Source organism: Podarcis raffonei, chromosome 8, assembly GCF_027172205.1.
Source record: "Podarcis raffonei isolate rPodRaf1 chromosome 8, rPodRaf1.pri, whole genome shotgun sequence".
NCBI lineage: Eukaryota > Metazoa > Chordata > Lepidosauria > Squamata > Lacertidae > Podarcis > Podarcis raffonei.
Window position 1 is genome coordinate 6,576,427 of NC_070609.1, and position 262,965 is coordinate 6,839,391.

Here is a 262,965-nt window from a genome sequence, read left to right on the forward strand (position 1 = left end):
TTGTACACACAACATGGGACGTGGATGGCGCTGTGGGTTAAAACACAGAGCCTAGGACTTGCCGATCAGAAGGTCGGTGGTTTGAATCCCCGCAACGGGGTGAGCTCCCGTTGCTCAGTCCCTGCTCCTGCCAACCTAGCAGTTCAAAGCACAACCAATTGCAAGTAGATAAATAGGTACGGCTCCGGCGGGAAGGTAAACGGCGTTTCCGTGCGCTGCTCTGGTTCGCCAGAAGCGGCTTAGTCATGCTGGCCACATGACCTGGAAGCTGTACGCTGGCTCCCTCGGCCAATAAGGCGAGATGAGCACCGCAACCCCAGAGTCGTCAGCGACTAGACCTAATGGTCAGGGGTCCCTTTACCTTTACCTTTTACACACAACATTGCATGTTGTACACACGCACCTTAGCTTTGGCCCACAATCTGTGTTACTCTGAAGCAGTGTTTTGAGATGATGTCCTTTTTGTGATGAGGCTGCTCCAATCCCCCCTTGACCCGGGAACGCTGCAAAGAAGGTTTCTAATGCAGGTTTAATTTGTCCAGGTCTGAGCTGCTTGCTGCTCCTTGCAGATGTGATCACGGCCGCTAGACGCCTGGGTCCCTGGGCAGCTACCCCTGGGCTCCCTTGCGGGCCTGTCCAAGGGATTGTGTGACTACGCAAAATGGAATGCACGGTGAAGGAATGTGCTGCTGAAGGCCTGAACTTCTGTGCAGGTGGACGGAACTAATTGGTTCCTATTGCGGGACTTTCTGCACTGGCTTCCTATTTTGGAATGTCTCCCGGGGGCACTCAGCTTACTGCTGGATGTGTCAGTGGTAGTTTAGAATCGTTTCCGCACAGATTTAAAGCAGAACATGTGCAAACGTTCTCTGCATAAAGCTAGTTGGCTTTTCCAGAAAGCAGGCAGAGAAACGCTTTGTGTGTATTTTCTTTTTTGCCCTCTTATAAAACTGGAATATGGGACCATCTGATGAAGCTGAATATTGAAGGATTCAGTGCCGATGAAATAAAGCGAACCTTTTTCAGAAGCCGAACATCTAACGTGGCTTCCGCTTGAGTGCAGCCAATCGGAAGCTGCGCCTTGGTTTTCGAACCGTTTTGGGAGTCGAATGGACTCCTGGAACAGATTAAGTTCGAGAACCAAGGTACCGCTGTATATTAATGTATGGTAATGTAACAGTGGAGGGACGTGGGTGGCGCTGTGTTCTAAACCCCAGAGCCTAGGGCTTGCCGATCATAAGGTCGGCGGTTCGAATCCCCGCGACGGGGTGAGCTCCCATTGCTCGGTCCCTGCTCCTGCCAACCAAGCATGCCAAAAACTGCAAGTAGATAAATCGGTACCGCTCTGGTGGGAAGGTAAACAGTGTTTCCGTGCACTGCTTTGGTTCGCCAGAAGCGGCTTAGTCATGCTGGCCACATGCTGTACGCCGGCTCCCTTGGCCAGTAAAGCAAGATGAGCGCCATAACCACAGAGTCGTCAGCGACTGGACCTAACATTTAGGGGTCCCTTTACCTTTAATGTAACAGTACTTTTTATCTCCATTCTCACTCACTTTTGTCTTCCTCCCCCCCCCACTCGTATCATTTTATAAATGAAATTTTTCTAATCGAATATTTATAATATTATAGGTAAAAGAGCGGTGTCAGAATAAAAAGCTGTCCATGGCTCTCATCCTGGATTGTCATGATCAGTCATGCTGGCGGATGGAGGATTCGACCACATCCTTTCGTGGCACAAAACTGAGGTTACAGTTTAGGGAACCTACGGTAGACACAGATAGTGAGGTTACAGTTTAGGGAACCTGTGGTTAAAAAACCCCTGCTTTTTTATGCGGGTGACCTGTTGCTTCTTCTTCTGCTGCTGCCTAGAACTTGTTGGAACGAGACACTTTTCTTGTGCAAAGGGCAGCTAATTTCTCTTCCCAAACCCAGGACCACAGGATCTACTCGGGTTGTTGGAGACAAGAACGGCATTGATGCAAAAAGTGTTTGCCTCCAAGTAGCCTTTTTATTTCAAGAAATGCAGGTCCTGTGTATCGGACAAAGGAGGCACCTTTCTATCAAATCAGACTGTCTAACTCAGCGTTGTCTTGGGTGGCAAACCTTTTCCCGACTGGGGGCTGCATTTCCTTCTAGGGAACCTTCTGGGAACCACATTCCCGTTGGCTGGGTAGTGTCAAAAGTGGACAGAGCAACAAACATAAATGTTACTTTTGCACTGTAGGCCATAGCTGTCAACTTACAGATTTGAAAATAAGGGACCAGCAGCCTTGAAAACAAGGGATCAGCAGCCAAAATAAGGGATTTTCAAAACGCGGGTATGTTCAACTTCTGAGCCCCTCCGAGCCAAAGGCAGAAAGTCCAGCCAGCAGCCAAACAAAGCCTCAAGCGGTGGTTCCCACAGCGCAGCAACCCGGCAAAGGGGATGCAGCAAGGAAAACCATCATCACCTCTCCGCTGGGAAGCGCTGAGCAAAGGCGAGTCCCCAGGCAATGCGGCCGATTTGATCGGCACAAGGCATGCAAGCTCCACCCCCCAGTCATTCTTAGACTCCTTATTGTGTGAGCAACGCAGCCAAGCAACACAGTTGGAGCCTCCCTCCTCCCTGGCCGGCAAGGAGGGAGGGAGAGGAGCTGCTTCCTTTGAAACCCGGGAAATTTGAGGGACATAATCAATAAGGGACAGCAGCGGGACACGGCGCTGGGATAAGGGACTTTCCCGCCAAATAAGGAACGGTTGACAGCTATGCTGTAGGCTAGTTTCTGCAAATGCTCACATGTCCCTGTCTTTTCTACGTCCAGACAAGCAGGAGGCATGATCAGGGTTCAAGGGCACATTCCAGCCAGGCGAAAAACACTTGGGGTGCAAAGAAGGTCCTTTAGGAGGAGTTCCAAGGGCCACATAAAGAGATATGGGGGCCACATTAGGCCCCCAGGCCCGAGGCTCCCTGACTATTCTCTATCTATCTATTCTCACTGGCAGTGGCTTTCCAGGGTCTCCAGGTTCTTTCCTCACAGCTGTCCATGGAGGCGCAGGTTAACTCTGTGTCCAGGGCAGCTGTCTACCAGCTCCACCTGGTACGCAGGCTAAGACCCTACCTGCCCGCGAACTGTCTCGCCAGAGTGGTGCATGCTCTAGTTATCTCACGCTTGGACTACTGCAACGCGCTCTACGTGGGGCTACCTTTGAAGGTGACCCGGAAACTGCAATTAATCCAGAATGCGGCAGCTAGACTGGGGACTGGGAGTGGCCGCCGGGACCACATAACACCGGTTCTGAGAGATATGCATTGGCTCCCAGTATGTTTCCGAGCACAATTCAAAGTGTTGGTGCTGACCTTGAAAGCCCTAAACGGCCTCGGTCCTGTATACCTGAAGGAGCGTCTCCACCCTCATCGTTCAGCCCGGACACTGAGGTCCAGCGCCGAGGGCCTTCTGGCGGTTCCCTCATTGCGAGAAGTGAGGCTACAGGGAACCAGACAGAGGGCCTTCTCGGTAGTGGCGCCCGCCCTGTGGAATGCCCTCCCATCAGATGTCAAAGAGATAAATAATTACCTGACATTCAGAAGACATCTTAAGGCAGCCCTGTTCAGGGAAGTTTTTAATATGTAACGCTGTACTGTTTTAACACTGATTGGGAGCCGCCCAGAGTGGCTGGGGAAACTCAGCCAGATGGGCGGGGTATAAATAATAAATTATTATTATTATTATTATTTCCTATCACTTTCATAGAATTGTAGACTTGGGAGGGATCCCAAGGTCATCTAGTTCAACCCCAGCCCAACTTTGTAACAGATTGTTTTTAAACCGGGGATCCAGCTGGATTAAATGTTGGACCTACCCTCATGCAAACCACAGGCTTTGCCCCAGTTACGTTTCCTTCTGAGGCCATCATCCACACCATACATTGAAAGTGCTATGGTACCGCTTTAAACAGCCCTGGCTTCCCCCAAAGAATGATGGGAGATGTAGTTCATTAAGGGTGCCGAGTGCTGTTAGGAGACCCCTCATTCCCCTTCACAGAACTACAATTCCCAGAGCAGTTCAACCATCAGTCCCTCTTTGCAGGGACCTCTGGGAATTGTAGCTTGTTGAGGGGAATAGGGGGCTTCCTAACAACTTTCAGTGCCCTCCACAAACTACAGCTCCCAGAATTCTTTGGGTGGAAGACAGCTGAAAAGTGTTTTCATAGCGGTTTCAATTGATGTTATGTACGTATATTATTTTCAATACATGTTGGCATTACTGAGATGAAGGAAAACCAAGTCTCCAAGCAACATATCTGCAGGAAAAGACGGTGCCCTCCTGCCTCCTCAAGAGCCCAAACTAGGGTGTTAAAATAAATCACTATTGAGATTATTTGTGCAAGGTTTGGAGGGAAAACACATTTAAAATTCGATTATATTGATATTTGAGTGCGGGCAATGGTTTTCCAGCCAATGTGGTGTGGATATTATAGATTTACTGATAACATGTTATCTAGTTGCTGTGTTGGACAACATTAATAGGTACTAATTTAATACCCACGACATGGGATGTTAATTAAGCTCACTTCATGAATATTAACAATCCCGTGGTGATTAAACGTTATCTGTTTATAATTAACGTCTTTAATTTAGAATGCTTTTAATGAGGCGCTGCCGCTATTGCGAAAAAAATAGTAGTATTAATCATACAGAACACGTATGATATAATAAAACCGCCCATGAATGTAAGAGGCTGATTTGGGCGCGATTTCCCTGAGGTGAGGGAGGGTGGGGCCGGGTGCACTCGCGCATGCGCGCCGAGATAAATACCCAACCCTTGCCGCTCCTCTGAGCGACAGAAGCGCGAGGGCCGAGCAGAGGCGGAGCGTAGAAGAGCCAATCGGGCGGCTGGGTGGGTGCGGCCACCAAACGCGCGTGCGCAAAGCCCTCCCGTTGGCCTCCCCGAGCGGCCGCTCTTTTAAATCAGAAAGGACTGGGCGGGTCCCGCTTTTCTTTTTGTTGTGATTGTGGGCGGGTCCTTGCTGGGTTTGCCACCGCCCCGCCCTCTTCATAAAGAAAAATCCTTGCAGGGATGCGCATGCGCTCCGTGGTAGAGGGGGGCGTGTCCGAGAAGGCGGCCGTGCGCAGGCGCAGCGGCTCCTCTGGGCAGCGGCGGCGCCCGCGCGTCGTCAGTTGGGTCAGTGCCGCCGCCTCGCACGGAGCTGGGCGCTCCTTCTCCCTCACACGGAAGCCGCTCGCTCCGCGCCGAAGTTCCCGCGCCCAAGCGGATAGTATGGTGGATTACCACGCTGCCGGGCAACCCTCTTATCAGTACGGCGGCAACGGGCCGGGCATCGGCGACTACATGGCTCAAGAGGACGACTGGGACCGGGACCTCCTGCTCGACCCAGCCTGGGAGAAGCAGCAGCGCAAGGTGAGCCCGGAGGAGGCGCCTCCCCGCTTCCCTCCTCAGCTGCGGAGAAGCAGCCTTAAAAACGAAAAAAGAGAGGGGCGAGGGTTCCTCTGGGCATGGGCAGAGTGCTGCTCCCTTGGCCCCTTCTCTCTCTCCCTTACCTCAGGACTGGGGTGAGAAACAGCCTTAAAAACAAAAAGAGAGGGGCGAGGGTTCCTCTGGGCATGTGCAGAGTGCTGCTCCCTTGGCCCCTTCTCTCCCTTACCTCAGGACTGGGGGGAGAAACAGCCTTAAAAACGAAAAAAGAGAGGGGCGAGGGTTCCTCTGGGCATGGGCAGAGTGCTGCTCCCTTGGCCCCTTCTCTCTCTCCCTTACCTCAGGACTGGGGTGAGAAACAGCCTTAAAAACAAAAAGAGAGGGGCGAGGGTTCCTCTGGGCATGTGCAGAGTGCTGCTCCCTTGGCCCCTTCTCTCCCTTACCTCAGGACTGGGGGGAGAAACAGCCTTAAAAACGAAAAAAGAGAGGGGCGAGGGTTCCTCTGGGCATGGGCAGAGTGCTGCTCCCTTGGCCCCTTCTCTCTCTCCCTTACCTCAGGACTGGGGTGAGAAGCAGCCTTAAAAACGAAAAAAGAGAGGGGCGAGGGTTCCTCTGGGCATGGGCAGAGTGCTGCTCCCTTGGCCCCTTCTCTCTCTCCCTTACCTCAGGACTGGGGTGAGAAGCAGCCTTAAAAACGAAAAAAGAGAGGGGCGAGGGTTCCTCTGGGCATGGGCAGAGTGCTGCTCCCTTGGCCCCTTCTCTCTCTCCCTTACCTCAGGACTGGGGTGAGAAACAGCCTTAAAAACAAAAAGAGAGGGGCGAGGGTTCCTCTGGGCATGTGCAGAGTGCTGCTCCCTTGGCCCCTTCTCTCTCTCCCTTACCTCAGGACTGGGGGGAGAAACAGCCTTAAAAACAAAAAGAGAGAGGGACGAGGGTTCCTTTGGGCATGTGCAGAGTGCTTCTCCCTTGGCCCCTTCTCTCTCTCTTACCTCAGGGCTGGGGGGAGAAACAGCCTTAAAAACAAAAAGAGAGGGGCGAGGGTTCCTCTGGGCATGTGCAGAGTGCTGCTCCCTTGGTCCCTTCTCTCTCTTACCTCAGGGCTGGGGGGAGAAACAGCCTTAAAAACAAAAAGAGAGGGGCGAGGGTTCCTCTGGGCATGTGCAGAGTGCTGCTCCCTTGGCCCCTTCTCTCTCTCCCTTACCTCAGGACTGGGGTGAGAAGCAGCCTTAAAAACGAAAAAAGAGAGGGGCGAGGGTTCCTCTGGGCATGGGCAGAGTGCTGCTCCCTTGGCCCCTTCTCTCTCTCCCTTACCTCAGGACTGGGGTGAGAAGCAGCCTTAAAAACGAAAAAAGAGAGGGGCGAGGGTTCCTCTGGGCATGGGCAGAGTGCTGCTCCCTTGGCCCCTTCTCTCTCCTTTACCTTTGGACTGGAATTATTATTATTATTATTATTAGGTAGTCTCATGTACTCCCTCGTCGTCCCCGGGGGCTTGTGTGTGTGTGTGTGTGTGTGTGCACGCGCGCGCGTGTCTGTGTGAATCCGTGCAAGTTTAATTTTTTTAAACGGGAGAAAACTAAAGCTCCAGAAAAGGAGGTCGCGGGGGGGGGGGGAGAGAAGCTTGCAAGTCTTGAGTTAGGAGAACGTGGCGCGATCCCGAGTGGGGTTTTTCCCGTAGGTGGTGGTTCTTCCCCGCGTTGGGCGAGCAAAAAATAAAATAAAATGTTTCCGAGGGCGGGGTAGGAATGGGGATCGAGAAAGAGGCTTCCACGGCCTTTGCAGACACCAGGAGATCCTCTTTTAATCCGAGCGTGCATTTTGGGGAGCCATTTCTCCACCTTCCTTGACATACCTTTGCATGGTGGCAGCGCTCCTGTTGTGGCTCAGAGAAGGTAGAAGTGTGAAATGTTTGGGGGGGGTGTCCGAGGTAAGAGATTGGGGGTGACCAGTGGGTTTTGATGGGGTGTACTGGGATCAGCGGTGGAGGCGGCAGCAGCAAGATTACACACTGGAGGGCATCTATATAACAACAACGCCAATAGTAATTATTATTTGCGGCTTACCACTTTGCTCTGGCCTTGAGGAACTTACCTTTCTCCACCTTTCGCTTCTGTTCCTTCCTTCCCTGCCTCTTTTTTAGTTTATGTAGCCCTGGCGGTAGGGCCTGTCTGGTGTGTGTGTGTGTTTTAATTGCCCTGAGCTGCTTTGGGAGACAATGGCTGTCTGCGTCTTATTTATTGTAATCTCGCTTTCCAAAGCGCACCAGGTGTTGTACAGATAATAAAAAAAATGCACTTACCTCTGAGTCCTGTGTGAGCTTTTGGCTGCTTGTGCCCTAAAGGGAGAGGCGTTCCTTTGCGGTTGGGGGGGAATAATATGGTGGGAAGAGGGGTTTTCAGTGCCCTGGATCTTGGCTCTCAAGGGTGTGTGATAATGTTGTGATGTGAGGGTTGGAGGAGGCAGATGGGGCATGTGGGTTTTCCTCCGCAATGAGGGGTAAATTTGGGGTGCAGGGGTTCCTTGCCAGTGGGGTGATGGTGGACAAAGGGCAGCCCAGGGTGGGGATAGGAGCCCGAACGTAGACTGTGATAGGGGTACAGAGAGCCCATGCTTACTCTGATCTGCCAAACAGTGGTTCTGAATCTGGATTCGGTGTGTGGCAGTGTTCAGTGGATCCTGGGGGTGGAAGTGAAATTGCATGATCTAGGAATATGACAAAGCATACCAAAGGTAAGGTGTAAGGGGAAGCTAGATTATCAGAGGGCCTGTTTTGCCCTGGGCAGTCTTAGATGTGTATAGTTCTGTGCAGGTCTACTCTGAAACAATCCATTGAGACTTTCCCCCTGTTGCAGGACTGCAGTCGCCTTGTATGGAGCAGCATGTGGAGGCTTGTGGGTGGCAGATAGGTGTTACGGGACCGAGACTTCTGGGTGTGGGGTTTGTTGGCTTAGGGGGCTGGCAGTGTGCTTCGTGAGGTGTAGGTTCTGGGCATAAACCCAGAAGGGGCAAAGAGTTGGCTAGGGACTGGAAATGAATAGGGCACTAGCACGTGCCGATCCTGGTTCTGATGACGTGGAGGACGTTATTTCGCGGCGATACCTTTCTGTTTCATGTTGGGGTGGCAGTGGCAGAGTTCTTGGGAGGAGAGAAGGGAGCAAAATGTTGGCTGGGGTGGTGGTGAGGTCTGTGGGGTGCTGTTTTCTAGGTGCTGCTGCCTGTGCGATGGAGGTTGGGAGGGCAGGTGTGGGCCTAGAGAAGAGGGCACACAGGATGCAGCTTAGTCACTGTTCAAGGTGGCTGGAGTTTGCTTATGGAAATGTTGATGGAGGTGTGTGGGGGGGTGAGCAGGGAGTGGTAGGAAGAGGAGGAGGAGAGGCAGTGCTGGGTGGGGCAGCTTAACTTGCCTGGTGAAGAGCACGTGTTGCCAGCCATCCCTCTCCCAGCATTCTCCCTTGATTGATTCATCCTGCGGAGGGGGATGGGGAAGAGCCGCTGGAAGGAATGACTGCTGCTTCCCGCCTCCCCCCCCCCCCCAGTCCCTCTTCCCTCCTCAGCTGCTGGGGAAGCGTTTTTTAATTACAAACTGGCTCACCACAGAAAACCCCCCTGGGAGATCTGGGCTGCTCAGTTAGCATCCCCATACATCACACACCATTTTTATGGGTGATGTGTATGTTCTCTTCCCTTGGAGCACTTCTCTCCCCATAACCCAGGCTGGGGTGGCTTGGCCATTAAATGCTGCAAAAGAAGGGGAAGTTGTATACGGGTTTTCCACCCACTGCCCCCTTTCTCTCGCCCCCCCCCCACCGCTCCCCGCCTCCATCCTAATGTGCCTGGACTTTATTAGATTGGAAGCCTGCGGCCAAGGACTGTTCTTTTCCAAAAAATGTGCAGCATTTAGACATTTCAGGGCCTTCATAAATTAATGACAATAGTGCAAACATTTGCTGCCTCGGGCATTGCTCATAGATGATTGGTAAATTTAATCCCCCTGCCCCCCCTGTAGTTAAAAGCCACTTCATTGCGTGGTTTTATTGGGCAAGTCCAACAAGTCCAGCCCTTGAAAGCCAGGCCTTCAGTTTCCCCTGCTGTTGTTAGCCAGCTCCCTGAGGTCAGCTGTCATGTCCAGTAGCACTGACTTGCATTGATTGTGCCTGCCCCCCCCCTCACTGGGCTGCCAGGGTTTCTGCTCTCATATCTGCGGCTTGTGATGTGGAAATAGTCGTAGGGGCAGACTGAATTCCCGAGCTGCCTGGGCTGTTTAACTGTAGCAAATCCCTCTGCACTTTGCTCAGTGTTAAAGCCATGTGCTTTGTGTGTGGCAAAGGCTTACATTAACAGACAGCCTCGTTTATTGCTTTACGGATCCTCCCCACCACCACCTTGAGCCTCTCAGATCTGAGAAGCGCGCGTGTGTGTATGTACAATGTCTACAACCTCTGTCAGTTGCATAGTACTGTATGTGTGTTTCAATCACAGGAGTAGCTAACATGTGTCCAGACCACTGGCCATGCTGGCTGGAGTTGAAATTAGTCTGTTGTCTTTCAGCGTAGTCGCTCCTGTTCTAGAGGAAAAAGTCTGCTGCATCTGAGAGACAAGAGTTGGGAACTTGGGTGTATTTGGTCCTGCTGTTTCCACGATGCTCTTGCCCAGGCACCCCTTCCTTTTACAATAATACTAACCTACCTTACAGGGTCGTTGTAAGCATTGCTAGAACGAATGTGTGCTAATACTCCAGCAGCACTTTACTGTATATAATATCATTTAGTGTTACAATTATTGGGAGGGAATACACAAGGGTGCTTTCTAAAAAGCCGTATCTTTATACCGATCAATAGCAGCTGTGTGGCGATTTCATTTTCCAATAACCTCTTTTTTTTTTACCGGACTTAACCCTCAGGCTTCTGGTCCAGCTTTCCTCCTTCCAATCTGCAGTGGCCAACGTTCCTCACTTTTGTCTTCAACCTCAAGTCATGTAGAATTTCTCTTATAAAATCCTAGTTACCTTGCTGAGTGCTAGGAGGGGGAAATTTCCCCCTCTTTCCCCGCCAGTCCCCAGCGCCTGCGAAATTACTCCAAGACTTTGGAAGAATATCCTGGCTGTTGCGGACGTTTGTATCGTCCAGCAGAGCATTTGTGCTCTGGATTTGAATGGCAAGCGGTGGTGGGCCATCTGCTATTTAGTTTAATTATCTTAATTGCACGCTGTCTTAAGGCTCAGCTAAGAACAGCGGAGCCAAATTCAAGGAGGCATGGGACTCTGTACCGGCTCTGAGTTGGCAGGAGGAAAGTCCTTGCGGGAATATTTTTTTTTCTGAATAGAATGAGCATGTGTTGCTCAAATACATGTAACAAGCCTCAAACTTTCAAGACCCTCCCTGCATGCTCGGCTCCTCGGCCTCCCCTCAGAAATATCTGGGCTGAAATCAAGATACCAGAGAGTAGTAGCCACTAGACTTAATGGCACGGCTTGCTGTGTGAGAGCCAAGCTAATGACTTTCCCATGTCTCTGGCATAGTTGCAGCCTGGAGGGAATGTGCATGTGTCTTTCCGAAAGCCTGTTCACGTAACAGTTGCTGGGGGAGGAAAAGGTGCGGCCTCTTAAACGCTGAACGGTAGCATCGTGCTCCTCCCACTACACCTGGCGACACAGGCTTTGAATCAACCTTGTCACTGTGACGTTGCACCTGAGCTATTTTTATGGGGCAGGCGCAGCCAAGAGCAAAGCATGCCAGGCAGCATATGGCTTCCACGCCAGAGGAAGGGCTTTCAAGGTGTCGTCGCACAGATGATCTATTCCTTTCTCCGCCTTCTTTCCCTCCCCAGAATGGAAAACTTAGGTTGAAATTTGCACACGTTCAGCTGTACACACTTGGCAAATGAAAAAAGAAAGTTGAAGAATAAAATAAAATGGAGGCAGAAAGGGGGTAGGAGTCTGGGAAATTTTTTTTCCGTTCTCCCACCTGCCAATGGGTTGTGATCATAAAGGATTTGGGCTTCAGGTGCGATCCCTGGAATATAACCCCCGCGTCAGTTGCAGGTTTATTGTAATTTCTTTATGTTACCATTTCAGGCTGAAAATTGATGGGTTGAGTTTCATGTTGGAATGCTTGTTCGCAGGAAATTCCCCTTGCACATTTTTAAAAAAACATGCATGTAGGGGTGTTGTACGGAGGCTTGGCTATGAAAACTTGATATGTTAGTTTGCTTCATGCAAAGGGCTTTCAAGACATGCGTCCCCACCCTTTACTCACCTGCAGTCCAAAGTGCTGCACTGCAGCATTCTGATACTTGTATAAATGAGCTCTCTTTCCCCCTCCTCCAATAAGCTGGTGCCTTGAACTACAGCTCCCATCAGCTGTGCTGCCTGGTGCTATTGGTAGCAGTTGTTGTCCGGAACATCAGGACACCAGGTATGAACCCGGGGGAAACCGATATGAGCTGCTCCTCTCTTTGTTTTTCCGAGGAAATTCTCAACAAGCAACTGAGCCATAATAGCCTTCTCCCTCCCGTCCTTGGTCTGGGACTGATTAAAGGAAAAGGGGTGTGTTGGGTCTGTTGCCACATTCAGGCCATGTTCAGAGCTTGGAATGTCAGCGAGGAGCCCACGCCATAACTTGGAGTTTATTTATTACCCTCATATTGCAGGTTGGAGGAGCAGGGTGGGGGTGGTGGTTTGTCTAAGGCCCTGCAGGGAGGTACAAGCTGGGATGGGCTTTGAACTGGAGAGATCCTGACTCCTAGTCCCTCTGCGGCTTTCCGTTTGCCTCTCCTGAGCCTTTCCGCCCGGCCGAGGCTCCTCGGCGACTTCCTGAATTGCCCTGACGTGAGCAAACCGAGCCTCCCCTTTGTGAACCGGATGCGCAGTTAGGTAGCCATCTGGAATCGATTGTCCATAGCCATTTCAGTCCTGCTGGGCAGTAGCTCTGCACCATGTTGCTCCCGGGCCCCGAACTCTTGTTCAAACATTGTTATGGCAAAAGTGTTTGGCCAGAGAGACTCCTACTGCTTCTGTGCTGATCACACTTTGATAAACATCCTTTAAGTCACATTCTCAACCAAAGCTCAGATTTCTTCTATTGAAAAAACAACAATAACCAAAACTGCTCTGGTTGTGTGCTTGGAAGTGGAAAATCTGACTTTCTTTCCTCATGTGGTTGAAAGATGGGGGAACGTCAAGCTTGTAATGGTCATTTTTACCCCAAATGCTGAGAAAGCTGGTTATTCCACCCCACCCCCCGCACGTACAAGACGACAATTTTACAGTGGTACCTCGGGTTACATATGCTTCAGGTTACATACGCTTCAGGTTACAGACTCCGCTAACCCAGAAATAATACCTCAGGTTAAGAACTTTGCTTCAGGATGAGAACAGAAATCGTACTCCGGCAGCGCGGCAGCAGCAGGAGGCCCCATTAGCTAAAGTGGTGCTTCAGGTTAAGAACAGTTTCAGGTTAAGAACAGACCTCCGGAACGAATTAAGTACTTAATCCGAGGTACCACTGTACTTTACTTTTTTTTTAACAGGTCCCAAACTTAGAGGTTTAGGTATATTTATTCTGAGATTTGGAGCTTACTTTGGAAGCAAAAGGTGCATGATGCGTTCTGCTGCAAATTCTGGGTTATATTGCTTTTTCCACTAACAAATGGGCACCTTTCTTAGGGCAACATGAAAGAGCGATCTGGGAATGCCGAGTCCACGAAGGTCAAGGGAGGGTGTGCGTTGCCACCCTATCAATTTCTGTACGTCAAACACTAGTGCCAATATTTGAACAGTGGGTGACATTCCTGTGTCGTGTGGCTTCCTGTTGCTTGTGGTTAGGCACGCAATATCTTCAAGTGTATAGGAGTCATTAGTTTAAGGTGTGCTGGATTTGGACAATTCAGCCCTGTTTCTCTGTGTTGATTGCTTCATATTGACAAAGGTAGCTACTGTCTGAAAGGGTTGGACAAGGCCTGCAGCCCTTTTACGTGACCCAGAAACGATCTTAATGTGGTTTGCAGACTTATTCTGTACTAAAGAACTGTGCAAGCTGGACGCGGGTGGTGCTGTGGGTTAAACCACAGAGCCTAGGACTTGCCGATCAGAAGGTCGGCGGTTCGAATCCCCGCGACGGGGCGAGCTCCCGTTGCTCAGTCCCAGCTCCTGCCCACCTAGCAGTTCAAAAGTACGTCAAAGTGCAAGTAGATAAATATGTACCGCTCCGGCGGGAAGGTAAACGGCGTTTCCGTGCGCTGCTCTGGTTCGCCAGAAGCGGCTTAGCCATGCTGGCCACATGACCCGGAAGCTGTACGCCGGCTCCCTCGGCCAGTAAAGCGAGATGAGTGCTGCAACCCCAGAGTTAGCCACGACTGGACCTAATAGTCAGGGGTCCCTTTACCTTTACCTTAAAGAACTGTGCAAAGATTCTTGTCCTCAAAAGGCATGGAGGGAGAACGGCTGTTGATGAAGAAGGTTCAGAAACATTTGTTTAAAAACCGTGGCTGATTTCAAAACTTGTAAGACGATTTTAAGGGTTGATTGGTGGTCTTTAACTAGCCTTGCAAATATGCCTCCCAAAGTTACTAGCCTGCTAGTGGCTGATAGAGGAGGGATGGAGGAGATCTGCATTGCTATGCTGGGCATGTGAAGGAGGGTTTTGTCTCTCTGTCTCTGCAGCAGCCCGCTTGGTTTCTGTGTTGAGCCGAGAGGAGGGATGGAGTTCTGCATCTCAACCATGCCAGCCCACTCGCCCAACTGCATGCCTGTGGCCGCCTGGCAGGTGCTTAGATACTTCTGATTGTTGTGTTTAATTTCTGAAGAGGCTGTTAGTTCTTGAGAATGGAGGATTCCTTCTCCCCTCTGCCTTGGACATTGCAAAACACAGCAGGCAGACATTGTAACACTTCTCAACACTGAATTATTGCTGAGTTGATATGAAACAGTTTCTGGTGCAGTTTAGCGGCAGCAACACGCCACATTGTAGAGAGGAGAAATGCAAGTTTGTATCTCTTTTGGCACACAACTTGGGGAAATCCGCTGCCGTTTACTTGGCAAAAGTAAAGGGCGTTAATTCCGTTTGGAAATCTGGCAAAGGTGCGATCAGGTTGTGCCTTGTGAGCAATCCTGGGGTGGTGGTGTTAGCCTACCCTTCTGCTCCCATTTGCTTGAGCTTTTCAAGGCCACAGGAAGGCAGAGAATGTGCTGCCGATGCCAGGGTTCAAAATCGGCGTTTTGCTGCTGGCGTGGGCCCAGTTGTGGCTACATGGAGATTTACATGTGCTAGGTTGGCAACCACAATTTAAAAACCCTCTGCCTTAGTCCATCATTAATGCCATTTCCATTTCCGCTGTGTGTGCTTCCCTTTCTCGCGCGGGGACAAGTGAATTGTTGTAAGAGCTATCTACAGTCGAGAAATGTGGCTGAGATATTAGAATCACAGAATTGTAGCATTGGAAGAGGGAGGCTGAGGGTCATTTAGTCCAACCTGGCGAATAGATATTCCATTGTGGCGACCGACAGCAACCTAGATTCAAGGTGCCATTTTAGCTTATATACCCAAGTTTAACCCTGCCAGATGCTATTCCTGGCTTCCGTGTTGCCATCCCAGGTTTCAATTCAGGGGGTGAAGTCCTCCAAACGTTGGACTCCATCTCCCATCATCCAGCGTGGAATTATCGGAGACCACGAACACTTGGAGGGCCATGCCACGGGTTCCCCATCACTCCAGACTTAATTCAGTGGGCCAGGCACACAGGCAGTTGCCATTCACCCATGAGCCAGAGGTGGGTAGCAAATGGCACATTTGTGTATACCAGGGATGTCCCTTGCCTTTAACCCCCCCAAACAGAACTCTCCCCCCAAAGCTTAGCAACCCCTAAAAAAACTGGGCTCTTCTCACTTAAAAAAGCCCAACAACTTTGAGCTGACCTCTACCCCCAAAACAGGGCTTCCCTCCCACCTAAAAAAAGCTCCACAATATTGAACTGAACCCCAAATAGCAGTTCTTGGTCCCAGGACTTCTTAAGCAAGCTTCTGGCAAGCTCTGTAAAGCCATGGACCCTTTTAAATGGTTCAGTCTTCTCCTGAAACATAGCAGGGTGCGATGTCTTGAAGGATCTCCCCCAGGTAATGGTTTAAACTTGCTCATGGTATCTTCTGGAGTGAGGGGGGGCAGTGAGGTGCTGGAGTTCCGAAAATGGCCGTGTAAAGTCACTTTGGGAAGTAGTGTGTCCACTTGTGAGGTTTGCAAGCTGTGTGTGGCTGTTACGTGTCTGGTTCTCAGGGAAAGTGCGGGGGGGGGGGAGTGGGTCTGTGCTGGAATGTGAGCTATGCACAGTTTCAATAGCATTGTGCGACTGTTTGCATCTCCTGCGTTGTCCTACCAAGACTGTTGCAAATAAACAAAAGCCGGTCTGCATTCCAGCTTTGTGTTTTCACGAACTTCCCAATCTTGGAAGCTTTTCTGTAAGGAAAGGGGACAAAACGAGTGACTGCTGGCTGGTTGTACCTTGCTAGGAAAAACGCTGGCTTCTCAAGCGTACTAACCTTTCTCCTTCCCTCCCACCCTTCCTCTTGCGAGGCAACGGCCGTAAATTGTCCTTGCACGTCGGAGGATCTGCTTCCAAGTTGCTGGTGGTTTGGAAGCCATAGCCAAGCACTGCATGAAAAGCTTTTCTTTTTCCCTGAGCTGGTTGGACGGGCTGGCAGATGAATCATCTCTTATTAGCTTGCCTATGTAACAAATCATGATTTAAATTTCACTCGATTGGAGCACATCCAGGAAGCCAAGTTGTCCCGACTGAGGCGAGTTGCATATGAGCGTCTCTTGGGCCGCCAAGTTACAACACTTGGCCCTAGAGCTCCCGGTCGAAGAGGTCTGTGGTTAAATAGCTGCCTTGTCTAACAGTTTGAGAGTCTGCTCTCTGTCGCTTACCCCTTTGCTGCATTCTGACAAGCCACATTAAAGCATTTTGCCAGATGAAGATGAGTGTGCGTGCAGGATTTCTACAAGAATAGATTAAAGGGATGTAAACAATTGCTTCCAAGGGAGCTGAAACTTGCACAAAGAGAAGACTTACCGGAGCTATGAGTTTATGGCCTTGTTGACAGTAAAAAATCACTAGCCTTTCTGATCACTTGTTACTTAGCTGCAGTGTTAGAAATTAGCCAGGTGCGTTTTGCGACTAGATTGGGTTCCGTTGCGACCAGGTTGGCGATGGACGTCTCCATCTGTCTGGCTCTTCTTCCAGCGGGTCAGCAGAAGAGCCTATTTATTGCATTTCTATCCCACCTTTTTCTCCAAGAAGTTCCCCCCCCCTCCTCAGTTAATCTCGGCAACGGCCCTGCAAGGTAGGTGAGGAGGCTGTGACGGACTCCGAGGTCGCCCACTGAGCTTCGTGACCGAGTGGGGATTCGAACCCTGATCTCCCAGGTCCTAGTCTGGCACTCTAACCATTACACCGCACTGGCTTCCTAGAGCCCTTCTGCTATGGGGCAGCTCTGTAAATTAAACAGTTAAATAAATATGGGGAACACAAAATGTCACCTAGAGAAGGAACTGAAATATTTTCCCTTTTTTATTTATTCTGGATTGTTTTTGTTTGATGTTTTAATGTGCTGTGAACTGCTTTGCACATCACAGGCTTGCTTTTTGGAGAGCCCGCTTCTCCTTGGCGACATCTCATTGTGCACATGCAATGTTGAAAGGTCTGGAAACCTGTGGGTGGGGCCTGCGCTGTGGGTCTCTCCCCCCACCCCTGAATTGGCACCATTATGATTGGTTTCACCCATGTTCCTTTGAGGGCCTTTTTACATTACAGCCATACCATGGGATGAACCCACGGAAAACAACAAGTGCTGTCACACGGAAAAGGGGGGGCTAAATTGTGGTGGGACCCAATTGGAACACATCAAGTTTTGCCTGATTATTCTAACTCCACGCCGGCCAGGGGCTGTTCACAAGCCAGGACAAACAAATTCAGCAGGTGCAGAAGAGAAAGCAATTAATCCAAGTGGTCTAATAGAAATGCCAATGGATTTGGAGTAATTAGGCCTTCATTGGCGAAATCTGTTGCAATTTCTTAAATGACTGGTTCCAGTAACCTACTGACTTTAATAAGGGCAACTGTCCTTTATGGTCCTGCACCCTAGTCCATGGGGAGGGGGAGGCAACACTTGCAAACCTGAAGTTATACAACAAGGGTAGGCAAACTAAGACCCAGGGGCTGGATCCGGCCCAATTGCCTTCTCAATCTGGCCTGTGGATGGTCCGGGAATCAGCGTGCTTTTACATGAGTAGAATGTGTCCTTTTATTTAAAATGCATCTCTGGGTTATTTGTGGAGCCTGCCTGGTGTTTTTACATGAGTAGAATGTGTGCTTTCATTTAAAATGCATCTCTGGGGCATAGGAATTCGTTCTCCCCCCAAAAAATATATAGGGACAGTGAGGGACAGTGGACTAGCCCCCTGCTGAAAAAGTTAGCTGACCCCTGTTAATCGAGATCCAGTGCAGTGTAGTGGTTAGGTGGTCAGACAAGGATCTGGAAGACTAGGGTTCAATTCTATACTCCTATTGATGGAGTATCAATGCTATACTCCTATTGATGCAGCAATTCTGGGCTGCATCAATAGGAATATAGCATCTAGATCAAGGGAAGTAATAGTGCCACTGTAATCTGCTCTGGTCAGACCTCACCTGGAGTACTGTGTCCAGTTCTGGGCGCCACAGTTCAAGAAGGACACTGACAAACTGGAACGTGTCCAGAGGAGGTCAACCAAAATGGTCAAAGGCCTGGAAACGATGCCTTATGAGGAACGGCTAAGGGAGCTGGGCATGTTTAGCCTGGAGAAGAGGAGGCTAAGGGGTGATATGATAGCCATGTCCAAATATATAAAAGGATGTCACATAGAGGAGGGAGAAAGGTTGTTTTCTGCTGCTCCAGAGAAGCGGACACGGAGCAATGGATCCAAACTGCAGGAATGAAGATTCCACCTAAACATTAGGAAGAACTTCCTGACAGTAAGAGCTGTTTGACAGTGGAATTTGCTGCCAAGGAGTGTGGTGGAGTCTCCTTCTTTGGAGGTCTTTAAGCAGAGGCTTGACAACCATATGTCAGGAGTGCTCTGATGGTGTTTCCTGCTTGGCAGGGGGTTGGACTCGATGGCCCTTGTGGTCTATTCCAACTCTATGATTCTATGAAATCCCCACATGACCTTACTGGGTGACCTTGGGGCCTACCTCACAGGGTTGCTGTGGGGGATTAAATGTGAAGGAGGAGGGGGAAATCCCATGTTGTATTTTGAGGTCCTTGGAGAAGAAGGTGAGCTATAAATACCGGTACTACAAATAAATAAAAGCAGAGGTTGGATGGCCATCTGTCATGGATACTTCAGCTGAGATTCCTGCATTGCAGGCGGTTTGGACTAGATGACCCCTGAGTCCCTGATCTGGTTGTATGATTCTATGAAAATCAGGATTGTTTTAGGACTGTTGCAGAGAAGTCTAGCTACTCTTCCTCTCATCCCTTGCGACATGCCAAACTCTTGGAAGTTGCAAACTGGGATATCCATGGCGCGGCTAGACCAACATTTCCAATAAGTCTGCAGAATTGACTAGCCTTATTTTCTTGAATTTTAAAGGAATTTCTGGCCTGAAACCAGAGCCAGCTTTCTCTCCCCCCCCCCCTTTTGACAAAAAGGGCTTCCTTCCCTGAGATGATTAACCCACCGCAGGCGAGTGGGTTACTCCCAAGGCTACTTGTGACCAGGGCTCACCCTCGGAGAAAGTAGTAGAAATCGTTGAAGGATTACACAAGTTTTCCATCCTGCCCCCCCCCCCCCAGGAGGAGGCTGCTGTGAGTGGGCTGTCCCAGCGCAGCCGCCCTCTTTAGTCATCTCCTTAATTTCAGTGGCATTCCGCATTTTCCAGCGTGACTTCAAAAGAGCCCTTCTCTCCGAGTTTCTCCCTAGCTCCTTGCCGTACACTGGTGCGCTGCTTCGCTGTAGTAATTCGAGAGGTGCCAAAAGATATACAGCTGCCACATACATTGGGAATGGAAAGAGCCCCTCCTCCTGCTCAACTTCTCCCCCCCCCTTTTTCTTTTCTTTGGCACTTTCAGCTGGATGCCTGCTTCCTCTCCATATAAGGAGAGGGCTGCGAACATGAAAAGCCACATTCGTTCACAAGACAGGTAGAGCAACTTCTTACACAAAGATCAGATATTTCGCTTTTTGAATACTCCCTCTGTTCGGAGAGCCTTTTGTTTTTTTGAAAGTTCTCATCTCCTTTGCCTCATATTCAGATATCTTGTTGCAGCGGGGGAAGAAAGCCAGAACCCAAAAGTTGAAGTGTGTGTGTGTGTGTGAAGTGGACAATTGCCAACAAACCAGAGTGACCCAATCCGTCTGCTTCTCTTCACGTAGCCCCACAATTAGGAACTTGGTTCTCTAGGCTTGACGGTTCAGTGTTGCAGCCCTAAGAACATAGGAAGGGCCTTCTGGATGAGGCCAATGGCCCATCTAGTCCAGCACCCTCTTTTCCCAGTGGCCAGCCAGACGCCTGTGGGAAACTGGCCAGCCAGGATCCAAGCACAAGAGCAGCTCTCTCCTCCTGTGGTTTCTCCTCCTCCTCCATGAATTTGTCCAGTCCTCTTTCCCTCCTTTTTTTATTTCATAGTTTATAGTTTTTATTTCATTTTAATACACCACATACAAAAAGAAAATATGAAGATACACAAGTATCCATCACCTCCTAACAACTAAAAAAGAAGAAAATAAAAATAAACAACAACAACAGCACCAATACATTAAATATTACTCGTAATACATTGTAATGAGAGCCAGTGTGGTGTAGTGATCAAGAGCGGTGAACTCGTAATCTGGGGAACTGGGTTCGCTTCCCCACTGCTTCACATGCAGCTGCTGGATGACCTTGGGCCAGTCACACTTCTCTGAAGTCTCTCAGCCCCACTCACCTCACAGAGTGTTTGTTGTGGGGGAGGAAGGGAAAGGAGATTGTTAGCCGCTTTGGGACTCCTTAGGGTGGTTATAAAGCGGGATATCAAATCCAAACTCCTCCTTCTCCTCTTCTTCTTCTTCTTCTTCTTCTTCTTCCTCTTCTTCTTCTTCTAATGTAATGTACAGTGGTACCTCGGGTTACATATGCTTCAGTTTACATACGCTTCAGGTTACAGACTCCGCTAACCCAGAAATATTACCTCGGGTTAAGAACTTTGCTTCAGGATCAGAATAGAAATCGTGCTCCGGCGGCCCGGCGGCAGCAGGAGGCCCCATTAGCTAAAGTGGTGCTTCAGGTTAAGAACAGTTTCAGGTTAAGTACGGACCTCCAGAACGAATTAAGTACTTAATCCGAGGTACCACTGTAATGTCAATCCTCTTTTAAAGCCACCCCAAGTTGGTAGCCATCCATGTCTCCCGTTCGAAGGAAGCAGTACTCGGAAATGAAATAATTTGTGAAGCAGACTTTGACCCCGTTGTTTGTGCCAAGGGTGCAACCTGGAAGCATGCAAAGAATCAGGAAGTACAAGATCTGCTGGATCCGGGACCAGCGAGACTCTGACTTTAGGCCTTATTTGGTTAGATGGATGGATACTGCTTGCTGAAAGAGTTGTGGGAAGTGAATCACTGGCTCAAGTATACCCTTGCTCTGATCTTCCGTCTGATTAGGTGGGATGCTTCAGTCATCTGGATCCCAGATACCCCTGAAGCCAATTCATTTTGGGGTCCCAGCCACAGATGAACATGATAAGCATACCTTGGCCCTCACCTGGCGGGCAAAGTCACCTGTGAGCCTAAGACTGCAGCTACCCATTACCCCAAACAGGCAACTGCCCATGAAAATGGCATCTGTGTGCCTCGTTCTTTCCTTTCTGCCCCCTGCACAACATTTAGTGCAACCTGCCCCGTGTCTTAATGATGTGCATCCCTCCCCCACATTATCCAGTGATGTGGGGCAGGTGAAATAGTGTTGTGATTCTGTTAAGTGCATGCACTTGCCATTTTGGTGTTAGCTCCTTGTTCCAACCTCAGACTTGCCTCCTTTCATCCCAGGCTCATATCCCAAGTTCAGATGAACCTGTATTTGGCCCCATGTCCAGATGTTGTGTCCCTGCAGCATCTCTGCAACCTTCCCTTTGTCCCTCGGGTGGCTTCAGAGATGAGGGCTGTGGGGCAACAACACAGACGGCAGGTGATCAGGCTGGGGAAAATATCCAGCCAGCAGAAGCTCGCTGTGTTATTACATTTTTTATCTTGATCTTCCCCTGGGGAGTATATCGTTCTCTCCTCCCATGTTATCCTCACTTAACACCTTGTGACGGAGATTAACCCCTTTCCCCAGGATGATTAAACAGGCTATCCTTGCATTTTCCATATCTAGATGTGAATGGACTTGTGTTCAGTTTTAAATGGTTTGTGTGCTCCCTGCCCCTCTAGTTTGACATGGTACATTGCAGGCTAAGCCCAGGGTCCAGAGTCCTGCCTACTATTCCACGCTTGCAGCCCTTTGCACGCCCTGAAAGCTGCTCCTGAGACCCCAGGAGACCCTCCAGAGAGGGTTACCTCCAGCAGAACAACTGAAGGCAGCCTTCACCAGCCCTGGTGCGTGCCCTACAAGTGCTTCAGACTATAGCTCCCATCAGCCCCGGCCAGCACAGCTAAATCAGTAGCTGCGGTTGGCGACTTCTGTATTTTACCCTGTGAACCGTCCTGAGATCTTACGATGAAGGGCAGTATATAAATCTTAACAAATTAAAGAAATAAAATAAAATCTAAAAGCTTCGTTCTGTATGTCGTTAAATCAGCAGTGGGCTTATGCAGGTGCCTGAGATAAGGTTTTCGCCTCCCTGTCTCGTATAACTCAGCGGCAGAGCAGTCCCACAGCAACTTGCAGGCTCTTTGTTGTGTGGGCCCCCTCATAGCGGAAGAGGGATGCTGACCCTGAATCACTATGATGGGGAAAGAGTGGGTTCTTAGAGCAGAAGCTCTCTTGGGCTTGCAGCACTGGCCTTTCTTCAGCGTGGGGCTTAGAAGGCTTCTGTGGTCATGGAAGGAGATGGGGAAAGAGTGTCTGGGGCAGGGGTCAGCAGACTTTTTCAGCAGGGGGCCGGTCCACTGTCCCTCAGACCTTGGGGGGGGGCCGGACTACATTTTGAAGAAGAAAAAAAGAACGAATTCCTATGCCCCACAAATAACCCAGAGATGCGTTTTAAATAAAAGCACACATTCTACTCATGTAAAAACACGCTGATTCCCGGACCGTCCGCAGGCTGGATTTAGAAGGTGATTGGGCCGGATCTGGCCCCCGGGCCTTAGCTTGCCTACCCAAGGTCTAGGGCACAGGTGGGCAACCTGCTACCCCTGTCTGCCAATAATAATGATGATGATGATGGTGATGATACACATGGCCCCCAGTGCCTCCTGAAGCTGCCCCAGTCTTCTATCATTTCTGTATGTTTCTGTATTTTTCTTGGCTTTTAAAGGTGTATTCCACTTATTTGATAAAATTTAAAGGTAAAGGTACCCCTGCCCGTACGGGCCAGTCTTGACAGACTCTGGGGTTGTGCGCCCATCTCACTCAAGAGGCCAGGGGCCAGCGCTGTCCGGAGACACTTCCAGGTCACGTGGCCAGCGTGACAAGCTGCATCTGGCGAGCCAGCGCAGCACACGGAAACACCGTTTACCTTCCCGCCAGTAAGCGGTCCCTATTTATCTACTTGCACCCGGGGGTGCTTTCGAACTGCTAGGTTGGCAGGCGCTGGGACCGAGCAGCGGGAGCGCACCCCGCCGCGGGGATTCGAACCGCCAACCTTTTGATTGGCAAGCCCTAGGCGCTGAGGCTTTTACCCACAGCGCCACCCGCGTCCCTTTAAAATTATATACACTGATAAAATTATATACACACAAACATATGGTTCCCCCTCCCCCCCCCCACGCCTGGCCGGGGTGGGTGGGAGGAGGAGGCTTTCCCCCCTACCTGTCTGAGAACCAATTGCATACACAGCGTAGAAAGTCAGAAAGGAATCACTTCCACTTGCTTTCCAAAACAAGTAGCTGTCCTTGTCTGTTGCACTAAAACACTCCTCCCTTGTGAGTAGACCTGCATTGGGTTGGGTGTTCTAATCTGAAGTAGTGCCGTTTGTGTTCTAGGTTAGTTAGTTTTGGAAACGGTTGGGCTCTGCCCACTGCTGGCATGCAGCCTCCAAGGGAAGAGCGTCCTCAACAGAGAAAAAAAGAAAAAGCTTGCCCAATCCTGACCTAAGAGTTGATCTCCTCTTACATACAGCGTTGAAACGGGAGAGGTCTGCCCAAGCACCTGCATGAATGTGACCCGATGCATCCCAGGGCCAGTGCACAGTTTGTGTGGTGCCATATGATCATTGCAGGAAACTTAAGGAATTGCTTCTGTTGTGCATTGGGGCTGCAGCGGAATAGAAAAGAGAGTGAAATAGCATTCTGCGAGTGTCATGTGTCTGTTCTGCTCATGCATCGATAGCATTGAATGCAGCCCCTAACTTATAACGGTAGCAGAATTCAGTTTATAGAATTTGGGTTACTGTGGCACAGTGTTTCGACGCTATTTTTAAGCACAGAGTGTTAGCGGCTCTGTCTGCGCTGACTCCCCTGCTTAGGCGGCTCGTCCTCACTCTGGACATGGAAAAGGCTGCCTTATATCCTGAGTCAGTATTCTAGCTCTCCAGGGCTTCAGCACAGCTCTCCCTTGAGACGCCGGGTCCAGAGCCTGGGAATTCCTGCATGCAAAGTGGTTCTTTCCAGATTTCGGATCGTGGTGGAACGGGTGCCATTCCTGCAAGGCTTGCACACGCGGTTATCCCGACTAGTGGGGATTTCACCCCTTCTCTTTCAACCTGGCTGCTGATACTCCCTCAAATGTCCTTCATAAAAGAGGGCCAGGTATGGATGAAGTGATGGAACAGTAAGCAGAGGAATTTCTTTCTTGTCTGCTCTCCTCCCCCCAACCATTCCAAGTTGCAAATTCCGCTGGGATTTAATTTTCCTCCAGCAGGACAATGCGTCTGTGGCTTCCCTTGGCAGCCTGTGGAAATAAGGTCACTTAACTCTAGTCTGTTGGCCTTTCCTGTTCAGGCTTCAGATGGTTTCATGTGCTTGTCAAATACTGCAAGGCGACGCCAGAGTACATGCACACAGAGAGAATGGCAGCTGCCCCACTTTCCCTGCCCGGCCACAAACCAACAGAGATCCCTCTTCTTTCTTCCTCCTGCTACGGGGCTTCATCTCTTCTTAACAGACGCCAGTAAATGGCTCATGGCAAGTCAGTTTCTGCCGAATACGACATTTTGTGTGTGTTGTGTTTTGATTTCCCCCGAGTTCTCCTGGCTGCTGCTCCCCCTTTTTGTTTCAGAAGAACGTGCCAGTAGAGGATGAACTGTTATCTACTAAAACTTTCATAGCTGGATGTATAATTCAAAGCGTTGCTTCTGTACGGGGCTCTGTAACCTAAATCCGGTTGTGCGTTCATTCCCTTCCCCGTCACTCTCTGCTCCTTTTTAAACTCTGTTTCGCTTCCTCTCTCCCCCCCCCCCGCCACAATCTCCTGGCAAGCGGAGAGAATTACCGCTTGATTTCCCATGATGTTACCCTGCAAATATTGTTAAATTATATTTAGATCTGGAAATCTGCAGCTTGGGAAGAAAGGAAAGATCCCTGTTCTGCTGGGGTGGTGGTGGTGGAGGAATCCTGAGAATGTTGAAAGTGCAAACTGGAAAAAAAGAAACGAAGAATCCCAACAGTCTCAAACCAGCTGTGACTGTTGCCTTCCTTGAAATGCAACCGGCAGTTAAGGCATCAAAGTGCAGAGCAAAATATAACCCCGGCTGAAAAGAGGGCAATTAGCTCTGCTGGTGGTTCTTCCTTAATTGAACATATTGCGTATCACAGACCTCCCCCCACCGCTGACATGTCAGCAGGAATGCCACCTACATGGCTCCCCCTGCTTTGTATACAAAGCAAGCTGAACATCAGAGATTTGGTGTTACGCAGGATGCCACAATGGGGTGGGGATTGTGCTGAAACAACCCCAGTTCTGGATTGCTTGATGAGAAAGATGCTTCATTGCAGCCTAATGTCCTCTGTCTTGCACTTTTGTGCTTGCAGGAAGGGTTTCTGTAGAAGTGGGGGCGGGAGAAGGGTTTTTAATCCTCTCCATCTCGACTGCCCCTTGGCTAAGCAGCGTGTTTGTAAAATACCTGCCATTGCAATTCCTACATCTTATCTTCAGCAAGGAGGCTCATCTGTATACAGTGGTACCTCGGGTTACATACGCTTCAGGTTACAGACTCCGCTAACCTAGGAATAGTGCTTCAGGTTAAGAACTTTGCTTCAGGATGAGAACAGAAATCGTGCTCCGGCGGCGCAGCAGCAGCAGGAGGCCCCATTTGCTAAAGTGGTGCTTCAGGTTAAGAACGGTTTCAGGTTAAGAACAGACCTCCGGAACGAATTAAGTACTTAACCCGAGGTACCACTGTAGTTGGATCCAGTAGCCGTGCATGAGGGTTATTTGTGAATTTGGGGGGGGGCATGTGTGTGATTAAGGGTTATATTGAGCCCGATGGGCAGAGTGGATCATGTCTCAAAATACGCATGCGGAGGGGAAAGGGCGTGCACAACTTCCTACAAGCGTGGCTACAAAAAACAAGTAGCTCGCCAAACATCGTACGAGCCCCACCTGTCGCTGCACAAACATCGGTTGTCAGCGGCTGCAGGTGAAAACATGTGCACAAAATCTCTTTCCCCTATTTACGGAAACTGTGGGCCAAAATTACTCTCTACTGATGAGTAGCCAAGTGACTTAGAATAGTCGTGGCAAAGATTTGGCCTTCTGTGCAGTGGACGGCAGAGATGGAAGCCGCGGGAGTGGCAGGGCCTTTCAAAGACACCGAAATTGCCTCCTGGGCATGAGTGCTGGAAACATAAATTGAATCTAGCAGGAAGCCCAGCGTTGTGCTCCACATTCTGGGTAAACTGAAACAGCTTCAATTGTACAGTGGCACTCAAAAGGCACTTAGGTAGTAGAGGCAGAGCTTTTTAGTCTCCTGCAACAATTTCTGTGGTCCCTTTATGTGGGACTGATAGGTGTATGCAGGTGAACACACCCACACCTGACAGGTCCACCCACAAGGCTGGTCAAAACCAGCAGTGCCACCCAGTAGGATGGACCAACCCATTTCAGGCTGTACCACAGCGGGAGTGGGAGCAATGGATAAAAACAGGAACCGGTGCCTGAATGGCTCTGCAAGACTTTTTTGAAGCGTTGGCCCTGGCTGTGAGGGTGGGGTGCCATTTGGGCTCCATAGCAAACAGCAAAATTTCCTGGGCCAGCGCTGAGCTTGATGGATTTGCCAGAGCAGCAATGACATGTCTGGAGGAAGGAGCTGGCTTCCTTGCAACGGGCAGCAGGGACTGCCAGAGAGGCAGAGGTTGATGGAAACAATATCAGAAATAGAGCAGCGGCGCAGGATGAAACTGGGCTAGAGAGCACGGTCTTGCTGCTAGCACAAAGGAAGCTTTGACCGCAGACGTGCCACTCTGGAAAAATATTGTGCCTCTAGTGTGCGTTGTGGGGTTTCCCCCTTTACTTCAAAAGCAAGCCGGCTTCAGGAGCTACTCAGGTGTAACCCAGCTGCCCTGTTGCCACGGCTGCCATGCCGCTGGTCTTGGCCCAAGGGGACACCGCTGAGCCAAGCGTGATTTCTTCAAGCCAGCCCTGGCATGAGGTGCGGTGGTTTGCCTCGGGCGGCAGATGTTGCCCACCAGCAGATTAAAAGGCTCACAGGTCTGACAGCTGCGGTCCAGCCCACTGGGAGGTTCTCCTGCAGAGGCCCCATTGAGATGGATGGAAGCTCCTGCCCAGCTCAACGGGGCTTGTGCAGGAGAACCTCCCAGTGGGTTGGGCCTCCTGGTGATTGGCAGGTGCAATGTGGATTTTCTGCTTCCTCCTGCACCCCCCCAACTTAAACTGGATGCTATATCTTTAAGCCTTTTTTAAAAAATGAAGAAAATTGCTAAGTAAAAACCCTGCTCTGCAATGAATGCTGAGCATTACAGGCCTTCTCCTGTTTCCTACGCAGATACTTGGCACCCCTAAATGTCTCTCTTGGCAGAAGTGCCAGCCTGTTCAACTGGGCTCCTTCCACGCTTCCAGATCTCCCCTTTCCCCCTCTTCCATGAGGAAAAGGCAGAGGAGGCAGCCTTCCGACAAGTGGCACTTCACGTGAGCCTGACGCTAGAGCAAACTGGCTGAAGTGCCTCAGCCGGCGCTGCTAAGTGCTACTGTGTGGGAGGCTTCAAGCTTGCCGTTTGAATTTCTCCGAGGCCAAAGGCCGGGCAACTGGCCATCTTGTGGCAGTGAGGTGGCACGGGGAGCAAATACGCTTTGCCAGTGAAATGGTGGCTAGGAGTAATCTTTAGCATTCGCAGCACATTTTGAGGGTTCAGAGCCCTTCGCGGGCATCCTCGCCGCAATTTTGAAATCTCCCGGAGCCGAATCTCAGCACGTTGTACAGTACTACCTCGGGTTAAGTACTTAATTCATTCTGGAGGTCTGTTCTCAACCTGAAACTGTTCTTAACCTGAAGCACCACCTTAGCGAATGGGGCCTCCTGCTTCTGCCGTGCCGCCGGAGCACAATTTCTGTTCTCATCCTGAAGCAAAGTTCTTAACCCGAGGTACTATTTCTGGGTTAGTGGAGTCTGTAACCTGCAGTGTCTGTAACTTGAAGCGTATGTAACCCGAGGTACCACTGTATAAGGTAGCTGCTTTCCTTACATGTTCCCTGTGCTCATTTTGCACTTGAGCGGTGAGGTAGGTTCGCTTTCATTGGGAAGGGTGCGCCCGACTTCAGAAAGCCGGAGCCTCCCTTTGGAGACTCATGCGCTCCTAAAAGGGAATGGCGAGCACACCTGTTGCAAACTCTCTGGCGCTGCGGCGCAGTGGCAGGGCTGGGGCTGGGAAGTGATTCACCCCAGCGCAGCTTCTGTTTCAGCGCTCTCTGCCTCTCCCTTCGCAGCTACCCTTTGTCTCCCACAAAAGCAGTTTCCTGCCGCCGTTCCTCAGCTAAATATCGCAAAATTAGACCCAGGCTGCAGCCTAATAAGGCAAAAGAATGATGGGAATCCTCTGCGTCTCGCTTTCCCCTTGAACTCTTCTCTGCGGCTTCAAATGTGGGGAGGTGGGGGGCATTATTTTTTTAAGGGAACATAAGTATGCCAATGAAATTTCTGCGGTGAAACTCCCCAGGATAATCCCTCAGGCAGCTGTTGCATTTATTTTCTGCTGGGGTGCAGAATTTATTTTATATACCGTATTTTTCGCTCTATAAGATGCACCAGACCACCATGCCACAGGAAATGCCCTTTCCATGAGGGGCTTCCTGTTTCCTGTCCTGTCTCCCACAGAGCAATGCACGCATCATGCCTTGATCCCTGGCTTAGGGTCTGTGTTTGTATGTGGAGCAGAATGAGGGGGTAGAACGGGCTGTACCACTCCAGAGCTTGGGCAGGGGGTGCCACTTTTCAACGCTAACCGCCCTCGAAGCTTTCTCGCCAACAAAAGCAGCTATATTTGCTGTTTTTATTTTATTTTATTGCACAGGGCGCTTTTACTGAAGGACAGTGTAGGAATGCAAATAACAATAACAGGGGAAACTCCCTGGAAATGGAAAACTACCTGAATGTTGACTTCTGTATACATTCAGAAGTATGTAGAATTTCTGCGCACCTGACTGCCTTTCACACCAGTGTGTTGCTGTGGTTGGAGTGTTGGATGAGAACCTGGGAGACTAGGGGGCAGATCTTTACCTAGCCACAAAGCCCACTGGATCACTTTGGGCCAGTCACTGCCTCTCAGCCTAACCTACCTCACAGCTATGTAGTGGGGGGGGGACACGGGGGGGGAACCATGTACGCCACCTTGAGCTCCTTGGAGGAAAAAGGAGACATTATTTATTATTATTATTTATTGAATTTATATACCGCCTTATACCCGGGGGTCTCAGGGTGGTTCACATAATTAAAATCAAGATATAAAACCACAAAATACATAATAAAAATAAAACAACAGCCCAATAGCCCCCCCCCAAACATTTTAAAAGGGCATAGGATGTAAATCAGATCAACCAAAGGCCTGGTTGAAAAGGAATGTTTTTTCCTGGCGCCTAAAGGTGTATAATGAAGGCGCCTGGCAAACTTCTCTGGGAGAGCATTGCACAGACAGGGAGCCACTGCAGAGAAGGCCCCGTTCTCGTGTTGCCACCCTGTGGACCGCTCGAGGAGGAGGCACACAAAAGAGGGTCTCAGAAGATTATTTCAGGGTCCATATGGAAAGAGGCGGTCCTTGATGTATTGCGGTCCTGAGATATAAATACAATAAGTATATATAATAAGTAAGCAGTCTCTTCTGCCAGCACATTCTGCTGCATGTCTCGGTGGAACGGACTCCCCTGAGAGGCGGCCGACTCTCCTTCCTTGGAGGTTTGTAAGCAGAGGTTGAATGGCCGCCTGTCGTCTGTGATCTACTTGGGATTGCAGCGCTGCGGGGGGTTGGACTTGATGACCCCCGGGGCCCCACTCAACTCAACAATTCTATGTCAGCTTCTCTTTCCGGGAGCATAGGGCAAGCGGCTGTTTGGACTGTGTTTCGTAGAGGACTGCCGGGAAAAGCTCGCCTACTCCTATTCGCCCCTCCCCATGTTCAAGATAAAACATAAGTTGACCTTCTGTGTATTATTCCAAACGGGCAGCGTGTTTTCTCACGGTGCATTAACTCCCGCTTCTGCGGTGACATGGCTCTGCTGGCTTGGAGGCAGTGGGGTGGCTGACTGCAAAGGTCCTGCATGAAATGAGCTGTGGACACGAACATCTCGCTGCCGCCACCCAGCTCAATGCCGCTCATCAAAGCAGATCCAGAGGTCTGGCTGCCTCTTTAGCTAGGGAGCTCATTAAGGCTCCTCGGAGATGGAGATGGAGCCTCTGCAACCTGTCACAGACTAGGCTCTCTGGCCTCCGTTTGCACCCAGTCAAGCTGGCGTAACCACTTTGCCCTTTTTGGAGCTCTTCCATCTCTTTCCAAATGAGCTGCAAACATCTTATAACAGCTTTGCGAACCACCTTCTGAGCAATGGAGCAGTTGCTTAGAATTGTAGACTTGGAAGGGGCTCTGAGAGTCCGTCCCTCAATGCAGGGATCTCAGCTTAAAGCATCTAAAGCTTAACTGTGGCTTGCCAATTTGGGAGTCTCCTGTGCGCTTGGCTAAATAGAGACTCCAGCTACAAATGCACTGTATCTCTTGAGTACCAGATTCCAAGGGCAAATGAAGGAAAGCAATTGATTTCACTTCCTGCTTGTGAACTTCCCAGTTTCAAACTGTTGACTTTTGGAACTTTTAGGTGGACTTTTGGGACCAATGAGGACATCATAGTCACCCATGAATTGTTGTGATGGGAACGGAGAGCCTTAGCATGCTTCTCCCCTCCTCTGGCATAATCTGAGGGCCAGATGTTTTCCTGATTGACTGCAGTTCAGCATGTGGCCTGAACACTAAGCTGTGGCCGGCCTTAACAATGGTTTGCTTAAAACAAGTCTGCTTCAGAACCCATAGTTTGGAGTTGGCTTATTTCAAACAAGCGGGTAGTAAATATACTGTGACTTGCTTCAAACAAGTTTTAGTTAAGGTTAACCACAATCTGTTAGGTTCGGACAAATTGGCAGCCTGCTGTTAATCAAAAACGGAAGCAAAGGCTTCTGATCTCTTTGTGGCTGCATTGGAGGAAGCTGAGCTTGGTTGTGCAGAAGCCCAAAACTCACTGTGGCTTCTTCCTGTCACAGTGAGCCACGCGGGCTGTTATCAGGGATAAAATTCCTAGATCAGATCACCCATGCCCTCTTAGGAGTATTGTGGCATGGTTGTGTTAGGCTTTAAAATGTTTTAGTATTCTTTTTAATATTTCGTTGGTTCTGATTGTAACTTTGGATGGGCATTTGCCCAGAAAAATAAATAGGTAAGGGGGTATATTGACACCTTTTAGCACAGCCACTGGTGAAGCAGCATCCGAAATTCACCAGGTGCCAATCGCATTTTGCGCCTGGAAGCGGGTGGCGCTGTGGGTTAAACCACAGAGCCTAGGACTTGCCGATCAGAAGGTCGGCGGTTCGAATCCCCACCACGGGGTGAGCTCCCATTGCTCGGTCCCTGCTCCTGCCAACCTAGCAGTTCGAAAGCACACCAGTGCAAGTAGATAAATAGGTACCACTCCAGCCGGAAGGTAAACAGCGTTTCCGTGCACTGCTCTGGTTTGCCAGAAGCGGCTTAGTCATGCTGGTCACATGACCCGGAAGCTGTATGCCGGCTCCCTCGGCCAATAAAGCGAGATGAACGCCGCAACCCCAGAGTCGTCTGTGACTGGACCTAATGGTCAGGGGTCCCTTTACCTATCAGCCTCTTATGACCGAGTGAAGATGCCCGGGTGCCAAGATGGCACCTGACATCTTCACCAACTGGAGGTGCATGCCTGGGGATCCTTGGATCTTGCCTGTTTTCGCACACTTAACATCCTGTAGAATTTTGTCTGTTATATTTTATCTGCACAAATCAGAATGAATTTCAGGAACCCCAAAGGTCCTTTTGAAAAATGCAACTTCCGAGCCGTCTGGCCCCAAATTGGCAACTGGGCGTTCCGTTTGGGCGACTGTAACCCTGGTTTAAGGAGCCGTTTGGCACCTAGATATATGAGTTTCTAACACTGTTCTGAAGATAGCTTGCAAGTTGAGAGGCCATGAAATACGACTGCAGTCTTTTACGTGGAAAAGGACTCTTGAACCGACGCTCTTAAAGCAGGAGAAAGGAGCCACTGCCTCGTCCCACACCAGTCTTTACCAAGCCTTCATCGCTTCCCCACAAGTGGCCTGTAAACACAGGGGTGGGGAGCCTCTTTGCAGCTGGGGCTGCATTTCCTCCTGGGCCACCTGCCAGCAGTAAGCAGGTCCAGAGGCAAAAGCGGGTGGAGCAAGAAATACACCTTTTACCTTCATACAGGAGGCTAGTTCCTACACTACTTGCACAACCCTTTCTGCCCTCCACCCCCAGAAGCAAAAGGCGCCATCAGAGTTTCCAGCCAGGCAAAAACACCCAAGGCCAACGCGAAGCAGGACCACTGGGGGCTCGACTGAGAAGAGGGGGCTTAGCTGTGCAGGAGATGCGGCCTGGCAGATTTCTGAGGGCCAGGTAGTGAGGCTTGGAAGGGCCACACCTTACCCCTCGGTCTGAGGTTCCCCACCCATGTGTAAAATGTCTCACACCTGTTCAGTTTAAGGGGCATTTGGGACAACGCCTCGCCTCTTTTCCACGGAAGCTTTTGTTCTTAGGCTTGCTGAGGCACCAGACAGCAAAAGCAGCTTCCTGCCTCTGGAGGCCTTCAGTTGCCTAAAAGACAACTTAATGGTCCTGTAAAACGGAAGTAAGGGGAGCAGAGGTGGACTTTTTGGTACCTGGGGCAGAAAAATCCATTGATTGGGATGGCCGCCTCTGAGCACGCAGCAGAAGAGGTTCACTGTGTTTTAACGGCAACAACGAAACCTTTCCCCGCTTTTCAGTTCACGCCAATCTTTTAAAATTACCGATTTAAAGTCTCCTTATTCTAAACCCTTTGCACTTACTTTCTTTTCACAAATCTGTAACGGTACCTCCAAACCTTGACCCCACACCCTTTTTTTGTCTTCGCCGTCTCCAGTTGAGCACCATGCGACTTAACCTTTGCAGAAACCACGCTGCCCGGCCCTCTGTTCAGTAATCTGATTACTGTGCGGCAAATCTTCTGCATGTGCCCCCCCTTCCCTTGATAACTTCACCATCGGGCTGCCTTTAAGAAATGCAGAAGTCAGAGCCCCCACCTGCGCTGAGATTGAGTGGCAGGTTCCGATGTCTTTGTTGAATCGGGGAAATATCCGGCGTTTGTGGTCAAATGAGCCTTAGTCATGAATTTTCCGGCAAGGGGGGTGGCGCAGAATCCTTCTCATCCAGCAACTATGTTTAAAAATAACAGTAAATAACTCGTGCCATGAGGTCAGCTGCTTCTCGGCTGCATAACTGCATGGATAGCTGCATAACGAGTCTTTCCTTAACCTCCCCGTTCCGCAGGGTGCGGTGCGAGATGGATCAGCTTGACGAACCTCCACCTGCGGAGCAGGCCTGAAACAGCAGCCTCTCCTAATATTCAGGGGTATCATGTCTCTGGCAGTAGAGCCTTCATGCCTAGTGGCCTGGGATAGCTCAGTCGGCAGAGCATGAGACTCTTAATCTCAAGGTTGTGGGTTCGAGTCCTATGCTGGACAAAAGATTCCTGCATTTCCGGGGGTTGGACTAGATGACTCTAGTGGTCCCTTTTATGATTCTAATGCCGTTGTAGGGCTGAGGAGGACCAGTTCATGTTCCTGAACTTTCATGCTGATGATGCCTCTTATGTTGGAGCCACCCAGAGGGGCTGGGGCCACCCAGTCCGACGGGCGGCATATAAATAATAAAAATATAAAAATAATAATTAACCTCCTGGTAGAATGGCTGTTGCTGGATAAGGTTCCTGGAGGGTGGGGGCCAAATGGCAGTCAGTCGGATTTTACATCTTATTTCACTCAACTTTTTCGTTCCCATTTCGAAAGCAGTTTGCAAAATAACCCCCCCCCCCCGAAAGAGCTCTCAAAGGCAAAAGCAAACAGCACAGCAAGAAAATAGGTCAACAGGTGGGAAGCTGTAAGGTCTCTGGTTTACTGAGGTTCACAAGACCATCACAGAGAAGACCTTACTTGTAGCGCAGACTTGCCACAGAAGGCACTTGGAGCAGGACTTAATCAGACGATCTTACATGCTGGCGGGGGCTTCTGTGGGAGAAGGTGTTCCTTGTGATGTATCAGGTCCTACTATTCTGGCCTGACCAAGATGGAACACTTTGGATAGGAGCAAGGAGTGTTCTGCAGCGGCTGGTGTCACTAGGGTCACCAAAATGTCCCCAACCGCACCCATATTTACTTTCCCCCAAATAAAAATAGCCTTGAAGTCACTTTGCCAAGTAAGTTGTATATACATTAACTAATAAGAGCCATTCATCCATTCTTTGCTATGGGGGTAGGTGATAATTTGCCCATAATGTTTGTGTGTAATATATCCACGTGCATAAAAAGCAATATATGGTTCCTCTCCTGTTATAGTACCGACGACATGCATTTTTGCTCATCAAGTACGTATGAAACTCTGTCCCCTGGATTATGTCGCTGTCTAGGAACGAAATGATGATCTGGATGGGGAGAGCTCCTAGCTGCTGTCTGCAGTTTATTTTTATTGTGCTCATCTGTGGGATTTGCCCAAAGAAGCACAACGTGTTTGTTGTTTTCGTGACAGTCAGAAAGAGAAGAAAATACGCACTTTGTCATCTCAGTTTTGCAGGTTGTGGTTGTAGGTGGGGGGTTTATTTGGGCTTCTAGTTTCAAAAAAAGTTTATCTAGAATCCTGTGCGGCCCTGGCAGAGCTGGTCCAACCAGCCTTGAAGTCCAGTTTGTCCTGCATTTCCCTTGGTAACTGTTCCCTGAGGACCTAAAGCCCCCAGGGGTTGCAAAAGGGCATATTTCACAGGCAAGGATGGTGGAGCAAAAAACAAAACAAACGAGCCCGCTCTGGACAGATTCCCTTGTGATGGCATTTACTTGAGCCTCTTGATTTTTTTAGCGGCAGCTAAAAAAGCCAATGCAATTCTGGGCTGCATCAATAGGAGTATAGCATCTAGATCAAGGGAAGTAATAGTGGCACTGTAATCTGCTCTGGTCAGACCTCACCTGGAGTACTGTGTCCAGTTCTGGGCGCCACAGTTCAAGAAGGACACTGACAAACTGGAACGTGTCCAGAGGAGGGCAACCAAAATGGTCAAAGGCCTGGAAACGATGCCTTATGAGGAACGGCTAAGGGAGCTGGGCATGTTTAGTCTGGAGAAGAGGAGGTTAAGGGGTGATATGATAGCCATGTTCAAATATATAAAAGGATGTCACATAGAGGAGGGAGAAAGGTTGTTTTCTGCTGCTCCAGAGAAGCGGACACGGAGCAATGGATCCAAACTACAAGAAAGAAGATTCCACCTAAACATTAGGAAGAACTTCCTGACAGTAAGAGCTGTTTGACAGTGGAATTTGCTGCCAAGGAGTGTGGTGGAGTCTCCTTCTTTGGAGGTCTTTAAGCAGAGGCTTGACAACCATATGTCAGGAATGCTCTGATGGTGTTTCCTGCTTGGCAGGGGGTTGGACTCGATGGCCCTTGTGGTCTCTTCCAACTCTATGATTCTATGAGTCTACATCAAAATGTACACAACCAAATGGAAACAATTTCCACATAAATCATAAGATCTAAGACTAAAGATGCAACAATAATATCAATAACAGCAACAAGCTCTCTCAACACCCCGTCATCGCTACTCCAGCCCAAGAATCTGTTCAACAGCTTTTGTAGCTGGAGTCAGTCCGCACTCCACTCTCCCAGGCCAGATGGGAAAGGGCCAGTAAGGCAGGGTGCAGGTCTTTCAGGGCTCACAGCCAAGATGGTCTCATTTAAAACAACATGCATAAAAATTAAAAGCAATTTAAAAGCAGCTTCAGTCCTTGTGAAGCTTGTCAAGCCCTGCCCCAATCCAGGCGGAAAAAGGCAAGGGCAGGGTCCTTCAGGCCTCTTGTACATAGCTGCGTCAAAATTGGGAATGCTATGAGAGGGGAGCTAGGCCTCCTTATGTCGTCAAACTGTAGCAAGATGCACTATGAGTGGCAGTGTTTAACCCGGGAGCCGCCCACTGTGCGCTGAAAGCAGCCCTTTGCCAGCCAACCCACCCAGCTGCCGACTCAGAAGCAAGAGAAGTTGAGGTTAGCTGAGATTCCTGCATTGCAGCGGGTTGGGCTAGATGACCCGTAGGTCCCTCCCAGCTCTTCAGATTCTAAGTGTGTGACAGGGTGGCAGGCAGGTGGACTGCTCTGGGGAAGGTGAGGCGGGGCTGGCCCTGCAAAAGCCAGTTGCCAACCGGTAATCTAGCGTTTGGCGTTCGGGGTGAAGTGAAAGATTGTGTTGGAATGTGACACTCCTGTTCTGGCTACAGCAGTACGTGATTTTCTAAGGTGTTCTACAAAAGCCCTTCGTTTCAAAGTCTCTGCATGCTTCCTGGTTGCAACCATGGCAGAAGGTGCATTATTTTGGCTTTGGGTGGAGGGGAGGAGGAAGCAAGTGGTGTGGATTTGCCAGCGGAAGATCTCAAGTTCATCTTGACCTCCCATGCAGGTGGCAACGCCCAGTTTGATCTAAACAAGCGTTAGCTCCCTGCTAAGAATTCACCGCTAGAGCAAAGGGGTTAAACTGAGCCTAGTCTGATAGACTACTAACTGAGCCTTTCAAAAAAGATAAGAAAAGTTGCTCGCCAGCCTGTCCACCCGTAAATTTCCATGCTGCTGGTGGGTTTTCCCCTCTGTAAATTCTTGTGGATCTTCACTTCCTGGTTGTTTGGAATTACCTGAACAAGTGGCTGTTCCCAACAATTGCTGGAGAGTCTTGTTCATCCACACACAATCCTGTGAGATAGGTCACCATCCCTGAGGTCGGACTGGATCCCTGTATTGCAAGATAAGAGAACTGAAGCTGAGTCCATGTTTGAGAATGGGCTTTGAACCAAGGTCCACAGATAATATTGTTCTGGTAGTGGTGATGAAGGCCTTGGCCGGTTGGCTAAGCGGCCCCAATGTCACAGAGAGCATGGGCCAGACAGGAGGGCCACTATCCGCCCTTTGCTGAGACACTCTAGGAAAGGAAACTGGACCTAAGGAAGGGTAGAGACAGGATAGCCAGCATGGTGCGCTCTCCATATGTTTTTTCTACTCCAGCTCCCATCATCCAGCATGGTTGGGGATTATGGGAGTTGGAGTCTGAATGACATCGCATTCAGTGGTACCTCGGGTTACATACACTTCAGGTTACAGACTCTGCTAACCCAGAAATCATGCTTCAGGTTAATAACTCTGCTTCAGGATGAGAACAGAAATTGCGCTCTGGCGGCGTGGCGGCAGCAGGAGGCCCCATTAGCTAAAGTGGTGCTTCAGGTTAAGAACAGTTTCAGGTTAAGAACGGACCTCCAGAATGAATTAAGTACTTAACCTGAGGTACCACTATATAAGCTAGGTGCCAAATGGCTCCTTAAACCAGGGTTACAGTCGCAAAACGGAATGCCTAGTTGCCAGTTTGTGATCTCATTATTTCCAGCTCACGCCTGTACATTAGTCCAAAATTAAGCTCTAATTAACAAGAGAACCTCTGCTTCTTAATGGCGGCGTAGGAAGGTAAAAGTCGTCTTTTTCAATAGGACTTTTTGGTTCCTGAAATTCATTCTGATGGTACAGATGAAAAATCATGAAAAGAATTCTAAAGGATGTGCTGTCAGTATGAAAACAGGCAACATCCAAGAATCCTTAGGTATGCACATCCAGGATTCGTCAGGCGCAGTCCTGGCACCCTGAGCAAGTGGCCAATTGTTGTTGTTTAGTCGTTTAGTCGTGTCCGACTCTTCGTGACCCCCTGGACCAGAGCACGCCAGGCACTCCTGTCTTCCACTGCCTCTTCCAGTTTGGTCAAACTCATGCTGGTAGCTTCCAGAACACTGTCCAACCATTTCGTCCTCTGTCATCCCCTTCTCCTTGTGCCCTCCATCTTTCCCAACATCAGGCTCTTTTCCAGGGAGTCTTCTCTTCTCATGAGGTGGCCAAAGTCTTGAAGCCCAAGTTTCAGGATCTGTCCTTTCAGTGAGCACTCAGGGCTGATTTCCTTCAGAATGGAGAGGTTTGATCTTCTTGCAGTCCATGGGACTCTCAAGAGTCTCCTCCAGCACCAGAATTCAAAAGCATCCATTCTTCGGTGATCAGCCTTCTTTCCTTGGCAAGGAGGAAGAAGGGGATAGTGGGCCTGTGACTGAAGGGAGCCAGGTTGGAAGGAGGAGAAACTAGGAAACAAATGGCCAGGTGAGAGGCAGCCATGGCCAGGATTCAGACTGGAGAGGTGGATGGTGATCTTAAATTAACCAGCCAATTTTTTTTGGCCACAAGCCTTTAGCTAATATTGGAAGGTGAAGGCAAATGCCCCCGTTTTAACCCATCGTTAAAAACCCGTCCTCCTTTCTGCATGTTTATTTTTATTGAGTAATCTAAATTTCCACGGAGCTGAATTAAACCAAGCAGCTTTTTTTATATTTAGAATATTCCAATAAGGGTTGGGGATGGGGAAGAACAATTCTCTCTCCTCTGCATTCCCCACCCCATGTCTGCCCAGTGCCATCTGTCTCTGTTTATGGAATCCTCCAGACTGGAGTTTAAAACTTGGCAACTGTGCCTGCACTGTGGTGTCTGACCATCTTGATAATTGATGCTTGTAGCAAAACAGTCAGAGAGCTGGCAAAAAAAGAGATGAGGCCCCCATTCCTTGCTTTGGGAATATGGTGGGGGGTGGATACATTTTTGGGGGGGGGTTAGTCTTTATCTGCTAGTTCAGCAGAGTTTGCAGTAGACCTGAGTAATGTCAGCCACCTTTGCGAAAAAGGAAAGGGGTGTGAAAATTGTGGTGCAATTCACTATTCAGACAGGTAGCTTGTCATGTGCATGTAGGAGAAATCTAACCAAGTTTGAGTTCTTGGCAAGATGCTGATTCGAGTCCACCTCTGCTGGAGATTAATTTCAACTCCAAGCAAGTGTCTTCATGCCTCCCAAATGGAAAGGGATGCTTACCTTCAAGGAAGCTCATTGGGAACCATTGTGGGGCTGCTAAGGCTGCTTTTTCAAATTGTTAGTAGCCTGCCTTTTCCGCCCATGCTAAGGTGAGTCACTTGTGGATTAAAAGGGGACAAAGACTTCCCTCTGGTCCCCTCAAAGAGATCTTTATTGTCCATAGGCGGCAAGGGGAAGATCTGTTTGCACACCTGCAGTTAAGGGTGCAGCTTCCCTGGATTTTGCCCAGCGCCTCTCCAGAGAACTAGATCAAAGTGGAGGAGCAACAGTCACTAATCCTATTCTGCGCATGCAACAGCCTTTATTGCATCTCCTTCTCTCTTTTCTCCCCTTCTCTCTCCTCCTCCCAAAACGTTCTTCCTTGCCAAGGAAATCTTGCCGTGCAAAGGCATCGGATGTAAAGGTTTGGTGCATTTTTTATTTTATTTTTGTATACAAGAATTACGTTTCCTTGGCAGAGACACCCCCCAGTATAGACCACAGTACAGCTCTAGTTAGAAACTGTGAAGGTAATTGTAGTTGTTCTAGCCAATCTCCACTGAATTGCTCTGCATCTTCCAGAGGTGGACAAAAATCCAAAACTGCTCCCTTGACTGCCATAAGAACTTAAGAAGTGCCTTGTTGGATCAGACCAACAAAGTCCTACCTAATTCAGCATCTCCTGGTCCATGAATAGGGGTGAGTGAGGGGCACTCCATTAGGCACTATAGCAGGCAAGAGAACTTCCCAGAGGACCAGATCCTGTCTCTGTTTTTGATACCCAGAGATCCAGCCTCTGATTCAGTACAGCTACCTGGGCCCAGTTCTCGGTGTGTATTTATGGATTAAATTGGGCATTGCAGGGGCCTCCTATGTTATCTTCCAGGCAAGCATCTATCTACTAAATTGTTGAATAAAAAGTAAAGGGACCCCTGACCATTAGGTCCAGTCGTGGCCGACTCTGGGGTTGCGGCGCTCATCTCACTTTATTGGCCGAGGGAGCCGGCGTACAGCTTCCAGGTCATGTGGCCAGCATGAATAAGCCGCTTCTGGCGAACCAGAGCAGCGCACGGAAACGCCGTTTACCTTCCCGCCGGAGCGGTACCTATTTATCTACTTGCACTTTGAGGTGCTTTCGAACTGCTAGGTTGGCAGGAGCAGGGACCGAGCAACGGGCGCTCACCCCGTCACGGGGATTCGAACCACCGACCTTCTGATCTGCAAGTCCTAGGCTCTGTGATTTAACCCACAGCGCCACCCGTGTCCCTAAATTGTTGAATAGGCAAGGCTTATTTCTAGCTCCTTTACCAGCTGAATGCCCTGCCTCCGCTTCTCTTCTCATTTTTGGCTTAAAATAATATCCAAACATTTTGAACAGAGAATTCAAGAGAATAAAATTACTTGGCCTTTGACTGACTGGACGAAGACTGTCATAAGGGCTGGAGACTAAAAGAAAGTAAGCGAAAATTCTCAGGCAGCTGAACTGCTTCAAGTGCCCTGTTCTTTGCTTCTGTGCAGTGTTTCATAGCATGCCAATAAACAGTGCTAGAAATCTGAGAGCTGAATGGCTGGCTGTGGATTTTTTAGTAACCTTTCTAAAGTTGTAAATCATTTTGAAATCTAGAAGAACAGGACATTGGGTCACACAGTGGCCCAAGAAAAGTGTCGCTAGTATATTGTCAGCGTTCTCTTTTTTTAAGGCAGTACAAAATGGCCTTTTCTCTGTGGGGTTTGGAATAGCCTGCTCACTGAAGGGGCGGCTGGTAGCCAGAATGGCCGGTCTTTCATTCTAAAATTCAGCGCTGGGGTTTCAATCCCCACATTGTCATGACTCGGCAGACGCACGCTCATTAAGGTGAGTGGGAGAAGCACCTTCTGAACCTGCGATGTTAATTGGGCAGGCTTATGGGTAATGTATACACCCCTCACCCTAAATCCAAATTCCTTTGCTTCTAAGCCTACATTCTGTACTTGGAATGGTGCCAATCTTGTTCAGGGAGCAGCACAGTGCGGGACTTTGAACTTGGACTTGCTTCAGACACCGTGTTCTTCCCGTTGCCTTATGAGACTTCAAACTTTCCAGAAGTGGAGGACCCACCTCAGCGAGCCTACATTTTGGAGAGCCAGATTTTAGTGTTTATTTGTAGGGTGAAGCACTGCTGCTGCAACTCATTTTAGAACATGGTCCCCGCCGACCATTTGAAGACCAGCAGTGGAGCTCCGTATAGTTAAAGCCATGGTTTTCCCAGTAGTGATGTATGGAAGTAAGAGCTGGACCATAAAGAAGGCTGATCGCCGAAGAATGGATGCTTTTGAATTATGGTGCTGGAGGAGACTCTTGAGAGTCCCATGGACTGCAAGAAGATCAAACCTATCCATTCTGAAGGAAATCAGCCCTGAGTGCTCACTGGAAGGACAGATCCTGAAGCTGAGGCTCCAAGACTTTGGCCACCTCATGAGAAGAGAAGACTCCCTGGAAAAGAGCCTGATGTTGGGAAAGATGGAGGGCACAAGGAGAAGGGGACGACAGAGGACGAGATGGTGGGACGGTGTTCTCGAAGCTACAAACATGAGTCTGACCAAACTGCGGGAGGCAGTGGAAGACAGGAGTGCCTGGTGTGCTCTGGTCCAGGGGGTCACGAAGAGTCAGACACGACTAAACGACTAAACAAGTGGAGCTCTCCCCTTGTCTCCTTCCTGTGTACCCACCCTAGATCTGTTCCAGGGGTTCCCCCAACTCCTTGGAGCGCACTTGTGGAGGAAAGAGGGGGAAAGCCCCATTGCACTTGTGGGAATCCCTTGCACTGATTTGATGGGCTGTGTTAGTTGAGTACCACCCCAGTGTTTTGATCAGCCATCGCAACATCCCTGCAGTTCCCACAATCCCCAGACACTGGCCATTCTGGCCGGGGCTGGTGGGACTTGGGGAGTCCAATGGCATTTGGCATGCAGCAGGCTGAGTCGTGCTGCTCCAGAAGGCCTACCTGCAGTCTTGGTTCTCCTGTTTGTAAAATGGGAGCAGTAGCCTTTGGGCAGATTGTGAGTGTAGACAAATCGTCCAGACAAGTAGGTCATGCCATACGCTTCAGGGACCGATGATTGTTGTCAGCGCACAAGCACAACCCCAGTTTGGATGAGAAGAGAGTGCCGTCTCGGCTTCATGTATATCCTTTTTTTTTAAAAAAAGGTTTTTTATTGGTTATTTTCACATAACAAATTATTCAACAATTGTATTTTTTCCCCATTTACCCCCCCATGACTTCCCTCAGTTCCTCTTTCTGATTTATTTTCGTATATTGTTCTCTGCATATTACAAAAGTGTAAAAATCTCTCAATTTTCCATCTATTATGTTAACAAATAAATTGTGCATGTTTATTCAAAACCTGCCAAGGAGTCCAACTCGTTGTGTTGGTTTTTTAGGTACTTTGTAAAAGGTTCCTTTAAAGGTTTCCTCTTTAAAGTCACAGTTGTCCTTACCACATAGTTTGTGCGTCCGTTTAGCCAATTCCACATAGTCCATCAATTTCTCTTGCCACTGTTCTTCTGTCGGGGTTTCTTCATTCTTCCATCTTTGTGCTATTAAGACCCTTGCCGCCGTTGTCGCATACATAAATATGTTTTTCATTTTCCTTGGCGGGTCTTTCCCCACAATCCCTAACAGAAATGCTTCTCGATTTTTTACAAATGTTAATCTAAACATTTTCTTCAACTCATTATATATCATTTCCCAGAATTTTTTTATTTCTCTACAATCCCACCACATATGATCAAAGGTCCCTTCTTTTTCCTTACATTTCCAACATATATTTGAACCTGTTTTATACATTTTTGCTATCTGTACTGGTGTTATATACCATCTATACATCATGTATGGGGATGCGGGTGGTGCTGTGGGTTAAACCCCAGAGCCTAGGACTTGCTCATCAGAAGGTCGGCGGTTTGAATCCCTGCGACGGGGTGAGTTCCCATTGCTCCATACCTGCTCCTGCCAACCTAGCAGTTTGAAAACACCTCAAAGTGCAAGTAGATAAATAGGTACCGCTCCAGCAGGAAGGTAAACGGCGTTTCCGTGCGCTGCTCTGGTTCGCCAGAAGCGGCTTAGTCCTGCTGGCCACATGACCCGGAAGCTGTACGTCAGCTCCCTCGGCCAGTAAAGCGAGATGAGCGCCGCAACCTCAGAGTCGGTCACAACTGGACCTAATGGTCAGGGGTCCCTTTACCTTTATACATCATGTATATCCCTTATGACCTAACTTTTTACCAGGTTGGGGGGAAAGCAGAGCTGCTTGAACAACCGTCTCACCAGCTTAAGGCTCCCGGAGATCCCATTTATTCCAGTGGCTCATTCGGCACTTGTAGCTGCGGGAGGAAGTTCACTAACTTCCGGTTAGTCTCTCTGGCAGGCCTGCCGTTTCTCCAGGTAGGCAGACATACTGTTTTAAAGCTTTCGGAGGAAGTCGCACGGTCACTGCAGCTTCCTCACCCCCCCCTCCAAAAGATGAAAGAGACCAACGTAGGGCTTCCGGGCTCTGTTTTGGCCAAAGAAGACTCGTTTTATCTTTGTACATCCTGCTGTACAAACCGCGGGGAGTCCAAAGTACTTTTGCAAGGACACATTATCTGCCTACCCGTAGGAAGCTTCGTGGCACTGGCTTTGACCAGGAGAAATGCCTCTGACCAAATTGCAGATGAGGCTGGGTTCCAAAAGGCCATCTGATGAAGTTGAGGGCAGAGGCAACATTTATAGGGACGTGGGTGGCACTGTGGGTTAAACCACCGAGCCTAGGACTTCCCGATCAGAAGGTTGGCGGTTCGAATCCCCGTGACGGGGTGAGCTCCCGTTGCTCGGTCCCTGCTCCTGCCAACCTAGCAGTTCGAAAGTGCAAGTAGATAAATAGGTACCGCTCCGGCGGGAAGGTAAACGGCATTTCCGTGCGCTGCTCTGGTTCGCCAGAAGCAGCTTAGTAATGCTGGCCACATGACCCGGAAGTGTCTGTGGACAGCGCTGGCCCCAGGCCTCTTAAGTGAGATGGGCGCACAACCCTAGAGTCGGACACGACTGGCCCGTACGGGCAGGGGTACCTTTACCTAAAGTAGGTGTCAGGTGCCTGAGCAGCAAGGGAATAAAAATAAAAATAATTAATACCCCGCCCATCTGGCTGGGTCTCCCCAGCCACTCTGGGCGTCTTCCAACAAAGATTAAAAATACATTAAAACATCAGTCATTAAAAACTTCCCTGCCTTCAGATGTCTTCTAAACTTCTAAATAGTTATTTATCTCTTTGACATCTGGTGGGAGGGTGCTCCACAGGGCGGGTGCCACTACCAAAAAGGCCCTCTGCCTGGTTCCCTGTAACTTGGCTTCTCGCAATGAGGGAACCGCCAGAAGGCCCTCAGAGCTGGACCTCAGTGTCCGGGCAGAACGATGGGGGTGGAGACGCTCCTTCAGGAATACTGGGCCTTTGAGACAGTTTAGGCCTTTGAAGATTAACACTTTGACATCTCTGCTTGCTTTCTCTTTCTATCTCTGCCCCCACACCCTTTCTGTGTTGAATTCTGTCCTACATGGTGGGCATTATACAGTGCAACCCTGTGAAATGCTTTGCACGCTCTCAAAAGTGCTATATGAATATATCTGTGATGGTGCTGATCGACTTGTCACGTCTCGAATAGCGGCAGATTTCAGGAGGAGTGTGGGCAGCATCTGACAAGGGGGTTTGGCCTTGACCTAAATAAAGTTCTCCTCCCCTCCCCTCCAGATACGGCTTGGGCTAGAGGTAGGTTTGTGTTGTGTGTGCGTTTGTGTATGGGGTTTTTTTTTTGCCAACGCTCACTAGATGGAACAGACTGCAGGCTTACCCTCCCCGCCCCCCCCATTCCCCATCGCTCACGCTCCTTATCTCTTTCCCCGTCACCATCCATTATCAAGGTAACTGCTCCACCGGCTTTCTCCGCTTTTTAATCTGGCTGATCCAGGCCAGGGAACCTGTCACAAGATGGTGTGTGTGGCATTTGTCACTCTCCTGCTGGCTGGCTGGGACTCCAGGCCCTTCGCCACACGCCCCTGGCAGCCTGCCCCCCTTCCAGAATTCAGAAATTTTGTCTGTCTGCTCCTTCTCGTTCCACAATGGAGGGATCTCTATATACCATCTTGGCAGTTTCCTGAGCGCAAAAGGGACTGTGGAAAAGTGGAAGCTTGGACTTGGGTTTGGGGAACGACATGCACAGGGGAAGGAGCTATTCTCCATGCAGGTAGTCTCAAATGTCTCCACCTTGCCCCCCCTTTTTTTCGTATGGCCAGGAAGTTCTGTAAATTTCCACCAAGCTTATCCCATGTAAGCAACTTCGAAATTTAAAATTCTGCATTTTGAATCCTTCAGATTTCCATGTTTGTTCTCCCACAGCTGGTCAAGCCAGCCTAGCCTTGGCTCTTTTCCATTCATTGTGTGCTCAGAGATGGTGGCAGTTACGGAATAAAATTTCCAGTAACTGGGGGAGGGGCAGCCTTTGTTCTCCTTCCCTGTTGATTTGCAGAGTAAATTTTGGGAAAGGAAATCAAGTGAGCTTGCTTGGTTTACCATTTCTGCCCCCGCTGCTATTCCACTCTTCCACCCAGAAGCTCAGAACAAGTGACAGAGTACAGATTTCTTGCATTATTATTATTTTAAAAACACACACACACAACAACAACACCTCAACAGCCCTGCATGGTAGGTTAATAATAATAACAATAATAGTAATAATAAATTTTACTTATACCCCACCCTCCCTGGCCAGAGCCGGGCTCAGGATGGCTAACACCAATAAAATCACAGTAAAAACATAATAGGGGGAAAAGGGGGGGGGGGAGAAAAAACCCAATTTAAAATACAGTGGTACCTCGGGTTACATACGCTTCAGGTTACACACTCCGCTAACCCAGAAATAGTGCTTCAGGTTAAGAACTTTGCTTCAGAATAAGAACAGAAATCGGGCTCTGGCGGCGCGGCAGCAGCAGGAGGCCCCGTTAGCTAAAGTGGTGCTTCAGGTTAAGAACAGTTTCAGGTTAAGCAAGGACCTCTGGAACGAATTAAGTACTTAACCTGAGGTACTACTGTACAGGTTAAAATGCAATTTAAAATGTTAGACTCAGAGTGACAGGCCTAGACGTGTCAAATGAGCCTTGTGGCTAAGTGGGGTTCTGAAACGTGGGGCTCCCTGGCTCTAGTCCAGGGTTTCCCAAATTTGGGTCTCCAGTTCATTTTGGACTACAACTCCCATCATCCCAGTGGTCAGGGATGATGGGAATTGTAGTCCAAAAGCAGCTAGAGACCTAAGCTTGGGAAAGTTTTCTCTACTCCACTACATAATGCTGGTCTACAGAATTTATGTTTCAGGATCCCACTTTTCTTTTTGCAGAATAAGCAGTTCTCTAAGAGTGGGGTAGATGGAGAGAATAATGCGGCAGGGACAGCGTTCAAAATGCGCCGGGTGCCAGGTTGCAACTAGACATTCCTGTTTGGCAACTGTTAACCCTGGTTTAAAGAGCCATTTGGCTTATATAGATCTGCGGGGACGCGGGTGGCGCTGTGGGTAAAACCTCAGCGCCTAGGACTTGCCGATCGTATGGTCGGTGGTTCGAATCCCCGCGGCGGGGTGAGCTCCCGTCGTTCAGTCCCTGCCCACCTAGCAGTTCGAAAGCACCCTTAAGTGCAAGTAGATAAATAGGTACCGCTTTATAGCGGGAAGGTAAACGGCGTTTCCGTGCGCTGCGCTGGTGCTGGCTCGCCAGAGCAGCTTTGTCACGCTGGTCACGTGACCCGGAAGTGTCTTCGGACAGCGCTGGCTCCCGGCCTCTTAAGCGAGATGGGCGCGCAACCCCAGAGTTGGTCACAACTGGCCCGTACGGGCAGGGGTACCTTTACCTTTACCTTATATAGATCTGAGTTTCTAACACTGGGCTGCGGGGAGAATTGCTGCAAAGGAATGCAAGAAGGCCGTCCAGAATTTACACAGCACTTTGCGAGTGTCCAGAAAGCTTCGCCCATGTGATTTCGGCAGGCCGAGAGAGCCGTGGCTTGCCTGAAGCCGCGTTAAAAAAAGGGAGGAAACCAGGTTCAGATCTGTAGCACCCCACCAGCTCTCCGAAGACCTGGTCGGGCTTATGCCAAGTGTGCTTTGCATGGATGAATCCAGAGCAAAACGGTTGACCCTTTGCCATGGCAATGAAGATTATGCATGCTCACGAAAGCAAGGTGGCAGTTTCCATGGCTGTTCTGTAGCGAGGCCTGTCAGGCGGGGAGTGGGGTGGGGGCCCTTGCTGCTCTCCGGAAAAGGGCAGGGCCCCCGGGTGGAAGAGCGATTCAAACGGTGCCCAAGAGGTGCAGACAGGCAAGGAGTCGGCCGTTTCCCTCACCCCAAAGCAACTGAGCCTCACTGTTCCTTGGAAGCGGGAGCTAGTCTAACATAAAACAGCCTGAAAAGGCAGCCAGCCGTCTCTCATGGAAGGAGTCTCCCGGATGATGCAGCTGGTAGATCTCCACAGAGCAGCTGGTAGATCTCCACAGAGTGGGGTTTCTGGATTTGCAAGCACGGGAGGGAGAGGAGGGGGTGCTGGACTGGCTGGCAAGTTAAACCTAAAAAGCTTTGTCCTCCCAAATGCGTTCGACAGATCTTCCCGTCTCTCTCAAGTTAGGTATGATTCATCCCTCGCCTCTCCTTTTTCCAGGCAGTGGGGCAAGTACAGGCAGGTTGTCTCTTGGCAGACAAAATTTAGGTGTGTGGACCATTCTTTTCCCCACTGCCCGGCTTCACAAATTGCCTTTGCAGCCTCTCTCTCTGGTGTGGCAGTGTGGTTCATTTAGCTCGGGTAGGCACCCTAAGGCCTGTGGGCTGGATGCGGCCCAATTGCCTTCTAAATCTGGCCCGTGGACGGTCCGGGAATCAGCGTGTTTTTACATGTGTCCTTTTATTTAAAATGCATCTCTGGGTTATTTGTGGGGCCTGCTTGGTCTTTTTACATGAGTAGAACGTGTCCTTTTATTTAAAATGCATCTCTGGGTTATTTGTGGGGCCTGCCTGGTGTTTTTACATGAGTAGAACGTGTCCTTTTATTTAAAATGCATCTCTGGGTTATTTGTGGGGCATAGGAATTGGTTCATTATTTTTTTCCAAAATACAGTGGTACCTTGGGTTAAGTACTTAATTCGTTCCGGAGGTCTGTTCTTAACCTGAAACCGTTCTTAACCTGAAGCACCACTTTAGCTAATGGGGCCTCCTGCTGCCACTGCGCCGCCAGAGCATGATTTCTGTTCTCATCCTGAAGCAAAGTTCTTAACCCGAGGTGCTATTTCTGGGTTAGCGGAGTCTGTAACCTGAAGCGTATGTAACCTGAAGCGTATGTAACCCGAGGTACCACTGTATAGTCTGACCCACCACATGGTCTGAGGGACGGTGGACCAGCCCATGTCTGAAAAAGGTTGCTGACCCCTGATTAGCTGCAGGCTGGCATGCCCAAGTTTCTTCCGGCCATATGACCAAGGCTGGCTACTTTGAGGGACCTGGGGCACTTATCCCAGCCTTGCAAATAAGTCCTGAAAAGTTTAATGTGCGTAGGCAGTCTGGCAAGTCATTTGTGCCATGTCAGCGATCTAAGAAGAGTGGGTCGGCAGTCACACGTACTACAGCGCCTTGACTGGGTGCCCAGGTAGAATTCTTGCTTATCACAGGGTTTAGAAGCCTGCCCCGTCTTGAATTGCATTCTAGGCTGTACACATCACTGCTCCTTGAAATGCATTTGCCTGCCCTTATTTGTGCCCAGAGAGTGCGTAATCCAGTCATGTGCTTGCACAACTACAGTGTAAAGGTAGTAATGAAAAATTAGCAACCAGCTGTGTTCTGAGTGCTTTCTGCTGCGCCGCACGCTTAAGCACCCCAAGTCAGCTCTGATCGCGGTGTGTGCCTTTTGTGCTTTCTAGGCATGAATCTGAGCGTTTCTGCCTTTGCACAGTGGAAGTGTGGATATGAGAGAGAAAGATGCATGGGTTTCCAAACACAGACCTGACCCCATAATTCACAAAAGCAGGAGTCCTCTTGACGCAAGGAAAAGCAGTGTGATAACTGACCCTCCGGTCTCCCAGATTGATCCACTGAATTCTACCCAGCGGAGCTGCGAATATGAACGGCTGTATGCTTCCCAACCTCAGGCCTGATCTCCCCTTCTCACGTTGTATTCTTCCCCTGCCTCCTTGGGTTATTTTAGATCTGCTTGTGAGGAACCGCTTGCCTCCTCCTGAAACAGTAGTGGGCCCTCAAAACGGTCCCCCGTAGCCTCTTGAAAGCAGCCCAAGGAGGCCGGTGATGTTGGTGTGGCAGCAGGAATGCTAGGGTGAGGAGGCTGCTGGGGTGTAGTTTGCTTCCTGGCCCGTTCCGAAGGTAGGAGCTAATCACAGGGCTTAGCGGTGTTGGGTTTCAGCATGTTCAAATGAGCACCAACTGGTTATTCCTCCTCCCTCCCTCGGGGGCTTTGCATGTGATCCTACAGGGAGGTCTCCCCGTGCCTCCAGTTGCAGAATCCTTCTGTCAGAGTGGAAAGATTTGGGTGGGATACAAGGGTAGGGGCCGGGGGTGGGAGGAGGCCAAATTAGGGTGGGAGAGGCTGACACCCATCCAGCGCCACACCCCTAACGTTACATTACCCAGAGGGGGTTCCACCCAGATGTGTCACATCAGGGCAGTTTTGGGGAGGTTCTCCCCCTTCCTCACTTTCTGGGTTTTCCGTGGCTAAGCAAGCCAATCTCTGGCTCCAGTGTCCTGAGGAGGACCTGGCGAGCTGGTGCCCAGGGGACGTAATAATCCTGGAAGCAAGCCTTTGAGTCAGATGGGGCTCTATTCTGAAGGGACTTAGCATATCTTGTGGGGGGTTTTATTAGCCACATAGGCCATAGGTAAAGGGACCCCTGACCATTAGGTCCAGTCGTGGCCGACTCTGAGGTTGCGGCACTCATCTCGCTTTAGTGGCCGAGGGAGCCGGCTTCCGGGTCATGTGGCCAGCATGACTAAGCCACTCCTGGCGAACCAGAGCAGCGCATGGAAACACAGTTTACCTTCCCGCCGGAGCGGTACCTATTTATCTACTTGCACTTTGATGTGCTTTCAAACTGCTAGGTTGGCAGGAGCAGGGACCGAGCAACGGGAGCTCACCCCGTCGCGGGGATTCGAACCGCCAACCTTCTGATCGGCAAGTCCTTGGCTCTGTGGTTTAACCCACAGCGCCACCGCGTCCCTTACATAGGCCATACGCAATGACAAATAAAACGGAAGTTTGAAAACAGTGCAAGATTTCGGTTGTGTGAAGCAGAGAGGTGGAAAAGGCAGCTTATAAAAGGTGGCTGCTTTGTGCAGCGGAGACCCTCGCCTGTCAGCTTTCAGCATGGCCATTCTTTGAATGGGGGGGCAATGAGTTTGGCTGCACCTGTTGGACCTCCCTGAGCTGCAGCCAAGCGGGCTCTTTGGACATTGGCCCTTGAACAGCAACGGAGGCTATGACAGGCTCCTTCCCCTTTAAGGCAGTTAATTCAGCTGCTTATTCTAAGATGCAGGTACATCAGTGGCTGGCTGAGGTGCCCCGTGCCAAGGGGTCCTTTGCTTTGGTTGGGGGTTCCTAAAGCTCGCTTGCGCAGGACAAAATGGCTAAGCATGATGCAGGAGAGTGACAGACGGCGGTCTGCATTTTGCTCCGCGAGTCTGAAGGGGAGATGGCTCAAGGGGCCTTTGTCCGGCTGAGCTCAGGTGCAGAATAAGGGACTAGTGCTGGGGCCCAGATGCAAAACTGCAGGGGCTAAATTTAGTTACAGGTCTGTCAGTGGCCTCCCAGATGTCCCACACTTTCTAAACAGGAAGCTGTTTGCTTTTTTCCCCAGCGACTATTTCCAGTGTAGGTGCTTCCTGCTTCCCCTTTGGCTTCTGCAAAGTTTCCGCCGCTTTCCATTTTGGGCCCTTTCTGATGGGTGACTTCGGCTTTGCTGCCCACACGGAGCTCTGAACCCAAGCCGTAGCTGAGCATTTCTGGGTATTTCTGGCCGTAGCATGGAGCAAATTAAGCTGCCCTCTCCCCCGAACGCCAACCCACGCTTGCTGTGCGCTTGTGACCCAGGTCACACTTCAAACCGGCCCTTAAAATGCAACAGGATCCGCCACCTCTTTGCACGCCCCCGTTCCTGCTGAACCTTCTTCCTAAAATACCAGGGTTCTTGCTCAAAACCAGCACTTGCCAGGAAGCTGGGTTAAAAGGGAGAAGGCTTGCAAAGCCACTTCCACCCTCCCAGTCCTAAGATAGTTCTAGTTACAGGTAGGTGTTGGTCTGCCGTAGTTGAAACAAAATAAAAAAATTCCTTCCATTAGCACCTTAGAGACCAACTAAGTTAGTTATTGGTATGAGCTTTCGTGTGCATGCACACTTCTTCAGATACTCATACCAATAACTACCATATTTTTTGCTCTATAAGACTCACTTTTTCCCTCCTAAAAAGTAAGGGGAAATGTTTGTGCATCTTATGGAGCGAATGCAGGCTGCGCAGCTATCCCAGAAGCCAGAACAGCAAGAGGGATTGCTGCTTTCACTGCACAGCGATCCCTCTTGCTGTTCTGGCTTCTGAGATTCAGAATATTTTTTTTCTTGTTTTCCTTCTCCAAAAACTAGGTGCGTCTTATGGTCTGGTGCGTCTTATAGAGCGAAAAATACGGTAACTTGGTTGGTCTCTAAGGTGCTACTGGAAGGATTTTTTTTAAATTTTAGTCCTAAAATAGTTCTGCAATCTGGCATGGAAAGCTGGGGTAGAAGCTCCAGCCCCTTTCCCAGGTACCCAGGTTCTGCTCCCTGGGTTTTTTTGGAGCCCAGGTCCCAGAGAGGCAGAACTGGGCTCTGCAGTTGCCGCCTCGGGGACTCCGTGTCCTGGAAGTGTCAGAAGTTGCCGGGCAACGCGAGCAGATTATCTGCAGGTCCTTTCGCTGACCTTTCCGGGTTAACGGCACAGCCACGCATGCGCAAAGCTGCCTTTTGCAGAGGACGTGGGGATTTGCGAACTTCTTGCTCCACCTTTCCTCTCATAAAAAGTTAAAGGGACCCCTGACCGTTAGGTCCAGTCGTGACCGACTCTGTGGTTGCACGCTCTATAGGCCGAGGGAGCCGGCGTTTGTCCGCAGACAGCTTCCGGGTCATGTGGCCAGCATGACTAAGCCGCTTCTGGCGAACCAGAGCAGCGCACGGAAACGCCGTTTACCTTCCCGCTGGAGTGGTACCTATTTATCTACTTGCACTTTGACGTGCTTTCGAACTGCTAGGTTGGCAGGAGCTGGGACCGAGCAACGGGCGCTCACCTCGTCACGGGTATTTGCACCTGCCAACCTTCTGATCAGCAAGTCCTAGGCTCTGTGGTTTAACCCGCAGCGCCACCCGTGTCCCTCCTCTCATACCCCACCCTTAAAGGGCTGCCGCCAAGACCTTGCTCATTCCTCTTGGTCCAGATTGGAGGCGGATAACACAATTTAACCAAGCAAACCTCCCAGGAAGCTGCCTTATAACACAACAGATCATTTGGCCCGTCTAATTCAGTTTTGTCTACACCAGGGCTTCCCAAACTTGGCTCTCCAGCTGTTGTTGGACTACAACTCCCATCATTCCTAGCTAGCAGGGCCAGTGGTCGGGGATGATGGGAGTTGTAGTCCAACAACAGGTGGAGACCCATGTTTGGGAAACACTGGTCTGCACTGACTTTCCAAGAGGCTTCCTGGGATTTCAGACGGGATATTCCCAGCTCTTCCTGGAGATTTCATGGATTGAACCTGAGAGATCGCAGATATTCCATCCCCAGGGCTGTGGCCATTCCTTAATCTCCCGCTGTTCAGTAGGTGACACAGTTTGGGGCCTGACATCTTTAGGGCTGCATAAGCCTACTGCAGTTTAATAAGCCATCTTTCTAATCCCAGGTGTGAGAGGACGGTCTATGCTGGACTCTCGTGACAAGGAGGCCCTGGGTTCAGATCTCCCCAGCCCTGAGGCTTGCTGGGCAGTCTTTGACTTTTGGTGACATGGAAATCTGCCTCATTATAGCTCAGGCTGTTTGTCCATATAGCCTGGTACTGTCTTCTCCTCTGCCCAGACTGGCTGCAACTCTTGGGGGGGGCGGTCTCTGGCAGTGAGAAGTCTCTCCCGTCACTTGCCAGTTAAAATCCTCCTAGCTGGAGCTGCCTGAGACCTTCCTGCATGCAAAGAACCTGCTCTACTATTTGTTGTTTGTTTATTGTTATTGTTATTATTAAATTTATTATTTTATTTATTAAATACCAATCCCACCCTTCCTCCCGAAGGAGCCCAGGCTGGCAAGCAACAAAGCAGCAAGCAATAGAATTAAAAAATGAACTTGAGAACACCTGCAATGTCCTAACCGCTGCTAATTTCTGGGTTGCCAGGAAGAGGTACAGTGGTTAGAGTCTCTATGGCAGCTTTTCTCGACCTGTGGTTCCCCAGAACTACAGCTCCCATCACCCCTAGCTAGCAAGGCCAGAGCTCAGGGATGATGGGAGTTGTAGTCCAACAACATCTGGGGACCCAGCGGTTGAGAACCACTGCTCTACAGTGTCGGATTGGAAATGAGGGTTCAAATCCCCACTTGGCCATAAATCAGCTCACTAGGTGACCTCAGGCCAGTCAGCCAGCCTCTCGGCCTAACCTACCTCACAAGGTTGTCGTGGGGGGTGAAATGAGGAGGGGAGGACCACGTAGGCCATCCTTGAAGGAGAAGGTGGGGAATCAGTGCAGAAAACAAAACAAACGAATCTTTCAGCCATCACCTGAGAACGCATTGCACAAATGGGGGGCCGCCGCCGAGCAGGCCCCGCCATTTTCATTTCATGTCACTTTTGTGCACCGCCATTCTGTATTACTGTACGGATCCTGCCGAGCTGTACCGTGTAACTGTGGGGATGTAACAGGACACCCCTGGTGTAAACTGACGGGAAGCACCTTGTGGGAAGGGCGGGGTACAGGCATGGCAAGATAACACCAGAGCCGGCTTGGTGAGTTTGAGTAAGGGAGGGGCCCCTTCAGACTTCCAGCTTGCGGTTTCCTTATCAGCTCCTTTTATTTCTTCAGCCTGTCCAATAGATGAAAAATTCCAGGGAGGAAATGCCCGGGTAGGGCACAGATTGATGGTTTTCCTCCCTTCCTCCCCCCACCCCACCCCGAACAGCTCCAGGTCTGAAATGGAGAATTGGAAGTCGACGGAGAAATCTGCTAGGAAATATTTTCTTCCAGAGCAGCGAGCGAAGCACGGCTCAAAATTTAATAGCACCGCAGGCGAACGCGCACAGCTACAAATCAAAGGTCCAAGATTCAAAGGTCGGAATGTAGCCGATAAAAAAAAGGGGCGGTGCTGCTGTGTTTGGATTATGAAACAAGTTGCACTCCTAGGCGCTTGGGTGTGGGTGGGTTCGGGGTGATCTATCCGAAGGTTACGGAACATCTTCCGGTATGTGGCCCAGAAGTGCAATCTGGGAGCTTTGCCAGCCTCTTCGCTCCTGATTTATGCGGCTCTGTAGCCTCTGAATCTTTCGGCCCCTCGATTGCCTAAGAAACACCCACCTTCCTTGTCGGGGGAATAAAACGGATTAATGTTTGACAAAGCACACATACAAATGACATTGCAGACCTTCCGTTTTCTGAAGCCCGCGAAACATTACTGGGAGCCTGCAAAGTTTTTTCTTCCGTAGCCAAAACATATTGCTGCTCTTTACCTACCTTTTAGGTCTATTAATTTTCTGAGCCATTTTTTTTATCTGAAAGTTGCGGTTTCTTCTTTTTCTGAACGATAAAAGTGGAGCTCTGCTGTTTCTAAGCCCAGATAATAAAAACTATACCCTTCCCCATTTTTTTTAACCATTTGATCATTTCAGTTTTCAGTATTTGAAACACGCCCCCCCCCATTCTTTTCCAGCTGGCAGAAAGAATCCTCTGTCTACATTTCCCTGGATGCTAAAAAGCAAAAAGACAACAGTAAATCATGTGTAATGTTTATGGAAATACCGTATTTTTTGCTCTATAAGACTCACTTTTTCCCTCTGAAAAAGTAAAGGGAAATGTGTGTGCGTCTTATGGAGCGAATGCAGGCTGTGCAGCTATCCCAGAAGCCAGAACAGCAAGAGGGATTGCTGCTTTCACTGCGCAGCGATCCCTCTTGCTGTTCTGGCTTCTGAGATTCAGAATATTTTTTTTCTTGTTTTCCTCCTCCAAAAACTAGGTGCGTCTTATGGTCTGGTGCTTCTTATAGAGCGAAAAATACGATAATTATTATTGTAGCAAGGGTATTTATACTTTCAAATTTTGGAAGTGTGTGAAGCAGTATGGCTGTGCGTTCCAAGATAGACATTATACATGAACTCTCCCACCCAAAAACCCTCACAGGGGGTATAAGTCAGATCTTTCCCCTCTGACCCCCACAATCAATAATAATAATAATAATAATAATACCCCGCCCATTCTCTAGGCTGTCCCCGATAAGTGTCCTGGAGTAATTCAGATTATTCAGTGCAAATTTTGGTAAATTAATTTATCAAGTCCACAATGATAAGTTGCTAGCCTACCAGTTATTTGTAATTTAGTCTCCCCTCCCCCCCAAACTTTAGTAACACTTCCCTGTGAATTACCTGGAGCCAGTCATTGCTCACCTTAGCTTAATCAGAAGCTTGGATCAAAATATAAAGGACCAGGCTGTTTGGTTCATGAGCGTGGCTACTGGTATGCAAGCTTGACTCCATGGCCAAACCCTTAATTTGTGGCTGTCACATTCCCAATAACTGCAGCTTCCTGCAGGGAATGCTCATCCAATTTGCAGATGACACCAAACTGGGAGGGGTGGGCAATGCCGCAGAAAACTGGATTGAGGTTCCAGATGGCCTTCAACGATTGGAGAACAGGGCCAGAACTACCAAATGAATTTCAGTAGTAGGGACAAATGCCACTTCGGCAGGAAGAACCAGATGCACATATATAGGATGGGGGACGCCTGGCTTAGCAGTGGACATGGACGCCTAGCAGTCCATGTGAAAAGGCTCTAGGGGTCTTGGTGGACCACAAGCTGAACCTGAGTCAACAGTGTGATGCAGCAGCAAAAATAGCTAATGCTATTCTAGGCTGCATCAACATATAGTGCCCAAATCAAAGGAAGTAATAGTCCCACTCTATTCTGCCTTGGTCAGACCACACCTGGAGTGCTGTGTCCAGTCCTGGGCACCACAATTTAAGAAGGATATTGACAAGCTGGGATGTGTGCAGATGAGGACAACCAAGATGATGATGGTGGTGGTGGTGGTGGTGGTGGTGGTGGTGGTGATGATGATGATGATGATAATAATAATAATAATAATAATAATAAATTTATTTATACCCCGCCCTCCCCAGCCAAGGCAACATTAAAACATTAAAATGCAGCCTCATCACAGAAGGAGAAAGGAAAAAAGAAAGAGGGGAAGGGGATCAAGTTGATTCCAAGCCAAAGGCCAGGCGGAACAACTCTGTCTTACAGGCCCTGCGGAAAGAAATCAGATCCCGCTGTGCCCTGGTCTCATGAGACAGAGCGTTCCACCAGGCCGGAGCCAGTGTTGAAAAGGCCCTGGCTCTGGTTGAGGCTAATCTGACTTCCTTAGGGCCCGGGACCTCTAGGGTGTTGCTATTTATGGACCTTAAGGTCCTCCGTGGGGCATACCGGGAAAGGCGGCCCCCTAGGTACGAGGGTCCTAGGCTGTGAAGGGCTTTAAAGGTCAAAACCAGCACCTTAAATTAACCCCCTTCAATGCAGACATTTCAACTAAAGCATCCATGACAGATGGCTGTCCAACCTCTCCTTACAAACCTCTAAGGAAGGAGTCCATCACCTCCCGATGGTGTCTCCTCCGCTGCTAAACGGCCCTTACTGTCAAAGGGTGTTGAGGACCCTCGTACCTACGGGACCGCCTCCCCCGGTATGCCCCACGGAGGACCTTAAGGTCCATAAATAGCAACACCCTAGAGGTCCCGGGAGAGCAAGACTATCCTGGCTTCAGCAGAGAGGGAGAGTTGCGCAGCGCCCCTTCAGCGAAGCGGGAGGAGAAATGGAAGGGGCTCCATTTCTCCTGCCGCTTCGCTGAAGGGGCACTGAGCAGAGAGGGGGAGATTATTTTTTCCTTGTTCTCCCCCTCTAAAACAAGGTGCGTCCTATGGTCGGGTGCGTCCTATAGAGCCAAAAATAAGGTAATTCTTGCATTGTGAACAGAATATGAAGCTGGAGCATTGATGGTGGCTGTTTCGGACACCCTGAGGTCCCACCTCGCAAAGAAGTTGTGTAAGTCCCAGGAGTTGAGTTTCCCAGCTCCGGACTGTGGACGGGGTTTGTACAAGAGAGCGGGACTTGCCAGATCTGGGCCCGGCCGACACCAGGCTTGCCTAATCAGCTCCTTCATTCCCCCGCCGATGCCATGCCACACCCAGTTTCAAAATAGCGTGTTTAAATTCTTAGTCATTTTGGAACATTCCAGCGCCACCTGCAGTTTGACCTTAAGGCACGGCTGGCGTGAGAGAGAGAGCAGAAGAACTGCTGCAAAGGGATTTTTTTAAAAAAAGATTGCACTTAGGACTTGCGTACAAGCAGCAGTTCTTAACTAGGCAATGTTTAATCTGGCCCCTCCCCAGTCACAAGCCACAAATCGTCACCTGTACGGTTCAGATGGCAAGCAATGCATGCTGGGTAATGGACATAGCTTTGCCTATACTGTAGTAAGATATTCCCAGTGTTGGACTATGACTCCTGTCATCCCTAACTGTTGGCCATACTAACTCGGGGCAGATGAGAGTTGCTAACTACACATGAAGGAGCATGCATTAGCTCTACAATTTCCACATGCGTTGCGCATGTCTTTTGTGGTGGTATTATTATTACCGTATTTTTTGCTCTATGAGACGCACCAGACCATAAGACGCACCTAGTTTTTAGAGGAGGAAAACAAGAAATAATATTCTGAATCCCAGAAGCCAGAACAGCAAGAGGGATCTGGCTTCTGGGATAGCCGCGCGAAGCCTCTTCAGGTCAGCGGGATGAAGGCTCCCCCAAGAGCCGCACTCCCTTTAAAGAGTGCACGGAGCGTGTGTGCGGCTCTTTAAAGGGAGCACTGAGCAGAGCCTCCCGCCTGCATTCGCTCCATAAGACTCGCACACATTTCCCCTTACTTTTTAGGAGGGGAAAAGTGCATCTTATAGAGCGAAAAATACGGTAGTTCTATTTATGTACTACCCTTTATCAAAAGATCTCAGGCCTGTGTACAACATTAGGAACACATTACGACACATCAGTGATAAAAACATAGTAAAAACTTAGTAAAAAGCATACTGACAGCCTAACAGTAAAATAATCATAATAATAGCAGTTCTCTCCCCCACACTTTCACAGGCCATAGATTATATAACAGCCATAGGCCTTGTTTTTTGCCTGGTATCGAAAGACATGCAATGATGGTGCCAGGCGATCCTCTCCGGGGAGGGCATTCCACAGTCAGGGAGCCACCACAGAAAAGACCCGTTCTCTTGTTGTCACACTCCGAACCTCTGTGGAAGGCAGATTATAGTGAAGGGGCTCAGATGACAAGTGCAGGGTCTGGGATGGTTTGTATGGGGAGGGGCGGTCCTTAAGGCATTGAGGTCCTGAGCTGCGTTAAGGCTTTATAGGTCTACACTAGCAGTTTGAATTGGACCCAGATTCTAATCAGGAGGCAGCGCAGTTGTGCCAGGATTGGTGTTATATGCTCAGACTGTTTTGATAATCACGGGATCTAGAAAATTGTAGCTAAGAATCCAGTCTGACTTTGGTCACAGACTCGTTAGGGAGCCTTGGGGCCTGCCCCCTTTATTTGCAGCGTTTGCTGTGCTTATTTTACACGGGGTTTGAACATGAGAGTCTGCCATATAGAGTCGTATTATTGGTCTGTCTATTGTCTGTCTAGCCACTCTTGTCTGCAAGGAGTGGCTCTCCTATGATGGATGGCAGGGACATTCTGCCTGCCAAACAAATGTTCTGCCACTGAGCTGCAGTCCTTCCCAAAAGGTTTTAGCAGGGATTGCCGAGAGAGTGTGGGAAATTTCTCCGAACATTTGAAATGCTATGCAAATGCTGAGTTCTAGGTTTCGTGCCAGAGATTCAGTTTGCCGCTCACCTGGAACGAGCAGTAAGTGTGCTCTAAGTTGAAAATAAACACTGTTCCTCCTCCTGTCTCAGCCTGGAAAATGAGTCCACAAAAGTTACTAGGTCGTAGAGCTTGCCTGCCCACTCCTACCCGAATTAGTTGTTTGTTTGCACATGCACAACTTGCAAGACAGAAAAGGGGGGGGGGAGAGTTCGTATTGCCTTTCAGTTTCCAAAAACATCACTGCTTGGTTGCCCTGGGGTGGTAATTACTCACCCAAGGTGACCATGCAAGCTACTATTTACAGACCTTCTCCACCTCTGTTGCCCCCGTATCATGAATTGGAAGTTTGAAGCTGAGATAATACAGTGGTACCTTGGGTTAAGTACTTAATTCGTTCCGGAGGTCCGTTCTTAACCTGAAACTGTTCTTAACCTGAAGCACCACTTTAGCTAATGGGGCCTCCTGCTGCCGCCGCACGATTTCTGTTCTCATCCTGAAGCAAAGTTCTTAATCCAAGGTACTATTTCTGGGTTAGCGGAGTCTGTAACCTGAAGCGTATGTAACCCGAGGTACCACTGTACAATGCATCTGTGGCTGGGGTGAAATTTGACCTGGGGATTTCCTCTCTTACCTCTCCATCCACCTGCAGCGCTGTGAACAGTTTTAAGGCTCCTGTATCTTTTGATTGATGCACACCTGAGCAGAACAAACAGCTATGTATTACATACGCTAATTCTTGTCTTCGGTTCTTAAGTGGTTATCAGGATCGCTTGCTTCTGCAGTAATAATGTAGCTCTGTGAGCTGGTTCACACACAACACTATGGTTTGGCACTATGCTTTTGCCCTCCCTCCCCTCACACACCCCTCTTCATTTGTTGCCTCCTGCTTGACCACGGTTTGCCTTGCAAACCAGGCTTGCAAACCAGTTCTGAACTGTGGTTTGCAGTCTGCTTTGGAGAGCAAGCAAAACCCGTTAGTCTGTTGAATATACTTGAGAAAGGTGCAGGGAGATTTTGTGCAAGCGCAGAGCTCCTTCCTGCAACGTCGAGCCAACAGCTCGGTGCTACCTCTGCACGAGACCAATGCGAGCTTTCAAAATGCGGCACATCTCTCCTTGCGCTGTTTAGAAGGGGTTTTGCTCTTGCCTGTCTGCCCAGAGAGCAGAGGCTTGTCCTGCAAGGAGGAATAATTAAAGTTGGCATTTGCTCTCGATTGTGAGATGTTGGGCTCATTCGGTGCAAAGAGCAGAAATGTGCAAATCAGAGCAAGGCAGCAGCCGGGTTTCTGGATGGAAGAGCCAGCGCTGGGGCCTCTGGAGTCTGCATAGATCTATCATTAACTATGGAAACTGTAGCAAGGCTTTCATTGACCGGAGGGAAATGCCTGCATTCCAGGAATGGGAGCGGGGTGGGAAGGGGGGGGGAGTGTTTAATGGCTTTAAAATCTGTGCAGGGTCTCAGACAGAAAACCATTTCCCCTGCTGCTGACGAACCTGTGCTGTTCGGAATAGCCACCCGGCACCAGTACTTGTGTGAAATGGGGCAAGCAGGTGTTGGTTGTCATTATTGCTGAATCACAAGCCTCCTGACGGCAGCACCTTTGCACCTCGTGCTCCTGGTTGGGGCCTGTAAATAGCCACTTGCCGGCGACATGTAGGATTTGGCTCCAAGCCACCGCAGAAGGACACCTCCAGCTAGAAGACAGTTTGCTCTTTGTGTTCCTTTTAGGCGTTGGGTCGCGGCACTTACCAGGTCAGCATCTTTGCCTCTATGCCGCCCCTCATAGTTCAAGGGATGCGGGTGGCGCTGTGGTCTAAACCACTAAGCCTCTTGGGCTTGCCGATCAGAAGGTTGGCGGGTCGAATCCCCGCGACGGGGTGAGCTCTCGTTGCTCTGTCCCAGCTCCTGCCAACCTAGCAGTTCGAAAGCACGCCAGCGCAAGTAGATAAATAGGTACCGCTCCAGCGGGAAAGTAAATGGCATTTCCATGCGCTCTGGTTTCTGTCACAGTGTCCCGTTGCGCCAGAAGCGGTTTAGTCATGCCGGCCACGTGACCCGGAAAGCTGTCTGTGGACAAACGCCGGCTCCCTTGGCCTGAAAGCGAGATGAGTGCCGCAACCCCATAGTCACCTTTGACTGGACTTAACCGTCCAGGGGTCCTTTACCTTTTTACCTTTACTTCAAGGGTATGGGGGGGAGAAGTCACAGTGAGCCCCGAATCCTTGCCTTGTCTCCTGCTATTTCAACCTAGCCCAGTCTGTGTTGAGAATGCTCTAAGCATCGAATTGGGTCCTGAAGGATGTGCAGACATACATTTTGAGAGCCTTCCCCAGAATAGGAACTTCCTGCAAGCCTTGCCAAATTTTCATCCTGTATGTCTTTGGAAGCGGTGCAAGATAAGTTTTATTGAAATTGGCTTCTTATGATTGGAGATAGGGTAGGATAATTGCTGGCTGTGGTCTAAAGAACTAGGCAAAGAGTTTGGACTTGGGTTTCTTGCAACAACCCCCAGTGTGGCAAATGAACCGAAGGAGCTTTCAGAAGCAATTTGATATGGTCTTGTGTCCTCCTGTGGCTCTGTCTGCTGTTTTAGAATCAAGGCCACACCGGGAATACCTGAGTGAAGTAGCATTTCACTTGGCACCCCAAACAGGATGCGTTAGCCTTGGCCAACCTAGTTCCCACTGGTTGGGGCTGATGGGAGTTGTAGTCCAAAAAGAATCTGGAGGGCAACAGGATGGCCGAAACTGGCACATATGTTAACCCACCCTGAGTCATTGGGACAGGGAGTGAGCTTTTCTTCTTCTTATTTTTACAAAAATGCCTAAAACCCACAATTTTTCGATTGACTTGCCTAAAATCCAGGATTTCATTAAAGATTGCATGGTCATCTGCCTGAGGATTCTTGAACTGTGATTCCTGCATCGTGGGGGTTTGGACTTCCTGCAGTACAGTTGTGTTTCTGAGTGCTGTTTCCTGTATGGGTCTTAATATTTTGGGATTGGGTGGCTGCGTCTGCAGCTATGGAGCCTAAGAAAGCTTTCTTCACTCCAATCCGTAAAGACGGAAATTCTCTTTCCCACAATGAGCATTGATTTGCTGAGAGAATCCTCCCGTTGTGGGTACAGAAGATGAATTGTAGCCTTGTTTTAGGCAGGTGTGAAAGGAAATTGGGGGTGATGCCTCCTTTTGGGGGGGACAACATGTTGGTGCACTATTGATCTTGCTCCTCCTTACTGATTATATTTGAGTGAGCTGAATTTACAAGGGGAAGGCGATGTCGAAAGGTAAAGGAGGCAAAAACTACAAGGAGCAGCAGACACTCTGTGCTTTTTCCTTCTGTTCCGATGGTGTTGGGGTGTGTGTGTGTGTGTTGTTCTTTTACATCTGGTGTGGATCAGTAAAGCCCCTTCTCTTTAATTTTTCCAAACATTCATCTCTTAGTCCCTTTCCGAGCAAAATATTTACCCAGAGTTAGCTCAACGCGTAGAGACAAAGTGTCCCAAACTTGGGCCCTTTTAATGACAAACATTACGTTTAAGAATGCAGCTAAAAGGTTTTCCCCCCCTTTTTTTTCTTTTGTTTTCTCCCCTGGACGCAAAGCTTTATTCATTCCTTGTGCAAGGGTAACTTTTCTTCCTGTCGAGGGGGAATCGAAGCTTCCTGACAATAAGGTTGCTTTTCAACACGCCCGTCACGGCGAGGGTAGGTCACGAGCAGGCCTTGCACATTTCTTCCGAAAATTGTCTGAAGTTTTGACGCCAGCCCGAGCGGGAAGATCTCTGAGGTTACTTTAGGAGCTGTTAAAAGAAAGAGGCAGCTTCAGATCCCCTTGTTCTTGTTTTTCAGAGCCTTTCCCCGCCACCCCTCCTTGTCAGATGAATGGTTCATTAGAAGCTGTCAAAAGCGACATTCCTGGTTGCTTAGCTCACCGGAGCCTGCCCAGATTGGCCGATTCGTTTGGGGGGGGGCGGTTTGGAAGTGAGACAACACAGAATACGGCCTGTTCATTCACCCAGCTGGGCTTCCTGGTGCCACCCGGCAGAGGGAGAAGGGGGCTCTTGCAGCGTGACGTGGGCCAGTTTTTTGGTTCCCAGCCCCCTTCAGGCCACCAGGGTGGGGTCTCCTCGGAGCGTGGGAATGAACGCGCCTGCAGTGGTAAAGGGGCGAGGCTGCAAGGCCCAGCCCTCCTGCCCCGGGCCAGCTCATCTTTCCTACCTCTGCTCCTGGGAATTTAAAAAAAAAAAGTTCTCTTTGATGGATGTAATTATTTTTAATTCTGCAATTTATTTGCCATCTGAAAGAGCTGGGGGCTGTTTGCAACAGTGCTTGTGCAATACTATAATAATGCATGGCGTTTATAGTGCATCTCAGGAGTTCTAAGCACTTCATGCATCCTCAAAGCGCCCTGCACGGTAGGCTATGCCAACCTACACATTGCTGGCGGGGGACCGGCGAAGACTTGCTCGAGGTTGTCTAGGAGGTTCGGGGCAGAGAAGTGACTTGAACTTTGTTCTTTTGCAAATACGTTAAGCAGAACGACGGCTGAGCTGCATGCAGCCTTCTCAGCGGACAGCATGGCCTCTGTCACATTCCCAGAAAACCAACCAAAGCAACAGAGCCCTTTGCCCTGTCTGGGTGGCAGACTTGTAGTGGTGCCCCCTCCTGGGAGGGCCGCCAGTTGTGTATGGTGGGGGGCTTGTCTTGGCCCCAGGGACTGCCCCAGTAGCACCTTGTGGGGGGGGGAGAGCATCACCACCCCTGTATTTCAAGCCAGGTATTGTCAGCCGATTTACTTAAGAATGGATAGGTTTGATCTTCTTGAGAGTCCCATGGACTGCAAGAAGATCAAACCTCTCCATTCTTAAGGAAATCAGCCCTGAGTGCTCACTGGAAGGACAGAACCTGAAGCTGAGTCTCCAATACTTTGGCCAGCTCATGAGAAGAGAAGACTCCCTGGGAAAGACCTTGATGTTGGGAAAGATGGAGGGCACAAGGAGAAGGGGACGGCAGAGGACGAGATGGTTGGACAGTGTTCTCGAAGCTACCAGCATGAGTTTGACCAACAGTGGAAGACAGAAGTGCCTGGCGTGCTCTGGTCCATGGGGTCACGAAGATTTGGACACGACAACAACAACAAATTGTCAGCCTTTTCAGATGCAAGACCCACTTCTAACTCAAACATGCTTTTGGGGACACGCTCTTAATCTCTTGTCGTAGGTTTGCCTGGTGGTAGCACTTTTGCTGCGACCCACCCCAAATCAGGCTGCCCAGCCATCCCACCACTTGAAGGCCATTAGACGGCACCTCTGCCGCTAGTGAGAGCCGGTGTGGCGTAATGGTTAGAATGTCGGACTAGGACCTGGGAGACGCGGGTTCGAATCCCCCACTCAGCCATGACTCAATCACCCAGCCTCCATCCAGGGTTGTTGCAAGGATGAAATGGGGAGGAGGAGAGCCACGTACGCCGTCTCGAGGTCCTGGAAGATAAAGGTGGCACGACATCGATGGAATAAATAAACAACAGGAGCAGCGGGTGAGCCCTTGCTGCCTTAGAATCTGTAACACCATGCCAGCAAGCAATGCCACGCCAGCCAAACCCTTGCTACAGAAAGAGCCAGCCCAACACGACTCATCCGGAGCTGCCCTTACACTGAGCCAGTCCATTGGGTCCATCTGGTTCAGCATTCCCTGCGCTGACTGGCAGCAGCTGACCAGGGTTTCCAAGCAAGGTTCTCTCCTACCTGGAGATGCCCAGGATAGGAACCTGGGACCTTCTGCATGCAAAGCAGATGCTCAGCCAGTGTGGTGTAGTGGTTAAGAGTGGTGGACTCGTAATCTGGTGAACCGGGTTCGATTCCCCGCTCCTCCACATGCAGCTGCTGGGTGACCTTGTGCCAGTCACACTTCTCTGAAGTCTCTCAGCCTCACTCACCTCACAGAGGGTTTGTTGTGGGGGAGGAAGGGAAAAGGAGATTGTTAGCTGCTTTGAGACTCCTTCGGGTAGTGATAAAGCGGGATATTAAATTCAAACTCCTCTTCTTCTTCTTTTTCTTCTGGCTCGCCCCTCTTGCTCTTCTGCCTCGTATGCATTGGGTCCGCTGCTGGCCTTGAGAAGAGCAGAGGAGCATTTCTGCCACCCAACTGCCCCTTCCAGATTCTTTCTGATGCCCATCCCTTTCCACTGCAGCTGAGCTTTCACCTGAGCCGCCTCCTCGTCTTCCTCCACTCTTGCAGAGTAGAGAGAGACCTTCTGCCAGGCTGCTGGTCTCTCCGTTGCCAGAGAGCACTTGAGTCAGTTTCCACTTCAAGTGGGATACATCTGTCAGATGGTGAGGGGGTGGGTGGCAGCGCAACATCTCCAGGAGCTCTCAAAGCCAGCATGCCCGGCTCCTTGTCTGGCTTAGCCCAGCCATATTGGCGCTCCCTCCGATAGCTTGTGTGTGGCGTTGCTGCTCAATTAATCAGCCGCTGCCTCTTGAGTTTCTGAATGAATGGGGTTAGTAACAGTTGTCAAAACAAGCTTTGCGCTGCCGGAAGCTCTCCGGCTTGCCGTTCTTTTGGTGCTCATCAGGCAGCGTCAATGCCCCCAGCCAGGATATGTGTAGGGTGGGGTGGGGGGCATGTTTGGAGCTGGGGTGTTGCAGAGGTTGCTTGATGCAGAGTGACAGGCCCTATTCATGGCTCAAAGCTCTTTGCTTCTGAGTAACAGGAATGCAATGTTGCTCGTTCCAGAAAAAGTATTAATAGTAGCAGCCGCACCTGCGGTCCATACGGGTGTGGATTTCTTTGCAATTTGAAAGGGCAAGTGGGGCTGGGGGTGGCTTTAACAGTATTGCAGCATCTTCAGGGAGGGGGAGCATTACATTGGAGGGAGATCATAGGTCTACGCAGTCATGTTTTATTGCAAAGGGTGGGGGTTTGCTTAAGGTAAGGCTTGCAAACAGCTGCAGTCGCCTGTGGCAAGCAAAAATTTACTGCAGGCCAGTTGTTCCGAAACTTGTCCCCCCCCCCCACCCCCAAAGGGGCCACTTGAAAATTGCAGAGGGTCTTGGTGGACCACTTAATGCAGTGTTTCTCAAACTTGGATCTCTGGCTGTTGTTGGACTACAACTCCCATCATCCCTAGCTAGCAGGACCAGTGGACAAGGGTGATGGAAGTTGTAGTCCAGCAACAGGTGGAGACCCAAGTTTGAGAAACACGGACTTAATGTTTTTTTCCTGCTGGTTGAAGCAATTGTAATGCACCGTTCCTAGATGCTGTATCGTTTTTTTTAAAGAAATATTTTATTGCTTGGTTTTATTTCTTTTGTGTTGTATTAAAATTTGAATTCCGTAGAATCCATATTCTCGGACTAGAGCGTTTGTCATAAGAACTTAGTCCTATTGGATCGGATCACTGGTCCAGCAGTCTTTTCCCACAAGTAGCCAATGAGATGCCTTCAGAAAGCCCAGCATCAACAACTGTGGAAAGGAAAAACCATCACTGGCAACCCATATTCACTGGGGGGGGGGTACATTGACTCTGAACAAGGAGGTTCAGTCTACTCATCTGGGGTAGTAGCTATTGCTAGACCTCTCCTCTGTGACTCATTCTAAACCCGTTTTAGTGTCATCCCAGCCGTGGCTTTTGCCACATCTCAGTCGGTGGTGATTTCCGCAGATTCTGTGGCGTGAAGAAGCCCTTCCTTTTGGCCTCTCTGAAATCTATAGCCTGTAAGTTTCCTTGGATAGAGTGTGTAAGAGAGAAACTTCTGCTTTCTTCTTGCTTGCCCCACATTGTGCATCATTTGAGACGTGCCCCTTAGTCATCTCCCACAACCCCAAACTATTGCTGGGAGTCTCCTTCCGGGAGACAGGCTTGATGGCCCCTGAGCAAGCCTGCGCATGCAATTTCGGAATCGCCCAGGGCCCCCCTGACTTGCTTCCCTTTCGCAAAGGAACCTCGGGAAGCTCACGTAGGGCCACGCCGGGCGCCACCCCCTCGCAGCTCCCTTGTTAACCGCACCGGTGCGCCATGTGCAGAACCCACCCAGCCCTACGCATGCATGTACAAGAAGCCTTGTAAATCCCATGCGCTTGTCCCCTGGTCTAAGCGAGGCTGAACAGCAAGGGGTCCGTGGTAACAAAACCTCTGGACCACGTTCCTGCGGTCAGTGAATTGATATGGGCGCAGGCATTTCCAAAGCTTCGAAGCTTTGCCTCGCGTGCATATGCACACACATGCACACCAGCCCCTCTGTGACCCAGAAATCGCTTCTCCTACCTGCCACCCTCCTCTCAGCTGCCTGGAAGCGGGATTTCCTGGAAGCCTGCTGATGCCGGCAAAGAGAGCACCTGCTCTCCAAATGATGGTCGCAGCGTTCAGAGGGTGGCGTGTGTCAGTTTGAGTGAGCCAGCGAGTCTTCCCCCTGCCACACACTATTGGCAGCATCCAGAAGAGGCGAACATTCAAAGCATATCCCGCTTTGTTCCCGATACCTTGGCACTGATATCAGTAAGAGGGGGGCAGGTTGACATACCTGGTTGGAATATGCATGATTTGTGCAGGGGTTTGAAGGAGAGAGTGCATTTGCATCAGATTTGGGGGTGGTGGATTTCTCTTGCATTTAGTGGTGAGCTGCAATTCTGTGCTGGGCCCTGGGGTAACCTGTGAAACTCAGTCCAGGACCGGTCCAGAATCCAAAGGTTCCGCTAGGAGTCAGTCCGACAGGGCCAAGGCAGGACACGAGGCAAGGACAGGTACAGGATCTCAGGCAGGACCTGGCATACAACAATGTTGCTCCCGCAACCTGGGATGGGGTCCGACAGCCTTTTATCTTTGTCAGGGTAGCGGCCGGTCCTGATCCCCCGGCGACTCACCTCCCTGTTTCGCCCAAAGGCGAGCACTCCTCCTGCGAGTATTCAGGTCTCTCCTTCTCTCAGACCTCAGTCTCTGCAGCTTGGGAGATGTCGGTGGGTTACTAGACCCAGAGGCCGCCTCAGCCTCCCCTGACCCAACTGGTAGTGGAGCAGCTGTAAGTAATGGCCCAGCTGAAGGCAACGAGGTAATCCCCGCATCTGGAGCCAGGGCAGGCTCAGGCCCCTGACTCGGCCCAGCTGGTGTTTGTTGCAGGGGAACCTGTGCAGACTGGGACTCTTCAGGATCAGGCCCCTGACTTGGTTCAGGTGTTGCCTGAGGCAAAGGATCCGGTACAGACTGAGTCTCCTCTGGTTCCGAGTCTGAGCCCGAGTCCCAGGCCATCACAAATTCCTCACTGATGCCTCCCACCATTGGAGATTCCTTTATGGCGCGTCCAAGCTGGGTTTTTAGAAAGCAGGGCCCATTAGCAAGCTAGCAAGTGCTTTGGGGTTGCTTGTCTCTGCACAGTGTCGAGGGACCGCTTTGGCTCAGCAGCTCCCCGCAGTTGATAATGCTGGTTCAGCTTCCCCTTATCCATTTGCTCCCTCTTGGTCCATAAAGTTGCACACATCTAAAGTGTGTGAGAGAGGAAGTGGGAGAGGTGGAGAAGAGGAAAAGATTCCTAATGGCAGGGATAATTTGCTTCCCGGGTTTATTACGGACTGGAATCTGTGTGACTCCAAAGGAGCATATAGTGTAGTTGTACATACAGGATTATGTGACCTTCCCATGTATCTCTCTTTTCTTTTGAAAAATAAGCTTCTAGTCCACATGGCGGCAAAGATTTGTGGGCAATACCTCCTGGAACCTGAAGAGGTGGCTCTGAGCCCGGCTTTGGCTGCGGAGGGCGGGATATAAATAATTTAATATTATTATTATTATTATTATTATTATTATTATTATTATATACTTCCCTTAGCTTTTCGGTGTCTTCTGCCTCTCCTCCCCCTCCCCCTTGTCAGAACCAGAATAAATAATTGGCCGTAGCTAAAAATGGCGGATTGGGTCGTACGAAATATTTCATCGTCCGTACTTCATACTGATTGCAGAATCCAGCTTTTCTGGGTGAACCATTTGGATTTCCTGGGTGCAAACATTTGCCTGTTTAGCGTGGGTGTTTGGAATCCATATTGTGACATCGTTTTCATGATTTTTCGACCTGGCAATATATCGCAAATCATGATGTGTGCATGCGCACAAGAATCACAATGTGGGGGAAACCGCGAAGCCAGACAATACCTCTCCATAGCTCCATCCTTAATTCAGAAATTGTGATATATCAGTATATTGTGATGTTTAGCTGGTGACATATTGTGGTGTTGAAAACCAGATATCGACCAGCCCCATTAGAATTTTCTTTCTCCTTCAAGTTTTGGTCCTTTTGCGGCTCAGTTGCTTCTTGCCGCTGCAACCAAGGGCCCACATCCAAAGCCAGATGTTATCAGTTTGCAGAAACAAGTTTCCTAACTCAAAGCTGCTCTTTTTGGGAGTGCAATAATATAGACTGTGTGCGGTGGAGGGCGGGAATCGGCTCTCCTCCTGGGGAGGCAGGCAGTCCACACCCGTCCCTTTTCTTGAGGGAGGGTCTGGTACTGTGAGGGGCATTTGACTGAAGCCCACCATGTAAGATGGGGGCAAAAATTATGTTGGCCAGACCCTGTGCACCCTTCCACTCAGGACCAGCAAGATTTTGGATTCTGTTCTAAAATGAAGTTCAACTTCCAAATGCAACTGGGATAAACTAGAAATAGAAGGAGCTCACTTGGCACTTTGTGTAACCTTTTATTTCAAAAGTTTCCAAAAGGACGGGAGCAGGAACTAGGAAAGTCAAGTTTCCTAGATCTTAAACACCTGAAGGCCAGGCCTTGGGCTGTGTTTAAAGGGGCAAAAAGTTTCCAGGCTGCTTCTGAACCTGAGGACTGGAAACCTGCAGCTTTTCAAGTGTCGCGGTAGCAACCAGGCTCCATGGCTTTAGGCCAGATTCTGTGCCTCGTGTGATGAGGATTCATGGAAGGTCAGACTGCAGCCCCGCTCAATTTTGGAACGAAGTCATAACTACCGTATTTTTTGCTCTATAAGACTCACTTTTCCCCTCCTAAAAAGTAAGGGGAAATGTGTGTGCGTCTTATGGAGCGAATGCAGGCTGCGCAGCTATCCCAGAAGCCAGAACAGCAAGAGGGATTGCTGCTTTCGCTGCGCAGCGATCCCTCTTGCTGTTCTGGCTTCTGAGATTCAGAATATTTTTTTCCTTGTTTCCCTCCTCCAAAAACTAGGTGCGTCTTGTGGTCTGGTGCGTCTTATAGAGCGAAAAATACGGTATTTGAAGTCAGAACCTGGGTGGGCGGAGGACAGAGAGCTGAACCTCCCTGTGTGTCACCCTCCTGAGCAAAAAAACCAAGTTAGCCTGTGTTTGTCTTGGATCTCATGTTGCCTTGAAGGAGCCAGAGGGGCTCCCACAGTACCAGTCTGTAGTGCTTTTGAGTCCATAAGGGTCCATAAGACATCTGAATGCAGCTCTGTTTAGGGAACCTTTTAATGTTTAATAGATTATTGTATTTTAATATTCTGTTGGAAGCCGCCCAGAGTGGCTGGGGAAGTCCAGCTAAATGGGCGGGGTATAAAATAATAATAATAATAATAATAATAATAATAATAATAATAATAATAATAATAAACGGCCTCGGTCCAGTACATCTGTAGGAGTGTCTCCTCCCCCATCGTTCTGCCCGGACACTGAGGTCCAGCTCCGAGGGCCTTCTGGCGGTTCCCTCACTGCGAGAGGCCAAGTTATAGGGAACCAGGCAGAGGGCCTTCTCGGTGGTGGCACCCGCCCTGTGGAATGCCCTCCCATCAGATGTCAAAGCGATAAACATCTACCTGACATTCAGAAGACATCTGAAGGCAGCCCCGTTCAGGGAAGTTTTTAATATGTGACATTTTAGTGTATCTTTCATCTTTGTTGGAAGCCGCTCAGAGTGGCTGGGGAAACGCAGCCAGATGGGCGGGGTACAAATAATAAATTATTATTATTATTATTATTATTATTATTATTATTATTCCAGAGCCTTACCTTTCCTCTTTTTCTCACACCCAGACTTTCACAGCATGGTGCAATTCTCACCTGCGGAAAGCCGGCACGCAGATTGAGAACATCGACGAAGATTTCCGTGATGGCCTGAAGCTCATGTTGCTGCTGGAGGTCATTTCAGGTGAGGTTCAGAAGGACCTGCAGGGGCTGTTGATTGGCACTTTTCAGGACCGCCTTTTAGCTCTGCGGCAAGTTTGAGTTTTGAACAGTCATCTTTGACCATCCTAAGACAGGCGTCAGCAAACTTTTTCAGCGGGGGGCCGGTCCACTGTCCCTCAGACCTTGTCGGGGGCCGGACTATATTTTTTTTTGGGGGGGAGAATGAACGAATTCCTATGCCCCACAAATAACCCATACACTTCAGGTTACATATGCTTCAGGTTACATACGTTTCAGGTTACAGACTCCGCTAACCCAGAAATAGTACCTCGGGTTAAGAACTTTGCTTCAGGATGAGAACAGAAATCGTGCTCTGGCGGCGCAGCGGCAGCAGGAGGCCCCATTAGCTAAAGTGGTGCTTCAGGTTAAGAACGGTTTCAGGTTAAGAACGGACCTCTGGAACGAATTAAGTACTTAACCCGAGGTACCACTGTATTTTGAAAAAAAAAAATGAACGAATTCCTATGCCCCACAAATAACCTAGAGATGCATTTTAAATAAAAGCACACATTCTACTCATGTAAAAACACCAGGCAGGCCCCACAAATAGCCCAGAGATGCATTTTAAATAAAAGGACCCATTCTAGTCATGTAAAAACATGCTGATTCCCGGACTGTCCGCGGGCCAGATTGAGAAGGCGATTGGGCCGGATCCGGCCTCTGGGCCTTAGTTTGCCTGCCCATATCCTAAGATGATGAGAGGTGATGCGTCTGCCCTGGGATCATACCAGTGGCCCCCACAGCCTGTTTGTTGTTGGCATCCGTCTGTCTCGGGAGACAAGGGACTGGCGCACCTTTGTGGGTGAAGTCAAACCGTTGGAGAATCACAGCGCCTGCTGTGGCTGTAGAGACCGATACAGGAGAGACATGTTTTGTTGCAGCTGGGGCAGAGGAAGGCATCCTGTTGTGCTGCTGCCGATGCACCAGGGTGATTCTTTTCCTCCTCTGGTCGCTGCTACAGATACACAACCTGTCCTGCCTGTCTCCAGGCACTGCGGTCGTTTGCAAGGGATTCCCACAGGGCGAGGCTGATGTTGCCAGCAGTCATGTCATGTTTGCAGACATCTTTGTAACGCACAGCTGGTCTGCCAACAGGCCTTTTGCCTGAAGGCGGCTCCCCGTAGAGCAGGCATAGGCAAACCCGGCCCTCCAGATATTTTGGGACTACAATTCCCACCATCCCTAGCTAACAGGACTAGTGGCAAGGGATGATGGGAGTTGTAGTCCCAAAAACACCCGGAGGGCCAAGTTTGCTTATGCCTGCCATAGAGCATGTCTTTGGGGAGCTTGCAATCCTTGTACAGTGGTATCTCGGGTTAAGTACTTAATTGGTTCCAGAGATCCGTTCTTAACCTGAAACTGTTCTTAACCTGAAGTACCATTTTAGCTAATGGGACCTCTTGCTGCCGCCACGCCGCCGGAGCATAATTTCTGTTCTCATCCTGAAACAAAGTTCTTAACCTGAAGCACTATTTCTGGGTTAGCGGAGTCTGTAACCTGAAGCGCATGTAACCTGAAGCGTATGTAGCCCGAGGTACCAGTGTAATTCACAAATCAGTTGCTTTTCCAGGGGCCTGGTTGGAAGAACATGGCTTTCCACTGGTGTCTGATACCACAAAGAAATGGGGAGCAGGAGATGGGGAGAACAAATAGACAAGGCATAGTGTACTCTTTCCATACCCACCCCCCAACTGTCCAGTTCTTAGCTCTGAATTAGCCATGCAAACCTTGTTAATCTGAATAATTTCACAGTTTGGGTTTAAACTGATTTTTGGGGTGGCTGAAGGCTGATGGGCCATCTGGCGCCTTGTTAACCCCGTTTTGACCCATTCTCACCAGCTCCCTCTCGACACCCCCACCCCACCCCCGTTGATTCAAGATTTTTGCCTCACTCTGGTGCTTGAATAGGCTTACACCCTGGGAAATCTGACCCAAATGTCAGCTTCTTCTCCTTTTGGAGAGACGGATGACTGCTAAAGAGAATTCAACCTGGAGTAACTTAGGAAACCCAAAGGGGAAAAAAAATCTGTTCCTCTTTGGACAAGAAAGGTGTTTGTCCTTTGTGTCTTGCTGAGCTTGCATCTGATGCTAGAAGGAAACTCACTTTTGTGCTCTTTCAATCCGATCTCCTCCTTCCACCAACCCACCCCTCTCTTCTTTCTGCTTGCCCAGGGGAGCGGTTACCGAAACCGGAGAGAGGAAAGATGAGGGTACATAAGATCAACAACGTGAACAAAGCTCTCGATTTCATCGCAAGCAAAGGAGTCAAGCTGGTTTCCATAGGAGCTGAAGGTAAGATTACGCGGGTTGGGATGCTGTTCTTTCAGGCCTCTCCCGGCGATAACGTCGTGCCCGTTTTACAAAACGCCGCAAGCTATTTATTGTGAGTTGTCTGTGATTGGAGAGCCAGTGTGGTGTAGTGGTTAAGAGTGGTGGACTCGTAATCTGGTGAACTGGGTTCGATTCCCCGCTCCTCCACCTGCAGCTGCTGGGTGACCTTGGGCCAGTCACACTTCTCTGAACTCTCTCAGCCCCACTCACCTCACAGAGTGTTTGTTGTGGGGGAGGAAGGGAAAGGAGAATGTTAGCCGCTTTGAGACTCCTTAAAAGGGAGTGAAAGGCGGGATATCAAATCCAAACTCTTCTTCTTCTTCTTCTTCTCTCGGGGCAGGGACCTCCTCCCTTGTACTTTCTAAAAACATCTTTTTTCCCCCAAATAATATTTATTATTTTCAGTAAATAAGCATAATACAAAAGAATTACTAGTAACAAAAACAAACAAAAGATAAAACAGAAAAAAAAACAGAAAAAAGGGGGGGCATACAATACAGCATAATGCCACTCACCGTATTTTTTGCTCTATAAGACGCACCAAACCACAAGACGCACCTAGTTTTTGGAGGAGGAAAACAAGAAAAAAAATATTCTGAATCCCAGAAGCCAGAACAGCAAGAGTGATCACTGCTCAGCGGAAGCAGCAATCGCTCTTGCTGTTCTGGCTTCTGGGATAGCTGCGCAGCCTGCATTCGCTCCATAAGACGCACACACATTTCCCCTTACTTTTTAGGAGGGAAAAAGTGAGTCTTCTAGAGTAAAAAATACGGTAAATTCTGTCGTTGAGAACAGTGCGGCTTGTTGCATCACTAGCCGCACCTACAAGGAAAATAATAATAATTATTATTATTATTTATACCCCGCCTACTCTGGGTGGCTTCCAACAAAATATTAAAAATACAATCAAACATCAAACATTAAAAGCTTGACTTTCACCTGTCAAATGCGCTCTGTTGATCTGTTTGGAGAGACAGTGTGGCATAAGAGAGATATTGTGCTTAGATCAAACAAAACTGAGTCCAAATCCTTATAAAGGTTGAGTGGGCCAAGTCGTGTACACACACACAACACACACAATCACAGTCTTTCCCAGCGCTTCACACGGTGGTTGTGCAGAATAAAATGCAAAGAAATAAAATGGCAAAGGCCGGGACCTGCATTTTTATGTAAACTGTGCTATTTTTACTGTTGTTAGCCTGGCTTTGGCTGGGGAGGGTATTCGTATTATTATTATTAGACAGAACAGGGGGCTAGAAACCTGCAGCCCTTCAGATGCTGTTGTATTGCAACTCCTGCCTCACCCACCCTGCGGAATCAGGGATGATGAAGGGAGTTGGAGAGTCACCGGTTCCCCAGCTCTGGGGCAGCTGGGTCTCCTGCTAAGAGATTTCCATCTGCTGGAATACAGGTGGAGGCGGACTGCAGGTTGGGAAAGGGCTGTTGCGCTTAGATCCTGCTTGCAGACTTTTCATAAGCACCTGGTTTGACCACTGTGGGAATAGGAGGCTGGACCATGTGGGCCTTCGGGGCCCGAGTCTTCTTATCTTTCGAAACGCTTTAAAATGTGCAGGCCACTTCTGTGGGGATCTCGGAAGTCGAGAGGAGCTGCTGAGTAACGTTTCCTGTGCCCTGTACCCTCCTTGCCCTTCCCCGTGACTCGCGAAACTGGAATGCATTATGCAAACGAAGAGATGCTGGACAATGTCCCAATTTATACAGATCACAGAGCCGAATTCTGTGCCCACAGTGCATTTCCTTAGTGTGTGTGTGTAACCCTAAACAGAGCAGCTTTAGTGTAATCTTCCACGGTGCATGTAAGTCTGATTGGCTGCAGCTGCAGCTCCTGAACAAGCTCTCTGGAAAGAGAGCAGTATCCTCCGATCTCCCTGCTCTCTGTGTCCGCAGATATCGTCAAGGCAATTTGAAAAGTACCGTATTTTTTGCTCCATAACACTCACTTTTTTCCTCCTAGAAAGTAAGGGGAAATGACTGTGCGTGTTATGGAGCGAATGCCTACGGATGGTGGGGGAATCTGCTGCAGTCGTGAGCAGAGGATCCATGGTTCCCCTTCCTTCCCTCCTCCGTGGCTCGCTTTGAAACAGCAAAGCGGGAGAAGAGCCGCTGAGTGGGGAGAAGAGAGGGACAGAGAGCCTGGTTACAAAGCACGGATCCACATGGATCCTCAGGATATTTGCACTGGGTCACCCCAAATTCACCATCAGATCACATAGCATGTCCATGGCTACAGCTTGCACCAAAAAAATCACGCACCCACTGTTGCCTGGGGTGCAAAAACGTGGTTACAAAGCATGGATCCACATGGATCCTTAGGATTTTTGCATTGGGCTACCCCAAACTCACCGTCAGATCACATGTCTGTGGCCACAGCATGAACCACAAAAATCATACATCCACTGTTTCGTTTAGAATATTTTTTTTCTTGTTTTCCTCCTCTAAAAACTATGTGCATGTTATGGTCGGGTGCGTGTTATAGAGCGAAAAATACGGTAGTTTGGGAGCTGGAAAGAGCAAGGCATAGACACACACACACACACACACACACACACACACACGGAGAGAGAGCCATCAGGGCAGCCATGGAGCCATTTGCCCAGGGCAAGATTCATTTTCCTGCAGCTGGTCAGCTGGGAGCACACGGCTGGCTCTTCTGAACTTAATTGTATCCAGTGATGCAACCCCCCCTCATCCAAATACTTGTCGTTATTGTTCTGAGCTTCTGTGACCGATATTCCTTTGAGCCTTGCCAGATTTATACGCTGGCAATAAATACGTTACACGCTTTGAAACAAGCAAACAAAAATCCCCCAAATTCTTTGCCGCTGGATTTTTTTTTTCTCCCACCCACCCTCAGCTCTGCAGTTCCTTCTTCCTTGCGGGCTCCCTGCCCTGGATGTGGCTTGCACTAGGAAAAAGACCTCTCCTCAAACAGTGCCGGGGTCTCTTACAGATCACAGCCAGACACAAGGTCCTAGTGGATTTTCACACACTGCGTGAGGCCCAGTCGTGATTTAGAGCAGCACACAGAAACGCCGTTTACCTTCCCGCCGGAGCGGTACCTATTTATCTACTTGCACTTTGACGTGCTTTCGAACTGCTAGGTTGGCAGGAGCAGGGACCGAGCAACGGGAGCTCACCCCGTCGCGGGGATTCGAACCGCCGACCTTCCGATCAGCAAGTCCTAGGCTCTGTGGTTTAACCCACAGCGCCACCTGCGTCACAGGCTCTTCTTACTTTTTTTAAATTAAAAACGGATGAGAGACAACAAACCTATCAGCCGCTCTTACAACTATATCAGGGATGGGGAATCTCGAGTGTGGGGTCTGAGTGCAGCCCTCGAGACCCCTCTGCCTCTGGCCCATGGGACTCTCCAGAGGCCACACCCCTCCTTGGCCACACCCCCTCTGTGCCCCTCCTTTGCACCCTGTTTGTGTAGAGCAGAGTTTCCCAAACCTGGGTCTCCAGCTGTTTTTTTGGACTACAATTCCCAACATCGCTGACCACTGGTCTTGCTAGCTAGGGATGATGGGAGTTGTAGTCCAAAAGACCCAAGTTGGGAAATACTGGTGAAGAGGATAAGACTTGTCAATGGCTGCTAGCCGGGATGGCTATTCTCTATCTGTAATGCTTCTGAACCCCAGTTGGTGGAAACAGCAAGAGGGGAAGTGGGATCTTGGGCTTGAATTCTGCTTGATGCAACAGCTACCGCCTTTCATCTTGCAACAAGTCATCTAGAGAAACTGGAGAACTATGTTTCTCTATTTATTTCTCTATTTTGTTGTTGTTGTCGTGTCCGACTCTTCGTGACCCCCTGGACCAGAGCACGCCAGGCACTCCTGTCTTCCACTGCCTCCCGCAGTTTGGTCAAACTCATGCTGGGAGCTTCGAGAACACTGTCCCACCATCTTGTCCTCTGTCGTCCCCTTCTCCTTGTGCCCTCCATCTTTCCCAACATCAGGGTCTTTTCCAGGGAGTCTTCTCTTCTCATGAGGTGGCCAAAGTATTGGAGCCTCAGCTTCAGGATCTGTCCTTCCAGTGAACACTCAGGGCTGATTTCCTTCAGAATGGATAGGTTTGATCTTCTTGCAGTCCATGGGACTCTCAAGAGTCTCCTCCAGCACCAGAATTCAAAAGCATCAATTCTTCGGTGATCAGCCTTCTTTATGGTCCAGTAAATAAAGTATTTCAGTTTCAACTTTTGATGCAGGTTTCCCACTGTCAGCCACTGTGAGATCAGGATGCTGGACTTAGAATCATAGAATCATAGAGTTGGAAGAGACCACAAGGGCCATCGAGTCCAACCCCCTGCCAAGCAGGAAACACCATCAGAGCACTCCTGCCATATGGTTGTCAAGCCTCTGCTTAAAGACCTCCAAAGAAGGAGACTCCACCACACTCCTTGGCAGCAAATTCCACTGTCAAACAGCTCTTACTGTCAGGAAGTTCTTCCTAATGTTTAGGTGGAATCTTCTTTCTTGTAGTTTGGAACCATTGCTCCGTGTCCGCTTCTCTGGAGCAGCAGAAAACAACCTTTCTCCCTCCTCTGTGTGACATCCTTTTATATATTTGAACATGGCTATCATATCACCCCTTTACCTCCTCTTCTCCAGGCTAAACATGCCCAGCTCCCTTAGCCGTTCCTCATAAGGCATTGTTTCCAGGCCTTTGACCATTTTGGTTGCCCTCCTCTGGACACGTTCCAGTTTGTCAGTGTCCTTCTTGAACTGTGGTGCCCAGAACTGGACACAGTCTGACCAGAGCAGAATACAGTGGCACTATTACTTCCCTTGATCTAGATGCTATACTCCTATTGATGCAGCCCAGAATTGCATTGGCCATTGGCCTCATCCAGCAGACTCTTCCAATGTTTTTAAACTCAATGCAAGCTACTTGTTCGGTGACAGTGTCCTGGTAGCTGGAGATTAGTTGGAAAGGCCATCCATCCTCATGATCTTTTTCTGAACTCCCTGAAGGCACTCTAGCTGGCTTCCGTCTGAATGTTGGCTTGGACCAGATTACCCTAATCCTATTGTGGAATTGTAGAGTTGCAAGGGACCCTGAGGGTCATCCAGTCCAACCCCTTGCAACGCAGGGACCTCAGCTGAAGCGTCCATGGCAGGTGGCCCTCCAACCTCTGCTTAAAAACCTCCGAGGAAGGAGAGGCCACAACCTCCTGGGGCAGACCCACTGTCAAACATCTCTAAGAAACTGCTGAGCGCTGCAACAAACCCATTTTACAGAAGAAAGACTGAGGCAGAAAATTCCCCCGAAACAGGCAACCCTCTTTCAAGCAAAATATTCAGCTCCCCGGAGCAAAAACCCTTAATATTTTTTTAAAATTGGCCCCTTTGGCACCCAGCTTCTCCTAAATGGGGGTGCTGCGGTCAGTGAGCACCACGTTGGAGACCCCTGATCTGATCCAGCAAGCTTGCGTCCTCAGGCTCTTCTTTGCCAGCTGCAGATGCAAGGCCCCCCCACCCACCTCCAGTTATTTATCCGAGGGGGGCGGTTGCTACAGGGTTTGCACCCGTGGCAAATCTCTCTTCGATGCCATCGTGTCCTTTCTGGAAGCAATGGACCAGGTGAGCTGAATCCAGCTCTCCAGAGCTTCCCCAGTGCTCCGGCATCGCCTCCCCTGCCTTCGGGGACCTAACCTGGGAAAGGGAGCTGTCCTTGAAACCAGCGCATGTTCTGACAAGTGCCCTCTTGGCACATCGGGTGTGGCATCTCCGGTTACAGAAAAGAGGGCTCATCAAGCCCGGCGCCCTCTCTGCTCCTGCACACACCCTTTCCCAGATCGACACCCTTTGGCGTCTCTGCTCAGCACCTTCTGTGCTGTTTGGACTTCTTAGCCTTCCTGCTTCTGAGCGCTTGCAAATTCTGCGCTTGGGCTGCAGGTTTTCCAGCTGCAGCAATTGCTGGAGGGAGATTGCTCTGTCCAGCCAGGGAGACCCAGAGCGTTGCTCATCTTTTGCGCAATTTTAGCATGTTAAGATTGGGATGCGGGTGGCGCTGTGGGTTAAACCACAGAGCCTAGGACTTGCTGTTCCGAAGGTCGGTGGTTCGAATCCCCGTGACGCGGTGAGCTCCCGTTGCTCGGTCCCTGCTCCTGCCAACCTAGCAGTTTGAAAGCACGTCAAAGTGCAAGTAGATAAATAGATACCACTCCGGTGGGAAGGTAAACGGCGTTTCCGTGCGCTGCTCTGGTTTGCCAGAAGCGGCTTAGTCATGCTGGCCACAGGACCCGGAAGCTGTACGCCGGCTCCCTCCGCCAATAAAGTGAGATGAGCGCCACAACCCCAGAGTCGGTCACAACTGGACCTAATGGCCAGGGGTCCCTTTACCTTTACCTTAGCATGTTAAGATTAGGGGACCAAATTTTAACGCTTGCAGTTTTCCCCCTTTTTTTGCGTGGGGAGGAATATTTTCAGGGGTTTTTCCATGGAATCCACAAATAAGCACAATACAGTCAAAAGCAGAGTACAGTAAGTTGCAGATATATAGGCCATTATGAGCTTAGCCATGATTTGATTTGTGCTGGTTAAGAGAGCAAAGGATTTCACTCTTGCTTCTGGGTGGCCTGACGGCAAATAAAGGAATCCGAATTGGGGATTCTGCGCTCTGCCTCTCTCAGGGACTGCAAGCAACTCCTGCCGGCCACTTGTCCTGCAGCATCTCTTGTTAATCTTCTCAGTGGCCGGGGGGGGGGGATCCAGTCTCTCCCTCCATTGTGTCTGCTGGCGGAAGGCAAAAAAAGGCACAGATTGCAACGGAGGACCAGCCAGAAAGGCTTCCTGGGTGGTTCAAGAGTACAAAGCCAGTCTGTAGCCTGTGCTCCAGCAACAAAACAATTCTGTGCCCCGGCAAACCTGCAGCTTGCCTAAATCATGCAAACTGAACAGATTTTGCACAGTTGCTCTCTTTTTGCATAATTCCGCAGTTCCTGCTCTTTTGCATCATTTATGGCGGGACGCGGGTGGCGCTGTGGGTAAAACCTCAGTGCCTAGGACTGGCCAATCGTATGGTCGGCGTTTCGAATCCCCGCGGCAGGGTGAGCTCCCGTCGTTCGGTCCCAGCTCCTGCCCACCTAGGAGTTCGAAAGCACTCTTAAGTGCAAGTAGATAAATAGGTCCCGCTTTATAGCGGGAAGGTAAACAGTGTTTCCGTGTGCTGCGCTGGTGCAGGCTCGCCAGAGCAGCTTTGTCACGCTGGCCACATGACCCGGAAGTGTCTGCGGACAGCGCTGGCTCCCGGCCTCTTACGTGAGATGAGCGCATAACCCTAGAGTCGGACACGACTGGCCCGCACGGGCAGGGGTACCTTTACCTTTACCTTTATGCAGCTGCTTCTCCCCTTTGGGTGCAGCCAGGACCTCCACACAGCACCGAGACCCTGCCTGCGGCCGATGGAAACGTTAATCAGCCCACCGCCTGACTTCGGAGAACTCAGGCTACATTGCCCCTGTGGCACCAAATGTATATTTCGCACCATAAGGCCTAGAAACTTGCTTTTGAGAAGCAAACCAGTACAGTGGTACCTCGGGTTACATACGCTTCAGGTTACAGACGCTTCAGGTTACAGACCCCGCTAACCCAGAAATAGTACCTCGGGTTAAGAACTTTGCTTCAGGATGAGAACAGAAATCGCACGGTGGCGGTGCGACGGCAGCAGGAAGCCCCATTAGCTAAAGTGGTGCTTCAAGTTAAGAACAGTTTCAGATTAAGAACGGACCTCCAGAACGAATTAAGTACCATATTTTTTGCTCTATAAGACTCACTTTTTCCCTCCTAAAAAGTAAGGGGAAATGTGTGTGCGTCTTATGGAGCGAATGCAGGCTGCGCAGCTATCCCAGAAGCCAGAACAGCAAGAGGGATCGCTGCTTTCACTGCGCAGCGATCCCTCTTGCTGTTCTGACTTCTGAGATTCAGAATTTTTTTTTCTTGTTTTCCTCCTCCAAAAACTACGTGCGTCTTGTGGTCTGGTGCATCTTATAGAGCAAAAAATGCGGTACTTAACCCGAGGTACCACTGTACAGTGCAACCTCGGTTTTCGAACGTAATCTGTTCAACTTCCGAAACGTTAAAAAACCGAAGCATGCATTTCCGGAAGCAATTACATCCAGAAAACTCGGTAAGGAAGCTGCGTGGCACGTTTTTAGTTTCCGAAAAGTGTTCGAAAACTGAAGCAGTTACTTCCAGGTTTTCTGCATTTGAAAGCCGAAACGTTCGACTTCCAAGACGCTCGAAAACCGAGGTACCACTGTACTAAGATTCGCAGAACAGGGAGGAACTCAGGGAGCTGCCTTAGTCAGAGTTGAACAATGAGCCCATCCAGATCAGTGTTGTCTATGTCAGGGGTTCCCAGATTTTCCTCTTCAAAGCTTGGTTCCACGAACTCATCCCCAGTGCCCCCCCGTGAAAAGCATTATTCAGAATAGCAGTTTGCACAATGAAATTCAAAACGGTAACAATTAATTGTGCATTTGTTCAAAATCCAATTAAAGCTATTTAGTTTAATTCAACAAAATTGATGAAATTGACCCAGTGATGCCAGCTTTTCAAAGTCTGTTAGTCGTTTATCCTTCCCTGTGTGTTGTTGGGCTCCAACCTCTACCCTTGAGGCTGATGGGAGCTGGGCTACTATAACATCAGAGGACTATCTAGGGATTCAGGCAGCAGTCTTTGCAAGAGATTGAGACCTGGGAAATGCAATGCACACGCACCACTGAGCTACAGCCCTTCTGAACGCTGATCTCTATGCCCATACAGTGAGGGGGGGAAGTATTTGATCCCCTGCTAAATTTGCCCGTTTGCCCTCTGACGAAGAAATGACCAGTCCATAATTTTAATGGTAGGTTTGTCGTAGCTGTGAGAGACAGAATAACAACAGGAAAACCCCCCAGAATCCCAGAAGACAAAAGTCAGAGATTGATGTGCATTATAGTGAGTGAAACAGGTATTTGATCCCCTATCAACCAGCCAAATGTCAGGCTACCTGGTACAGTATGTATGTAACAAGGTGCTGTAAGGGAGAGGCCTTACCTGTAATCCCAGCTCGTTACAGTACCTGTACAAAAGACACCTGTCGACAGGAGCACTCAATCCAGCAGATTCCAAACTAGCCACCAGGACCAGGACCAAAGAGCTGTCCAAGGATGTCAGGGACAAGATTGTAGACCGGGACAAGGCTGGTCCAATTGGTGCAATAATTCGCAAATGGAAGAAACACGAAAGGCTGACTTGCCCCTCAAAGTGGCAAGTGTGTTCAACCATATATACCGTATTTTTTGCTCCACAACACTCACTTTTTTCCTCCTAGAAAGTAAGGGGAAATGTCTGTGCGTGTTATGGAGCGAATGCCTACGGATGGCGGGGGGATCTGCTGCAGTCGGGAGCAGAGGATCCATGGTTCCCCTTCCTTCCCTCCTCCATGGCTTGCTTTGAAACAGCAAAGCGGGAGAAGAGCCGCTGAGTGGGGAGGAGAGAGGGACAGAGAGCCTGGTTACAAAGCACGGATCCACATAGATCCTCAGGATTTTTGCACTGGGTCACCCCAAATTCACCATCAGATCACATAGCATGTCCATGGCTACAGCCTGCACCAAAAAAATCACGTACCCACTGTTGCCTGGGGCCGCAGTGGTGCAAAAACGTGGTTACAAAGCACGGATCCACATGGATCCTCAGGATTTTTGCATTGGGCTACTCCAAACTCACCGTCAGATCACATGTCTGTGGCCACAGCATGAACCACAAAAATCATACATCCACTGTTTCATTTAGAATATTTTTTTTCTTGTTTTCCTCCTCTTAAAAACTATGTGCGTGTTATAGTCGGGTGCGTGTTATAGAGCGAAAAATACGGTATATAGTAGAGGCCCAAATTTATTTGTTTCATAAAATGTACTGTATATACTGCTTGGTTGTAAAAAAAAACCTTTAAAAAACCCCCACCACTCTAAAAGTATGAAACAATGAAATTACCAGTAAAAACAGCTAAAGTCAGCTACTTAATTAAAATAAACGATAAGCTAAAAATCTGATTAAAACACATTGAAACATATCTGAACAGGCACCAGTATTTTCGGCAGGCACCTTGGATCCTGAACGCCTTGCAAGTCGAACGTTTTGGCTCCCAAACGCCACAAACCTGGAAGTGAGTGTTCCGGTTTGCGAACATTTTTTGGAACCCGAACGTTCGACGTGGCTTCCGATTGGCCGCAGGAGCTTCCTGCAGCCAATCGGATGTCGTGCCTTGGTTTCTGAACGTTTTGCAAGTCGAACAGGCTATCACTGTACAATGAACTGGTGGTACCTGCTTGGTATCGACAGGCAGGGTGTTCCAAATGGCGGGTGTTGCATCAGGGGACACACACACCGCCAGACCCCTAGGGGTGTGCAGTGGGAACGCATCACAGTGCCACAACTCGGTATCATCTCCTTGGCACATGTGTCCTTTCTGAACCGTGTGTTCGCCTGGGAACTTTCAGCAAAAATCATAGAGTTTGAAAGGACCCTGGGGTCAAACCTCCAACCTTGGCATAATCAGCACCACGCTCTGACCAAGTGAGCTATGCAAGTTGCCCGCTTTCTGTCCGAAGCGTGAGCTGATCCAGAACAGAACCGGCCTCCCTCCCTTAACGCCCTTCCCGTCTGCTTCCAGAAATCGTCGACGGCAATGCAAAGATGACCCTCGGCATGATCTGGACCATCATCCTCAGATTCGCCATCCAGGACATCTCCGTAGAAGGTGAGTGCCCAAGTTCCCGCAGGCCGCGCGCCAGCCTGCTCTCTCTGCACCTTCCTCCTGGCGTGTCAGCACCAGCTGTACGTCTGGCACGTTTAAATAGACGGGAGAGGGAACTGGCAAAGCCCATGCGGCAATGCACCGCGGACTTGCGGTGATCCTCGACGGTGCCCATGCCTTAAACCGCTTCCTCTTTCCCGCTAGACCAGCGACAATTAATCATGCACCGTGCAGCTGCTCAGGTCGGTTGCAGTAACCCTCGCTGACTTTATTGAGCGTGTGGCTCAGGCTCCTTGGCAAAGACCTGCCTTGCGAATGCCTGCCAAGCAGCCATTAGGCAACCAGAGGCTTTTTGGGGGGGGAGCACAATACTCCCCCCCCCCGTGGCTTTCAGCCTGGGCCCCAGTGCAGCCCCAGTACCTAAGAACGCAAATTGCACCCACCTGATCTTATACACCTCAGCTGTTTTATTCCCAGTTCAGGCACAAGCAAGAGCGCCTTTTCTTTCTTTTCTTTTTTTTTACAAAACATGCCATATTTTGGGGAGTGGGCTGGGTGGGTGTGAGCTCACCTTCCTATCCCACTTGCCACTTCTTCTCCCCCGCAGATGCCCCACCCACAATAGCCACCCCCCTTCCCTTCTGCACAAGTGACAACAAACACGGGTTAAGGTTTCGGGGCACCTGGTGGCGTTTTTCTTAGCAAAAACTCAAATGGGCCTGTACCTTTTCAGGGTACTAGTTTTGGAAGCGCTTTGTTGCAGCCTTCCCCAGGCTGGTGCCCTCTGGATGATTTGATCTCTGCCTCCCATCATCCAAAACACCCAGAGGGCGCCAGCTTGGGGGAGGCTGCTTTATAGGAAAGGGTCATTTCCCCCAAGACCGTTCCCTCCTCGGATCTGTCCCTGGGCAGATCACAACAACAGACAGCTCCCAACTTGTGGGGGGGTTACGTTCTGGGCCCCCACGCACATTGGTGACATTGTACAAAGTTGGGAGCACCCTCTAAACATTCTTAGGACACCCTCTCTGTCGCTCTCTCTTCAACTCATACTGTATCCAAAAATACCCACAACTAGAACTGAAGCTCTGGGGCTAGCAGGAGGCTGGAGGACGCATGAAAGACTAGTGCTGCGCTACCTAGCGCATCAGCTGCCAGGCGGGGAGACTGAGCAGCGTAAACAAAGCCCCGCTGTGCCTCCAGTCTCTTTGGGGCTTCCTCTGGCCCTTGCACACGTCCTCTTTGGGCTCCAGGGAGGGTCTCCTTAATAATAATATTATAATAATAATTTGTTATTTATACCCCGCCCATCTGGCTGGGTTTCCCCAGCAACTCTAGGCGGCTTCCAACAGAATATTAAAATATAATAATCTATTAAACATTAAAAGCTTCCCTAAACAGGGCTGCCTTCAGATGTCTTCTAAAAGTCTGGCAGTTGTTTTTCTCTTTGACATCTGGTGGGAGGGCGTTCCACAGGGTGGATGCCACCACCAAGAAGGCCTTCTGCCTGGTTCCCTGTAATGTGGCTTCTTGCAGGGAGGGAACCGCCAGAAGGCCCTCAGTACTGGACTTCAGTGCCTTGTGAGCCACGGGGACTCCCCAGCTCTCTCCTGCCATTTCCCAGTTTGAATTGAATTGTTGGGTTGCTTCCCAGGTCCATGCACAAGCGGGAGGATGCCTGTATAAAAACGCAATGTTGAATTTTGTTTATGAGAGTTACCACTGTTTTGGGACGCGGGTGGCGCTGTGGGTAAAAGCCTCAGCTCCTAGGGCTTGCCGATCGAAAGGTCGGCGGTTCGAATCCCCGCGGCGGGGTGCGCTCCTGTTGCTCGGTCCCAGCGCCTGCCAACCTAGCAGTTCGAAAGCACCCCCAGGTGCAAGTAGATAAATAGGGACCGCTTACTGGCGGGAAGGTAAACGGCGTTTCCGTGTGCTGCGCTGGCTCGCCAGATGCAGCTTTGTCACGCTGGCCACGTGACCCGGAAGTGTCTCCGGACAGCGCTGGCCCCTGGCCTCTTGAGTGAGATGGGCGCACAACCCCAGAGTCTGTCAAGACTGGCCCGTACGGGCAGGGGTACCTTTACCTTTACCTACTGTTTTGGGGAGACCATGCATCTCTCGGGGCATTCTGCATACTTTTTTTTTCCTGTGGAAGAGCCCATGAGCCTTGTACAACGTTGGCCTTCGACCCTTAGGTTTGGAGATGTTGTCTTGGCTCCGTCCCATTCCTGTTGCTGCCTTAGCTTCAGCCCCCCCAACGCCAGGGGACCCATCCTGCCAAGGATGGCGCCATCACCTCCTCTCTCTTCTTTCTCCCCTTCATCCTGCAGAGACTTCAGCCAAGGAAGGCCTGTTGCTCTGGTGCCAGAGGAAGACTGCGCCCTACAAGAACGTCAACGTACAGAACTTCCACATAAGGTAACCTTGGGGAGCCGAGATGATCGAGGGCCTGGAAACCAACCTTTAGGAGGGACGGTTGAGGAAGCTGGGCATGTTTAGGCTGGAAAGGAGGAGAGTGAGAAGAGATAGAATGGCGCTGTGGGTTAAACCACAGAGCCTAGGACTTGCCGATCAGAAGATTGGCAGTTCGAATCCCCGCAACTCGGTCCCTGCTCTTGCCAACCTAGCAGTTCGAAAGCACATCAAAGTGCAAGTAGATAAATAGCTACCGCTCCGGCGGGAAGGTAAACGGCGTTTCCGTGCACTGCTCTGGTTCGCCAGAAGCGGCTTAGTCATGCTGGCCACATGACCCAGAAGCTGTACGCCGGCTCCCTCGGCCAGTAAAGCGAGATGAGCACCGCAACCCCAGAGTCGGCCACGACTGGACCTAATGGTCAGGGGTCCCTTTACCTTTACCTTTAATATCTAAAAGGTTGTCCCATGGAAGAGGGAGCAAAGCTTGTTTTCTGCTGCTCTAGAGGGTAAGATGCAAACCGTGAAAGAATCTTAGAGTTGGGAGGGACCACAAAGGGCATCTAGTCCAACCCCCTGCAATGCAGGAATATTTTGCCCAACGCGAGGCTCAAACCCCTGACCCTGAGATTCAGAGCTCCGTGGTCTGCCGGCTGAGCTATCCCGGCTAAGAACCAATGGATTCCAAGTACGATAAAGGAGATTCCAACTAAACACAAGCTGTTCTGACAGTGGAACACACTCCTTCGAAAAGTGGAGATTCTTCAGCTGCTATCCCTTTATTTCAGGGGGTTGGGCTGGATGACCTCGGGGGGTCCCTTTCAACTGTACGATTCTGGCCAGTCAAGGCACAGCGACGCTGCGAGGCACCGGGCCTTGCCTTTCCCAAACAAAGAGGCAGCATTTCCACACTCCGGCCAGAACGCCTTGCTGCGTCTCGAAGGCTGCGAGAAATGGCTTCAGGAGGATGGCTTCCGATTAAAAATCCAGCAGACCAGCCCATCAAATAGCAGAGGCCTTTGTGGTTCCTGCTCAAGCCAGAGACCTGGGAGTAGCTCGCTGGGAATCTTTAAGAGGCTGGCAGGTTATCTTGTGCGGACGAGAGGCCGCGGCTAGATGGATATTTGAGGAATAATGGGTCTTGGGGAGGAGAGTGCTGAGCAGAGGCTGGTGGAATGATATGTGCTGGGTGAAAAGTGAATCACCCACTGAAATAAATGGGCAGTAGATTCTGGGCAGCGGAAGGCAAATCTGCCACCCAGGGCATGGAACTGACTCAGGAGAGTTCTCTGGCAAAAGGGTAGCAATCCAAGGAACATCTCTCATCAACACAAGGATTTCCACTTGTGAAATGGGGACACCGTCTCCCCCACTCCATGCATGCCCTATAGGGACGCGGGTGGCGCTATGGTCTAAACCACTGATCCTCTTGGGCTTGCTGATCAGAAGGTCGGTGGTTCGAATCCCCACGACGGGGTGAGCTCCCATTGCTCGGTCCCAGCTCCTGCCAACCTAGCAGTTCAAAAGCACGCCAGCGCAAGTAGATAAACAGGTACCACTGTGGCGGAAAGGTAAATGGCATTTGCATGCGTTCTGGTTTCCATCACGGTGTCCCGTTGCGCCAGAAGCAGTTTAGTCCTGCTGGCCACATGATCCGGAAAGCTGTCTGTGTACAAACGCCGGCTCCCTTGGCCTGAAAGCGGGATGAGCGCCGCAACCCCATAGTCACCTTTGACTGCACTTAACTATCCAGGTGTCCTTTACCTTTACCTTGCATGCCCTGTGCTCTGCCCCAAATCTGCTCCGGAGGGTTGGAAGAATCCTTAGAACAGATTTAGCATGGGGGGGGGGAGTCCATGTGCTGATGGGAGGTGTCACAACACATAATGTTGTGGTGGCTTAGATGCCTTTGAGAAGAACAGGCAAATCCTCGGAGGAGGTTGCGGGGGGGGGGCTGTCTGTGGTTGCAATGGCTGTGTGGCACCCCCACATTGAAGGGAAATAGGCAGGAACAGGCTGTGGCCTTCAGACCCTGCTTGTCGGCGTCCCAGTGGCTTGGCCACTGGACTGAACGAATCCTGAGTGCAGCCCAGCAGAGCTCTCACATTCTTACTTTTTAGTGTCTCTCTTGAAGTTTGTGTGGTTCTGCCCTTTCTTTGCCACCTTTTTGTGAAAATAATAATAATAATAATAATAATAATAATAATAATAATAATAATACAGTGGTACCTCAGGTTACATACGCTTCAGGCTGCATATGCTTCAGGTTACACACTCCGCTAACCCAGAAATAGTACCTCAGGTTAAGAACTTTGCTTCAGAATGAGAACAGAAATTGTGTGCTGGCAGCGCGGCGGCAGCGGGAGGCCCCATTAGCTAAAGTGGTGCTTCAGGTTAAGAACGGACCTCTGGAACGAAATAATTACTTAACCCGAGATACCACTGTAATAATAATAATAATAATAATAATAATAATAATAATAATAATAGTAGTAGTAATTTTTTATTTATACCCCGCCCATCTGGCTGAGTTTCCCCAGCCACTCTGGGCGGCTCCCAATCAAGTGTTTAAAACAGTACAGCATTACTGTACTGAAAAGCACCCTCCTGTCCGAAAGGGGGGGCGGGCCTCACAGTTTTGAGGAATGCTGCCCCGAAGCTGCAGTTTCCCCTCTTGGACAGCCAAGCAATCTAACTGTATCCTTGGGCTTCTTTTTACAGCTGGAAAGACGGCCTTGCTTTTAATGCCTTGATCCACAGACACAGACCAGAACTCATTGAGTATGACAAGCTCAGAAAGGTATGTTGGCGACAGCAGCTCCTTCCTCCCTCCCTCATTTTGGACTCGAAATTGAGTGTTAGTAGTAGTATCATTGCTATTTGTGTTTTTAGCTGTGTCCTACATGCTCTCCCCAGAATCCAGTCCAGAAATGAGCATGAGTCACTGGCTTGAGTGAGATCACAGGATTGTAAGCTGGAAGGGACCCAGGACGGTCATTTAGTCCAACCCTTGCAATGCAGGAATTCTCCCTGCAGCTATCTCTGAGTGGGCTTGAACCACCAGCCTTCTGCTTAACAGCCGGACGCACTGAGCGATTGCACCACATGAGATCTCAGCTTCAAATCCCACTTCAGCCAGCACCTCCCTGGGCAATCTGGGGCAAGTCACGATATCCTTGTCCGTAACGTAAGAATGGCAGCGACCAGCCTCAGGGTTAAACGTGGCAAAGCATACCATATTTTTTGCTCTATAAGACTCACTTTTTCCCTCCTAAAAAGTAAGGGGAGATGTGTGTGCGTCTTATGGAGCGAATGCAGGCTGCACAGCTATCCCAGAAGCCAGAACAGCAAGAGGGATCGCTGCTTTCACTGCGCAGCGATCCCTCTTGCTGTTCTGGCTTCTGAGATTCAGAATGTGTTTTTTTTCTTGTTTTCCTCCTCCAAAAACTAGGTGCGTCTTATAGAGCGAAAAATGCGGTATTTTTTTCCTGAGCTGAAATGCCATGGAGGTAAAGTGGTAGTCGGGCGGGTGTGTGAAATGCCCTAAAACTCACACTGGGCTGCGCTGCAGGGCTCTTTAGTGGAATTAAAGGCCGCATTTGCACCATCCATTTAAAAGCACCCTGTATCATGACCTTTGTACAGTCTTGCCTTCCCCCCAAAGAATTCTGGGAACTGTAGTTTGCAAAGGGTGCTGAGTGTTGCTAGGAAATCTCCTTCTCCCCCCACTCCCCACACCAAGTTACAATTCCAAGAGTTCTACATAAAGAAGAATTGATTGCTAAAGCCCTGCAGGAGCTGTAACTCTGGGAGGGGAAGAGGAGCCTCCTAAATTCTCCCATCACCCTTAAACTACACCTTCCGGGATCCCAAGACCTACATTGGCTCCCAGTACATTTCCAAGCACAAAGGTGCTGACCTTTAAAGCCCTCAAAGGCCTCAAAGGCCCAGTATACCTGAAGGAGCGTCTCCACCCCCATTGTTCAGACCAGACACTGAGGTCCAGCTCCGAGGGCCTTCTGGCAGTTCCCTCACTGTGAGAAGCAAAGCTACTGGGAACCAGGCAGAGGGCCTTCTCGGCAGTGGCGCCCGCCCTGTGGAACGCCCTCCCACCAGATGTCAAAGAGATAAACAATTACCTGACCTTTAGAAGACATCTGAAGGCAGCCTTGTTTAGGGAAGTTTTTAATGTCTGATGTTTTATCATGTTTTTAATATTCTGTTGGGAGCCGGCCAGGGTGGCTGGGGAAACCCAGCCAGATTGGCAAGGTATAAATAATAAAAATATTATTATTATTATTATTAAAACCACAGCTGTTTAAAGTCGAACCATAGTGCTTTGAATATACAGTGTGCATCTAGCAAAAAAACCTTGATTCCTCCAAGTTGTTAAAGAATCTTTAGCTCATGGGAACCAAGGCGTGATACATCTCTTCCATTTGTGATGTGGTATGTTTAAATGAAGGGACGCGGGTGGCACTGTGGTCTAAACCACAGAGCCTAGGGCTTGCCAATCAGAAGGTCGGCGGTTCGAATCCCCGCGACGGGGTGAGCTCCCGTTGTTCGGTCCCAGCTCCTGCCAACCTAGCGGTTCGAAAGCAAGTCAAGTGCAAGTAGATAAATAGGTACCGCTGTGTTGGGAAGGTAAATGGCGTTTCCGTGCGCTGCTCTGGTTCGCCAGAAGCGGCTTAGTCATGCCGGCCACATGACCCGGAAAAACTGTCTGCGGACAAACGCCAGCTCCCTTGGCCTATAGATCGAGATGAGCGCCGCAACCCCAGAGTTGTCCGCGACTGCACCTAACGGTCAGGGGTCCCTTTACCTTTACCTTGATGTTTAAATGCACTGTCTGCACGCATCTGCTGGCTCGTGCAGCGGTGTGGGAAGCTGGTGCCACGATAGTGAGCGTCACGGAGGAAGGTCCTTCCCCTTACCCACACAAGAAAAACTTAAAAGCCTTTTTGCAGCTGTGCAGTTAGCCAGACTGTTGTGGCCACACGAGAAGCAGAACGTTTTGAACCAAATCACCAGTAGCTGCTTGTAGTGGGGCAGGGGGAGGCAGAGAAACACTTTTCTCCTTTGGGTGTTCCTTCTCAGCTGGCAGGGCAGGCTTGCGATTCGGCTTTGGGACGGCACCAGTTCTAACAGCTGTGCCTCTCTGACAACCCCCCCCCCCAATTCTCCCCAGGATGATCCAGTCACGAATCTGAACAACGCTTTTGAGGTCGCTGAGAAATACCTCGACATTCCCAAGATGTTGGATGCAGAAGGTAAGCTGGAGGCTGCTCTCGGAGTGTGGGCTTGGGTGTTCGGTTCCAAGAAGCAAATTTCGTAACAGCGTTGCAATGCAACCGACTCCCAGAGGAAGATGTTCTTGGCGCTGAAGTACCTTTCCCGCCCCCCCATCCTGCAGTTCCCTTAGTAGGGCTGGGCTGCGGAAGCCCAAAAGAGCTGTTGAGCACTGCCTTGGGTTCGCTGCCTTGCTGAGAGTCACTGACGCTCCTTCCGTCGGGCTGACTTGCACTTAGCTGCCCAGCCCCTCCACACACACACACACCCCGAATTGCAAAGCCCAAATTCCTCTGGGTCAAAGTAACTTGCCAGATCAGATCTGCTGCACTCCCGACGCAGAAATCGTAGGCGGCGGAGTCCTGAGGCAGAAGGGACTGTACCGCTTAAGGCTGAAAGTGGTGCAGTCGCATTTCAGACATTCCCCTTCTTTGCGACATCCTGAAAGTCGAAAACTTGGGGAGAGGTTTTCTCCAGCTGCCTTCGTCCCTGGTGTACTGTGGAGGGTTTGTGCGTGGAGAGTTTTGCTTTTACACGGAGTATTAAAAAAACGAGTCTTCTCCACGCTAAGTGGTACAGTCTCTTTGCTCAGGACTCTGCCACCTTATAATAATAAAATTTTATTTATATCCCGCCCTCCCCAGCCGAAGCCGGGCTTAGAACGGCTAACAACAGTAAAAGTAACACAGTTTACATAAAATCACAATCAATTAATTGAAATACATTCTAAAATCAATTCATTCTAAAATCAGTTCAGAATCAAATTAATGGCAACCATTGGGTTAGAGTTCTGTGAGGATTACCAAAGGAGGGCGTCAGACTGCGCCTTGGCCAAAGGCCTGGTGGAACAGCTCTGTCTTGCAGGCCCTGCGGAAAAATGTCAAGTCCCGCAGGGCCCTAGTCTCTTGTGACAGAGCGTTCCACCAGATCAGGGCCACAGCCGAAAAAGCCCTGGCTCTGGTTGAGGCCAGCCTAACCTCCCTGTGGCCCGGGATCTCCAAGATGCTTTTATTTGAAGACCGTAAGGTCCTCTGTGGGACATACTAGGAGAGGCGGTCCCGTAGGTATGAGGGTCCTAGGCTGTATAGGTCTTTAAAGGTTAAAACCAGCACCTTGAACCTGATTCTGTACTCCACCGGGAGCCAGTGCAGCTGGTATAGCACCGGGTAAATGTGATCCCGCGGCGAGGACCCTGTAAGGAGTCTCACCGCGGTGTTCTGCACCCGCTGGAGTTTCTGGGTCAGCTTCAAGGGCAGCCCCACATAGAGTGAGTTACAATAATCCAGTCTGGAGGTGACCGTCGCGTGGATCACAGTGGCTAGGTCAAGGCGAGAGAGGTAGGGAGCCAAATGGGCCTGTATTTGTCAGATTTCCCAGGTCCAGGGACGCGGGGAACCTGGCTCACGACTCAGTCTGAGTGATCTTGCTCAGGTTCTAGATCACGGGGGGGTGGAGAGGACACCTCTTGCCCTCTGGATGTTGCTGTACTATGACTCCCATCAGTTCAAGCAACCGTGGTCAATGGCAAGCCATGATGGGAGTTGAAGTTTAGCAACCTCTGGAAGGCCAAAGTTCCCCCACCCCTGCTATGGATGGCGAATCCCACCCCTGGTTTCTGAAGTGAGCCATGGGCCTCCTTAAGGAGCCATGGGAGAAATTCTGCCCAGCTCCTCCAAGCTCATACTTTGCTTGTGAATTGATGGAGCCGAGGGGGAGGACCAGTCTGCTGCTGGCCAATCAGACGCTTGTGTGGCCTTCGGTTCACAGGACTGACAGCTAGTGGAGCAAACCCCTGTTGTCGCTGTTTCGTTCGGCTTCCTTAGCATTCCTTTCTAAGGGGCTTTGGACATATAATGCAGGCCTTTCTCCCTGGTGCCCTGGGATGAGGGCAGGAAAAGCCCCGCAGCGAGGGAACCACACCCCGAAACAAACCAGGAGCGCTCGGATTCCAGTGGGTGTCCGCAGAGTTTTATTAGACATGCCTGGCACAATCTCTGCATTCAAAGTTCTTTTTTGGAGGAAAGGGCAAGCGAGAAGCCACTGCAAAGTCGTAAAAACTCTTCAGCCTTTAATAGGCCTTCACGTCAGTTGTGTGCACAGCCTTGAGCTCTGGCAGTATAAATCTCAGATCCTTGGCTTCAGTTCCATGCTGGACAAGTTAACTTCCAGTTCTGGCTCACTTGGAAACTTGTAACATTGACTTCTCGGCGTTAACTTTCTCCGGGCTCAATCTTTGCCTACAGGTGGACACCAGAGCTGTGGCAGATTTTGCTAGAACCAGCAGATCATCAAGGAACAGGGGACGGGGGAGAGTTTTGCCTCCTGGTATCTTTAATGCTTCTTGTTCGCTTTTCAGACATTGTCAACACGGCCCGGCCCGATGAGAAGGCCATTATGACCTATGTTTCCAGCTTCTACCATGCCTTCTCTGGCGCTCAGAAGGTACCAGACGTGGCTGAGCCTCTACTGTTAACAGCTCCTCTTCCTTCCAGCGCCTGTTGCTCTCCTGACTTCTCGTGCCGAGGGCTGCTACTTGCAGAACAGTGGGAACCCAAACCTCAGCTAGCTCAGGGTCTGACATCCAGGGTTCAACACGAGATCATAATGAGCCAGAAATCTCTTTGCTTTCAAATATTATTTGGGAGACTCTCAACGGATAGAGTTGAAGCCACTTGGTCTGCCGGGTTTCAGGGAGGGCTGCCAAGCAATCAGCATTTTCATGGATTAATCATCCACCTCCTTACAAATTATATGTGCAAATTATATTCAAATGTATTTGTTTTCCTGTACTTCTGGAATATATTTGCAAAGCCTCACTTCAGATGCCCTTTTGAGGAGAGGCTGAAGGAAGTACAAGAACTTGCTATTACAGTAACACGCCGGAACCAAAATAGCTTCTCAAAATAAGCAAGGGAACCCGTGAACTCTAAGCCCAACCATTTAAAATTGGGCAGCCCCACCGATGCATCAACTGAGGCTTTGCTGGATCGTAAACACACTCCCTAGGGTGTAAGCCCCATCGAACACACCAGCGTTTCCTTTTGAGTAAAGAGACACAGAGTTGTATAGCGAACCAGTTGTCTTGCAGTCCTAAGAGCTCTTAGGAGCAGAGCAGAGAGTCTTTGGAGAGGTATCTTGGAAAGTTTGCAGGGCTGGCTGAATCAAGGGCGACGTTTATTTCCGCAGAGCCCTCTCCCAGCTGAGGTTTGGGTCCCTGTCCGGAGCAAAGGCTTGCCCCACCCCTCCTCTGCCGCATGCCAGAGGGGGAGCCGGGACGATCTCGCATTGTGCCCTTGACTTTGCTTCCCTTTGTTTTCTCTTTCCTCCTGCGCAGATATTGTAGGCACACTCAGGCCCGATGAGAAGGCCATCATGACCTACGTCTCCTGCTTCTATCACGCTTTCTCTGGGGCTCAGAAGGTGAGCTTTGCCTGGGCGGGGCTGTCTGCTGCTGCTGCTGCTCTTACCTGGCTAGTCTAAACCGCCCCTAACATGTTCCTCACCCACTTTCCGGAGCGCAGGGTTTACATTTGCATGAAAGGGCATGCCTGCGGAGGGTCAACTAAGCCGGGAGGCGGAGTGGCTTTGAATTTTTGTTTCGTTAAAAATCCAGGCGGTAAGCTAGGGATGCATCGAGCCCCCTGTGAGACTGAAAGGCTTCTGGCTCCCCGCAAAAATTCTCCAGGCAAGGAGCAGCTTCTAGATTTCCTTTAAACGTCACCTCTGCCAGAATACTGTGCAACTCTGTTCCTAGCTGTATGCAAGCAGTGGAGTTCCCAGGGTGTGGCGTTGGCTTTCTGGAGAGACCTCCAGGATCAAGTCTTCCTTGAAATACCGTATTTTTTGCTCTATAAGACTCACTTTTTCCCTCCTAAAAAGTAAGGGGAAATGTGTGTGCGTCTTATGGAATGAATGCAGGCTGCGCAGCTATCCCAGAAGCCAGAACAGCAAGAGGGATTGCTGCTTTCACTGCGCAGCGATCCCTCTTGCTGTTCTGGCTTCTGAGATTCAGAATATTTTTTTCTTGTTTTCCTCCACCAAAAACTGGGTGCGTCTTATGGTCTGGTGCATCTTATAGAGCAAAAAATACGGTGCTCACCTTCTGGTTGGGAAAAAAGGCCATAAAGGCTTGGCTGTTAGGTCTCCTCCCTGTCCAGGGCTTGTTCTATAGCTCGGAGCAAAACCTGGTGGATAGCCTCAGGCATCAGTACCCTTTGCCAACCTGCTGCCCTGTTGGACCACAACTCCCGCCAGTGCCAGGCAGCAGTTTGGCAAAGGCTGCTCTGAAGTTTCTGGTTTAGCCACAGGTACTCTTGCATGAGCTCGCATATTCTGGGACTGAACTGGCAACGGCCCCGGAGCTGAGTTCTGAACCAGGTAGGTAGCTCCTCTGAATGTGTTGTGCGCCCCACTGCAGCCTTTTCCCCAGCCTGATGCTTTGCTGGTGTTTTAGACTACAACTCCCATCTGCCCCAGCTGGCAGGGTCACGGATGATGGGAGTTGTAGTCAAAAACATCCAACGGTCACTGTCTGTTCTACAGCAATGAACGGCGTAGACTCCCATCACTCTTCAGTATCACTGCAGTGATAATCGAGTTGTTCAGTGCGGTTCCTGATGTCTCCATCCTTATATGAAAGGGCAGAATAGGGGAATTGAGTGCGAACTGTAACACCCCGAGAGCCTTAGCTCTTTTTTTTTTTTTAATCCTAACAGAAGCAAGCTCCTAGTCCTTAGTGTTTTGAAGGCTTGGCTCTGTTTGGGGAATCCCTGGCAAAAAAAACCTTGCCATCCTCTGACTTCTGGGTGGATTTGCAAGTCCACATTGCCTGCAGTCCTGTGCTTCTCTTGACTGACAGAAGCCGAGTAAATGGTGAAAAATATACCATATTTTCACATATATAACACGCCCCTGTGTATAACACGACCCCTGTTTTGGGGGACTCCAAATACAGAAGTCCCCCATATGCACTATCCGTGCATAAGACGACCCCCAATTTTAAACTTGAAAATATAGTCTTATATATGGAAAAATGCGGTACTTAGGAATGTCAGTTTGCCTGCTTTGCATATTTTATGCAGGTTGCAGAAGTTCCAATTTTCGGGTGTAGAATTCTGATCCAGTTTTCCCCCCTCTTCTGCATCCCAACCCAATCCCCTCTCTCCTCCCTCCTCTCTGCTCTGGATTATGAACAAGCCTGTTGCCACCATTGCACAGAGCTGGGAAGATGACAGATCTGTCTTCCAAGCCAGCGTCTTCAGGGGTCTCCCTGCCTCTCAGGCTATGCAGAACTCCTTGCCTTAGGCACCACCATTGACAGGTTCTACCTGCCCTTCCCACCTACTCTTCTGGCTTTTATCTTCCTTCATTCCTGTCCCCCTGGCCATATTTCTGGGCTTCTCGGTTGACATTTTACTTCTGGGAAGAATAAATAAAAACAATTCTTTAAAAAAGATAGTTTAAAGAAGACTCTTCTTAAAAGCCTAAAAACTCCTTTAAAAGAATCAGGTCTTCAAAAAAATTAAAGAAAGTCTTTAAAAGAATCCTTCCAAAAGAATTTAAAAATTATAATATAGCACCTTAGAGACCAGCAGAGCAGTTTTATGGGAAGGTTAACCTTCGTCCTTCCGTATCAAATGCCTTCTTGCATTTCTGCAAGATGCATCACCTTTAGCTCGTGTGTCAGGCTGCCAATGTTTAATTTCCTGAAAGCATTCCCGGTCTTTGGCGGTGGCTCCCTCCCTTTTTAAAAAAAAAATCCTCTCTGCAGGCCAGGTTAAGAGGTGGCGGCTGCCAGTTATTTTCATAGCTTAGGTAAAGGGTAAAGGGACCCCTGACCATTAGGTGCAGTCGTGACTGACTCTGGGGTTCCGGTGCTCATCTCGCTTTATTGGCCGAGGGAGCCGGCGTACAGCTTCTGGGTCATGTGGCCAGCAGGACTAAGCCGCTTCTGGCGAACCAGAGCAGCTCACGGAAACACCGTTTACCTTCCCGCCGGAGTGGTACCTATTGATCTGCTTGCACATTGATGTGCTCTTGAACTGCTAGGTTGGCAGGAGCTGGGACCGAGCGACGGGAGCTCACCCCCTTGCGGGGATTCAAACCACCGACCTTCTGATCGGCAAGTCCTAGGCTCTGCGCCACCCGCGTCCCCTTTCATATCTTAGCAGGGACATAAACCTGGGTCTCCCTGGTCTAAGTCCAGTACTGTAACCCAGGCCTGGGGAATCTGTGGTGCTAGACTACAACTCCCATCACCCCTAACCAACGGCTGAACTGTCTGAGGCTGATGGGAGTTGGAGTCCAACGACCCATGTTCCTCACCGCTGCTCTAGCCATTATACTACTCTGCCTCTTGTTGTTGTTTTTCTCTCTCTTTAAAAGCCATCGTTCTTGCTTTTCCTTCACCCTGCCCTCTAAAAGGTATCCTACTCAGAGCTCTCATAAAAGCAAAATTCCCAAGGGGTTAAATATTCTGCTTCCGTCTTCTGAGTGTCACAATTGACCGCAGGTCCGAATGGGCAAATAGCGTGTTGTGGCCTTCATCCATGAAACTTCCTTTCAGTGCCTCGGTCAAGATCCTGCCCTCATAGTCCATAATAGTTCATCTGGAATAGCCTGGAGACCCCCTGCGGCCTTGTTCTCACAAACCACAGATGTTTTCTACTTTCTCCCCACATTCATTGGGGGGAGGGAAGTTCAGACTTCAGCTGACTTGATTGCCTGACTGATTTGAAGGCATTTAGGGTTAATTCTCCTGCCAACCTAGCAGTTCGAAAGCACGCCAGTGCAAGTAGATAAATAGGTACCACTCCGGCAGGAAGGTAAACGGCATTTCCGTGCGCTGCTTTAGTTCGCCAGAAGCGGCTTAGTCATGCTGGCCACATGACTCGGAAGCTGTACACTGGCTCCCTCGGCCAATAAAGCGAGATGAGCGCTGCAACCCCAGAGTCATCCGCGACTGGACCTAATGGTCAGGGGTCCCTTTACCCTTTACCTTAGGGTTAATTCACCCATAGTAAGTGAATTTCCCCATCAGTCTGTGTGGACTTGGCAAACTAACTCGATCCTGTAATTACCGTATTTTTCCGTGTATAAGATGCCCCCATGTATAACACACACCCTATTTTGGGGGATTCCAAATTAAGAAGACAGCCCTCAGCACTACCCGTGTATAAGACGAGCCCCAATTTTAAACCTAATATTTTGGTTAAATAAACCCTAGTCTTATATACATAAAAATACGGTAATCCATTTTCCCCAAATTAGTGACAGGCCATCGAAGCCCTTGGTTTGTAAGGCTCGAAGCAAGGAAAGCTCAGGCCTTCACCCAGAGGAGTCTGGCAGTCTCTGATGGCTGCAGACCCCGGCAAACATCCATTTGTGTTTTTTATTAATGCAGTTTGTAGGCTGCCGTATCGCTAATGTTCTCTGGGTATTTTTTTTTTTTTTTTTTAATCCTAAAGAAAAAAGGATGTAACCAGTAACACAATATTAAAATCGCAAATCACTTCGAAACAGAGGAAAGGAAATATTGCCGTGGCAAATCTATTTAAAATAAAGGGCAGAGGAGTTAAAAACCCACAGAGCCAGAATTCTAGAAGGCGGTGGATGTTGTCAGGTGGGCGTCTTTGGTGGGCGGGTGAAAACGGCTGGATCCTTCTGGATCCTTTGACCGTCTGGCAAAAAAGTAATCGGGCTTTTGCCGGCGGCTCTGGGCAGACTCTCAGGTTGCATGAGGGAGCTAGCTTGCAGGAAACGTCTCTGCGTTAAAAAGAAAAGAAAAGAAGTTTTCGCTGCCTGCCTCTGGCCGCCAGCGAAAGCTGGAAGCTTCGCTCAGCATGGAAGGCAAAAAAGAGCCATGCCTAACGCGGGGAGAGAAATGACCTCACCCAAACACTCCGATGGATGCTTTTGAAAAGGCGTTCTTGTCTATGTGTGGGTTTTTCTGTAGCTGGTTCCCCCCCCCCCCGAACCTTAAGCATGTTAGATCTGCCACCGAACTTCAGCCAAGTGTTTTCCATTAAAGCTTGGCATTAATTTATTGGCTCCAAACGTGTAAATCCTTTATAGGCAGGAAGCGGAGCCCCCCTTTCTCTGGCCGAGCAAATTGTCCTGCATATTCCAGCTGGAGACGAGGGTCAGACTCTTCCCTCCCCTATAAAAGCCTGAACTTAATTGCACCCGGGGTGCTGCGTCTGCAAGTGTGCCCTCCCCTTGGTGTGTGTGTGTGTGTGTTTGCTGGGGTGCGGGGAGCTGGACTGTGTGAATTTATAGCCTTGCCAATCTTTTTTTTTATGATTGTCCTTTGTGTCTGATCCCAGGCTTTGGAGCTCAGCTGGCATGTTCTCCCCATCAGCTGGGATTGATTATTCGCCTTGTAACTGCTTTCTCTCTGGCATGCCTCTGTGTGTGTGTGTATATGTGTGTGTGTGTGTTCACGGACTCCAAGTTGTTTGGGAAGCCTGTCTGGAAGCATGCTGAATTAGTGGACCGAGGAGCCCAGGCTGAGCCGCTGCACCCCGTATTTTTTGGAAACCAACCAACAAAAAACCACCTGCGCTTTTTCTAAATCAGACTGTGGGGTCAGGTCAACCCTGCTGCAGAAGCCAGCTCAAATCACTATACAGTGGCTCCTCGGGTTAAGTACCGTGTTTTTCGCTCCATAAGGCGCACCAGACCATAAGGCGCACCTAGTTTTTAGAGGGTGAAATCAAGAAAAAAAATATTATCCCCCCCCCCCCAGCCCCAAAGAGAGGCTGGGAGAGGCTGCGCGCCACTATGGCAATTCCCCCACCTCCTGCAAAAGCCCACAGGAGCCGCGCGCCCTTTAAGGAGCGCACGGCTCCTGCGGGCTTTTCTACGAGGAGGGAGAAGGGACTGACTGGCCGTGTCAGTCCCTTCTCCCTCCAGGGGAAGAGCCCGCAAGAGCCGTGCGAAGCTTGTGTGCTGCTCTTGGGGGCTTTTCCTTCCTGCCTCCCCCCTGCATTCGCTCCATAAGACGCACACACATTCCCCCCTACTTTTTAGGAAGGGAAAAGTGTGTCTTATGAAGCGAAAAATACGGTACTTAATTTGTTCCGGAGGTCCGTTCTTAACCTGAAGCATCACTTTAGCTCATGGGGCCTCCTGCTGCCGCTGCACCGCCGGAGCACGATTTCTGTTCTCATCCTGAAGCAAAGTTCTTAACCCGAGGTAATATTTCTGGGTTAGCGGAGTCTGTAACCTGAAGCCTATGTAACCTAAAGCGTATGTAACCCGAGGTACCACTGTACTGTGCAGCCTTTTCCCCGCCCCAACCCAGCATCTTCCAGATGTTCAGGGAGACACCTCCTGTCGGCACTGCTTTCGGGGAACGCCGGTTTATGGGGGACACACACGGTAGGACAGGATTGCCAGATGATTTGCTGCAGATCACCGATTAGCAAGAGTTTCTGACTCCCAATAATAATAATAATAAATTTTTATTCATACCCCGCCCCTCCTGGCTCAGAAAACCGGGCTCAGGGCGGCTAACAACAAATTTAAAACACTTAATTGATGCAACAAAAAACCCAGCATAAAATACAGTATAAAACGTGAATAAATTCAGAATCCAAAAATCAATTTAGGGGGGAAAATCCATCCAATAAACATTAGATGATCACCGGGGCTAGTTGGCTAAGTTAGTCCTATTTGGGTCAGCGAGGAGACCAGGGGAGAATTAGCTGTGGGACCCCAGAACGGGTAATCTTCATGAAAATGGGAGGGGAAAGGAAGGGGAATAGAAGATCAGGCTAAGTTCAAATTGGGAAGCCAGGCGGAATAGCTCTGTCTTACATAGTAAAATGCAGAGGGAGAAAAGCATTGTGTCTCCATCCTCCCCTAACTGAATTAGACTGCTAGAATTCCTGATCTGTAGTAACTCACATTTTTTAAAAAAATGTGCTTATTTATTTGTTGCATTTGTGATCCCACCTTTCCCCCTCTCCGATCTCACAACAACCTTGCGAGGTAGGTTAGACAGTGACTGGCCCACTTTCACCCAGTGAGCCTGATGGCCGAGTCTCCCACGTCTCTGCTCTCTAGCCATTGTGCCACAGGTTGTGCCAGCGTCTGGTTCCATCAGTACGAAGCAGACTCTGTGCCCCCCATTTTTGATCTTGCCTCCAGCTGGTCGGCATTAGAGTTCTGGCGAAAAGGCCAAGCGAATCTTCTTCCAAGCCTGCAGTTTGTGCCTTGTTTGCGGCACACAGGCACAGCTGCGCAGGGATGTGTTTGAGGTCCCTGGTGACCTCCAGCGCTTGATTCCTAAGAGACGACATTCCCCCAAATTCCCCGTCACCTGCGATCATTTGTCACGCAAGCTGAGGCTGATGACGGCGAGGTGGTCCAAAACAGCTGGTGCTGGGCAAGGTTTCTGTACAATATTATAGACCCTAGATGCCTTAAATTTACTGGGAACCAGAGTAAAGTTACAGGGAACCAGGCAGAGGGCCTTCTCGGTGGTGGCGCCCTCCCTGCGGAATGCCCTCCCATCCGATGCCAGGGAGATAAAGAATTGCACAACTTTTAGGAGGCAGCCCTGTTCAGGGAAGTTTTTAATGTCTGACATTTTTTATATTTTCCTGGAAGCTGCCTAGAGTAGCTGGGGAAACCCAGCCAGGTGGGCGGGGTCTAAACAATAAAATTATTATTATTATTATTATTATTATTATCATTATTATTATTATTATTCGTGTTGTCCCCCCCCCCCACTGTATCTCAAAGTCCTCCTAGAATTGTGACTTTACGACAGCACCAGTGGGAAGCACTTAACTGTGGTGTGGTTAAATAAGAGAATTCTCCCCTATACAAAGTATTTCACCTTCTGCCACTTCCTCTGATGGACCTATTGCCATTTTGGTTCAAACTTCCATTTAAAAATAGAATACATTGCAGCGGCATTGTAGTTAAGCAATAGTCGGGAGGGCCAAAGGTTCCCCCTCGAATGTGCGGCTTATCCTCTTTCTCTCTCTCCTAGTCGAGCAAAAATATATTTTTTTATTTTCCTCTGAATATCCTATTCTGTTGGCAACTCATTTCTTCCATGGCTCTCTCCCTCTGCCCGTCCTTCTGTAGACCCTTTCCACTCTTTCTCTTGAAGTCTGGCTTCCATCTCCTCCCCTTGGACTCTCTCTGCTCCTTGCAAGGTACTCGATCTCTTGACTTCCCCCCCATCCCATGGCTTCTGTGTTACCCCTTTCCCCCCCTCCTGCTTTCTAGTAAGATAGGGCCACCCCTGCTTGTTCCAGAGGCTGTGTGTGTGTGTGTGTGTGTGTGTGTAACTGATTTTCTAAAAATATTTTACCGCTGCTATTACGCTTTCTTTTTCCTTTAAAGAAAAATATTTCTGTAACTGTCACTTCTCTCTGTTTGTTTGTTTTTTTAAATCTGGTTTTGTTTTTTTGGGGTTGATATAAGCTGGTCTGAGCGCTCTCTTTTATCAGAAAGGCAGGATAGAAAACATTCAATAGTACTGGTAAGGATAGACTGGGTTGTGCTGTTTAAGAAAGCCTAGTCTCGATTGAAATGAAATGTTGATGATGTTCGGGGAGATAAGAGCTCCCCAAAACCAAGCCGCTGAAAATCTGTGGAGCACATCGCAAAGAAATGAAAGACAGGGAAACCAGGACTAAACATAATAGACATAACTTTACTGAAACCTAAACTGTAGTAAAGACGAGCGGTAGATCTGAACCTCTTCCGTAGATGCCAAATCCTAGATAGAACGTGACGATCTGGTTCAGACGTACCTCTCTTGGCTTATTAAGCTGAAGTACGTGTGTCCCTTGCACGCATGTGCTCTGTCCTTTCTCCCCTCCTTCCCTCCCTCCCTCCACTGCAATTTGCTGCTTCCCCTGGTTAATTTAACCATGGTTTCCCCATTCATCCTGAACCAGGAAACCATGGTTACCCAGATTGGAACCAAGTTCAAACCATCCCCTCCGTATTCCAATCATTATTTTATATATATTTTTTCGGCTCAGACTTAATGGGAGACCATAGCTAATTAGTTCAGGATGCGCTGTCGTTGCTACACACAGGGAACGGAGAAGGGAAGGACATGGCTTGGCTTGGCTTGGCACGCTGAGATGCGTACATCCAAACCGGGCGACCATCATCTGCGGAGTGCGGAATGCAACGGAAGAGCACGCTTGCGCTTAGCTCCAAGGGAGGTTGGCTGGGTCACCCCTTTTCCATAGGAACTTCAACTGTACTCAAAAGCGCAGAAGTCTGACGGGTCTGCAAACCTCAGGCCTAACTCGTAACTTGCACCAGTAGCTGCAGGGCTAGAGTGTTAGCTGCCTTGTCCATAAATACCATATTTTTCGCTCTATAGGACGCACCCGACCATAGGACGCACCTTGTTTTAGAGGGGGAGAACAAGAAAAATAATAATGTCCCCCTCTGCTCAGTGCCCCTTCAGCGAAGCGGCAGGAAAAACCGAGCCCCTTCCATTTCTCCTCCCGCTTTGCTGAAGGGGTGCTGCGCAGCTCTCCCTCTCTGCTGAAGCCGGGAGAGTCTTGCAAAAGGGACCCGAAGCCTCCGGAGTGCAGCAGGAACTCACAGTGCGCTCCGAAGGCTTCAGGCGGCTATCCTTGAAGCCTGGAAAGCAAGAGGGGTCGGTGCGCACCGACCCCTCTCGCTCCCCAGGCTTCAGCGAAAGCAACGCGAAGCCTCCGGAGTGCGGAGGGAGCGCTCCTTCTGCGCTTCGGACGCTTCACATTGCTATCGCTGAAGTCAAGGAGCCTGCATTCGCTCCATAGGATGCACAAACATTTCCGCTTAATTTTTGGAGGGGAAATAGTGTGTCCTATAGAGCGAAAAATACGGTAAGTTGTTATCCTGGGGGTTACGGAAGGGTGGGTTATGAATGGGGATGAGACCTGTGCACCTCCAGGCGATGCTTGGGTACGCCACGAGAGTCTCTCCACCCACCTTGGCTTCCCTTCGAAACCACGCTCTGTCTGCCTGCAGCTGCACCCGGTGGGCTCTGCAGGGCTGTTCTGTCTCGCCACCTCCTTTCCACGCTCTGCCCCGACTCCAGGCCGTTCTGTCGCTGCTGTCGTTTTCATGTGTTTGATTTGCCAGCTTGTTTCTCGTATCACCATTTCCTCCATGTTGGTTTTCCCTCCTCTCCCCCCATCCCCCAAAACCCCCCGCAGGCTGAGACGGCTGCAAACCGGATTTGCAAAGTGTTGGCCGTGAACCAGGAGAATGAGCACCTGATGGAAGACTACGAGAAGCTGGCTTCTGACGTGAGTGCGGACAGGACCCCTTCCCCTTGCGAGTCCCATGGGGCGAGCACCGAGGCTGCCAGACCTCCCTAAAGATTGTGGCATCCAGATGGGGGGCGGATAAGGCTGCCAACGGCTGCCAGCCGTGATGGCTGTGCTGTGCCTCCAGGGTCATAGGCTCCAGCCATGCTGGAAACCACTGGCTGGGGAGACCGGTCATGCTCTGGCCCTGCTTCAAGGTTTCCTGCAGGGTTTCCCATGTACCTAGGGGACCGCCTGGTCCACAAATGACAACACCTTGGAGGTCCCAGGTCGCAAGGTGGTTAGATTGGTCTCAACTAGGGCCAGGGCCTTTTCAGTACTGGCCCCGACTTGGCGGAACACTCTGTCACAAGAGACCAGGGCCCTGTGGGACTTGACGTCTTTCCGCAGGGCCTGCAAGACAGAGCTCTTCCGCCTGCCCTTTGGTTTGACTCAGTCTGACCCTTATGTTTCCCTCCCCTTATGGTTTTGATCTTTGGGCTACTTTTAAAATGAGGCTGCTTTTTAAATTGCATTTTACCCTGTATTTTAAATTGGGTGTCCCCCACCCTATTATGTTTTAAATTGGGTGTCCCCCCACCCTATTATTATGTTACCCATTGTAATTTTACTGGTGTTAGCTGCCCTGAGCCTGGCTTCGGCCGGAGAGGGCAGGGTATAAATAAAAATTATTATTATTATTATTATTATTATTATTATTATTATTATTATTATTATTATTATGTGGCTGGTCACAGTGAGAACAGGTAGCTGGCCTCTGATTTGCCACTCAGCTGTCCTTAATGTTCTTATGTGAGAGCTGTTTCGTGGAGCAGTTTTGTCCCACTTGGGCCACCATAAATGGAATTCTGGTTGCCGTAACTGGCAGAGCAGAGTGCAGGAACTGGGCTTGTCGCAGGTTGTCCCTGGGCTTTGCGTAGGGTGGTGGGGAGGAGCCACTATATCCCTGGGGCTGTTGCCCTCGCTGTCGTTGACCTCCGCCTCTCTCCTCCGCCCTGCCAATCCTCAGCTGCTGGAGTGGATTCAGCGCACCATCCCCTGGCTGGAGAACCGCGTCCCGCAGAAGACCATCCAGGAGATGCAGCAGAAGCTGGAGGATTTCCGCGACTACCGGCGGGTTCACAAGCCCCCCAAGGTGCAGGAGAAGTGCCAGCTGGAGATCAACTTCAACACCTTGCAGACCAAGCTGCGGCTAAGCAACCGGCCGGCCTTCATGCCCTCCGAGGGGAAGATGGTCTCGGTGAGTGTGCCCACTTAAAAAAGCAGAAGGGGGCCGATAGGGTGGCAGAGTGGAGCTCCAGGTGGTGTTGGGTGGGTGCCCTGTGCCTCCAGAGTCAGAATTGGTTCAGCTTTGGGCCAACAGAGCAATTAAAGGTAAAGGGACCCCTGACCATTAGGTCCAGTCGTGGCCGACTCTGGGGTTGCGGCGCTCATCTCGCTTTATTGGCCGAGGGAGCCGGCGTACAGCTTCTGGGTCATGTGGCCAGCATGACTAAGCCGCTTCTGGTGAACCAGAGCAGCGCACAAAAATGCCGTTTACCTTCCCACCGGAGTGGTACCTATTTATCTACTTGCACTTTGACGTGCTTTTGAACTGCTAGGTTGGCAGGAGCAGGGACCGAGCAACGGGAGCTCACCCTGTCGCGGGGATTCGAACCGCCGACCTTCTGATTGGCAAGTCCTAGGCTCTGTGGTTTAACCCACAGCGCCACCCGCGTCCCAACAGAGCAGTTGGGTTGGAGTTAATGTCAAATCTCAATTTGGCTGCAAATGCCCCATAGAGCCAGAATCACTGGGTGTTTCCCCCATCCTTGCTTCCCTTTAATGTGCAATATGCGGACACTGGCCTATCTTCCAAGTCATTAAGGTTTGCTGTGACAATGTATTACGGAATCAACAAGAACTCAATGGCATGTGCAGTCAGGTTCCTCTTCCAGTGTCTCTAAACGGCAGAGCAGCATTTTCCCTAGCCTGCTGCCCTCCAGCTCTTCCAGGCTCCATCGGGCCCAGCCGGCTGGGAGTGCAAAACAGCCAGAAGGCACCAGGGGGTGGTCATCCAGTAGTTACATACAGCCCCTTTCCCTATGTTTACGAGCGTGTGTGCCTGCAAGATTAAGCGAGAGCCCAGCAGACCCCCAGATAGGACAGGCAGAAGTCCTAAGAGGAGGTGATGCTCAGACTGCATCTCTTGCCCAACTCACCTGCCTTCCGTTCCCTAGTCAATCCCAATGGGTTTGCAACGAAGGCAATTAGAACAATTTCAGAAATGCTATTAGAAGCTATTAAGCGGAAATGATGAGTTTGTCTTGCTGTGTTTCACTTCTTGTTTGCTGGGGGGGCTTATATATACAGTCGTACCTTGGTTCTCGAACGGAATCCGTTCCAGAAGTCCGTTCGACTTCCGAAAGCGTTCGAAAACCAAGGCGCAGTTTCCGATTGGCTGCAGGAGCTTCCTGCAGCCAATCGGAAGCCGCAAAAGCCCCGTTGGACGTTTGGGTTCCAAAGAACGTTTGCAAACCGAAACACTCACTTCCAGGTGTGCGGCGTTCAGGAGCCAAAACGTTCGATTCACAAGGCGTTTGAGAACCAAGGTGCAACTGTATATATAAGAGAAACACATTGTGGAACGTAAGTTCTGTAATGTCGTCTTTAAAAAAAGCAGGTGATTCAGAACAGATAACAGAAAAGACTTCTTCGTGCTGTGCATATTTAAAGGAGGCAGTGATGACCACCAGCTTGGATGGCTTTAAAAGAGGATTAGGCAGATTCGTGGAGGAGAGGGCTGTCGGAAGCAGCAATGCTTCTCAAGATAGCTGGGAGCCACAGGTGGGGAGTGGTCTCCCACAGCCATCTGGTTGGCCGCTGTTGAGAAGAGGATGCTGAAATGGGTGGTCCATTGGCCTGATCCAGAAGACTCTTCCTATGTTCTTAAGTCCTTAGATGTGTCTACAGCAGGGGTGGCCAACTCCCAAGAGACTGCAATCTACTCACAGAGTTAAAGACTGGCAGTGATCAACCCCCTTTTTCAGGGTTCAGGTCAAAGTTGTTGAGCTCTTCTTAGAGAGGAGGAAAGCCCCGTTTTGGGGTGCAGGGCAAAAAAGGGGAACCAAACTTGTTGAGCTTCTTTGGGGGGAGACAGTGATCTACCACAGACGTCCAGTGATCTACCAGTAGATCTACCTGTTGGACGTACCTGGTCTGCAGCATGGGTAGGCAAACTAAGGTCCACGGGCTGGATCAGGCCCAATTGCCTTCTGGATCCGGCCTGCGGACAGTCCGGGAATTGCCGCGTGGGTCACCAGTGCGCACGTTCTTTCCCTCTCCCTCACACGGCGGCGGCGGCTCCTCCTCACTCCCTCCTCCTGGCTTCTCCCCGCCCTGCCTAGAGGAGGAAGGGGGCTGGGTTTTGTTGGTGCCAGCAGCAGCAGCGCTCGAGCGGCTGCCATTTTAAGCAGCTCCTCTCTGGAGCCCTTCTGCACGCCGCTCATCGTCCCGCCACCGCCGCTGCCACCAGCCCCTGCCACTCGCAAGACACTGGTAAGCAGCCACCGGGGCTCATGCATCGTTTCCCCCCCCCCAAAAAAAATATATAGTCTGGCCCCCCACAAGGTCTGAAGGACAGTGGACCGCCCCCCTGCTGAAATAGTTTGCTGACCGTGGTCTACAACCACCTGGGGAGAGTGTTAGCCCGAGCTGAGACATGGGATGGAAGTGCAGCCATGTTACAATGCTGAACGTTCCCCTCTCCCCTCCAAAAACCTCCCCAGGACATCAATAATGGCTGGCAGCACTTGGAGCAGGCGGAGAAAGGCTACGAAGAGTGGCTGCTGAATGAGATCCGAAGGATGGAGAGGCTGGACCACTTGGCTGAGAAGTTCAGGCAGAAGGCGTCGATCCATGAAAGCTGGACCGAAGGTGAGCTTAAGGATGCAGGATGCTGCCTTGTGCCAAGCGAGGCAGCTGGCTCGTCTGTCGTCTGCGATGGCTGGCAGGGTCAGGAACCTGAACCTGGGGCCTTCTCCGGAGGCAAAACACAGCTTTTTCCCGTGCACGTAGGACACACAAATAACACACCCAACATCTGTGGCTAGCAACAGCCAGCCTTTCCCGCTACTGCTGTCCAGGTACAGCAATGGAGCCCACCTAATGTCAATAGGCAGGAAGTTCCAAAGCACAAAGGGAATAACTCTTTAAAAAAAACATGCAGGACAGATATAATAATAATAATAATAATAATAATAATAATAATAATAATAATAATAATTATTATTTATACCCCGCCCATCTGGCTGGGCTTCCCCAGCCACTCTGGGCGGCTTCCAAAAAAATATTAAAATACTGTAATACATCAAACTTTAAAAGCTTCCCTAAACGGGGCTGCCTTCAGATGTCTTCTAAAAGTCTGGTAGTTCTTGTTCTCTTTGACATCTGGTGGGAGGGCGGTTCCACAGGGAGGGCGATACTACCAAGAAGGCCCTCTGCCTGGTTCCCTGTAACTTGGCTTCTCGCAGTGAGGGAACTGCCAGAAGGCCCTCTGCGCTGGACCTCAGTGTCCGGGCAGAACAGTGGGGGTGGAAACGCTCCTTCAGGTATACTGGGCTGAGGCTGATTAGGGCTTTAAAGGTCAGCACCAACACTTTGAATTGTGCTCGGAAACGTACTGGGAGCCAGTGTAGGTCTTTCAAGGCCGGTGTTATATGGTCTCGGCGGCCGCTCCCGGTCACCAGTCTGGCTGATGCATTCTGGATTAATTGCAGTTTCCGGGTCACCTTCAAAGGTAGCCCCACGTAGAGCGCGTTGCAGTAGTCCAAGCGGGAGATAACCAGAGCTTGCACCACTCTGGCGAGACAGTCCGCAGGCAGACAGGGTCTCAGCCTGCGTACCAGATGGAGCTGGTAAACAGCTGCCCTGGACACAGATTTGACCTGCGCCTCCATGGACAGCTGTGAGTCCAGAATGACTCCCAGGCTGCGCACCTGATCCTTCAGGGGCACAGTTGCCCCATTCAGGACCAGGGAGTCTTCCACACCCACCCACCTCCTGTCCCCCCAAAACAGTACTTCTGTCTTGTCAGGATTCAATCTCAATCTGTTAGCCGCCATCCATCCTCCAACCGCCTCCAGGCACTCACACAGATACTGCATGGAGTTCAAATCCTGCAGGTCAAAGGCATGGAGTGAACTAGTGGAGTCCCGCGATGCCCCCTTCCGCTACATTCTACCCAAGTGCCCCCCCGTGACGGTGCTGGTGGCCGTGTGTTTTTGGAGGTAGCCCAGAGACGCCTCCCCTCTTCCAGGAGGGAGGTCGGCTTCCCGGGGGGTGTGTGTGTGTGTGTACCGCTGCCTTTTTATTAAACGCCTAGCCTCCGGCCTCTTCCAGTCTGGCCAGATGTCAAGGCGCGAGGGCCGAACCTTCCAACATGGCAGCTGCGGGTCTCGCCCCGTAGAGAAATGCCATAATCCCCCCTTCTGGAAGGAATGTGCCGGGTGGAATGTTGTTCTCATAGGGTTGGGGGAAAGAACATTGCCAGGTTGGGGGGGTGGAAACATAGTTTAGCTTGCGCAAGTGTGTGGAGGGGGGCAGGGGGCGCTTACAGCTGCGCAGAAGCGATCTGTTTCTGCTTTTCCGTGGGTTTTGGGAGCGACGGAAATAATTGAAAGAAGAAAAGGGAGCTGAGTGGCCGTCTGGTTTTTCTTTGGTTGGGGGGGGGAGCCAATGAACCAATGAAACTTGCCTTATCCAGAGCCAAACATTTATCCCCTAGCCCGGTGGTGTTTTCTGAGTGCCAGCAACTCAGCAACACAGCCTGGGTTTTCTGAGCTCTCCCACTGCATACGTACCCCCCTTAACCCAGGCTGCTGAATGGGATCACATTCGCACCCGGCTCTCCCCGCAAGGCGGCTCGCAAAATAGCTTGAGGGGCTTCCTGGGAGCCACTGTGCCCTTCTCCACGCGTGACCTTGTCACATAGACTGAACGCGAAATGCGTTAGCAGCTCGGACACCGGGCAGAGAGCGTCTTCTTCTAACCAGGTGCCTGTGAAGCCTAAAGAACTCATTGCCACAGGGGTGGCGGCCGCCTGCAAGGACAGCTTTTATTAGAAAAAAAGGGAAACAAGAGGAGGGAGATGGAGACTCTTCTCGTCCTCCGCCTGAGATTCCCCAGGGAACGCTTGGCTAACTGCTGCCGGAGACAGAGCGCTGGGTTAGGCCAGTGTTGACTCAGATCCAACATGACATGTCCTGTTTTATTTTTCATGCCTGGAGGGAATTCAGGGGGAGTAGCTGTTGTTAAATAGATGCTTTTAGAGCATTGGGGTATGCATATGCTGAGATACATATATATATAGCTCACCGGTGCAAGACGGTCTGGGCACATGATACCAATCCTGGCCTGACTTCACAGGCTACCAATTAGGTTGCAGGCTCAGTTAAAAATGCAGGTTTTGGAACTTTAAAGCCTTAAACTGCTTAGGACCCGTACGAACCAACCCAGACCCTGCCATCATCATCTGAGGCCCTTCTTCATGTGTGTCCTCCACAAGAAGTCTGGAGGGCAGCAAGACGAGATTGGGCCTTCTCAGTGGTGGCTCCCTATTTGCTCTACCCAGGGAGGCTCTTCTGACACCTTCATTGCATATCTGTAGGCGCCAGGCAAGGCAAAAACATTACTTTTTAACCAGGGCTTCTACTTTTAACTTATCTATGGCCTCTTTTTTTTTTGGCAATGGCATGGTTTAATGCAACGGGGTGCTTATGCTGGTTTTAATGTATGTATATGTTTATTTGCTTTGCTTAAAATATTATAAGTCTCTCTGAGTTGCCATGGGAAAAGAGCAACCAATAAAATTAATTAATTAAAGGTAATAAAATCCATCTTGCCATCACACGAATCAAGGTAGCTACAGAAGGAGCTTACAGATGAGCTGAGATTTAAGAAGGGCACATTTAAGAAACAAGAAAGGGGAAATCACAAAGGAAGAATACACACAAGTAGTCAACAGTCGCAGGGAGAAGGTCAGGCGGGCCAAAGCTCAGAATGAACTCGGGCTCGCAAGACAGGTTACAAATATTTTTCTTCTTCCTCTGCAGCCGCACCAGTTTTTTCAGGTTCCTCCCACCTATATTTCTTGTTGGTTTGCCTTTGTGCCTTCAGTATTTTGCCTTTAAGAAGCTCCCATCCATCTTGGACTCCTCTTGGAGTATTTCTGACCTTGGGACTTTCACCCAGTAGTTCCTTTGGGCTTTTTGAAACCAGCCTCCTTAAAGTCCAGGGTGTGTTTTCTGACTATACTCCGCTTTCCCTTCTTGCCTGCGTATGATGAAACCTAAGAGGACTTGGTGGCTTCCTTCCAAGGTTTCCTGCACTTCCAGCTCTGCAGTTCTGGGATTCTGTGAAATAATGGCAGGCAGGGAATAACAATGACTGACCTACACAGTGCTTGGGCTACCTGAGAATCTTAGTTTTTGTTTGGGTAGTTGGCCAGTATCTACTCCTTGCCCCTCTTTCTGCCTCTCTGCCTGGTAACTTGGAAAAGCATTGCTGTCCATGTCAAACCCATACCCTTCAACATTTCTCGTTGATAAGAAGGAACTTCCTAAGGAAAAGCGGGACATTCTGGAATCAAATCAGAAACTGGGACGGCTTCTGTAAACCCAGGCCTGTCCCTCTGTTGTAAACAAAATTTTCCCTTTTCCCTTTATGGGGTATCCAAGAGCCCATATTGAGTCCTTACGTAGGATCCCTATTGGTAGGAGAAAATAACAGAGGCCAACCAGAGAATATTGAGAAGCAAAGCAGCTAGTAAGCCTGATCTTTACTGATCTGTTACAACAGGGTCCTCGCTCACCACACGCAGGAGGGAGGAGGAAGCCAGAACAATGGCGCGCAAGGCCATATATAGACAGTTTAAATTCCCTGCCCTGGAGCTCAAGACCATCCCTCCATACATCATACATACATCACAGAAGGGGTGTAACCTAAGACCAGCCCCCAGATACATCAGACCTACATCACAGAAAAGGCAGTCTACAGCAGAAATCTGAGTGACTTGATTACCTCCTGTCTGCCAGGTTACCTGTTTGAAGGTCACTTGATTGGATTGCCTGGGGAGCCTGGCCAGTCTTTTGTAATGATAAATACTTAGTTCCTGAGCCAGGTCACAGGCTCACACCCTATTCATATCTTAAATGTGCCCTTAAGACAGGATTTGTGAAGGAAAAGACAATGGGGAGGCTTTTCCATTTTCCTTTGACCTTGCAGAGAAAACATTTCAGTTTGGGAATCAAAAATGGTTTCGGGTCGGTCTTCCTGTGCCGATCTATGTATGTGCTTGGTTGGGACACTTATGAACATTTAACATTTATCTAAGACCTCAAAATTCCTATCACACCGGCAAACCATACCAGACTGGACTTGGCATCATACCTAACACTTTGCAGTGCCAGCCTGACTCCAGTAGGAGTTGCCCAGCCTTTTGTGTGTGTGTTTTGTTTAAGAAGGTACTACACCCTTCCAACGCGGAGGAGCCTGCAGGCCCAGAGAGCTCTGCTACGTCTCCTGAAAGCCCAAGATCAGTTGTTTATCTCCTTGGGTTCTGGCTGCAGTCCTTTTGTTTCCCGCCCTATTCTTAGCCGAGCCTGGGAAGGGTGGAAGTGTTATCAGCCTCCCTGCAGCTTCCTGTTGGGCTTGGTCAGGCACACGGCAAATTCCTTTCTCCTTGCAGCAAAGGGGAGGAGCCCCCCCGACCCCCCCATCCAACCTCCTCCCTCCCCCCCCCAACTTGGCTTCATCCATCAAAGTGGGCAGTCGGTTGCTATAGGAGGCCCAGTGTGGCCCCCGACTGCTCCTTGGGGGTGATGTGGGGAGGGGAGAAACTGGAAGAAGGAACTCATTTGGTGCTAAGAAACGCCAAAGAGTCCCACCTAGGCAGCAGCAGGAAGGTAACCAAAACTCTGTTTCTCAGCCAGTTGACGTGTGATCCCCTGAGGCTGTTCTAGCTGTGCTTGGTTCTCTTTTGCACTTATTAAAGGTAAAGGGACCCCTGACCATTAGGTCCAGTCGTGGCCGACTCTGGGGTTGCGGTGCTCATCTCGCTTTATTGGCCGAGGGAGCCGGCGTACAGCTTCCGGGTCATGTGGCCAGCATGACTGAGCCGCTTCTGGCGAACCAGAGCAGCTCACGGAAACGCCGTTTACCTTCCCACCGGAGTGGTACCTATTTATCTACTTGCACTTTGATGTGCTTTGAACTGCTAGGTTGGCAGGAGCAGGGACCGAGCAACAGGAGCTCACCCCGTGGTGGGGATTCGAACCGCCAACCTTCTGATCGGCAAGTCCTAGGCTCTGTGGTTTAACACACAGCGCCACCCGTGTCTCTTTGCACTTATTATGAATTATCTGTTTTATTACTTTTCCATCCCACCGTTTCTCCCAAGGAGCTCAAGGTGACATGTGTTGTTCTCCTTGCCCCCCCTTTTATCTGCAAAGCAACCCTGTGAGGTAGGGCCCAGGAGCCTTGTGCTCCTCCTCCTGAGCTGTCCCAAGAGACGAGAGTTCGAATCTCCCCTCGGCTGCAAAACTCGCCATGGGCGACCTCAGGCCAGTCACAGCCTCTCAGCCTCGCTTACCTTCCAGGGTTTGTTTTGAGGATGAAATAGAGAAAGGAGGAGAACGACCACGTACACCACCTTGAGCTCCTTGGAGAAAAGGGGATGTAAATTTTTATTTTATTTTTAAATGCTTTATTGGATTTAAAACTGAGTAACTTAAGTAATCAATAGAAATCAAGGACAAAAAGGAAATAAGCAAACATTCATTCCATGGTTGATGCACATTGTAAGAAATGATTTGTGGTTAAATTCAGCATCACCTACGATATAAATTTGTTAAGAGAGAAAGGACAGGAGGGCAGAAATTTCTAAATAAACTGCTCAGCTGCACTCGCAAAATGCAGCCCCCAGGCCTCGGGGTGTGGGTGGCTGTGGGTATGCCTCTACCTCCTTAGCTCAAACCCCTGGTGGGGGCTGAAATAAAAAAAATAAAGGTCTTATATATATAATAAATGTACCAAGCAAACACGTACATAAATATATAAACCACATGTCTAAAGCAGCACAGGAAAACAACCATGAAACCATTTTGGCTCCCAAACTGACCAAATGTTTTCTCTGCAAAGTCAAAGGAAAATGGAAAAGCCTCCCCATTGTCTTTTCCTTCCCAAATCCTGTCTTAAGGGTATGTCTGTGTATGAATAGGGTGAGCCTGTGGCCTGGCTCAGGAACTAAGTATTTATCATTACAAAAGACTGGCCAGGCTCCCCAGGGTATCCAATCAAGTGACCATTAACAAGTAACCTGCCAGGCAGGAGGTAAACAAAGCACTCAGATTTCTGTTGTTGACCGCCTTTTCTTTGATGTAGGTATGATGTTTCTGGGGGTGGTCTTGGACTCCAGGGCGGGCAATTTAAAATGTCTATATAAGGGCGGGGCCCCCTGGTTCTGGGTGGTCCTCCTTTTCTGCGTGAGAGGGGAGCACCTTGTTGCAAGAGTTTCAATAGAGATCAGGCTTACCAGCTGCTTTACTTCTCAATATTCTCTGGTTGGCCTCTATTATTTTCCCCGACCGATTGAGAACCTACAAAGGACTCTATGAGGGCTCTTGTGTCCCCCATAAGGGAATCAGGGCAGATTCTTGTTTATTACAGGGCCTTGCTTTCAACTCAAAAGTTTTTAAAGGCACCAGGACCACCAGCCCACATTCTCATTGATGCTTTGTTGTTGTTTAGTTGTTTAGTCGCGTCCAATTCTTCGTGATCCCCTGGACCAGAGCACACCAGGCCCTCCTGTCTTCCACTGCCTCCCGCAGTTTGGTCAAACTCATGCTGGTAGCTTCGCAAACACTATCCAGCCATCTCGTCCTCTGTTGTCCCCTTCTCCTTATGCCCTCCATCTTTCCCAACATCAGGCTCTTTTCTTCTCATGAGGTGGCCAAAGTCTTGGAGCCTCAGCTTCAGGATCTGTCCTTCCAGGGAGCACTCAGGGCTGATTTCCTTCAGAATGGAGAGGTTTGATCTTCTTGCAGTCCATGGGAGTCTCAAGAGTCTCCTCCAGCACCATAATTCAAAAGCATAAATTCTTTGGCGATCAGCCTTCTTTATAGTCCAGCTTTCACTTCCATACATCACTACTGGGAAAACTCATTGATGCTACTAAGGTGAAATATGGGGCTCCCTTGCCCACAGCACCCTGAAACTCCCGCCTGCTCCTCCCACCCTCTCAAAGAGGGTCCCAGACACAGGAAGCCGGCTCTGGGCTTCCTCCGGCTGCGCAGGAAACGAGAGAACTGCATGCCGCTGACATTCCTGAGCTTTGGAGACCTTTCCTCCGGCTCCTGCTTCCTCTCGGCTCATCCCTCTGGTCTGGGCTTCCAGTTGCCACCATCCTCCCCGTCTCCCCCCTTTCCCCAGGCCTGGCCTGGGGGCTGAGGCAAAAGCTGCCTCTGCTCTCCACCTGGCAACGTTAGCCGGAGCCCTCTGCGCTAATTCGAAAGCTATTTGAGTCGGGAGCGGAAAAGCGGCTTGGGTTTTTTTTGAAAAGCGCTCTTCTGTTCCAGTTAGCTGTTCCCCGGGACATGCTTAGCTTTGAAATTTCTCCCTTGGCTGCCGGCCAGACAGAAATCCAGACAAACTGGGAGTTGCGGTGGAGAGATGATGGGGCGGCGGCAGTGGGGGAACGGGACAGTTTCTGAGCTGGCTGAGTGCAAGCAGCCGAAGCAGAGAGACTTTGCTTTTAGAACGGAGGTCTCCCCCTCTGTACCTCACCCCATCTTTCCCCCCTAAACTTGTGAGCCACAAGGGCTTCAGAAACCACCTGTGTCCTCCTCCAGGTGTGGAGACCCTGGGCAAGCCCTGAATTCCCTTCGGCCAATGAGGGATCGGTGATGTCATCCCAAGGAGAGGATACCTTGGGGATTCCCTGAGCTGGCCTGCGCTGCTGACAGCGGTGGGGGAATCCTTGAAACACCAGCCCACCCCTCCAGGGACCCCACCCCCCGCCCTGACCAGTGAGACAAACAGGACATCAGGGGGCGCTATTAATCTCGAGTGATACTCTGACCATAGTTGTCAGCCGTCCCTTATTTGGTGGGAAAGTCCCTTATCCCAGCGCTGTGTCCGGCTGCTGTCCCTTATTGATGATGTCCCTTAAATTTCCTGGGTTTCAAAGGAAGCAGCTCCTCTCCCTCCCTCCCTGCCGGCCAGGGAGGAGGGAGGCTCCAACTGTGTTGCTTGGCTGCGTTGCTCACCCAATAAGGAGTCTAAGAACGACTGGGGGGTGGAGCTTGCATGCCTTGTGCCGATCAAATTGGCCGCGTTGCCTGGAGACTTGCCTTTGCTCAGCGCTTCCCAGCAGAGAGGTGACGGTGGTTTTCCTTGCTGCATCCCCTTTGCCGGGTTGCTGCGCTGTGGGAACCACCGCTTGAGGCTTTGTTTGGCTGCTGGCTGGGCTTTCTGCCTTTGGCTCAGAGGGGCTCAGAAGTCGAACATACCTGTGCTTGGAAAATCCCTTATTTTGGCTCCTGATCCCTTATTTTCGAGGCTTCTGGTCCCTTATTTTCAAATCTGTAAGTTGACAGCTATGACTCTGACCCATTAACCTCCGCTGCCATGCGTAATACCTTCAGGAGAGGAAAAGGAGTGAACTACACAAATCCAGAGCGGAGTCCCTAAGGCGGTTGGATGGCGCCTTGTACGCCAGCTTCCAGCAGGTCCTGCAGCCAAGCTGGTGCCAAACGTCCTGCTCTGCTTTCCTTGGGACCACATCAGTGAGGCCGAGAGAGGGGTCTTGTCTTCTGGGCTGCCCAAGACCTCCATGCACACTGCCCAGGCTTGCGCCCCGGGGAGCTCACTTGGATAGCTGCTAATGCAGTGATTTGACTTCACCCCCGGAGGCGCACTCCATTGCCTCTCGAAACAGACAGGTGCCAACGGCTGTAGTGGCAGCGAGGGCAAGTCATTGTTTCGGAGACCTTATACCAGAGGTCGTCAAACTAAGGCCCGCGGGTCAGATACGGCCCACCAGGCTTGTTAATCCGGCCCGTGAACCTTGCGGACCCTGCAGCCCGCTCTGCCAGTCCCCGCGCTAAACAGGCACGGCGCAGAGACTGACTTCCGTGACGCAGCACGGCTTCTGATTGCAGCCAGTCAAAAGCTGCAGATGCCTCTGGGCGGGCAGAGACGCTGGCATGGCTTCTGATTGGCTCCAGGAAGCCTCTGGGCGCCGCCCCTACTTTCCTGCTGAGGCGGCTGGTTTTGTACTTTTCTCAGAAGATTGATAAAGAATATATAATTATTTTGGTAATTGTTGTGTGTATATTAGTGGCCAACGTGTTGCATGAGTCGTACTACTATCAGCAGCACAGATGGCATTTTTCTAGCATTATTGTATTACACCATGGTAGGCAACCTAAGGCCCAGGGGCCGGATCCGGCCCAATCGCCTTCTCAATCCGGCCCGTGGACGGTCCAGGAATCAGCGTGTTTTTACATGAGTAGAATGTGTCCTTTTATTTAAAATGCATCTCTGGGTTATTTGTGGGGCATAGGAATTCATTCATATTTTCCCCAAAATATAAACCGGCCCCCCACAAGGTCTGAGGGACAGTGGACCGGCCCCCTGCTGTAAAAGTTTGCTGACCCCTGCCTTACACCTTTCAGGGTAGCCTTCTTCTTGGCCCGAAGCCCTTCAGCTGTTTTGGGCTACAACTCCCATCAGGCCGCTGGCTGGGGCTGATGGGATTTGTAGTCCAAAGCACTGCCACCCCCCTCCTACTGTGTTGCCTGGAGCAGCAAAGTTGGGCATGTCTTTGCAGTCAGTCAAGTTCAGCCGGCAGGCTTTGCTGCGAGGTAAAACAACCCTGTTAGGTAGTCCAGCAGATGAGGAAGAGGAGGAGATGGAGGGAAATGGTGTCTGTCTCAAGACCACATGGATTGCCTGTAGGTGGGGCCGAGGTGAGACTTGAACTGGAGGATTTATTGTGCTACAGCTGTCCTTGTGACAGGCTCCATGGGAGACTGGTGACATTCCTCTTCTCTCCCCCCGCCCATCACGTATATAATTTTTTATTAATTTTTTCTAATTTACATTTCATTCATTTAAACAACCTCAAATCAGTGACTTCTCTTTCTGTGGAACATTCCCTGTATGGTATGTTCATTTTACATACCATAAGGTAAAGGGACCCCTGACCATTAGGTCCAGTCGCGGACGACTCTGGGGTTGTGGCGCTCATCTCGCTTTACTGGCCGAGGGAGCTGGATTACAGCTTCCGGGTCATGTGGCCAGCAGGACTAAGCCGCTTCTGGTGAACCAGAGCAGCGCATGGAAACGCCGTTTACCTCCCCACCAGAGCGGTACCTATTTATCTACTTGCACTTTGACGTGCTTTTGAACTGCTAGGTTGGCAGGAGCAGGGACCGAGCAACGGGAGCTCACCCCGTCGCGGGGATTTGAACCACCGACCTTCTGATCGGCAAGCCCTAGGCTCAGTGGTTTAACCCACAGCGCCACCCGCGTCCCTTTACATACCATACATCCCTGCATATTTTACACGAACTAAACCATTCAGTAATCCATTGTTGCATCCATCAAAACTTATTTACACTGTTGAATTTATCTTAATGCTTTTTTATTGTCTTGCGACGGGGTCTCCTCGATAGCTTTTGACCAGCCCCTGCCACCTTCTCTCCCAACAACCCCAGGTAAAGAGACCATGCTGCGGCAGAAGGACTACGAAACAGCCACCCTGTCGGATATCAAGGCCCTGATCCGGAAGCACGAAGCTTTTGAGAGCGATCTGGCAGCTCACCAGGATCGTGTGGAACAGATAGCGGCCATCGCGCAGGAGCTCAAGTACGCTGTTCCCCAGGCCGTTCCCCACCCCTGGCAAAAGCAGCTCTTTTTCTGGGGGCACCTCCACCCAGGCTATGCCCATGAGCGCACATAATATTGGGACTGGGGGCGCCGTCGCATTTTTATATATACCCCACCCTTCCCGGTTCAAAAACCAGGCTCAGGGCGGCTAACAACAAATTTAAAACAATTACCGTATTTTTCGCTCTATAAGACGCACCCGACCATAAGACGCACCTAGTTTTAGAGGAGGAGAACAAGAAAAAAAATATTCTCTCCCTCTCTGCACAGCGCCTCTCCAGGGGCGCTGCGCAGAGAGGGAAAGCTGCACAGCGCCTCTCCAGCGAAGCGAAGCCAGGAGAGCAAGAGGGATTGGTGCGTACCGACCCCTCTCGCTCTCCAGGATTCAGCAAAACCTGCGCAGCCTGCATTCGCTCCATAAGATGCATACACATTTCCTCTTACTTTTTAGGAGTACTTTTTACTTTCTAGGAGTACATTTCCTCTTACTTTTTAGGAGGGGAAAAGTTCGTCTTATAGAGCGAAAAATACGGTGATTGTAAAAGCAGCATAAAATACAGTATTAAAAATACAGTTCTAGGGCAGGTGTTCTTCAAACTCAGGCCCCAGGCCAGGAAGAACAGCTAAGAGCTGTTGAGCAGTGGAATGGACCACTTTGCAAGATGGCACTGTCCTTCATTGGAGGTTTATTACACAAAAGTTTGGATGGACATCTGTCAGGGATTCTTTACCTGCAGTTCCCGCATTGCAGGGGGTTCGACTAGAAGACGCTTGGGGTCCCTTCCAGCTCTGTGGTTCTGCATCGGTGGACTACAACTCCCATCATCCACAGCCATCTTAGATCAGAGACCAAGGATGATGGGAGTTGCCGTCCACCCACATCTGGGAACCCAAAGTTGAATGAAACCACGACGCTCGGAGCAGCCTCCTTGCTGAAACTATCAGACTGCCGCTCTAAAGCCAGGACACTTGTGGCTTCCTCCTGAGCCAGTCCTCTGGCCCCCTCGAGCCCAGACAGTAAAAATCCCAATTTCAGTCACTCTGGGCTGTGTGTGTGTGTGTGTGCGCACATGCACATTTATGCCGTAAGATTTTCCTGCATCCTGTGTAAAGGAAACATCAGCAGCCTCCGGGCCCTTTAGAAAGCTTCTCAGCAGCCATTCCCTCGCACCACCCAGGCCCACTTGTGTGTGTGTGTGTGTGTGTGTGTGAGACTCGAACCGTCTTGCAGCAAGGGGGCCGACACAAAGAGACACTGTGTGATATTTCTGGCAGGTCCAAAATAGCAACCTCGCCGCCCCTTTTCCTTTCCGTTTGTCACTGAGAATCCCTTTCCAATGCGTCTTTGGCTCCTGCACAGAAACGGCTGGGATCACCTCTCCTTTTGGAAAGAGTTCCTAAAAGAGTGTTCTCTTCCACTTGCACACACACACACACACACACACACACACGAGAGAGAGACACAGTGCCCCTATTGTTCTCCTCCCCTCCTCCCTTTGTGTCACACCAGAATGTGCTTTTTGTAAGAGTTTGCTGCAAACTTCTTCGTCCTGCCCCCCCCTTCTCCCTGCCCCCCTCCAACTCGGATAAACTCGCACACAATTAGTACACACACAGGCGAGAGCCATGAATAGCGGCTCTTATTCCCTTGGCTGGGAATGGCAGGGAACTTGGAAACATGGATGTGTGTGGCCCTGCGGCATGGCTTCGTGGGGGAGAGAACACACACACAAACACCTCTCTTGCAAAAAAAAAAAAAAAAAGCGCCTTGAAATAGCAAAAGCGCCATTTAAAGGCCGCCGAAGCCTTTTCACCCTCCATCTGTTGCTTCGGGAGTCGCTAGGCAATAAATACCCTTCTCTCCCACCCCCTCGTCATGAGTTAGACACGGATCTGAGGTTAGGGGTGTTCTGCCTGAAACCAGGCACCCTGTTTCCCCCGCATGTCTTGTTGCTGTGGCTCCGCTGGCCCCTTCCCAAGGTATTTCGCTTGGCAAGCCTCCCGGCTTTTCTTTCTCCATCCCAAACGTGTAGCGACATGCAGCCTTCCAGAGGAGCTCTGCTAAAAACTTTGCATTCAGGCCGGGGGGGGGGGAGATGTTGGCTGGGAACGTGCCGCTGTTGGGGCTGGGCACTGGGCTCTCTGGGCCGGGCCCCCCCACCCCACCCCCCAGAGACTTTGGGGGAGAGCTCCCAACCCGTCCGCCTGGTGGGCAGAGAACCTTGAAAGGGGGGAACAGCACCCTCTGGTGTCCGAGAGCTGCCACTGTGTTGGTTGTGCAGCAGCCGGGCTCAGGGAGGAAATAGATGCATGGTGTCTCTCGGACCCGGTTGCTGCTTTCCTGCATATTTCTGTGGCTCAAACCCACAACCCTGAGATTGAGAATCTCATTCTCTGCTAACGGAGCTATTTGTTCCAATAATTAAAAGACGACAGGTGTGCTCTAAGCAGAGATCATGACCTCTGCAACAAGAGAGCCTTAAGAATACACCACATTTTTCGCTCTATAAGACGCACCAGACCACAAGATGCACCTAGTTTTTGGAGGAGGAAAACAAGAAAAAAAATATTCTGAATCTCAGAAGCCAGAACAGCAAGAGGGATCGCTGCGCAGTGAAAGCAGCAATCCCTCTTGCTGTTCTGGCTTCTGGGATAGCTGCGCAGCCTGCATTCGCTCCATAAGATGCACACACATTTCCCCTTACTTTTTAGGAGGGAAAAAGTGAGTCTTATACAGCAAAAAATGCGGTAATTTCTCCTTCTTTTCTCCCAAGGTGTTTGGCCCATTGTGGTTGTATGAAGGCCGTGGGGGGAAGAGAGCTTAGCCCCCTGGCCTGGCCCCAAGTAATGCCCCCTTTCTCTCTGCCCCGCAGTGAGTTGGACTACTACGACTCGCCCAGTGTCAACACCCGGTGCCAGAAGATCTGTGACCAGTGGGACTCGCTAGGATCCTTGACCCACACACGGAGGGAAGCCTTGGAGGTGAGCCGGGAGGCTCCTGCAGCTTGCCCTGACCTTCACTGGGGACGCAGGGGAGAGTCGGCGCTGCGTCACGGGACCCGATCACCTGACCCATTTCTCTCCTCCGCAGAAAACAGAGAAGCAGCTGGAGACCATTGACCAGCTCCACCTGGAATATGCCAAGCGGGCAGCGCCCTTCAACAACTGGATGGAGAGCGCCATGGAGGACCTGCAGGACATGTTCATCGTCCACACCATCGAGGAGATCGAGGTAGGAGGAGGGGGTGGAAGGTCACCAGGCGCAATTCAGTTCCCCCAGGAACGTGCCGGTCAGTAATCCAAGGGAGAGCTAACTCCTTGTTAGCAAAACACGATCCCCACAGGCTTTGTTGACTGCGTGAAAATCAGTTGCCGAGACTGAAAGGCCCTGCCTCTCACCAGGGCTTTTCCCCAAGCAATTGGAGACTGTGCCTCTTGTTGTCGTTGTTTAGTCGTTTAGTCATGTCCGACTCCTCGTGACCCCCTGGACCAGAGCACGCCAGGCACTCCTGTCTTCCACTGCCTCCCGCAGCTTGGTCAAACTCATGCTGGTAGCTTCGAGAACACTGTCCAACCATCTCGTCCTCTGTCGTCCCCTTCTCCTTGTGCCCTTCATCTTTCCCAACTTCAGGGTCTTTTCCAGGGAGTCTTCTCTTCTCATGAGGTGGCCAAAGTCTTGGAACCTCAGCTTCAGGATCTGTCCTTCCCATGAGCACTCAGGGCTGATTTCCTTCAGAATGGAGAGGTTTGATCTTCTTGCAGTCCAAGGGACTCTCAAGAGTCTCCTCCAGCACCATCATTCAAAAGCATCAATTCTTCGGCCATCAGCCTTCTTTATGGTCCAGCTCTCACTTCCATTCATCACTACTGGGAAAACCATAGCTTTAACTATACGGACCTTTGTTGGCAAGGTGATGTCTCTGCTTTTTAAGATGCTGTCTACTGTGCCTACATGCAGCCAACCTCTCCTCCGCCCTTTTCACGCCTCTCCTGGTTCTGGGAGAAGGGGAGCTTGTCACAGCAGCAAGAGGACACACCAGCCAGACTCACCTCGGCCTCTTGGCCTCCCTCCTCTCCAGCCTCTTGATTCTGAACTTCTTTCTGCCACAGACTCTCCCTGCTCACTAAGCCCTGTCACCCTTTCGGCCTCTGACACCTCCTCTTCCTGGTCTTCTCCCTCTGAGCACCCGTCATTGTCCCACCACCCCTCCCCAGGCTCTGAACCTCCTTCTGCCGGGGTTTCCCGACTGGTTCCTCCCACTGCTCCTCAGAGTCCAACCACTCCATGACACCAGTTCAGAGAATCTTGGGTCCCCAGGACTGGGGAAGATCACCTGAGGCTTGGGGGACCCATCACCTTAAGGCAGCTTCCTGCATCCTGACTTGGTATAAGACAGGTTCATATGCCTGTACAGTGGTGCCTCGGGTCACATACGCTTCAGGTTACAGACTCTGCTGACCCAGAAATAGTACTTCGGGTTAAGAACTTTGCTTCAGGATGAGAACAGAAATCGTGCTCTGGCGGCGTGGCGGGAGTCCCTATTAGCTAAAGTGGTGCTTCAGGTTAAGAACAGTTTCAGGTTAAGAACGGACCCCCGGAACGAATTAAGTACTTAACCCGAGGTACCACTGTACATGAAGCTGCTTTCACGTGGCTTTAAAAGCCAAACAGAACTTGGCAGGCGGCGCTCTGCCTCCTGGGTCGCAGCATCATAGCATTGTAGAGTTGGAAGGGACCAAAGATTTTAATCTAGTCCAATGCCCTGCAAGGCAGGAATCGCAGCTAACAAACCCCTTTTTCTCCCAGGGATTGATTGCAGCCCACGATCAGTTCAAGTCCACCCTTCCCGACGCGGACAAGGAGCGTGAGGCCATCCTGGGTATCCAGAGCGAAGCGCAGAAGATTGCAGACTACAACAACATAAAACTCTCCGGGAACAACCCGTACACTTCGGTCACTCCGCAGATCATCAACTCCAAGTGGGAAAGGGTGCGTGGAGATGACCGTTTCACGAATCCAGGCAGAGTCCTGGAGGGAGATGGGGGGCGAGAGAAGACGCCCAGCTGAAATGGCCCACGACCAGTTCAGCTGGTGGGAGACGCTGGGGGCTGACGATCCAACTCTTTTTGTTCTCGTTGGAGCAGGTCCAGCAGCTGGTGCCAAAGAGGGACCACGCCCTGCAAGACGAACAGAGCAAGCAGCAGTCCAATGAACATCTGCGCCGGCAGTTTGCTAGCCAGGCCAACATTGTGGGGCCTTGGATCCAGACCAAAATGGAGGTGAGGGGGCTCGGCCCGCTGCTCCCCGCTTGCTGCTCCCCGCTTGCCCCACAGGAGAATTTGGAGAGGTGCAGAGAGGAGAGATTTCCGTTTCGTTTCATTTTCACTATCAATTCGTATACCGCCTTTCTTGTAAACACAAGGCAGTTTACGAGCCTGCAAGATAGACAGCAAAGATCACACGCCTAATAGCTATCTTATCCAATTCTTTAAAAACTCATAATAAAAGCATAAGTCAGCAGACAGTGGTCCGCTAGTATTTCCGCATAGAGCGGTGCCCCCTCAGATAGTAGTTCATGGGGTAGTTCATGAGCGCTCATCTCAGCGTTCTCCCCTGGGTGATCTCCACCCATTAAAGCGTCCCCACCTACCTGGGACTGAGCTCTATTTGATGTAGTAGGTTCTGAATTCTGTGCTGTTACAAAATGGTCCATTTTACTCTGCTTGCTCTTCTGCTGTGGGCTCACTTGTGGGGATGAGGTCGGTCGCTTCTTTTTCCTAGACATTTCGCGGAGATACAGACGCTACTAATTTCTGCTGTAAATCAGGAAGCTCTGTGTCCTCCCACGATAGGGTGTTTAATCTCCACTCCTGCTGATAAGTAGTTGGTAGGTTTAGTTGAGCTGGAGCTAATTAAGGCTTTCTCCGAGACTTTCCAAGACTTTCTCTAAGACTTTCAACTCAAGCTTTGTGAATATAATAGTTGAGGAAAAGCTGCCAAATGATAGAGATAAAATACTGTGGCTGATAAAACTAATAAAATACTGATAAAAATAATAAAAACCGCACAACTGATGCGGAGCTCAAGTCGATGCTACCACTAACGATGCCATCTTGAAACCTGTGCATTGCTTTGTAACGATTTGTTGGGTCTCTGGACCATAATAAAGATTGATTGATTGAAGCATAAGTTAAAAATAAACAACTTGAATAAAGCAATATTCATTAGTCTATTAGAATATAACAGTAAACAGTTAATTTAAATAATAATTAAACAGTTTACACTTATCAGTTAGAATAAAGAATTACTAAGCTGTAATCAATAAAAATAACGGCAGGACACAATGCATAAAATAACACGAAACCAGCATCAAATTGAGAAACGAGGGCACACAGATGACGAAAATGTTTTTTGAAAATATCCCTGAACTCCTCCTCTCTTCCCAGCTGTTTCTGCTGTTCTCATAGTCACGGTCTGGGAAAGGCTCTCAGGTTCTGGAGGGTGGGGCAAGGCAGGTGGAAAAAGCTGGAGCTCTGGAGCATCTGTACAGCGTAAGAGCCAACAGTGAGATGTGTGAGCCAGGAATCGCCCGTCTCTCACCATGGTCTCTGCTGCTCTGAGAGCCTTTTGGGCTGGTGTAGCGGACTTGGAGTATAATACTAGCCATGCCCACTGGTTGAATTAGGGGCAGGTCTAAAAGCCAGGCTGTCAAGCTAGTTCTGGGCAGGATCTCTGCTTGCCCGGCCTGTTTGCCCAGACACGGCTCCACCTTCTTCTCTCCCCCCTCCGCCAGGAGATCGGGCGCATCTCCATCGAGATGAACGGGACCCTGGAGGACCAGCTGGACCACCTGAAGCTGTATGAGCAGAGCATCGTGGATTACAAGCCCAACATCGACATCTTGGAGCAGCAGCACCAGCTCATCCAAGAGGCGCTCATCTTCGACAACAAGCACACCAACTTCACTATGGAGGTGAGGGCAGCCTGGGGACGCTCTCGGCCAGCTAGCCAGACAACCGGCCACTCTGGGGGGTTTTTTCTGGCAGTTTGCATGCTGGGGAAGTGGGAGCCGTGGAACAGGCCTCGCAAAACTGATACAGTGGTACCTCGGTCCTTGGAACGTCTCCGTTGACGAAAGTTTCGGAACCCGAACGCAACGAAAACCCGGAAGCAGATGCTTCCGTCTTCGAACGCGCCTTGGAAGTCAAACAGCTTCCACTGCATGCATTTCTATTTTCTCAACTGAATCTGCAGACAGCCCTTTGTGCCTCGGTTTTCGAACGATTCGGAACTTGAACGGTCTTCCGGAACAGATTTACGTTCGAGAACCGAGCTACCACTGTAGCTGCTTTTTTCAAAGAAGTAACTCACTTTACGTGGGGCTGACCCAGAAACTCCAGCGGGTGCAGAATGCCGCGGCGAGACTCCTTACGGGGTCCTCGCCATGGGATCACATTCACCCGGTGCTATACCAGCTGCACTGGCTCCCGGTGGAGCACAGGATCAGGTTTAAGGTGCTGGTTTTAACCTTTAAAGCCCTATACGGCCTAGGACCCTCGTACCTACAGGACCGCCTCTCCTGGTATGTCCCACGGAGGACCTTACGGTCTTCAAACAAAAACATCTCAGAGGTCCCGGGCCACAGGGAGGTTAGGCTGGCCTCAGCCAGAGCCAGGGCTTTTTCAGCTGTGGCCCCGATCTGCTGGAATGCTCTGTCACAAGAGACTAGGGCCCTGTGGGACTTGACATCTTTCCACAGGGCCTGCAAGACAGAGCTGTTCCACCAGGCCTTTGGTCAAGGCAGCCTGACCCCCTCCTTTGGTAATCCTCACAAAACTCTAGCCCAGTGGTTGCCATTAATTTGATTTTTGAATTGATTTTAAAATGAATTGATTTTAGAATGCTGTGTTACTTTTATTGTTGTTAGCCGCTCTGAGCCTGGCTTCGGCTGGGGAGGGCGGGATATAAATAAAATTTTATTATTATTATTATTATTCAAAGAATAAATGGCACAGACAACAATGATAAAGTACTTCAGTCGAAGCCATTTGGAAACATATAGGAAGGCAGCGTCTCAAGCCCAGGGAGAGTTTCCAGGGCTGGCTGCTGGTTTTAGGGTTTCGGGCTTACACCAGCCGGGCTCGTCTTCCTAGGCCCTTTTGCTGAATGGGGAAGGCTTTGATTCGGGGGTTTCTGCCTAGTTCTTTACAAAGCAACCCTTGTTGCTGGGGCTGGGGTAACCCTCTGCCCTCTACCAGATCTTAGCCCCTGATAGGCCCCAGGTGCGGATTCAGTCTTCAAGAAGGCAGGACACCAAAGCGAGTGAGTTATTCAGCCTTGCCTCTTCCCCTCCCGCCCCGAACTCTCCGTTCCCAGCATATCCGTGTCGGGTGGGAACAACTCCTCACCACCACAGCCCGGACCAGCAACGAGGTGGAGAACCAAATCTTGACCCGGGACGCCAAGGGGATCAGCCAGGAGCAGATGCAGGAGTTCCGGGCCTCCTTCAACCACTTCGATAAGGTAACCTGAGTTTGGCGCAGGGCTGGGGCCTCGCCGTGGAGCAGCCGGAACGTCATTTTTGGATGCGGAAGAGTCTGCCCTCTGTGTGTCTGTTGGTGTGTGTGCGTGTGACTTTCCTGCCTCTGATCACTAAAAAAAAGAATGAAAGAGAGGAAACTCCTGCCCACAGAAAAGGGTTCGTTCCTCAGATTGAAAAATGCCAGAGGCTGGCACCAGTTGGAGGGTCCTCTGAGCTCAGCCTTGGAGCGCTGCCATGAGTGCTTTTGTTTACCTTAATTTCCAGGCCATGCTCGTTCTTCATGATTTATATTTTCCTCCCGAGCCTTCCTCCCAGTATGTTTCCAAGCACAATTCAAAGTGTTGGCTCTGACCTTTAAAGCCCTAAACGGCCTCGGTCCAATATATCTGAAGGAGAGTCTCCACCCCCATCGCTCTTCCCGGACACTGAGGTCCAGCTCCGAGGGCCTTCTGGCGGTTCCCTCACTGCGAGAAGCCAAGTTACAGGGTACCAGGCAGAGGGCCTTCTTGGTGGTGGCACCTGCCCTGTGGAACGCCCCCCCTCCATCAGATGTCAAAGAGAACAACAACTACCAAACTTTCAGAAGACATCTGAAGGCAGCCCTGTTTAGGGACGCTTTTAATGTTTGATGTCTTACTGTATTTTAATGTTTGGTTGGGGGCCGCCCAGGGTGGCTGGGGAGGCCCAGCCAGATGGGCGGGGTATAAATGGTAAATTATTACAGTGGTACCTCGCAAGACGAATGCCTCGGAAGACGAAAAACTCGCAAGACGAAAGAGTTTTTCGTTTTTTGAGTTGCTTCGCAAGACGAATTTCCCTATGGGCTTGCTTCGCAAGACGAAAACGTCTTGCAAGTTTGTTTCCTTTTTCTTAAAACCGCTTGAAGAGGTGCAGTTGCGACTTGACCGTGCTTCGCAAGATGAAAAATTTGCAAGACGAAAAATTGCAGAACGAATTAATTTCATCTTGCGAGGCACCACTGTATTATTATTATTATTTTCTCCCAAAGATGTCCTGCAAAGCAGCAGAGGTTTAAGCTCAGAGTTTTCCTTCTCCTAGTTGGGCTCCCTTCCCAGGTTGACACCCCCCCATAGAAGCCAGTGTTCATTTTTTAATGGCTTGTTGCTGCACGTCTGATCAGAACAGGTGGTGTTGCGAAAGTCCTGTCTCTTTTGAGCCCCGCAGCCAGGTCCTTGAAGCAGGAGTCCCAAAGGCTCTTCTTCTTCTTCCCCTCCTCCTCTGCCCACTTCCTGGGCCTGCGGGCTGGAGCTCCCCCCGAGAGCATCCACGAGAGTGCTGGAACTAACGCCGTGTCTTTTCCCCTTCCCCCCTCCCTTGTCGTGTGCACGTGGGCTCTCCCGCCCTCCTCCCCACCCCCCTCAAATGTGCATGCCGCGCCCTCCGCCCCTCCCTGCGCGTGGCCCGGCGGCAGGACCACGGCGGCTCCCTGGGACCCGAAGAGTTCAAAGCCTGCCTCATCAGCTTGGGATACGATGTGGAGAATGACCGACAGGTACCCGATGCCCGTTAAAAACCGCGCAGCCGCTTGGCGATCTTGCAATTAACCTGATCTCCTTTCTCTCTTCCTTCACCACGTTTGTTTCTCCCCACCATCAAACACCCACTCTTCTTCTTCTTCTTTCTCCTCCCGCCACCTTGTCGTCGCCGTGTTTCGTGTATCCGATTTGTGCGCCTGTGTCTTCCCCTACTTCCCCTGTCGTCTGTTTACGTGGCATCTCGATGGCTTCTCCTGACTGATGTTCTCTCTTTCTGTGGCCCTCTCCTCCCTTTCCACTTTTGCATGCCTCCTCCATCTGTGTTCTCTGCCTTCTCCCTCCCTTCGCCTGTCGGCCTCTGGGAATAGAAGCGCACGGGCAGCATGGACACAGACGACTACCGAGCCCTGCTTATCTCCACGGGATACAGCCTGGTACGCTCTGCTCTCTGCTTTCCTCCCCACTTCTCTTCCTCGCTCTGTCCTCCATGCCGACGGCAGCAGCTGGCAACAGCCGAAATGCTGCATCTGTCCGTTGCGTGGCCGGCCCTCGCCTTGGGCAGTGTCCTTCCGCCTGGCCTTGCTGAACTCCAGCTCCCATCATCCCCTGCCAGCTTAGCCGGGGATTGTGGGAGTTGTGGTCCTGGCTGAAGAACACGGGCCTAGGGTGTGAGTCGGAACGTGATGTCAAGTCGGGTCAGGGGTCGGGGCTGTGCTTACGGCCAAGTGGTTTGCAAGAAAAGGCGGGTGATAAATTCAGGGTTACTGGTGGGTGGGCATTTGCTAGGGCTGCTGGGAGTCACAGGTGGGGAGAGGGTGCTGTTGCTTGTGGGCTTCCCATTGGGGGTGCTTGTTTGGCCGCTATGGGACAGGTTGCTAGATTAGATGATCTTGCAGACTATTTCTACTATGAATCGGCAGGGTGGGGGGAGTTCCCTTTGGCTGAGTGGGGATGGCTGTAGAGGGATGACTTTGTATAAAATAAACATGGGGGGGTCAGAAATCAGGCAGGCACCACCCCTACTATGTTTCAGGTGCCTGGTTAAGATGGTTTTATTCCAGGAAGCCTTTGTCCCTCACAAATGCTGCTCCGATGTTTTATTCTCCAGCATTTTACATTTCAGGCACAGCTGTGCCGTACATTTGAAGCATGTGACTTCCACCAAAGGATGCTGGGAATTGTAGTTTGCCCTCCGCAGAGCCACGCTCCCAAGTACCCTTAACAAACTACAGTTCCCACAGTTCTTTGGGGGAAAGCCGTGTGCTTTGAATGTGCTTCAGCGTCGGTGTATGGTACGTTTTTATTCTCCGGTGGCCACTTTGAGACCCATATAAAGTGAAAAGCGGGGTATAGATTTCTAATAAGTAGCGTAGAGGAAGCTGCTTTTATGCCAGGTTTGACTTGTTTGCCCATCTAGCTCTGCCTTCTCCAACGCGGTGCCCTCCTTCATCGCTGGCCCTCTGGAGGGCACTATGTTGGGGTCGGCTGATTGAGCCCAGCATTGCCTGCTGAGGCTGCCAGCCATTCTCCCAAGATCTAAGGCAGAGAAAAGCTCTTCCCCATTTCCTGCTATCTGGTCTTTTTTCCTTTTAACTGGATATGGGAGGGACTGGAGACCCTCTACATGCCAAGCAGGTGACCTGCCGCCCTGCTACGGCTCCTCCCTAGTATAACGCTGTGATCACAGGAGATTCAAATGGAAATTAAGCCTAGGAAACCTTAAGCAAGAAAGGTTTGGGCCAAGATCGTCTGGGTGTAGTTCCGAACTCCACAGAATTCCCACCAGTCCAAATTCGGACAGCTACTTTGCCACGGATTGGGGGGAACTTCTTTAAAGCTTGAGGCCACAGCTGAGTTTTCCATCAAATGTGTCAGAGCCGTCAAACGGACCCAGCTGTTTCGCTGCCATTTTGCCAGGAGACTCAAATGACCTCCTTTCTCTCACCCCCGCCTCTGTCTCGCCAGGGAGATGCGGAATTCAACCGGATCATGAGTGTCGTGGACCCCAACAACAGCGGAGTGGTGACTTTCCAAGCCTTCATCGATTTCATGTCCCGGGAGACCACGGACACGGATACGGCCGACCAGGTCATTGCCTCCTTCAAGGTCCTGGCTGGAGACAAGGTGAGTGAGTTCAACAAGGGAGGGGAAAGACTTTAAAGAAACGAGGGGGGGGGGAAACATTTCTAGCTGTTGTGGCTGAAAAGACATTGCTGAGAGTGCTAAAATCTCAGAAGCCAGAGGAAGAACTGAGTCGGTTTTCTAGCATTTGGGGCTAGGGCCCCCTCCCTCTGATTATCAAATGCCAAGTAAGGGAGATCATGCAGATTTGTGCAAGATTTCACCTGATTTCAGGGCAGAATATGGCTTCTCTCGGTGCAGAATTTAGAAAACTTTTTGAAAGTTCAGAGAGTGTAGTCTCCCAGGACATTTTTTTGGCTTGAGATGAGTTTGGGGGCAGATCGGCTCGTACGTTTCAAACACATTCAACACTGCATTTGAAGCACATGACTTTCCCCCCCGCCCGCCCAAGAATCTGGGAACTCACAGCTAAAATAAGGAATCAGAAAGTCAAAATATCTGTGGAAGAACGGAGACCCTTTTTAGTTTATATAAGAACACAATACAGCGAAATAAAATTTCATGCAGGTTTTGCCTTGTGAATAATGGAAAGAAAATAGAAAAGATTGCAATGTCTTTGGTGAATGGATAAGGTGAATGGACAGGCAGCAGGGAAGAGAGGGAATCGGACGAACATGGATTAAGGATGGGAAGTTGCCAGGATAAATCGGTTTTGATGTAAATTGTATGTTATATGATCTTAACGTACAGTGGTACCTCGGGTTACATACGCTTCAGGTTACAGACTCCGCTAACCCAGAAATAGTGCTTCAGGTTAAGAACTTTGCTTTAGGATAAGAACAGAAATCATGCTCCAGCGGCGCGGCAGCAGCAGGAGGCTCCATTAGCTAAAGTGGTGCTTCAGGTTAAGAACAGTTTCAGGTTAAGAACGGACCTCCGGAACGAATTAAGTACTTAACCCGAGGTACCACTGTAAATCAATGTAAAATAATAAACTTTAAAAAAATAAAAATCCTGGGAGCTGTAGCTTCGCCCTCACAGAACTACAACTCCCAGCACCCTTAAACTACAGTTCCCAGGATTCTGCAGGGAGGGGAAGCTATGTGCTTTAAATTTATGTGCTGCAAATCGATGGAGTTTGCTGCAAATATTGGCTTGGGACCGCAAAAAACCACTTTGTGTTATCCAAATGTTCCTGATCCGCCACCCGGTGGGCGCAACCTCACAGAGGCCTCTTCTCTCTCTCCCCCATCCCTGACGCAGAACTACATCACGGCAGAGGAGCTTCGGCGAGAGCTCCCCCCCGACCAGGCCGAGTACTGCATCGCGCGCATGGCACCTTACCAGGGGCCCGACGCCATCCCCGGTGCCCTCGACTACAAGTCCTTCTCCACAGCGCTTTACGGCGAGAGCGACCTGTGAGGCTAGAGCCGGAGGCAGCGGCGGCAACAGCAAGCGCTGGCGCTTTGGGGGGAGGGGGGGCGGCGCTCTTGATTTTCCCCCATTCACACAAACACACACAAACACAGCAATGGGAAGGCTGTCTTTCTCTTTCCTTCTCTCTCTTTCACTTTATCTCTGAGGACAGAAAGCTGCCTCCACGCTGGGCGACCCTGGGAGCTGGCCTGTGCCACCCCCTCCCCACCCCCTTCTCCCCCACCCCACCCCATCCCCATTGCGCACTCGACGGACACTATGCAACAGTTCTTTCCCCCAAAACTCTGAGCAGCGGAGGAGCTCAGTGTGGCTCCTTGTTTCCCCGGGCGAGGAAGGAAGAATTTGGCCCCGAGGCCTTTCCAGCAAAGGCGAAAAAGCATCCCGGCCGCCACTGTGGCTATTTTTGTTCTATATAGATGACATTCCGGTTTCCTTCCTTCTACTGATCTTAATCGGGCCCGGGGTGGGGTGGAGAGTTCTACTGTCGACTGGCATATTCAGGGCCCTCCCTCCATCTCTTCTTGGGCGCTGCCTTTTAATTTATGTGTTTGGGGTGCCCCCAAGCCGCCCTCGGTCCGCGGCGCGTCGAAACCCACCGCCTTCAGGATCCGGAGGACCCACTTCCTTGCTTTCCTCTCTCTCTCTCTGACACAGAACCTAGATACCTCATTCCGGACCTTTCCGCTCTCTGCGCTAGGCAGTTTTTGGTCCTAGCCTGTGCCTCTCGCCCCCCAACCCCAGTGTCGCACCTCTGACTGGCTCTTTCCCCCCATTAGGGGCGAGAGGAGGAGGAGGATGGGGACCCTCTTCAAGCGTCCAGGTCCAACTCGCGGTTTCTGCCCAGGCTGTTAGCTTTGACCAGGAAGGAGGGTTGGGTCCATACAGCCAGTCCTAGGCAGCTCCTTTAAGCAGTGCCCTCGTTCGCGGCCACCCAAGCTCTCCGTGGCACACGCTGCTTAGTTTGACGTACGCGGTTTGCCCTTCACCTGCTTGAAGAAATAGGTTGCCTTCCTATTTGGGAGGGCTTGCACCTGGCAAGGGCGTATTGGCCCTTTCCCATTCCGCAGACTGAGCACGCGAGTGTTCAAAGAGGCAGTGCCTCTCTCCTCAAATCCGTTGCTCGCAGGAGAAGCAAAACCTTTGCGAAACGGATATCCCCACCCAAGTCGGGCCCTTTCGCCTCTTTTCTCCCACCCTAGTCTCCGGTTTTATAAATCCACCCATCCTTCTCTGCCCCATGCCATCAGGTCGCGGCAACACCCCCCCCAAGCCGCTTTTGTAACAGAGTTTGGAAATAACACAATCTCAGCAATACTGACGCCCGTCTTTGAGGCCGAAACGCAAAAACGGTTCGTTTTATCGTGCGCCCAGAGGTGTCGCGAGGAGGGGCTTTAACTTTCTCCGGGAGGGGGGGAGAGGTGCTAGGAGCCGAGCATCAGTCTTAAAAAGCAGGCCGATCCGGAACGGATTTGTCTCGTTTCCCCCTTTCTCGACACCCTTGTTTCACACCCGAGGGTGGTTTTTTTGGGTGAGGGTGAGAAAAGTGAAATTGTGGGTAGATGACCCCCAAGGCGAGGGGCAGGGGGAAATCGCAAATAACTACAGGTGCTTTCGGAGGGAACTTTTGAGGGGTGTCTGAGAAGGAAGGGGGAGCCCCAAGACCGTGCTTCCCAGCATCCTCTGGGGGTGATCCTTGCAAGGTAGCGTCAAGGTAGCGAAACAGACTCCGCAGCAGGCAAAACAGTTCTTTGGGCACCTCGCAAACTGTTTGGCTGCTCCCTCTTTTCCCCCCGCAGGGCAGGAGCGACTTGCTCACTTAGTCTTCCTCTCTTCTCTCTCGCCTCGCTCTGAACAGCCCATAAAAATAAAAAATCCATTGCTTCACGCTTCTATATATATATATATTATATATATATCTATTTTTTTGTAATTTCTTCATCATGGTGCAGGGTTTTCTGAGGACCAAATCTAAAACGAAGAGAACCGTGCAGAGATCTTTTTTTAAAAAAAGAAAGAGAGAAATTAAAAACACAGCAAACTGTTGCAATTTAATAACGTCCAGATTTATTATTATTAAATATATATATACATCTAGCATCGTATATTGCCGAAGGGTGTGTTTGGGTTTGTTTGTTCGGGTTTTTTTTTTTGGTCTTTGTCTTTTTCCTTCATCATGTAATTAAAAACTTATGGCTGACCGTAGCACTGGGGGCGGGCGTGGGGAACCAGTAACATTCCTACACCTTTTTTAATTTTTGGTCACCCATCTTTTTCGTTTTGGTTCTCTTCTTCCTTCTTTCTTTTTGTCGTCGGAGAAGGTTTAGCTTATTTTATTGTGTTTGCTCCTGAATGCCTGCCCTCTGCAGGGTTCGGGCAGTTCAGCCAATAGGGAGTAGCTGGCTTCTGTCTGCCTCTGTTCTACAAACTTCTGAGCTTTCCGGGGAAAACCAGCCCTCCTCCCACTTGGGAACAAGACAATAAAATGTAATATTTTTAAGGATGATTTCTCTGTTGTCGTTCTTTCCAGTACGTTTCCGAGCAAAATTCAGAGTGTTGGTGCTGACCTTGAAAGCCCTAAATGGCCTCGGCCCAGTATACCTGAAGGAGCGTCTCCACCCCCATCGTTCTGCCCAGAGGGCCTTCTTGGTAGTGGCTCCCACCCTGTGGAACGCCCTCCCTTCAGATGTGAAGGAAATAAGTAGCTATCCTATTTTTAAAAGACATCTGAAGGCAGGGAAGTTTTAAATATTTTAAATATTTAACGCTGTATTGTTTTTAATACTTGATTGGGAGCCGCCCAGAGTTGCTGGGGAAACTCAGCCAGATGGGCGGGGTATAAATATTATATTATTATTATTATTATTATTATTATTTCCCACCGCTTCCCTCCTTTACTCATTTGCCTCCCCATCCCTGTTCCTTTACCGCCATGTGCGAATTCACACAAAGCTGCCTGATGCAGTTGGAAGACTTGGCACATTACGGGGGTCCCGGCCCAACCATTTATATGCCGCCCTCTCGCAAAAGATCGGGGCAGAGTCACACAAATCCTTTAAAAGCGACGCAGGAGAGCCGTTAAAATGGCTGGCTGCTCTGAGGAAATTTCCAGGAAAAAAGCACACCAAGAATTCTGGCCAATATAAGTTTCAATAGTGGGAGTGGTTCCTACTTGCAAATCAATAGTCAATTGTAACAAAAACTAATCCATTCAGAAGTGTGTGTTCTGACAAGGATTACAAACTCAAATAGAGATTACAGACTCAAACTCGAAAGGATACGTGTATATAGCACAATAATTCGTTACAGTATTAAAGATAAGAGTATATGAATAGAGATAAGTTCATGTAAGTCCATAGTAAGATTTGACGTGAAGATCTTAGTTTCAATCACTGAGCAGAAGTCAGAAATCAATTATGGATCAGAAACCAGGAGAGGGCGATTGAAACTAAGATCTTCACGTCAAATCTTACTATGGACTAACATGAACTTATCTCTATTCATAAACTCTTATCTTTAATACTGTAACGAATTATTGGGAAGGCTGGTTTGTGGGCTGGGTTGGGAATTGTTTGCGAATACTTTTCTGATCAGTCCACGTGTGTGGGAAGGGGAGGAAATGGTCACTTTTCGCTGTCTCTGCCGCATGATCACCCACAAATAAAGACTTCGGAGACAAAATCCAGTTTTAGCCTCAACTTAAGGCATTTGGAGGTCAGTGACCAGAAAAGAAATTCCACAGCTAGTATAAACTCTTGTCAAGGAGGCAGTTATTGCCGTCCGTGTTGTAATAGGATTTTTTGTTTACAACAGTGTATTTCACAAACCATTTCCCCCTCTGCTGATAAGTATTGGATCTGTTAAACTTTCTCTCCAGCTCAACACATTCTCTGAAACACTAAAAAGGCAAGCATTAGATGCTTTGTGTGTGTGTGTGCTTTGCAGCCTAGGATAATGATAAATCTTGCTGTATATTAATGTTGTTTTCCTACATGAAAGTTGCAACCATTGTGTGGTTCATCTCTGGCCGGGAGCTGTCTCTAACCCCTTCCTGGCAAAGAAAGAGAAGAGGTACAATGAGGATTTTGTGAGGTTTCTTAACATTTCGGTTTTTCAAATGTGTGTTTTGCAGGTTTCCGTTATTGAACCAATAGCAGCACCCAATGCAGCAGAGCGATGGGAATGTGGGTTGTGGAGAATTGCCGACTCATATTTTGGCAAAGAAGTCAGAAGGGGTTAGGACTTGACCTAAAATGGTTACTTTTTTGGGCAGCGGGATTTGAGGCAATAAAAAAAATCCACTACCCATTCCTTCAATGTGGAAATCAAAGATGTAACAGAGAATTGGCTGTACAACAGATGTACAAAAAGAGCATCTTTGACACAAAAACGGTTTTGTGGCAGCTTTTGTGATCTAGGAATAATGTGGCCTCTTTGTGTCGCTGCTGTTCCTTCCTGGTTATTGGGATCCTGCACCTCCCAAGCATCCCATTTTATCTCCCTCCCAGTAAGGACATCTCTGGGTGTTAGGAAGACATTGATATCATGGCACAAGATCTCATGGGTTCTATTTCCCATAGTCCACAAAGCATCACACAAACCCCATTCTGTTCTCGGTATCGGAGAAGAGAAAAGTTTGTCTCCCTGTAAGGGACGCGGGTGGCGCTGTGGGTAAAACCTCAGTGCCTAGGACTTGCCGATCATATGGTCGGCGGTTCGAATCCCTGCGGCGGGGTGAGCTCCCGTCTTTCGGTCCCAGCTCCTGCCCACCTAGCAGTTCGAAAGCACCCCTAAGTGCAAGTAGATAAATAGGTACCGCTTTATAGCTGGAAGGTAAACGGCGTTCCGTGTGCTGCGCTGGCTCGCCAGATGCAGCTTGTCACGCTGGCCACGTGACCCGGAAGTGTCTCCGGACAGCGCTGGCTCCCGGCCTCTAGAGTGAGATGGGTGCACAACCCTAGAGTCGGACACGACTGGCCCGTACGGGCAGGGGTACCTTTACCTTACCTTTACCTTTATTTTGGCAAAGAAGTCAGAAGGGATTAGGACTTGACCTAAAATGGTTACTTTTTTGGGCAGCGGGATTTGAGGCAAGAAAAAATCCACTACCCATTCCTTCAATGTGGAAATCAAAGATGTAACAGAGAATTGGCTGTACAACAGATGTACAAAAAGAGCATCTTTGACACAAAAACGGTTTTGTGGCAGCTTTTGTGATCTAGGAATAATGTGGCCTCTTTGTGTCGCTGCTGTTCCTTCCTGGTTATTGGGATCCTGCACCTCCCAAGCATCCCATTTTATCTCCCTCCCAGTAAGGACATCTCTGGGTGTTAGGAAGACATTGATATCATGGCACAAGATCTCATGGGTTCTATTTCCCATAGTCCACAAAGCATCACACAAACCCCATTCTGTTCTCGGTATCGGAGAAGAGAGAAGTTTGTCTCCCTGTAAGGGACGCGGGTGGCGCTGTGGGTAAAACCTCAGTGCCTAGGACTTGCCGATCATATGGTCGGCGGTTCGAATCCCCGCGGCGGGGTGAGCTCCCGTCTTTCGTTCCCCACTCCTGCCCACCTAGCAGTTCGAAAGCACCCCCAAGTGCAAGTAGATAAATAGGTACCGCTTTATAGCGGGAAGGGAAACGGCGTTTCCGTGTGCTGCGCTGGCTCACCAGATGCAGCTTGTCACGCTGGCCACGTGACCCGGAAGTGTCTCCGGACAGCGCTGGCTCCCAGCCTCTTAAGTGAGATGGGCGCACAACCCTGGAGTCGGACACGACTGGCCCGTATGGGCAGGGGTACCTTTACCTTTACCTTTATTTTGGCAAAGAAGTCAGAAGGGATTAGGACTTGACCTAAAATTGTTACTTTTTTGGGCGGCGGGATTTGAGGCAAGAAAAAAATCCACTACCCATTCCCTCAGTGTGGAAATCAAAGATGTAACAGAGAATTGGCTGTACAACAGATGTACAAAAAGAGCATCTTTGACATAAAAACGGTTTTGTGGCAGCTTTTGTGATCTAGGAATAATGTGGCCTCTTTGTGTTGCTGCTGTTCCTTCCTGGTTCTCTGGATCCTGCACCACCCAAGCACCCCATTTTATCTCCCTCACGGTAAGGACATCTCTGGGCGTTAGGAAGACATTGATATCATGGCACAAGATCTCATGGGTTCTATTTCCTGTAGTCAACAAAGCATCACACAAACCCCATTCTGTTCTCTGAATCAGAGAAGAGACAAGTTTGTCTCCCTGTCACATAATACAACTCTGGGATGTGCAACGGAGCTGAAGATTTGGGAAAGGCAAAAGCCACCAGAGCAGATTACTTTAAATGAGGATGAGAAAGTAATGGAGGACTACAGCTGTGGTTAGGGACGCAGGTGGCACTGTGGGTTAAACCACAGAGCCTAGGACTTGCCGATCAGAAGGTCGGCGGTTCGAATCCCTGCGACGGGGTGAGCTCCCGTTGCTCAGTCCCTGCTCCTGCCAACCTAGCAGTTTGAAAGCACCTCAAAGTGCAAGTAGATAAATAGGTACCACTCTGGCGGGAAGGTAAATGGCGTTTCTGTGCGCTGCTCTGGTTTGCCAGAAGCGGCTTAGTCATGCTGGCCACATGACCCGGAAGCTGTACGCTGGCTCCCTTGGCCAGTAAAGCGAGATGAGTGCCGCAACCCCAGAGTTGGCCACGGCCAGACCTAATGGTCAGGGGTCCCTTTACCTTTACTCTTCCGTTCTCCCTTTCCTCCGCTCCTTGCTCAAGTAATTTCATATTTTTTTGCACCTGCAGAAAAAGAAAACTTTGCAAAACACAACAGAAGCCCCGCTTGGTTTGCATAATTTATTCTTGCCCCGGAATATCCTCCTGCTCACATCAAGGTGTGCCCCTTTATTTTTGGGAAGGCTCAGCGCTCCCCCTGCACTCGGCGCCCTCCTAATATGCGTAGCGGCCCATGCCCAATGTTGGCAGGATGCGGCCCCTTGGTGCTCTGTTGCCCTCCCAGCTGACAGCCACGTTCTGGAGCTTGACTTCCCCGTCGACCTCCAGGAAGCGAATGCTCTTTGGTGAGAGGCGGTGGCGGAACTCACAAAGGGAGATGTCTTTTTCCAGGATCTGGCAAAGAAACAGAAAAAGGCATGTCAAGAAGGGTTGGAAGATAAACCTACCAACTCTGACAGACATGAGAATCCCGTGTGGTTTGATGAATGGCAGCTCCCCTGTTTAGATATTTGGGAACCTCAATACTCTGCACAGGCTTCTGTTAAAGGCTTTGGAGCTTGTTCGCTCTGGTTTACCATTGCTCTTCCAACTAGCTCTCTGCAAGATTCCACTATTCATGCTTAGGAACCGGTAGTTAAAGGTAGACTGCGCCCACCCTTGGGAGACTCCACTAAGCTCAGGTGTAGGGAACCTGTGGCCCTCCAGATATTGTGGGACTCTTAATACCCCGTTGGCTGTGCTGAGTGGGGCTGATGCGATTTAAAGCCCAACAACCTGAGCAGAGCCAGAGAGTCCCCACCCATGTCTTCTAAACATGCCTTTGATTGACAAACCCACTAATTTTTCTAACTGCTTTTAAAAGGCACTTAAGTTAGTTCCACGAGTTTCTCACGCTTGGCTTGGAGGAATATTGGCTTTTATCACTTGCCCTAAATGTACAGGCTACTCAAATGGACCTTAGGGGAGTTAACCGTCTAGTAACTCGGAAAGAGGAAGAGTGCCATGTTCTCTCTGCTGTGTCCACATTGATTGATTGATTGATTGATTGATTGATTGATTGATTGAAACTCTTAGGTTTGGCGCTTTTTATTTAGTGGGACATCTTTATCTACGTGGGGCTGCCCTTGAGATTGACCCAGAAACTCCAGCAGGTGCAGAAAGCTCCTTACGGGGTCCTCGCCGTGGGATCACATTCACCTGGTGCTATACCAGCTGCACTGGCTCCTGGTGGAGTACAGGATCAGGTTCAAGGTGCTGGTTTTAACCTTTAAAGCCCTATACGGCCTAGGACCCTCGTACCTGTGGGACTGCCTCTCCTGGTATGTCCCATGGAAGACCTTACGGTCTTCAAACAAAAACATCTCAGAGGTCCCAGGCCACAGAGAGGTTAGGCTGGCCTCAACTAGTGCCAGGGCTTTTTCGGCTGTGGCCCCGATCTGGTGGAACGCTCTGTCACAAGAGACTAGGACCCTGTGGGTCTTGACATCTTTCTGCAGGGCCTGCAAGACAGAGCTGTTCCACCAGGCCTTTGGCCAAGGCACAGTCTGACCCCCTCCTTTGACAATCCTCACAGAACTCTAGCCCTATGGTTGCCATGAATTTGACTCTGAATTGATTTTAGAATGTATTTCAATGAATTGACTGTGATTTTATGTAAACTGTGCTATTTTTACTGTTGTTAGCCGCTCTGAGCCCGGCTTTGGCTGGGGAGGGCAGGATATAAATAAAATATTATTCTTATTCTTATTAAGGAGTAAGTTTCAAGTCAGTCAGCGAACTCTGTTCGCAGAGAGCAATGAGGAAAGCAGAGAGCAATCTGAGAGCAACAACTAGGGAGTAAAATGAGGGGGCCCAGGATGTTCTTTTTGACATAGCAGTATCAAATCATATAATTTCTGGTCCTTTAGCCCTGCTTACTTGGAAGCAAGTGCCAATGAATTCAATAGGACTCTGGGGCAGATCTTGCTGTTCTCTTCCTATACCTGCCCCCCTGTCCTATACTATACCTACTTTTGGGCTCCCAGTAGCCTTCTGCCCTCCCAGTCCCCATGCAGCCACCACCACCCCTCACCTAGCCCCTGTGTTTTGGGGGATCGTGTGTGTGTGTGTGTCCCCCAATTCCCCTTCCCCGTTGAGGACCCCATAGTTGCTGCCCCGACCTTGTAGCCCATCCGGGTGACGATGATTTGAATCCTGAACTCCTGGCCTCGCCGGAAAGGGGCCATCACCGTCAGACCCTCACCCCACTGCTGGTCCGCGAAGCTGTTGAGGGTCACCCAGCCTGGGGAAGACGGGGGTCCCTCAAAGCTGACCGTCAGCCTCAGTGGCTTGTTCCCCTCCTCAACTTGTCTGGAAGAAAAGTCCACATAGAACCTGAGAAAAGAGATGAGAGAGATCAGGTTCCCTGGGTCACACATCCTGCCATACGTCCCGTCCCCCCCAGGTAAGAATTCGCTGAACAATGATTGCCCTGCTGCCAACTTCTTTCCTGTATCCTTGCTCCTCTGCTGTCCTTTGTTTATTTATATGTATTTTTTATATACCGTATTTTTTGCTCCACAAGACACACTTTTTTCTTCCTAAAAAGTAAGGGGAAATGTCTGTGCGTCTTAATGGAGCGAAGGCGTGGTCCCTGGAACTGAATTGCCATGGGGCAAAAAGCAGATCGTGCAGAGGGAAGTGGGTGTTGAAACAAAGCCGCTGATCGTTTGCCGATCGGGGAGAGAGATAAGGGACGTTAGAGATAAAGGAGGCTGCCTGGGAGAGGGGAGGTAAAAGACCATGGATCCTCAGGGATTTTTACATTAGGTCACCCCAAATTCACCATCAGATCACATAGCATGTCCATGGCTACAGCCTGCACCAAAAAAATCACGCACCCACTGTTTCCTGGGGCTGCAATGGTGCAAAAATGTGGTTACAAAGCACGGATCCATGTGGATCCTTACGATTTTTGCATTGGGTCACCCCAAATTCACCATCAGATCACATGTATGTGGTCACAGCATGAACCACAAAAATCATACATCCACTGTTTCGTTCAGAATATTTTTTTTTCTTGCTTTCCTCCTCTAAAAACTAGGTGCGTCTTATGGAGCGAAAAATACAGTATTTATGCTGCCTTCCAACGAGCTCCAGTACATGGTTCCCCTCCTCCCATTTCATCTTCACAACATCCCTGTGAGGTTGGTCAGGCCTTGAGAGGCAGCGACTGGCTCTGGGGTCACCCAGCGAGCTTCATAGCTGAGCAGGGATTCAAACTCTGGTCTCCCAGGTCCTAGTCCAGCACCCTCACCTAGTTCAAGGCAGACTGTGACCCTGCAGAGGTTGCTGGACTCAGAACTTCCATGGCCCCCAGCCAGCATGCCCAGTGGTTAGGTATAATGAGAGTTGTAGACATAAAAACATAGGGAAAGCCTGCTGGGTCAGACCAGCATCCTGTTCTCACAGTGGCCAATCAGATTCCTGTGGGAAGCCTGAAAACAGGATCCGAGCACAAGCGAACTCTCCCCTCCTGGGGTTTCCAGCAACTGGTACTCAGAGAATGACCCTCTCCCTGCCTGGCAGAATCTCAGCTATCAAAATGAACCTACTTTCCAGGAGGCTGTTTTTATTCCAATCAGTACTAGTTGTAAATAACTTTGGCTCCTTCAAAGAATGGAAGAAGGATATTTCTAAATTCATTTTTTTGCGGGGGGGGGGGGGGGGACATAAAATTTCGATAGACAAAAAGAAAGAGGAGGTTTTGCCTTGCCAGACCTGCAAATCTATTATGAGGCAGCCTGCTTGTGCTGGTTAAAAGAATGTTCCTGATTTGAAGTTTGGCTGGCATGCATGTCTCTACTATGGGAAGGTGAAAATTTATAAACGTTTTATAAACCATATTCTAAGAAAGAATTTGTGTAGAGTTTGGGAGAAATATAAAAATCTGCTGGAAAGGGAAAAACACCTTTATGGCTATCTCCTATTGAGGCTATTACAATTAAGAGAGTTAATATGGATAGACAACTTACAGGGAATTGCTGCACTTTACAATGGGGGAACCTAAACTCTTTTAAACAAGTTTATTCTCCCTTGGTCTACTCCACATAGGAATAAGGGGAGCCACGGTTGGTCCATTTAGCTTAGTATTGTCTGCACTGGTTGGCAGCAGTGCTTCTCCAGGGGTTCAGATGGGACATTCCCAGGCTTACCAGGAGAGGCTGCCAGGACTCGAACCTGGGACCTTCTACATGCAAAGCAGATGCCCTACCAACTGAGCTACAGGCGTTCCTTGTAACATAAGAGATCCCTTATCTCTTCACCTAACTTGCACAGTTAAATCACTAAAAAGCTGGGACCGGGTGGCTTAGATCTCCCCTGGTGTCAGTTATGGGAGGTGTGGCTGCCGTGCCTCAGAGCAGAAGGAAAGGCACTCTGCACATGCCTAGGCCCAGTCTCTCCCTGTAATATTCCACAAGTCCTAGCACCAAGTCCTGGCCAGGAATTGCGACTTGCCTCCTCTGCTTGCATCACGATTTCTGGACGCCAAATCCATTCTTGGGAAGATAATATCAGTACTGAGTTACCTTTTGCCCTGTGGTGGAATGGTACCTTCCAGCAGCACCCACGACTCTGGTTCCAGGCCTTGCGGGATAGCCCGGTAAAATGGTATATTCTGCAAGGGAGGAAAGAAGAAAATGAGGCACGCACAGTCTTGAATCTCTGTGTTGTAAACAAAAATTGCCCTTTTCCCTTATGGGGTATCCAAGAGCCCATATAGAGTCCTTACCTAGGTTCCCTATTGGTAGGAGAGAAAAACAGAGGCCAACCAGAGAATATTGAGAAGCAAAGCAGCTAGTAAGCTTGATCTTTATTGATCTGTTGCAACAGGGTGCTCCCCTCACATGCAGGAGAGGAGGAACCCAGAACAAAGGCGCGCAAGGCCTTATAAAGACTTTTGAAATTCCCACCCTGTAGTTCAAGACCACCCCAGAAACATCATACATACATCACAGACGGGGTGTAACCTAAGACCACCCTCCAGATACATCACACCTACGTCACAGAAAAGGTGGTCTAAAACAGAAATTTGAATGTTGTTTTTCTCCTGTCCTTGTTTATCTCCTGTCTGGCAGGTTACTTGATTGGATTTCCTGGGGAGCCTGGCCAGTCTTTTGTACAGTGGTGCCTCGCAAGACGAAAATAATCCGTTCCGCGAGTCTCTTCGTCTAGCGGTTTTTTCGTCTTGCGAAGCAACCCTATTAGCGGATTAGCGCGTTTAGCGGCTTAGCGGCTATTAAAGGCTTAGCGGCTTAGCGGCTAAAAGGCTATTAGCGGCTTAGCGGCTTAGAAAAAGGGGGGGAAGTGAAAAAAATCGCAAGACTCGCAAGACATTTTCGTCTTGCGAAGCAAGCCCATAAGGAAATTCGTCTTGCGAAGCGCATCGAAAAACGGAAAACCCTTTCGTCTAGCGGGTTTTTCGTCTTGCGAGGCATTCGTCTTACGGGGCACCACTGTAATGATAAATACTTAGTTCCTGGGCCAGGTCACAGGCTCACACCCTATTCATATCTTGAATGTGCCCTTAAGACAGGATTTGTGAGGAAAGAGACAATGGGGAGATTTCCCACTTTGACCTTGCAGAGAAAACATTTGCTCAGTTTAGGAATCAAAATGGTTCCAGGTTGGTCTTCCTGTGCTGATCTATGTATGTGCTTGGTTGGTACACTTATATCTAAGACCATAAAATTCCTATCACACCATCCAGTCTGTGAGATGATTGGCTTGGTTTCTTCTTTTAATAAGGTTTTATTAAAGCTTTTTCTGAATACAATAAGATAAAAGAAACTGAATAAAAACAAAAACAGAGAGAGAAGAAATCACAGAGTCCTCTCGAAGGTAGCGCTTAACTCTTGTCTCACACAGAAAGTGGTGCACCCTCCAAACTCTCACCTGAGAGCTTTCTTTAAACAATATTTTTTTTATTTTCAAATTTTATAATCGCAATAATTTATAAATTCAATACTTTCCCACGGATACAGTATATACTGCCCCCCACCCCTGCCCTGGATTCCATTTTTCTCCCCTCTAATTTCTTGCATCTTATTTTATTTCTCCAAACTTTGGTTTTCCCTCTTATTTATCCTAGTTTCCAATTATATACCGTATTTTTTCGCTCCTTAAGACACACTTTTCCCCTCCTAAAGAGTAAGGGGAAATGTGTGTGCATCTTATGGAGCGGAGGCAGGCAGGAAAAGCCCCCAAGAGCTCTTGGGGGCTTTTCCCAGGAGGGAGAAGTCCCTTCTCCCTCCTCATAGAAAAGCCCGCTCCTTAAAGGCTGCGCGGCTCCTGTGGACTTTTGTGGGAGGTGGGGGAAGGGACAAAGGGAGCCCCTCAGGCCCTTTCCCCAACCTACCACAAAAGCCAGCAAGAGCCGCGCTCCCTTTCACTAGCTGCGTTGATCCTCTTGGGGGCTTTTCCACCCGAGGAGGGAGGAGGGCACCCCGTCAGTTACGGGCTGCCCTTCTCCCTCCTGGGGAAAAGCCTGCAAATCAGGTGCACCTTATGGAGCGAAAAATACGGTAATTGAGAGCTTTCGACTTGTTCTCAAATAGTCTCTCATCTTTCTACAACCACAAAACAACCCAGCCAGGCAGGGAAGAGAGAGAGAAAGAGAAAGGTCACTCACAAATTGTGACTGTGTGAGAATCTGAACCCAGGCCTCAGTCTGAACAAAATGCTGCTTTGAATATTCCCTCTTCATTTAGAAGAACAGAGTCATTGACTTCTTCTTCTTCTTCTTCTTCTTCTTCTTCTTCTTCTTCTTCTTCTTCTTCTTTCTCCTCCTCCTCATAGGCCATCTAGTACAGCATTCTAATCTCACAGCGTCCATCCAGTTCCTTCTTTGCTACTTAAGCCCATTTCCTCAGATAACTGACTTCCTTCTTTCTTAAAACTGCTTATCATCCTGTGAACTTCCTGCCCCTTCTTCAACCTCTTCTATCAAGCAGATCTAATCAATCTTTCCCGAGGCTTTAATCCATAGCTCTTCTTACCAAAAAACGCCCACCGGAGTTCAAGCCTTGAAAAAGTCGGAGGTTTGGTACCTGGGAAAGTGAGTCACAGGATGGGAAGCCCATTTCACGCAATGCAGAATTGGCCCATAATCTGTCCCTTTCGCCCCCTTGAAATTGCATGATGCTACATGACAGTTTGCGGTTGCAGAAAGGTGTGGCGTACAAAGGATACTAGCACAGTACCAATGAGTTTTATTTTGCTTTAAAAAATTCCTGTGAATTATTGAGACACCCTCAGCTGGTTTCGGTTCCTCCTTGCTACAGTGGGGAAATCGAGGAACTGTCGCAGTGATCAGAGGAAGAAAGGAGACAACTTGAGAAAGCACCTGCTTCGGTATTGGAAAATTACTACCTGTAGCCACAACTTTTTCTGCAATAAACACAAACCCTTGTTTTGCAAAATGTGGCAAACTACAAAAACGCAAACGCAACACGCTGGCTAATGTTGTTGTTGTTTAGTCATTTAGTTGTGTCCGACTCTTCGTGACCCCCTGGACCAGAGCACGCCAGGCACTCCTGTCTTCCACTGCCTCCCGCAGTTTGGTCAAACTCATGTTGGTAGCTTTGAGAACACTGGCCAACCATCTCTCCTCTGTCGTCCCCTTCCCCTCCATCTTTCCCAGCATCAGGGTCTTTTCCAGGGAGTCTTCTCTTCTTTTTTTTTTTTTTTATAAATTTTTTTTTATTGCTTTTTTCCAGAATCTAAATCCATCATCAATAACACAACAAAAGCGGTTTTACAGAAAGAAAAAGAAATTAAACAAGAAAAAATTCATTTTTCGAAGTCTTTTTTTTTTTTTTCATCATCCACTGGACTTCCCCATCTCCTCCATCCCTGCATTCTTTATAATAAATATAAACAGCAAATTAATACCTTGTTTCCTGTGTTTTTGTATTTTCATCTAATTATTCACTCTGAAATTAAAACTTTTCTCAATCATTAACTTTGTTTCTATCAACTCCGAATTTCAATACTGAAGCATATTTACCTCAAACCTTAGCAAATTTTTAACATTCATATATCTTATAATGTTTTTGTAAATAGTCCTTAAATTTTTTCCAATCCTCTTCCGCAGCCTCTTCTCCCAGGTCTCGGATTCTGCCAGTCATTTCGGCTAGTTGCATATAGTCCATCAGTTGTGTGTGCCATTCTTCCAGTGTGGGTAGCTCCTGTGCCTTCCAGTATTTAGCTATGAGAATTCTTGCTGCAGTCGTTGCATATAGAAAGAAGGTTCTGTCTTTCTTAGGTATCCTCTGGCCCACAATGCCCAAGAGGAAGGCCTCTGGTTTCTTCTGAAAGGTATACTTAAATACCTTTTTCAACTCGTTATAAATCATTTCCCAGAAGGCCTTCACCCTCGGGCATGTCCACCAGAGGTGGTAAAAAGTTCCTTCAGCCTCCTTACATTTCCAACATTTATTATCAGACAAATGGTATATCTTTGCAAGTTTGACTGGGGTCATGTACCACCTGTACATCATTTTCATAATATTTTCCTTTAAGGCACTACATGCCGTAAATTTCATACCGGTGGTCCATAACCTTTCCCAGTCCTCAAACATAATGTTGTATCCAATATCTTGTGCCCATTTTATCATGGCTGATTTGACTGTCTCATCTTGAGTATTCCATTTAAGCAGCAAGTTGTACATTCTTGAAAGCACTTTCGTCTTAGGTTCAAGTAATTCTAGTTCTAATTTTGATTTTTCCACCTGGAAACCAATTTTTTTATCTTTTTTAAAGATCTCTAAAATTTGGGCATAGTGAAACCAGTCTCGCACCTTCCCTTTCAATTTTTCAAAGCTCTGCAACCTCCAAGTGTCACCCACTCTTTCTATTATTTCACAGTATTTTGCCCAGCCACCCCCCATATTAAGTATTTTTGTGGCTTTAGCCTCCATCGGTGATAACCACCTCGGAGTCTTGTTTTCAAATAAGTCCTTGTATTTAGTCCAGACAGAAAACAGAGATTTCCTTACAATATGGTTTTTAAACAACTTATGAGACTTTACCTTGTCGTACCACAAATATGCATGCCACCCAAAAGCATTGTTGAACCCTTCCAGATCTAGGACATCAGTGTTTTCTAGCAAAAACCAATCTTTCAGCCAGCAGAGGGATGCAGCTTCATAATACAACCTTAAGTCCGGCAGGGCAAAACCCCCTCTTTCCTTTGCATCTGTTAATATTTTAAATTTTATTCGGGGCTTTTTGCCCTGCCAGACAAACTTCATAATGTCCCTCTGCCACTTTCCAAAACATTCCACTCTGTCCACGATCTGTAGGGTCTGGAACAGAAACAGCATTTTTGGCAATACATTCATCTTTACTGCTACAATTCTTCCCAACAAGGAAAGTTTCAATCTTGACCAGATTTCTAGATCCTTTTTAATTTCAGACCAACATTTTTCATAATTATCTTTAAACAGATTCAAATTTTTCCCAGTCAAGTTGACCCCCAGGTATTTCACTTTATTAACAACGTTTAGTTCTGTTTCCTTCTGAAACCCATCTATTTCTAAAGGTGTCAAGTTTTTTGCCAAAACCTTAGTTTTTTGTTTGTTTAACTTGAATCCCGCCACCCGACCAAACTCAGAAATTAATTCCAATACTCTTTTTGTGCTGGACACCGGCTCCTGTAATGTCAAAACCAAGTCATCTGCAAAGGCCTTCAGTTTATATTGTTTTCCTCCGACCTGTATTCCTTCCACCTGCTGATCCTTCCTGATCAAATTTAGCAAAACCTCAAGGACAGAAATAAATAGCAAGGGTGATAGGGGGCACCCCTGTCGTGTTCCTTTTTCAATTTTAAACTCTTCTGTCACCACATTGTTTACTATCAATTTAGCCTTTTGTTCTGAATATATTGCATCTATGCCATTTTGGAACGCCCTTCCCACTCCCATCCCTTCCAAATTCTTCTTCATAAATTTCCAAGATATATTGTCAAAGGCCTTCTCCGCGTCTATAAATATCAAAACTGCTTTTGTATTCAAATTTGTCTGTAGAAGTTCCAGAACGTCAACAATGTTCCTAGTATTATCTGACAAATGCCTGCCAGGGAGAAAGCCTGCTTGGTCTTTATGAATAACTCCATTTAAGACTTTTTTCAATCTATTTGCCAAAATGTCAGCAAAAATCTTGTAATCCACGTTTAGGAGTGAGATGGGACGGTAGTTCTTAAGTTGAGTCTTTTCAGATTCCAATTTTGGTATCAAAGTGATGAATGCCTCTTTCCACGATTCTGGTGCCCCCTTCCCTTCCATAATTTGATTACATACCTCCATCAATGGCTGAGTCAGGTATTCCTTCAATATCTTATAGTATTTGGAGGTAAGTCCATCTGGGCCCGGGGATTTGCCTAGTTGCATGTTCTGAATGGCATTTTCGATTTCCTGTTGGGTTATTTTATAATTCAGGTCAGTTTGTTTGTCTTGTGTTAGTTTTTGTAGGCCATAGCTTTTTAAAAATTTATTTATTTCAGTCTCCACTTGGGGTCCTTGGGAAAACAATTTTTTAAAATATCTCTGGAAACACTTTCTAATTTCCTCTGGTTTCTGAATACATTCTCCTTCAACCTCTAGATTGGTAACAAAGTTCAGTTTTTGTCTCTTTTTCAGCTGCCATGATAGCAGCTTCCCACATTTATTTGCCGATTCAAATGATCTTTGTTTCATCTGTTTGATTTTCCATTCAACTTCTTGATTTATCAGTTTTGCATATTGTGCTTGATGGAATTTTATTTCTCTCAAAACTTCTTTTGATTTTGGATTTAGTCTCAACTTTTTCTCTCCGTCTTTTATCCTTTCCAAGATCTTGTCCTTTTTACCGTTCCAGAGTTTTTTCTTAATAGAATTCTGCTGTATCAGAAACCCTCTCATAACAGCTTTGCTTGCGTCCCAGATTGTTTTTTTTTCCACCGAAGTGTTCAAATTTAGTTCAAAGTAGTCTTTCATCGTCTTTTGGGCCTTCTTCACTATCTCCTGGTCTCTAAACAATGCATCATTCATTCTCCATCTGAAGGATCCAGCTGGTGTAAGTCTCAAGTCCATTTTCAAGGGGTTATGGTCGGAGCAAGTTTTAGGGCAGATCTCTACTTTTTTGGTCTTGGGTGCCAGTCCTCTAGATATCCAGATTTGGTCGATTCTTGTCCAGGATAGGTGGGCCTCAGAAAAGAATGTTCCCTCTCTACCTAGGGGGTTCTTTGTCCTCCAGATATCAATCAAGTCCATATTGTCTGTGAGTTCAAAAAAAGTCTTTGGTAGTCTGCCATCTTTAGTCACATTTTGATTTTGTGACTTATCCATGTGTGTGGAGACAACCCCATTCATATCTCCCATCAGAATGATGTTATTATAGTCCATATGGTCCAGCATTGTCTCATGCAGCTTCCCATAAAATTCAGATTTCCCCTCATTTGGTGCATAAATTCCAATTATCAAAAATTTTTCTCCTTGTGATTGTATTTCGATCGCCAAAATTCTTCCTTGTTCATCTTTGAACACAAATTTTGGTGCTAGGCTCTCCTTTGCATATATCACGACTCCCCTTTTCTTTTCTTTAGCTGATGAAATAAATTCTTGGCCTAGTCGCTTGTTTATTAGCACTCTTCTGTGGAGCCTAGTCACATGGGTTTCCTGGAGACAAATGACGTCTAGTTGTTCTTTCCTCAAAATGTGAAAAATCCTTTTCCTTTTTTCAGGGGAATTTGCCCCATGGATATTCCAACTAAAAAGCTGCAGAGACATCCTGGATCAGCTTGTTAGCCGATGGGGTTGTCTCCCTTCTCGTCTATGTCTGGAGGTGGATCTTTTGTACCAGGCGTGGGGGGTGGCCAGGTACCTGCTGTCCCTTTTCGAAGGTCCTCCCCGTGATCGTTTAGGAATTTTTCTTGCTCTTCTGCTGTTCTGATTCTCACCTTCTTCCCTTTCAAATTAAAAGATAATCCTTGGGGGAATTCCCACCTGTAAGGGATTGTGTTGTTTCTTAATAATCTTGCCAGATCCTTGTATGTAGTTCTTAAGTCCAACAATTGTTTTGGTATGTCTCTGAAGATTTCTGCTGTCTTTCCCTGTATCACCAATGGGTTTTTAAAATGTAGGCCAAGTATGTTGTCTTTTTCTTGCTTGTATCTCAATATGATCAAGCAATCCCTTGGTTTATCTTTCTTGGCCACTCTTCCCAATCTAAAAGCGGTGACGATTTTGAAGTCTTTCTCTTCTGCCAAACCCCAGAACTTGGATATTTCTGCAGTCAAAAAGCCAGCCAAATCTTCCTTTTTTAGTTCTGGAATATTTCTAATCCTAAGATTACTTTCCCGGTTTTTCAGCTCCGCCATAGACAGATAGGCCTGTTGTTCAGTGACCTGTCTACTCAGTGGTCTTACTTCCCCTCTTAATTCCTCAATCCTTTTTTTGTTTTGGTCTGCTTTCGTGTTTGCGTCCTCAGCTAATTTTCGGTTCTCTGATATAGTCTTTTCAAAATTTCCTATCGCCTGTGTGTTTTGAGCAACTTGGTCTGTCAACTTATTAATCGTTGCTGTAACCTGGTCAAATTTAGCCGCTTGTTCATCAGCTTTCTTATTTAATGCTGCCAGTTGATCCAATATTTCTTTAGAAATAGGGTCTAATCCTCCTGCAGCCATATCCTCCAAAACTGGCTGTTTAAATTGTCCTTCTTGCAGACCTGTCACAATTGGAACAGATGATCTACGTGGCTGCACAGGCAAAGTTGATTGCAATAGTTCAGTTTGTTTTGCTTTCTTGGCAGCCCTTGTTTTTCCTGCCACACTCATTCCACAACTGTCTAGGTTTCAAGGTCAAATTGTAAATCCCATGGGAAAAGCAATCATCCAGGCAAAAAGATTTCCAAAACAACCAGCAGTTCTCAGAGGTTTATATTTCCACAATCCAGCAGGGGGAGCTCCCCAAAAGTTTCCACCATTTAATTCCCAAATATGGTAAAATCCAAAATAAGGGGGGGAAACCCTCTAAATTCACTTTAAACTGCAGATGATAAAGGTTCTTTGCGAAGGTGTGAACAACAGTTCCTTTTTTGTAACTGCAAAGTAGCCCAATGTAACTTTATGTCTCTATACACAGTTGCCACAGTCTGATGTTACTTTGTATCCAGGCAGCCCGTGAGCTGGGGCTTATAACTTTATAATCCACAAAATATAGAGAGGTATGGCACAGTCTCACAATCAAATCCAAACTTGCAGGGTAAGTTCCAACTTCTTTTAAACTCCTTTCAACGCTTCCGCTTTAAAAAAACTTTGCTCAGTACTTTAAACAGGGACGGAAGACTGACTTCCTTTTTAGCGTCTCCCGCTTTCAGCCGAAATTCACCAATTTGTCCAAATAAAGCCTCAAATTTCTTACTCACGAGTTTGTTGTTTCCAATCAAATGTTCAAAGAAGAAAGGTCAGCGCTCATCAGCAGCAGCCGCGCGGCTTCGCTTCCGCGGAAAGAGCGATGGATTCACAGCACCGCTACCCCCTCCACGTTCCGGAGCCCCTTACGGGGTCCCTTCTGCGTATCCGAGGTCGCTCCTGGTGCCCGCCGAATCCCACGGCCACGGGCTCACTCTACCCGTGGTTTTCCTAAACGGGTCGTCGCTGTGCCGCAGCGCACGACCCTTTTCCGCGGAGCCCCTCTTCAACAACTGAAGAGGACCGCCATTGCTGTTTCGCGCCGCCTCCGGAAGTCTCCAGGGAGTCTTCTCTTCTCATGAGGTGGACAAAGTAGTGGAGCCTCAGCTTCAGGATCTGTCCTTCCAGTGAGCACTCAGGGCTGATTTCCTTCAGAATGGAGAGGATTGATCTTCTTGCAGTCCATGGGACTCTCAAGAGTCTCCTCCAGCACCAGAATTCAAAAGCATCCATTCTTCGGCGATCAGCCTTCTTTATGGTCCAGCTCTCACTTCCATACATCACTACTGGGAAAACCATAGCTTTAACTATGATTTAACTCGCTGGCTAATAACTGTTAGTAAATATATAATAGGTATGATGTCATTCAAAATATACAAATAAGCGACTTCAAAATAATATATATATCATACAATACATCTCACAGAATATACAAGTAACTGCAAGTTGTTACATGTATCAACTATCAGTGTCAAACAAAGGTTCAAACAACCAATGAATAGCGAAGAACGCCAAACCGTCTCTCAAAGGAAGACGTCTCTCCAAAGTCTCAAAAGGACAGTGCATCTGGAACAGTTCAACTGTTTCAGAATAAAGTCTTCATCAGCTAGAAGTGGAATTGAAAGCAATGAATGACAACAAAACAGCAACCTGCAGCTACATTATCCAGTGAGCACTGATCCACTAGTACGATCTCCACTAGTATGTATATTTCATTGATTATTCAGAATGTACCTCTTTATATAGGGATGAGGGTTGCCCTATGGTCTAAACCACAGAGCCTAGGGCTTGCCGATCAGGAGGTTGGCGGTTCGAATCCATGCGACAGGGTGAGCTCCCATTGCTCAGTCCCTGCTCTGCCAACCTAGCAGTTCGAAAGCACGTCAAAGTGCAAGTAGATAAATAGGTACCGCTCCAGTGGGAAGGTAAATGGCGTTTCCGTGTGCTGCTCTGGTTCGCCAGAAGCGGCTTAGTCATGCTGGCCACATGACCCGGAAGCTGTACGCCGGCTCCCTCGGCCAATAAAGCGAGATGAGGGCCGCAACCCCAGAGTCGGCCACAACTCGACCTAATGGTCAGGGGTCCCCTTACCTTTACCGCTTTATATATTTTGTTCTACTGTATATCGTACATACAGGTTGCTCAGTTTTGTTGTCATTCATTTCATTGCTTGCAACATCATACCAATATATATATATATATTTATATATATATATATATATATATATATATATATATATATATACACTAACAGTTATTAGCCAGCGTGTTGCGTTGACAACTGGATTCTGCAACTGAGATTCGGAAACATTGCTGTAGAGGGCAGAGCATAGCCGTCATGGCTAGTTGCCCTTGATAGCCCTCTTGTCCATGAATTTGTTCAATTCTCTTTTAAAAAGCCATCTACAACTAATCTACAGAAACTACAACTAATCCAGAATGCGGCAGCTAGACTGGTAACTGCGGGCGGCTGCCGAGACCACATAACACCGGTCTTGAAAGACCTACATTGGCTCCCAGTATGTTTCTGAGCACAATTCAAAGTGTTGGTGCTGACCTTGAAAGCCCTAAACGGCCTCAAAGGCCCAGTATACCTGAAGGAGCGTCTCCACCCCCATCGTTCTGCCCGGACACTGAGGTCCAGCTCTAAGGGCCTTCTGACGGTTCCCTCCCTGCGAGAAGCAAAGCTACAGGGAACCAGACAGAGGGCCTTCTCGGTGGTGGCACCCGCCCTGTGGAACGCCCTCCCACCAGATGTCAAAGAGATAAACAATTACCTGACTTTTAGAAGACATCTGAAGGCAGCCCTGTTTAGGGAAGTTTTTAATGTGTGACATTTTAATGCATTTTTTATCTTTGTTGGAAGCCGCCCAGAGTGGCTGGGGAAACCCAGCCAGATGGGCGGGGTACAAATAATAAATAATAATAATAATTATTATTATTATTATTATTATTATTATTATTATTATTATTATTATCCAAGTTGGTAGCCATCACTCCTTCCTGTGGGAGGGAGTTCCACAGATTAACCAAGCACCATGTGAAACAGCTTATTCGCCAAGATAATTAAGGGTCTGGAAACAGCCTTACGAGGAGCGCTTGAAGGAGCCATCTTCAAATATCTTAAGGGCTGTCACATGGAAGAGGGAACAGGCTTGTTTTCTCCTGCTCTGGAGGGCAGGACTCGAACCCATGGCTTCAAGCTACAAGAAAGGAGGTTCCGGGGAAACAGCAGGAGGAACTTTCTGACAGCAAGAGCTGTTCAGCAGGGGAACAGACTCCCACGAAAGATGGTGGGCTCTTCTTCCTTGGAGGTTTTTAAGCAGATGTCGGATGGCCATCTGTTATGGATGCTTTAGCTGAGATTCATGCCTTGCGGGGGGTTGGTCTAGATGACCCCAGGGTCCCTTCCTACGCTTAAGATTCTACCATTCTTTTCTCTGTCCCTGACATTCAGCTTCCTGAGATGCCCACCTAATTCCAGTGTTAGGAGAGAGAGAGAAAAAGGTTTCTCGGTCCACTTTCTCCACGCCAGGGATTATTTTATAAACTCCTATTGTGTTGCCTCTTGCTCGCCTTTCCCCTAAGAAATCCCCAAGACTTTCATGGAATTGTCGAGTTGGAAGGGACCCTCCGAGGGTCATCTAGTCCAACCCCCTGCAGTGCAGGAATCTTTTTGCCTAGTGCAGATCTCGAACCCCCAACCCTGAAATTCAGCGTCTCGAGCTTTACCAACTGAGCTTTCCCTCTGAGCGGAGTCAGGCTACCTGCTTGATCATTTCGGTTTCCCTTTTCCGGACCGTGAAGTTTGACTCAAAGTAGACCCATTTCAGTGAATGGGCCTAAGTTTGCCATGTCCACGAATTCCAATCTTGTCTCCTTCATGCAGGATTTTAGCCACACGTGTCTTAACAGGGAGGGACACGTAATTCATATATAAAATTTTCAAAGCGACATGTTGTTTATGGCAATGTTTGTTGCTGTTTTTTAAAAAAAATTGATTTTAATAAAGTTTTTTGGGGGAGAAATACAAAAGTTAGCACCAAGTGGCCAATATCTCTAATCTAAATGAAATCTAATCTAAATGAAAATGCAAAGCAAAAGGAAGAAAAGAAAGGGGGGAAAGAAAGGAGGTGGGGGGAGAACTTTATTATTATTATTATTATTATTATTAATTTGTACCCCGCCCATCTGGCTGGGTTTTCCCAGCCACTTTGGGCGGCTTCCAACATCCGTCAGCTATATACAGAAAATTGTTCCAAACACCCATTGCAATATAACACACAACAATCCCATTTTCTTCAGTCCTCAAACCCAGATATCGTAAGTTGGTTTTCTTTTTCACGCAATAAATCTGCACTGCGATGGATTTCGAAGCCTGCTGACAAAGGAACTCTGGGAAATGTAGTTCTGGGAGGCAAGTGGGGATTTTGCTCTTCGTCCTCTCCCAAAACGCAGACTTCCTTGCTGAAGGTGCATGGACAAACTGGTTCCCAAACTGGTTTATCGTTGCAGCGCAGGTGTAAAACGAGCGCTCAGCATAAGGGCGCAGGCAGGGTGGGGACGTTGGAAAGGTGGCCGGTTCAGTTGACGTAAGGAGGGAAAACCCAGACTGACAAAATGACATTTAAAGCCAGTGGATGAGCAAAGCACTGCCTTCAAACACCCGCTCAGCCCAAGGATCTATGGCTCACTTGGAGTAAGGTAGGGATAGCTCAGTCGGGAGAGCAAGAGACTCTTAAATCTCAAGGTCGTGGGTTCGAAACCCGTGTTGGACGAAAGATTCCTGGATTGCAGGGGGTTGGGCTAGATGACCGCCAGGTTCCCTTCCAACTCTGCAATTCTGTGATTCAAGAAGAAGCCTGCTGGATCAGGCCAATGGTCCAGCATCTGGTCCAGCATCCTGTTCCCAAAGGGTCCAACCAGATGCCTCAATTTCTCTCCTCTCCTGCGGTTTACAGAAACCGGTGTTCAGAAACATCGCTGCCTCTGACCGCGGTCGCAGAGGATAGCCATCCTAGCTAGCAGACATCAATAGCCTTCCCCTCCATTAATCTGCCTAACAATTGACACCTGTGACCATCACTACCCTCCAGTGGCAGTGAGTTCCAAAGTTTAACTATGCGCTATAAAAGGAAGCCGCTTCCGTAACTGGCCAGACCCCTGGTCTATCTAGCTGGAAAACTATCTAATTACAAAAAAAAAAAAAAAACTTGTGGAATAGTTCAGTCAGTAGAGCATCACACTTTTAATCTCAGGACTGTGGGTTCGAACCCCACCCTGGGTGAAAAAATTGCTGCATTGCACAGGGTTCTAACTCTACAATTCTATGTTTCTAATGGAAGATTCGTTCCAGGCAAAAGAGAGCATTTCTGCACATGGCGCATAGCAGAAGTGCAGAATGCACGTCTACGGGACTTTGCGATGGCCGCTGGCTTGAATGGCTTTCAAAGAGGTTGCACAAATTTGGGGAGGAAAAGGATCTGCCAGCAGCTACCAGCCATGAATGTTTGGCCTCTGCTGTGGGAGCCAGTACAACTCTGGAGAGCAGCTGCCTGGGTATCATGAACAGGGAGAATTTCACTTGAACTCAGATCCTGTTTGCTGGAATCTGGCTGGTAAAAAAAAAGAGGAAAAGGTAAAGGATCCCTGGATGGTTAAGTCCAGTCAAAGGCAACTGTGGGGTTGCAGCGCTCATCTCCCTTTCAGGCCAAGGGAGCTGGTGTTTGTCCACAGACAGCTTTCTGGGTCATGTAGCCCGCATGACTAAACCTCTTCTGGCACAAAGGAACACCGTGACGGAAACCAGAGCACACAGAAACACCGTTTACCTTCCCGCCGCAGTGGTACCTATTTATCTACTTGCACTGGTGTGCTTTCGAACTGCGAGGTTGGCAGGAGCTGGGACAGAGCAACAGGAGCTCACCCCGTCGCAGGGATTCGAACCGCCAACCTTCCGATCGGCAAGCCCAAGAGGCTCAGTGGTTTAGACCACAGCGCCACCCGCGTCCAGTGTGGGAACAGAAGCCTGGACTGGATGGGCCTTATGTTTTGGTCTGTTTTAAAAGAAAGTAAGACGGGTGGCGCTGTGGGTAAAACCTCAGCGCCTAGGACTTGCTGATCGTATGGTCGACGGTTCGAATCCCCGCGGTGAGGTGCGCTCCCACTGCTCGGTCCCAGCGCCTGCCAACCTAGCAGTTCGAAAGCACCCCTAAGTGCAAGTAGATAAATAGGTACCGCTTTATAGCGGGAAGGTAAACGGCGTTTCCGTGTGCTGCGCTGGTGCAGGCTCGCCAGAGCAGTTTGGTCACGCTGGCCACGTGACCCGGAAGTGTCCTCGGACAGCGCTGGCTCCCGGCCTCTAGAGTGAGATGAGCGCACAACCCTAGAGTCTGTCAAGACTGGCCCGTACAGGCAGGGGTACCTTTACCTTTACCTTTTAAGATGGGGAGAAAGGGAGACAGGCCGGCGTAACACTGTCAAAACATTGCACTTGATCAAAGGTGGCTTCCAGGTCTGGAAAGGTTAAAGACAGGGGTGCCAACTTGAATTTAAAAAATCCATCCTGGATAATCAATCACATGGCATGCACACACCATTTAAATGGCAATGCCCATCAACTTTGGACGGAGGCCCCCTCAATTATTTTATTTCAGTCCCTAGGAGTTGGCTCCTGTGGCAACAGCTGTCGTACGCACATCAGCAAGGCTCCCCCAGTTTACGGAGTTGTGCTGAAGAGGGAATTTTGGCAAATGCACCTTCTCAGGTGAGCACCTTCCGCAATACCTGTTCAGTGGTACGAGAGCCCTGTCCTTTGCAGATGATTATCCTACGGTTCTTCACGGCACCTCAGCCCGTTTCTCCTCCTGGTGAATAGTTTTCATGGCTTCACTGAGTTGCAAGGGACCCCTTGGGGTCATCCAGCCCAACCCCCTGCGATGCAGGAGTCGCAGAAGAAGAATCCCTGACGGACCTCTGTTGAAATGCCTCTGACGGAGGAGAACCCACTACCTGGCTGGCACAAATAGTGATGCCTTCTCCTCGCTGGTTTTTGTTCCAGGGCCGTAGCAAAATGTGCCGGGTTCAATTGCTTGCAGCACCCACAGGTAGGAACCGGCAGGGAATCCCCGCCCGAAGGTGCAGACAACGAGGAACCTCCTCTACATTCTCGCCACCACCACAAACCAGAAAAAGGAAAGGCTCTTGGTTGTTTTTACTCACAAAATTATCAGGCACTATTGCCATCTCTGCCGCCTCTTTGCTGGAGACTTTTTGCAGGCATCAAGGACCGGCTTCCAATCAGCAGGCGACTCTTCTTAACAGTGGCAATCTCATCTCCTTCGGGGCAGATTTTGAAGAGGCGCCTCCTCCCACAGCTGATGAGTTTGTGCTTAGTCACACTTCCCCATGAGGGCGAAGTCACAGCTTGATCTATGAGCTGGAGCCCAGAGGGAGACACCATCGCTTTCAGACTGGCCCTGAGTCAGGTGTCAGCTCCATCCTGACACCACGGTGGCTTAGAGCTCTGCCTGGTCCTTTGTGAGAAGGGGAAGGAGCCGTCCCTGAAGCTTGCAAAAGAGAAAACCTGGATTCTAGAAGAAGAAAGTACAGTGGTACCTCGGGTTACATACGCTTCAGGTTACACACTCCACTAAGCCAGAAATAGTGCTTCAGGTTAAGAACTTTGCATCAGAATGAGAACAGAAATCGTGTTCCGGCGGCACGGCGGCAGCAGGAGGCCCCATTAGCTAAAGTGGTGCTTCAGGTTAAGAACAGTTTCAGGTTAAGAACGGACCTCCGGAATGAATTAAGTACTTAACCCAAGGTACCACTGTAGTATGGAGGGGGCTTTTTCAGGCCTCTTGTGTGTTATAAGAATTTTAAGGTCTTATACAGTCATACTTCGGGTTGAAGTTGCTTCAGGTTGAGCACTTTTGGGTTGCGCTCCGCAGTGACCCGGAAGTAACGGAACGCGTTACTTCCGGGTTTCGCCGCACGCGCCGACGGTCAAAATGACGTCACGCGCATGTGCAGAAGCGGCGAATCACGACCCGCCCACGTACAGATGTGCAGTCGCAGGTTGCGTTCGCTTTAGGATGTGAATGGGGCTCCAGAACGGATCCTGTTCATATCCTGAGGCACCACTGTATATATAAAGTAAATGTTCATAAATGTACAATGGTACCTTGGGTTACAGACCCTTCAGGTGACAGACTCCGCTAACCCAGAAATAGTACCTCGGGTTAAGAACTTTGCTTCAGGATGAGAACAGAAATCGCGCCACAGCGCTGCAGTGGCAGCGGGAAGCCCCATTAGCTAAAGTGGTGCTTCAGGTTAAGAACAGTTTCAGAACAGACCTTCCTGCCAGCCAGAAGACCGCTCCTTCTCTGATGTATGTATGATGTATTGGGGGGGGGTCTTGGGCTACACCCCTTCTGTGATGTATGTATGATGTTTCTGGAGGTGGTCTTGGGGTCCAGGGTGGGCCATTTCAAATGTCTATATAAGGGATTGCACACTTTTGTCCTGGGTCCTTCTCCTCTCTTGCGTGTGAGGGGAGCACCCTGTTGCAACAGCTTTAAGTAAGATCAGGCTTATAGCCGCTTTGCTTTCATACCTTGAGTTGAATGTGCTTCGGGTTGAGCGCGTTCGAGTTGCACTCCGCGGCAACCCGGAAGTAACGGAGCGCGTAACTTCCGGGTTTCGCCGCTCGCGCAGACGCTCAAAATGGCGTCACGCGCTTGTGCGGAAGTGGCAAAACGTGACCCGTGCACGCACAGACGCGCCGTCGCGTCTTGCGTTCCGTTCGGGATGTTAACGGGGCTCCGGAACGGATCCCATTCGCATCCCGAGGTACCACTGTAATAATAATAATAATAATAATTAATAAATAATTTATTTGAACCCTGCCTATCTGGCTGGGTTTCCCCAGCCACTCTGGGCAGATGTTTTCTCGCAGTGAGGGAACCGCCAGAAGGCCGTCAGTGCTGGACCTCAGCATCCGGGCAGAATGATGAGGTTGGAGACGCTCCTTCAGGTATACTGGGCGGAGGCTACAGTATTGTAGTTTCCAGGTCACCTTCAAAGGTAGCCCCACGTAGAACTGCTGACCTTCTGATCGGCAAGTCCTCGGCTCTGTGGTTTAACCCATAGCACCACCCGTGTCCCTGTGCATGCACACAAAAGCTTATACCCAGAACAAACTTAGTTGGTCTCTAAGGTAAAGGTAAAGGTAAAGGTAAAGGTACCCCTGCCCGTAGGGGCCAGTCTTGACAGACTCTAGGGTTGTGCGCCCATCTCACTTAAGAGGCCGGGAGCCAGCGCTGTCCGGAGACACTTCTGGGTCATGTGGCCAGCGTGACGAAGCTGCTCTGGCGAGCCGGCACCAGCGCAGCACACGGAAACGCCGTTTCCCTTCCCGCTATAAAGCGGTACCTATTTATCTACTTGCACTTAAGGGTGCTTTCGAACTGCTAGGTGGGCAGGAGCTGGGACCGAAAGATGGGAGCTCATCCCACCGCGGGGATTCGAACCGCCGACCATGCGATTGGCAAGCCCTAGGCGCTGAGGTTTTATCCACAGCGCCACCCGCGTACTCTAGTAGACTAGACTACTAGACAATTTTTTAATTTTAATTTTTTATTTCAATTGCGTCAGACGGCTACCTACCTGAATCTAGAACCACTGCTCTGAATAATGCTTTTTATAGGGTAGGGGGGAAAGGATGGGTGGGTTTATGGAACCGAGGGGCCAGTGGGCCAAAAAAATGTTAGGAACCACTGCTCTAACCACTACACCACCTAGCCTCCTTCGCAGGCTTTCAGTGAGGATTGTTGATGTCCTGTGGGTGACACACCTGGGACACTCAGATGGAGGACATTGTAAATCCACTGGGATTTGATTGCCACTGTGCAATAACGGGCAGAAGATTCAGGGAGCAGATTTTAAGGCGTTAGCTTTCCTGGGTAATTCTGTGTCAGAAGATGCTTCAGGCAACACACGAATGTTTTTTGGGAGCCGGTGCAACACAGGAACTGAAAATGGGAGCTTTGTACCAGGAAGTCAACTGTCATTCAGGGGTGACATCAGCAGGGTGGTTTAGGCAAACCTCGGTTTCCCCACTTGCGTTGCTTATTTGTGGATAAAACACACGTTGCAAAACTGCTGTGCTGGCTAGAAACTCCTGCCCAAAAAATCTACAGCACACCAGGTTGAGGAGTGTTAACAGAATTATTTCAGTAAAGCAAACATATCAAGTCCGGAGAGAAAATAAACCCTGAGAACATTTCCCCCCAAGAAAAGCTGAACAAAACGATCTATAACCTGAAGAGAAAGGCAAATCCGTTCCTTTCTTACTTCAGGCCTTCTACATGGCAAGGTTAGAGTCAGCAGTCATGAAATTAAAAGACGCCTGCTCCTTGGGAGAAAAGCAATGACAAACCTAGACAGCATCTTAAAAAGCAGAGACATCACCTTGCCAACAAAGGTCCGTATAGTTAAAGCTATGGTTTTCCCAGTAGTGATGTATGGAAGTGAGAGCTGGACCATAAAGAAGGCTGATCGCCGAAGAATGGATGCTTTTGAATTCTGGTGCTGGAGGAGACTCTTGAGAGTCCCATGGACTGCAAGGAGATCAAACCTCTCCATTCTGAAGGAAATCAGCCCTGAGTGCTCACTGGAAGGACAGATCCTGAAGCTGAGGCTCCAAGACTTTGGCCACCTCGCGAGAAGAGAAGACTCCCTGGAAAAGACCCTGATGTTGGGAAAGATGGAGGGCACAAGGAGAAGGGGATGACAGAGGACGAGATGGTTTGACAGTGTTCTCGAAGCTGCCAGCATGAGTTTGACCAAACTGCGGGAGGCAGTGGAAGACAGAAGTGCCTGGCGTGCTCTGGTCCAGGGGGTCACGAAGAGTCGGACACGACTAATAGACTAAACAACAAAGCGAGGAACCCTGTTTTGGTTTGTCCTTTTTAAAGGGATATGTTTTAATGGGACAGGATTTGTTCTTGGAAAACGTCGGCTTCTACTGAATCAAGACGTCAGGCTGATTCACCTGTAGCTTCCTGGATGTTTCTCTTCACGCCCTTTTCTGACAGGGCTCCAGCCCAGTGACAGCACCTCACCACGTCTCTGCAATTCATCAAAGATGACAGGCAGAGAGGGTCAGAGCAGGTTCTTCCTTTCACACTGTCTGGTGCATTTCACAGGAAACTTGAGCCCGTTTGAGACAGCCTTCCATTTTTCCTTCCTCTTTGGAATTGTTTGCGCTTGAACCTCCCAATAACAGCTCTGGTGAGAGCAGCTTCGCAGCGGAACGGATTCCCTTCGAAGATGGCGGCCTCATCTCCCCTGGAAGTTTTTTAAACAGAGTTTGGGTGGCCATTCTTTAGCTGGGATTCCCTCAGGGTCGCTTCCAATTCTGGGATTCAACCATTCTACTCATCTTTTGCTCCCCGCAGAGAATTGCATTTACAGTGGTACCTCGGGTTAAGAACTTAATTCGTTCCGGAGGTCTGTTCTTAACCTGAAACTGTTCTTAACCTGAGGTACCACTTTAGCTAATGGGGCCTCCCGCTGCTGCCACACTATTTCTGTTCTCGTCCTGAGGTAAAGATCTTAACCCAAAGTACTATTTCTGGGTTAGTGGAGTCTGTAACCTGAAGCGTCTGTAACCCGAGGTACCACTGTATTTACTTTTATATCACACCATTTCCAAATGGCAGTTTGTCTTTGTGTGCTTATGTATTTTCTCTGTGTGCTTTTGTCTTCTTTTAATGCACTATTAACAAAAAAGTTAAAATTTAAGAGAGAGAGAGAGAGAGAGAGAGAGAGATTGGCCCATGATCACCCAGCAAGCTTCATTCATGGCCAGATTGGGGGATTTGAACCCTGGTCTCCCAGGGATGCTCATGTCATGTGCCTGAGCTTGTTTGGAATCAGCTCCCCCCCAACCCCCCCCCATGTTACCTGTTTGCCTGTCCTCACCTGTAGCTTCACAGATATCCTCCAGGGGCCCTAATGCTCACCTAGCACATTTCCTCAAAGGAAAACAACACAACAACCCCCTCCAGTGGCTTCTAGGAGTTTTGCCGGACTCCAGAGGTTGAAATCTGAAGCTGCAGAGGTTCAGAAAAAAGGTAAAGGTACCCCTGACTGCTAGGTGCAGTCACGGACGACTCTGGGGTTGCAGCGCTCATCTCACTCTATAGGCCGAGGGATCTGATGTTTGTCCGCAAACAGTTTTTCCGGGTCATGTGGCCAGCATGGCCAAGCCGCTTCTGGCGAACCAGAGCAGCGCACGGAAATGCCGTTTACCTTCCCGCCAGAGCGGTACCTATTTATCTACTTGCACTTTGACATGCTTTCAAACTGCTAGGTGGGCAGGAGCAGGGACCGAGCAACGGGAGCTCACCCCGTTGCGGGGATTCGAACCGCCGACTTCTGATCGGCAAGTCCTAGGCACTGTGGTTTAACCCACAGCACCAGCCACGTCCTGTGTTGTTACATAGCGGCATCATATTATACTTTCTGGAAGTCCCATGATCATATTATAATGTGTCCTATGTTATAAATCAAGCACTGCTAGGAGTTATTTCTTTTCATTTCCCTGTGTGTTCCTAAATTTGGTGTGGCACGTGCAAATTTATTATTCTGGAAGTGAGGCCTAGAGAAAAAAGCTTGAGAACCGCTGCTGTAAGGAAATCTGGGTGAATGTTCAACTCAGTCGGCAGAGAACAAGACTCAATCTCAGGGTCGTGGGTGCGAGTTCCACATTGGACAAAACGATTCGTGCCTTGCAGGGGGTTGGACTAGAGTCCCTTCCAATTAATAATAATAATAATAATAATAATAATAATAATAAATTTATTCATACCCTGCCCATCTGGCTGGGTTTCCCCAGCCACTCTGGGCGGCTTCCAACAAAAGATTAAAAATACATTAAAACATCAGTCATTAAAAACTTCTCTAAACAGGGCTGCCTTCAGATGTCTTCTAAAAGTTTGGTAGTTGTTGTTCTCTTTGACATCTGATGGAGGGGGAGCACTCCACAGGGTGGGCGTCACCACCGAGAAGGCCCTCTGCGTGGTTCCCTGTAACTTTGCTTCTGGCAGTGAGGAAACCGCCAGAAGGCCCTCGGTGCTGGACCTCAGTGTCTGGGCTGGACGATGGGGGTGGAGATGCTGCTTCATGGATACTGGGTCTTTGAGGCCGTTTAGGGCTTTCAGGATCAGCACCAACATTTTGAATTGTGCTCGGAAACATACCGGGAGCCAATGTAGGTCTTTCAAGACCAGTTCTATGAAATGGGCCGTCTGCAAGCACCCTTAGTGTTATGCACTGAGTTGAATAGGATCCAAATGCAGCGGTCTGATTGGTCCTAGAACAATAGGATTCAGAATGCAGCAGTCTGATTGGTCCTAGAACAATAGGGTCCAGAATGCAGAAGTCTGATTGGTCCTAGAACAATGCAGCAGTATGATTGGTCCACAGGAGCCACCCAATCCAGCTCCAGGTGGAAGTGAATCTGCAACCTGATTGGCCTACAGGAGAATCCCAGAATTAGCCAATCATGTGTGACCCATTGTGTAAATAATGTATATAAAGCAGATATTTTGGGGAAACTTTTCATTCCTCACTACTATGAGCTGAATAAAGAACATGAAATCCACCCTCGACTCCGAGTATATTTCACTTAGTCTCTGTTATTTGGGTCTCAGAGTGAAATGAGCAGCTAAGAAGTACCAGAGCCCAAACTCCCCAACTTCCAGCCAGGCTCCCAAGATGTGGCTATTACCATATTACCGAAAGGAATTCGGGTCAAGCCCTGTTTGTGCAAAGAAGCAGGCACGCAACACACACCTTCAAAACAAGACGCTTTATTGCAGCTGCCAATTAGAAATTCCATTTCTTCCTTGAACCAAAGGAGGTGGGTGTTGCATAAAAAATCCAGCTGGGTGCTTGGTGCTTGCGACTCCCTTCCCCTCCTTCTTGGCTCAGTACTGGATGTACGAAAGCTCCACGTCTCCATCAATCTCGAGCGTGTCGATGCGCTGGAAGTTCTGGTAGCGATGGTTGTAGTTGAAGAGCGGTTGGCCGTTGGCAAACACCTTGAAGCGCTGGTTGCCGCAGCGGATGGAAAGCTGTTTTGGGGTGGGGAGAAGGAGAGCGTCAGAAAAGGCCTGTCGGATCGGGCCCACGGCCCACCCAGTCCCTGTTCTTACAGGGGCCAAACCAGATCCCTGTGGGGGAACCTGCGAGCAGGAGTCGAAGCCCATGAGCGCTGTCCCTTCTGCCACAGAGCAAGGCTGGCCCCAACTTAGCTCAATATTTTATTGAGGATCTGTCAATTATTCTGTATGGTTTCTGCTCATAGCTGTCAACTTACAGATAGGAAAATAAGGGACCAGCAGCCTCAAAAATCAGGGATCAGCAGCCAAAATAAGGGATTTTCCAAGCACAGGTAGGTTCAACTTCTGAGCCCCTCCAAGCCAAAGGCAGAAAGCCCAGCCAGCAGCCAAACAAAGCCTCAAGCGGTGGTTCCCACAGCGCAGCAACCCGGCAAAGGGGATGCAGCAAGGAAAACCACCGTCACCTCTCTGCTGGGAAGCGCTGAGCAAAGGCGAGTCCCCAGGCAACGCGGCCGATTTGATCGGCACAAGGCATGCAAGCTCCACCCCCCAGTCGTTCTTAGACTCCTTATTGGGTGAGCAACACAGCCAAGCAACACAGTTGGAGCCTCGCTCCTCCCTGGCCGGCAGGGAGGGAGGGAGAGGAGCTGCTTCCTTCGAAACCCGGGAAATTTAAGGGACATCATCAATAAGGGACAGCAGTGGGTCACAGCGCTGGGATAAGGGAGTTTCCCGCCAAATAAGGGACGGTTGACAGCTATTTTTCTGCTGCGTTTGTGACGTTCTGCTCTGTTATACGAGGAAGGAGATCCCGACTGAACGTCAGGATGAACTTTCTGACAGGGAGAGCGGTTCGACAGGGGAATGGCCTCCCTCAGAAAGCCGTGAGCTCTCCTGCCTCAGAGGTTTTTAAGCCGAGGTTGGAGGGCGATCAGCCATGGATGCTTTTAGCTGAGATTCCTGCATTGGACTTGGGTCCCTTCCAACTCCACAATTCTATTATTGTTTGTAAGCCGCTTTGCGATTCTCACGAATGAAAAGCAGGATTCAATTTTGGCCCCTGAGGCAGACCACAAAAAGGCGGTGGCCCCCCCAACAGGAGTGGAGACCTACACTGGGAGCAAGAGGGGAATAAAAGTCGAGAACAACTCCCATCTCTTGCAGGGGTGCAATTAGTGCCAGCACCGTCCGTTAAGAGTTTGAGTGTAATCTTCGACACCTCCCTTTCCATGGAGGCGCAGATTGCAGCTATAACAAAGGCGGCATTTTTTCATCTCCGCCAAGCTAAGCAGTTGGCTCCTTACCTCTCTCGCCCTGACCTAGCCACTGTGATCCACGCGACGGTCACCTCCAGCCTTGATTATTGTAACTCGTTCTACGTGGGGCTGCCCTTGAGACTGACCCAGAAACTCCAGCGGGTGCAGAATGCCGTGGCAAGACTCCTTACGGGGTCCTCGCTACGAGATCACATTCACCTGGTGCTATACCAGTTGCACTGGCTCCCGGTGGGGTACAGGATCAGGTTCAAGGTGCTGGTTTTAACCTTTAAAACCCTATACGGCCTAGGACGCTCGTACCTACGGGACCGCCTCTCCTGGTATGTCCCACGGAGGACCTTACAGTCTTCAAACAAAAACATCTTGGAGATCCTGGGCCACAGGGAGGTTAGGCTGGCCTCAATCAGAGCCAGGGCTTTTTCCGCCGTGGCCCCGATCTAGTGGAATGCTCTGTCCCAAGAGACTAGGGCCCTGCGGGACTTGACATCTTTCTGCAGGGCCTGCAAGATGGAGCTGTTCCACCAGGCCTTTGACCAAGGTGCAGTCTGACCCCATCCTTTGGGGTCATAGAACTCTAGCCCAATGGTTGCCATTAATTTGATTCTGAATTGATTTTAAAATGAGTTGATTTTAGAATGTTCTGTTACTTTTATTGTTATTACCGCTCTGAGCCCGGTTTTGGCTGGGGAGGGCTGGATATAAATAAATTATTATTATTAATATTATTATTATTATTATCTGAGGAGATCCTCAGCATCTGCCTTCGCCAAGAGGACACAGAAGGGGTGGCATGGGGGTGCCAAGGAAGGGGCAGATCTGGTCTCCGAGCAGCGTGCCGCAGTTGCCGCTGCCATTCTTTGGGCTCAGGATCTGCTGCCCTTATGGACCATAAAGGTAAAGGTAAAGGGACCCCTGACCATTAGGTCCAGTCGTGACCGACTCTGGGGTTGCGGCGCTCAGCTCGCTTTATTGGCCGAGGGAGCCGGCGTACAGCTTCCGGGTCATGTGGCCAGCATGACTAAGCCGCCTCTGGCGAACCAGAGCAGCGCATGGAAACGCCGTTTACCCTCCCGCCGGAGCGGTACCTATTTATCTACTTGCACTTTGATGTGCTTTCGAACTGCTAGGTTGGCAGGAGCTGGGACCAAGCAACGGGAGCTCACCCCGTCACGGGGATTTGAACCGCCGACCTTCTGATCAGCAAGCCCTAGGCTCTGTGGTTTAACCCACAGCACCACCCACGTCCCCTTATGGACCATAGACTCATAGAATTGTAGAGGTGGAAGGAACCCCAAGATTCATCTAGTCCAACCCCCTGCAAAGCAGGAATCTTTTTCCTGAAGCAGGAATCTTTTGTCCAAGCAACTGCCACGGAGCGATGACCCTCTTCCCTGGATTTTGGCTTTTTTTTTTTGTTTGCAGCGAGAAACATCACCAACTAAGCACGTGCCCTCCTTCCCGTGTCACAGAGTCTAAACTTATTTAACTGCACCGTTTCTCCCCAACCCCACCATCCCATCCTGGCTGGGGCAGATCTCAGCTCTGGGCAAATGAACACTCACGTCAAAGTATTGCCCGGCTTGGAAGGGGTTGACAGACAGCTCCCGTTCCTCACGTCCCCATTGGCCGTTCAGGAAGCTGTTCCTGACCACGGCACGCTCGTTCATGCGGGGGTTGATGTGCAGAACCGTATCCGGGCCAGCTTTGAAGTTGATCCGGAATCTGGAAGAGGAGGAGGAAGGAAAGGATTTGTAAGAAATTGATCTTTTAGCGCTGCGGCACTTTGGAACTCCCTGCCTATGGACATCAGGCAGGCGCCACCACTCGACTCTGTCAAAAGCTATTTTTGTTTTGATGGGTGTTTAGAATGGTGGCATGCTTTTAGTTTACTAAGTTTTTTTTATTTTCTGGGCGCTTTAACCGTTTTCACTAATAATCTTACCGTTCTGTTTGTTTCACAAACTGATTTGAGGTTTTCTGCAACTGTATATCGATTTTATGGCACAAATGAATAAATGAATAAAATAAAAATATCCTTGCTGGGTCAAATCAAAGGCCTCCTGTTTCCTATAACAGCCCTGCTGGACGTCTCTGGGGAGCCCACAAATCAGGGCGCAAAGGGAACAGACCCCCACATCCTTGTCAATTTGTCTGCAATTTTTGTTATTCAGAGGTAGAATGCCTCTGACCATGGGGGCTCTGCGTAGCAAGCACCGCTTATTGCAGCTGGCAGGCCTGCCCCCTTTTGCAAATCATTCTAAGTCCATTCTTAAAGCCACCTTTGGGCGACGGTGCCTGCGTCTTGTCGCAAGTGAATGCCATGTGCTAACTTTTCACAGAAGGAAGGAATCCTTTTGTGTGGCATAACCTGAACCCGTTGCCTGTCAGTTTTCATGGAGCGATCGCTGGGGAACCTGAGGCCATGCAGAAGCTGCCGAACTACAGCTGGGAGGTTGCAGGTTCCTCATTCTCTTCCACAGCGCATGAAAAGCCCCATTTTGTTATCACTCTCAGCCTCTAATAGCTCTGGGATTCAGCAAGATGAAACCTGAACTCAGGACTCCTAATTGGGCTGAAGAGCAGTGGGGATCTGAGTCTCCAAGAAGAATCAGGTGGAAAGTGGGTCTAATTGCTGTGAGGGAGTAGTGCTCAATGTTTGCATTAATGCCATTCCCTGGTCTAGAAGAAAAGGGCTGCCACCTATTCACAGAAACAGGACGGCTTACTGTTTAGCGTGCAGTGGAATGAATCCTCTCAGCACGATGGTCTTCTTGGATCCCAGCCCTCCGGCGAGGTTGCCTCGGTATGGCACTTGCTGAAACACGAGTTTATAGAGATATATGACTGCGGGAGTTGAAAAGCATATTCATTGCAGGGGGCTGGACTAGATGACCCTTGGGTCCCTTCCAACTAACACTAAGATTCTATTATTCAAGGCAATATGCAATACCTTCTCAAGCTACCAGTGTGTCTGGAACACCGGGATGTTTGCCATTCAGGGGCTAAGAGAGGCAAGCTGGGGAAAATGTGGCCCAAGCTTAGGAAGACATCAGAGCAACCCCATAGCAGGATCAGGCCCCAAGGCAGATGCCCATAGGCCATGGGTAGGCAAACTAAGGCCTGGAGGCAGGATCCGGCCCAATCGCCTTCTAAATCCGGCCTGCAGACAGTCCAAGAATCAGCGTGTTTTTACATGAGTAGAATGTGTGCTTTTATTTAAAATGCATCTCTGGGTTATTTGTGAGGCATAGGAATTCATTCATCCCCCCCCAAAAAATAGCCTGGCCCCCCCACAAGGTCTGAGGGACAGTGGACCGGCCCCCTGCTGAAAATGTTTGCTGACCCCTGCCATAGCGGAAGACTGCAAGCAGGAACTGAGCACAGCAACACTTTTTCCTATTAACCCTTCCAGCAGCATGCCAGCAATAAATCACACTGTGAAAGTTGGAGTTAACTCTTTGTTAGCCAAAAACACGATCTGCACAGAGAAGGGCCTCAGATGAAGATTGCAGGCTCTGGACTGGCTGAGAATCAGCAAGGAGAGAGAGAAAGGAAGATATCAACAAATCCCGCAAACACTTACCGGGTGGTAGGAAGCAGGAGCATTCATCACCTGTGAGGGAAGAAACACCAAAGAGGTCATTTACCTGTTCAGCATCCCCTCAGAGACTCCCAACCCGAATCCCATGAGCACCGGGAAGAAATAGCCTTTTGTTATTTTCATTTATTTATTGCGTTTCTTTCCCACCTTTCCCTCCAGGCAGCTGAAGGTGGCATACACAGTTCTTCCCCTTCTTCACTTAATCCTCACAAGAACCTTGTAAGGGAGGCTAAGCTGAGAGGCAGCCCAGCAGGGATTCGAACTGTGGTCTCCCAGTGTTAAGTTGTGGGTGGACATATCAGACAACACAGCTTCAAACAGCTCTTGTTTATTCGCAGGCCAGAACAGAACTGAACTGAAGGGTTCAGCCAGCCTGCTTATATAAGAGCTCCACTACAACGCAACAGTAACCACTTTCTGTAACTATCCAATCACTGAACGTCACTTTCAATCCCTTATTTGCATATGAGCGAAAACTATCTACAGTATCCCCCCACTGGCCCAGGGTGAGAACTTCAGTACATAACACCCAGGTCTAACACTTTAATCACACTGGTCAGCTCTAAGCAAGTCATCCTGCTGGGAAAGTTTTATGCTTCTTCCCCCGTCTATTCGCAGTACTTACGGGAAGGTTGGGAGACGGGTACGCTGGCATCATGCCCTAAAGAGAGAGAGAGAGAGAGAGAGAGAGAGAGAGAGAGAGAGAGAGAAATTATAAAGTGGGGACTAAATTCTGTGCCAGCATCAAGGGGTTGGCACAATCGGGCATCTGCCTGGTGCCCCAAACCCAAAACAAATTCAATACAGTGATACTTCAGGTTACATACACTTCAGGTTACATACCCTTCAGGTTACAGACTCCGCTAACCCAGAGATAGTACCTCGAGTTAAGAACTTTGCTTCAGGATGAGAACAGAAATCATGCTCCGGTGGCGCACCGGAGGCCCCATTAACTAAAGTGGTGCTTCAGGTTAAGAACACTTTCAGGTTAAGAATGGAACTCCAGAATGAATTACCGTATTTTTCTCTCCATAAGGTGCACCTGACCATAAGGCGCACCTACTTTTGGGGGGGGGGTATTCAAGAAAGAAAGAAAATATTATTTAAAGGGAGCGCTGAGCAGAGCCTGTATGCATCCCAGGTTCTGCTCAGCGCTCCCTTTCATGAGCCGTGTGGAGTGTGTGTGCGGCGCTTGCAGGCTTTTCCCCGAGGAGGGAGAAGGGCAGCCCTCCCCAGGGCTTGTGGGGCTGGCGGGGGAAGCCCGGGTTCCTCCCCCCAGCCCCAGGGACCACACATTCCCCCTAGATTTTAAGAGGGAAAAGGTGCGTCTTATGGAGCGAAAAATACAGTAAGTACTTAACCCGAGGTACCACTGTACCTTGCTACACAAATACAGTTATCACGATACACAAAGCACAACAGGCTGAATAATAATAACTGTGAACATTTTGTTGGCTATTTCCTAATGTAAAGGTCTAGCCCAGTATGTGCAACATATACCGTTCATATATACGGCGTATAACCTATGATAATACATTTCTTCTTTTCTTTTCTAATATACATTTTTATTAGTTTTTACATATATTTTCCAAACAGAACATCTCATCTCATCTTATGCAACATTTTGGCTATTTTAGCCTGAGACTTTCATCAACCGCGTCTAATGATTTTCAAACCTCATCTCTTAATCTTACATTTGTTATCCTATTACTTTTAATAACCCATAACTTAAAATCCATTCCCATAAATCTTTTCTGCAATATTTCATATAGTTCTCCTTACAAAACTTCTTGTAGTCCTACACGCAAAGTCAGTTGGTTACAATTGTCTTTCTTTTTTTTTTTTTTTATAATATTTTTTATTACGTTTCTTTCCAAATTTTATACATTACAAACAAATAAGGAGTTTACAAGAAACCATTTTTTTTTTTTTTTAACAAAAATCCCAACTTGGACTTCCCCACCCCTTCCGATTCTGCGTTCTTTATATTAACAATGTCAGCAATTTGTTACCTTATGTCATACCTTATTGTAACTTTTACATGTTATGTATCTATATTCAATGTATTATGTCACAATTTTTATACCTTTAAAATAAACGTAACATGTTCAATTTCATATTATCTCCTTTTCTCTTTTATCACTTAGTTTACTATTTACTTAATCATAATTGCTAAAGCGTATCATTTCCAAATCATGCACCGTCTTAAGATTCATACAGTTTGTAATACTTTTGCAAGTAGTCTTTAAACTTTTTCCAGTCCACCTCAATTGTTTCTACATCCAAATCTCGGATTCTGCCGGTCAGTTCAGCTATCTCCATGTAGTCCATCAACTGCATCTGCCATTCCTCCAGCGTGGGTAAATCTTGTGTCTTCCAGTTCTTTGCGATGAGTATTCTTGCTGCTGTACTAGCATACATAAACAAAGTTCTGTCCTTCTTTAACACTTTCTGGTCTACCATGCCCAACAGGAAGGCCTCTGGTTTCTTGGGAAAGGTATACCTAAATACCTTTTTCAACTCATTGTAAATCATTTCCCAGAAAGCCTTAACCTTTGGGCATGTCCACCAGAGGTGAAAGAAAGTCCCCTCTGCTTCCTTACACTTCCAACATTTATTGTCAGACAGGTGATGTATCTTAGCTAACTTGACTGGGGTCATGTACCACCGGTATATCATTTTCATAATGTTTTCCTTCAAGGCCGTACTGGCCGTGAATTTCATTCCGGTGTTCCATAACCTTTCCCAGTCTTCAAACATAATGTTGTGTCCAACATCCTGTGCCCATTTAATCATAGCAGATTTAACTGTCTCATCCTGTAAATTCCACATAAGCAGCAAGTTATACATTCTAGATAACAGCTTTGTCTTTGGTTCTAACAATTCTGTCTCTAGTTTCGACTTTTCCACCTGGAAACCAACTTTTTTGTCCATTTTGAAAACCTCTTGAATTTGAGCATAATGTAGCCAATCTCGCACCTTATTTTTTAGTTTGTCCTGGCTCTGCAACTTCCAATTGTCTCCAATTTTTTCAGTCAATTCCCAATATTTCGGCCAATAGGCCTCCATATTGGGTCTTTTTCGGGCCTTGGCCTCCACTGGTGATAGCCACCCCGGAGTTTTACTCTCTAGTAAGTCTTTATATTTCATCCAGACTGCAAAAATTGCTTTTCTGACAATGTGGCTTTTAAACAATTTATGTGCTTTAACCTTGTCGTACCATAGGTATGCGTGCCATCCAAAAGCATTATTAAAACCTTCCAGATCTAGGACATCGGTGTTTTCCAACAAAAACCAATCTTTCAGCCAGCAGAAGGCTGCAGCTTCATAATACAACCTCAAGTCCGGCAGGGCAAACCCCCCTCTTTCTTTCGAATCTGTTAATATTTTAAACTTTATTCGGGGCTTTTTGCCCTGCCAGATAAATCTAGATATATCCTTCTGCCATTTTCCAAAGCAATCCACTCTGTCCACGATCTGTAAGGTTTGAAACAAAAATAACATTTTCGGCAACACATTCATTTTTATAGCTGCAATTCTTCCCAACAAGGAAAGTTTCAATCTTGACCAAATTTCTAAATCCTTTTTAACTTCCAACCAACATTTCTCATAATTATCCTTAAATAAATTCAAATTCTTGGAGGACAAATAGATCCCAAGGTATTTCACTTTTTTAACCACATTCAGTTCTGTTTCTCTCTGAAACCCCTCTGTTTCTGTAATTGTTAAATTTTTGGTCAGAACCTTAGTTTTTTGTTTATTCAACCTAAATCCCGCCACCCGACCAAATTCAGATATAAGTTCGAGAACTCTTTTTGTACTGGATTCTGGCTCCTGCAGTGTCAAAACTAGGTCATCTGCAAAAGCTTTCAGTTTATATTGTTTCACTCCGACCTCTATCCCTTGTACCAACCGGTCCTCTCTGATCATATTCAATAGCACCTCCAGGACTGAAATAAATAACAGAGGGGATAGAGGGCACCCTTGTCGTGTCCCTTTTTCAATTTTAAATTCCTCCGTCACCACATTGTTCACTATTAATTTAGCTTTTTGTTCTGAATAGATTGCATGTAATCCATTCTCAAACCCCCGTCCCACTCCCATCCCTTCCAAGTTCTTCTTCATAAACATCCAAGATATGTTGTCAAATGCTTTCTCCGCATCAATAAAGATTAACACCGCCCTTGTGTTCCTGTTAGTCTGCAAAAGTTCTAAAATGTCAATGATGTTTCTAGTGTTCTCATATAAATGTCTACCAGGGAGAAAGCCAGCTTGGTCTTTATGAATTACTTCATTTAAGACTTTTTTAAGTCTATTTGCCAAAATGTCTGCAAATATTTTGTAATCCACATTTAGGAGTGAGATGGGACGGTAGTTTTTAAGCTGAGTCTTTTCAGATTCTGACTTAGGTATCAATGTGATGAAGGCTTCTTTCCACGTTTCTGGTGCCCTCTTCCCATCCATAATCTGGTTACATACCTCCAACAAAGGTTGTATCAAATAGTCCTTCAGAACCTTGTAATATTTGGAGGTAAGTCCATCCGGGCCTGGAGATTTGCCTAGTTGCATATTCTGAATGGCACCTTCAATTTCCTGTGAGGTTATTGTAGAGTTCAAGATTGATCTTTTATCTTGAGTTATTTTTGATAGTCCATTTATCTTTAAAAATTGATCTATCTCTGATTCTTTCTGGGGCCCCTGTGCATACAGTTCTTTGAAGTATCTGTGGAAGCACCTCCTAATTTCTTCTGGTTTCTGTACGATCCTTCCATCAATCTCTAGATTTGTTATCGTGTTTAGCTTTTGTCTTTTTTTCAGCTGCCAAGCTAGCAGCTTTCCACATTTATTTGCTGATTCAAAAGATCTTTGCTTCATCTGTTTTATTTTCCATTCAATCTCCTGATTAATCAATTTTGAGTATTCTGCTTGGTGGAATTTAATTTCTCTCAGCACCTCCTTGGACTTTGGTTTGGTTCTCAGTTTTTTTTCTCCTTGGTGTATTTTCTCCAATATTTTGTCCTTCTTTCCGTTCCAGAGTTTTTTCTTGATTGAATTCTGTTGTATCAGAAACCCTCTCATAAGAGCTTTGCTTGCGTCCCAGATCGTTCTTTTTTCAACTGTAGTATTCAGATTTATCTCAAAATAGTCCTTTAATGTTTTTTGGGCCTTTTTCACAATCTCTTGATCTCTTAGTAGTGTGTCATTCATTCTCCATCTGAAGGAACCGGGTTGAGTTAATCTAAGTTCTATTTTCAAGGCGTTGTGGTCGGAGCATGTTTTTGGGCAGATTTCCACCTTTTTAGTCTTGGGTGCCAGCCCCCTGGAGGTCCAGATTTGGTCGATCCTTGACCAAGACAGGTGGGCCTCAGAGAAAAAAGTTCCTTCTTTACCTAGGGGGTTCTTTGTCCTCCATATGTCGATCAAATCCAGATTGTCAGTCAGTTCGAAAAAAGTTTTGGGCAGTCTGCCGTCTGATGTTAAGTTTTGGTTGTAAGACTTATCCATATGTGTAGACACCACTCCATTCATATCTCCCATCATTATGATGTTAGGATAATCCAGATAGTCCAGCAACGTCTCATGCAGCTTCTTGAAAAATTCTGATTTCCCGTCATTTGGGGCATAAATTCCTAATATCAATATTTTTTCTCCTTGGGTTTGAATTTCAATTGCCAAAATTCTTCCTTGTTCATCCTTAAATAGAAATCTGGGTATCAGGCTCTCCTTAGCGTAGATCACCACTCCTCTTTTCTTTACTTTGTCAGACGAAATAAATTCTTGGCCTAATCTTTTATTTACCAAAACCTTCCTGTGGAGCCTGGTCACATGGGTTTCTTGTAGGCAAATAATGTCCAATTGTTCTTTCTTCAATATGTGAAATAACCTCCTTCTTTTCTCCGGGGAATTTCCGCCATTTATATTCCAACTGAGTAGCCGCAGAGACATCCTGAACTATTCTGCTACACCTAGAGCGGTGTATCTTCTTTCTCCTCTGGTTCCGAAGGTGCAGGTATTGCTCCACCTGGGTTGGGTATAGGCCAATTAGCTGCTGCTTCTTTTTGGAGGTCTTCTCCGTGATCGTGCTGGAACTTTTGTAAGTCCTCTGGTGATCTTATTTTAACCTTCTTCTGTTTGTAAGTGAATGATAGCCCTTGTGGGAACTCCCACCTGTAAGGAATTGTGTTGAGTCTCAGCAACTTAGCCAAATCTGAGTAGGTGGCTCTCAAGTCCAATAACTGTTTAGGAATATCTCGGTAAATTTCCACCCTTTTCTCTTGTATCACAATTGAGTTTTTGAAGTGTAGGCCTAGTATTTTGTCTCTCTCCTCCCTTGATCTCAAAGCTATTAAGCAGTCTCTGGATCTATCTTTTCTTACTAATCTTCCCAACCGAAAAGCCGATACAATTTTGAAATCAATTTCTTCTTTTAAGTCCCAGAACTTTGTAAACTCTGTTGTCAAAAGTCCTTTCAAATCTTCTTGTTCAATTTCTGGGACTGCCCTTAGTCTGAGGTTGGTCTCGCGATTTTTCAATTCCACCAACGAGAGATAGGTTTGTTGGTCCCCTATCTGTTTATGAAGAGGCTTGACTTCCGCTTTAACTTCCTCGACTTCTTTTTTAGCTGATGTTGCAATTTGAACGGCTTCCCCTGCCAGTTTACGATTCTCTTCTGTTGCTCCTTGCAATTTTTCAATTGCTTGGGTATGTTGGGAAACCTGATCTGTCAATTTCTGGATCGAGGATGTTGCTTGGTCAATTTTTGTTGATTGGTTATCAATTTTTTGATTTATTGCTGACAATTGTTCCAAAACTTGTTTCAGTACTGCCTCAGCTCCTCCTGCTGCCATATCTTCCTCTTCAGATTTTTCAGGCTTTTCGGTTTCTACTTTTTGTGTCGCAAGCACAGCTGGAACTGATAATCTACGTCCCTGAGTTAAAGTTGTTTGCAAAAGCTGTGCTTGCTTTTTTGCTTTCTCTTTCTCCTTAGCTTCCTTAGCTTTGGCTGCTCTTGTCTTTCCTGTGCCACTCATCAGTCAACGTTCAAGGTCAAGTGTTGTAATCCCATGGGAAAGGCAAGTCCAGAATTAAAAACAGTCTATTGAGAGAAGGTAAACAGAGAAACTTTCCCAGGCCTCTATATTCCCAATGTCCTCTAGGGGGAGTGCCACCAAAGTTTTAGTAAGAAGAAGGTAACTTTCCGCAATTAAAGTCTCTTTGTTCCAACTTTAAAAACAATTTTAAAAGCAAATTAGTTCCAGCACGCTAAAAGAAAGGTCCTGCAGAGCCCTTTTAAACATATAACAAAGTTCCAGCAAGGTGCCTGCAATTGTATCCACTTCAGCTAGGTGAGCTCAAAATTACACTATCCAGTTACAAAAGTATCTGGAAGCTTGCAACAGTTCCGCAGTTTAAACAACTTTACCCGGCCACCCGGGAATTTGGGGTTAGAGTCTTCCCTTGCCCTTGGGGTGTCCGCTCCAGGTCAATTTTATGCTGTATTTATTCTTTAAAAGTAAAATTCAAATGTGCACGAAAGTCCCGATTTAAAGCTTCAAAGCTTCCCTGTTCACAGCGCTTTCCGCTCTTTAGACCGTCTGCTTTGATCTTGAAAGCAGTGTCGGAAGACGGACTTCCTCTTTCTCGTCTCCCGTTTTTAGCCAAATTTTCCGATTTGATTTGTAGAATCTTAGGTCCTTACTCACGGGTTTGATGTTTCAGCCCGATGTTTCTTGGAAGAAAGGTCAGCGCTCATCCGTGACAGCCGCGCGGCTTCGCCTCCGCAGAAAGAGCGATGAACCCACAGCACCGCTCCCCCTCCTTCACTCCGGAGCCCCTTACGGGGTTCCTTTTGTGATTTCGGGGTCGCTCCAGGTGCCCGCCGGGTCCCACGGCCACGGACTCACTCTGCCCGTGGTTTATCTTGATGGGTTGCCGCTGCGCCGTCGCGAGCAACCCTTTTCTGCGGTGCCCCTCTTCAGAGCTCGAAGAGGTCCGCCATCACGGTTTTGCGCCGCCTCCGGAAGTCCGTTACAATTGTCTTTCAAATAACTTGTATATTTACTCCAATCTTCCAAGAGTTTCTGGTCCCAATACATTTCTTCTTTTCTTATCTTTTCTTATTGTTTCTTCTTGTGAGTTCCTGTACAACACAATCCTTGTGGCAGCAGTCTACATCAGCTGTGTTGTTCTCGTCACTTGAGGACTTTTCTAGTTTTACCTAAGGATTCTGTTATACAGGAACTCACAACCAATAAAATGTTCACAGTTATTACTGTATTTTTTGTTAGGATATTTCCGTTCCACCTTAAAAGGAAGCAGGATGTTTGTGTCACAGCCTGCACATTTCCTGTCTCACAGGATGATTCTGTTGTCTGTTCCTTTCGTTTTCTGCCGTTTTGCCTGAGCAGTCGGAGCAGACGGTCATGTCTTCTTTTGTTCTGACCTACGCTGAATAAACTGTAAATATGCTGTCCTGCTATGCAACTTTTGCTGTGTGAATTCTGCTGACAGAGTGTGCACAAGCCTGAGGCTTTGTGTCGCTAAATTGCTGGTACTGCGTGGCTACGGGAGGTCGATGGATCGTCCGGCGCCGAGCTTGGGGGCTCAGATGGATTTTATCTCCCTGGCAGTATCCCAACAATTTTCGCTCCATAGGACGCACTTTTTCCCTCTTAAAAACTAAGGGGGAACGTCTGTGCATCCTATGGAGCGAATGCAGGGGGGAGGCAGGCAGGAAAAGCCCCCAAGAGCCGCACACACGCTCCACGCGGCTCTTGCGGGCTTTTCCCCAGGAGGGATAAGGGACTGACGCGGCTAGTCAGTCCCTTCTCCCTCCTCGTAGAAAAGCCCGCAGGAACCACACGCTGCTTAAAGGGTGCGCGGCTCCTGTGGGCTTTTGCAGGAGGTGGGGGAATTGCCATAGCCGGGAGAGGCTGCGCAAGGCTAAAGAGGAAGCCAAGGCAGTGAGCGGGATGGATCGCGCTCGCTGCCTTGGCTTCTTTAGCCACGCTTCTTTAGCCATGTTGGAGAGGTTTAGCTCCCGGCTGGAGAGGTTTCGCGGCTATGGCAGAAGCCAAGACAGCCAGTGAGATGGATCCCGCTTGCTGTCTTGGCTTCTTTGCTCTTGGGGCTGGGGGGGGGGACCTGGGCTTCCCCCGCAGCCCCGAGAAGCTCTGGGAGAAGCGGACAGGCTGCGCGCAGCCTGTCCACTGCTCTTTGGGGCCTGGGGGGAAATAATATTTTTTTTATTGATTCCCCCCTCTAAAAACTAGGTGTGTCTTGTGGTCCGGTGCGTCCTATAGAGCGAAAAATACGCCTGTTGTGCTTTGTGTATTGTGGTGCCCCAAACCCATTTGTAGAGAATTTGAAAGCAATTGCTGCTGCCTCAACGAGCAAGAGATCAGAACACGGTGATTAAAGTGATTTTAAAAAGTGTGGCCTATACAGACCATTCAACTGAGGTTGTGGTGCGGCAGAATTTATCAGACCTGCACAGAACTCTCCATTTGGCCTCCCGAGACATAGATCTCTATTTGTTCATGTATATCTGCTCCAACTTTTCCTCCAAGTTGCTCAAGGAGGTGTGCGAGGTCCTCCCCCCCCCCCCAGTTTATCCGCACAACTACCCTGTGAGGTAGGCTAAGCCCAAGGTCACCCAGTGAGCTTCATGAACGTGCGAGGATTCAAACCCTGGTCGCCTCGCTCACAGCCCGGCGCTCTAACCACTGCGCCGCACTGCCTCTCAACTCATCTCCTCTGCACCACACACACCACCCAAACACCCAAAATGTTAGGATATTTCCATTCCACCTTAAAAGGGAGCAGGCTTTGTGAGTCACAGAGTCTGCGTATTTCCTGTTCACAGGATGTTTATGTTTTCAGTTGCTTTCGTTTCCTTCGTGCCTAAGCATACCGATGCAGACGGTCATGTTTTTCTTTGTTCTGATCAACGCTGAATAAACTTGGGAAAATGCTCTCCTGCTGTGCATCTTTCACTGTGTGAATTCTGCTGATGGAGTGTGCACCAGCCTAAGAATGTGGCAATCTATTTCTGAGGCTTCGTGTCGCTAATTGCTGATATTGCCTGTCTACGGGAGGTCGATGGATCGTCCGGCAGCCGGCTTGGGGGCTATGATGGACTTTGCCTCCCTGGCAGTATCCCAGCAACACAACCTGTGCCCTGCCCAGTCCCCGCCCCCTTGAAATTCCCCGCCTCCTTGCAGTACTTACAGGCATCCCCATTGCTGGATACTGCTGCCCTGGCATCCCTGGCATCCCTGGCATTCCCTGCACCAGAAAGAGAAGCAAATAAGATTGAGGCAATAGGGAGGGGAGGCCTTTCGTCTGTGTCCACTTCATGGCTGGGGAAACAGCGGGCCTCTTCCCGAAATCTGGGTCTCTCTCTGTTTTCGGACTACAATTCCCATCATCCCTGACCACTGGCCTCGCTAGCTGGAGACGATGGGAGTTGTAGTTCAAAAACAGTTTGGGAAACCCTGCTCTATATCAGCGACGGGGAGCCTGCAGCCTTCCAGATTTTGCCGGACTACAACTCCCATCAACCCCTGACCATTGGCCGATTGGCTGGGCCAGCTGGGAGTTGCAGTCCAACCACATCTGGAAGAAGAAGAGTTTGGATTTGATATCCCACTTTATCACTACCTGAAGGAGTCTCAAAGCGGCTGACATTCTCCTTTCCCTTCCTCCCCCACAACAAACTCTCTGTGAAGTGAGTGAGGCTGAGAGACTTCAGAGAAGCGTGACTGGCCCAAGGTCACCCAGCAGCTGCATGTGGAGGAGCAGAGACGCGAACCCGGTTCACCAGATTACGAGTCTATCGCTCTTAACCACTACACCACACTGGCTTCCCCAACTCTGGAGGAGAAGGAGCAAATGTCATCTCTCTCCTGCTCTGCTCAAAGTCAAGGAGCCTAGAACTCGAGGCCAGTCAAGCTGTTTTCGTGGGTTCGGAGTGGCGTCAGTCTGGATGGTGCCCTAAGTCCCTCCCAATTCTTGGGGTCCTGTACCCAATGAGGGTTGCCCCTATTTTGGCACCTATGGCAAAACCTTTCCCCTTCTCCCCAGCAGAGAGACACCATTACAGTGGTACCTCGGGTTACAAACACTTCGGGTTACAGGCTCCGCTAACCCAGAAGTAGTACCTCGGGTTGAGAACTTTGCCCCAGGATGAGAACGGAAATCACGCACCAGCGGTGCGGTGGCAGCAGGAGGCCCCATTAGCGAAAGCACGCCTCAGGTTAAGAACGATTTCAGGTTAAGAACGGACCTCCGGAACGATTTAAGTTTGTAACCCAAGGTACCACTGTATTTCATTTTGTGACTCTTAACAGGGCCGGCTCTACCGTTGGGTGGAGTGAAGCAGCCACCTCAGCTGGTTTTTGGCCATCGCAAAGAGGCAGCAAATTGATAGCTGTTTATTGCTGCTTCATTTTCGCTGCTTGTGGATCTGCTGTTTTCCATTCCTCGATCTTAAGTTCAGTTCTCCGGACTCCTGCAGCAATTTGCAATTTAACCCTCATGAAAACTCGCCAGCATCTTAGTGCAAATTTCTCCTAGCGAACACTATTTAATATGCAGTTTTGGCTAACACATTTTGCAAGCCGTTTCTCCCTTATATGCCATCTACTCTATTGCGTTAACTCTTATTCGCTCTTGCATGCATTTTGGGAAATGTTGGATGTTTGGCGAACCACCCTTCAAAATTCAGGGTGGTGTGAATTTTGTGGGAGGGCTGTGTTTCGCTTTTCGTATTGTTTCGGATTTGCCATCAAATGGAAATCGAATCAAAGTCCACCTTCATCTCTACTTAGGAGTGGGAGACCTCAGGCCTGGGGGCCAAATGTGGGCCTTGAGAACTCTTTATCTGGCCACTAGCACTGTCCCCAAGCCCTGACCCATCTCCTTAGGCCACACCCCCTCTCCTTAGGCCACTCCCACACAGACCACACCCCTATCTACAAGCCGTGCTTTGCAACCTCCTTTTTGCCTTCCTGGAATGTGTCCTTGAACTCTGATAAAGATTCTCGCTTGCCTGATTGGACGATAGAGAGGGTCTGTCTGTGCATGAGAGTAAATTAGCATCCATTGCTCCACCCACTTTTGCTGCTGACCCCTCCCACTGCTGCCGCATGGTGCCCTGGAAACTTGTCCAGAAGGGTGAAAATGGCCCCCCTTCCACGATCTCAGATGCTCACCCCGCCTCCCATCATGGCTCCTCCTCCGATGGTGGTCACTGACTGCAGCTCCAGGTCGCCATTGGCCTGCACAGCCTGGACTCGCTCAGGAGGGATCCTGTGGCCGAAGGTGCAGAAGGGGTTCCTGTTCACAAGGATCTGCCAGGACACAAATGAGGAGGAGGTGCAAGTGAGCCCCTTTGCAGCCCCCCGAAAGTCTGCCCCCATCATTTCAGCCGCTCCATTCCATTCCTACCCATAGCTGTCAACCGCCCCTTATTTGGCGGGAAAGTCCCTTATCCCAGCGTCGTGTCCCGCTGCTGTCCCTTATTGATGATGTCCCTTAAATTTCCCGGGTTTCAAAGGAAGCAGCTCCTCTCCCTCCCTCCCTGCCGGCCAGGGAGGAGGGAGGCTCCAACTGTGTTGCTTGGCTGTGTTGCTCACCCAATAAGGAGTCTAAGAACGACTGGGGGTGGAGCTTGCATGCCTTGTGCCGATCAAATCGGCCACGTTGCCTGGGGACTCGCCTTTGCTCAGCGCTTCCCAGCAGAGTGGTGACGGTGGTTTTCCTTGCTGCATCCCCTTTGCTGGGTTGGTGCGCTGTGGGAACCACCGCTTGAAGCTTCGTTTGGCTGCTGGCTGGGCTTTCTGCCTTTGGCTCAGAGGGGCTCAGAAGTTGAAGACACCTGTGTCCCTTGGAAAATCCCTTATTTTGGCTGCTGATCCCTTATTTTAAAGGCTGCTGGTCCCTTGTTTTCAAATCTGTAAGTTGACAGCTATGTTCCTACCCAATCTCCCACTTTCCTTCACACCCAGCAACCCTACTGAAGTGTGAGCCAGCAATAAATCACACTGAGAAAGTTAGAGTGAACTATTAGCAAAGACACAGGAGTGTCAGGCCTAAGGGGCACAGCAGCTCATCTCCAGTCGGTCTTGCTACCATGAAGCGGTTGCTGAGACTGAAGGTCCCAGCCTCCCCACAGATGCTTAAGTCCCCTTGTCTCCAGGGTTTCCCCCCTCCCCCAAGCAATTGGAGACTGTGCCTGCATGAAGCCAACCTCTCCCCCACCCTGTTCATGTGTCTTCTGGATCTGGGAGAGAAGCAGATCTGGGAGAAAAGCTTATCGCAGCAGGAGGAATGGGGCACACATCTGTAGAATGGCAATTTATATTGGTCTCATCATGGTATGTTTGCACTAGTTTGCACATTTTGTATAATTACACGGATGTCAAATATTGTTGAACATTCCATGGCATCAGAGCAGGAGGCTGCTATTTAACCTATTAGGGACGCGGGTGGCACTGTGGGTTAAACCACAGAGCCTAGGACTTGCCGATCAGAAGGTCGGCGGTTCAAATCCCCGCGACGGGGTGAACTCCCATTGTCCAGTCCCAGCTCCTGCCAACCTAGCAGTTCAAAAGCACATCAAAGTACAAGTAGATCAATAGGTACCACTCCGGCGGGAAGGTAAACGGTATTTCCATGCGCTGCTTTGGTTCGCCAGAAGCGGCTTAGTCATGCTGGCCACATGACCCGGAAGCTGTACGCTGGCTCCCTCGGCCAATAAAGCAAGATGAGCACCGCGACCCCAGAGTTGGCCACGACTGGACCTAATGGTCAGGGGTCCCTTTACCTTTACCTATTTATCCTATTGTGTACAGACATCAGCATCTCCTGCATTCAGGCTGAACGGACGACGAACTCTGGGACCCGCACAGAGAATGGGTGGGTCTTACACCCTTGGGTGCTCACACAAACCTGGTATCCGTCGGGGTTGACGACGATGATGACCTCGAAGTGTGAACCCTTTTGGAGCGGCATGCTATGGTGTTCCTCCTTGCCCCACTTGCCCCCTTGGAAGGTGTTCAAGACGACCTTGTCTTTGCCATCAAAGCGGGGGTTGAAGTGTAGGGCAATGTCGGCCCCGTCGTTCATGCCACAGACAAAGTTCAGGCTGAATCTGGAAACCATGGATGGAAATAAATGGGGAAAACAATAAAATATAGTCAGAGGGCAACCTGTTTGCTTTTATATTGTGTTGCCCACATTTTCCACCCCACGTCCCGTAAGGCTTGATTTGCACTGAATTTGGCATCCTTCAAAGGGTGGCTTCCCTTTAAATAACAATAGGCAAGTTACTAGCCCTCATTGCTCATATATATATATATAGCAAGTTACCAGTCCTTGCTTCGGAATACGATTCAAAACATGCAAGGAGCAAGTTCTAAGGCTAAAGTATCTGAAGCTAAAATGCGCACATTTTGGAAAACTGCTTTGAGGTTTTATTAAAGCCCTAAACGGCCTCGGTCCTGTATACCTGAAGGAGCGTCTCCACCCCCATCATTCAGCCTGGACACTGAGATCCAGCACCGAGGGCCTTCTGGCGGTTCCGTCATTGCGAGAAGTGAGGTTACAGGGAACCAGAGAGAGGGCCTTCTCGGTAGTGGCGCCCGCCCTGTGGAACGCCCTCCCTTCAGATGTGGAGGAAATAAGCAGCTATCTTCTTTTTAAAAGACATCTGAAGGCAGCCCTGTTTAGGGAAGCTTTTAATGTTTAATAGGTTATTGTATTTTAGTGTTTTGTTGGAAGCCGCCCAGAGTGGCTGGGGAAAATCAGCCAGATGGGCGGGGTATAAATAATATATTATTATTATTATTATTATTATTATTATTATTATTATTATTAACAGTCAAGAGTTACAGTATATGAATGTCGCGAAATCAATCAATATAGTCCATGGAGAAGAAAGTTCTGCTGAGATCAGTTGGGCTTCCTTCCCGTTAAGTGGGTACAAAACTGCAGCCTAAATGAGGATTTATAGCAGCCAAGAAGCAATGACGTAGCTTCTAGTTCTGACCTAGGGCTAGGAGAATAAAAAGAATAATCAGATCTGCTCTCTCTCTTTTTGCCACGTTTGCACAAAACTACATTAATGTGGAAGTTTCTTGGTAGAGGATGTGGGCTTTTGCAGAATATGCAGCGTTAAAGAGAGAGGATATATTATCACACTTTAAAAAAATAAATAAATCTATTTGATAAAATGTATATACCACTTGAGGGACGCGGATGGCACTGTGGGTTAAAAGCCTAGGGCTTGCCGATCAGAAGGTCAGCGGTTCGAATCCCCGGCGACGGGGTAAACTCCCATTGCTCGGTCCCTGCTCCTGCCAACCTAGCACGTCAAAGTGCAAGTAGATAAATAGGTACCACTCTGGCGGTAAACGGCCACATGACCTGGAAGTTGTATGCCGGCTCCCTCGGCCAATAAAGCGAGATGAGCACCGCAACTCCAGAGTCGGCCACGACTGGACCTAATGGTCAGGGGTCCCTTTACCTTTACCTTTACTATTTACCACTTGAGTGTAAGAAACAACCACCTCAAAGCAGTTCCCAAACATAATAAAAGAATAAAATTCTCAATAAGAGCAGTTTGCAAACGTTCGAAAAACAATTAAAATCAACGATAAGCTGAAAACAGGTTAGAACACATGTCCAACATTCTACATGTCTGGATAGACTTGCCTTAAAAAAAAAAAGATGTTTGGGGCATTTGCTAAAAAAGAGTAAATTGAAGGTTTCAATAGGCGAGGAGTTCCAAAGTGCATGTGCTACCACACTAAAATATTTCATACGAATGTGGAAAGGGGTGTTTTGTGGCACCTGTAAGGATGCCAGTTCTGCAGATCGGAAGCGGTCGAGAGGGGATAGAAGGGCTCAGGCGATCTTGCAGGTAAGCTAGTCCCAGGTGGTCAGTCTTAGTTCTGTGGCCACCCCTCCTACCCAAAAAGGACCTCTTACCTCTTGGTATGTTGTGGAACCATCCCTGCCACATATATGGACATGCCGGGGCGAAGCCCACCGGGGACCGGCTGGGTATGAGGGAGGGGCTGAAAGACAAGAGGTTTGGGGGTGTGAGAGATGCAATATATATGGTTACCAGATTCTTTTCAATGAATCCGGGGGACACTTAAAAAAAAAAAATTACATGCAGAGACATCACCTTGCCAACAAAGGACCGTATAGTTAAAGCTATGGTTTTTCCAGTACAGTGGTACCTCGGGTTAAGAACTTAATTCATTCTGGAGGTCCGTTCTTAACCTGAAACTGTTCTTAACCTGAAGCACCACTTTAGCTAATGGGGCCTCCCGCTGCTGCCGCACCACCGGAGCATGATTTCTGTTCTCATCCTGAAGCAAAGTTCTTAACCCGAGGTAGTATTTCTGGGTTAGCGGAGTCTGTAACCTGAAGCGTCTGTAACCTGAAGCGTATGTAACCCGAGGTACCACTGTAGTGATGTATGGAAGTGAGAGCTGGACCTTAAAGAAGGCTGATCGCCGAAGAATGGATGCTTTTGAATTCTGGTGCTGGAGGAGACTCTTGAGAGTCCCATGGACTGCAAGAAGATCAAACCTCTCCATTCTGAAGGAAATCAGCCCTGAGTGCTCACTGGAAGGACAGATCGTGAAGCTGAGGCTCCAATACTTTGGCCACCTCACGAGAAGAGAAGACTCCCTGGAAAAGACCCTGATGTTGGGAAAGATGGAGGGCACAAGGAGAAGGGGATGACGGAGGACGAGATGGTTGAACAGTGTTCTCAAACCAGCATGAGTTTGACCAAACTGCGGGAGGCAGTGGAAGACAGGAGTGCCTGGCGTGCTCTGCTCCATGGGGTTACGAAGAGTCGGACACGACTAAACAACAACATGCTTTATTATCCCTAATTACATCTATACATCAGCTGTTTTGCTGTCTTGAGAAGTCCAGAGGAGGAGAGAAACCTGGGGTGAGTGGAGCAGCGTTTGAGAATATGACGGTGGGATGATCACAGGATCACAGATTTGGAAAGGACCTCTGAGGGGCATCTCGGCCAACCCCCTGCAATGGAGCTACCTCAATTTAAGCAGCCTCAACTTAAAAGAACATAAGGCTTTCCTGTTCCAAGTTGATATCTGCAGTTCCCGGCTGCCAGGGACACACTCTCGTTCACACTCTCTCTCACTCTCAGCTCCCCGGCTCCGCGCCAGCTCTGCCGCTGCTCCAGTTGGCCGAGGGGATCAAAGTCATCTCACCCCTCCATGCCTTGCCCAGCAGAGAAACGCGCCCCTTGCACCCCTCCTGGACAACTGCGGTCCACCCGCCCGTGACTCCCGAGCCTCCCCCGATCTCCTGCCCCCTTCCCCCTTCGTTTTGAGAGTTTCACAGGGAGCGAAAGAAGAGCTTTGCACCTTGCCCAGCAGAGAAACCGTGCGCCTTGCACCCTGCCTTGGCAATGGCCGCCCACCCGTGATCTCTTCTCTTCCCATTGCTCACCTGCATATTACTCCAGGAGAGCAGGGTGTCATATTTCCCGGGGACATTTAATGAAATCCGGGGACATTCCGGGGAAGGAATTTGTCTGGGGACAGATTTGCAAATCCGGGGACTGTCCCCGGGTAAAGGGGACGTCTGGTAACCCTACAATATACTGAGATCCAAGTTCATGCACCTGAGGTAAAGGTAAAGGGACCCCTGACCATTAGGTCCAGTCGTGGCCGACTCTGGGGTTGCAGTGCTCATCTCGCTTTATTGGCCGAGGGAGCCGGCGTACAGCTTCCGGGTCATGTGGCAAGCATGACTAAGCCGCTTCTGGCGAACCAGAGCAGCGCACGGAAACGCCGTTTACCTTCCCGCCAGAGCGGCACCTATTTATCTACTTGCACTTTGAGGTGCTTTCGAACTGCTAGGTTGGCAGGGGCAGGGACCGGGCAACGGGAGCTGACCCCGTCGCGGGGATTCGAACCACCAATCTTCTGATCAGCAAGTCCTAGCCTCTGTGGTTTAACCCACAGCGCCACCCACGTCCCTTTCATGCACCTGAACCAGCCTGCAAAAAATGTATTTGGTGGCTACGCTCTGTCTCCACTGTCAAGAGGCCGTAATGTTTCCAAACGCTTGTTTCTGGAAACCACAGGAGGAGAGAGGGATCTTGTGTTCGAATTCTGCTTGCGGGTTTGCCACAGGGATCTGGGTGGGCGCTGGGCCAATTGGGCCACTTGCTCTTCTACTCTTCTTATGTATATCAGGACAAAAATGTGCCTGTCTGGGGAACCCTGCACTCAAAGCCCTGATTGTTTTCCCCGATAACCTTTTCTTTATTTTTATTTCAAAACGGGTTCAGAAATTGTGGAGGATTGTACTTAAGACTGGGAAACCGAGAACCTGGAATGGCCCAAGCTGCCAGCTCATCCTTTGCTTTCGGCAAGATCGGTTGGGAATCTGCAGAAAGCGCCGTGTTAATTATTAAGCCATCCAGCTATGAAACGGACTCGCTTAGGGTGGAGCAGGCTGGCTGAGGTCCAAGCCGCAAATGAGTTCTGCTTTTATCCACAGGATCTGAACTTGGGAAAGGTGCGTTGAGGAAGAGGTCGGGTGGATGGCTGGCTGGCCACGTACCCTTATCAGATCTTTGCACGCACAGAATTAAAACCAAAAAAACAAGGAAGGGGAACATTTCCGCCTTCTGGGTCGGACTGGCAAAATCAGGATCCACGGATGGTCAGCGTTCATTGAAGTGCCCTCCCCACCCCCATATGAAGGAAGGCATAGGCCTTGTTGTGTTAACCCAATGGCCCCCCTAGCCGTGCATTAGGGAGCCGGGCTCAAACACTCCGCTAGGGTAGAAAGCACACATGGATTAATCGGTGCAACAAAATTGACCAAACGCTTCAAATTCCTGGCTAAAAGGGAAATTGGAACAGGTGCATTATATACCTGGCAAAGTCCCCATCAGGAAAAGGAGCACTGGAGCAAACCAGGCAGAGGGCCTTCTCGGTAGTGGCACCCGCCCTGTGGAACGCCCTCCCACCAGATGTCAAAGGAAAAAAACAACTACCAGACTTTTAGAAGACATCTGAAGGCAGCCCTGTATAGGGAAGCTTTTAATATCTGAAGGACTATATAATATTTTGTTGGAAGCTGCCCAGAGTGGGGTGTAAATAATAGGTGGGGTATAAATAATAAATTATTATTAGAGTCATGCATCGGGTTAAATATGCTTCAGGTTGAGGGTTTTCAAGTTACGCTCCACAGTGACCCGGAAGTAACGGAACATGTTACTTCCAGGTTTCGCCGCTCGCGCATGCGCAGACGCTCAAAATGACATCACGCGCATGCACGGAAGCGGCGACCCGCGCCCCGCGCATGCGCAGACGCATGTTACGTTCTACTCAGAATGCGAATGGGGCTCCGGAACAGACCCTGTTCGCATCCAAAGGTACCACTGTATTATTATTATGATGTTAAAAAGGTAAAGGACCCCTGACAGATACGTCCAGTCGCGAACGACTCTGGGGTTGTGGCGCTCATCTCGCTTTACTGGCCAAGGGAGCTGACATTTGTCCACAGACAGTTTTTCCAGGTCATGTGGCCAGCATGACTAAGCCACTTCTGGCGAAACCAGAGCAGCGCACGGAAACACGTTTAGGACCTTGAAAAATGCTCAGTTTGCTGCATTGAGTAAATTGACCGGTTTTTAGGACTTTTCTTCCTCTCCTTGACAAATCAGCTTGTCTCCTGGGGGAAATCTCTGTGCATTGCAAAAGATTCTGGGACATAGTCTGGGATGCTGCCCAGGTCAGAGTCAGGAGTCAACCTTACTGGCACATCCCGAGGTCTGCGCCAAAGTTGGCTTCCCGACTTTGAACTCCTTTGGGGGGGTCAGTCCTTGTCCTGTTTTTCTTTCCCCTGATTCTTACCATCTGCTCACCTGCCCCCCTACCATAAGTGAGCAAGCAAGCAAGCAGTGGAGATAGGCAGAGGAGCAGAAACTCAGAAAGAGTGGAAGCAGTGGCAACCGAAGGATTTCTAGAGGGGCATTACCCAGCGTTTTGCATTTGACTTGTGCCGTTTTTAAACTATATTGAGTTTAAGCTATATTGAGGCCTGGCATTATTTATATTGTGTGGACGCGGGTGGCGCTGTGGGTTAAACCACAGAGCCTAGGACTTGCCGATCAGAAGGTCGGTGGTTCGAATCCCCGCGACGGGGTGAGCTCCCGTTGCTCGGTCCCTGCTCCTGCCAACCTAGCAGTTCAAAAGCACACCAGTGCAAGTAGATAAATAGATACCGCTCCGGCGGGAAGGTAAACGGCGTTTCCGTGTGCTGCTCTGGTTCACCAGAAACGGCTTAGTCATGCTGGCCACATGACCCGGAAGCTGTACGCCGGCTCCCTCGGCCAATAAAGCGAGATGAGCGCCGCAACCCCAGAGTTGGTAACGACTGGACCTAATGGCCAGGGGTCCCTTTACCTTTACTAATTTTAATAAAAGTGCAACCAAGGGAGTGGGGAGGACACGCAGGTACGTCTGTGGAGTGTGTTCTGTGTTACAATTGCCGTGACTTCCGGCACCCTTAATAAAATAGACAGCAGGTCACCGGTGTCAAAGCCATTTGCTAGGACAGTTCAATGGCCTAAAATCCCAGGCACCAGTTGCGGCGAGTGCTTTCTAAAGGAACTGCTCACACTTTCGTTCATAGTGCCCTGGCAGTTCTTAGACTGGGGGAGTGGGGAGATCTGGAGGGGCTTCTTCTCAAACGGAGTGCTTGAACCGAACTCCAGGCAGCGCAAGCTTCAGAAACTCACAGAACTCTTGGATAAAACGGTAGCAAATTCTTCTCTAGAGAGAGAATGTGTGTGAGTTGGGCAAGGTTACTTATCAATACAAATCTACAGTAACTTCAGATAGGAAAACCTGTTTGTGATACAGATTGAAATGAAATTTAAAGGCGCCTTAGAGGCAGCTCTGCCAAATGCTTCTGTTTGATTTAAATAAATAAACGAGGGCTGCTCCACACTTCCCTCTGAGCTTTAAAGTTCTGTGTCCAAGCGCTCTCTCTCTTTTGCTCTGGAGTTTTCCCCACGATAACCTGCTCTTTAAATGTGAATTGGAGCCAACTGCAATTCGCAGAAGACGCGAATTATCGTTCGTGGCGCTTCAACGTTAAAGAGCTGAGGGGTTTTTTTGGGGGGGGGTAGCTCTGGGCCAAAAGAGAGAGAGAAAGAGAGCTCAAACACAGAGCTTATAAAAGCATGAACCTGTGCCTGGAAAGAGCAGGGCAAAAGTTGGTTTATTATTATTATTATTATTATTATTATTATTATTATTATTATTATTATTAATTTGCACCCTGCCCATTTGACTGGGTAAGTGCGAATGAGCCATAAGTACAACTGCTATTTTTAAAATCCAGGAGCAAGTCTTTGGGAGGGGAGAAAGGGAACGGAAGACTCAGGTAAATGACGGCAAATTTTATTATTTTCTTGCAGAGAATACGAGAGCGCAGATTGCGCAGGGAGAGATGGAGGCTGAAGGCTTACCGGGTTGTAGGTGGGCATGTAACCGGGTGCTGGGACGAAAGCCATGGTGCCGCAGTCTGACTTCTGCTCAGATGTGGATCAAGACCGGCTGCAGGAAAACCTCCCAGAGCCACCCAGAATACTTTTATAGCACCTGGCTCAAAAGGGGTGGAGCAGCCAGGAGGTCTGGCCAGGACCCACCCATCTCAACAGGTGAGGAGCTCACCTGTCTTATCCTCAGCCCAGCCTTCCTCCAAGGACTCAGTCGGGGAGGGGGGAACCTCGTTGCCTGTTCCGCAATGGAAAATTCATAGAATCATAGAATCATAGAGTTGGAAGAGACCACAAGGGCCATCGAGTCCAACCCCCTGCCAAGCAGAAACACCATCAGAGCACTCCTGACATATGGTTGTCAAGCCTCTGCTTAAAGACCTCCAAAGAAGGAGACTCCACCACACTCCTTGGCAGCAAATTCCACTGTCAAACAGCTCTTACTGTCAGGAAGTTCTTCCTAATGTTTAGGTGGAATCTTCTTTCTTGTAGTTTGGAACCATTGCTCGGTGTCCGCTTCTCTGGAGCAGCAGAAAACAACCTTTCTCCCTCCTCTATGTGACATCCGTTTATATATTTGAACATGGCTATCATATCACCCCTTAACCTCCTCTTCTCCAGGCTAAACATGCCCAGCTCCCTTAGCCGTTCCTCATAAGGCATCGTTTCCAGGCCTTTGACCATTTTGGTTGCCCTCCTCTGGACACGTTCCAGTTTGTCAGTGTCCTTCTTGAACTGTGGCGCCCAGAACTGGACACAGTACTCCAGGTGAGGTCTGACCAGAGCAGAATACAGTGGCACTATTACTTCCCTTGATCTAGATGCTATACTCCTATTGATGCAGCCCAGAATTGCATTGGCTTTTTTAGCTGCCGCGTCACACTGTTGGCTCATGTCTAGTTTGTGGTCAACCAGACTCCTAGATCCTTTTCACATGTACTGCTCTCAAGCCAGGTGTCACCCATCTTGTATTTGTGCCTCTCATTTTCGGGGGGTTTGCTTCTATTTTGGATTACCTAGTGGTTGCAGCAAGGAAATAGTTGGTCACCAGGGTTTAGTGCTGCCGAGAGAGATTTGTCAATCCGCCTGGGCTGCTCTGGTGCTTTTAACAGCCGACAGGCAGAAATCTCACAGGCCAAGCGTCCCATTTTGCTTTCCTCCGTGCCAGGAAAACAGTTTCACCCATGAAACATCTGTATAGCAGCAGCTCGCCTGGAATTAATTTTGCAGGGGGATGGGGAAACGGTTGACCTAGCTGCAGAGGAGATCTACTGGATTTGGGGCAAGAAGAGCGAGAGCTGTTGGCCACTGTCTCTTTGCTAAGAGCCAATCAGCTCTGAAGAATACGCAATACTAGTTATCCTTAAAAGTTTGTGGTTGTGTGAGTGGGACACAGGCGCTCAGAGAGTTAGGGCACTTCATAAAATTCCCACAAGGCCAGTTTCGGACGTCCGAAAGGTGCCAGGGCAGGCATGGGTGTTTTAGAGCTTGGGGAATTTTAGCCCCCAAACTCGTCACATCCAACATTTCCCCCAAGCGTCCAGGAAAAAACGGGACACCCTGTTTTCTCTCATGAGAGCACAGCAGTCATTTGGGATGTCGAGATCTTGTGCAATTCCACGCTGATATCTTCCCCTTTAAAAAAAGCACATTTTCTGGGCTGTGATGTCATGCAATGCCCTAAAACACGTATTTGGGGGCAGTGCAAACCCTTCCGCCCCAAAAGCACACCTTTGGGTCTCTGTGACGTGTGAGAGCACAGGCCGGAAGATGTGCGTCTCAAGATGTGGACTCAAGAAGTTGGAAGGTAAGTTTCTTCTGTCCATGTGCAGAGTTCACCTCTCGCCGCTGAGTAATACCTCGAAAGCAGCTTGAATGAAACAAACTCAAAGCAGGAGTGAAACCGGGGTGATCACTCCGGCAGAGAAAGTTTCAAAGGTATGTGAGCAGGGGGACAGATCCACAGGCGGACAGTAAGGTAAAGGTAAAGGGACCCCTGACCCTTAGGTCCAGTCGTGACCGACTCTGGGGTTGTGGCGCTCATCTCGCTTTACTGGCCGAGGGAGCCGGGGTACAGCTTCCGGGTCATGTGGCCAGCATGACTAAGCCGCTTCTGGCGAACCAGAGCAGCACACGGAAATGCCGTTTACCTTACCGCCAGAGTGGTACCTATTTATCTGCTTGCACTTTGACGTGCTTTCGAACTGCTAGGTTGGCAGGAGCAGGGACCGAGCAACGGGAGCTCACCCCGTTGCGGGGATTCGAACCGCCGACCTTCTGATCGGCAAGTCCTAGGCTCTGTGGTTTAACCCACAGCGCCACCTGTGACCTCCCCCCCCCCAAATGCTTGGCGTTTGCCACCTGAGTGCCAGCGGTGAACCTGTTTGCTGGAGTTACTCAAAACATTTAAAGCTCTACAGTGCCACTTCATACCAATACGGCTTCCCTTCTAAAGCATTATATAGGACTATATGGAACTTGCCAAACTGACTGGGAGACTCTGAGACCAGAGAGAAGAGACAGTGGAAGAAGATTGGGAGAAGTTTAAAGAATATCTGAAAAAATATGTTAATATTTAAATCTTAGAATAGCTCTGGAAGTGGACGGAGGCTGTAGGGTTAGAAGTAGAAGATAGTGTATTTTAAAATAGGGTTATTTGTAAGTGATAAAATGTAAAGATTTCTATGGTAAAAGTAAGCGTGATAAAAAAAACGGCTAGAAATTATGATATATGTAAACTGCTAAAGTTGAGGTAAAATGAAAATCAGATAGGGGGGGACTTGTGGAAGCTCACCTAACGATGTTTAGAAAAAAATAAGGATAAGACAAGAATTTGTTTGGGGTTTTTTGTGTGTGTTGTTCGGTTGTGTTATAAAATGAATAATTTTTTGGGGGGGGAAGAATTCTGGGAGCTGTAGTTTGTTATGGGTGCGGAGAGTAGTTAGGGGATTCCTTATTCCTCTCACGCAACTACAGTTCCCAGAGTGACTTAACAGCCAATGCCTCTTCCCAGGGAAGTCTGGGAATTGTAGTTCTGTGAGGGGAGTCTCCTAACCAATCATCAAACTATAGCCCCCAGGATATATATATATATATTTGGAGGGGGGCGCTGCAGCTCTTTAAAGTGGCACAAAGGTGGCATTGAGGAAATTTGATGGCATCGTACCTTCCTGACTCGGGCCCTGGCTTCAAGCCCAGCCGTTGACATTCTCCTCACCCGAGACCTCTGCCCCTCTCTCCCTTCTTTATCTTGGCTAGCAAATCTTTGAAACGCCCTCCCTGCGGAGCGGGCTGCATCGGGAGCTGGCAAGAACACCCTGGGAGGAAGCAGCTACAATAAACCCCCAAGACTGTTGTCCCTGGGAAACCAATATTGGTCATTAACCGGTGGGTGCGCTGTTTGCTGTGGCTGGGCTGGGCAGAGGGAATGAATTGACAGCAAACATTCCCGGAGCCTTGCTTGTGGAAAGGGAGGGTGGGTGAGGCTGGGTGAAGTGGCAGGTCTTGGCAGGAACCACCTGGGAGTGGCGAAGGATGGGCTGGGTCCAGGGAAGGGGGCACTGTGGGGAGGGCACAGATGAACCTCATAAATGGAGGCAACGCCCTACCGGTTGGACTCTGGACTGTGGCAGCCAGCTGGAAGACGGAACAACGGAATGGGCGCCCGGGCACTCCCAGGTTGCCAGCCCACTCGAACAGATGCAAGCCAAGGCTGACCGGAGACTTTTTGCCTCCCGAGGCAAAGGGCAAGGAGGTGGTTTCCTCATACAGGCGCTGAGTGGGTTGGCATTTGCATGGCACTCCTATAGCAACAGGGGCGCGGGTGGCAAACCACAGAGCCTAGGGCTTGCTGATCGGAAGGTCGGCGGTTCGAATCCCTGCCACGGGGTGAGCTCCCGTTGCTCGGTCCCTGCTCCTGCCAACCTAGCAGTTCGAAAGCACACCAGTGCAAGTAGATAAATAGGTACCACTCCCACGGGAAGGTAAACGGTGTTTCCGTGCGCTGCTCTGGTTCGCCAGAAGTGGCTTAGTCATCTGGCCACATGACCTGGAAAGTGTACGCCGGCTCCCTCGGCCAATAAAGCGAGAGGAGCGCTGCAACCCCTGAGTCGGCCACGACTGGACCTAATGGTCAGTGGTCCCTTTACCTTTACCTTACGTATAGCAACGAGGTGATGATATGCATGTTCAGCAAAGGGCTATCTCGCAAGGGGACAGCCACAAGGGACACGCTGTTCTAACGTTCAATGCCTTATCCTTCCTAATAATAATATTTTTTTATTTGTACCCCACCCATCTCGCTGGGTTTCCCCAGCCACTCTGAGCGGCTTCCAACAAAGATTTAAAAATACATTAAAATGTCACACATTAAAAACTTCCCTGAATAGGGCTGCCTTCAGATGTCTTCTGAATGTCAAGTAGTTGTTTATCTCTTTGGCATCTGATGGGAGGGAATTCCACAGGGCGGGCGCCACCACCAAGAAGGCCCCCTGCCTGGTTCCCTGTAGCCAGAGGCCTGTGGGAAAACAGTAAGCAGGATTTGTGTACAAGGATAGTGCTCTGTTGTCCTGGGTTTCCAGTGACTGGTCTTTGGGAAACCCAGTCAGATGGGCAGCATATATATATAATGGGTAAAGGGACCCCTGACCATTAGGTCCAGTCGTGGCCGACTCTGGGGTTGCGGCGCTCATCTTGCTTTACTGGACGAGGGAACCGGTGTTTGTCCGCAGACAGTTTTTCCGGGTCATGTGGTCAGCATGACTAAGTTGCTTCTGGCAAACCAGAGCAGTGCACGGAAACGCCGTTTACCTTCCCGCCAGAGTGGTACCTATTTATCTACTTGCACTTTGATGTGCTTTCGAACTGCTAGGTGGGCAGGAGCAGGCACCGAGCAACGGGAGCTCACCCCGTCGCGTGGATTCAAACCGCCAACCTTTTGATCGGCAAGTCCTAGGCTCTGTGGTTTAACCCACACCGTATAAAAGATTATCATCATTATTTATCTGTCCCAAATCTTCTAATATCCGTCGGCAATGTCCACAAACTCTGCTATGATGAGGGAGAGAAAAAATTTCAGTTTTCCCTACACTGACTGGCTGCAACTCTCCAGGGGGTTTTCCCCAGTTTTTGCCCAGAGATTTAGCCAGGGTCTGAACTTGGGATCTATTCTATATGCTCTTCCGTTGATCTATATAGACCTTCCCCTTGAACTAACCTTTAGCCTTTATTGCTTGTTTGCTAAGCCTCAGTTATCAGCCGCCCACAAGCGCTGATTTCAATCTGCCAGAGGCCAAGGGGTGCGGTGCCAGCAGAACAGAACCTCTAAAATCCATGATCGAGGGTTATTTTTGAAGGTTCAGGCGCTGGCCTGTCAATGATGGGTACAGAGATTGCAAGATTGTGGGGATATAACCGTCCTGGTTCTGGGGGCAGGACTGGCCGACAAACAATGAATTTTGACATGGCCCTCCCTAATATTTTAGGTCTCAGTTCTATTCAAAGACCCGTTTCCTGGATAGTTGGTTCAGAACCCTGAAAATGCCATGGAAGCTGCTGCAGAATCAGGCCATTGGTTTGGCCTAGCCCACTATAGTCCACTCTGAACAGGAGTAGCTTTTCAAGGTTACAGATGCTTTGAGATTCAGCCTTGAAGTTCAAAATTCCCATGGCTGAACCTTGTACAAGAACCAGCAAGGGGGAAACTGGTTAAGGCAGTGGCTCACAGGACTTTTCTTTCTGGGCCATACTTTCAGAATAAAAATTGGCTCGCACCACACTGAATTTTTTTATTGGTAAGAAATACATTGGAAAACAAGAAACAGCTTATTGCTGTGCTTGATTTGTAGCACAGAACACAACTGCTTTATAATATGATCACGGGACATCCGGAAAGTATAAAACAACGCAGCTACATAAGAATAGGACTCATTCCCAAAACATAATGATAAACAAGCCTCTTATCTATACCTAGTATGCATACAAACTCAGTGCGAGGTGTGGGCTTGCTTTGTGCTGGGTAATCTCATCTATATTAGGTCTAATTTGAGACAAGCAAACTCCCATCTCCTCATCGGCCCAAAGAAGGCCCTCTCTTTTTCTGATATTCCGCATTTTATCAGTTGAAAACCGACTTCCATATTTGTCAGTTGAAAATTCCTGTTCGCAGCAATATGTCGTGGAGAAGAGCTCTTGCTCTCATCCACATTCCACAAACAGAAAAATTAATTCTGATCCCATGGGCAACAACCCATTGACACACGTCCAATTGGCGCACGACCCAGAAGTGGCCAGAAAAGGGGGCATCGCACGCAAATTGGGGGTTGCTGTATACTACGCTGAAATTTTTCTTTGATTGTCCTTGAATCTTCCCGCCTCTCACACCCTTTGAGAACCACTTGATTAAGGAGTGAGGGGAAGAGAGCCAGTGTCTCTCTGGGTATTATTGGACTCCAATTCCCTTCAACCCCAGCCCCCAATAGCCAAGGGTGATGGGAGATTGCATCGAGCAACACTTGGGAGAATCAAAGGCTCCTTGCCACTTGCTGGATTTCTCTGGCACACAAAAGGTCCCAAATCTCAAATTTGAAATGAACTGAGAGTCCCATAGACTGCAAGAAGATCAAACCTCTCCATTCTGAAGGAAATCAGCCCTGAGTGCTCACGGGAAGGACAGATCCTGAAGCTGAGGCTCCAATACTTTGGCCACTTCGTGAGAAGAGAAGACTCCCTGGAAAAGACCCTGATGTTGGGAAAGATGGAGGGCACAAGGAGAAGGGGACGACGGAGGACGAGATGGTTGGACAGTGTTCTTGAAGCTACCAGCATGAGTTTGACCAAACTGCGAGAGGCAGTGGAAGACAGGAGTGCCTGGCGTGCTCTGGCCCAGGGGGTCACGAAGAGTCGGACACGACTAAATGACAACAACCGCTTCCCGAAGACCAGCTGTTTCCCGTACTCTCAGAATTCCATCTTCCCCATTCACAGCTACCAAAGTGAGCAAGGGAAGACTTTTGGGCAGGTCTGGGTGCCTTCTTTGATTCTGGACCAGGGTAAGGTGGTCTGGGGAACGCTATGCGTTCTGTCAAGGGCTGCATTCCCACAGGGGCACTGTACACAAGGGCTATAGGTGTGCAAAATTTGGCACAGGGTGTGCACGACTCAGCGTCTGACTGAGCATGCCGCCAAACGTCTAGTTCTCATGGATGCAAAAACAGGATTAGGTTGAGAGGTTGCAAAATAAATACCTGCATGCTCAAACTGCATTGTTTCAAACCACCAGAGACAACACAGCCGAATTTTGATGTGTATTATTAGTCCACGTTCAAGTTTCTGCCTGACTCTGATGACAGACCGGTGGGATCTCAGGGAAAGGAAGAGGTCAGCCTGACTCTCAGCTTATTTACTCAGGCAGAGGGAAGAGAAGGGCAACCTTCACTTTGTCATACACTTTTATGAATATATTTACAGCTTATTTGTTTACCGATTTTTTTTTACCTTTTTATTTGCAAACAGAATTAAAGGGGTACAGCAATATAAGCAAACAAACTGAGCCGAGAACCAACATCCTCGCTGCGGCGTTAACTGAAGCAGGGTTTATTCTTTGCTGAAATAATCTTCTCTCCTCCCAGAGCGCTGATTGCGTTTTAAATGTTTATTTCTGGTTCTACCACTAACCTTCCTTTGGGTGGGGAAAGCACCAATTTTCAGAAGGCCTCTACCCCTCCTAAGGCGTGACGTGCCACAGCCTGAAAGCTGCATGGCTGAGCCGGTATCTGAAGGCACTTGCTGCCCCCCCTCGCAGGGGGTCCTGGAGTCCAGTCTCGCCCACGGCCAAAGCAGCAGCCCACCATACTGCTCTTGTTGGGGGCTTGCTGCCTTCTGCTGCAAGCGCAGAGCAGCTACAGCTTGGAGTAGGTTATCTGCCTGGTTGTCTTCTTCTCCATGATGCCTTGGGCGGACTTCAAGATGTCCTCTGTCTGAAGCATGCTCATGTTCCAGGTCGCCTACAGGGCAGAAACAAAACGGGCTCAGAAGACAGCTGAGCAACAGCCTTGGCTGCTTGTTCTTTATGCATGGGAGCACCTCTTAAGATAAACTACCGTATATTTCGCTCCATAAGACGCACTTTTTCCCTCCTAAAAAGTAAGGGGAAATGTGTGTGAGTCTTATGCAGCGAATGCAGGCGGGAAAAGCCCCCAAGAGCCGCACACATGCTCCGTGCGGCTCTTGCGGGCTTTTCCCCAGGAGGGAGAAGGGACTGACCGGCCGCGTCAGTCCCTTCTCCCTCCTCGTAGAAAAGCCCGCAGGAGCCGCGCATCCTTTAAAGAGCGCGCGGCTCTTGCGTGCTTTTGTGGGAGGTGGGGGAAGGGACAGAGGGCAGCCCCTCAGGCCCTTCCCCCATCTCCCGGAAAAGCTCCCAAGAGCAGCACTCCCTTTCACTAGCCGCGTGGAGCATGTGTGCGGCTCTTGGGGGTTTTTCTCCCTCCTGGGGAAAAGCCTGCAAGGGCCGTGCAAACGCTCCACACAGCTTGTGAAAGGGAGCGCTCAGCAGAGCCTGGGATGCATTCAGGCTCTGCTCAGCGCTCCCTTTAAAGAATATTTTTTTTCTTGCATTCCCCTTCTAAAAACTAGGTGCGTCTTATGGAGCGAAAAATACGGTAATCTAAAGAAAAGCAGAGGAAGAAAGAAAAAGGCAGAGTCCTCTTTCAAAGATAGACCTTAACCCTTATGTCACACAGAAAGGTGTGGACCCTCCCAGCTCTTAGCTGGCAGCTTCGCGTTCTCCTCCCAGCCTCTCACCCAAGGCCCTTTGCCAGCCACCTGTCACCTTCAGGTGTGTACAGTTCCAATGAAAACCCGGAGCAGAGGACACCAAGAAAAGGGGGAGGGGGGAGAAAAAGGAAGAAAAACGGAAGAGAGGAACAGAAAAGAGAAAGAAAGACAAGAGAGAGATCAAAAGGACTTCTGATTTGCATTTTTCAGTTATATACAAAAAATTATTCAAAATATTTTCTCTCAGCTAACATCCAGTTATTCTGCCTTCTGCTAAATGATACTTACCCATCCTTCAGACCTAAACATCTCAGATTCATACGTTACAGTCAAACCTCGGTTGTCGAACATACAGTAGTACCTAAGGTTAAGTACGTAATTCGTTCCGGAGGTCCGTTCTTAAACTGAAACTGTTCTTAACCTGAAGCACCACTTTAGCTAATGGGGCCTCCTGCTGCTGCCATGCCACCAGAGCATGATTTCTGTTCTCATCCTGAAGCAAAGTTCTTAACCTGAAGCACTATTTCTGGGTTAGCAGAGTCTGTAACCTGAAGCATATGTAACCTGAGGTACCACTGTAATCCGTTCCGGAAGCCTGTTCGGCTTCCGAAACGTTCGACAGCTGATGCGTGACTTCTGATTGGTTGCGGGAGCTTCCTGCACTCAAGCGGAAGCCGCGTTGGACATTCGGCTTCCGAAAAACGTTTGAAAACTGGAACATTTAACTTCTGGGTTTCCAGCGTTCGGGAGCCGAAACATTCCAAAACAGAGGCATTCAAGAGCAGAGGTTTGACTGTATATGGACCCCGCTCAAGAACTGTTACAGGTGACACATAACCCTTGTTCCACATTTGTCGGAAATCTGTTTTTCAGTGCGGCAGCACTTGGGGGACTCCCTGCCTGCTCACCCCAAGCAGGGGCCTTCACTTTTCTCAGTCCCTGCCAAAAACCTTTTAATTAGAAAAGTTGGTGTGACTCAGAGCAAACCCCCCTTAGCATTCAAGATTAACTCAGGCCCATTCACTTCACTGGGCTTAATCTGAGCAGAACTTGGCTGGACACATCTCTGAAAGTCAGCTGGGCACCTTGGGGTTTTCCGTGGCACAGCAGGAACAGCTGTCTGAGTGCAAAAGTCAGAGCCTGGAATTCCGCAGCCCGGCAACCATGTTGTGCAAATCGCTTTATTGCTTTATTGCACTACGCTTGCTTCTGCTGGTGCCAAATCCTAGAGACCAAGGGCGGCTGCACCTTGTTCCTGTTGCAAAACGGGAACAAAGGGCAAAATGCACTTATGAGTTGCACGGAGCCAGTTTAGGCGGAAGCCTTCCTGCAAAGTGCTGTCTATCTCAGGGATGGGGCATGTATTTAAACCTGTGGGCTGCATTACCTTCTGGGGGCTGCATGCTGGTGATGGGCGGGGCCAGAGGCAGAAGTGGGAGGAGCAAACCATGCAAATTTTGCTTTGTTAACAGTCGGCTAGTTTCTGCGCACAACCCTCTCGATCCTCCAGCCAGGCTTCACCCACCCAATAGGTACCGTATTTTTCACTCCATAAGGCGCACCAGACCATAAGGTGCACATAGTTTTTAGAGGGGGAAATCAAGAAAAAAAAAATCCCCCCCCCCAGCCCCAAAGAGCAGCGGACAGGCTGCGCTTCTCCAAGAGCTTCTGGGGCTGCCGGGGGAAGCCCAGGTTCCCGCCCCCCCAGCCCCAATGAGCAAAGAAGCCAAGACAACGACTAGGATCCATCCCGCTCGCTGTCTTGGCTTCTGCCATAGCCACACACAGCCTCTCCCGGCCGGACGGGCTGTGCGTGGCTATGGCAATACTCCCACCTCCTGCAAAAGCCCACAGGAGCCGCGTACTCTTTAAGGAGCGCACGGCTCCTGCGGGCTTTTCTACGAGGAGGGAGAAGGGACTGACTGGCCGCATCAGTCCCTTCTCCCTCCTGGGGAAAAGCCCGCAAGAGCCGCGCGGAGCTTGTGTGCGGCTCTTGGGGGCTTTTCCTGCCTGCCTCCCCCCTGCATTCGCTCCATAAGACGCACACACATTTCCCCTCACTTTTTAGGAGGGGAAAAGTGCGTCTTATGGAGCGAAAAATACGGTAATGTCAGACTTGGAGGACATATTCCAGCCTGGCAAAAACAGGCAAGGGAGGTGTGAAGAAAGGCTGGTGAGGGGTGCAGCCCGGGGAAGAGTCCTGAGGGCCAGGTAGGAAGAACTAGAGGGCCACTCTTAGCCTCTGGCTCGGCAGTGGATGCAGCCAAAGGCCTTTGAAATCTCTGTTCTGTTTCTTGGAGGGTCCGGGCGGCCAACCCGAGACCCCCTACTCTGCAAAGCCCCTGTGCCCCACGTAACTCACCATATACTTCAGGCCTTCAGAAACAGGGTGGTCCCTGGAGTAGACGAGGTTGACTTTGGTGCCCTGCACAGCAACCGGACTCTTGCTGGCAATCTCAGTGGCCAAGTCGAAAGCGCTCTGCATCATGGTCTCCTTGTCTTGGAAGACACGGCTGAGCAGGGGAGGGAAGAAGAAGAAGAGGAGGAAGAGCTTGGATTTGATATCATAGAATCATAGAGTTGGAAGAGACCACTAGGGCCATCGAGTCCAACCCCCTGCCAAGCAGGAAACACCATCAGAGCACTCCTGACATATGGTTGTCAAGCCTCTGCTTAAAGACCTCCAAAGAAGGAGACTCCACCACACTCCTTGGCAGCAAATTCCACTGTCAAACAGCTCTTACTGTCAGGAAGTTCTTCCTAATGTTTAGGTGGAATCTTCTTTCTTGTATCCTGCCTTTCACTCCCTTTAAGGAGTCTCAAAGCGGCTAAAATTCTCCTTTCCCTTCCTCCCCCACAACAAACACTCTGTGAGGTGAGTGGAGCTGAGAGACTTCAGAGAAGTGTGACTGGCCCAAAGTCACCCAGCAGCTGCATGTGGAGGAGCAGGGAAGCAAACCCAGTTCACCAGATTACGAGACTACCGCTCTTAACCACTACACCACACTGGCTCATCCTGGAAACAGGATGGTGTGATTAAGCAAAGGGGGGGGGGGTCCTGACATTAGAATAATTGGAAGGGACCCAGGGGATCATCTAGTCCAACCCAGGGCAACGATGGAGGAGGGCATCATCTCACTTAGTTCTCCATGCCAAAGGTGGGGGAGTTAGCAGAAAACACACACACATGAAGTTGTCCTTCTAAAAGGGGAAATTCACAGACACCTCTTTTCAGGGAGGGGGCGTTATTTATAAGACATATTCAACACACTCGGAAAGTATTTGTAGTCAGTAAGCTCCGAGGTTCCTTTTAGGAAGCGGTTCTCACCCTGTGCGTCCCCAGATGTTGTTGGACTACAACTCCCATCATCCCTGAGCTCTGGCCTTGCTAGCTAGGGGTGATGGGAGTTGTAGTTCAACAACATCTGGGCACCCACAGGTTGAGAAAGGCTGCTTTTAGGCATAACGGTTACTGAAAAGGGTCTCCTGTGAATTTGCCCGAGCCGTCCCTAAAATCACGTAAGAGAGCAACCTTGTAAATCACAGCGGAATAAAGCAATTAACGCTCTTGATTTGTCGCCCTGCATCTCTCTGCTGTGCTCTTGCTTAGCTGTCTGAAGTTAACAAACCCCCAAGCACACTTCTTTTCCCCAGGGCAAACCCCTCAGCGCCCCACCTGGATAAATCCTCAGCTCATGAAGCTCACACTGGGTGACCGTGGAGCCAGTGGCTGCCTCCCAGCCAAACCTACCTCGCAAGGATGTTGTGGAGATTAAATGAGGGGAAGGAGAACCAAGTGTGCCACCTTGGAGGAAAAGGTGGAATATAAACGTCATAATAAATGTGATCTTCAACTGTGGCCAGACCTCCTGCTTACCTGGAGGGGCGAGAGTCACAGCCGTTGCCCCAGACACGCAGAAGACGGCCTACAAGAAAACACGGTCCCTACCCACCCCGCTTGCCAACCCATCACCTTGCCAACAAAGGTCCGTATAGTTAAAGCCATTGTTTTCCTGGTAGTGATGTACGGAAGTGAGAGCTGGACCATCAAGAAGGCTGATCGCCGAAGAATGGATGCTTTTGAATTCTGGTGCTGGAGGAGACTCTTGAGAGTCCCATGGACTGCAGGAAGATCAAACGCATCCATTCTGAAGGAAATCAGCCCTGAGTACTCACTGGAAGGACAGATCCTGAAGCTGAGGCTCCAATACTTTGGCTGCCTCAGAAGAGAAGACTCCCTGGAAAAGACCCTGATGTTGGGAAAGATGGAGGGCACAAGAAGGGGACGACAGAGGACAAGATGGTTGGACAGTGTTCTCGAAGCTCCCAGCATGAGTTTGACCAAACTGCGGGAGGCAGTGGAAGACAGGAGTGCCTGGCGTGTTCTGGTCCAAGGGGTCGCAAAGAGTCGGACACGACTAAACAACAACAAACAGCCCAAACCGTCGACCAGCAGAGGGCAGCTGTGTCATACACAGATCAGCTCAGGTTCCAAATCAATTCCAGGCAGCATCAAGGCTATGTAACACATTCGCAGCACCAGAGATGGGATGGGCGAAGATATATTTCACCCAACCTGTGTTACCTGTTTGGTTTCCCCACCCCTGAAACCCACCCTTCCCAAACCAGTGTCTTCAGCACTGTTAAATGGGACGATTCAATAATTAGGTTGATGAACTGTGTCTGGAGCAATAGAAATTGTTCAATTTGTGAGCTGTAAAGCCAAATGTAGAGAGATGACTCATCCAGGAAGATCTCCTGAAGATCTTTCTAAAGGCGGTTTTAAGGGTTATCATACCTGCGCAGGCGTCCACAGTCATTTGGGTGGTACCTAAACTGCCTCTACCATTCTCCAATTGGATGATTACTGGACCAAGTTCAAGTTCAGAGGTATACTAGGGTAATATTTGGTAACATGGCACCCTGAGCGAGCCCACAATTTGGCAGCCCAAAATATATCTTCTCAGTGATGGATCTTCTCAATTTTGCTCTCAGTGCCCTGTGCAAGGAAACAACTTGCACTGCCATAAATACAATGCTGTTACAATTAGTAACGAATGCCCTGGACATATCCGGAACACCGCTGTCCCTGACAGTGTCTGGGTGGAAAGAGTTGTTTTTTTCAAAAAGTCTGAGAAAATCTGGACGTATGGCAGCCCGGAAAAGACCCTGATGTTGGGAAAGATTGAGGGCACAAGGAGAAAGGGATGACAGAGGACGAGGTGGTTGGACAGTGTTCTCGAAGCTGACAGGATGAGTTTGACCAAACTGCGGGAGGCAGTGGAAGACAGGAGTGCCTGGCGTGCTCTGGTCCAGGGGTCACGAAGAGTCGGACACGACTAAACAACAACAACGTCAGCAGTGCCATTTTTGCTGACTTCCTCCAAAATAGCTCAAAAATGGCAAATTGTTTTTGCAATTTTGCAAATAAGAAAAAAGAAGTATCTCAGCAACTTTTCTGTCTGGATTTTAACGGTTTGAAGTACGCCAACCCTACCTTAACAGCTTGGGATCAGTTTACTTGAGGGATCGCCTTACCAGTGCCACACAACACCCTCTCCACACTTGGAAGAAAGTGAGTTTTTCGCTTGGCAGCATCTACACTTTGGAACCCCCTGCCTATTGAGCTCAGGCAGACACCTTCACCGTACAATTTTTGGTGACTCCTAACAGCACAAAAGGTCCGTATAGTAAAAGCTATGGTTTTCCCAGGAGTGATGTATGGAAGTGAGAGCCAAACCATAAAGAAGGCTGATCGCCGAAGAATTGATGCTTTTGAATTATGGTGCTAGAGGAGACTCTTGAGAGCCCCATGGACTGCAAGAAGATCAAACCTATCCATTCTTAAGGAAATCAGCCCTGAGTGCTCACTGGAAGGACAGATCCTGAAGCTGAGGCTCCAATACTTTGGCTGCCTCAGAAGAGAAGACTCCCTGGAAAAGACCCTGATGTTGGGAAAGATGGAGGCACAAGGAGAAGGGGACGACAGAGGACGAGATGGTGGGACAGTGTTCTTGAAGCTACCAGCATGAGTTTGACCAAACTGTGGGAGGCAGTGGAAGACAGGAGTGCCTGGCGTGCTCTGGTCCAGGGGGTCACAAAGAGTCGGACACAACTAAACGACTAAACGACAACAACCCACCCCGCTTCAGTTTTTCCTCCTGTTTCACCTCGTTCAAGTGGTTCTTTGTTCCGGATCTTTCCTGGCTCTATAAGTATCTTTTTTCTTTTTTGAGATGTGGGCAGGAGATTTTGCATGGCGTTAGGGCCATTAGCCACTCTCATTTGCATCCCCACCCCCAAACCCTTCCCCTAATAATTGCCAGACTCGTGACTTTGCTGGGCACAGGACACGAAATGAAAAGGGGAACCTGCCTCCGTCAAAAGAGGGTTGTGGGCCAAGGAGGAAGTGCTGTTATCAGCCCCACACAATTATGAATAGGCGGACTGTCTGGGGGAATGTGCCACATACCTGACCAGGCCGCTGCTCTCGGCTTCAGGCGCCATCATCTTCCTGGCAGTGAAAGCCAACTCGTTGACCAGGCTGGGAGCAGGAGGAAAGAATCAGCAGGTCAGGAAAATTTCTCCTTCATGGAGAAGGAAGTGGGGCATTTTTCCCTGCAGGGCAAAGCCAAACTGTCGGCTGAGCTACCAACTCTCGTGGTTTTGTAAACCGTTCTCCAGTTGGATGGGACACCAAGGGTTTTATTATGTATTTTGCATTCCCATTTTGTCTTTCTGTTGTAGGGTGGTATAGTAAAGGTAAAGGGACCCCTGACAGTTAAGTCCAACTGCTCTGCTGGCTTCACAGCAAAGCGGGAGAAGGGATGGAATAGGTCTATATTTTTTGTTGTCACCCATATGCCGAAATATTTCATCTTTTTTTTTTTTTTTTGATCTGCAACCCTGAGATTCTTCGTAGCTCACTTTTTTCTTGGTTCCCCATATTTTTAACTAATAGATTCGTTTTTTAATACTTTATCTTAAAGCCAGCAAGGTGTCCAAATTCATTTATACATTCTATTGCTCTTGGGATATATTCTATAGGATTTTCAGTAGTGGTGATCAAATTGTCCACGAAGGCTCTTACTTTATACTTCCCCCCCATCACAATCCCTTTTAGAGTCTCATCTTTTCTAATTTTATTCATTAATATCTCTAACGCCAATATAAGGGGCTCGCTGTGCCCCAAATCAACGTCACCAATGCTATTACCTCCCTTACAAGCCACAAGAGGTACTATCAAAAAAACCGGCAGAGAGGAATTGAGAGAGAGTTGAGAGCCTCAGACGTGAGGTCGCCAGGCTGACTGCAGATGGACTGATGGACTTTGGTTGGGGTTCGGAACCGGGAAAGGGGGTGGTGGGGCTTTGGGAATCCAAAGGGTGTATAAATATATTTTGTCTTAATTAAGTTGGTTTTGCCACTAACATAAAAATGGGGATTTCGGGGAAGGGAATTGGGGCCGACCTTAGAAAAAGATTGTTAAGAATAAGTGTTGACGTATAAAGATTGAGGCTTTTAAGTTAAAATTGGCTAATTAAATTGATGGGGCGAATTTAGGAAAAGTTTTTTAAGAATAAGTATTGATATATAAAGATTGAGGTTTATAAGTTAAAATTGGTTAATTAAAATGAATTAGAGAAAATAAGGTAAAGTGTGGGGACAAGAATTTGCTGAGCTAAAAATTGGAATTGGAATACAAGAAGGGGAGGTGTGGGGAAGTCAAGGAAATTGGTTATGGAAAGTAAGCAATGTAAACTTTTTTAATTGTTCCTTTTTTCTTTTTCTTTTTTTCCCTCTTTCCTCTTTTTTGTCTTTCTTTTTTATTTTTTGAAAATTTCAATAAATATATTTTTTAAAAAATAAAAAAAATACAAGCCACAAGAGGGAGGGAGGGAAGGAAGGGAAGTTGAAAGAGAAACAAACACTGACCTCCGATTTCCGACGATATGAGGTAGCCGTTGCAGAACGCCGACGTCGGCTGCCAAACCAACGTCCACTTCCTGGAGGGAGGAGGAGAGATGGGTTCAGGTATCCCGTGACACAGAAGGAAAAGGTCAAAGCACTTTGGACAGAGATAAAGGGAAGGGCTGTAGCTCGGGGGGTAGCGCAGAAGGTTCCATCCTTTGACACCTTCCTGGCAGAGCATGTTAAGAACGTAAAATGATCAGGCCATTGGCCCATGGAACCAGCATCCCCTTCTCACGGTGGCCAACCAGATGTCCTGTATACCTGAAGGAGCATCTCCACCCCCATCGTTCAGCCCGGACACTGAGGTCCAGCACCAAGGGCCTTCTGGCGGTTCCCTTGTTGCGAGAAGTGAGGCTACAGGGAACCAGGCAGAGGGCTTTCTCGGTAGTGGCACCTGCCCTCCCAGCAGATGTCAAGGCAATAAACAACTATTTTACTTTTAAAAGACACCTGTTTAGGGAAGTTTTTAATGTCTGACTCTGTATTGTTTTTGATATTTGGTTGGAAGCCGCCCAGAGTGGCTGGGGAGACCCAGTCAGATGGGCGAGGTATAAATAATAAATTATTATTATTATATAACCTGCAAGCAGGACACAAGCAGCGGAGACCTCTCTCCGTCTGCGGTTTCCAGCAACTGATATTCAGAAGCGTTCCTGCCTCCGGCCAGAGGCAGAGCATAGCCATCGTGGTTGGTGGCTGTCTTCTTTTAAAAGCTATCCAATACGGTGGCCATAATTGCTTTCTGCAGTAGCGAGTTTCAGAGTTTAATTGTACACTAAGAAATATTTAATAAACATATATTTAAGTTGCAAAAAAAACAAAACAAAACAAAAACCCTACATACTCTCCCAGTGTTCTTGCTTTCCAGGGACAGTCTTGAATTTACAAAAGCCATCCCGGTTACTGATTTGATCCTGGAATGTCCTGCTTTTCCTTAAAAAAAGGTAAAGGGACCCCCTGACCGTTAGGTCCAGTCGCGGCCAACTCTGGGGGTTCAGCGCTCATCTCGCTTTATTGGCCGAGGGAGCCGGCGTACAGCTTCTGGGTCATGTGGCCAGCAGGACTAAGCCACCTCTGGTGAACCAGAGCAGCGCACGGAAACGCCGTTTACCTTCCCGCTGGAGCGGTACCTATTTATCTACTTGCTTTCGAACAGCTAGGTTGGCAGGAGCAGGGACCGAGAAATGGGAGCTCACCCCGTTACGGGGATTCGAACCACCGACCTTCTGATCAGCAAGTCCTAGCTCTGTGGTTTAACCCACAGCGCCACCCGCCTCCCCTGTTTTTCCTTAAGACGTCCCTATTTTCACCCAAGAAATGTTGGGAGGGTATGGCGAGACATCCCTGTTTTTGTTGGAGAAATGTCGCGAGGGTCTGGAGTTATGTGACCCTCCCCCCAAGACAAGTAACTATACAAACCTTCAAAAGACAACTGAAGGCAACCATTCAGACCCTCCAAGTTTCCCTATTTTCCAGGGACAGTCCTGGATTTACAGAAGCTGTCCCAGTTTCTGATTTGATCCCAGAATGTCCCGCTTTTCTGTAGGATGTTCCTGTTTTCATTGGAGAAATGTTGAAGGGCATGAAGTTATCTGATCCTCGCAGCCCTTGTTCAGGGAAGTTTTTAAATGTTTTTATTAGGCTTCTAGATATGTTGGAAGCCGCCCAGAGTGGCTGGGGCAACCAAGTCAGGGGGTTGGGGTATAAATAATAAAATTATTATTAGTGCTGTTGTTGTTATGGAACGCCACTTCCAAGCTGGAAAGGAGGTGGGGTTGCGGGCTCACCCCCTCCCCACGCATGCGGGGGCTGACTCACAGTCCCTGCGAGAACGAGGGAATCCTCGGGCGCGTCATCTCCCTGTCCAGCCAATCGGCTGGCCAGGGAGGCGTGGCCCGGGCTATTTAGGGCCGGCACGACCGAGGACCTCCCTCTCTGCTTCGTTCCAGCTGCTCTGGATGGGGGGGGGGAGGAATGAGAGGGGGGGAAGGAAGCGCCATCACCTGCCCCGCATATTGAAGGGTAGTCCGGCAAAGGATTCCGGGGGGCGTTGCCCTGTCCAAAGCCTATGGAGGTGTGGGCCCAAGGCACGCCCCCGAGTGGTGACCCCGGGGGAGATCCTAGTTGATGTACATCAGCAGGACTCCCCCTACTGGTGGTTAACCCTTGCCGGCCTTCATGCAATCAGGCTGAAGCCGGTTAGTCGATAGGACCAATGCCTAAGCCAATACTGCTCAATTCCTGCAATCAATAAAGTTGTGGCCTTTTCCGCCCATTAACCTTAAATAGGACACAGTATTTAAGGTGTCTTTATTTTCCAAGGGGGGAGGCGGGACTTGCCACGCAATAGGATGCCCCCCTTTTCACTGGAGAAATGTTGGAGGGTATGTAACTATGCACTGAAACATTTTCTTATGTTTCTCCTGAATTTTCCTGAATGTCCCTTGTCTGGAATCCTGGAGAGCTTCTGCTGCTGTCAGTCACTGTAGTTAATAATGAGTTAGACAGACCAAGGATATGACTTGGTGTAAGGAACCTTCCTCTGTTCCTAAGGGGCTTGGAGCAAGACTACCAAGCCAGGCAGGTTTCCTGGGAAAGAAAAGTGATAGGAGCTCTCACAACACACCTTAACCTGGAACCAGGCATCTTGAGTACAGTAGCGGATATCACAGGCGGAGATGAGATTCATACCTGCAGAGGGAACAAGAACAGATAAACAATGCTGTTCACGTCCCAATAGAAGGATGCTCAGCAGCTGAACATTCAGCACGTTTCCAGATCTAGGGCCAGAAGATTTATACAGTCATACCTCAGGATGAGGTATGCGGGTGGCGCTGTGGGTTAAACCACAGAGCCTAGGACTTGCTGATCAGAAGGTCGGCGGTTCGAATCCCCACGACGGGGTGAGCTCCCATTGCTTGGTCCCTGCTCCTGCCAACCTAGCAGTTCGAAAGCACGTCAAAGTGCAAGTAGATAAATAGGTACCACTCTGGCGGGAAGGTAAACGGCGTTTCCGTGCGCTGCTCTGGTTCGCCAGAAGCGGCTTAGTCATGCTGGCCACAGGACCCGGAAGCTGTACTCCAGGTCCCTTGGCCAATAAAGCGAGATGAGCGCCACAACCCCAGAGTCGGCCACGACTGGACCTAATGGTAAGGGGTCCCTTTACCTTTACCTCGGGATGAATACACTTCAGGATAAGCATTTTCAGGTTGCGCTCCGCGGTGCAGAGCACATTACTTCCGGGTTTCGCTGCTCGTGCATGCGCTCAAAATGATGTCACGCGCATGCGCGGAAGCGACGAAACGCGACCTGTGCAGTCGCATCTTACGTTCGCTTCAGGATGCGAACGGGGCTCCGGAACGGATCCCGTTTGCATCCAGAGGTACCACTGTATAGTTTACATGCTGATTAATACGGCAGCGAATCTAAATGGTTCACATAAAGCACGCTGAATGCAAAAAACAAAATTTTATTTTAATTTTTATTAGATTTTTTTACTGCCCTTCATCCAAAGATCTCAGGGCAGTTCACAAGATAAAAGCACTAGATAAAAGCACAAATAAATAGTTGAAGTACAGTGGTGCCTCGGGTTAAGAACTTAATTCGTTCCGGAGGTCCGTTCTTAACCTGAAACTGTTCTTAACCTGAAGCACCACTTTAGCTAATGGGGCCTCACGCTGCCGTTGTGCCGCTGGAGCACGATTTCTGTTCTCATCCTGAAGCAAAGTTCTTAACCCGAGGTACTATTTCTGGGTTAGCGGAGTCTGTAACCTGAAGCGTCTGTAACCTGAAGCGTATGTAACCCGAGGTACCACTGTATTAGAAAAAGTCAGCAACGTACTGATAACGTGATACACTATGCAAACCACTTGGTGTGGGTTTTTTTTATTACAGTCAAGCGGTATACATGTTTCGTTAAATACCAGTATATAAGTGTGCTGCAATAATACTCAGCAGAACTTCGTAAAACCGAGGAAAACTATTTATGTAAAACTGAGCAAGGAACACATGCACCAAAAGAAATTAAAAAAATAGGGCTGAGAGTCCAGGAAAGCCTGCGTTATATGTTTTAAACATTATATATTTAATATGTCTGGGAACCTGCAACCAGGTGCAGACCTGATTCGCTTCAGCTGTGTGACATCCTCGGGTGCCTTCAGTTTACACCCATTTAAGAGAAAGGAAAGTTGATTATGTAGCTGAAGTGTGGATCAAGTGCTTTTCAGAATGGTTTTTAAAAATATATTTATATTTAAAAATAATAAACGTTACAACACTGCCCCCTGCAGTTGGGATAGCAGAGGGAGTTTAAAAGACACAAATTAGAAGCAAAAAAACTTGTCTTGATGAATTGGAAGAGCTGCAAAAAGATTCCATTGAGCACATGGATTGATAATATGGACAGATTAGCTACATACGAACGAATTGCATGTCGAAGCAAATTAAGAATGGATGAATATGAAGAGATCTGGAATGAATATTTAAGCGATAAGACGGATAGTGGTGGGAAGTAGGGGGAGGAGAGAGGTGGGAAAACATTGTTAAAAAGGTGTAGTCATAGGTATTCAAATTGGAGGTCCGTTCTTAACCTGAAACTGTTCTTAACCTGAAGCATCACTTTAGCTAATGGGGCCTCTCGCTGTTGCAGCGCCGCTGGAGCACGATTTCTGTTCTCATCCTGAAGCAAAGTTCTTTAACCTGAAGCACTATTTCTGGGTTAGCGGAGTCTGTAACCTGAAGTGTATGTAACCCGAGGTACCACTGTATTTAATAAAAACTAATGAAAAAAAAAAAACCAAGATCAAAATACATAATAAAGAAAAAGAAATAAAAGCCGCTGCTGAAATGCCAGATTTGGCCCACGGTTACCTGTTGCAACTTGCAACATCCACAAAACTACTGCAGTTGTGAGGGGGAATGGTGGAAGCGGGGAAGAGGGGGGTTTCAGGCTATTTATGACGCAAGTGTTGCAGACTCACCTCCTCCAATGCAGCCCCCGTGGACGGCAACAATTACGGGCTTAGGGCACTAAAAGACAAAGGAACGGTTAGCCGTGGATGGAGATGGTTTCTCATCCAAGGGTGGGGCAACCTGCAGGATCAGCCCACTCACCTTCTCCAAGACCGTGAAGGTTTCTTGATACTCCCGGATCTTCTGGCGGATGTTCCAAGCCTTGCGGGCTGTGTCGTCTCCTGGTATCATCAGAAATGTGCTGCCCATTTCCATCAAGTCAATACCTGCCGGGCGAGAGCATGGGAGAACCAGGACGGTCCACATTACTCCCAAATAAGTGACACGCCGTCTCAATTCTGTGCCGCTGCTTTGCTCAAAAGAAACTTCCCGGCTTCTTCAGAAAACCGGTTTGTTTATCCTGATTCGCTTGCACAAAACTTACGCAGTGGTTAGGCTGCCTAAGCTTTACTGAGCATCCTTTTGTATATGGGACAGGTTATGAGACAATAAGCGCTCATCCTCTCTTGCTTACGTGGTGTTTACCCATTAATCAGTCTCTTGTAATAAATAATAATAATAATAATAATAATAATAATAATAATAATAATAATAATAATGCCACTCTGGGCAGCTCCCAATCGAGTGTTAAAAACAATACAGCATTAAATATTAAAAACTTCCCTAAACAGGGCTGCCTTCAGATGTCTTTTAAAGATAAGATAGCTACTTATTTCTTTCACATCTGAAGGGAGGGCGTTCCACAGGGCGGGCGCCACTACCAAGAAGGCCCTCTGTCTGGTTCCCTGTAACATCACTTCTCGCAATGAGGAAACTGCCAGAAGGCCCTCGGTGCTGGATCTCATTGTCCAGGCTGAATGATGGGGTGGAGACGCTCCTTCAGGTATACAGGACCGAGGCTGTTTAGGGCTTTAAAGTTCAGCACCAACACTTGGAAAGCATGTCCCATGCTTTTGAACGCATTTCCTGGCCACTTTCCAAACGGCAAAAAGTCTTCTTTTTTAAAAGTGGATTTGTTGAGCTAGGGTGATGGACTCCTTTAAATTCACAACGCTAAAGTTACAGTATACGCTTGAACTCCTAAAATTGCGGCAGTCTGTAGGTACCCAACGTTTTGTTCCAAATACCTCCACGTTCTGCGCTGTGCAAAACGGTTGCACAACAGACACTCATGCATGTGCAGTTTTAATGCTCCCCATAACAGTCAGAAAAACTGTTTTTGTGGTTTTTTTTAAACGTACGTCTTTCACACGCACAAGACACAACAGACTCTGCACAAACAAAAGGACACACTTTACATCTCAAGTACTTTTGCCAGGCTGGATTGGATCCTTGCACTCCGACAATGCCTTTTGTGTGTCAGGATGGAGAGGGGTGTGTGAGTGTTTGCAACAATTGCCCTCCAGCCCATTTTACCCTCTGCCTCCACCGACCACTGACATGTGGCCCTGAGAATGTTACCTGGAAGGGAATGAGGCCCTCCAGAAAGAAAAGGTTCCCTGCCCCACTTTGTTATTGTTTAGTCGTTTAGTCGTGTCCGACTCTTCGTGACCCCATGGACCAGAGCACGCCAGGCTCTCCTGTCCTCCACTGCCTCCCGCAGTTTGGTCAAACTCATGTTGGTAGCTTCGAGAACACTGTCCAACCATCTCGTCCTCTGTCGTCCCCTTCTCCTTGTGCCCTCCATCTTTCCCAACATCAGGGTCTTTTCCAGGGAGTCTTCTCTTCTCCTGAGGTGGCCAAAGTATTGGAGCCTCAGCTTCACGATCTGTCCTTCCAGTGAGCACTCAGGGCTGATTTCCTTCAGAATGGAGAGGTTTGATCTTCTTGCAGTCCATGGGACTCTCAAGAGTCTCCTCCAGCACCAGAATTCAAAAGCATCCATTCTTTGGCGATCAGCCTTCTTTATGGTCCAGCTCTCACTTCCATACATCACTACTGGGAAAACCATAGCTTTAACTATACGGACCTTTGTTGGCAAGGTGATGTCTCTGCTTTTTAAGATGCTATCTAGGTTTGTCATTGCTTTTCTCCCAAGAAGCAGGCGTCTTTTAATTTCGTGACTGCTGTCACCATCTGCAGTGATCATGGAGCCCAAGAAAGTAAAATCTCTCACTGCCTCCATTTCTTCCCCTTCTATTTGCCAGGAGGTGATGGGCCCAGTAGCCAGGGGTCCCCCACTTTAAGAAGAGTTAATTTCCCCCCCAGGAGCCAGCCTCTACAACAGCCCAGGAACTTTCTACCCTAAAGAAGGAGAAACATATTTCTAGTCCTCAGTATCTCTCCTCACCTACCTGAGGTGAACATTTTCCCAGCACCAGATACCACCACCACATGGCACTCGGAGTCCTGAGCAATCTTGTTGAAGCACTCCACCATTTCCCTGGGACAAGAGGGGAGGGGGAGAGACAAAAAAAGAGTGTGAGTTTGGGAACACCTCCTGCCACCTGGAGAACACCTGTTAGCAGTGGGAGGAAGCCATTTGACTGAAACAGGTTGACGCATGTCTTGCCTAACAAGTCTTCTAAACAATTTCACGTGGCGCCACATGGAGGCGACAGCGCATATGACTGTGTACAGGGCTTCGACTTTCGAGAAGGGAGTACAATGGCCCATTCATTTTCTGCTAGACCTACGCTGGGGCAGCACAAGCAGCCATCAGCAACGCCACTCACTGAGTTTATTCTGTGGCTTTTTCCTCCTCTGCAATCTCCAGTGAATCTTCTGATGTTGTGAAAAGGACCAGCTTCCGGGGTGGGGGAGGGAGCATCAAGAGAATACCTATCACTGTTTCCTTTATGAATAATTATTACGATTTTTCTTATAAGAAGCAAATAAGGAGGCCAGAACCAGGATAAAGGAAGTCTTTTATTTGGTTGCTTGTATTGTTGTATGTTTTGTTTATTGTATTTCTGTACTGGGGGGGTGGGGGGTTTATGTTATGTTGTAAATAAAATTTCCAATAAAAATTAAAATTTTCAGAATACGTATCACTTGGGCACTTCCTTTCCTGGAGACAAGAGAGCTGACATTTCATCTTATCCATAAAAGAAATTCTGAGCCCCGCCCCACCAGCCCCCACTGCCCAGACAATTTGTTTCCGTGCTCCCAAGCCTACACACCTAGCCTTCAAAAACTGGCACGAATTCAGCCCGGTTGTATAACTGAAAAGATTTTTGCTGCTGACAAATCCAAGTTCTCGTTGCTTAAAGGTAAAGGGACCCCTGACCGTTAGGTCCAGTCGTGGCCGACTCTGGGGTTGTGGTGCTCATCTCACTTTATTGGCCGAGGGAGCCGGCGTACAGCTTCCGGGTCATGTGGCCAGCATGACTAAGCCGCTTCTGGCGAACCAGAGCAGTGCACGGAAACGCCGTTTACCTTCCCGCCGGAGCGGTACCTATTTATCTACTTGCACTTTGACGTGCTTTCGAACTGCTAGGTTGCCAGGAGCAGGGACCGAGCAACAGGAGCTCACCCCGTTGCGGGGATTCGAACCACCAACCTTCTGATCGGCAAGTCCTCGGCTCTGTGGTTTAACCCACAGCGCCACCCGTGTCTCGTTGCTTAGATTGCTCTAAAGCTGTCTTGGGGATGAGGATGGGGGAGAATCAATCAAACAAAACAAAACAAAACACTTGCTGATGAAAATGGTCCAAGGTCACATGCCTTAGTTTCTTATCCAACAGCTGAATGAATGTGCCTTGCTGTGTTAGGCTGCAAGTACTGGGCCAATGAGAAGTTGCAATGGTGCTGGGTCTTCTGCCCCTACCAAGCCTCTTAAAAAGCAGGTAGCTGGCGTCTTATCTACCATCTTCAAAACACTCAGATTGTTGCATACTGAAAACAGATGCCCCCTCCTGCGATCTTTTCCATTACATCCCTGTTACCTCCAGAAAGCAGCATTCATGGCATTCCTTTTCTCTGGCCGGTTGAGCTCCACGTGCAAAACCTTGTCTTTCACCCGCTCCAGCTTCAGGGTTTCATAGGTGTCCAAGGCTTTGGGCTTCTCCGGCGGTTGCGACGACATCGTCCTTAAACTGAGGCAGGGAGCAGGACGGGTCAGCAGGTCTGGGGGCAAAAATGCACTGTTAATGGGGAAACCAAGAAATATCAACAACCTCAGATATGCAGATGACACAAACTTGATGGCAGAAAGTGAGGAGGTATTAAAGAACCTTTTATTGAGGGTGACAGAGGAGAGCGCAAAATATGGTCTGAAGCTCAACATCAAAAAAAGAAGATCATGGCCACTGGTCCCATCACCTCCTGGCAAATAAAAGGGGAAGAAATGGAGGCAGTGAGAGATTTTACTTTCTTGGGCTCCGTGATCACTGCAGATGGTGACAGCAGGCACGAAATTAAAAGGCGCCTGCTTCTTGGGAGAAAAGCAATGACAAACTTAGACAGCATCTTAAAAAGCAGAGACATCACCTTGCCAACAAAGGTCCGTATAGTAAAAGCTATGGTTTTCCCAGTAGTGATGTATGGAAGTGAGAGCTGGACAATAAAGAAGGCTGACTGCCGAAGAATTGATGCTTTTGAATTATGGTGTTGGATTGATTCTTGAGAGTCCCATGGACTGCAAGAAGATCAAACCTATCCATTCTTATGGAAATCAGCCCTGAGTGCTGACTGGAAGGACAGATCCTGAAGCTGAGGCTCCAAGACTTTGGCCACCTCATGAAAAGAGAAGAGTCCCTGGAAAAGACCCTGATGTTGGGAAAGATGGAGGGCACAAGGAGAAGGGGACGACAGAGGACAAGATGGTTGGACAGTGTTCTCGAAGCTACGAACATGAGTTTGACCAAACTGCGGGAGGCAGTGGAAGACAGGAGTGCCTGGCGTGCTCTGGTCCAGGGGGTCACGAAGAGTCAGACACCACTAAACAACAACAACAACAAATGGGGAAACCCCTCTGCAGACTCAGAAGGGGGTCAAATAAAATGAAGGGGATTGAGCAAGAAGGAGAGAGAAAACAATGTAGGCTCCACCTTGAGCTAGTTGAAGGAAAAGGCTGGATAGAAATACAATGCAATAAAGCAGCTTAGGGTTCAAAGTGCCTGGAAAGGGGTGACTCAAATAAAACTCATTTTTCTTTCTTTTTTTTTAAAGCCCCCAATGCACCCACAAAAAAAAGAGAGAGAAACCCCCTAGCAAAGTGTCCTCACAATTCTTCCTGGGCTCAGGAAGCCGTTTAAAAACAGGAGACCTTATTTACTGTCGAGTCACCTTTGCCCTACTTTGGAGAGGGGAAGGGCGACAGGAAAGGTAAGAGAGTCTCTGACAGGGGGGGAAAGGTGGTGGATAATAAGTAAGTAAATAAACGAATGAATAAATAACGAAAAACAACAACAGAGTTTTGGGGTTCAGTGCCACCCGTTGTGCCATCCGCTCCATTTCTCTTTTCCGTCTAAGTCCAAGGAAGCAGCGGTGATTTCTTATTGGTATATATCCTTATATTCTTGAACAGATTATATATACGCAGATAATAATAATAATAATAATAATAATAATAAATTTATATCCCGCCCATCTGGCTGGGTCTCCCCAGCCACTCTGAGCAGCTTCCAACCAAGTATTAAAATACAGTGGTCTGTTAAACATTAAAAGCTTCCCTAAAGGTAGTTTTTGAATCCTGTTAGTGCTTAAACCCCACCCCACCCCCAAATATTATTTTTCAAACATACACACCAAACCCCCCTATGTTTTAAGGCGGTTCTTGTTTTTAACCCGCAGGCTCGCTGCCTTGAGCCCCTGCAATAAAATAAAATTAAAATTAAAATAAAATAGAAACGATATAAAAAGAATAAATATAAATATAAAATATAAAATTAAATAAATATAAATAAAATATGTAAAATATATTTATATATATATATATATAATATATAAATATATATATAAAATATATATTATATATATATATATATATAAAATATATAAAATATATAAATAAAAATACAAATAAAAAATAAAAAATAAAAAATAAATATTTTATAAAAAATAAATAAAAATATAAATAAATAAAATAAAAATAATAGGGTAAAGACACGCCTTCCCTCCACAAGGAGAGCAAAAAGAGGAGAGAAATAAGGCAGGTGAGAAGGAACCCCCCCCCTCCAAGGAAGTGGGGCGCCCCCCACTCACGCCTGGGCAGGAGACCCCTCAGAACGGCTCCCGCAGACGCCGCCATGTCTTCCTGCGACTGACGGGAGGGCGAAGGTGGGCGGGGAGGCTGGAGGCCGCACCACAGAGTCGGAAGGCTAGAAGGTCCCCTCATCTAGCTCCGCCTCCGCTCCAGCCAGCCAATCGTCGTCGCCGCCGCTCCCACTTCTTCTCTCTCTCTCTCTCTCTCTGCTCCGCAAAGAATATTGCAAGAGTAAGGGGCGGGGCCTATTCGCCCAATATCCAATCGGTTCGTCCCTTTTTTCCACCTTCTTGCTGCGCCGGAAGGAGCACGTGGGAAAGGGCAAACTGGAAGCGCCGCTTGAAGTTTGCCTTGCCATAGAATCGAAGGCCCATCTTGGAAGTCAAGTAGCACAGAAAAACTAAGTTTTAATTTATATATTTTTTAACTATATCTGTTTTGTCCCTGTTATACCTAATTGCAAATTCAAATGTATCTCTATCGTGTTTTATGACTTCCTTGATATTGTATGTGGGCTGGAACTGGTCTGTGACCAAAATAATATTCAATACAACACAGAAAAGGGAGTTCAGCAGTTGATCCCTGGAGATCATCTAGTCCAGGCACGTCCAAAAGGGAGATCAGGCATAGGCAAACTCGGCCCTCCAGATGTTTTGGGACTACAACTCCCATCATCCCTAGCTAACGAGAACCAGTGGTCTGGGATGATAGGGGTTTTAATCCCAAAACAGCTGGAGGGCCGAGTTTGCCTATGCCTGAGGTAGATCGTGGTCTACCGGTAGATCACTGGACGTCTGTAGTAAATCACCAGCTCTCCCCAAAGCTCAACAACTTTGCCCCCCCCCCAAAAAAACTGGCCTTCCTTCTCCCTCTCAACAAGGTAGACCTGAACCACCCAAAATGGGGTAGATCACTGCTAGTTTTTAACTGTGAGTAGATGGCCATTCCTCTGCAATGAAGGAATCTCTCGCTCAACGTCCCTGTTAGAAGCCTCTGCAACGGAGGTTGGGGGAAAAGCTTTGGGAGGGGTGTGTTAAATTTATGCCAATTATTACTAAACTCAAGGCTGGATAGACATTGGTTCTTCACAATTACGAAAACTGAAGCGTTGCTTCTGTTCTTAAATTATTATTATGGTAGGTAAGATCAGGAACCACAGTCACACCACCACATTACCTGTTTTTCCAACTTTGGAGCGAGTATGAAAACTTAACTGGTACACAAGCTAATTGCAGGCAGGTGGAGGTCACCTCTTAGCATCCATGGCAGTTTTTGGCATTTCATTCATGACTGGAAGCCACTGAATTTTTAAAGCAGACACTGTACATTTAGGCTGCAATGCTGTCAAATGCACTCTCTCATAAGAGAAATCTACTTCCAAGTAAATAAGGTTGGCCCTTGACTAGAGAACAGTTGAGCCCTCTGGGAGAGCACCATATGGAGTCAAGCAGATAACACACATTACCATTGCACTTTTAATTCCTGTAGTCTTTGCTTAAGACATCAAATTCTCAAAAACAGAATATACAAGAAGAAATTGAAGATTCTGAGTCCACGTTTGAATTAAGTGTGTCCTGTGGAACTCCCTACTGGTAAAAGATTGAAGAGAGAAGAGTGTTTTTTGCCAGACCTATTTTGAAAAGGTTTATGTTTAGACAAGTAAGTATTTCGTACTTGTTTACCAGTATTTTATTTATTAATCCAAGCAGTATTTATTTTTTGTATGTTTCTGTTGATTTTATTTTTAAATGCTGCATTCCACATTGCTATTATTTTTCATGAAAGTGCAGATTATAAATCCAGAAATAAGTAAATTATTCTAGTTAGTGTTTTTGATTTCTGAGCAGTCAGTCTTGACAATTCCATTATGCCTCCTTCCATGAAATCAAAGGTTAAGGGGACAAAACCACACACCAAGGCCCCACATCAATACTAACCATGTACATCCCTCCGCTGTACTTGAAAAATCCCTGGCAAAGTTCAAGCAAACTTTTTCAAGAGCCCCACTACACCACCAATATAGACAACCACCAGAGGTATTTTCCAAACAGCTTTATTAAGGTGTGCCAAGTTGCACAGGCAGCACATTGTAAGACTGGGGGGGTGGGGGGAACAAGTCACATGTACAATAGTTTTAAAATGTCGCCCGAACTCCACAGGGCTTCTTCTTCTTCCCAGCTGACATAGCTGCAGGCAGCCTCTACTTAAGCTTTTTCTTTCTTTTTTTAAAAAAAGGAATGCAGGGCACTTTGAAAAAACCCACACACACAAAAAGAGTAACGGAGGAAGTCTTCCTTGGCAGGAGCCAAACGAAATTTACGAGGCATGCTGAGCAGTCGAGAAGCACAGTTTCAGTGTGTACGGATACGGCCCATCTAGGCAGAAGAGGAGACATGCATCAGGGTCCTCTGAGATTTGTTTGTTTTTGTGGCAACACAAGGGATGTATGTATTCAGAGGGATGAACCAGTGAAAAGAGGGTTTCCATAAGTTTCCAGATTTGTTGTCTCCACACACTCCAACCTACTTAGAGTATGTGTCATGCCCATAGGTGCATATGCAGAGTCTAGGCCCCCACAGCCAACAGGCTAGACTGAAGAATTCTATTGTAGCCACTGGAAGCCTTTTTAAAAAACAACATCTAATTGCAATATGGGAAAATTCCCCCACTTTCAACTAAGCTTGGAAAAAACTTCTTCACTGGCTACAGAAGAAAACATTTTTTAGGGGTAACTACAATCGAGACAAGGACACGGGTGGCGCTGTGGGTTAAACCACAGAGCCTAGGACTTGCCGATCAGAAGGTCGGCGGTTCGAATTCCCCGTGACGGGGTGAGTTCCCGTTGCTCGGTCCCAGCTCCTGCCAACCTAGCAGTTCAAAAGCACGTCAAAGTGCAAGTAGATAAATAGGTACCGCTCCGGCAGGAAGGTAAACGGCGTTTCCGTGCGCTGCTCTGGTTCGCCAGAAGCGGCTTAGTCATGCTGGCCAAATGACCCGGAAGCTGTACGCCGGCTCCCTCGGCCAATAAAGCGAGATGAGCGCCGCAACCCCAGAGTCAGCCACAACTGGACCTAATGGTCAGGGCTCCCTTTACCTTTACCATACAATGGATATGGGGCAATTTCCAGGGAGTGGGTGTCACTGCTGGGATGCCCCATGACAGTTCCTCCAGTTTGCGAGTGTGCTCATGGGACAAGTTTTTAAAGTTTGGCGATCTCTGATTTGGACCAATCTGATGGGACCTGCTTGCCTACTTACATTGGCAAAAGCAATGGTATCAAGAGTATTGAAAAGGGGGGTCAGAAAAATGAGCCCATTACAATACAGGCTGAACCTCAAAGTTTAGGCCCAGTTGGCAGTGAGCCCATGCAGGAACCTGCCCTGCCCCCTGCCCTTTTCAACATAGTTTATGTTCGTGGTAGTGGCAGCAGCAGCCCAATAGCAGAGCTTCTAGTAGGCCCTAGATCGGGTGTGCAGAAACTGTGGCCCTTCAAACATCACAGTAACTCCCATCAGCCCCAGCCAGTGTGGCCAATGGTAAAGGATGAAGTTGCAGGCCAGCAACATGGGGGGAGCATATAGATGATGCTGCCTTAACAATTCCAAAAGTGTCAGAAACCTATTGGCACCTACTCCACTTCCTGCCAGCAGGAAGTTTTAGGAAAAAAGCAGCTCACCCATTACCCATTGAGGAAAGTGTTCTACATAAAATGAGACCAGAAAAAATGAGTAAGGCGGGGGGAAAAGGCCTCCAGCCCACAACATGCACACCCCACAGAGCTTACTTGGGTTTTTCATCTGGTAATGGTTGAGGAATGCCAGAGTCTCCAGGGCATCACCCTTGGTTTCCCATTCCAGCAAGCCAGAGGAGCTCCTTTCACCTATGAAGATGTTAACAGTGAAGACATAGTTGGGCCGCCATGGAGAATGTGCACAGGACTGGCTGGTTGGCTAAGAAAGGGGAACAATGCTGTTTCCCCACCCATACACCATTTAAATCTTCAAGGCTCTTCCCTGGCCCAAGTGAAAGCATGTTGCAGCCAGCCTTAGTTTTGCTGCCTCAACAAACACTGTTCTGAACACCAGTATAAGGTAAAATGGACAAGCTGATGTGGAGCCCGGTGTTTTAACTAGCCAGCTGAGTTGCACCCTCCAGCCCCTATTCCTGCTTGCTGAGTAGCAGCATTTCGAGGCTTGATAACTGCAGCATGTACTTACTTTTCCCCGAAAACACCTTGACTGAAGCTGGTCTCTTCACCCCCAGTTCATCACAGATCTGACAGGATAAAAATACAATGCAAGTGTTAAGTTATGAAGCTGATGGCAGAGTTTTTTATAACATGCATGTTAAGTCATGTTCCGTTTCCAAATCCCAGAGAAGAAAAATGCTTTTGCACCATGAACAGTTACTTATCTACAATGCAAGGTGCTGGGGACATGACAAATAACTTGTAGTCCTATTTTCACAGAATGTTTTAGCACTGCCACATCGTCCCTTCCTTCCCACACCTATGATGTGGCAATCCGCCTAGGGAGCCAAATACCGGGCGAGGCCTGTGATCCATCTGGGCAGCAGGCCTCTGCACACCTCTCAAGACTCTCCCTTGGCCAGACCAACTGCCGAACTCCCTTTTCTATGTTACCTGACTCCAAGATGGGCCTGAGGCATTACCTCGTAGAAGTTATCTTCTGTCACCTCCAGAGGAGCATTGAAGAAATGAAGCACGTTACTGGGGTGCTGGATCCTGTTCTTGGCTGCTTGCTCTGGGGTTGAAAACCTGTTGTTCCGAGAGCCACTGAAATCCTTGTAGCTGCATGAACCGTCTTCCAGGCCATAAGACTGGCCAGGCATGATGGCCTGTTGCTTGGAAACACTGTCGGAAGGAAACGCACAGCTTAAGAGCGGGCAAACATTAAGGGCAAGGAGCAGCCTTCAAGGGCAGAGAACGAAGCAGAATGAGCCCTGAGGAGAGAATTTGATGAAAATGATGTTTAGATGGTATATTACACCAGTGAAATTAGCTAAAATGTATAAGACAAATAATAAATGTTAGAAATGTAAAGAAAAAGGAACATTTTATCACGTGGTGGAAATGTAAGAAAGAAAAGAACTTCTGCGAAATGATATATAATGAGATGAAAAAGATGTTGAAATATACATTCTTAAAAAAACCAGAAGCATTTTTACTTGGTATTATAGGCCAAGACATTAATAGACAAGATGCCAAACTGTTCTTATATGCAGCAACAGTGGCAAGAGTATTGTTAGCCCAGAAATGGAAACAAGAAGAAATTCCGACAAAAGAAGAATGGCAGACGAAATTAATGGACTATGCAGAATTGGATAAAATGACAGGAAGGATTCGAAACCTGCGGGACCAGAGATTTACAGAAGATTGGAAGAAGTATATGAATTATTTGAAGAGCAACTGTAATCAACAAATTACGCTAGTAGGACTACAAGAAGTTTTGTAAGGAGAAATATACAAAGTGTTACAAAGTAGAAAAAGATAAGAGATATTGGTTATGAGTTTGACATGTAATAGGGAAAATAAGAAATGCATACTAGGAGATTAGATTAGAAAATTTTCAGACAGGACTGATGGAAGTCAAAAAGACTGATGGAAGATGTAAAAGTATGTTTAATTACGGTTGAAAATGATGTGTGTGTGTGTGTGTGTGTGTGTGTGTATATTTATATATATATATAAAAATGAATGAGCCCCGATGAAAATTAGCGGTAGCAGCACTCACCATACATTCAGCTTTTGATCAAACATGAAGTTGTTGTTCAGGTGAGTGATTGCTCGGTCCACCGCATAACCGTCAGCCATCTCCACCATGGCAGCTCCAGGCTTGCTCTTCATGAACTTCACCTAACAAAACACATACCTTTGTTGAAACACAATCAACGGTTGGCATAGATCGATCCCTTTTGGAGACAAAACCCCCCAAGGTACAGCCACAAACCTGCACTCATTTTAGGAGGCATTTACTGTGTGGACACTGGGCACAAGAGTGTATCCAGTATTAACTTTCCTCAGTTGCCTGTAGATTCCTTAGCCAATCCCGCCACCATCTTTCATTTGGCCACTGGTTTGCAGGAGGCACATTTTTGAATTGAATTGCAAGTACGAGCTTCCCTTACTCAGCAACCACTTGCCTTTTTAAAACTCAGCCCTGTTTTCCAGGTGCATTAGGAACGAGGTTCGATACTCTTGGCATTCTGAGTAATCTGGTTCAACTTTCAATGACTGAGAACCTATGAAAATTGTCTTCTCAAAAGAGTAAATTCCCAGTATCAGAAAGCCCCCGGAAAGAATCCTACTGCCGTCAAATTTCACACTCATCAGTTTCAGGGGTTGACATTATTAAATATCTGCTTCAACCAACACCTCCAGGTGTCCCTTCTCTTCCTTTTTCCTGTTGCTGCCTGTTCATCTGACCTCAACAGAGAGCAGTGAGAGGAACAAGGAACAAGAACAGCAGCAGCAATCTTTGCTCGCTTTGCCCTGCTCATCACCATGGGTGTGTTGGTGGAATGGCCCCAGAAAGATGGGGCACACAAGTGGGCGGTATGAACAGAGAGAGGAAGAGGAGATGGGGCTACTGAAAAGAGGTGGCCACCCTCTTATTGACTTAAGAGCCTGAAGACGAGACATGGAAGTAATCTCAATGCCGTATACAACTGCTATCATGACAAAGACGGCCTCGGTCCAGTATACCTGAAGGAGCGTCTCCACCCCCATCATTCTGCCTGGACGCTGAGGTCCAGCGCTGAGGGCCTTCTGGCTGTTCCCTCATTGCGAGAAGCAAAGCTACAGGGAACCAGGCAGAGGGCCTTCTTGGTAGTGGCACCCGCCCTGTGGAACGCCCTTCCAGCAGATGTCAAAGCGATAAACAACTACCTGACATTCAGAAGACATCTTAAGGCAGCCCTGTTCAGGGAAGTTTTTAACGTGTGATATTTTACTGTATTTTTGGTTTTTATGGAAGCCGCCCAGAGTGGTTGGGGAGGCCCAGCCAAATGGGCGGGGTATAAATAATAATTATTATTATTATTATTATTATTATTATTATTATTATTATTATTATTGTTGTTGTTGTTATTATTATAAAGAGAGCTGAGAGTGTCTCTTTCCAGTGGCCTCAAGTCATTTGCACAGGTCTGCATCCAAATCAAGGGGGAAGAGTAATCTGCTGCTGGCTAACCTCTACTGCTGAAAGATAATCTAGGCCCATCCATCATCACGATGGCAAGCAGAACTGCACTGTCGTTTTGCCAGCAAGCTCAACATGTGTTCTCCGACTGAGCTTCTCAAATTTGGGTAAAAGGAGCAAGACAGAGCAGGCTCTGGGAGAAGGAGACAGTCAGCTTAATTACCTTTTCCACGTTTCCGTACAGGCAGAAGACGTTGAACACTCTGTCACAGTTCATCTTGGACTGATCCAAGCCATACACCATCAGGACTGCGCTGTCAGCATGGGGGCCATACTCTGGGGGTGGGGGTGGAGGAGGGGGGTGTCCATACTGAGGCCCGTAGCGGCTCGGCCCCCTATGGCGGCCCCCGACAGGTGGGCCCATCCGCCTCCCTTCATAATGAGGCGGTGGAGGGCCATAGCCTTCATCGTGATAGTGCCCGTGGTAGCCACCGTGAGGTCCTCCTGGGGAGGGAACAAACATCAAGAGCTCAAGGCGAGGCTGGAGAAGCGCCAGCGTTTGTTCCCCTGGATGCTGATGTGCCAGCTTCTTACCATATTCAGCTGGATGGTCCCCAAGGAGAGGAGGCTGCCTCTGACGCTTGTTTGGGTTCCCACCTGGCTCACCTGTCCAAAAAGAGGAGGCCATTAGGAAAAGGCAGCAAATGCCCGGCACTTGTATCTCTGGGGCACGTGTTGGATGCTAGAAAGTCACAAGTCCACCCCCATGGCTCTCCCTTAAGTTAATTTCCAACACCTTGAGAATAAGATCTGCCTCCAGCCACTGGAAGACAGAAGGTGGCGAAAGGTCTACTCATTTTCAAGGGTCCAAAGTGCACCCAACTCTTCTCCTGAGGCAGACAAACAGCTCCACCCCACCCCCAAACACAAACTTTGAGCTAGGGAGCAGGGGCAGCAGCTCTGGAAGGGGACATTTTGCTTTCTCTTGAAACGCTACAAATCCAGCCATTTTTTTCTAGGCTGATATGGCTTTTAAGCAGAGCGCTGCCACTTGTCTGACCTACTCCGAGGTCGTGGTCGGCACAGGTTTGCGTTTGGATCCAGTGTTCTCCTCAAAACAGCTGCCTTTTGGCCTAAGTGAAGTTCAATTTCTGCACCCGGTGGTGTCTGAGAGCATGCCAAACCTTATCAACATGGAAACGAGTTATAAAGATAGGCGACCTTCGCCGAGGGGAGGAGGGAGGAAGGAAGAGGAGAAGGGAATCAAAGGACTTGACAGTTCTACTCAGGGCAACAAGAATAATAATTTAAAAAACAAACTAACATCCCCACCCAACCCTAGCAAAGGTAAAGGGACTAAGCGAGAGACTGAGGAGAGTACGCCAAAAGCAAAGCAAAAAAAAACAGCAGTCAAGTTAAAACACGTGATTGTATACAAGGCAGAAGAATTTAAGCAATCCATACAATATCACTGTTGCTCTAACAAAACAAAAAAAGGGGTGTTTTGCAGTTTATTTCGATAGTCATTACAAAGATTGAAAAGGGCTACTTACAGCAGTAGTACACAGTACAATGTCCATTGTCACATACATATTCTGCATTTCTCTTACCATTGGACGCTTCAACAGTGTAAGCACAGTTCTGAAAGATGGCGTCCCATCAAACATACACTGCGACCCTGCGTTACATGGTTTCAGAGTCAAATACAAGTCAACAGGCACCAAACTGATACAATTTCAAGTAAAAAAAAGTTTTTTAAAGTAAAAATAGGGCTCACAGAGATGTTTTTGTTTGTCTTCAGATGGTATCAAGGAAAAAAAGGACATAACAAAGGTGTAATAATGAGTGTCCCTTCCGTGTTGCATCTCCTGATGTTTTTGTCATGTGCTGTTAACAGGTTTGGTGCTTCTGGCTCTGTGTAGGTCTCCCGTGTGCATGTCTCTCCTCTGATAATGGAATGTGCCTTGGATCCCAAGTGCCCCCTGGAGCAGAAAGCACCCCCAAGTCTCTAGGGAGCTGGGGGCTCTGGGTACTTGGTGTTTTTTTGTCTGTCTCCGCTCGGCGCTGATAAATGTTGGCAGCCGTGGACTGCGAGAAAAGGAGTGATAAACTGCCCTCCCAAACCAAACCGTGTTGATATGGAGAGCGTCCTATGTCTTGGAGGGCCTCTGGGATCTACTCCGTTCTCCGGTAAGAGCGCTGGTGCATTTGTCTGAGACCCATCTGGTCTGTGTTTTCCTAGTTTCTGTGTAACATTCTTGGGTTCAAGGTTTGGTTTGTTTGTTTTGGATTTGTAAGAATGTCGTGGCCTGGTGCGTCTTTCTCTCTCTCATTCTCTCTCTGTCTCACTCTGTGCTTGTAGATGTTTCTTGGATCACGGTGTGGTGTTCTTGATGTAAAAGAATTGGAACTCAAATCTGCTGCTTTTCAGGTACTTTGTTAAGATGCTGCGTGTTTTCTCCAGGCAGAGCTAGTGGAAGGTTGGCTTTTTTTTCCTACACTGTGTGGTGTTAAAGCATGTGTAGCAGAAGGCAGATCACAAGCAATTCAGGACTTCGGCTGCAGTAGCATACGGTTCCCCCAGGGTCATGTGTGAACGCACTGTTCAGAGCTGGGGAAAGGCCAGGTTAGTGTACCTCCTCTTTGCCCAGCCTAAAGACAGGAGAGCCAGGAGGCAGCTAACTGAATTGCACAGTCCTGCCAACTAGCCACTGCCAATCTGTACAATCTTCTAGTTATGTACCTTGGAGGAGAAAGTGAGTCATGTTCATGTCAAGTCATGTAATGCCATTGCTTGCTTTGCTATGGGGTGGGGCCCAAAATGACCTTGGCCAGCCCCCTTGATCAACAGCTTCCTCCAGCCCGCCCCCCACAACTGCTTTCCTGCAGCACTCGGTGATCTCTACATCCGTGGAGGAAGGCAGTGCAACGCCGAAGTATTAAGGGTCCAAGACCACACAAACCCCATCTTTAAGCCAATTTAATGCCTGTTGTGTGAATTACACTGCTTGCGGTGTAACACACAAAAAGACAGCATCACACAAGCCGCTAAAATAAGGTGGGTCAGATAGGACCTGCCACTCCCCTCCGGTTCAGAAACCAAGACACTGCTCTTCAGCCGATTGCGGGCTGATCTGGAGCATGTTAACGTTCTAACTTGTTCATCCTCCTTAATTCCACTTTCAAGGAAATGGCGCTTGAGACCACCAGCTGAAAGGCCACATTCCTCGCCCCTAAAAATATCTGTGAGCTTAATGCACAGCTTTACCTTCGGCCTGAGCAAAGCCCCCTTCCTTCACCATCTCTGTGCTATGTGCACAGCAAGGTGTCACCTGAGACTTCTCAGGGGGAAGGAGCCCACACCCAACCCACTGAACGGCAGGCGCGCTATGCAACCACCCCCAGCTGGATCAGGGTTGGGGCAACAGGCCATTTTGACGCTCCTGCTTTCAACAATGCACCTTGTTTTTCAAGCAGATGAGAACAGCCATTCCCTGAAGTGATACCTCCAGGATCAAGCGCTTCCTGAAAGTCCATTTGGCGTTGCCTTTTGCAAAATAGTATTAGCGATGCCCGTTCTTCACCCTGGTTAGCTGTACCTTACACAGGCTCCACACGTGCCCTGAAGTTCAACTTCAGGAACCACCTCCTTTTAACTGTGCCACCATATTCCCAATGCTGTGTTCCAGTTCTCGAATCTTGCCACAAGTAGATTGGAGACTATCCTAGGCAAGGGAAGGGAAGGAAGGTGGAGCCAGAGAAACTGGCGCTGTGACTGAAGCCTGGTCACATGGCCCTGCCTATACTGGGGGGAGGAAGTGAATTCATTGTTGTCCCGGAGACCTTAAACATATCAATGAGAATGCACATTTCCCTTCAAAACTACTTGTCACTATTTACAACCGCTTATCTTAAACGTCTTATTAGGCCTCCTTAATAAAAGGCTCTGGTGGCCTGATAATGCCTTACAAAAAACGTCAGAAGTCAAAGCACAGCTGCACTAGCGCAAGACTTCCAAAATCAGCCACAATGCTGGACAGCAGGCAAATGGCATTACATCACACAAATCAGATCTATGGAGTGTGCTACTCAACGGGAAAGGCAAGGGTTCATGTGTGGCTGCAGAGCAGTCTATCAAGGTTACCTTGTCCACTGAGGTTGGGGTTGGTGTAGTCCCATGTGTCTTGGTCGTTCTTGAACACATTCAGGCGGGTTGGCTAAAAAACAAACACACACAGCCATACAAAAGTAATGCAAGATGTCCAAATTATGTGGCCAACCCTTAGCTACGCCTCTTCCAAAAGCTTGACTGCACTAATGGTTGAGTGCAATACAGTGCACAGGTTAGGGCAGGCCAGCAATTCACCCAGTTCAGTCTAAGAGCCATTAACAAGGTACAGTGACCATTACTGACCCAACTTTAGCCCATGAGTCAGTAACATTAACTTGGCAGGTGTACTTTTTGCTACTGCAAATTTTGAGGGAGCAGCATTAGAAAGGGAGGCTTTAGGGCTGGAAAAAACATACTGTAGAATAGCCCTGTTCCACAAGCCCTGGAACAGGGAGTGACATACCTGAACTAAGGGACAGAATACTTATACACATGTTTGGTGGCAAGGTCATCTCCCTTTCTACAGGCCCCTTTCAATTCACCAAGGATCACACAGAAGATCCTTCAGCGGGCACAAAGAACCCTATCAAATTCTTCAAAGCAAAACTCACCTTTGCGTATTCAATCTTCAGAGTACAGCATCCAGAATAAATGTCAGCCCCATTCAAAGAAGCTTTTGCTCTCTGAGCGCTCTGCACAGAGTCAAATGTTTGTAGTGTTAAGGAAGCCTTGGAGAAATTGGGGAAGCCTTTTGGCCATCGGAAAAACTTAACGCTTCAACTTTGAAGTTCTTGTTGTTGGACCCTTTGAGACGTACATCAGTGTCTTAGAATTGCCTTCCCTTCCACCTCATATGTCCAGCTTGAGATCACATGCATTCAGAACTAAACCCACCCCACTGAAACTGCAATTGCCTCTTGCCTTCTATTGTAGAGACTGCTCCTTCAGGTTAGTGGTGGAGATACCTGTGGTGTGCAAGCATAGTGCTCAGGTAACCAGGTGCGGGCCGTGTGAACAAGCCTGACACAGTGTTCTGCCAATTCCCAGATGGCTCCAGGCCTTGACCAAAGCCAGAGGCTCAAACAGGACTTGGCAGGGGTCGGCAAGGTTTACCTCTCCTGGGCCGGTTCACTCCAGCGGAGATCCCTCCGTCGGCTGGATTACACGCGCATGTGAGTGCCCGCGATTTCCAGCATTTGCATTTGGTGCAGACAGGATTACCAGCATCTGCGTAGACGCGATTTCAGATTTCTGGTGCTGCGGAAGCGAGCCCCCGCGCTGTTCTGCGCCGGTTTAGCGCAACACGCAGGGACTCGCCAAGTGGGCGGCTCGGTTCGGGGGCAGCTCGTGGGTCGGTTAAATGACCCGTGGGCTGCTTGTGGCCCATGGGCCTTAGGTTGCCTACCCCTGATCAAGGGAGTCCACAAAACAGAAGTACAGTGGTACCTCGGTTTTCGAACATAATCCGTTCCGGAAGTCTGTTCAAGTTTTGAAATGTCAGAAAACCGGAAGCGGAAGTCTCAAAATGAAAAACTCAAAACAGGAGCCGTGTTTCCTGTTCGACTTCCAAGGTGCACTTCTGGGTTTTCGGCGTTCCAAGTTCCAAAATGTTTGACTATGGAGGCGTTCGAAAACCGAGGTACCACTGTAACTGTCTTCTGAGGAGCTGAAGTAGGAGACTACTCACTGAAACTCAAATGAAGACAGAACAGTAATAATCTTTCTTCAGGCTAGTGGCACAGCAAATGTTATTGTCAAAAAGCCTGAGACAACAGATAAAAGCAATTTGTTTGCCCAAGCTGCTAGGCACTTATTTTGAACTATTCCAAGGACAAACATGGTTCAATTACTACAGGTTTCCTAGACACCAGGGGGGAAAAGGATATTCCACCATAGCCTGGACACCATTCTTTCGGAAGATAACAATCCGCTGCACTGGGCCACATGGGTTGCAGATGGTGTACAGCACATCCTGTAAGATGAAAAACAATCGCATATTTTTAAAACTGGGGAACATATGGCCTTTTAGATGTTGTTGGCCTACAACCCTCCTAATCCCTGATCATTGGCCACAGTGACAAAGACTGATGGGACCTGGAGTCCAACATCTGAAAGGTCAGACACTAACCTAGTAGATCTGACTACTAGTCACAAGGCCACAGGCAACAGAGAAAAGGCAACAGAGCATCTTCAAAAACAATGGAACACACTGCTGCCATCCACCCTAGGATCCAGGCAAACTATTTTGTGGACCTAGATGGACTTGCAAGGACAGCAATTATCCTGGCAGCTATAATTTATTCATCTGCACCGTGTATGAAATGAACCCTGGGGCCCCCAACAAAGGCATGGACCAATTACGTTCAAGTGTTTCTGGCCGAGTACACGCAGCATCACTACGCACCGTTGTGATGGAGTAGATGGGGTTCAGGATGGTGAAGAGAAGAACATTGTTGACTCCCCTAGAATCATCCGAGTCGCCGGGGCGTGAAATCTTCTGGCTGGTGGAGTAGTTGACAAAGGCTGGGTGCCCAGCGATGTAGATCTGGTTGTCAGCTGCGTAGTTCACAGCGTTGCAGGCTCCCAAGATATCCTCAAACTCCACCAGAGCCTGCCTCTTTTTGGGCATCACCACCACATAGCTTGGGGGAAGAAAAGGAACCAGGCTGCTTACACTGCCGAAGTAGTCAGCACTACACAAATGTCCAACCATCCTCCATTCCATCTCGTCAGATGCCCAATTTGCCCACTCCTAACCTTATGGGGCCAAATTCCTGCAGGGCCTCTACAAGGTCAGCTTCCACAACACCATCGATCAGGCCCCTGATGTGGACGACAGGGGAAGCAGCTGGTTTGTGGGGATCATCATAGTTCTCCTGCCAGGGGCGAAAGAAGAGAAAAACTTAGTTCTCTACTGCAAACCACTCTAGCTGCAAATGAAGAATAGCCTCTTTACACAAAGGTTAGTTCTCGCTAGGAATTGCCCCACAAGCAAAAAGACATGGAGCCTCCTCAGCGGAGTAATCAAACATTAAGGAAAAACTTTTTGTATTAACTTGACTCTCCAAACCCTCCTTTGCTACACTCAGGCATTTTATTTTATATACTTAACAATTAAAAGCAGGCTCCATCCTGATACTACACATTTCTAGATCAAAATATAGGCTTCATTTCCAACACCACAGTCACTTTTTTTTCTGTGAGAAAAGTAACTACCCCTCCCAATGGCAAGTAAATTTGAAAAAACCTAGACTCTTTACAGTGGTGCCCCGCAAGACGAATGCCTCGCAAGACGAAAAACTCGCTAGAGGAAAGGGTTTTCCGTTTTTTGAGTCGTTCCGCAAGACGAATTTCCCTATGGGCTTGCTTCGCAAGACGAAACGTCTTGCGAGTTTGTTTCCTTTTTCTTAAAGCCGCTAAGCCGTTAATAGCCGCTAAGCCGTTAATAGCCGCTAAGCCGCTAATAGCCGTGCTTCGCAAGACGAAAAAACCGCAAGACGAAGAGACTCGCGGAACGGATTAATTTCGTCTTGCGAGGCACCACTGTATTTTTAAAATAACAAAACAAAACCAGTCTTGTCAGTCTGAGCAAAGATAACAAAGTTGCCCTTGGGCAGCTGAAGAGGTTACTGCCAAGAACTGTAGAAGACATTTATTTCCCCCAGAGAAATTAAGACTCATGCCTTCATCTGAGACTCTTGTTTTTTTTGGGGGGGGGGAGACTACTTTGCAACTGATGGTTACAAAATTCTCCCTATTCTCAATCTAGGCACACTGTGAAAAGCACCCTCTATTCAAGTCATCATTATTTCCTCTCACCTCTCACAAGCCAATCAAACTTCTTCCAGAGATGTCCATGTTGCTAGTAGCAGACAGTGGAGTTCACTAGTTGAGGATCTCTGGATTTGTCTTAGTTTGGCGGCCTGATACCAAGCACTTTTTCTGTCCCCATCCCAATTTTGGTGGCAGAGGCAAAAGTAGAGACAGTGCTGAGGTGGATGAGCCCAACACCCTGATGACAGCATGACTTGATGAGTGGAGAAGGAGCAATAATCATCCCCCTTGGCTAATCTGCACAGATCAGCTGAGGAAGAGGCTGTGTGCCTTTGTGTGTTTACCTGTATGTGCTAGCCGAGTATAGAAGAAGAGGAGTTTGGATTTGATATCCCACTTTATCACTACCCGAAGGAGTCTCAAAGTGGCTAACATTCTCCTTTCCCTTCCTCCCCCACAACAAACACTCTGTGAGGTGAGTGGGGCTGAGAGACTTCAGGGAAGTGTGACTAGCCCAAGGTCACCCAGCAGCTGCATGTGGAGGAGCGGAGACGCGAACCCGGTTCACCAGATTACGAGTCCACTGCTCTTAACCACTACACAATGCTGGCTCTTATACCCAAGTGTGGTGCAGCCACAACCAGCACTCATATGGGGCTCCAGGAGGGTGAGCTAAAAGTAAATGTGGCCCTCTGGTCAAAAAAGGTCTGGCCAAGAGGTTCAGTCCTTATTTCAACACAAACCCTCATCCAAGGTTCCGTGACTGCTTCGTGCCTGTGGTTCCACTGTGTTAGCAATGAACTGTCCTAATCCCATCAGAAATCTGAAAAAGAGCTTTTGTCCTGCCTAGCACCTCACAGCATGTGTGGAGCAAGGTATTCTTCTCAGATTTATCCACCGTAATTACATTTTATTTCCTCCACACCACAATGTATTGGGGGGCGGGCGGGGGGTGTTTGCTTTTCCTGAAATTTGCTTTTGGCAGCTGAAATATAGCAAATTTGGGGTTAATTTTAAAAAACCCTAAACTTTCTCCTATCATCAATATAACTTTATTAGCAACACACTACTTTGCCTCTGTATTAAGGACGAGGCGAAGGAAAAACCCTGTGAATCAGAATGAAGGGCACCATCTTACTGAGCTTGCCATTTCCGATTGGTGCAGAATCGGAGGAGAGATAGTGACAACGACCCCATGTTCTGTGCCCTGTATCTGGTACTTGAGAGCTATGCTGCCCTATACTCCCAGGCTCTGCTTGCAAGTTATGAGTTAAGTCCCTCTACTTCACAGGTGTAATGTCTATTTTAAAGTGTCACCCAGTCTACCAGCCATCAAAGCCTGTGGCAGTTGCTAAAGAGTCCCTTAGTGGAGCACAAGAGTACCACCTCACACCTACTACCCTGTTCAATTACGTCAGTACGTTTTCTCACTCTGCTGCCCTCCAGATGTTTTGGACTACAACTGGCCCTGCAGTCCAAAACATCTGGAGGGCAGGAAAGGGCACACAAAGCGAGGCATCATGGGGGCATTCAATGCTAATCCTTCTCATAGTAGACCCTAGGAAGTTAATTGACCCAATTAACATAGTTTCATAGGTTTCAATGGGCGTACTCCGCTTCGGATTTAGTTATGTATTCATGTGGTGGGGATTATTTATTTATTTTTAGAAAAACAACCAACATAAAGAGAGTAAGAGCCATGAATATTCATTACAAAAGCAAAAGAACTGCCTTAAAATACCTACTAAAATAATGAGGCCTTTGCCATGCGCCTGGCATTCAGCAGGGACTATTATGGGTTGCATCTTTGTCACCTGGGGGGAAAAACAGCACCCTCCCAACCTTTGCAAAAATGAGGCAGCTGAACTCCAGGTTTACACAGGTCTCCTTGTGTGCCTTTATAAACATGTACAGTAGTACCTCGGGTTAAGAACTTAATTCATTCTGGAGGTCTGTTCTTAACCTGAAGCACTACTTTAGCTAATGGGGCCTCCTGCTGCCGCCGCGCTATATTTCTGTTCTCACCCGAAAGCAAATTTCTTTACCTGAGGTAATATTTCTGGGTTAGCGGAGTCTGTAACCTGAAGCGTCTGTAACCCGAGGTACCACTGTACATGCGTGTGTTTACGTACTGTACGTCCGCATGCAGTACACCGAATATGAAATCCAAAGCGTTTTTAGGGTTCGATATACGATACGATATACAGTATCTTTATTGTCATTGTCCCATACAGAACAATGAAATTGAAAAGCTACATAAAACATTCAAAAACTCCTAAAAACTCTGAAACCCCATTTTAAACTACACTATACTATACTATAAAAACCCCTAAGAACTCTGAAACCCCATTTTAAAATACACTATACTATACTATAAAAACCCCTAAGAACTCTGAAACCCCATTTTAAAATACACTATGCTATACTATACAATATACTATGCTAAAAAATACACTATACTATAGAGACCCCTTATGCTGCGTTTAGAACCAGAATTGCATTCGCGTAGAATGAGGGCCCTTGTTTCCCCCTTAGGAAAGCCGGCGCACGCGTGGAAAGGCCGACGCCCGCCTGCCTCTGGTAGACTGCTCCCGCACGTGGAGGCTCCGCTCTTGAGCTTCCGCTAGGTCCAGCGGAGGCGGCGTGTGGGGGCGCGAGGTTCCCGGGAGGGGTAGGCTGCTCCTGCGCATGGAGGTTCCGCCACCAGGCCCGTTTCGCTTCGTTTTCCACGCTGCGCGCGCACGTCCCCCTCCCCCTTTCTCTCACCCCCCCGCCAAGTACCGCCGCGCGGCCTTCCTCCTCCTCAGGCCCTTCCCGCCCCGCCGCCGGCCCCGGCTCTCCTCACCCCGCCTCCGCCGGCCGCTCCTCCCGGGCCGTGATCCGCGTTTTCCGTTTTCTGGCGCTTGGGCGCGCGGCCGCCGTCAGGGCCTCCCCCATAGTAGCGCCCCGACCCGCCTCCTCCGCCTCCGCCGGCCATCTTCACCATCTCTCCGCCGCGTCCCGAGCCGCCGCCGCCGCCCTCGCCGCTCTGCGAACCGCGCCACCTCCGCCGCGACATGGCGCCCGCACTACAGCAGCCCACCCTCGCTCCCACCTTAGGTACGCCTCGATTGGGCGCGCCTCCCGTCATTCAGCGGCGCCCAGGCGCCCATTGGGTCCAGCAGCTCCCTTACCCACCTGCGTCCCGCCCTCCGACGCCATTGGATCGGGTGTCTCCCGCCTGCCGGATTGATTCGCTTTCGTGCCTGCTTTTCAAGAGGCTCGGCGAGCCCGGTTGGGCGGCGGCAGCGTCCATCAGACGTCCCTTCAAATTAATTGGACGGAAACGACGTCTCTCCAGTCGGCATCCCGCCCCACCGCATTGCCTCTCATGGAGCGCCCTCCTTCTTCTCCAGAAAACCGTTGGCCCCCAGAAAACGCTGCAGTTCGCTCCTGTTGTCTTATTGGGTACTTGGAGTATCCATCATAGCAATGCAAAGTCTGATTGGGCCATATCGAAAGAAGACACCCTCGTGCGTATTTGTTCCTATAACGGAACGCATTGTCTCTCTGCGTCAATTTTATTGGCTAGTTTTTGTGTCCGTCGCCCTGCTCGCTGAAAACCATTGGACTTAAAGCCCGTGCTCTTTATTTTAATTGGTGAGCGCGATTTTATTCCCCCGCCTCCGTCCCTTGTGAGTTTGAGCCAATAAAATAAAACAGGAGGCGGGATTTTCCCTCCACAAAAGGCCTATCCACTCTAATCGTTAAAACGAATCCCGCCTACACATCTCAGGCCGAGGACAACGCAAAGGATTGTGGGAGTTTTCCTGGATGTTGGCCAAGAAAATCAACGGGCGTCTAGCTTGGCTGAAGCATAACAGCAAAGGATTGTGGGAGTGGCTCTTCACTTTAGCCAATGGGCTTCTTAGCTGGGCAAGATACTACAAGGCACTAGCTAGAACCCAGTCAGGTTGCAAAGGATCATGGGAGCCGCCATGCCTTTAGGACTAGGGAACCAATGAGCTTCTGGCACAAGTGCAAAGGATTGTGGGAGCCACCTAACACTTTGGCCAAGGAAGCCAATGGACCTTTGGGTGTGACCAAGGGCATACAGTGGTGCCCCGCAAGACGAATGCCTTGCAAGACGGAAAACCCGCTAGACGAAAGGGTTTTCCGTCGCGGAGGCGCTTCGCAAGACGAAGTTCCCTATGGGCTTGCTTCGCAAGACGAAAACGTCTTGCGAGTCTCGCCATTTCCCCCCCGCTTTCCCCCCCCCTTTTCAAAGCGGCTAAGCTGTTAATAGCCTTTTAACAGCTTAGCCGCTAAGCCGCTAATAGCGCTAAATCGCTAATAGCGCTAATCCGCTTAGCCGCCAATGGGGTTGCTTCGCAAGACGAAAAAACCGCTCGAAGAAAAGAATCGCGGAACGGATTCTTTTCGTCTTGCGAGGCACCACTGTATATGGCTGAGTTTGGTTAAGTTGCAAAGAATCATGGGAGCAGCCCTGCACCTTCCTGAGGGAGCCAGTGGGTGCACAGCTGCAAAGGCTTGTAATAAAAAAATTAAGGTCTTTATCGAATCCCTGGTACGGGGTGAGCTCCCATTGCTCAGTCCCTGCTCCTGCCAACCTAGCAGTTCGAAAGCACACCAGTACAAGTAGATAAATAGGTACCGCTCCGGCGGGAAGGTAAATGGCGTTTCCGTGCGCTGCTCTGGTTCGCCAGAAGGGCTTAGTCATGCTGGCCACATGACCCAGAAGCTGTACGCCGGCTCCCTCGGCCAATAAAGCGAGATGAGCGCCGCAACCCCAGAGTCAGTCACGACTGGACCTAATGGTCAGGGGTCCCTTTACCTTTATATATATAATAAATGATCATAAATGTACCAACCAAGCACGTACATAGATATGCGGACCACATGTCTGGAGCAGCACAGGAAGACCATCCTGAAACCATTTTGACTCCCAAACTGAACAGATTTTTCTCCAAGGAGGGAGGGGGTGAGGGAACCTTCCCATTGTCTCAGGAGTTGGGAAATCACCATCTCAAAGCAATGGCCAGACTACCAGGAAAGGCATTATCAGATAACCTGACAGACAGGAAAAGCAACAACATTCAAATTTCTGCATGGTGGGCCAATTGGTGCCAAAGAAAGATAGAAATTTCTTTATGTACGCAACAACAGCGGCAAGAATTCTTATCGCAAAGTATTGGAAGACACAAGAGCTACCCACCCTGGAAGAGTGGCAGATGAAGCTGATAGAGTATATGGAACTGGCGGAAATGACTGGCAGAATCCGAGACCTGGGAGAAGAGTTGGTGGAAGAAGACTGGAAGAAATTCAAAGACTATCTTCAGAAATATTATAAAATTAATGAATGTTAAAACTGTGCTTGGATTGGCAATAAGTGGTAATTAGTGATAAAAGTTAATAAGATTATGCAAAAAAATAGGTATTGATATGCTTGAAAATATGGATATAGTAAATGTTATGGTATAAAGTTTAACATTTGAAAAAGGGTAAGAATTTGCTGAACTAAATATTTGAATGGGAATACAAAAGGGGGGAGGCGGGAGGAGGTCAAGAACATAAGCATATGAAATTGAGGCTATTTGAAAAATGGATTGGTTTTAACTTTTTTATGTCTAAATTTAATTTTTCTTAATTAGTTGTGTTTTCTTCTTGTATTTTTGGTGTTTCTCTCTTTTTTCTGTAATTTAGGGTTTTTTTATTCTGTGAACTTTTATTTTTCTTTTCTGTAAAACTCCAATAAAAATCTTTAAAAAAAAAAAAACAAATTTCTGTTGTAGACCACCTTTTCTGTGATGTATGTATGATGTATGGGGGGTGGTCTTGAGCTCCAGGGAAGGCAATTACAGTGGTACCTCGGGTTAAGTACTTAATTTGATCCAGAGGTCTGTTCTTAACCTGAAACTGTTCTTAACCTGAAGCACCACTTTAGCTAATGGGGCCTTCTGCTGCCGCTGCACCGCCACAGCACGATTTCTGTTCTCATCCTGAAGCAAAGTTCCTAACCCAAGGTACTATTTCTGGGTTAGCGGAGTCTGTAACCTGAAGCATATGTAACCTGAAGCATATGTAACCCGAGGTACCACTGTATAAGGGCGAGCACATCTTTGTTCTGGGTCCTTCTCCTTGTGCGTGTGAGGGGAGCACTCTGCTGGAACAGTTCAATAAAGATCAGGCTTACGAGCTGCTTTGCTTCTCAGTATTCTCTGGTTGGCCTCTATTATTTTCTCCGACCAATGGAGAACCTACAAAGGACTCTATAAGGGCTCCCCCAGAAGGGAATAAGGGCAGATCTTTGTTTATTACACTAGGTTAGGGTTGCCACAATGGAATGCCTAGGGGCTTCTTTTTTTGCAATTTAGTTTTATTATTATGAATTTCATTTCTATACTGTTTTATATTTTAAAGAACAAATCTCAAAGCGGTTTACAAAACATTACAATCAAACAATCCAGAATAAAACAAGCTTCAAGGAAAATAATTCATATCTTTTTCCAAGTGACATTTTGGATTCCCAAGTCGCCAACCTGGCATCCCAGATCACATGGTCGCAGCTGGACCCACATCAGCTGCAAAACACGCCTGGTGCCTGGCTAATTTTTCACACTGTCACCTGCGGACCCTCAGGGCCTCTACCTGGCCACCAGGACTCTCCCAGACCACACCCCTCACCTGCACTATTTCTTATTTCTCCTTAAGCAATTTTCACCTGGCTGGAATGTGTCCTTGCTTGCCTGAAAGGAAGTTAGTGAGGGTCATAGAAACAAGCCTACTATTCAGGGAGAAAATGTGCTGTTCCGCCCACTTTTGCCCTTGGCTCCTCCCTCCACTGGCATGCGGCCCCCACAAGGTTGCTCAGGAAGAAGTGTGGTCCTCAGGTGGGAAAGGTTCCCTATGATGTGTCCTGAGAGCATAGCTGTCAACCTTCCCTTTTTTTGCGGGAATTTCCCTTGTTCCAGCGCCGTATCCCGCTGCTTCCCGCTGCTCTCCCGGATTGTTAGATATCCCGTAGACTGTCCTAGGGACAGGTGAGGCTGCTGATCCCTTATTTTCAAATCTGAAAGTTGACAGCTATGCCTGAGAGCTCTCTACGGCCACACGGGGGCCTGGACAGCAATAGTTAACTGTGTCTGCGGAGCAGGATTTACGGAGTTTGCTCAGCAGTTTAATAGCAGGGGATTACTATGCAGCCAAAGGGATTACTCAGCAAAAAGGAGGCAGCACAGCCTGTTCTACTGTGGCTATTTTGAGCACCATCTCGCCCATCTCTGCTATGGGAGGGAGAGCCCCTTGCTACATCTGTTCAAAGCTTCGTCAGACTAGAGCAGGGGTCCCCAAACTATGGCCCACGGGCCGGATAAGGCCCAAGGGACTCGTTTATCCGGCCCGCAGCAACCCCCGCTGCCGCCACCCACTCTTACCGGCACTGCACGGCTGCCCACTTCCGGGTCGGAGGAGCACCAGAAATAGCTTCTGCGCATGCGCAAGCGTTATTTGCGCATGTGCGTTATTTCCGGTGCACATCCAGGTCGGAGGAGGCCCGTGCACATGCACACAAGCTATTTCCGGTGCTCCTCTAACCCGGAAGTGCGCCGCAAATAGCGTGTGCGCATTCGTATGGGCACGCGCTCCCCTGCCCTCTGGCCCACCGCACAATCGGCGCTGGAGACACCGGCCCGAGGCACAGTAAATTAGCTGACCCCTGGACTACAGACAAAGGATGGAATGAGGGCAGCAACCCCCCCCCCCGTATGCGGACTGTCTCGCCAGAGTGGTGCATGCTCTAGTTATCTCCCGCTTGGACTACTGCAACGCACTCTACATGGGGCTACCTTTGGAGGTGACCCGGAAACTGCAATTAATCCAGAATGCGGCAGCTAGAGTGGTGACTGGGAGCGGCCACCGAGACCACATAACACCGGTTCTGAGAGATCTGCACTGGCTCCCAGTACGTTTCCGAGCACGATTCAAAGTGTTGGTGCTGACCTTTAAAGCCCTAAACGGCCTCGGTCCTGTATACCTGAAGGAGCGTCTCCACCCCCATCGTTCTGCCCAGACACTGAGATCCAGTGCCGAGGGCCTTCTGGCAGTTCCCTCACTGCGAGAAGTGAGGTTACAGGGAACCAGGCAGAGGGCCTTCTCGGTAGTGGTGCCCGCCCTGTGGAACGCCCTCCCATCAGATGTCAAAGAGATAAACAACTACCTGACATTCAGAAGACATCTTAAGGCAGCCCTGTTTAGGGAAGTTTTTAATATTTAACGCTGTACCGTCCAACCATCTCGTCCTCTGTCGTCCCCTTCTCCTTGTGCCTCCAGAGTGACTGGAGAATAAATAATAAATTATTATTATTATTATTATTATTATTATTATTATTATTATTATTTAGCATTTCTGAGGTTTTGCCCCTCAGTTCTCTAGGGAAAGTGTTCTTTCATCCTGCGATTCTGCAGAATTTTGGTAGCATTAGGAGACAAGATATAACCAAAGGAGAGTGAATCGGACGACTGCTGCTATAGATCATCCAATTCTATCTGAAAGGGTGCGGGTTTCAGGTCACAAGATTGTCATAACCAGAGCAGAAACATCTAAAATATTAATATGCTCTGGTAACCTCGAGGTTAGATTACTGCAACACGTTATACGTAGGGCTGCCTCTGAAGGCGGGTCAGAAACTTCAGCCGGTTTAGAATTCAGCAGCCATGTTGCTCACCCGGGCAGGACGGTTTGAGCATATCACATCGATCCTGGCACGACTGCAGGTTAGTTTCTGGGCCCAATTCCAAGTGCTGGTTTTGACCTATAAAGCCTTAAACAACTCAGGACCACAATTCAAACTATCCTACCCCATACAAACTATCCTGGACTTTGTGTTCATCCTCTGAGGCCCTTCTTTGTGTGCCTCCTTCGTGAGAGGTCCACAAGAACTGGGCCTTTTCTGCTGTGGCTCCCCGTTTGAGGAATGCTCTCCCCAGGGAGGCCCACCTGACACCTTCATCGTGCACATTTAGGTGCCAGGCAAAAACGTTCCTCTTCAACCAGGCCTTTGGCTGATAAACATCAGATACCCTTGTGGGAAGGGGGTGGGAATAGCGTGATGGGCTTGTGGAAAGGAGACGTCAGACTGCCTTTCTTTTTCACCCACAGTTTCCAGCCTCTTTTTGAAGGGAGTGTTGTAAACAAAATCTGCCCTTATTCCCTTATGGGGGACACAAGAGCCCTTATAGAGTCCTTTGCAGGTTCTCCATCGGTCGGAGAAAATAACAGAGGCCAACCAGAGAATATTGAGAAGCAAGGCAGCTCGTAAGCCTGATCTTTATTGAACTGTTGCAACAGGGTGCTCCCCTCACACGCAGGAAAGGAGGAGGACCCCGAACAAAGGTGTGCCCCCCCTTATATAGACCACCCCTCCATACATCATACTTACATCACAGAAGGGGTGTAACCCAAGACCACCCTCACAAACATCATACCTACATCACAGAAAAGGTGGTCTACAATGGAAATTTGATGTTGAATGACAGAAATGTTGAATGCTTTTCCTGTCTATCAGATTATCTGATAACACCTTATCTGATTGCCTTTCCTGGTAGTCTGGCCATTCCTTTGAGATGGTGATTTCCCAATTCCTGAGACAACGAGAAGGTTCCCTCACCCCCTCCCTCCTTGCAGAGAAAACATTTGGTCAGTGTGGGAGTCAAAATGGTTTCAGGACGGTCTTCCTGTGCTGCTCCAGACATGTAGTCCACGTATCTATGTACGTGCTTGGTTGGTCCATTTATGAACATTTTACATGTTGTTGTTGTTTAGTCGTTTAGTCGTATCCGACTCTTCATGACCTCATGGACCAGAGCACGTCAGGCACTCCTGTCTTCCACTGCCTCCCGCAGTTTGGTCAAACTCATGCCGGTAGCTTCGAGAACACTGTCCAACCATCTCGTCCTCTGTCGTCCCCTTCTCCTTGTGCCCTCCATCTTTCCCAACATCAGGGTCTTTTCCAGGGAGTCTTCTCTTCTCATGAGGTGGCCAAAGTATTGGATCTGCTTCAGGATCTGTCCTTCCAGTGAGCACTCAGGGCTGATTTCCTTCAGAATGGAGAGGTTTGATCTTCTTGCAGTCCATGGGACTCTCAAGAGTCTCCTCCAACACCATAATTTAAAAGCATCCATTCTTCGGCGATCAGCCTTCTTGATGGTCCAGCTCTCACATTTTATATATATGACCTAATTTTTTTTATTTCAGGAACTAGGTAGCAAAAATGTATTTTATTCCAAATAGGATTTGAGTGAACAGGGAAAGGGGATTGCATTGGGAGTGGGGGGGAGAGAGAAAGACTGTTTTGGTAACAGCTGCAACCTGGGCAGCTGTCCCTGAGTCCCATCACTCGTGTGAGGCTTCTGCAGCTGCAGCCTACACTTGAGAGGCTGCTTGTTAGAAGCGAGATATCTTCAAGCTCTGTAGTTAAAAGGGGAGGGAGCCCTGAAACCCGTCTCTCCACTGGTACCCTGCGAGCGTTGAAAGCCAGTGTCGCCTGCGTCAAACTTTCCGCCGCTCTCGCCTTCCCTCTGGCTGCCTCGTCCGCTTTTCCATATCGCAAGTCAGTTAAATCTGTGGTTACTCGAGTAAGCAGGATTTAGGAGCAGAGGGTTATCTGCAGAACCTCGCTGCTGTGAATCCGGAGCAAACAGGAGTGATGCAGAGCAAAAGCTACAGACTCCTTCACAGTTTACAGTCGGCTGTTTGGGAAATGTCAAAACCCGCATGTTCCCCAAACTTCTGATAGCAGAAGCACGCTTCTTCTTCCTGGATTAAAATGGAAGGCACAGTCCACTCTGAACATGCAGATGTACAAACACACAGAGGTTTCCTGTTACACTGTGAGAATATAAGAAATACCTGCCACAGAGGAGGTCAAATCTTTGTGTTTCTGCCTGAGTTGCTGACCTGGCCGTGCAGCTGGTTTTGAAGGTGATGGAAGTGGAGCACCGTAACATAACCCTCCAACATCCCTCAGATGAAAATAGGGACATTTCTCACTCCCCTGCACAACTGACTCTCCTCAACCCTCCTTTTTTGCCCTTCCACCCCTCAAGAATATTTCCACTACCACTGAACGAAGGGGACACAACACATGCCCTCAGCTGTCCTGAGAAAACTCCTTAATCCCCTTTTTAAAAAAATTCTTTGGCATATTTACAAAAAGGAAAAACACACACCAATACAGTGGTACCTCAGGTTAAGAACTTACCGTAATTCGTTCTGGAGGTCCATTCTTAACCTGAAAATGGTCTTAACCTGAGGTACCACTTTAACTAATGGGGCCTCCCGCTATGGCCACCGCGCGATTTCTGTTCTCATCCTGAAGCAAAGTTCTTAACCTGAGGTACTATTTCGGTGTTAGTGGAGTCTGCAACCTGAAGCTTCCGTAACCTGAAGTGTCTGTAACCTGAGGTACCACTGTACGTAAATTTTGGAAAGGGGTAAAATTAGATGCAGGTGCACAAAGCATTTTTGTACAGTGGTACCTCGGGTTAAGAACTTAATTCGTTCTGGAGGTCCGTTCTTAACCTGAAACTGTTCTTAACCTGAGGTACCACTTTAGGTAATGGGGCCTCCTGCTGCTGCTGTGCCGCCCGAGCACGATTTCTGTTCTCATCCTGAAGCAAAGTTCTTAACTCGAGGTACTATTTCTGGGTTAGCGGAGTCTGTAACCTGAAGCGTCTGTAACCTGAAGCGTATGTAACCTGAGGTACCACTGTATTTTTAAAAAAATCCTCAAGACTCCTTGTGTTTTGCTCAGTTCCCAGTTTCTTCTCTCCCAGGGTGGTCCTGCCTTCTGCCTACCCCTCAGAGCTGGGACATCACGCTGGGATAGGCCTCAGCCTCTCCTCATCTTCTCTCCAGCAACCACTATTAGCAGCCACGGAGAGGCAAAAAGATATTTTCCTGCCCTGCAGCTGCCACTTGGGACAAGTGCTGGCTCATCCGCCATCCTTAGGGACATTTCGGGATGAAATCAGAAGCTGGGATAGCTTTCACAATTTGGGACAGTCCCTGGGAAATCAGGACACTTGGAGGGTATGTTTTAGCACACAGCTAAACACGGTGGATGGGACGTGGGTGGCACTGTGGTCTAAACCACAGAGCCTAGGGCTTGCCAATCAGAAGGTCAGCGGTTCAAATCCCCACAACAGGGTGAGCTCCCGTTGCTGGGTCCCTGCTCCTGCCAACCTAGCAGTTTGAAAGCATGCCAGTGCAAGTAGATAAATAGGTACTGCTCTGGTGGGAAGGTAAACGGTGTTTCCGTGCGCTGCTCTGGTTTGCCAGAAGCGGCTTAGTCCTGCTGGCCACATGACCCGGAAGCTGTACGCCAGCTCCCTCGGCCAATAAAGCGAGATGAGCGCTGCAAACCCAGAGTTGGCCACAACTGGACCCAACGGTCAGGAGGTACCTTTACCTTTAAACATGGTGGGTGGGACGTGGGTGGCGGTCTGGTCTAAACAACAACATGAAGTACAGTCATACCTCGGGTTAAATATGCCTCAGGTTGAGCATTTTCAGCTTACGCTCTGTGGCGACCCAGAAGTATTGGAACACGTTACTTCCGGGTTTCACCGCAAACGCATGCGCAGATGCTCAAAATTACGACATGCGCAGAAGCAGCAAATCGCGACATGCGGGTTGTGTTCATTTCAGGATGCGAACAGGGCTCTGGAACGGATCCCATTCACATCCAGAGGTACCACTGTTGTTGTTGTTTAGTCGTTTAATCATGTCCGACTCTTCGTGACCCCATGGACCAGAGCACGCCAGGCACTCCTGTCTTCCACTTCCTCCCGCAGTTTGGTCAAACTCATACTGGTAGCTTCAAGAACACCGTCCAACCATCTCGTCCTCTGTCGTCCCCTTCTCCTTGTGCCTCCATCTTTCCCAACATCAGGGTCTTTTCCAGGGAGTCTTCTCTTCTCATGAGGTGGCCAAAGTCTTGGAGCCTCAGCTTCAGGATCTGTCCTTCCAGTGAGCACTCAGGGCTGATTTCCTTCAGAATGGATAGGTTTGATCTTCTTGCAGTCCATGGGACTCTCAAGAGTCTCCTCCGGCACCATACTTCCACTGAAATTTATAATTTGATACTATGAATAGTGTACCTTTCTATGAACACAGCCAGTTATGTCTCGTGTGTTTATTCGCCAGCACGTAGGTGATGCTCTGATAAGGCAGGCCTCCCCACTTGCATGGGACCACCCACCTATCGTCCACAGGACGCCCCAGAACGATCGAGTTGGAAGAGACCACAAGGCCATCAAGTCCAACCCCCTGCAGTGCAGGACTCTCTTGCCCCATGTAGGTCTCGAATCCACAACCCTGAGATTAAGATGCTCCACTGCCTCAGACAAGAGAGGGGGCCCCGTGCACCTGTCAATACCGACCAGTTGGCAACCCTGGACCACAAAGAGAGAAGACCCATCTGAGCATTGGCTTCTGCTGCAGGAGGGCAAGTTGCATCACTGGGCTGAAGGATGCAGCGCTTTGAAATACCGTATTTTTCGCTCCATAGGGTGAACTGGACTATAGGGCGCACCTTGTTTTTAGGGGGGGAAATAAAGGGGGGGAAATTCCCCCCCCCCCAGCCTCAAAGAGCAAAGAAGCCAAGACAGCTCGAACAGGTCCGGGAGTGGTGGCAAGGTTGAGCGCAGCCATGCCGCGGCTCCCTGAGCTTGCGGGGCTGGGAGAGCGCTCCGAATGCTTGCGGATAGCTGCCTGAAGCCCTGGGAGCACAGTGGGAGTTGGCGCTGCGCTCCCCGGGCTTCAGGCTGCAGGCTGCTAGCCGCAAGCCTTCGGAGCGCGGGGGGAACTCCTGCTGCACTCCGAAGGCTTGCGGATAGCTGCCTGAAGCCTGGAGAGCGAGGGGGGTCGGTGCGCACCAGTGGCGTAACGTGGGGGGTGCAGGGGGGGCCGGCCGCACCGGGCGCAACATCTGGGGGGGGGCGCTCGCACTCGCAGCTCTCTGCCCCCTGCTAAAATCCATGGGTTAGGGGGCACAAATTACTTGCCTTGCCCCGGGTGCTGACAACCCATGCTACGCCACTGGTGCGCACCGACCCCTCTCACTCTCCAGGCTTCAGCGAAAGCTCCCTCTGCGCTTTGGAAGCTTCGCATTGCTTTCGCTGAAGCCAAGGAGCCTGCATTCGCTGCATAGGATGCACACACATTTCCCCTTCATTTTTGGAGGGGGAAAAGTGCGTCCTATAGAGCGAAAAATATGCTAAGTGCTTGCAACTTGTGGCACAACCTGATCTCTGGCACGGTCCCGTCCCCCCCGTTTGCCGCCCCCTCTGCAAGTTCAAAGACCAGCTGACTGAGCAAACTTAATGCCAGGAAGGGCATCAGTTCACGCTTTGATGGCCGGTGGAACATTAACCGCCGTTAACCTGTTTGGCTGCTTTTTCCAGAGACGCACGCTCACCTTGTGAGATGCAAGTCCGTTCAGAGGCAGATTACAGAGCCGCTGGCTCCACCCTGTCGGCTGTCACTCAAAAGCCTCAGAGATTAATCCGAAAGCGGGTTTCGTTTCCCCACCTCCTGCTAAGTTCCGTCTTAAAACAGGGAATGCTGATCACACCTGTAAGGCGCTTTTGCGGCGTCAGCGCTCTTCGCGCTCAAGAGCCCTGTGAGATACCTTCCTATTGCAGCGAAGAGAGAAAGGGACCTGCGTTTCCCTAAGGCCACCTAACCAGGCAATGCTTGGGGTAACATGGAGACAGCGTGGTGTAGTGGTTAGAGGGTCGGACTAGGACCTAGGAGACCAGGGTTTGGATCCACCCTCGGCTATGAAGCTCAGTGGGGTGAGACCATGGGCCATTCACTGCCCCTCAGCTTCCCCTCCGCAGGGGTGTCTCGGGGATTAAATGAGACGAGGGAGAACTAGGTCTGCCACCTCAAGCTCCTTGAAGGAAAAGTTGGGGTATAAAAGAAATACGTTTGAATTAAGGACCCAACACAAATCTTCACATATCTCAAGGGCTGTTACATGGAAGAGGGTAGGAATTGAACCAGCAGCTTCAAATTACAAGAAAGGAGATTTCAACTAATTTTATTTATTTATTTACTTACTTACTTACTTACTTACTTATTTATTCATACTCCGCCCTCCCCGGCCAGAGCCAGGCTCAGGGTGGCTAACACCAGTAAAATCACAGTAAAAACATAATGGGGGGGGGACACCCAATTTAAAATACAGGTTAAAATGCAATTTAAAATGCAGCCTCATTTTAAAAGTCAAAACCATAACGGGAGGGAAACATAAGGGTCAGACTGAGTCCAAACCAAAGGCCAGGCGGAACAGCTCTGTCTTGCAGGCCCTGCGGAAAGATGTCAAGTCCCGCAGGGCCCTGGTCTCTTGTGGCAGAGCGTTCCACCAAGTCGGGGCCAGTACTGAAAAGGCCCTGGCCCTAGTTGAGACCAATCTAACCACCTTGCGATTTGGGACCTCCAAAGTGTTGTTATTTGTGGACCTTAAGGTCCTCCGCGGGACATACCAGAAAAGGCGGTCCCATAGGTACGTGGGTCCTAGGCCAGGATGAACTTTCTGACAGTTCGACCAGGAAACGGTCTCCCTCGGGCTGTGGACTCTCCTTCCTTGGAGGTTTTTAAGCAGAGGTTGGATGGCCACCTGTCATAATAATAATAATAATAATAATAATAATAATAATAATAATAATAATAATTTATTATTTGTACCCCGCCCATATGGCTGGGTTTCCCCAGCCACTCTAGGTGGCTGCCAACAAAGATGAAAAATACACTAAAATGTCACATATTAAAAACTTCCCTGAACAGGGCTGCCTTCAGATGTCTTCTGAATGTCAGGTAGATGTTTATCGCTTTGACATCTGATGGGAGGGCGTTCCACAGGGCGGGCGCCACTACCGAAAAGGCCCTCTGCCTGGTTCCCTGTAACTTGGCCTCTCGCAGTGAGGGAACCGCCAGAAGGCCCTCGGAGCTGGACCTCAGTGTCCGGGCAGAACGATGGGGGAGGAGACGCTCCTTCAGATATACTGGACCGAGGCTGTTTAGGGCTTTAAAGGTCAGCACCAACACTTTGAATTGTGCTCGGAAACGTACTGGGAGCCAATGTAGGTCTTTCAAGACCGGTGTTATATGGTCTCGGCGGCCACTCCCAGTCACCAGTCTAGCTGCTGCATTCTGGATTAGTTGTAGTTTCCGAGTCACCTTCAAAGGTAGCCCCACGTAGAGCGCATTGCAGTAGTCCAAGCGGGAGATAACCAGAGCATGTACCACTCTGGCGAGACAGTCTGCAGGCAGATAGGGTCTCAGCCTACGTACCAGATGGAGCTGGTAAACGGCTGCCCTGGATACAGATTTAACCTGTGCCTCCATGGACAGCTGTGAGTCGAAAATGACTCCCAGGCTGCGCACCTGGTCCTTCAGGGCACAGTTACCCCATTCAGGACCAGCGAATCCTCCACACCTGCCCGCCTCCTGTCCCCCCAAAACAGTACTTCTGTCTTGTCAGGATTCAACCTCAATCTGTTAGCCGCCATCCATCCTCCAACCGCCTCCAGACACTCACACAGGACCTTCACCGCCTTCACTGGTTCTGATTTAAAAGAGAGGTAGAGCTGGGTATCATCCGCATACTGATGAACACCCAGCCCAAACCTCCTGATGATCTCTCCCAGTGGCTGCATGTCATGGATGCTTTAGCTGAGAATCCTGCCTTGCTAGGGGTTGGACTAGATGATCTTTAGTGGTCCCATCCAACTCTACAAATATATGATTCTAGGAACACCACATCCTCTGCGTCAGTACACCATGCCAACTCCTATTAAATCAACAGCCCTGCAAGGTGGTGTCACTATTATCCACACATTGCAGAAGGAGGGCTAAGAGACAATTCTCTCTAGCCAGCTTACCAAGTTCGTGGCCAGGGTGAGATTTGAATAACGGCTTCCCAGAGCTGAGAGGGGCCATCCAGTCCGATGATGGAATTTTCGGAGCTGGCCAACCTGACTGGAAAAGTCTGCGACCAGAAGGAGGAGGATTACCAGGAAGAACGGAAGAAATTTAAAGACTATTTAGTTAAATATGTGAAGTTAAATTAACTGGAAAAGCTTGCAAATACCAGATAGGCTTAGGATTTAGATATGTAATGTGATGAATTGATATGTTTAATGCTGAATTGGAAAGAAAGAAAGATGTGAAGTGTTTAAGTAAATTTTTTAAAAAGAATTTAGGTTTTGGAAAACCGTTAAAATGTTATACACTTAAAATTTACAGATTGTTCCCTGTTGAAGGAGAATTACATGAAGATGATGTACAGATGGTACACAACACCAGTGCAGTTAGGGAAAATGTACAAAACTAGTTCAAATATATGTTGGAAGTGTAAGGAAAAGGAGGGGACATTTTATCATATGTGGTGGGATTGTAAGGTAATTAAAAAAGTTTGGGAAATGATATACAACGAATTGAAGAAAATGTTCCATTTAACATTTGTTTAAAACCCCAAGGCATTTTTGTTGGGGATTGTAGGACCTGCCAGAAAGACCTGCCAAAAAAGTTGAAAAACATCTTCATGTATGCGACAACGACCGCAAGAGTTCTGGTAGCACAAGGATGGAAGACTGAAGAAACCCCAGCTAAAGAATCATGGCAAGAAAAATTGATGGACTATGCAGAACTGGCAAAACTGACATATAAGCTACAGGACAAGGATAACTGTGACTTTAAAGATGAATGGGAGCCCCTTACAAAGTATCTGAAGACGCAACAAAGTGAACTGGACTCCTTGGCAGGTTTTGAATAAACATTCACAAACTTTTTATTGATAATAATCAGCTAAATAGTTTGAGGATCTATACAACTTTGTAAGATGCAGAAAACAGCATTCTTAGAGAAACCAAAGACTGGAGCAGAGGGAAGTCGGGGGGTGGGGTGGGGGTGGGTGGGTTTTGTGGGGGGGGGGACGGAGGAAAAATGGGGAGAAAAACAAGGATGATATGTTTTTGGATAATATGTCTTGTTATAATTTTGAATAAATAAATAAATAAAAAGTTATACACTGAAATACAACCAGGGGAATACGAGGAAGTCACTTAACAATGATACAAAGTTTGGTTTAAATATGGTTGAGATTTTTGTTTGTTTGTTTTTTAAATTTTTTTTTGAAAAAATACTTGCAGGAATCTTTGGCCCCATGTGGGACTTGAACCCACAACCCTGAGATTAAGAGTCTCGTGCTCTAGCGACTGAGCCATCCCAGTCGGTCAAACACACTGGCTTCAATCTCCAGTTAAACAGTACTGTGCCAGAGGGATGGCCGGTTCAACTCTGAATAAGGTAGATTTCCTTTGTTCCAAAGTGGCAGGTGCCGTCCGGAAAGACTTCTCTGTCTGAGATCACAGAGAGCCAACACCAGTCAGAATAAATATCAGTCATACTTCACAAGCCTGACTCAGTCGCAAAGGCGGATTCTTGGGCTCTTGGGACCGGTTACACACACACACACACACACACACACGTCCCTTTGCGGTTTTGGTGGAGCCACGAATCTGCAACCTCTTTGCCACCCACTTCCTGCCTGATGCATTCGCTCTTCCTTTCTGCAAAAGTTCCTCATTTTTAAGAAGATGATGTTGCTACAGGGGGGGAAAATATTTACCATATATATATATATATATATATATATATATATATATATATATATATAATTTCATCTGTATATCATTTCATAATATGCTGCATCCACACACAAAATGTCAATTGCGGTTTAAGGAGCATTACATAACTTATTAGGTGTCCTTGGTTTCCATTATATTTTAAGCAGAAGGTCAAATCATACAAGAGAAAATAATAGATAAGGTTGAACGGTCACAGCACTTCACCTTCTGATAAATAACGTTTCCCAATACAGTGGTACCTCGGGTTAAGTACTTAATTCGTTCCGGAGGTCCGTTCTTAACCTGGAACTGCTCTTAACCTGAAGCACCACTTTAGCTAATGGGGCCTCCTGCTGCCGCCGCCGCACGATTTCTGTTCTCATCCTGAAGCAAAGTTCTTAACCAGAGGTACTATTTCTGGGTTAGTGGAGTCTGAAGTGTCTGTAACCTGAGGTACCACTGTATGTTCGGTGCAGGTCTTACCTCTTTATTCTGACTCTTGAGACTTGGGGTGCATATTCCCACCTTATTTCTGTAATTTTTAAGTTGTGCCAAACTGTTTTCAATACAGTGGTACCTCGGGTTACAGACGCTTCAGACTCCGCTAACCCAGAAATAGTACCTCAGGTTAAGAACTTTGCTTCAGGATGAGAACAGAAATCGCATGGCGGTGGCAGCGGGAGGCCCCATTAGCTAAAGTGGTGCTTCAGGTTAAGAACAGTTTCAGGTTAAGAACGGACCTCCGGAACGAATTAAGTTCTTAACCCCGAGGTACCACTGTATTGTGTTTTGGCTGTTGCAACCTGTCCTAAACAACAACAACAACATCTCTTTTATAAGATTGGCCAACCGTCCTATTATCCCCTGCATGTTTTTACACCATTGCAAGATGCCAGCTGCCTTATCAGATTCCCAGCTTCTTGCTGGGACTAGCCTGGATGTGGCGATAATCCCTGCTGTTGAGCGCCAGTTCCTCGTCTTTGACGCTGCCTTGCCACAGAAAAAACCTTCCTTGGACTCTCCTTGTTGCTGCAACCAGCCATCGCTCCAAACAGAACCGCCAGATGGGAAGAATTCAAGAGACATGCTCCTTCTCCCCCACCCTCCGGCATTTAATATTTGGCTTGGACCGGGCCCCAAAGGCCACAGCTGCTTCTGCGCCGCTGCCCCACAAGGCGTCGCCGTCGTAGTGTGAAGTTCCAGACCTCAGCATGTGCAGGACTGTGGACTGGCAAAGCTCACCAGCTTGCCAACTCCTGGCTGGCACTCTTCCTCTCTTCTCTTTTTCCTCCTACGCTCAGGCCTGGCTCCAGGATTTTGAGGACTGCAAATCCGCCCCCAAAGCCCACTCTCTCTGGAACAGAGTGGCCTGAGAAAAGCAGAAAGAGTTAGCCTTCGGACACCTTGCTACACTGTCCATCCCACTAGGAAACCCGGCAACAAAGAAACTATAAGGAGCTGAAGGAAGCTGCCAGAGGCTTGTTCGGTTTTGAAATAAAACGAAGGTTTTTTCTCCCACGGGCTCGATTCAGTTGCGCACTTAGACCTTGAGCCTCGGCTCGCAAGAGGCAGGCGCTGGGTTCATCAGGACCCTCCAACGCAAAAGAGGAATGTCTCCCACAACACAAGGGAGGTTGGCTTTGTCAGAGAGAAGGGAGCTGGCGGGTTTGAGTGCCTGGCATTTGAAAGCTTTTGCAGCGTGTGAAGGGGAAAGATCCACACACACAGGCAGTTCAGGGCCATGTCATAGAACAGGGGTCAGCAAACTTTTTCAGCAGGGGGCTGGTCCACTGTCCCTCAGACCTTGTGGGGGGCCGGATTATATTTTGGGAGAAAAAATGAATTAATTCCTATGCCCCACAAATAACCCAGAGATGCGTTTTAAATAAAAGGACACATTCAACTCATGTAAAAACACCAGGCAGGCCCCACAAATAACCCAGAGGTACGTTTTAAATAAAAAGACACATTCTGCTCATGGAAAAACACGAGGCAGGCCCCACAAATAAAGTGGTACCTCGGGTTAAGAACTTAATTCGTTCTGGAGGTCCGTTCTTAACCTGAAACTGTTCTTAACCTGAAGCACCACTTTAGCTAATGGGGCCTCCCGCTGCTGCATGATTTCTGTTCTCATCCTGAAGCAAAGTTCTTAACCCGAGGTAATATTTCTGGGTTAGCGGAGTCTGTAACCTGAAGTATATGTAAACCTGAAGCGTATGTAACCCGAGGTACCACTGTAACCCAGAGATGCATTTTAAATAAAAAGACACATTCTATTCATGGAAAAACACCAGGCAGGCCCCACAAATACAGTGGTACCTCAGGTTAAGAACTTAATTCGTTCCGGAGGTCCGTTCTTAACCTGAAACTGTTCTTAACCTGAAGCACCACTTTAGCTAATGGGGCCTCCCGCTGCTGCACAATTTCTGTTCTCATCCTGAAGCAAAGTTCTTAACCTAAGGTACTATTTCTGGGTTGGCGGAGTCTGTAACCTGAAGCATATGTAACCTGAAGCGTATGTAACCCGAGGTACCACTGTAACCCAGAGAGGCATTTTAAATAAAAGGACACATTCTACTCATGTAAAAACACGCTGATTCCCGGATTGTCCGTGGGCCGGATTTAGAAGGCGATTGGGCTGGATCCGGCCCCCGGGCCTTAGTTTGCCTACCCATGTCATAGAATCATAGAGGCGGGAGGGACCACAAGGATCATCTAGCCCAACCCCCTGCAATGCAGGAAACTTTTGCCCGACATGGGGCTCGAACCCACAACCCTGAGGTTATGTGTCTCTACTGAATGAGCCTACAGTCGGGGAAGGGTGAGACATCTCGGGGTGGAGGGCGCAGGTTTCACAAAGACCTGCATCTCTGAAGGGTGGGAGGCCTTGCTTGGCTACAAAAGCTGCTCACTAGAATATTGAGGACTAGAAAGTTGGTCTTCTCTGCCTCCCTTCTTTTAAAAAAACCTCCCAGCTCTGAAGGCTTTTGGTGGGGGCTGGTACCCCTTGGCGTGGAAGGCCGGATAGACAGGGCCAGATATTTTTCTTCCAATGGGTGTTCCCAGTTTTCGTCTCTACCCTGAGTGTCCCATTTGTTAGGGCCTCAGCTGTGTTTTAAACGCATCTGTTGCTTTTGTGTTTCTTACAGTCTTTATGTGGTTTAGCTCGGTCAGTAGAGCATGAGACTCTTATCTTCAAGGATTTGAGTTCGGCCATGTTGTGCGGATGCCTGATGATCGTCTTCCAAAGCAACTACAGTCATACCTCAGGTTGCGATAGCTGCGGGTTGCGCGTTTTCAGGTTACGGATGCGCCGAAACCCGGAAGTACCGGAACAGATTTCGGTGCTCGCGTAGAAGTGCTAAATCGCACTTTGCGCATGCGCAGAAGCGTCGGAACACATCACGCGCATGCGCAGATGCGGCACTGCGGGTTGTGGATGCTGCGGGTTGCGAACATGCCTCCCACATGGATCATTTTCGCAACCCAAGGTTTCACCGTACTCTATTCTGAACTTAAAAATGTGAAACGTAATGCTGGTGGCCAACAAAAGAGCTTTAAAGACTGTCTCAAGGCAAATCTAAAAAAAAAAAGTAGTATAAGGTAAAGGTAAAGGTACCCCTGCCCGTACGGGCCAGTCTTGCCAGACTCTAGGGTTGTGCGCCCATCTCACTCAAGAGGCCGGGGGCCAGCGCTGTCCAAAGACACCTCCGGGTCACGTGGCCAGCGTGACAAAGCTGCATCTGGCGAGCCAGCGCAGCACACGGAAACGCCGTTTACCTTCCCGCTGGTAAGCGGTCCCTATTTATCTACTTGCACCCGGAGGTGCTTTCGAACTGCTAGGTTGGCAGGCGCTGGGACCGAGCAACGGGAGCGCACCCCGCCGCGGGGATTCGAACCGCCAACCTTTCGATCGGCAAGCCCTAGGCGCTGAGGCTTTTACCCACAGCGCCACCCGCATCCCTTAAAAAAAAGTAGTATAAACACCAACAATTGGGAAACACTGGCCTGTGAGCGCTCCAGCTGGAGAACAGCCTTTACCAAAGGTGTCATGGGCTTTGAAGACACTCAAACTCAGGACAAAAGGGAGAAACGTGCTAAGAGGAAGGCACGCTTGGCAAATCCACACCGTGATCAACTCCCGACCAGAAACCAATGTCCCCACTGTGGAAGGACGTGTGGATCCAGAATTGGCCTCCACAGTCACCTACGGACTCATTGTTAAAACCGTGTTTATGGAAGACAATCTTACTCGGCTACGAGGGATCGCCAAAGAAGAAGTAGCAAAATATTCCCGCATTGAAGAGGGTAGGACTAGATGACACCGGTGCCCCTTCCAACTCTACGATTCTAACAGCAACTATTATCTTTAAGCCTCTATCAGAGAAAAAAGGTGGGATATAAATAAATGTTGTTATCAGTGTTGCAGCCTATTTTCATGGCAGGATTCCAATTGTGCCTTTTTAAAAAAATAAAAGCTACATGGCAGGTGGTAGCAATTAAAGGGTAAAGGGGACCCCTGACCATTAGGTCCAGTCGTGACCCACTCTGGGGTTGCGGCGCTCATCTCGCTTTACTGGCCGAGGGAGCCGGCGTACAGCTTCCGGGTCATGTGGCCAGCATGACTAAGCCGCTTCTGCCAAACCAGAGCAGCACACGGAAATGCCGTTTACCTTCCCGCTGGAGCGGTACCTATTTATCTACTTGCACTTTGACGTGCTTTCGAACTGCTAGGTTGGCAGGAGCTGGGACCAAGGAACGGGAGCTCACCCCGTCGCGGGGATTCGAACTGCCGACCTGATCAGCAAGTCCTAGGCTCTGTGGTTTAACCCACAGTGCCACCCGCATCCCGTGGTAGCAATTAGACTGGGATTATTGCTTCCCGGCATGGAGATGAAATGCAACAGCAAAAGCTAGACCTGTGGGGTTCCTGCCTGCCACACAGCAGCCAAAGGCATGAGAGTCCTGCTGGGAAGACGCGAATGAATGGAAACCGCAACGGCCTTGCAAGCTGCGTGGCTCACGGCCCTTGAACCCCCATCCTGGAGCCCTGCCAGTGAGAAAGCCCTACCTGCTTAAGAGGAGAAAGAATAAAGGTGTTGTGTTCAAAAGTAGGTGCGGCGCCACACCTTCAAGCCACAAAACCCCACCCACTTCGCACAACCCACTGGTGTCGCAGCAAGGCGTTGGGGGACTGCCAGGAGCCGCGCCTCGCACGAACCATTTTCCCCAGGTGTCTCGGCGCTTTTAAGAGTCCTCTCCTGAGTTATCCTGGGGCTGCGTGCAAAAAATCAGAATTCAAAATGACCTTAACAGATTGGAGACCTGGCCAGGCCCAAGCTCACAAAATGAATTTCGACAGGGACAAAATGTCAGGTTCTGTACTTAGGCAGGAAAAACCAGGTGCACAAATCTAAGATGGGGGATACCTGGCTTACTAGCAGTGCATGTGAACAGGATTTAGGGGCAGAACAAAGGTTCTGGACGTTTTGCTTCTATTAATGCAGCCTAGAATAGAATTAGCCGCCTAATAGCAACAAGGAACATTCCTCAGTACAGTGGTACCTCAGGTTACATACGCTTCAGGTTACAGACTCCGCTAACCCAGAAATAGTACCTCGGGTTAAGAACTTTGCTTCAGGATGAGAACAGAAATCGTGCTCCGGCAGCGCAGTGGCAGCGGGAGGCCCCATTAGCTAAAGTGCTGCTTCAGGTTAAGAACAGTTTCGGGTTAAGAACGGACCTCCAGAACGAATTAAGTTCTTAACCCGAGGTACCACTGTACCAGGAATATATATATATATATATATATATATATATATATATATATATATATATCTTACTCCTATTTTACAGAAAGTGCTTAAAAGCCTTTAAAGCCCTAAATGGCCTCGATCCAGTATACCTGAAGGAGCGTCTCCACTCCCATCGTTCTGCCCGAACACTGAGGTCCAGCGCCGAGGTTCCTTCTGGCAGTTCTCTCACTGCAAGAAGCCAAGTTACAGGGAACCAGGCAGAGGGCCTTCTCGGTGGTGGCACCCGCCCTGTGGAACGCCCTCCTACCAGATGTCAAAGAGAATAAAAACTACCAGACTTTTAGAAGACATCTGAAGGCAGCCCTGTTTAGGGAAGCTTTTAATGTTTAGTAGTCTATTGTATTTTAATATTCTGTTGAAAGCCGCCCAGAGTGGCTGGGGAAACCCAGCCAGATGGGCAGGGTATAAATAATAAATTATTATCATCATTATTACCGTATTTTTCGCCCTATAGGACGCACCTAGCTTTTTGGGGGGGAAATCAAGGAAAAAATTTTTATTTCCCCCCCAGGTTTGCGCAGCCATCCCCAAGCTAGAAGAGGGAGACGGAGCGCTCCGTCTCCCTCTTCTGCCTTCAGGGACAGCCTCTCTAGCCTCCGTGAGGCAGCAGCTTGCCCCGCTGTCCCCCGAGCTTATGGGGCTGGCGGGGGGGGGGAGAAGCAAGCTTGCTTCTCCCCCCCACCAGCCTTCAGATCAGGTCGGGGAATAGCGGGGTGGCGGCGCTCCGCCTCCCCACTATCCCCCGAGCTTGTGGGGCTGGCGGGGGGGGGGAGAGAAGTAAGCTTGCTTCTTCCCCCCCGCCAGCCTTCAGATCAGGTCGGGGAATAGCGGGGTGGCGGCGCTCCGCCTCCCCGCTATCCCCCGAGCTTATGGGGCTGGCGATGGGGAGAAGCAAGCTTGCTTCTCCCCCCCCCCCGCCAGCCTCCAGACCAGGTCCAGGAATAGCGGGGTGACGGCGCTCCGCCTCCCCGCTATCCCCCGAGCTTATGGGGCTGGCGCTTGGGAGAAGCTTGCTTCTCCCCCCCCCCACCAGCCTTCAGATCAGGTCGGGGAATAGCGGGGTGGCGGCGCTCCGCCTCCCCACTATCCCCCGAGCTTGTGGGCTGCAGGCTGCTGCCCGCAAGCTTTGCGAGCCGGCGGGACCTCCCGCCGGGCTTGCAAGGCTTGCGGATAGCTTCCTGAAGCCTGGAGAGCGAGAGGGGTCAGTGCGCACCGAGCCCTCTCGCTCTCCAGGCTTCAGGGAAATCCTGCATTCGCCCCATAGGACGCACACACATTTCCCCTTCATTTTTGGAGGGGGAAAAGTGCGTCCTATAGGGCGAAAAATACGGTAATATTATTAAAAGGTACCTGAACATTTTGATGCATAACTTTCTTTCTAGGAGGCCTATACTTGCTCGTGGG

At 48.9% G+C, this 262,965-nt stretch overlaps 5 protein-coding genes and 1 long non-coding RNA gene across 13 annotated transcripts; 2 read left to right on the plus strand and 4 right to left on the minus strand.

Moving 5' to 3' along the window:
* Window positions 1-5,131: 5,131 nt before the first annotated feature.
* Window positions 5,132-134,218, plus strand: ACTN4 (actinin alpha 4). Of its 6 annotated transcripts, none has more exons than XM_053401827.1 (22): window positions 5,132-5,399; window positions 71,389-71,503; window positions 73,714-73,833; window positions 84,556-84,642; window positions 86,970-87,057; window positions 89,773-89,851; window positions 92,240-92,321; window positions 94,697-94,782; window positions 105,528-105,620; window positions 106,651-106,881; window positions 109,409-109,556; window positions 120,398-120,548; window positions 123,443-123,551; window positions 123,661-123,801; window positions 125,377-125,559; window positions 125,715-125,849; window positions 127,364-127,543; window positions 128,947-129,093; window positions 130,545-130,625; window positions 130,977-131,042; window positions 132,574-132,732; window positions 133,954-134,218. In XM_053401827.1, exons 1-22 carry the CDS (start codon window positions 5,259-5,261, stop codon window positions 134,110-134,112), a joined length of 2,781 nt encoding a protein of 926 aa, XP_053257802.1. In that variant the 5' UTR covers window positions 5,132-5,258; the 3' UTR covers window positions 134,113-134,218. The 6 variants fall into 6 exon arrangements, with proteins under 6 accessions (XP_053257802.1, XP_053257806.1, XP_053257801.1 ...); XM_053401826.1 differs by lacking the exon at window positions 94,697-94,782 and adding an exon at window positions 95,675-95,760 and having other exon boundaries at window positions 5,133-5,399; XM_053401831.1 differs by lacking the exon at window positions 130,545-130,625.
* Window positions 134,219-140,961: 6,743 nt separating this feature from the next.
* On the minus strand, window positions 140,962-160,981 carry LOC128420276 (galectin-7-like). The gene is made up of 4 exons (XM_053401871.1): window positions 160,773-160,981; window positions 145,411-145,499; window positions 143,002-143,215; window positions 140,962-141,235 (listed from the first exon to the last, which is right to left on the minus strand). The coding sequence occupies exons 1-4, from the start codon at window positions 160,794-160,796 to the stop codon at window positions 141,056-141,058; spliced, it is 507 nt and encodes a 168-aa protein (XP_053257846.1). The 5' UTR covers window positions 160,797-160,981; the 3' UTR covers window positions 140,962-141,055.
* Window positions 160,982-167,415: 6,434 nt separating this feature from the next.
* Window positions 167,416-194,229, minus strand: LGALS4 (galectin 4). Its single transcript, XM_053401862.1, has 10 exons — window positions 194,112-194,229; window positions 188,555-188,643; window positions 186,515-186,716; window positions 184,777-184,914; window positions 182,792-182,848; window positions 173,187-173,222; window positions 172,544-172,573; window positions 171,687-171,775; window positions 170,523-170,682; window positions 167,416-167,695 (listed from the first exon to the last, which is right to left on the minus strand). The coding sequence occupies exons 1-10, from the start codon at window positions 194,154-194,156 to the stop codon at window positions 167,549-167,551; spliced, it is 993 nt and encodes a 330-aa protein (XP_053257837.1). The 5' UTR covers window positions 194,157-194,229; the 3' UTR covers window positions 167,416-167,548.
* A 7,548-nt stretch (window positions 194,230-201,777) lies between these two features.
* ECH1 (enoyl-CoA hydratase 1) lies at window positions 201,778-222,137 on the minus strand. The gene is made up of 10 exons (XM_053401861.1): window positions 222,006-222,137; window positions 219,746-219,926; window positions 218,153-218,241; window positions 216,000-216,124; window positions 215,867-215,915; window positions 213,514-213,578; window positions 210,849-210,919; window positions 209,386-209,457; window positions 205,276-205,426; window positions 201,778-202,144 (listed from the first exon to the last, which is right to left on the minus strand). Exons 1-10 carry the CDS (start codon window positions 222,049-222,051, stop codon window positions 202,040-202,042), a joined length of 954 nt encoding a protein of 317 aa, XP_053257836.1. The 5' UTR covers window positions 222,052-222,137; the 3' UTR covers window positions 201,778-202,039.
* A 1,906-nt stretch (window positions 222,138-224,043) lies between these two features.
* On the minus strand, window positions 224,044-240,337 carry HNRNPL (heterogeneous nuclear ribonucleoprotein L). 3 transcript variants are annotated; one of them, XM_053401846.1, is made up of 13 exons: window positions 239,898-240,121; window positions 236,036-236,154; window positions 235,683-235,920; window positions 235,163-235,250; window positions 233,890-233,984; window positions 233,312-233,384; window positions 229,762-229,833; window positions 229,391-229,671; window positions 227,761-227,882; window positions 226,679-226,880; window positions 226,225-226,282; window positions 225,792-225,887; window positions 224,044-224,381 (listed from the first exon to the last, which is right to left on the minus strand). In XM_053401846.1, the coding sequence occupies exons 1-13, from the start codon at window positions 240,108-240,110 to the stop codon at window positions 224,323-224,325; spliced, it is 1,716 nt and encodes a 571-aa protein (XP_053257821.1). In that variant the 5' UTR covers window positions 240,111-240,121; the 3' UTR covers window positions 224,044-224,322. The 3 variants fall into 3 exon arrangements, with proteins under 3 accessions (XP_053257821.1, XP_053257822.1, XP_053257820.1); XM_053401847.1 differs by lacking the exon at window positions 239,898-240,121 and adding an exon at window positions 240,230-240,337 and having other exon boundaries at window positions 229,391-229,833; XM_053401845.1 differs by having other exon boundaries at window positions 229,391-229,833; window positions 239,898-240,126.
* On the plus strand, window positions 236,538-236,827 carry LOC128420278 (uncharacterized). Its single transcript, XR_008332008.1, has 2 exons — window positions 236,538-236,701; window positions 236,746-236,827. It is a non-coding gene; the product is annotated as an uncharacterized LOC128420278 (long non-coding RNA).
* Window positions 240,338-262,965: the final 22,628 nt, after the last annotated feature.

Coding starts and splice junctions, on each gene's coding strand:
- ACTN4 (XM_053401827.1), top strand. CDS start 5,259: ATGGTGGATTACCACGCTGCCGGGCAACCCTCTTATCAGTACGGCGGC. Junction 84,643..86,969: donor CCAGGACATCTCCGTAGAAG/GTGAGTGCCCAA, acceptor TTCATCCTGCAG/AGACTTCAGCCAAGGAAGGC. Junction 125,850..127,363: donor GGATCCAGACCAAAATGGAG/GTGAGGGGGCTC, acceptor CCCCTCCGCCAG/GAGATCGGGCGCATCTCCAT.
- LOC128420276 (XM_053401871.1), bottom strand. CDS start 160,796: ATGGCAATAGTGCCTGATAATTTT. Junction 145,500..160,772: donor CAATAGTGCCTGATAATTTT/GTGAGTAAAAAC, acceptor CCTCCCTTGCAG/AATATACCATTTTACCGGGC. Junction 143,216..145,410: donor ATTCCACCACAGGGCAAAAG/GTAACTCAGTAC, acceptor CTCTTTTCTCAG/GTTCTATGTGGACTTTTCTT.
- LGALS4 (XM_053401862.1), bottom strand. CDS start 194,156: ATGGCTTTCGTCCCAGCACCCGGTTACATGCCCACCTACAACCCG. Junction 182,849..184,776: donor GAGCCATGATGGGAGGCGGG/GTGAGCATCTGA, acceptor TTTCTGGTGCAG/GGAATGCCAGGGATGCCAGG. Junction 167,696..170,522: donor AAGCCGGGCAATACTTTGAC/GTGAGTGTTCAT, acceptor ACCCCAAAACAG/CTTTCCATCCGCTGCGGCAA.
- ECH1 (XM_053401861.1), bottom strand. CDS start 222,051: ATGGCGGCGTCTGCGGGAGCCGTTCTGAGGGGTCTCCTGCCCAGGC. Junction 216,125..218,152: donor TGGGAAAATGTTCACCTCAG/GTAGGTGAGGAG, acceptor CTCGCCCGGCAG/GTATTGACTTGATGGAAATG. Junction 202,145..205,275: donor CTGAAGGCCTGAAGTATATG/GTGAGTTACGTG, acceptor TCTGCCCTGTAG/GCGACCTGGAACATGAGCAT.
- HNRNPL (XM_053401845.1), bottom strand. CDS start 240,110: ATGTCGCGGCGGAGGTGGCGCGGTTCGCAGAGCGGCGAGGGCGGCGGC. Junction 227,883..229,390: donor TGTACGGAAACGTGGAAAAG/GTAATTAAGCTG, acceptor GTGTTTTGTTAG/GTGAAGTTCATGAAGAGCAA. Junction 226,283..226,678: donor CAGAAGATAACTTCTACGAG/GTAATGCCTCAG, acceptor TTATCCTGTCAG/ATCTGTGATGAACTGGGGGT.